The sequence below is a fragment of the Grampus griseus genome (genome assembly GCF_964374135.1).
Source record: "Grampus griseus genome assembly, chromosome: 4".
Lineage (NCBI taxonomy): Eukaryota > Metazoa > Chordata > Mammalia > Artiodactyla > Delphinidae > Grampus > Grampus griseus.
The window spans coordinates 47,446,734-47,735,091 of NC_138997.1; the positions used below are offsets into that span (position 1 = coordinate 47,446,734).

A 288,358-nucleotide genomic window follows, 5' to 3' on the forward strand; every position below is an offset into this window, starting at 1 on the left:
TCTTCCTAGGTATTTTGTTCTTCTTGAGGCAATTGTAAGTAGGATTGTTTTCCTAATTTCTCTTTCTGATAGTTTGTTATTAATGTATAGAAATGCAACAGATTTCTTCATATTAATTTTGTATCCTACAACTTTAATGAATTCATTTATTATTGTTAATTGTTTTTTGGTGGAGTTTTTAGGTTTTCTATATAGAATATCATGCCATCTGCAAATAGTGACAGTTTTACTTCTTCCCTTCCATTTCAGATGGATTTATTTCGTTTTCTTGTCTGATTGTTATGGCTAGGAAATCCAGTACCACGTGAATAAAAGTGGTGAGAGTGGGCATCCTTGTCTTGTTCCTGATCTCAGAGGAAAAGGTTTCAGCATTTCACCATTGAGTATGATGTTACTTGTGGGCTTGTCATATACAGTCTTTATTATGTTTAGTTGTGTTCCCTCTACACCAACTTTGTTGAGAGTTTTTATCACATCTTGATGTTGACTTTCGTCAAATGCTTTTTCTGCATCTATGGACATAATCATATGATTTTATCCTTTGTTTTGTTAATGTGGTGTTTCACAATAACTGATATGCAGATATTAAATCATCCTTGCATCCCTGGAATAAATTCCACTTGATCATGGTGTATGATCCTTTTTATATATTGTTGAATTCGGTTTGCTGATATTTTGTTGAGGGTTTTTGCATCTATGTTCACCAGGGATATTGGCCTGTAATTTTTCTTTTGAATTTTATTTACTTATTTTTTATACAGCAGGTTCTTATTAATTATCTATTTTATATATATTAGTGTATATATGTCAATCCCAATCTCCCAATTCATCCCACCACCACCACCGTGCCAGCCTGTAATGTTCTTTCTTTCTCTTTTTCTTTCTTTTTCTTTCCTCCTTTCTTTCTTTCCTCCTTTCTTTCCTCCTTTCTTTCTTTCTTTCTTTCTTTCTTTCTTTCTTTCTTTCTTTCTTTCTTTCTTTCTTTCTTTCTTTCTTTCCTTCCTTCCTTCCTTCCTTCCTTTCTTTCTTTCATCTTTCTTTCTTTCTTCTTTTTTGTGTGTCTTTGATTTTTGTATCAGGGTAATTCTGGCCTCATAGAATGAGTTTGAAAGCACTCCCTCCTCTACAGTTTTTTGGAATAGTTGTAAAAGGGTAGATATTAACTTTTCTTTAAATGTGTGGTAGAATTTTCCTGTGAATTGATCTGATCCTAGACTTTTGTTGGGAGGTTTTGATTACTGATTCAGTATCATTACTACTAATTGTCTGTTCATATTTTCTATTTCTTCCTGATTTAATCTTTGAAAACTGTATGTTTCTAGGAATTTATTCATTTCTTCTAGCCTGTCCAATTTGTTGTTGTATAGTTGTTTGTAGTAGTCTCTTGTGATTGTTTATATTTTTGTGGTATAAGTTGTAACTTCTCTTTCATTTCTGATTTTATTTGTTTGGGCTCTTTTTTTTTTCTTGATGAGTCTGGCTAAAGTCTGGCTAAAAATTTACCAATTTTGTTTATCTTTTCAAAAAACCAGCCCTTAATTTCGTTGATCTTTTCTACTGTTTTTTTATTGTCTCTATTTCTATTATCTTCACTTTGATCTTTATTATTCCATTCCTTATGCTAACTTTGGGCTTTGCTTGTTCTTCATTTTCTAGTTCCTTTAGGTGTAAAGTTAGACTGCTTGTTTGAAAATTTTCTTGTTTCTTGAGTAAACCTGTATTGCTCTGATATTGCCTCTTACAATTGCTTTTGCTGCATCCTGTAGATTTTGCAAAGTTGTATTTCCATTTTCATTTGTCTCAAAGTAGTTTTTAAATTTCTTATTTGGTATCTTTGTTGACCCATTCGTTGTTTAGTAGCATGTGGTTTAATCTCCATGTGTTTGTGTTTTTTCCAGTTTTTTCTTGTAATTGATTTCTAGTTTCATAATGTTTTGGTTGGAAAAGAAGCTTGATATGATATTAATCTTCTTAAATTTATTGAGATTTATTTTGTGACCTAATGTGATCTATCCTGGAGAATGTTCCATGTGCACTTGAAAAGGAAGTGTATTCTGTAGTTTGGGGATGCAGTGTTCTGTATGCATCTATTAAGCTCGTCTGGTCTAATGTGTCATTTAAGGCCAGTGTTTCCTCATAGATTTTTTTGTCTGGTTTATCTATCCTTTGATGTAAGTGGGGCGTTAAAGTCCTTACTATCATTGCATTACTGTTGATTTTTCCTTTATATCTGTTAATATTTGCTTTATATATTTACATGCTCCTATGTTGGATGCATAATTATTTACAAATGTTACATCCTCTTCTTGGATTGATCCCTTTATGATTATGTAATGCCCTTCTTTGTCTTTTGCTGCAGCTTTTTTTTTTAACTTTATCATATATGAGATTGCTGCCCCCGGCTCTCTTTTTGTTTTAATTTGCATGGAATATCTTTTTTTATCCCTTAACTTTAAGTCTGTGTGTATTTAGATCTTGTAGGCAGCATATAGATAGGTCTTGTTTTTTTATACATTCAGCCACTCTAAGATTTTTGATTGGAGAATTTAGTACATTTATATTTAAAGTGATCATTAATAGGTATGTTCTTATTGCCATTTTGTTAACTGCTTTCTGTTTTATAGTTTTTCTCTATTCCTTCTTCTTCTCTTTGTCTCTTCCCTTGTGGCTTGATGATTTTCTTTAGTGTTTCTTTTTTTTAATGCGTCACTGACAAAGTTTTTGAGTATTATACCCTTAGCCTTAGTTATCTCATAAGACTTGTGGTTTTTATTGCTTAAATTTGCAGTGTGATAACTTTTTTAGGAAGGCATATGTCACGTTATAAAAAAGAAAACTGTGACTGTATTAAGTATCGATAAGAATTTCAACAGGAGTTTCAAATGTTTAATAATTGTAAGTAAAATTTATTGAATGAGTACTGTGTTCTAAATATTTTACATACTTAGCTATCAAATTTAACTTAATCCTAAAATGACCATATGGGTTAGATGTAATTATTATCCCCATTTCATAAGGGAGGCAACTGAGATTTAGAGGGGTTAAATAATTTATTCTCCATCGCATAGCTAACAAACAGTTGGGGCTCAAAACCCAGCCCTCTGAGATTTCAGATCCTGCTTTAGACAGCATTAACCAAGTGACAGCCATGGTCAAAGTACTGTGCTAAGTGAAGTAGGCCTCAGAACTGGACAGCCTTGTGGTAAAATCCAGGTTCCACCACCTACTAGCTGCATATCACTGAACAAGTTACTTAAACTTTCTAAATTTCAGTTTCCTGATCTGAAAAATAATAATAAAATAGCTAATATTCATTAAATACTCACTGTTACCCTCCAAACAGCTCTAGCAGATAAATATTATCCTTTTTCTACATACGACAAAACTCAGGCTTAGAAAAGTTAAGAAACTTGGTCAAGGCAGCACAGCTGGTAGGGGGTGGAGCTGGGATTTAAGCCACAGACTTTTCAACTCCAAAGACTGGTATTTTTAACTGCTATTCATCACAGTTCCCAATAAAACCTTCCTCCAGGCTGTCTTTGAGGACTGAAAGAGATGCTGTATAGAAGTAACTTAGCACTGTGCCCAGTCTATGGTATGAACTTAATGAAGTCTATTATTATTATTATTATTACCACCACTGGAACTTAGCCAAGAACAAAAATCATTATAACACAAGGCAGAATGTAAGCACTATTTGAGAGGTTAAAGAAAATAATAATCAAGGAGTTCAAAGGAAAGGAGAGATATTTGTAAATAGCATAATTCTTCAAGGAGAAGGCAGGATTTGAAAAAAATTGTATAGGATCTTGACACACAGAGATGGAGGAGGGTAATACATGTGGAGGGAAAAGCAGAGACCCTAACACAGAGATAGGAACTGTGAGGTCTGTTCAGAGAGCAGAGGGCAGCTGGTGGCTGCAGCTGATGGTCTGAGTAGGGAGCCCTTGGAGGGTACATGAGAAAGAGACCACCAGAGCCTCCCTGTGGAAGGCCTCACACTACTGGGAGGGGAGCCTTTGTTAAACATGGTGCGCAACGGGGAATCAGGTTTGTTTTTGAGCAGGGAGTTAACATAAGCAGGATTGAACACTGAGAAAACAAATCTGACAAAGATTGTAGCAGAGAGTGACTGAGGGCATGGGCAGGGCAGAGAGTCTGAGTCATTGGATGCTGCCCCTGCCAGCTTCCAGGTGAGTGTGGGTTCTCCTAAAGAATCTGAGATTCTTTTATGGCTTGAGTGGTTTTCAGTACAACAAGGCCCTCTGCAGGTACTCTGATGATTAGACTCAGAGGAATTTAGATGAGGCAGGATCTTAAAATTAATCCAGTCAAAGAACCATGGAGGCAGACTTTAAGGTCTATAGGAACTCTGAATGGGAAGCATAGTGACAGAAGCAGGCTGCATGTCAAGGGCTCACTCCTTCTGATCAAAGCTATGTAAGAATACAGGGTCAGAGCTCTATCTCCTATTTTTCTAGGACATCCCCTATATCTCCTATTTTTCTAGAATCTAGAAAAGCTGGATTTTTATACTAAAACATCTTGATTTCTAAATATGGGCTTGATTTAAAACAAACATCATGAAAGCCAAAGGAAATATGCCTGTGGACTGGATCTGCCTTTTAGGCTGCACATTTTCAACATATGACTTTCGACTAGGAAGGGAGTGTGGAGGTCATCTCTAGAGTGTAACTTCTTCACTTAACAGACAAGGATAGCCTGTCCAAAGGGCCCCAGCAAAATTAGACAATCATACAGCCAGACTAGATCACAGGTCCTTGAAGTGTCCATCCATTGCAGATTTTTTTTAATGTTCCTTCCAGTTTTTGCCCCAAGCTGGACCACTACCATTGACTGTTTTTCTCTAAGGTATATATGGCACTAGGGTAGGATTGAGAGTGATGTGTTGGAAGGAGGTTGATGAGATTTTCCTATAGATGTGAAAAACACTCACTCGTCATCTCATTACCAAACTGAACCAAGAGTGTCCCAGTTAGGATAACACTGGTACCAGCAAACCCTTGTCCACAAACAGGGATCAAGTGTTCCCAAATGACCACCTCATTCTCTATGTCCTGAGGATAAACCAGGGTTCATTTACAGTCTAAAGTCTCTCCCCAGACTGTACATTCAACTGTCAACAGGTACTTGACGCTTGTTCTGGCCCCACCCTAAGGAAGATCTGCTGCATATTTTAATAATCTTCAGATGACAGCAGGGAATTTTTGTGGTTGATCCATGACAAAGGTCATTATTTTATATATTTTAAAGAAAAGAACTTTTTTTCATTTGTATACAAATCTCTTGGGTGTATCTCCAAGCTCATCAAGAAACCAACCCCCAACACTAGTATTTCTCATAAAATATTGGGAAGCATTATCATCTAGGGTTTAGATGAGGGACTTTGGCATTAGATCTATCTGGTTCATGTCTAGGCTCTGCCACTTAGAGGCTATGTGACCTTGAAAAAGTGAATTGCCTTCTCTAAGCCTCAATTACATATAGGTGTGGATTAATTAAAACAAAGCTAGGGCTTCCCTGGTGGTGCAGTGGTTGGGAGTCCGCCTGCCGATGCAGGGGACGCGGGTTCGTGCCCCGGTCCGGGAGGATCCCACATGCCGCGGAGCGGCTGGGCCCGTGAGCCATGGCCGCTGGGCCTGCGCGTCTGGAGTCTGTGCTCCGCGGTGGGAGAGGCCACAACGGTGAGAGGCCAGCGTACCGCAAAAAAAAAAAAAACCAAAGCTAACAATGCTTTTCAAATATTATAAGTGTTTATAAATGATAGCCATATTACACTATTACTTTAACTTGCTTTGTGAAGGGACTTAATATTGAATCAATATTTTTGTGCAATTAAAAAAATCTGTATATGCCATTTTTTTCCAGAAAGATGGGAAGCCTAATTAACACTCTCTTAACACTGCTAGTTTGATACCTGCTTGCTTATGGTCTTAACGGAATTTCAATCTAAATGACTTCTGCTCCAATATTATCTGAGACATAAAAATTACCAAGAAAGGCCATGAAGTATAGAGATAAGACCCGATTAAACAATTGAAGTCTTCTTGTTACCATATCATCACATTCCTAATCTTTAGGAGATGCTTCTCTGGAAGCTGTGGGTGTTGTCCACAATCCATAACAGCCCTCGTGTTCAGTTTTGGCAGAGGAGTGAAATGTCCAGATGGGACACATTTATTCATGTGGGTATTCTCAAGGAGTCTAGCCTTTGAATTCTTAGGATATTGACTACTTAGGCCCTTGCACTCTGAGTTGTGCATTCATTGAACATCTCACAGAAATTTGGAGCTGAAGTTGGAAGATATGCTTCTGAATATGCTACTGACTAGAGCTGTGCCAAAAGGTTGGACAGAAACGTGGACTCATGCAGATTAGCAGCGCCAGGCTCACAAATTAAATTTCAACACTTCCAGCTCATCTTGGCAACTGCTAATATCCTGATGTCATGCAATCATGATGTAAGCCAGAAAGAGTGGTATTTTGCAACAGAGAGATTCTGGTAACCCTTCCCATGAGTATGAGTTGTAGGATATCAATATTTATATCATACCATAGAATGTGTTACAGTTTGTAAGACAGAGAAGTTAAATTGTTTACTCATGTCCTCTGTGGCAAATCATCCTATGTTCAACATCAAAAGGTTAAATTAGTCAGACTTTTTTTTTCAATTACGTGTAATGAATAGAAATCTTCTTGACATCATCAAAATAGATGTTTCATAATTAAGGGTTGTACTGTGCCAGGAAACACTAAAAGATGGAATGTGTTATGATTTCATCTACTTTCCAACATTATAAAAACATAATTATACAAAAAAGTAATTTGGAGAAAGAAGATACAATAACAGGCAGTTAAAATTCCCTTTTTGTAAATTTACTCACTCAAGCACGACTGAAGTTATAGTGTTTGCTCCCACAGCCATTATGCTCCAAAAGGCTAACTAATGACTCACTCATGAATATCGATGACCTAAACATGTGTTCTCAAGAACTGAAGGGCAGAAACAGGAAGGAGACAAAATGGGAAATAAAAGAAATTGATGAACCCCTTCGCCCGTTTGATTTAGTCAAAGATGCCAGAAACATGTTCTCATTTCTTTCCTAAATGACCCACCTCACCTAATAGCTGAAAATGTAGTTCTGATGCCAGGGTTTCACTGGTAGGCTTTTTTCAGGGTCTTATTGCATATAGGAAAAAATAGAAAATGAAAAATTTGCAGAACATCTTATACTTATGCATTTTCCTACTTAAGGCCTGCTTACATGTGTAAATATTACCATAGGAATGCCAGGGATTCCTTCCCGGAAAATGAACTCTAGCAGTTTATCACAAGATTCTTTTGTATGACGGACCATAAACAGATAGCTTCTCGTTAGCTACACTGTAAATTTCCGTATACTTAGGGACTTCCCTGGTGGCGCAGTGGTTAAGAATTTACCTGCCAATGCAGGGGACACCGGTTCGAGCCCTGGCCCAGGAAGATCCCACATGCCGTGGATCAACTAAGCCCCTGAGCCACAAGTACTGAGCCTGCAGTCTAGAGCCCACGAGCCACAACTACTGAGCCCATGTGCCACAACTACTGAAGCCTGCACACCTAGAGCCTGTGCTCTGCAACAAGAGAAGCCACTGCAATGAGAAGCCCGTGCACCTCAATGAAGAGTAGCCCCTGCTCGCTGCAACTGGAGAAAGCCCGTGGGCAGCAACGAAGACCCAACACAGCCAAAAATAAATAAATAAATTTATAAAAATAAATAGATAAATAAATAAATTTCCATATATGTGGTCTCACTGGGTGGATTTTATAATGTTAATGTATACTCTTCCACAGGTGAAAAAAATTGAATTTCTATTGGTTTTATGTTTTGGTTTGGCATTCTGGGAATTTTAATTTGTTGATTAATATCAATTCAATTATGTTTACATTTTAGAAATATTTATAGACAGCAAATGTTATAACTTTTTAGGTTATCACCTCCTCAGACTCTACCCTTACTTCCTCTTCTTTTCATCGGGAGGCAGTCCTTAATTAAGCTTTAGTGTTTCTTCTTGGACTCTACCCAGCTTTTTAACACCTTTTTGAAATGCTCAGGAAAAGCCCAGCTTTCTAGGTGCGGTCACTGGAGTCACTGGGAGGAAGCTTCATCTCCCCACTCCTTGGTATGATGTAACCTCTGCATACTTTGAGAGGTCATGCAGAAAGTGCTGACATGCAATTCATCTGCATTAAATTCCTTCTGAAGGAAAAACAAAGCAAGTGAAATGCCTTCTATTCAAAGGAAAGCAGAATGTAGTTTTGTTTAGAAGTGAATGAAAAGTCACAACTTGATATAAGAGAAAGGCTTGCTACTAGGCTACCATTGTAAGAATATTCATGTTTGATCTTTTTTTAACCCATCTCATGATCAAAATTATTTTGCTTATCTACACCACAATAGAAAAAAAGTCCATAGTCTTAGATTGAATCTAAAAGAAAAATGGTAGATATTATTATTTTTAATTTCATGTTTTACTTCCTTTAAAAACAAATTCTTAAATTATTATTTTACAAACCAAATAATAAAATATACACCTAAGATGATATCCAGTGGGGTGAGAGGTGAGATCAGGGACAGAGATGGAGTTGAGAGGTGGAAAATATTCTCTCTTCTGTCACAATCAAATTTTAGAGTTAGAAGGACATTGTACAAACTGATCAAAGCCCAAAGAAATTAAGGGACCTGAACAAGACTATTCGAATTAGGTGGAAGAAATATGATTAGAGAGGAAGGACCCTAATTCTCAAATTGTTATTTCTACCAATATTCCGTTTTCTCTCCCTCTGTGCAAATCTTCTCTCCGGTACCCAGAAATGGTAAAGAAAATGTCCACCCGCTGTTGGCTGGTGAAAAATTCTTATGTCAAGTTCTTCAGTTTCTATTTCAGAGCCAATTGTAGAATTTTATTTGTTAGTAGAATTTTAGAATTTCAGTCCAAATAGATAATCGCCAGGTAATTCCACTAACAATAGGAGAAAGTGATGAACATAAGCATTCGGGGACCGGTGAGTCCAACACAAAATTTTATAATCCATGCAGAAACAAAACCTTTTTGCCTCCTCAGGGCTCAATATCCAGGTAGCTTTCAGTCATCAGAAACTCTTTAGCTTATTCCATATTTCACAGTGTTGTCACAAGTTGGGTATCATTATGTTTGCCTTGGACATTCCATTTCTTTTCTCTAGCTTAGACTTTAATCATAAGTTTGGTTCACTGGAGGTGCCATAATACGAATGTCATCTGAATAGCTGACATCGCATTCTTTTAGACACCATGAAAGCATCATGTTTGGGATTTGGTCCGTAGAGCAGTGGTCCAGAATCCTGGTAGCAAGCATAGTGAAGGATCCAAGCTTGGCATTGCTTTGGCTGGCTGCAAGGTTGATAATTATTCCCATGAAATTTCACATCTGACGTAGTCAGAAGCACAAAACTCAGTCTCTCTGCAGTGAGAACAATAATCACACAACAGCAACAAACCCAGAGTAGGACTGTGAACTTGACCTCTGTCACTGTACCTTGTTTCCTTGGCTCCCGTGGCACTTTAAAAATGGCAAAGCCAAAGGACCAATGTTGAAATTTATTCTCTTGTTTCATCGTGATCCCAACTTTCTAGTCAGCTTAGGAAGTTTTGTTGTTTCACTTGAAAATTTCAGTTTTGGGCCCACTGATTTTCACCAATGACTCATGAAAATTTCTTACAAAGGCCTCATAGTGGTCTTCCTCCGGAACAGACATCGTAAGGTGATTTCAGTTTTAGACACCTGAAACAGAGTATTGGTTTTCATATGAATTTGCTGTTTGTATAGCTTACTGAGGATTATATAAATGCTCTGGTGTAGCAATTGCTCTTGGTATCCCACCCATATCCTCTTTACCCACTGGTATACCCATCCCCCAGCAGTTGTGGGTGTTAGTTAATAAGGCTCACAGTACCATCCTTCTCTAGAAGATTGTCCTCAGCCAAGAGAGGACTTTGCCTGAAGATTCCTAGGAGATTCCAAGCCCCTGCCAGGAGCACTCTGACACCCATGCCTGATGATGCTGGGTACTACAACCAAGATCCCTCACCTTCTTGGGATGGGTCAGCGATGCCAGTCATGTTCTAGGTCTCCCTTTGGAATCAGGCTGAGGATAGACTTCAGCTAAACTACATCTTTGCTTACCTTCTTCCTCTGTTCTAGCTTTCCTACTTCATTACAGATTTCACCTTTGAGCATTCCCTTGACCAGTCATCACTCAGTCAGGAGTCTCTATCTTAGGTTCAGCTTTTAGGGAACCTGATCCCAGCTATCTTGTTAATATTAAAAGGTCTTACTTCCTTTTTTATTGTCTTTCTTGGTCTCTTAGGCAACTGATATAACAGATTTTATATCAATTGATCCACAATTGATATTAACAGATTTTATTCTAAGATGCAATTTTTTTGTTGTTGTTTTTTGTTTTTGCGGTACGCAGGCCTCACTGCTGTGGCCTCTCCCGTTGCGGAGCACAGATTCCGGACACGCAGGCTCAGCGGCCATGGCGCACAGGCTTAGTTGCTCCGCGGCGTGTGGGATCTTCCCGGACCGGGGCACGAACCCGTGTCCCCTGCATCGGCAGGCGGACTCTCAACCACTGCGCCACCAGGGAAGCCCTCTAAGATGCAATTATTAAGCAATTTTTTTTTAATGTTGTATAATAATTTTTGGTCATTTTAAAAATGACAACTTAGTTAATGGAGTGCAGCAAGGGAAATGTATTTATACCTTTTCTTTAATGTATATCACATTATTTCTTGACTTTTCCCTATACATGGATTAAAGGAAAAATTGCCAGTGTGGAAAAGCCAGAAATAATGATTAATAATTAGTGCATGAGTAATTTATACTTAGTGGATCAAATTTATCTTGTTTAGCTTTTAACAGTAGACAGTATCTCCTGAATATACCCTCAACTAATGTCTGGGAAGAAGATGGCCCACATTTATCACACATTTTCATTCATTTAACACTCATGTTTTGATTTGTCCATTCAACAAATAATTACTGAGTGTCTATGGTGTGCCAGACATGGTGTTCGACACTTCATATAGTTGTGCACAAAACACATTAGTCTTTACCCTTGTGGGCCGACTGTCCTACACATTTATAACTTTGATGTAGGCAGACAGAGTTGGGGATGAAGGGAAACTGTAAATTGGAACTATCCTATTGCAACTGTGCGTAAATTTTTACCTCTTGTCTGGGTTTATGAGAAAAGGCATCAAAACAGATATGCAGAAACTTGCCAGATTTACAGCCATATTTTCACTAAAAAATTACATATGTCGGGCTTCCCTGGTGGCGCAGTGGTTGGGGGTCCGCCTGCCGATGCAGGGGACGCGGGTTCGTGCCCCGGTCCGGGAGGATCCCACATGCCGCGGAGCGGCTGGGCCCGTGGGCCATGGCCGCTGAGCCTGCGCGTCCGGAGCCTGTTGCTCCGCGATGGGAGAGGCCACGGCGGTGAGAGGCCCGCGTACTGCAAAAAAAAGAAAAATTACATATGTCAGTGCCTGGTACATTGTAGGGGCTCAGTGAATATTTCTCAAATGAATGAGTATCTAGTGACTTCATAATTTGTATTTTTTTCATACCTCTTTTTTATGTAGCAGTAAAAAATAACAAGAAAACCACTTAATAATAATCCAACGCCAATCCCAATTGCAATGTATTTTTCATAAGGATCCACAGCATATGAAGTTAAGGTCAAGTGCTCACACCTTTCTCCAGTATAACCAGCAAAACACCTTTAAAAAAAGAAAAGAATGTATAATTTTAAAACTCATGATAGAAACACAAATGGCAAATTTCGAAGAATGAAAAAATTTAATAAAAAGTGATTTTAATTAAAGAGGCCAATACCAAATGAAAGCCAATCTATTAAATGTATTGAAGAAGCCATGTATTTTACAATAATCATTTGATTAAGACCCCATATTAATGCAACTTCCCTCACTGGTAGGAGGGAAAGGTAGGACCCTTGCATGAGCTGATCTAGAAAATTGTTAACCTACTCTTTCATAGGAGGATGCTGAGCCAATCAACGATCATAAAAATGGTATCTCAGTTGATCTAGAACTTTATATTCCTGAAGTGTTTTTGCCATAGTCTGTTTCATTTTATCCTATAATCTATCCATAAAAACTTGGAAACTTCTTAGCATGTTGTTAAAAGTTGATTTGGATTCAGTAGTTTTGAGGTACGGTGTGAGCTTCTTCATTTTCAACAAGCTCCCAGGTTATACAGATGCTGCTAATCTAGGACCCATATTTTTGAGTAATGAAAACTAGGTAGGTTAGAAAAAGACCCCTTAGATATTCAAATACAAAGAGAATTGGTGAATCACGTTCAGATCATGTACCTTTTTTACTAGATAAGATGGAGGCGTGGGGAAATGTACTATGTGAAACACCATGTGAAACGAGGCATACCTTCTCCTTCTCCCATCTCTAGGGCTTGGGAAGTTCTTTGCAATTACCTGCAGATGGCTTTCTCCAGCTCATCGTGGAATGCACAAACACCATTGATGCAGTAACTATGGTGGTCTTCCAGGCAAGGATGTGAGGCCCTCAACGCTATGGGTCCTTCTGTGTAGCCAGCTAGAAAAAGGAGATACAGTATTAACAGATGAGGTGGGTCACACTTCCACAGTAGATTTGTAACACATATACAGCAAGGCCTTTAATTTTAGGAATATTCTTTGAGTGCTCTGTCATTTGAACTATTGATTGATTCCTTTGACAGGTTATATTTACAAAGGTTGGGTTAATATCATCTAAGACATATTAATGAATTAGGGGCTGGAGGTAGATTGATGATCATTCCATTCTTTGGAAACTATGTAATAAGATATAGATACAAGTTTGCCAAAAGGTGGCAGCATTGATTCTAGTCTTAGCATGCTGTCCTGGCCAAGGCTTTCTAAATATATGCCTGGATACAAATATATGCCTGGAAACAAATGAAATAATACAATTTTTTTCATTCTCCCCTTTACACCTGAGAAGTAAGCACTTAGGAAGATTTGGATTTATGGTTGGGAGATAATGAACTTGATTTCTTTTCATTCCCCAGAGAAGAGTGAGATGAGAATCCCCCCTTCTTCTTATGCAGACTACCTTAAGTAGCTAATGGAAAAGGGATTGTTTTCCCTTGTTATGAAGAGGTATTGTTATGACCTATACAGAAGAGGTATTGTTATGACCTATACATGAAGCCAGAAACAACTTATGGCTCAGGCTTAACATAGCTAAGACAATAACTTCAGATGTTAATTAGAAAATTTACTCAGTTAAGAGGCATTATGAGATTGTGGGAAAAGCCATGGAGTTGGAATTAGAAAACCTGGGTTTTGATTTCTAGCTTTAACACTATGCAAATGACCACACTTGGCGAAACCTTTGTGGTCAAGTGTGCAGAAGCCTCTTTATGGGAAACTTCCCTTTGGGAAGCTGTACTGTGGCAAAATACTTAGATTTCAGGATGCTTATCCTTCATTCCTTGATGTACTAAAGACATATACCTATACTATCCTTGAGGTTTATGCAGTGGGAATGACAAAACAGCATAAATGAGTCCTTTTTAGTATACTTTAATTACTGATTCTTAAATTCTTCTCAAGAAGAATTAGTGGCATTTTATTTTTGTCACTGTTATGAATAAACATATCTCCTCAACCTTAGTTATCATATTATATTCACCTTGCTAAGTAGATTAAGAGAATCATACTTATTTGTTTTCAGGAGAAAAAGATCTAAAAAGGCATACTTATTTATATTGAAAATACTAAATCTTTAGGTACTAAGTCACCAACAACATACTGTTATATAACTTCATTTTGGTTGAGAAGACACAACATTACCTTAAAATTCATATTCATTTTGTTAACTGTGGTATGGTAAATCTAATTTCTCATCTTGATAATTAATTCTAAGGGAGTGGGAATTTCTCATTATAAACTGTGGTAGATTCTTCCTACTTCAAGATTAAATAAGTTCAATTAACCAAGCCTGAACCAGGACTTACTAGAAAATGTGAGAATTGAAAGAAGACATTTCCAAAGAAAGAATATACTAGAGACTCATCTTTCCTCTAAGGAGAAGAATATTAGTTATAACTTCATGAAACTTTCCTGAGATACTGGATTCAGATTTTTAAGTTAAATGAAAAGCAGGGAACTAAAATTCACCCATCAAGAAAGCAAAGAAAAAACTACTGAAGTGATATATTCAATCCCTTTTGTCCATAATTATTACCTGTAACTTGGAGAATTTGACTTGCAGTTCACTATTAGGGAAGAAAAAAGGTGGTGATGGACACACTGTTATGTCACTGAGAGGAAACTGTACTTCTTTAATTCTCTACAGTATTATCTCTCAACAAAGATGTTTCCTCTTTGTTTAAAGGCTCAAGACATGAAGAATTTGGCTAAAAGTTATTCTAAAAGCCTCACTAATTTTATTTTGCAAATTGATATATATGCAAAAACTCAAATGAGCAAAGTATTTTAAGCAATTTTTTTTTTTTTTGTGGTACGCGGGCCTCTCACTGTTGTGGCCTCTCCGGTTGCGGAGCACAGGCCCCGGACGCGCAGGCTCAGCGGCCATGGCTCACGGGCCCAGCCGCTCCGCGGCATGTGGGATCTTCCCGGACCGGGGCACGAACCCGTGTCCCCTGCATCGGCAGGCGGACTGTCAACCACCGCGCCACCAGGGAAGCCCCACCAATAATTTTAAATTAAAAAAAATTTGCTTAAAAAAAATTTGCTTAGCCCCAAGAAGCCCTAGGCAAATTTTTTTTAATTTAAAATTATTGGTGGGGCTTCCCACCAAAATTATTGGTGAAATGAAGAATACTTAAATATTACTACCTTTCATATTCAGAAACAAAATATTTAACTTGATCTTCTTTTACTTGCGTGGCTCTGAGAGCAAGATATGGTGTTTCTTTGGTCCTAAGTCACAAAGCCCATCTTCACATCAGGGGGTGGTATGTGATTTGTGTGAGAATCACAACCACCTGATACACAGGTCTTGGCAGGTAAGTTTCCCAAGGTCACCTCTAAGAGTTCAGAGAGTTTGGGAAAATGCTGATGCTCAACAGTGGCCAGAAGCTATTTTAATAACAATAATAAAATATATCATCACCATCAACAACAAAAATTGGATACAAGTGGTTGGGAGGTATAGCATATACTAAAGCAACAACAAAAGCTCCCAATGACAAGAAGAAAGATCTTTCCAAAAATGAGGGAAAGTGGATTAAGGCTTCATCTGGTAACCATAATTTATTTGGCTGCAAAGCTCACAGTCACAGATCAAACTATAACGTCACTCATCAAGAATGCCAAAATAGGGACAAACTGCCTCTGGAAGCACATGGGTTATTGGGAATCCAGCAGGAATCAAGCAGAAAGGGTGGCATGTTTCACATCCAGGACAGTAACTGAAAACAACGTTTTCTCATTTGCTTCACTTCCTCCTTTTAAAAAGAGAATTGTTTGCTGACGCATTTACCCGTCACTTCCATTTAACAGCATCCTGATAAAAGATCGTCTAATAATAAAATATATATTTAAACATTTCCAGTGTTGCTTTTATCACAATCCAAATTTCTCTCAAACATTAAAAAAAAAGTCACTTAAAAAAAAAAAGTCACTTGAAATACAAAAGTGTGAAGAAAATACCTTCTGTTTTGTTAATGGTCCAGTCACTTTGCTGGGTTGTGATTGGGGGTGTTACAGTCCTGGCTGCCTCTTCAGTCAATGCTGTCACAGCTGTGTGAAGGGGGGGGAGGGAAGGCATCTTTAGCAGGTGAGCCTCCTTCTACATACCAGCAACAGATCAAAAGTTATTCTATCTAGTCCCACATCTGTTCTATTTTTAATTCATTTACATTTGAAATCCATAACCTGACAAGGGCAGTTTCTTGATAGTTTCTCTTGCATATCAATTCCACTCACTACATTATAGTTAGAGAAAGTAGAAACACATTAATTATTAAGAGGAAATAAATTTTATAAACTCATAAGATAAATTTTATTACATTTTATAAACTCATTCAATCACAAGGACACTATCATATCATATGTATCAACTACTCTTCAATTGTATAGAACAAACAATATAAAGATCTCAGAAAAGGAGGTGTCAAAATATGTTAAAAGAGGAACATACATTACATAAGAAACTAAATTAATTCACAAATTCCTTGCTTGGATCTTTGTCTTGAAGAACAACTGCTAAAAGCCAACTCCTCACTAATTCAGATAAAACAAATCCTATTCACATTTTACAATGACACAAAATTAACACAGCAAAAAGAAATGACCTACCATTGAATAAGATATAGACTGATATTGAAACTCCGAAAGCCATTTCCTGCACTTGTTAACAGTATCTTGCTCTTATCCTCCTAGAATGACGGGTGGAAGGCTTTTATTGAGCTCTCTCGGAGGCTTTCTTGCATTTATATTTCATGAAGCGTCATCTGGCAGTTCTTACCAATCAAAAAAATATGTCTTTCTGGCAGCAGCTTGAAGCCTTGAGGCATTCGTGTACTTGTTTAGGATACCTGTGTTATCTAGCAGTGTGATCAAATTTTCTTTTGAAACACTGGTTTCCTGTTACCTGTGGGCATAATCGTGTCTGTAAACATACTGAAAACAACAAAAAAGAATCTGAATTCAGGAAAAGCCCCCTTGGTGTGAACAGAATTATCCCAGCTACAAAGTTGATAGTGACCTATAAATGATTCCAAGAAAGGGGAGTTTTGATATTTCCAAAGTCGGAAACATCTTAACCTGTTCGTAAAAGAAATATCCCTGAAGCTGCAGTCAGTTACACTACTTTTCAGTACAGATTGGTTTCCACTGCAAATCAAGATATTTTGTAATTTATGGGCAGGAGAGAACAATTAAATGTGTGTAAAAATAAAGGTTTAATATTCCATTTTGGTTTTTGCTACTTAGTTTTACTATTTCAATTTCTGTAAAAATAATTGTTTTTAAGAGCATAAGATTTACATTTATGTCATTCTTCCATTTATTATTTTTCTGAGTAAATGGAATAGGCTACCGAGTTCTAGGAACTACAGTTCTTAAGTATATGCCCTAATGATTAGGCTCTAGAGAGAACCAGTAAAGCACTAAAATAATGATGATGATAATGATAATAATAATAGTAATAATAATAATAATGTCATCTCCATTAAGATAAAATTAAAATATTTATGTTTGGTACACCTAATGAATAGAAAGCTTTTAGTTTAATACAACATTCAAATTTTTCTTACTATTAATCTACTTATGATTATTAAAGTACCACTTTTAAGGCCAAAATATGTAATTATTGCTATTACTTTTTGTGACTATAGGAACTTCCATAAATTTTTCACTTGCCCCAAGTTATTATAAATAATTTATAAATATGTTTTGCTGAAGTATTGCAACTTTCGACCAGTAATTTCAATTGCTAATATTTTCTGTACCTTAAAAACCTGTTTAAGTCAAGATAGGTTGTCATTTGCATCATGTCCACCCAGAAAATTCAGTTTACCGGAAAGGATCCCGTTCACTATTCAAATATGAAGTTGGCTTTAGAAATCACACAAGAATGAGCTTGTTGAACTCATTATACCTTGGGCAATCACTTGCCACAGAGTCATCCTTTTAAAGTTAAAAGACTATCCTTGGCTTCCTTTAAATGTGCCTACAGTTCATATTCCTACTTTCGTAGAGTTTTAAACAACTATTTATTATTAAGACAAATTCTGGATACTGTTTTTCCCAAGCAAATCATATTTGAATTATAAGTCAAATAATCATCTCTGTATCACTGGTAAGAATTTAAGGAAAAATCATTTACAAAGGATTAGATAAACCACAGCCAACTGCAGTTTCAGGAGGAAGATGCTAGGTCTAATGTTAAATATGTTTATTTCTAAGACTGGGACATAGTACCACGACCATCTTTATAGTGACTGTTAACTGGCACTTGACAGTGCTTTGCATTTTGCAGAAGGTTTTCATACATATCTCAATTCTGTCTTCAGTAATCCCGGCCCCAACAAATCCAGTGCCTAATATATAGTGTAGAGTATACTCAATCAATCTGTCTTGAGTGAATAAAGAAATAAACAACAGGCCTTATTTTTATTTCCATATGACAAATAAAGAATGAAGACTCAAAAGAATTAAGTGACTTGCCAGAGGACACACCCTAGAGTCAGGACTTGAGCCCATGTTCAGATTCCAGATCATACGCCCTCTCCAGTTCCCCAGCTGTGTCCTCTGGTAGGAGTCAGTATACTGACCTTAGAGAAATTCAGATTATCTCCTAAGATCAAGATTTTAGTAAATTACCTTACCATAAGAATCTAAACAAATGAATTATGGCTTTTACACATGTTTGTGCTGAAAGAAGTGGACCACTGTCTCTCTAGATGTTTCTCCACTCTGGTGAATTAAGCCATATAATATAGAAACTCACCTACCACTTGAGCTTAAGAAAATAGCTCCAAGTCATCCCATATGTTTCTTTTCCTCTGGGACTCATCATGATGGATCCCACTTACACTCTATATAGGAAAACCTCCTATCTTCACATCTTCAATCCTCTCATCAGGGAGTCCTTCCGCAATCCTGAAGAATGGGAGAGGTGGGTACTGTAACATGGCCTCACGGATACTCGTATTCATTCTTGATACATGTTAGAGTCAAAAAGAAGGCTAAGAGCTGCAGCACCCCACTATCATTTTTCCCTCCGACCATTTTTCATCTTTTTAATTTATTCATCTCTCTATAGTTATAAGCATCTCTGGAAGTGTCTTCTCTTCCCTTCCCTTGCTGTTAAGTTTATTTTTTTCCTTCCCTTCTCCTACTTTCCCTTTCTTTCCCCTCCTTTCCTTTCTTCATCTCTCCTCTCTTTTCCTTCCTTTTTTCTTTTCTTTTTTTTTTTTTACTTATTTATTTTATTTATTTATTTTATTTTTGGCTGCATTGGGTCTTTGTTGCTGTGCGCAGGCTTTCTCTAGTTGCAGCGAGCGGGGGCTACTCTTCCTTGTGGTGCGCAGGCTTCTCATTGTGGTGGCTTTTCTTGTTACAGAGCATGGGCTCTGGGGCGCATGGGCTTCAGTAGTTGTGGCACGTGGGCTTAGTAGTTGTGCCTCTCGGGCTCTAGAGTGCAGGCTCAGTAGTTGTGATGCACAGGGTTAGCTGCTCTGCAGCATGTGGGATCTTCCCGGATCAGGGCTTGAACCCGTGTCCCCTGCATTGGCAGGCGGATTCTTAACCACTGCGCCACCAGGGAAGCCCCCTTTTTCTTTCTTGCTCTTTCACTAATAGCCAAAATTTGTTGCTGGACATTGGCAGGAAATGGTCATCAGCCCATTGTTTATCTCTCTCTAAACTTATTCTGTAATTCTCATGAATTCAGTAGCCTTTCATCCATTCATAAACCATTTTATGCCTGTAACATGTAATGTTTGTAAGACAAATAGAAAAGTCCTGCATAGACTCTGACCTCAAAGAACTAGAGGGGGCTAAGGAAAGTACATACATAACTACAGTGCTGGGTAGAGACGGATGACTGCCATGAATGTGTACATAAATGTGTATAAGAGTTCAGGGGTGGGACTTGGTCAAACTCTCACAGCATTTCTCATGGATGAGTTTCATTTGAAGTGAATCTTAAATAGCAAGTAGAATTTAGACATACAGTGATAAGAGAAAGGATTCTAGGTGGCAGGGGAGGTGGACACTGAGGGGAGGTAGAGTGATAGAATGAAAAGAGAGTGGGTTCCAGTTCACATCATCCTAACAGACCTTTCTTTGAATTCCAGTTCTACCTTTGCTATCCATTTGGCCTTTGCTGAGACTTTTTAATAACCTCAAGGGTTGATTTCCTCATATATCAAATGTGGATCGTCAGTAACAACAGTAACAAAAAAGTAGAGCATTTAGCACATGACAGGTGCTCAATTAAAGATAGCTGTTACTATCAAACAAGTGTAGAAAGATGCAGGGTGTATATAGTGGTCAATCAAGGTTAGGAATTTAGCGGTTAACACATGTTGATGCATCTTAAGTTTTCATCATTAGCCATGAATTATTCTCATACCAGACTGATACTATGTCAGGACTTTTATTTATGTATTATGCCATCATCACCTCAAACTCAACATGTCAAACTGAACATATTATCTCTTCTCCAAAATAAGCTCCTCTTTACAACTTCCTCATGATAATCAGTGATAACGTCTTCTAGGCTTTAACTACAACTCTCATCACTGACTAAATATCGTCTAAATTCTGATTTATCCAGGCTTTCTCTAATCTACTTCTGCTGTTTTCCAGCTATATTTCCACCACTCTGCAACAAACACTTTTCATTTCAGTCTGACTGTAGCCCTTGCTTTCATATATATATATATATATATATATATATATATATATATATATATATATATATATATATATATATATGCTAAGCTCATTCTCACCTCCATATCTTTATGTTATTTTTCAATCCTCATTAATTCTTCGGGGTCCTTTTTACAGATACGTGTAGAAGAGAACTTACTTCTCCAAACCTACTCCACAAGACAATCATATGTCTTTTATAGACCCCAAATATGCATAAGTAAAGTCATGATAACAATGAACCAACTTTATTTCCTTTATGTGTTGACAAAGGCTCCCTTCTTGACCAAACTTTAGACTTCTCATACTCCTTTTCTCAACTAGGCATCAACTTAGCCTGTTGAGCCCAGTTTTAGCAAAGAAATCTGCTTAGTTTCTGGAGAATCCCCCTGCCCTGCTCTTTGCACCCTTGTCCCTGCCATATCTGATCAAGTTCCCTATCTCCCACCCTTGATATCTGGCCTAACTGTAACAAGAATCCTGGTAAGCTAGTTTACAAGAATCCCTCTAGTCTTGTTATCTAATCAAGTTCCTCTCAGTAATTTTCCATCTACTGATCCCCTCACTCTCTTCATTGCCTATAAATCCATTGCTGTCTCAGCTATATTTAGAGTTTTCAATCTCTTCTATTGTGATAGTCTCGACCCCATTGCAATAGTCCTGAATAAAGTTGTCCTTATATTTTTAACAAATGTTAGATAATTTTTCCTTTATAGTGTTTTAATTGGTCTCTGGAAAGGCTCACTCCTGAATTTTAGCCTCACCAAAGGGGAAAAATATTTCCAAAAAATAACTCCTCCTGCATTTGGGGGTGGGGGAGGAGGAAGCTCAGAATTACAGACTTCACCTTTTCCATGTAAATGTATTTTGGGTCATTATGTTTGTTTTGCGAACGTGGGGCACTTAAATATTAAAAAGAGGGTCTTTCTGAAATGTTTGCTTGGGAGCTTTAAATTTAAACTTTTATCAGGGTTATTAGACACAGACTGATCTGGAATGGGCTATAGAACCTTTTCTTTCATGTTTGAGGAACTTATACATTTCCCCAGCATGCTCTGAAGAAACAGATAACAAATATATGAACAAAGAAACTTACAGATAGCTTAAAGAAAAAGAAGACAGGTATTCCTTTCCAAACTGGTTTTATTATACAGTTGAAATATTAATTATAAACATCTAGTCTATTTTCACACAAATGATCAAGAGTATACACTAATAACGACACGCATTGGGTAAGAATCATTACTGGTACATAAACAGACTGGGATTTGGACCTGAAAGCAATACAATTATATGCCCAGGGTAGTCTCAAAATAGCCTCCAACGGACAGTCACATGTTTTTTCTAATTTAAATTGTGTTAGAAACATGGCATCTACTTTGAGAACCAAATGCTATAAGAGAAGAAGGAAGAACTGTGAGGAACAAAGCGATAGATTTTTAGTCATATCCTAAGGCTTAGCTTGGGCACATTGTGTCATATTTTTCTATTAGATTTCTAGATTTGTGAACAAACATAACTTCTATTCTTTAATGAAGTCCTCATTCATACTATATTGTGTTTTCCTGATATTTGTGGGAAAATACAACCTTAGTTTTGTTTTGTATATTTGTTTGGTTTTGGAGTTTCCATTATTCTTCAAGGAAGGTATTATCCAAATATTTTTCTAGAAGAACAAAGGAATTGCATGTAAACCTAACACATTCTTATTGCATTTTTACTTGGCAAGTAGTAATTCACCATTTGAAATAATCAATACCTTTCCAAGTAGCACTGCATTTTTTGCCTTCCTTGCATGTTTTTCTTTCTTCGAATGGAGCATCATTTCTCATTAGTATGCCTCGTAGGATGCATTTGGGAAGTATATGAGATCAAAATATTATTTTTAATATTTTATCTTTCCTTTAGCAAATAAACTCTTTTTCATCATATGATATAGTACATAAAATATATAAAAATTGGCCATAATTATGGCAAAACCTAAATCACATTTTACAAGGGAGCTTATTTGTCTGACAAAATGTTTGTTGAAAACACACTATTTGTGTCAAAAATATATGCATTTATTATGAGCCCTTTATTAGTTTTAACGTTATGAACAAATATTAATCACAAAATAAACAATTGTTACCAAAGTTTTCATTGCAGTTGTTTTGTTTTCTTTTCCTAAAACTCAATATCCACTCAAAATACTCAGTAATTATTAGCAGGAAATGCATAAGATTGTGTGAATCATCTGATCCACAATGATTCCATCTGTGAAAAAATAAATACAATGTAGAAATAGCTTTGTAGTAAAATATAAAGGTTTTTGCCTTTTGTCAAATAGATACGTAGCATGACTTCAGTTTGCTTTATTCTTTCATGTGATCTAGTAAATGATTTTTTTAGCTGCCAGAAGGGTGTTCTTGAGAAGCATTGCCACTGTCATGGGTCCCACGCCTCCTGGAACTGGAGTGATAAAGCTAGCCTTCTTCTTAACAGCTGATGGAGGAAACAGAAAGGATTCTTTATTTTTTTCTGAGAATTTCATATTTTTAAACATACTGAACTGTTAAACCTGAAGCATTTTAAAAATTTAAGAGTTTATCTGAGCAAAAATGGAGTCTAATCGGGCAGTGCCAAACCTGAAGTATAGCTAGGAAGGCTTCCACCGACAGGAGAGACCTACAGAGAAAAGGTGGAAGCAAAGCAAGGAAATCATTGATTGGTTATAGCTTTAAGCCTAGTTGGCTGTTTGTGATTGGTTGTCCTTGGGTTTTGATTTTGTAACCTTGAGGCAAAATCTACAAGCCAGATTTTGGTTTGCTTACATAGGCAGCCAGGGCATTAGAGCCATCTCAGTCGAATGGCTCCCTTGTTTAATTAACAGAATACAGTGGATTTTTCTGCATTACAGATATAACCCTAACATCCTCAAATCATTTTTAGAATGAAGTAGACTATAACACACACACACACACACACACACTTCTATGTATGATATCTAATGTGTATAGAAAGAACACAAAGATGAAAGAACACAAAGCTGTAGGATGAATCTCTACGCAGCTCAGTTAGTTTTACATAATGAAAATCTATAACCCATGATTTATCCAACTACATGTAATTCCAGTTAACTACTTCTAAAATACATGATATTGGTCACAAAGGGGATACAGGATATAGATAGTTCAACACACATCATCCGTTAAATTAGAATAGTCCTGTTATAAAAGCAGTATCACGTATATGTGGATAATACATTCCACTGCAAGTCTAATAAAAATCATTAAACATATTAAAATTAACTGAGCAAATACACATAGTCCTGTTCTAAGGTATGAATGAAGACTTCTTATTCAGTGAATATACTCAAAGAAAATGGCAGAGAATTTTTATCAAGTTTTATTTAAGAATGTTCTCACACCCACAATATTACAGGTGAATGATTTCATGAATTGACCTACTGGTTTAGTGTTTCACCGTGTGAATAAGAATAATGAACTTTTCCCAGATAACTCTTTTAGTACAAAGTTAGCATAGACAATACTTCTTTAATGCATACTCTGACCTTATCAATCACATGCTATTTAGATGTATTGCCTTTACAAGTTTGCTCGTATATGCTTCTACATAAATGAAATCAGTAGATGTCCCCTAAATCTTCATTAAGCATTACTTTTGTACAATTTATATTGCCTTCTTGAAATATGGTTTGTAAAATTTACATTTACCTTATTTTAAGTGTATTGGTATAATGCAGTATTTTTTAATAATAGGAAAAGCAAAGGAATAATATTCTTTTACTTGAAGAAAACTCCAGATAAGCTTGAAGGCATCACACACACACAAAATCCAGCTAGTGTATATCATGAATCTTCTCATGGCATATAACAAAGAAAAGATAAGAATGCTGTGATCTAGAAGGTAATATGTTAGTTTTCCAAAATGTGCCGCTATACATGAAGCATGTCCTTTTCCCGCCATACTTCTATCCAATGTACTTTATGCTGTAGAAACACTAGGCTAGGTCAACAGCTGTTTCATAAATAGCTACAAATTATCATTCCTTTCTTCCTTTGCTCTCGTTATTCCTTCCACCTGGAATACGCTGCTACCTTATCCAAGTAAGAAATTCCTTATTATTCTTTAAAAGCCAATAAAATGTTACCTGTCCATCATTTTTCTCAAAAATTCACCCCTCCAGCATTGAATTAAAAGTGCCACCATCTATGTTTCCAGTCATTTTATACCAAACTCTGTTATGGAATTTACCACACTGTGCTGTTCCTTTAATTAGACACCGGCACCAAGAAGGCAGAAACTAAGTCTCGTGGTGATTATTGTTGTCATTTTTAATCTGAGAACTTCTCCATACACAGGTGAGGCATTCAGTAAATTATGATAATGTGAACTAAATAGCCCTTGAAATTTAAAATCTAAGATCAATTTGCAGGAATGTGTCAGTGCTTTTGACTAGATACAAACAACATCAAAACAATTTAGTTCAAGTTAATTTACTGAAATTCTCAAACTACATATTTTGCATGATGGTGACAAACTGCATTTTTCATTTTCCAATAAGCTGACTTGATGGCATAAACAATGCCTTCCAGAACCTTTTCTATAGGATTAGAGAAGTAATGCCTTTAAAAATTTCAGCAGATCTCTAGAAGAAATATACTATACTACTATTATTTACACTGATAGTATGTAAAATCATATATTTGTAGAGCACTTTGAAATATTAATAGATAAAAATAGAATACTACTGAATAATATGGCAAATTAAGAAGTACAAACTAAATCTTCAATGAAAAATAAAATGGTTTATTTCACAATCAAAAGTTAGATAAAATTGGGAATCCATTCTGGGTGTACGATAATTTTTTATATAATTTGGTTTTCAACTTTGAAAAATGAAGTGGCTTGGAATTATGTATGTATGGAAAAATAGTTGTAACCATAGCCACTATCAGTTGACTACTTGCCACGAACTTTATACACATCATTTTAATAATCAATATTTAATTATTATTTCATTTTAATAGCTGAAGAAAGTGGGGGGGGAGTTCTAATATAGTAATTTTCCTACAATTTTACTGTGAGTACTCATAGTTCATCATCTTCGAATTATATCCAGCACTTCAAATTTCAGCTGGCTGAGCAGTTTTTTTTTGTTTGTTTTTTTTTTTTTTTTTGCTGTACGCGGGCCTCTCACTGTTGTGGCCTCTCCCGTTGTGGAGCACAGGCTCCGGACGCGCAGGCCCAGCGGCCACGGCCCGCGGGCCCAGCCGCTCCGCGGCTCGCGGGATCCTCCCGGACCGGGGCACGAACCCACGTCCCCTGCATCGGCAAGCGGACTCTCAACAACTGCGCCACCAGGGAAGCCCTGGATGAGCAGTTTGAGTTGCTTTTTTTTTTGGGTGAGATTCAGATCAGATAAACCACTGATCCGGTATTATACCCTCCTCTTTCAAATTATGTTTTTCACAACATGCTTACTATTGCATTCTTTTGCTCAAAAAGTGAGGTTTGAGGTGGAGGAATAGGGAATGAGAATAAGCTGTTGCATGAAATAATACCTACCCGAAATTTGTAGCTCTGTGTCTGTAGTTTTGCATACTTTACTGTGGAAGCTAACACACATTTATCCTGTCCTGTCTATCACTTCATAGAATTAGACTATGTGATAGTCTTTACCTGACCTGGGCGAGGACTTCTCTGGACATTCATAAGCATTTAGTTGCATCAACAGAGCCCTGTAAATTACTCACTAGGCAGAAGTTTATGACATCACTGTGAACACAACTGGTTATATAAATACTTGTTTCAAATATTTTTATCTTTGAAATAAACTGGGCAGATGTGAAGGAGAAGTTTGTACACAGTCATGAGAGGCAGGTTGTGATGAATCTGATTTAAAAAATATAAGATCTCTATTCCTTTTAATTTGATTTTCATTAGGTTCTACATCTGAGAAAGAAATGTTACATTTTTCTGCTGCTGGCTAGTGTTAATGTATTCTTCGTCTATTTACATAAGGACCAAGATATGGAAGTGACTTCTCAAGAGAGATGAGAAATTATCATTGGCCAATACCAATGGGTACAGATGCCAATGCTTAAAAGAAATTCTCTAGTCTAAGGATTTTGCATAACTATTTGAAGGCTGTCCTAAGTGACATGTTTATGAAGTACCAGAAGTGGCTTATGAGCTAAACTCAGTCATGTGAGAGTTAAATTCAATACATGCTCTGAAGAGCATCTTCCCCAGTCATGTCCGAGAGATAGTTAACAAGCATTACATCACCAGAATAACTTCTCATTGGCTGGTCTTTCCCGAGGGCAGACAAGGGTTTGCACCTGTTTGTTGAAGATGATGCTATTAAAGATTAAACCTATTATGTGTGAGGAAAAGGTGTACTACATGCTCCACTGAAAACAATTACAGAAGAATTTTTAGGCAGTAGTTTCATTCAGAAATTTATTTACTGTGAGGGAGTGTGTGTGGGTTTTAAGGAAAATACTAACAATTCTGTATATATGAGAATCAGGTATTAGATCTTGATTGATATCAATGCTTTCAAGAGAGACTCATGAACAGGTATCTCAAAACCAGAGTTAGATGAAATTTCATAAAGTCAACATGATTTTAGAGTTACTGAAACTGACAATGGAGGCAAGTAAAATAATCACCAACTCCTATTGTTACCTGTGTGGAACTTACTCTAGGGAATGAGATTTAGATGGAAATGACTTGATAATGTTTAAAGCAGTTACCTGATAATAAGAATATTTTGACGAAAGGTGACAATTATGATAATTTATCTGAATGACCTCTCTGTAAACTCTTGACCCTGCAAAGTATATTCTATCGATTTACTTAAAAATAATGCTCTACCAGCCAGATTTAGACATTAGAGAGTGTATGTTCAATTGTATAGAAAGGAAAGAAATTACCATTTAAAATCAGTCATTTTGGACACAAGATTTGCCTTTGTACATACTATTTTCTTTGACATATACTCCCTGCACTTCTCCATCTGATGAATACTTATTCTTCCTTTTCAGATCTGGCTAAATGTCACTTTCTTAGTGGTACTTGTTAGCTCCCCAGGCTGCGTAAACTGTTCATTCATTGATCCATGAAACTTAGTAGAGTGATTTTCACTTTGTAGTCATAGAGTATGTTGGAATCTCCTGAGAACTGTAGTCAAATTAGATATGCCCCCTCCCACCACATGATTCCAGTACACACCACTGAGAATCACTGCTGAAATGAGAGATGCTTCTAACTGGTGGGGGTAGGGGGGAGTATTATACATATAAACTGTGTAGAGTAGATTTAAAACAAGGTTAAAATTCACTGCTTCAGTGAAGGCTACTTCACATGGTGGCCTCAGTTTTCCCAGTCAGGTCCCAGGCAAACCCCAGTGTGCAATACTTGAATGCCCCATTGGTCAAAGCAAGTCACATGGTCAAGCTCAAATTTAAAGGCCTGGAATAGGAAGAATGGCAAAGTCACATTGCCAAGAGGATGTGCTTATGAGAACAGAAGATAGCATAGTCATTTTTTATAATCTACTATAATCACTCTCTTGGATTTCAGTCTCTACCTTATTAGCCATATAACCTGCTGCCAGATTTATTCTTTAAAACACAGATTAGATCATTTCAGCTTATAAACATTTGATGAATCTTGACTGTCATGGCAATTAGGACCTTTTATGATATGGCCCTACATCCACGTTTGCATTATTGCCTAACCCTGGCATATTTTCCTAACCTCATTATTCACTGTTCCCACACATGCTAAGAACTGCCCTGGATAAATTTACAGCAAAAGTTTCATGAGAAAGACAGCCATAGTCACTGTCCCTTGGAACTTACAGTCTAGTTGGGGGCTATATATTACAAATATAATTACCTAAGTAGTAACTGAGCTAAGGCTATGAAATATCCTACAAACAAAATGTTTCCTACAGTTGTGAACGTGTTGGGAGGACCTAACTGAGCCTGAGCACATGTGGTATATCTCTGCCAAGTCCAGAAATCAGAGGATGAACCAATCTTTTCCGCGTGAAATGGAGAGGTGAGGAGTAGACAGTGTTCTTGGCCGGGGAACAATGTTTGCAAGGAGGTGGAAATAACCTTTCCCCCAGGCAGAAAATGGCGTGAACTCCTGGAAACACTACAAGAAGGCCAGCAGGGCTGACATGTAGAAGTGAAGAGTGCAGAAGATGATGTGAGTCTAGCTCATGTAGAGCCCAGCAGACAATGCTAAAAATTTGGGGCATTTAACCTAAGAGCAATGGCTAAAGTATTTTTATTTTTATTTATTGAAGTATAGTTGATTTACAATGTTGTATTAATTACTGCTATACAGCAATACAAAAGTGATTCAGTTATACATATATACATACTTTTAAAAAATATATTCTTGGGGCTTCCCTCGTGGCGCAGTGGTTGGGAGTCTGCCTGCCAATGCAGGGGACATGGGTTCGCGCCCTGGTCTGGGAAAGACCCCACATGCCGCGGAGTGACTGGGCCCGTGAGCCACAACTACTGAGCCTGCGCGTCTGGAGCCTGTGCTCCGCAACAAGAGAGGCCGCGGTAGTGAGAGGCCCGCGCACCACGATGAAGAGTGGCCCCCGCTTGCCACAACTAGAGAAAGCCCTCGCACAGAAACGAAGACCCAACACAGCCATAAATAAATAAAATTCTTTTCTATTATGGTTTATCATAGGATATTGAATATAGTTCTCTGTGCTTTACAGTAGGACCTTGTTTATAAAGTATTTTTAAAATTTGGAAAAAAAATATTCTGAGGCAGGATAAGTCAAATGGGGAAACTACCTATTCTGTGTACATTTTTCTAATGAGATCAGTTTATCACCTGGGACAGAGAAGGGAGAACACAGAAGTATCAATAGCAACATAAAGTGAGACGTGCTAAGATGGGAATAAATTCTGGTTCTTGTGGGAGCACCCCAAATCAAATGGGTGTCAGAGAAATATCTGTAAAGTGACAGAAAATCTTCAAGATTTTATGGATGTGTGAGGGGGTAAGAAAGGAGAGAATGCAATGCAAACATCGGGAATAATAAAAGCAAAGGAACTTTGGATTTGACAATGAAGCTGATGCAATGGAGGAGCTCAAAGAAGTTCATTATGACCAAAGCACATGGTGGAAACAGAGAGTAGAAAGAGATGAGGATAGGAAGGTGGTCAGGGGCTGCATGACCCCGAAGTGAGGGGTCAGGAAACTTAGATTGGGTGATGGCAGCTGTAGTTACTGTGTTCAGGGTGAAAGAGCTTTTAAAAAAATATCTTTTGTGAATGAACCTAGGCATTTATATATTTAAGAATAACCAGTTTTGCAAGATAAGAAATTGGAGAGAAAAATGTATGCTACTAAATAATTTTCAGAAGGAAAAATTTATGTTATATTTTCATAAAGTTTCAGGTTCTTGAATGCTATTAAATTATCATTAAAGAAATCCTTTTTCAGCCTGGAATATCTATCTAATCTGCTGTGCTCCCTTTTCTCCACTATAGAGACATCTACTTTTTATCATGTTATTGGCTTCAGACTCCTAAAGGGAAGAATTAACACAGGTTTCGCTTGACATAATCTCCAACATTTCTTACTTGAAGTCAACCATCTTTCAATGTCATGATAAGAAGAATAGGTATGGAGCAGAAGATATTCAAATTTAAAATTTGAGGTGATGAGAGGGATGATGAAAGAAACTGTGTTCAGTGTATGTGTGTACCTCAAAAAAATCCAGGGGTCACACAAGGTATGGAAATATTACTAATGAAGGATACTTATAACAACATAAGACATTAAAATGCCTTTTAACAATTAAGGTAGGAATAAAGGAAGAAGTATGTGATCATTAACCTTTTGGCACCAGCAACCCATGCTTCACTACAGGATGTCTCTGGCTTGTGTGTTCTGTGTCATTATTTCCTCTGGAAAATTTACGTTCCCAGGTTCCCAGGGCCTGAGCTTAATAACTCTCATCTAAAATACTTTGTTAGGAAGACTCACTAATTCTTAGGCAGATAGTGAATTTCTGCTATCGTACATGATATACTACTCCAAAGTTCCCAAATAATGGAATCTCCATATGTACCTAAACAGAATTTAATTTTGCTAATACAGTTTGGAAATTGTATATTCTGGCAAAGTTAAAGAATATATTTGTGCTTTATAAATCTGTTTTTGGGTGGAAGAGGAGGAATTGCTATCTCAAGTTCCTGTAGTATTGTTTTATTTCCCTTTATATTTTGTCCATTTCTCTGTCTGTTTCAAGGAAGTACTCTATAGCCCATGTCAGATTTCCAACAATGCTACAACTAATTTTTAAAACCAACCCTCTTCTCCAAAAGGAAAAAGGGATGATTCCTTATCTGTGGCAACTGAGCAGCAGAGGAAAAACTCCTCATTCCTTTCATGTGAATTTCAGCCTCCTCCTATACATGTGCAATTGCCTAAATTAAATGCTTGGAGATTCCCCCTTGCGTCTAAATGCAATCCATTTAGGCATGACGTCTCAAACATATCCACTGTAATGAAGGGGAGACACGCTTCAGGAAAATGAAGTGCATGAATAACAACCAGAAAAACCTGACTGGCATAAGACTGGAGAAATAGTATGACTCAGGAGATAGTATGGAAAACACTCTACTTTCTCATATGGTTGATAAAAAAATGGCACTTGAGAGCATGATGAGCCAGACAGAGTAAAGGGCTCCTTGAGAAGTGAATGGCTCGCCACTGACTTCTTGCAAGGCAGCGAGGAATCAGGTGCCCCACAGACAATTTACTATGCTTTCTCTTGCAATTACCTAGCTGCCTGATTCCTGGGGTTTCTACGAGGTTTTTTTTTTTTTTTTTTTTTTTACATATATTAAGATATTCATTATCATGGCACCCAGTGGGGGTGTTAATGGGACAGACAGGGTTAACGCCCTACTGGGGACAAGAATATGAGACTCTGGTCACATTTCTATAAGTTGTACTTACAAAGACTTCCTTCACCTGTTTACTGTATTACCTGAATGGGTAAGGTGGCTAAGCCTTTTCTTTCTTTTTTGTTTTTGCTTTAGTTACTTTTCTCCTTATGTTAAATCAAATCTACGTATATCCAGCTACTGTATCATAGATAGGAATATCCAAAACTGCCACTCATACAACTCGGAAGGCTTTCCATGGAGCCAAATAGCAAATCAATCACCCGATATGAAAATTTGAAATTGTTTTCTACAAACTCTGTCTATGACCCACCAGAGGAACCTCCTTTCTGACCATGAATGGTATCAGCCACCACTGCCAGTTTCTATTTTGGTGGGCAGGAGTAGGGAATCACTGCTAGGATATTTCTAGTACTCTATCAACATAACTAAAAATATCTTCCTTTCATGACTTCCTTTACAAAAGATTATCATTTACTCCTGTCATTCTCCCCAATCCTTTTACTTTCCTACCCAATCCTTTTCCTCAAGCTTCTGAACATCTGTACAATAGAGTGGCAAATCTGTAAACTAGATAGGCTGTTTGGAGTCTTCTCAAAATCTCTTGGCAGGGTCTTGATCCCAGTAGTCTGTCATGATCAACCCAAGACACTAGGAGATAAAATTTCCCTTCCATAGATACTTTTATTTTTAAAAGGTCCTGAGAAACAACTACAAAAAAAAAAAAAAAAAAGAAGAAAGAAATCTCATCCTTCAGTATAAAAGAAGAAGAAAGACTTGCAGAGGCATCAGGCACTTCTCCTGTTCTGGTAGACGGCCTTTTTGTGCTTCAACTTTCACTCTTCTCTAAAAAGATAGATCATTCAATGTCAAATACGTTCTACTAAAAAGTACGTCTCTAAAGGTTGACCTGATTTCAAAGACATAGACTTCACAGTAAGCATCTTGCCCATGTTGTAACAAGGTGGCAACTGGCTCACTGGTAGGGGTTTCATAGTGACCATCAGTGGCTCTACCTGCTTTCTGAAATGACATATGTAGCACTATCACCACAGTATTAGTAATAGTCTCTCTAACAGAGGCTTTTGCCAATTTCCATCAGCTTTTTAAAAAATGACTGGAAGAGATCACCTCTGGGCTACAGTGTTAGATCTTCTTTTATACTAAAGCTGAACTTTTGAGCTACCTTGTAATCATTTACCACAAAAAGCTGATATTTTGAGTGGGACTGATCAACCATATTGTTATTGACTGAATATTTGTGTTCCTCAAAATTCATATGTTGAAATCCTACCCTCCAGTGTGATGGTATTAGGAGGCGGGGCCTTTGGGAGATGATTAGGGGTCATGAGGGTTCCAACCTCATGAATGGAATTAATACTCTTTAAAAAAAAAGACCCCAGAGAACTCTAGCTTTTTGTGCCATGTGAAGATACAATGAGAAATTAGCTGTCTGTAATTCAGAAGGGTTCTCACCAGAACCTGACTGTGATGACACTCTGATCTTGGACTTCCAGTGTCCAGAAGTGTAAGAAATAAATGCTTGTTGGTTATGCCACCCAGTCTATGGTCATTTGTTATAGCAGCCCAAACTGACTAAGACACATATCATCAAATTAAAATGATTAACACAGAAGCTGAGTTGGTAGAGAGCCAGTCTAATTCTGGTTCTTTACAATGTCATCACAGATTAATAGTTCTCTAAAAGTGATGTCATTCCAAAACAGTCTTACTTCCTTAGAAACTGGTAACATGCTCTTACTTTCCCATCTTGTAGAACAGTGGTCCCCAATCTTTTTGGCACCAGGGACCAGTTTTGTGGAAGACAATTTTTCCACAGGGTGGGGGATGTGTGTGGGGGTGGGGAATGGTTCAGGTGGTAATGGGGGTGATGGTTCAGGTGGTAATGTGAGCAATGGGGAGCCATGGGGAGCGGCAGATGAAGCTTCGCTCCCCCGCCCGCCGCTCACCTCCTGCTGTGAGGCCCGGTTCCTAACAGGCCGGAGGACTGCTACCAGTCCACAGCCCAGGGGTTGGGACCCCTGTTGTAGAACACACATTTGGAATAAGTAGTACCAAAACCATTTCCAAAAGAAGCTTACCTTGACATATAATCTAGAGAATATAAGTTCTATGAGAGCAGGGACTTTGTCTCTCTGTGCATGGCTATATCCCTAGTACCTGGAAGGTGTGTTGAGTGAGAAATATGTGCTGAGCAAATCAATGTATGACTCAATGGATGTATCACTACTGAATCTGGGTTGCTGTAGATTAATAATGTGTTGGATGCCACCTTGAGTGGGAGATTTTGTTCCCATTAGGGCAACTATAAGGAATTGCTTCTGTAATGTAAGAGTGACACAAGAGATTTATAAGTATCGAGGATGATCATACAAATGACCAATGATATGACTAAGAAGGCTGAGACCTGGTATGGGATGGAGAGACAAAAGAAATGTAGGACAAGAAGCTTACGTTACAGAGGCATACAATTTAGTAGGGAACAACTAAATAAAAGTGCAAGGTAGTATAGGATTAAAAGCAAAAAGAATAGAGGCAGACTGAGATCTACTACAGGAGTTTGGAGAAGATGGGGATAAGCATGAGTGCTTTAAAGTTATTCATACGACTGCTGGGTGAAAACATACCTGATCAGAAGAGAGCGGAGGCCAGAAAAGTAATGAGGAGCTGGGTGGTAATTGAAATGTGAAGTTACATTTTTCTGGATTAGTACTCTAGTGAAGGGGTCCCCAAACCTGGGCCGCAGACCGGCCCATGGCCTGTTAGGAACCAGGCCGCACAGCAGGAGATGAGCGGTGGGCGAGTGAGTGAAGCTTCATCTGCCGCTCCCCATCGCTCGAGTTACCGCCTGAACCATCTTCCTCCCTTGTCCATGGAAAAACTGTCTTCCACAAAACTGGAACTGGTCCCTGGTGCCAAAAAAGTTGGGGACTGCTGCTCTAGTGGGAATGGAGAGAAAGGCTGAACAATGTGCATGTACACAAACACAAACATACACTGTTTTCTGCCAGGTATTATGCTCAGCAAGTCACATACATTAGCTCAGGTGAGGTGATTATTTCATTTGATCTTCATAACAACTCTATAAGATAGGTATTATTTATCTCAGTTTTTCAGATGATAAAATCAAGTCTCAGAGAGGTGAAGTGATTTGCCAAGATCATAATTGTTTTAAGCAACAGAGCTAGAATTCAAACCTAAATCACCCTAACTCCAAATCATAATCTTTTATGAAAGGTTGTATATAATATAAAAACAGCATGGAGTAAAAGGTAACTCTCAGATTTTGAATGTACAGTACTATGCATAAATAAGACATCTGCAAGCAAGTGTAGTAAAAGAAGCGAAAATACAGACGAAAAGCTGCTTTAAAAGCACTCTGGGAGGGCTTCCCTGGTGGCGCAGTGGTTGAGAGTCCGCCTGCCGATGCAGGGGACACGGGTTCGTGCCCTGGTCCGGGAAGATCCCACATGCCACAGAGCGGCTGGGCCCGTGAGCCGTGGCCGCGGAGCCTGCGCGTCTGGAGCCTGTGCTCCACAACAGGAGAGGCCACAACAGTGAGAGGCCCGCGTACCCCCCCCCCAAAAAAAAAGCACTCTGGGAGTTTTATACTAGTTTCCTTTATAGTAGTTTCTCAGAAGAATAGTACCTTCTATGTAATTCTAGATCCTCTTCTGTCCTCATATTTTGACTGTTGGGTTGGAATTTTGAGGAATAATTCTGACCAGATGGAGTCCCAAATTATAAGGTTCTTTTTGCTCTAGGAGAGATCTGTCCAGTGGAGATTCTTTTGAAGAAATCATGGTAAAGCTACAGCTATTCGGGGCCAAATCACAATTATTTAGAATATCATCCCCTTACTTTCAGTCTGTATGTGTCTCTAGGTCTGAATAGACATTTCTCCAAAGAAGATATACTGACTGCCAAAAAACACATGAAAGAATGCTCAACATCATTAATCATTAGAGAAATGCAAATCAAAACTACAATGAGATATCATCTCACACCAGTAAGAATGGCCATCATCAAAAAATCTGGAAAGAATAAATGCTGGAGAGGGTGTGGAGAAAAGGGAACACTCTTGCACTGCTGGTGGGAATGTGAATTGGTACAGCCACTATGGAGAACAGTATGGAGCTTCCTTAAGAAACTACAAATAGAACTACCATATGACCCAGCAATCCCACTACTGGGCATATACCCTGAGAAAACCGTAATTCAAAAAGAGTCATGTACCAAAATGTTCATTGCAGCTCTATTTACGATAGCCCGGAGATGGAGACAACCTAAGTGCCCATCATCGGATGAATGGATAAAGAAGATGTGGTACATGTATACAATGGAATATTACTCAGCCATAAAAGGAAACGAAATTGAGCTATTTGTAATGAGGTGGATAGACCCAGAGTCTGTCATACAGAGTGAAGTAAGTCAGAAAGAGAAAGACAGATACCGTATGCTAACACATATATATGGAATTTAAGAAAAAAAAATGTCATGAAGAACCTAGGGGTAAGACAGGAATAAAGACACAGACCTACTGGAGAATGGACTTGAGGATATGGGGAGGGGGAAGGGTGAGCTGTGACAAAGCGAGAGATAGGCATGGACATATATACACTACCAAAAGTAAGGTAGATAGCTAGTGGGAAGCAGCCGCATAGCACAGGGATATCAGCTCGGTGCTTTGTGACTGCCTGGAGGGGTGGGATAGGGAGGGTGGGAGGGAGGGAGACGCAAGAGGGAAGAGATATGGGAACATATGTATATGTATAACTGATTCACTTTGTTATAAAGCAGAAACTAACACACCATTGTAAAGCAATTATACCCCAATAAAGATGTTAAAAAAAAAAAAGAATATCATACTTTCCTCATTCAACAATGTTGGACCTATTATTGAGTACATAAGGCCTTTTGTAATTTTTCCTCCTTGCCTTTGATCTGCTGTTCCCTCCACATGGAAAGAGCCCCTTTTTCTTCTCCCACTTTCTGCCCTATATACACATAAATAGATGAAATTCATTGATCCTTTCAGACTCATCTCAAAAGGATTCTAGAACAGGTACCTTCACTCTTACCTATTTGAAAACTCTTAGAGTCATAAATAATTCTCCTCTTCCTTTTATATCTAATCATTTAGCCAACCATTCTAACTCTCCTTTTAAATTTTATCCACCATCTAACTACCTCTTAATACTTTCACCCATTACCACCATGGGCCACACCCCATCTTGGATAATTTCTTACCTGGATAATTACAATGGGCTCTTAACAGGCACCCAATTTATATCCTCACTTCTCTAAGGTCTATTTGCCATTCAGAAAACCAGGGTTATCCTGTTAAAATGCAAAAATACCATGTCTTTGGCCCAAATCCTCCAATGGCTTTCCATTGCACTTAAAGTAAAATTCAAATTCCTTTCCATGGTCTGTAAGGCTGGTCATGATGTGGCACCCCTACTGCTACCTCGTTGAGTTTATATCTGAGCATTCTTCCCCCTATTTATTCTGTCCCAGTTACAGTGGCCTTCTTCAGCTTATTAAAACCAGCAGCCACACTGCACCTCAAGGTTTTTACACGTGCTGTTCCATGCGTCTGGATTGTTTCTCCCCCATATATCCACATGGCTCTCTCCCTCACTTTGTCCAGGTCAGCAGTTAGCTTTCTCTGACCACCCTTTCTAAACAACCTCACTCCATAAATCCATAGCCCCCCTTTTCTTGTTTTATTTTTGTAACATTAAATGCTGCCTAATATAGTATATGTATAATTTGTTTATTATCTGTCTTCTCCAACCAGAATGTAAGCTACTTTTGGGGAAGGACTTGGCCTATTTCTGTCACTGTTGCATCCCAAGTGCCTATGACAATGCCTGACACACAGCATCTCCCACCCCCTCCTGTATCCCATCCCACAGTTCCTCTCTGGCCTCCAGGAATTCCTGAGAGGACCCTGAGCAGCCCCTCCTCTTCCCACTGTCCTCCTCAGCATTTTTTAGAAAGGGTCATTGTGAGGGGCCAGAGAACCCCTAGGCCTCTACTGTGCAGGGAATTGTGGGCCAGAGAGAAATCACTGCCAGGGGTGGGCTCAGCTGTTGTCTCCCCTCCAAGGCTGGACGTGTCTCGTTCCTGGGGCAGTTTAAGAAACGAGTGGGTTATAGGCCTGGAGTAGATGGACAGACCAGCTCAAGGTTTGGCCTTCTCTTTCTTCTTACTTTCCCAGGGTGGCTGGGCTAGATACCCCCTCTTCCCTCCCTCTCTAGGACCAACCACTCTTCATCCACAAATCCGCCCCCGAGTTCAAGCACAGACTCCATCATGAAAACTATTTTCCTTGGTAGCTTAGTGAGCTGGTGCTGGTCCTGCCTCCCTGTGAAGCTAACCCAGCCGCAGGAGGGCACTTGGCCCCACTGCCTTCCCAGACTGTTCACAGGAGGGTGCCCAGCAGGGTAGCACAAAGGACCCCAAAGGAGGATCCGAAGGGCGAGCAGGGCACTGAGGAGCAGAAGCCCAGGTATGAGAGTCCCTGTCCCCATCCCTGCCTGCACTGTGCCTCAGGACGAACCTAAGATCCTGCATGCCGTGTTCTTTTAAACAAAAATGTATTGAGATATGGTTGACATTGTGTAAGTTTAATGTGTACAAACCTGTTAATTTGATACATTTATATATTGCAATATGATTACCACTGTAAGTTTAGTTAACACCTTTATCACGTCACAGAATTATAACTTCTTTTTTTGTGGCGAGAACAACTGGTCTTTTAGCAAGTTTGAAGTTTATAATGTAGTATTGTTGACTATATCATTATGCTGTGCATTAGATCTTCAGAACTTATTTATCTTCTAGTTGCAAGTTTGTATCCTTTAACATCTCCCCAATTCTCCCACCCAGCCCCTAGTAACCACCATCCAACTCTGTGTCTATGAGTTCAGCTTTTTTAGATTCCACATATAAGTGAGAGCATAGAGTATTTTTCTTTTTCTGTCTGGCTTATCTCACTAGCATAACGCCTTTAAGATCTATCCATGTTGTTGCAAATGGCCGGATTTCCTTCTTATGGTTATATAATATTCCATTGTATATATATCACATCTTCTTTATCCATTAATCTATTAAGGGACACAGGTTATTTCCATATCTTTTGTGAATAAAACTGCAATAAACATGACATATCTTTTTGATATCCTATTTTCATTTCCTTTGGATATATACCAGAAGTGGGATTGCTCATAAAATAAACATACAGAAATCAGTTATGTTTCTATACAATAACAATGAAATATCTTAAAATGAAATAATGAAACTATTCTGCTCACAATAGCTTCATAAAGCAATAAAATACTTAGGAATAAACTTAACCAAGGAAATGAAAGATCTGTACAATGAAAACTGCAAGACTTTGAGGAAAGAAATTGAAGAAGACACAAATAAACAGAAAGATATTCCATGTTCATGGACTGGAGGAATTAATATTTTTTAAATGTCCATACTACCCAAAGCCATTTATATATTTGGTTAAATCTCTACCAAAATTTCAATGGCATTTTTCACAGAAGTAGAAAAAAAAATCCTAAAATTTGTATGAAAACACAGAAGACCCTGAATAGCTAAAGCAGTGCTGAGAACAAAGATGGGGGCATCACACACCCTGACTTCACACTATATTACAAAGCTACAGTAATGAAAGCAGTACTGTACCAGCATAAAAATAGACACACAGACCAATGGAAGAGAATTGAGAACTCAGAAATAAACCCCACATACAGGGTCAACTAATATTTGACAAGGGAGACAAGAATACTCAATGGGAAAAGGATAGTCTCTTCAACAAACAATGCTAGGAAAACGGGATAACCACATGAAGAAAAATGAAATTGGGGCCCTTTCTCACAGCACTCACAAAAATTAACTTGAAATGGATTAAAGTCTATTTAAGACCTGATACCATAAAACTCCCAGAAGAAAACATAGGGAAGAAGCTCCTTAACATTGGTCTTAGCAAGAATTTTTTGGATATGACACCAAAGCACAAGGAACAAAAGTAAAAATCAACAAGTGGGACAACATTAAACTAAAAACCTCCAGTACAGAAAAAGTAACAAAATGAAAAGGCAGGGCTTCCCTGGTGGCGCAGTGGTTGAGAATCTGCCTGCTAATGCAGGGGACACGGATTCGAGCCCTGGTCTGGGAGGATCCCACATGCCGCGGAGCAACTGGGCCTGTAAGCCACAACTACTGAGCCTGCACGTCTGGAGCCTGTGCTCCACAACAAGAGAGGCCGTGACAGTGAGAGGCCTGTGCACCGCGATGAAGAATGGCCCCTGCTTGCCACAACTAGAGAAAGCCCTCGCATAGAAACAAAGACCCAACACAGCAAAAATAAATAAAATAAAATTAATAAACTCCTAACCCACATCTTCTTTAAAAAAAAAAATGAAAAGGCAACTTACAGAATAGGTGAAAATATTTGCAAACCACATATTGGATACGGGATTAATAACCAAAATATATAAAGAACTCATACACCTCAGTAGCAAAAAAAAACCCCAAACAACCCAATTAGAACAATGGGCCAAGGAACCGAATGGATATTTTCCCAAAGAAACCATACAAGTGGCCAATGGTACATGAAATATTGCTGAACATCACTAATCATCAGTGAAATGCAAATCAAAACCACAGTGAGATACCACCTCACACTTGTTAGAATGGCTACTATCAAAAAGACAAGAAATAAGTTTTAGCGAAGATGTGGAGAAAAGGGAACACGTGCACTGTTAGTGAGAATGTAAATTGGTACAACCACTGTTGAAAACAGGATGGATTTCCTCAAAAAATTAAAAATAGAGGGCTTCCCTGGTGGCACAGTGGTTGAGAGTCCGCCTGCCGATGCAGGGGACACGGGTTCGTGCCCCGGTCCGGGAAGATCCCATGTGCCGCGGAGCAGCTAGGCCCGTGAGCCATGGCCGCTGAGCCTGCGTGTCTGGAGCCTGTGCTCCACAACGGGAGAGGCCACAACAGTGAGAGGCCCATGTACAGCAAAAAAAAAAAAAAAAATTAAAAATAGATCCAACAATCCCACTTCTGGGTATATATGCACAGGCTGTGTTCTAACAGCAGGTATCTCACCTTGCCTGGCTGGGCATATGCAAAAAATCTTAACACTTGAACCAGGAGAAACATGGGTCTTTGGGACCCTGTGCAGCCCTGGGCCCCAGGAACAGTAGCCAAGAGCTTTCTCATAGGCTTGTCCCCAGTTCCTACAAGTATGACCCAGGCCTTCTCGACTCGGGCTGCCTTAAAGTACCATTGCCCCCACGACTGGGGTCTCTGTAGGCTGTGCCCAGGCCTGGCCCTTGGTCTTCAGAAGAGCCTCGTGGCTATGGCAATAGCTCCATCTCCCGAGGCCGGGGCCCTGAGTCTGAGTCAGACCCCTACACTGTGGCCCCCTGCCCACCTCTTGGCTGACATGGCCCAATTCAGCCTTGGCTAACCAAATCTCTGTTGCTATCCCATTTATCTGGTGTCCCAGCTTTACCCTTAACCTGGCCTGGGACACTCTGGGAGCCCTTTCTCAGTTTGTGTGCCACTGTGAGACCAGCAGGGGCAGAGGGAAGCTTGTGGACCTGAGCCACCTGGCTTTCCTCCCAGCATACCACCCTGAAGGCCTCCTGCTCTCCTGCCACATCTCCCTTTGTAGGTTTCTCTTTCTTACCAGTCAAAATAAGTAGTAAGTCATGGGCCTTTCCTTCTCAGGACATGTTGGAGATGGTCCCTGGGCCAAGGACTGTCTCCTGACCTGCTCCCTTTGTTATTTTTCCAACTTCTGGACATATTGCATGACATACACTTCAATAAAAAGTATAGCCTAGTGAATTAGAAGGGCTACTGAAGACATCAGTAATAATCAAGAGCCTGAAAATAAGGTCAGTAAAGGTGGAGTTATGAAAAATGGAAGCCCCAAAAGGTCTTGATATAATTTTTGACATTGCATGAAGTAGTCAAAAAGTGTCTAGTCTCTACCAATGATTGAATAATAAAAATGAGTGTAGTTAGAACCAGATAGTTTGACGAGGCTATCCTGACTATGCACATTCTGTTGCCAATCTACATATCCTTTACCTACAGAGAGATCAGAGTTAATCCTGTAAGAACTGAGTCAAGACATAACTTCGCTGACACTAGGCATCCACTAACCCCCTAGGGAAAACAGAGCAGCTCATGCTTTGAAACTGACTAAAAAGCAAGCAGACAATGATGAGATTGTCCCTGAGGTTTTCATAACAGAATGAATTTAGGATAGACTGAATGCTATATGGATGCTGGATGAAGAAATCTTTTTTTTTCCCAAGTAAGAGATTGGTTTTCAAGTTCTTATATACAGAATGAACTGTTATTCACCCAATATGGTGCCCATCTAGAGACTATAAATTCCACATCTTTTTTACTCCCACATAGGAGCAGCCATGTGACTATGTTCAGGTCAATAGGATGCTAGCAGAAATGATACGTGCATCTTCCAGTTCAATTTTCTCCAAAGTGAAGTCACTTGCCTTCGTCTCTCTTTCACCTCCATGGAAGGAACCATGGATGAGGAGGCAGTTCAACTGTGTGGATAACAATGCTCAAGTGGAATAGTGTTACGGGCTGAATGGTGTCCCCCCAAAATTCATACGTTGAAGTCAACCTCAGTACCTCAGAATGTCACTGTATTTGGAGAGAGGGTCTTTCAAGAGGTAATTAAGTTAAAACAAGGCCATTGGTGTAGGCCTTCATCCAATATGACTGGTGTCCTTATAAGAAAGGAAATTTGGACATAGGCATGTACAGAAGGAAGATGATGTGAAGATACAGGGAGAAGATGACCACCTATAAGCCAAGGAGAGAGGCATTAGAAGAAATAACCCTGGCCACACCTTGATTTCTGACTTCTAGCCTCCATAATTATGTGAAATAAATTTCTGTCGTTTAAGCCACGCAGTCTGTGGTACTTAGTTACGGCAGTTCTGTCAAACTAATATAAAAAGTAAGATGGATGAAACCAGTATCCCTGAGTGAAGCAGAGCTGATTGTCTGCCTAACTCTGGACTTTTATGAGAATGAACTAAACTATTCTGTTGAGTTCATGTATTTTGGTGTCCCTTTGCTATAGCAGCTTAAGCTATACTCTAGTATAATACTTAGAGGGGGAAAAAAGGGAAACAAGCATTTCACAAGAGCGAAGGAGCGAGGCAAACCATGATATATTCACTGAACATAACCAAGAACTAGGACCTCAGCATGGAAAATGACTGATAAAAATTTAAGTGCATAAGTCATATATTCCTCAAAGTATGTAAAATATGCATACACAAAATGTCCAGAAGCAACTGTAGTTATAAAAAAAACTATTGGTTGTGTTAGAGGATTAGACACATCAAACGTGGCTTCTTTATTCTGATAATTTAAATCAGTTCCATTAACAATATATGTACCTTTAGACTTACCTCTATAATTTCTATTTACTATCCTATAAGTTTAAGTCAGCAAAGAGAATCATGCTTAGACATTAACCCCGCCTATTCTGATTCTGAGAAAAGTGCGACACACTGTTCCTCCTGCCCATCTCTTTGCTCTCTTCTCACCAGTTCTTCCCAGCATTGTCTCACTCCCTGCTTTCTTACAGACCAGTGAGTGGAGCAGAGCGGTCAGGGATGGAAGAACTGAAGACAAGGAAGAGAGATGGGGGGAAATACAGAGCAGACATTTCAGTTCCTTTCGTTCCACCTCAGTCCCTGCAGAATTCATCACAAAACTGAAGCAAAGCTATTGAAGCTTCCACAGACGTATCTGTGTGTTATCTACAAGGTGTAAATGAGGCATATGACTGTTCACCAATGCGAACAAGCTTAGCTGAAGTAACAGCATAGGAAGTCATTAATTAGATTGTTCAGCTGACCAAATCCATTCAGTGAATGGCTGTTATAAAAGCATTGTAATTATGCGCTTCTGAGTCCTGGCCCATAGACTGTTTTCCAGCTCATTATTCAGAAGAAGCAGTTTACACCTCATACCACATCATCTCTTATTTCTGTTTCATGAGAATACAGCCTTCTTTGTTAGGAATGTATGAATTTCCTTTCAAAGCTACCAACCAAAATGATTAAAAGAAATTCCAAGTGAAAGTGGGTATGCCTCATTGTTTTGTTTTGTTTTAAATCTATATTAGCAAATTTAAGGTTTTCAGAAGATTATTTATTTTATGATTGTTTGTAATGAAAAACAATTTTTCGACATACCCAGTGATTTTATCACTGATGTTTTAAAATACCATTTCTTCTTGTAATGTCTTAAATTGAAGAGGGGAGGCATGTTCAAGTAATTGAAAGGTAGCAGTAAGCACCTGTCAGATGCTGGAAGCAATGATGAGCTATCTTGAGTTCTATAACTGAGGTTCAATACAAAACAAGATAGCACTTTAGTCATAACTTTAAGGCTTTATTAATTCCTCAGAGCACCCAGAGAGGAATGGTGTTGCACAGAGGCCTAACTTGGATCTATTTTGAGCAAAAGCACGAGTGTGGATTTCCTAGAAAAGGTGCTAAGCAAACGATGCCTCCAACACTGCATAACCTCCATGGGTAGTAATACTGAGAAACTGTAATCAAACACAATTGAATAATCGTGTAGTAGAGGTGATTATGACAGTGGATACGAATTTGAACTATATGACCACTAATTTCATGAATTTTATTGAACATAGAGATAAATGCAGGGAGGGCTCACTTTTTACAGTAATGTAAGATCATAAAAATGACTGTGCAAGCTGAAACAGTGCCATGTAATCTTAATAATCAATGGGGGGATATTACATTTGCTCAACGACCTTTAAAAATGTTTTGTCAAAACACTAAAAACTCTCTTACTGTGGTTTGTAAATGTAAATTATAGTAAAACTAGTATTTATTTATTATACCATAATTTAAACATTAGAAACATTGAGAACCCAAGTGTTTTCTTTATCTGTAAAAATCTTATGAAGAGTAGTTTGAATACTGCTTTTCTTCCCCTGGTCGTATACCTTATAACACAGAGCTAGTACCTCTTTTATGACTTGATGAATTGTCAGATTCCTTTCTAAGTTTGGATCCACTTCCAACATTTTGTCTTTGCCCTTTCTTATGTCATGAAATATCTCTGAGAGTTCCTTTAATGTAGAGTTTTATGCCAGCGTCACTTCCTCTGGGACACTGTCATCCTTTCAGTAACAACCACTTTCCTCATTTATGCCGATAAGGTCATCTGGCTGTATATCTAGAGTCTCAAATGGCAAACAGTGGCACTGTCAACATCCCATGGTCAGCTATTTCAAATTTCACTTTCAGAATTATCACTTTTCACTTCTTTGCTGGCAGTTCTCTCTTTGCATGATCTATTTTTGCAAAATGTTACGTGGTTTACCACAGTCAACAGAACTACACACTTTGCTGTCTGAACTGAATAACAGATGTGCCACGACCAATCGCCCACAGACTTTGAAAGAAGTGGTATGATTGGTCACAGATCATGATGCACATTTGTTACTGACATAATGATTTGTGCCCCAGAGAAGTTTGCACTTGATGCAGAGAAGTTTGCACTTGATGCAATTACTAACTGAAATTCACATCACTCTACTGGGGGACTGGTGTTATTTAGCTAATCCGTGGTAATTGAAATTTGTGTATATCAGAACCATGCAAAGTGAGGACTGTTGTACACCAATACTGTTGTTTAGGCACTTTAAAACCTGCTATTATACATAAGGTGGGCGGGGGATAAAAGAAATAATTCAACGTCCTGAAAGGAAAGTATTAACCAAGTGAAATATAGGATAGTCGAGAAAATAGAGGGTAAAAATGATGAGTGGCTACAAACCCACAGTGCCCCCTGTGCTATGTCCTCTCAGGCAAGATGCCCAGGCTTTGTGTGCCTCTGCAAAATGCGGCATAATAACTGTCAACTGGAAAAAAAATAAACAACGTGAGAGTTGTGAGTTAAGTTTTATTTGGGGCAAAATGAGGACTATAGCCCAGGAGACAGAATTTCGGAAAGCTCTGAGAAACTGATTTAAAGAGGTGGGGGGGGGAAAGTCAGTGATTCTGGCGAAAGGGGAGTACATGCAATCAAGCACATATTTTTTGCAGAAGGTTGCTGCCAGTCTCGTGAAGGTTACTGCTAGTCACGAGCAGGCATCACCATGAAGGGTTTTAGTGCTTCTCTAGATATGAGGAGATGCAAGAATTGGGCTCATAAAATCTTCTCCTGCAAATCTCTATCTGAAGACCTGTTCTGCCAGTTTTTCCCAGAGTACAGAGTGCCTCATTCCTGATCTCCACCCTGAACTCCTCTCAGCGGGTGTTGAAGGTCAGCAACTGCAGCAGCTCTTGATTTAATCCTTTAGAGGCAGATGGCAAGTGCCAATTTGTAGTTGGCATAACAATACCTACCTTATAGGGTTGTCATAATAACTGAATCAAAATTAAACAATTATAGGGTTATCATATGTAAAATGATAGGGTTATCAGAGGGTTATAGGGTTATGATATGTAAAAGCCTGAGAACGATACCTAGCACACTGTAAGCACTACAGAAACACTAGCTATGAGAGCAGGATATAAGAGCAGGAAACCCTAGCAGATGAAGGAAGAGGTGGTTTAGAGGAAATTATATCTCAACCAAAACAAAAAACCTGTCCTTAAAGTCAAAAGGAAATATTTAGGGTGTTTTTTTGTTTCCTTTTGTCAAGAACTATAGTAAGGGTGATGCAATCTTCATGTTGTATTTGATATTAAGTATCACTCTTCTTAGAGAGAAGACTGATTTAAAATTGAAGCTAAAATATCTAATAATGAAGAAGAACACAAATAGGCATCTATATTTTCTTAGAAATAAAATAGATTAAATGACTCCTGGCTTTATAAATCATTGAATTTGTAAAATAATTTGCAGTTATTTACATATTTCCAACAGTGCCCAAATGAGGTCATGGATGAAATCTTTCTTTAAAAATCATTCCCATCCAAGTAATCTACTTGAAATAGGCCATGTTGTTTCCTTTATTAGTGAGCTAAAGATTTCTGCAAGGACAAGTTACTTCAGCACTGGATTTTACCTGTATCTGTTTTATCTAGCTTGGCTATGGTTATAGTGAAACTTTCACTGATACTCACAAAGCAGCCACACTCCCTGTGGCAATTTACAGCCAAACACTACCTGTAAGTTTTGCATCAGAACCCACGTGAAAGCTCCTCCCTCTCAGCTGCAGGATCATCCCACACCTCAAGTTAAGTCCTGATCAACGACCTGAAGAGCAGCATGTCAAAACCTATCACTTGCGTGCTCCTCTGGGTGGCTGAGTCATGGCCTCACCGACAAGGCTTTCTTTACCAAGTCCAGCTCTTCCTTAGGGCTCTGGTTCCATAAACCAGCAGGGCAACAAGAGTAATATTATCAGTCACATGGGCGTCATTTATGATAGGGTCAGAAAAACCGGACTTTCTGAAAGTTGCTGTGTTTTTACACAATCATGTGGTAGCACTCAGCTGAATGTCCCAGATGCACCAAGTGTTAGAGCTGGAAGGAGCCGTTGCCAACACTGTTATCATTTAACTGATAACAACACTGATGGCCAGAAAGGTTGCAAAATTATCAGGTTGCCATACTAGGTCTAAGAGCATCTCTTCAGTCTCCCAGCCCAATGCTCTTTCCTGCTCATCTTATATCTTTGTCTCTCATGGTCATTTCCTTTTTTGTTTCATTATATACTTAGATACACATAACTGAAATTTAATTGAATAGATACTACCAAGAGATTGCATATCCATGTGTGACTTAGCATGTGCACCCACCCCAAAATGCTCATTTTTAATGTTTTCATAATACCCTTACAAGCAAAAAAAAATTCTTAGCTAAACATAAGAATGCATGGAAATGATCTGAGACCAGTGAAACATCATATAAGAGAAGGGTCTAATAAAACATTGCCAACTGCTGAGTGAGCGTGCCCCACAAGCACAGTCAAGGTTGTAAGCTGTTAACATCCCTGCTTTTCTTGCCTCGAGCTGGTTATTATGTGCTGTCTGTGCCATCTGGATGCATCATAAGTGTGTGGCGATTTTGCAATAAAGCTGGTAACTAAAATGTAATCATGAAGCAGAACGACAGTGCAAAAGAATAAGAAGTAAGGTCAGAAATAAAATACATTTTAAAATGAAATGTACCCTTACTCTTTCAAGTTGAGAAATTCAAATATATTATTGACATCTGACATTAGTGATTGAACATGAAAAAATGAAATAAAGAAAAAAGGTCATTTCCAAAAGAGTTCAACACGTACACATAACACACGCACATACATACAGACACGCATGTTCACTTGGAGAGCCACCCTGCTAGGCTGGCAGCGCCCTGCGAATGACAGCCTATGAGGGCAGCAGATGATAAGGTCCATCTGTACTTTGCTCTCTTCACCATTCTGTCCCCAGAGTATTTTGTTCTCAGGTTTTCTTTTTTTTTTTTCTTTTTAGCATCAGGCTCACCTTGCCTACCTGGACCTGGTCCCTGATGCACCCTGGATTCTCACATACATGGGGCCAATACCTTACTCAGAAGGACACTTCTGAGTCCCTGCATATTCATTTGTATTCCACACCATGCTAGGACTCAGGCAAACCATCAGCTGATGACTAGATTCCAAGAGAAAATGTAAAATTTGAATTATTTTAGAAAGAGCACCATTGTTCCTTTCAATTTGTCTATAAAGACACACCTATAACTTAAGGAAGTTCTCGCATGGCCCTGATTTTTTGGCCAGAATGATCAATCGAATATATAAAATATTTCTAATATGAAAATATCTCCACTTTATTATATGCCTGTAGTATTAGACATCTAAGATTCCTAGACTATACTGAAAACCTGAATGCAGGTAAGTATCTGACAAAGATATTGGAAGTAAAATTGGATTGGGGGATCAGGCATCTAAAAATATATCTGTCTTGCAGTTGGTTTCCTCATCTGTAGAGACACGGCATCAGGTTGGAAATTTTTTTATTACTACACAATGGGTGCTTTATCTCCTTCATTGGCCATGGAAATGTTAGCCTAGCTCCTTTTTCTCATCCTCTTTAAAACACAAGTGAAGAATGTTGACTTGAATTATCCAGGTAACTGTCTAGATCTGAAATACAGAGTTAGCAAACACACCCTAAGATGTCTTCTCGCTCCGAGAGTGAATGGCTGAGTATAGAGCATGGACGATGAAGTATAGAGACACACTCCCAAAAGTCAAAATAATGCTCACTATAAAAGGCCGGCTGAATTGTTTCATTAAAAAAATGCACTATAAGGAATTTCATCTTAAAACTAAATAATAATGGTACAATTATATTTTTCTCCCAAGGAGGGAAAGAAGGAGGAAAGGAAGGAAGGGCTGAAAGAAAGGGGGAAGGAAGATAGGAAGAAAGCAGTGACGGAAGGAAGTCAGGCAGAAGGAAGGAAGGAAATATGTAATTGTCATTAAACTCTTTTCCCTCAGAGGAAAGATTAATGTAATCGTTGATACTAATGCCCCAATTGAAGGGAAAGTTTCTCTTTCTACTATCAAAACATGCAGCATAGAATCTTTGTTTTTCTTCACTTATCAAAAGAGATATAGTTTACTACCTTCAAAGTCCACGTCTCCAACTAATTTTGTCTTTCCTGTCATTGGGTCATGGACATAGTTGATACCCACATCAATTACAGCAGCACCTTCTTTAACCATATCAGATGTAATCAACTTTGGAATACCTGAAAGCAAAACAGAGTTGTAAAACACTGGAAAATACTTAAGCTTTGTCCTTGAGTATAACAAAATTTATACATTAGTTTATACATCTAATGTTTTTATTGTCATGGAAAGGTAGCACATGGGGGCATCTCTGGGTGAAATCCTGCCAGGATTTACCCTTTCACCTTAGAGATTGCTTACCAAAGCAATTTCTTACCAAAGCATTTCTCCAAATGGACACCCACTTGAGCAGCATCCTTTTGTATTTCACGTACTATAAATAGCATGGGAAGATTATGGAGATGAAACAGGCTCCTGCTGAGGGTGAGTGGAGTGAAAACAACTTGGAAAATGGAGGTGGAGAAAAGGAAGAGAGGGAGGAAGGAAGGAAAAAAGAAAAAAAGGTAATAATTCATATTCCTCAGGGTTGTGGTAAACTGTAAAGTGCTGAATACAAAGTATTATCTCATCCACTCCAAACATGAAAGGCTATCTTGAGCTTTATATTTATTTTTTTCTTGGTTTCTTTGATTCATTATGTCTGTATATGACTTGGAATGGTGTAAGAAACAGTTAGTTCTACTCACTATTTCTCCATTCAAGTTTGAAAGATAGCTCTACAGAGATGTTATGTCATCATCTATATTTTATAACTTTTCAAATTTTATTTCAGGCACAACAGTACCAGCTAACAATGGCTAGTGTTCCAATTTTTTTGTTATAAATTAACAAACCATTCCCAAACTTAGTGTCTTAAAACAACAACTAATTATTATGTTCCACAGTTGTGTGAGTTGACTGAGCTCAGCTGGATGGATCTTCTTGTGGCTGCGGCTGAAGTCATCTAAAGCTGTGATGCAGCTGGTTGTCCCAGGTGGCGCACTCACAGGGCTACGGCGGATGCTCATGGTGGCTGAGCTCAGCGAGGGCTGTCCAATGGAGCACGTGGGCGTGGCCTCTCCATGCAGCTTGGGCTTCTCACAACCTGGCAGCTGGCTTCCAAGAGTGAGTGTTCCAAGTGATAGGAAATAGAAGGCGCCCGTCACTTAAGACTGGAACCTGGAAACTGGCACAGTGTCACTTCTGTCATATTCTATTGGGCAGGCAGTGACAGAATCCACTTAGATTTAAAAGGAGGGATGGAGATGCCATTTCTCAGTGGGAGGAGAATCAAAGAATTTGAGTGTCCATCTTTACTCCACCAGAATGCCTCTGGTGGACATTTTGTCTGGTGGGTGATGTACTCACTTTCACTTGCTACATCCCTTGCTGGAAAAGGGTTACCTGTTGTTGTGTTGGCAGACGGTTTCTTCTAGCATCTGAATATTCATTTAAGCATTCCAGATGGTTTGAATGTCACCTTGTGGCATATGATTTTTACTACTAGTAAGAATTTAAAGGCTATAAAGAAACAGTGCCAAAATAGTTGTAGCTAGCTGATAGGTTCCTTAGCCACAAAATGATACAACCAAGATGGCATCAATGTTTGAGATATATTTTTTCTCTTGCTTTCCTATCCTATCCCATAGAACTTCTTCCTTTTTACCAGTTCTAGCATCGATATTGAGTATTGCTCTAAAGATAGTCATAAAATCCTGTTTCTTCTTGGCATTCAATAGAAAAAGAAACCATAATTGATTATGACTGCAGGAAATATTTTTAAAATCAAAATGTTGATGAAATAGTTATTAAAATCCAGCTACTATGCTTTTGAGAAAGATCCAGATCTCCCTCCTAATTAGAATTGTTCAGTACAATATCTCAGAAAATATCAACTGGGAATGGTCAAGTGCACAATTTTCAGAAAAGAGAGGAATGTGAGCTTGATTTTAATTCCCAGGAAAATTACAAAATGGAAAAAACCTGAATGCATTTTTTTCTGATGATGATGTTACATATGTCCATTGCAGAAAATCTGAAAAATATTTAAAAGTTTAAGAGTAAAACAAAAATCATTATAATCTTGCCATCCAAAGACAAGAAGTATATTTTTATTGTATTTCTTTCTAGGATTTCAAAATACTTCTACATTAGATATAAAAGCCTGTAATTTTTTTGCACCATGCTTCATTGTATATCTTACCACTTTGCATTAAAATGAAATTGTGAACTTTTTCCTATTTTATCAATTATTTGAAATTTTAAAACTACATGAAATAATTTATTATATGAATTACCATAAGTCATTCATTCCTGCACACTCTTTCCAATATTTTGCTATTATAAATAATGCAGTGATGATCATTTATGTTCAGAAAACTATGATGATTTCTGAACTACAGCATCACATTTGACAGAATTTTTCACTGAACCCTTATTAACATGACGGAAAAATGTGGGCTGTATAAAAGCTCTCATTGGTACAGTCATGCCTGTTTAAATAACATATTCTGAAATGGTTTATCAATGCATCCGTTAAAAAGGTCTATTGAGGTCTTCCATGAAAACTATTTTTCAGTGCCATTTTCAAATTTTGTATGAAGAACTTCGAAGAACACACTGGCATTATAATGTTTGCTTTATCTTTGTCTTCCTCCAGGTCCATTTTCCACCTTTCCCTGCTCTACTTTATGGCAGAGATGGGACTGATCCTCACAGAGGTCTTGTGTGCTTCCTGTCTTTTTTGGAACCCTGTCATAGCCTTGAGAACAAGTACAAGCTAACCAACTGGCGGGTTCAAATCCTGTGAAGAGAGCTGAGTTGTTTCAGTGGAGGCCATTTTCAATCAGTCAACTAGCCAACCACCAGCTGAAGGCAGAGGCTTGAACAAGCCAAGTCAAGGTCAGAAGAAATGAGCCAAGGTCACCATAATGGACCAGCCGAACCAGACTCATGAGAAATTTTTTTTAAAAGGTGGTTGTTTAAAGTGACTGAGTTTGGGGTTTTTTTTGTTTTTTGTTTTTTACACAGCTAAAGCTGCATAGCCCATATTAGCAAATGACACAAAATTGGATAGAATAGCTAATAGGTAGCCACTTTGGAATAATGGACTATAAACAGCAATAAGAATTAGAAAGGGGTTACATGTACAATTCTGATCAGTTGCTTTACTTGATTAAAAACTCATTAAAAACTATTAGGCTATGCTAAGACAAACAGTGTCCAGATACAGGGATGTAATGTTTTCCACTATATTTTCAGCAGATTCTCTCTGGAAATGTTGGTTGTATTCTAGAGGCTGATCTAGAGAAGAACGATTAGAATGGATCTAGAAATCATGTCATATGGAGCCAGTGCTATCAAATTAACTGGTTCAACTGTTGTCGGTCTTTGATAAGATGAAAAAGCTTGTGCCACAATGTAAAGCAACTGTATCACTAAACAAGCTGTTGAATTCAGCTAGCTTTATTTTTTCATAGCAAGACTTTTTCAATGAAGAAAGCAGTATGTTGACTTATATTCTGCCACATTTCCTTATCTTGTTGTGGTCCTATGATTATAGTTCCCAGAGGGTAAGAAACAGTATGGATCAGTACTGGTCCACACGCCGAATATCTCTGAAATAGAGGAATGGTTGAATAAACTCAGGCTGCCTATCTCAGGGGAAGAAAACCAAAAAAACTAAAAACAATCAAAACCCAATAATTGCGGCAGTGTCTCCAATATATTAAACTGAATAGGGAGTAGATTTACTTTGCATATTTTCAGAAGGAAGAATGAAGGGACAAAGGAAGGGAATAGATTTTAGCTCAATATAGAGAACTTTAAGAGTAATAAAATAAGCCACAAAAAGAAATACTGTCCTTATTCCTCATTAGAAATATTCACAATAGGGTAAGGAAGAGATTGAATTGGTAAGGTTAATGAGGCTTTCCAGTTCTATGATTTAAACATTCTCTTTTGTCTAGAAAAATTTAAAAAAATTTTTTTCTTTCTTAACATTCATTTCTGAACCCTTGTAGACTTCTGACCTTTTATTCTACTAAAGAAAAGAAAGAAATAATGCAAATTGTACTCAGTTGAAATGATAACAAATAGGCATGTATGATGTCTACTTCAGATATGTTAAATACTCTAAGTTGTCCACTTATATTGTTGTCTTCTAGAGACAAATGCTTGGACGTGTAAAGTTGCTCATTAATTGTGTCTTTAAGGACACTGAAAAGAAATTTCTTAGACATGATGTATTTATTTCCCCAAATATACAATTGCAACATATTTAAATTATCATTTGATAAAAGTGAAATATCATTAAAACTATTTATATATTTGGAAAAGAAAAGACATTAGATACCAGTAGAATGTGAAGTCAGAAAAAAAAATTTTGCTTTTTGTTAAAGTTGAAAATGAATAGTACCTTCAAGTGAACATTTCCTATGAGCTTTTTTTTTTTTGATGTGATAATTCCATAGAAACCTATCCTTAATTCTTATATAATTTGAAGGCTCAAGCATTATATGTGAGAACTGAAACCATCCACACCCACATAGCTTACTGTATACATTAATATGATTTTACTATTTCACTGTCTTCATCAACATGACTTTATTATTCCAGGAAACTCTTGCTCAGAAAGATAAAAGTTTCAAGTAATTTTATTGTCTCAAGAACATATTGAAAGACTCATTTTAATTAACATCAAACTGTTTGACTTTTCAACAGATAGTATCAAAATTTTCAAGACTCTTGGAAATCCTTGCTTTAATTAAATTCTCTCCTTGTTGTGTCTGCCAATCCTAAACTTTTATATTATGATCCTTACCTAATCCTAATCAAACTTTCACATTAAGAGACTTGCTTAATTTCACATTAAGAGACTTGCCTTAAAACAAACTTCAACATCTCTTAAATATCCCAACTTTGCTTCCACACCCCGAGATGTTACTAAGGTAAAGTGGTTCCCTGGGCGGGGGGGGGGGGAATACCTGATTTGTGGAATTTGATGATTTCTGTGGTATACGTACTCCTACCATGGCTGACTTCAAGCTACCGAGGTGACATCACTGAACACAGAATTGGGAAGAGATGTTCAGGATCCTTCACAGGCTGATAGAAGCTAGCTCCAGCACACCACTGCTCCTATGTGACTGTCACGACAGTGTTCTCCCATGCTTCTGTAACCTAAACTCAGATTTGTCTTATCAATGGATTGTTTGGGTGATATTTGGGAGAAGCCAAGTATTCAACACTACTGGGGACCTGTGAAAATCTAGTCAAGAACTTCTCTTGGCCATGGTCCAGGACCTCAACTTGGAAACCATGGTTGCCTCTGTGGTCCCTTGAGCCTCTTGCTGGTAAAGGGAGCTGCTGGCCTCTGTGACTGGGATGATGAGGTAAGTTTTGCATTGAGTCCAAACTCTGATTTCTTTTCATTAAAGCTCCTCAAATGCTGAGTTTATTTTGTCTTCTTTAAATAAGAAATTCATTTTAGGAATCCTTTGATTATTTGTTCAGTTAAATAACTTTTGTCCTTGGTGGAAATCAGTGTTATTACTTACAGCACAATTTGTCTCTGTTGCTGTCATCTTTTTCTGTATATCTATAAGGGAAGAGTTCACAGGGAGGGGATGGGAGTAAGCTGGATAAATCCATTCCTCAAAATGACCCTGAGGACTGAAAAATTGAGAAAGTGTCTCTTGAATTTTGGAAAATCCTGTGGAAAATCTTTGCCTCAGGTCACTTAGCAACATTTTATGAGAACTTGGCCTCAGTCTTCTCTTGTTTTGTTGGTGAAATCTCTCCAAATCTTTCCATCTGCAGGGAACTGTAAATTAGTCGTTTGCAGCTGGAAACTTGCCAGCTACTAGGCCAAGGTGGGGGCAGGGTGCTGAGGGACCAGGGAAAGAAGCGGCACTTTCAACCTCTGATGTAGACTCCTGCTTCTTACATGTATTTGCACAATATCCCAAATTCTTATACTTACCTTTGTAAATGGCATCATTTAACCAAGGATAATTTAGAATTATAATAGACATTTTGAGGAACTTCTGATGTGAACAAGTGTTCTTTTGAGAGGTGCCATAGAACATAATGGAATATTATTCCAAACATCTAATGGTCTGCATTATATATATATATATATATATTTTTTTTTTTTTTTTGCGGTACACAGGCCTCTCACTGTTGTGGCCTTTCCTGTTGCGGAGCACAGGCTCCGGACGCACAGGCTCAGTGGCCATGGCTCACGGGCCCAGCCACTCCGCGGCATGTGGGATCTTCCCGGACCGGGGCGCAAACCCGTGTCCCCTGCATAGGCAGGCGGACTCTCAACCACTGTGCAATCAGGGAAGCCGCATTTTTTATATTTTTGAGGAAGTATCCAAAGGCATTTAGATTCCAAAATTGTTCCCTTAAAAGATGTCTTGGCCAAGGCAAGCAAAAGGTGAAAAACTAAAAATAGTCTCTCTTTTAGATTCCTCCAAATCTCAGTACAAATCTAATAGCTTTTATCCTATTATTTCTCTTCCCCCAGCCTATGTTTCTCCATTTCCTCTGGCTTGTTTCTTTTACCTCCTGGCTGGCTAGAAAAATCCCCAAAGTGCAATTACTTCATAAAATTAACTACGCACCCCCCACCAGAAACATGGAAAGTTGAATTGCTTTTAAGATCTAGTCTCATACTGAGCTGAAAGCTGTGTTAGATTTTTTTCAAAGCCTAGAAAGATAAAATTTGCAGAGGAATTAGGAAATTTCTAGCTTACAAATAAAATTATATACTAAAGCCCAAGGCAGGTTTATAGAGGTAGCTTGTGGTTTTTTCCCCCAAGCCAATTAATCCATTTATGAAGTTATTTCTAGCATAAGAAAAAGGTCTTTATTAATGCAGATTTTCAAAAATAACTGGGATAACTATTTTAGAGTGAAATATTCTCATCAGAAAATTTAGTAAGAAGATTTATGATTCATCTAAGATTTCTCTGTTGTGGGTGAAATCTCTTTGACTGATAAGTAAACTAACCAATAGATGGTCTACAGAATCACATTACTTCAAAGGTTATGACTTTCTTATTAAGCGGATGCAAATCTGTTATTTTGTGATTACTTATATGACAAATATGAAATAAATCACCAGTGCTGTCTTAGCAAAGTATACTGAATAAACATAATATTTAAAAAACAATATCAATACTTAAAGTACAAACAGGACATTATTCTAGACCTTGGGAGCTAAGTTTACTTTTATATGAAGGTATAACCAATACCCCTTGAGCACATAGAGGCTATATCCTTATTCTTATCAATTAGAACACCAACTAGGTATTTTCATATGCTTCTTTGACAATCTCAGAACTCAGTTCACATGAATTTTTTTTTAAAAAGTAATCCTTTCCCTATGAATCCTCCTATCATAGTCATCTTTCTTTATGAAATGGCTCAGTCAAGGCATCCTGATAAAAGGAAGCACCATATTTAAACAACAATTTAATTAGTAGAGTTCAAAGGGCTGTGAAAACATCTAATTAAACTTCACAACAATTCAGTGAAGCAAGAGAAGGTTTACCCATTATCCTCGTTCACAGAAGGGAGATTCTGAGGTGCTGAGAGGCTAAATGATTTCTTGGTTTCACAATGATGAGTCAGAGGTGAGGCTGGGAACAAAACCAGAACTCTTGCTCAGATATAAAAGTAACACCATGGAAATGCTTTTTCAGGTGGATCACTCCTTCAGCTGGAAGTTGTCCTACTACATAAATAACAAGAGTAATTGCAATGGAATTTGTATGAATGTATATGTTTCTGTCTAGATTAGAAAAACTTTCTTCAACAGTATTTACTTTGGAGACAGTCATATGATGGCTAAATGCATCCTAGCTAAATAGAACCAACATTAGTAGTAAGAGTACTTCAGTGTCTTCCCCAAAGTGTCCTCCTGTTACTTCTAGGAATCCTGAAGAAATGTTTATAAACCAGTGAGTCAGTGGCAATGACCACAGAACATACCCTCTTTTTTCTCTTTTTCTCTGGCTTCCTTGATTCCTATCTGATACGTGTTTGACTATGATGCCTGTCATGAGAGTAATGTCTATACGTAGGACAATCTCCAGCTGCTTCCAAAGCTTGTAATCCTTGGGGTGCCAGACCAGTACTAAGTTCCTTACAGAGCTGAGGGCCAGCAGGGCCCTGCTCTGTGCCCTATTTGATCATTTAGGGGTATGGAATCCTTTGTTTTCAGAAATTCATAGGATCACTCTTGAGTAGTTCTTTCAGCTTCTTCCTTGAACCTTTTCTCTGCAAAGTCCAGTGGACCTTTGGGGCAAGATGCATGTTTCTCTTTTCTTCCTCCCATTAACAAAACTATGTTCCCTTCAAATAGACACTGGTGCACTGGGGGCATCGGTGGAGGCTGGAGGCCAGTGGGGGTGATAGGTAAGGGTCTACATTACCAATCACCATGTTATATACAGAGCATATATATACAGCATACAAATGGAATGGGATTCAAACATTTTTTCACCCTTTCTTTAAAGGAAAAACGTTTACCAAGCTCAGTATGTAAAATGATCAAAGCAAGGACAGATGTATTAGTTGAAAAGAGAAGGTAGGGTTGGGGGAGCTCTGCAGGCAGTCAACAGCTCCTTAGGTTCCCAAGAGTCCAGTTTGAAAACCAGTGAGTCTAATTCCTTTTGCTTAAAAATATAGCTCCTGAAGGCCAGAGAGTCTAAATAATGTATGCAAATAAGGCCGATATTTAGGAAATACAAACTATTTTTTCATAATTCTCTTATTTCCTTTGTACTTATTCTTAGACCTTCTCTTCTTCCACCTTGTTGCCTGCTGGTCTCAGCCTATTAATAACCAATGTTGTGGCTGGACCTGCCCTGGTGATTCTTATTATTATTGCAAGATGCTCTCAGCAATAACCATCAAGAAACTTAAAAAAAAATCCTTATTGATTACAGGACCTAGAAATTAAATGGCAAACCTGGGGCCACAGAGCAAGGTCACAGGTAGAGAGTGAGAGAGAGAGAGTGAGAGAGCACGGGACTGGGGTTCTGCTTTTTATTGGGGTTGAGGGGTGTCTAGAGTTTCAAAGGCTCACTCCTTACTGGTGAATTTAAAACCTAAGAATGGGAATTAACAGCACAGGAAGAGAGAAAACAAGCAGCCCAAATCATCAGTTATCAAAATCAACCAAGATCTCTAAAACAGAGAAGTCTGTTTAGACTTCTCTAAAGTCTAAAGAGGGGATGGGTAGCTGGGGTCTTTACTGGCTGACAATGTGTTTATTCAAGATAGCCATCTTTGAAGTGGATGCCTCTTTGAAGTGGATGTTTCCACAATTTAGGCACTTGCATTATAAAAAGAAAAGCCAACTGTCAGGGCTTGCACTATGCACCTCCTTTAAGTATTCAAGCATCAGCTAAGACAACCTGTGTTTATTGACTTAGAGAAGTGACACAGACAAGAAAGAGAAGCCCAGAAGAAAGAATTTGCTCCCTGGCTCCTGGATTTCAAAAGACTAGCACTTTAGAAGTGGTGGGGAGGAAGAAATTTTCCTTTACCCTTCTAAGTTCATCTGGCTGGTCTAAGAATTACATTTACATGAGACAGATTAGCAGAAGTAAATCACACAAAAGTTTAATAACTTGTATACATGGGAGAGACCCAGGAAAACTGAGTAACTCACGAAAATGGCAAAACCCCTCACTTAAATACCATCTTCAGCTAAAGACAAAAGTGGATGCTGGGAGTTTGGGACTTCAAAGAAAAGAAAGGCAATTCACATGGAGATGGAAAAACAAATGTTTGGTAAACAAATGTTTGCTGGGCCATGCACAGATGATGGGACAGAGTGGACTCTAATCTCTAGGTCCTGCCAAGTTTCCCCCATCACACCTAGCCCATTACTTTTTGCTGGTGATAGCTCTATTCTGGGAACAGGCCCTTCAACTAAATTCTTTTAGGCAGTTAAATAGGAGGTAACAAGAAAAACTTCTTGAATCTTCTGTTTCTTAAAAATAATCAACCTAAATGAATCCTCATGCCAGAGAAACACATTTTGGGGTGGCAAATTTTGCTCCCCTGCAGAAGAGTAGAGAGACTTAAACTAGAAAATCGGAGTGCTAAATATGAAGAGTCAGGAAATTTGGAAGAAGTAATGAGAGCTTAGACTTAAGAGGTTCCCAGGGACAGGTTGCTAGTCAAATTGCCTAGAGCTGTGTCTTGGAGAACTGGCAAAAAATCCAGCATTGGTTTGGGATATCCAAAAACAAAGGGACATTTTCCTCATAGCCTGTGTAGAAGTTGAGGAGGTGTCACGGCCCCAAATAATTAAATGGGTGCAAGGAGGGCCTAGGAAGATGCTTTAGACACTTTTTTAGAGTTTCCTGTAGCAGAGTGATAAAGCCACTAGAAAGAAATTGACCAGCATCTGTGCAGATAGCTGGCAAGGACCAAATAAGGTGAAGGACATCTTATTGGATACCAATTTAGAAACATAATATTGAGAACTAAATACCCCCACCATGCCTTGGTACTTACATGGCAACCTCAGGAAAGAGGGAAGTGTTTAATAGATGCTTAAGTATACGGTGGTTTGGATAACTGGCCACCAAATTACAGAAATGTTTTTAGAATTAAATCAGGTCTACAAATATCAGAATCTCAAGCACAAATAACTGACTTTAACACGTTTAAGTACTTTGGAAGGACAATTTAACAGTGCTTTGCTTGCTAAAAGAAAAACAAATAATGAAGGCTCCGTATGTGCAAATTAGGCAAACTGTATTTCTTCATCTACCACACAACGTATTGCTCTAGAAATCTCGCTGTACAAATCTGGATATAGAGAATATTAAACTTAGCAGATTGTACGATACACCAAATTACTATTTTACTAACTTATATATTTAGAATTATCCATAACAAAAATACTAGCCATGGAAAATTTTAAGTGCTTGTCTAGTGTCCTCTGTTCCCTGGCCAATATCTAAGACTCGGATTCAGACTCAGGCTTTATAGTTTAGTGCCTGGGTTACCTTGAAGAATTACCTGCCTAAGCCTTAGCTTTCTTACCTACATATTTAGAATAATTATAATAGTTACTTCATAAGAATGGCTAGAGAGGTGAACGAAATAATGTATATAAAATGCTTAGCACATTGCCTGCTGCATAGAAAATATCCAATACATACTGAGGATATACCAGTTATTCATATATTATCCTGGACAAAACATTTGGAAAAAGAGAAAGTTACTGTACATGCATATATTATGTTATAATCTACTATTTTTCAAACTGTGTGGGTTTGAAACAATGCAGTAGCAATCAGCATTTTTTTCAAAGGAGTAGCACAGCATAACGTCCATGGCATAAATCAAAGAGCAAGACATATGGTAAAGGTAAGTATTCTTCTGTAAAAATTTGTCCTGATTAAACTCAAAAGCTTTTGCACAGCAAAGGAAACCATAAACAAAACGAAAAGACAGGAAGTTCCCTGGTGGTCTACTGGTTAGGATTCAGCGCTTCCACTGCCGTGGCCTGCGTTCAATCCCTGGTCGGAGAACTGAGATCCCATAAGCTATATGGCATGGCCAAAATAAAAAACAAACAAAACTAAAAGACAGCCCACAGAATGGGAGAAAATATTTGCAAGTGATGCAACTGACAAGGGACTAATCTCCAAAGTTTACAAACAGCTCATGCAGCTTAATATCAAAAAAACAAACAACCCAATCAAAAAATGGGCAGAAGACCTAAACAGATATTTCTCCAAAGAAGACATAGAGGTGGCCAAGAGGCAAACATGAAAAGATGCTCAACAGCGCTAATTATTAGAGAAATGCAAATCAAACCTACAATGAGGTATCTCCTCCCACCAGTCAGAATGGCCATCATCAATCAGAAAGTCTACAAAAAATAAATGCTGGAGAGGGTGTAGAGAAAAGGGAACCCTCCTACTGTGTTGGTGGGAATATAAATTGTTACAGCCACTATGGAGATTCCTTAAAAAACTAAAAATAGAGCTATTATATGATCCAGCAATCCCACTCCTGGGCATATATCTGGAGAAAACATGGTTCAAAAGGATACATGCACCCCAATGTTCACTGCAGTGCTGTTTACAATGGCCAAGACATGGAAGCAATCTAAATGTCTATCGACAGATGAATGGATAAAGAAAATGTGTTACATCTATACAATGGAATATTACTCAGCCATTAAAAAGAATGAAATAATTCCATTTGCAGCAACATGGATGGACCTGGAGATTATCATACTAAGTGAAGTAAGTCTGACAGAGAAAGACAAATATTGTATGATATCCTCATATGTGGAATCTAAAAAAAATTATAAAATGAACTTATTTACAAAACAGAAACAGACTCACAGACTTAGAAAACAAACTTATGGACACCAAAGAGGAAAGGTGGGGGGAAGGAATAAATTGGGAGTTTGGTATTGACATATACACTATCATTTTTAAAAGAGATAACTAACAAGGACCTACTGTATAGCACAGGGAACTCTGCTCAATATTCTGTAATAACCTAAATGGGAAAAGAACTTGAGAAAGAACAGATATAAGTATATGAATAACTGAATCACTCTGCGGTACAACTGAAACTAACACAATACTGTAAGTCAACTATAGTCCAATATAAAATAATTTTTTTTAATTTTGTCTTATTTTATGAACATATATGTAAGTATATATAGCATTTTGAAATATGTTATATAATGCATTAAAGGCTAATTTTTATCCCCATTCCCCTATATTCAAACTCCTTACCATGTGACTATAAAAAATTAATAAACAGAAACATTAAATAAATAGAGTCAGGAGACCAGAAAGGGGAGTTCCCATGCCCTATGCTGATAGCAGAGTCCAACAGGAAGGGGAAAGACCTCCTCTTCTTTCCTGGCAAGAGCTCAGCCAATGAGAGACTGTCACAAATCAGTCAATATAAAGCCATTTATATTACGCAGTCTTCCCAATTTCCTTTTCCCCTCTATAAAGGAGTTCTCTCTGGTTTTTTTGCTGGGGATTTGCACATGGCTCACCATGGTTGCAGACCCTGAATTGCAATTCTTTGCTGACCTGGAATAAATACATTTTTGCTGGAGAAATAACTGTCAGTCTATTTGTTTTAGGTCAACGTGACCTTGTAGTTCCTTTATTTAAGAGGTGGAGTCTTTTTTCCAGTGCTTTGAATCTGAGCCTGGCCATGGAAATCAATCTAACCAATAGAATAGGGCAAAAATGACAGTGCCAGAAAAAATAGAAGAAATAGTTGTTTTCTATGTTTCATCCTTAAATTAAAGGGAATAATTCTAGTATTTAAAAATTGATTATATTTTTTCTATTTATTTTCAATTGATAACTTTCATTAGATTAAGAAAATTTCCTTTATTCCTAGCTTTTAGGATTATTCCTGATTTTTTAGAAATTTGTTTCTTTGTTGTTGTTTTATTAAATCATGAATAGGTGTTGACTACTATAAATTGCTTTCTCTGCATCCATTGAGGTTATAAGAGTAATAGTTACACAGTTTTAAAAATTTGAATTCTTGTCTTCTTTTAGTACTGTTGTTTTTAATTTACTAATATTCAGAAATAAGACTAGGCTGAAGGCTTTTTATTCCCCTGTCACCTTTGTCCTGTTGTGATATCATTATAATAATCTTATAAATTAAATTGGGTAATGTTTCTTCTTCCTTTCTGTCACCCTTCCCCTACCTATCCCTCTCCTTGCCATTCCATAACTAAGTTTGTATAAAGCATAATTATTTATGTTTTAAAGAATTAATAGAAATTATCTCCAAATCATCTATTACTTATGTCTTTTAATATGAAGAACTCTGTTTACCATTTCAATTTATTTTATACTTAGTAGCTTAATCAGATTTTCTACGTCTTGGGCCAATTTTGGTCATTTTCCCCCCCTGGGTTTTAAAATGTTATCCAGGTTTTAAGTTTCAATCTAGGTTTTAAAATTTAATGGCATAAAATTATTTATATAATTTTAAAGTGTTCCACTGTCTCAGTTATATTTTCTGATTTTACTTTTTGTGCCATCTCTTTTTCCTTTTTTCCCCTAATTTTCATCCTAATGACTACATACATCCATGAAAATTTTGGTGTATTCTAATACCGATTATGAATTTATCCTATTGAAAATATGAACTCCATCAAATGATTCATACCATTAACTGAGATATTTCAAATTTTAAGTATCGAATTTAAAAATTAGATGTGTATACAGCTTTTGATAGCTCACATTTAATTTTTTCTATTTATTCTTTGAGTCATAAAGGTATATTTCAATAAATTAAGGTTTGTAATAAATGCAAATAAGTGCAATAAAACCTGCAGAGTCTTGGTATTCCATTCATTGAATACTTAGATTTGAAATTTCCAATTGATTTTGAATAAAATGCAAATAAAATTTAGATGATTCATTTATAAAATTTCAACTCCACTCTAGTACACTTAGTTTGACTAAAATATTATTTAAAGGTTCAAAATTTCTATAATATCAATGATGAGCAGAAAAGAAATATATACACATATATGTATGTGTATGCATATTTTTAAAAACTGCAAATTTTGACAATGACTGCTTCTGATTCAACTGATACAATATCTCATTTGGAAGAAAGTCTGAATTATGTGTGTACCACAATTAATCCCAAGTCATTTCTGTCCATAGCATTTTTTTTCTTAGCAGCTTTATTGATATATGATTCACCCATTTAAAATCTACAATTCAGTGGCTTTCAGTATTCATCACCACAATCACAAAGTTGTGCATTTATCACCACAATCAATTTTTTACTATTTTCGTCATCCTCAAAAGAAACCTCTTATCCATTAGCACTCCCCATTTCTCTCTTCCCCTAGTCCAAATCACTAATCTATACTTCTATATTTATGGATTTGTCAAGTCTGGTCATTTTATATAAATGGAATCATACTATGGTGCTATATTTGTGTACTAGCTTTGTGTGGGGTTATGTGTTCTTTTTCTTGGGGTATATACCTAGGAATGGAATTACTGAGTCATATGGTAACTCCATGTTTAACATCCTGAACTGCAAAATAATTTTCTGAAGAAGCTGAACCATTTTATACTTCCATCAGAAATGTATGAAGATTCCAATTTTTCCACCTCCTTGCAAACACTTGATATTATTTGCAGTTTTGATTACAGCCATCCTAGTGGGTGTGAAGTGGTATCGTATTTGGTTTTGGTTTGCACTTCCCTAATGATAATGATGGTGAGAATCTTTTCATGTGATTTTATTGACTATTTGCATAACTTCTTAGAGGAACCTCTGTTCAAATCATTTGTCCATGTTTTAATTAGGTTGTTTTTTCACTGCTGAACTGTATGAGTTTTTTGTATATTCTGGATAAAAATCCCTTATCAGATATTTGATTTGCAAATATTTTCTCACATTCTTTGGGTTGTCTTTTTACTATCTTGATGATATATCCTTTGAAGCAGAGCGTTTTTAAAATTTTTTATGACCTTCAATTTATCTATTTTTTTCTTTTGTTGATTGTGCTTTTGGTGTCATAGTTAAGAAGGTTTTGCCTAGCCCAAGGTTATGAAGATTTACTGCTATATTTTCTTCAAAGAGTTTTATAACTTTAGTTCTTATGTTTGGTCTATGATCCATCTTGAGTTAAATTTTGTGTATGGTATGAGGAAGCAGTCCAACTTCATTCTTTTGCATATGTGGATATCCAGTTGTTCCAGAGCTATTGATTTAAAGAGACTTAATATCATTGAGATGGCAATACTCCTCACATGTTCTACAGATTCAGTGAAATTCTTGTCAAAACCCCAGCAGACTTTCTTCAGAAATTGACAACTTAATCCTAAAAATCATATGGAAAATTATGAACATGGGATGAATGAATATGGGACATCTTTCTTTTTAATTATGTTGCCTTTAATTTTCTTCGAAAATGTTTTGTTGTTTCTCAGAGTAGGATATTTTCTATTCTTTTTGTTAAATTTATTCCTGAGTATTTTATTATTTTTGGAATTGTTTCTTAATTGTGTTTTCAGATTATTCATTGCTAATGTATAGAAATACAATTGATTTTTATATATTGATCTTGTATCCTGAAACATTGCTAAACTCATTTATTAGTTCTAATAATTTTTAGATTCTTTAGGATTTTGTATATACAAGATAATGTCATCTGCAAATAGAAATCATTTTACTTTTTCCTTTCCATTATGAATGCTTTTTATTATTTCTTCTTGCCCTGGCTAGAACTTCCAGTATAATATTGCATAAAAGTGGTAAGAATGGTCATCTTTGTCTTGTTCTTCATCTAAGGGAAAAACATTCACTCTTTCACCAATAAGTATGATTTTAGCGATGAACTTTTTAAAAATGCCTATTATCAAACCGAGAAAGTTTCTTCTATTCCTAGTTTGTTGAGTGTTTTTATCTTGAAAGAATGTTGCATTTTGTTGAATGCTTCTTCTACATCTATGGAGATGATCACATAGCTTTTGCCCTTTATTCTCTTGATGGTGTGTATTACATTAATTGATTTTGTATGTTAATGCAACCATATATTTCTAGTATAAATCCCACTTGGTCTTGGTATGTTATCCTTTTTACTTATAGCTGGATTAAGCTTGCTAGTATTTTATTGAGAATTTTTGGATCTATATTTATAAGGAATATTGGTCTGTACTTTTTCTTTGTCTGTTTCAATATCAGAATAATACTGGCCTTGTAGAATGAGTAGGGAAATGCCCCCATCTCTTCTATTTTTGGAAAGGTTTCTGAGGAAGTGGTATGAATTTGCCTCTAAATATTTGGCAGAATTTATTAGTGAAGTTGTTTGGGCTTGGGCTTTTCTTTGTGAGAGGAAGCTTTTAAATTACTGATTCAATCTCCTTACTTGTTAAATGTCTACTCAGATTTTCTATTTCTTCTTGTGTCAGTTGTGGTAGTCTGTGTCTTTCTAGGAATTTGCCCATTATAGTTTTTATAGTATTCCCTTACAATTTCTTTTTATTTTGGTAAGGTTGGTAGTCATATCCTCTCTTTCATTTCTGATTTTAGTAATTTGATGTTTCCCCTTTTTTTTTTCCTGGTCATTCTAGGTATCAATTTAGTTGATCTTTTCAAAAAAACAAATTTTGGTGTTGTTTATAATCTTTATTGTTTTGTACTCTCTATTACTTTCATTTATGCTGTAAACTTTATTATTTCCTTCCTTCTGCTTCCTTTGAGTACAGCCAGCTCTTCTGTTTCTAGTGTTCCAAGTTGGAAGGCTAAGATGTTGATTTGATACATTTTTTCTTTTTTAAATACAGACATTTGCAGCTATAAATTTCTCTCTAAGCACTGCCTTAACTGCATTCCATAAGTTTTGCTGTGTTATGTTTTCATTTCCATTCAGTTTAAAGTAATTGCTAATTTTCCTTGTGATTCCTTTTTTGACCCATTAGTTATTGAGTGTGCTGCTTAATTTCCACACATATGTGAATTTCCCAAATTCCTTTCCGTTATTGCTTTCTAGTTTCATTCCATCGTGGCCGGAGAACATACTTTATGTAATCTCAATCCTTTAAAATGTATTGAGGCTTTCTCTAAATCCTAGCATATAGTTTATCCTGGAGAATTTTCCATGTGTTCTTGAGAAGAATGTGTATTCTGTTGTTGAGTGGAGTGTTCTAAAGATGTCTGTAAAGCCTAATTAGTTTGTAGTGTTGTTCAAGTGTTATATTTTCTTGTTGCTCTTCTGACTAGTTCTGCTATCCATTGTTGAAAGTGGGATATTGAAGTCTTCAACTATTGTTGTTGAATTGTCTATTTCTCATTACAATTCCATCTGGTTTTGCTTTATAGATTTTGGGGTTCTGTTTTTAGGTACATAAATGTTTATAATTGCTATATCTTCTAGATAGGTTGACAGTTTTTTCATTATAAAATGTCCCTCTTTATCTCTAGTAACATTTTTGTTTCTTAGTTTTAAAGTCTATTTTGTCTATTAGTATAGCCACTCTTGTTTTTTTATCATTGCTTTTTGCATAATGTATCTTTTTGCATTCTTTTTACTTTTTAAACTATTTGTATTTTTGAATCTAAAGTGTGTCTCCTATAGACAACATATAGTTAAATCTTGCTTTTACACCAGTCTGACAATCCCTGCCTTTTGACTGGATTGCTTAATCAATTCATATGTAGTGTTATATTGGTAGGGCTGGACTTATGTTTGTCATTTTACATGATTTTTTGTATATATTTCATGTGTTTTGTCTTCCTCTGTTTCTCCTTTCCTGCTTTACTTTTTAATTAAGAGAATATTTTCTAGTGTAACATTTTAATTTCTCTATTTTTTTTCACTTTATTCTTTATTTTCTTAGTGGTTGCCCTAAAGTTTACATACTAACTTATCAGAATTGACTCTAGATTTATCTTAATTTAGTGCCAATGAGATATAGAAATATTAATCCTAGTATCTCTATTCCTTCCTCCATTTTTTGGTTTTTTCTTTTTTTTTTTTTTTTTTTTTTTGTGGTACCTGGGCCTCTCACTGTTGTGGCCTCTCCCGTTGCAGAGCACAGGCTCTGGACGCGCAGTCTCAGCGGCCATGGCCCACGGGCCCAGCTGCTCCGCAGCATGTGGGATCTTCCCGGACCGGGGCACGAACCCGTGTCCCCTGCATTGACAGGCAGACTCTCAACCACTGCGCCACCAAGGAAGCCCCTCCGTTTTTTAGTTTATTATTATTATACATATTGTATCTTATTACATCTTTATATGTTACAAACTCAACAATATATTGTCATAAATATTATTTTATATAACTTTATGTCTTTTAGAATATATGAGAGAATATATTAGAGCAAGAACTAAATGTCACTTCTGTTTCTATTCATCTATTCCTGTGGATTAAACTTACCACCTGGAGTCATTTCATTACAGTTTTGTTCTCATCTGCCTCGTTTGTATGCTATTATCAAATATATTACATTTGTATATGTTATAAGCCCATCAATACAATTATATACATATTTTGTATGTATTTACTATTTAAATAAGAGAAAAAAAAGAAATATACAGTTGTATGTCTTTATAATTACCTATGTAATTACCTTATTGGAGCTCTTTGGTTTTTTGGCATGTGTGCATTTGAATTATTGTCTGGGGTCATTTGCTTTCAACCTAAAGAGGCTTCTTCAGTATTTCCTGTAAGGCAGGTCAGCTGGCAATTCTCTTAGTTTTTATTTATCTAGAAATGTTTTTTGCCTTCATTTTTGAGAGATAGTTTTACTAAATGTAAGATCCTTGTTTGACAGTTCTTCTTTCAGCACTGTAAATATGTTATCTCACTGTCATCTGGCCTCCATTGTTTCTGATGATAAATGAACTGTTAATTTTATTGAGGTTCCCTTATATGTGGTGAGTCATTTTTCTCTTGCTGTAAGGTTTTCTCTTTGCTTTTCAACATTTTAGGTGTGATATGTTTGAGGGTGTATCTATTTGGGTTTATTCTAGTTGGAGCTTGGTGAACTCCTTGCATTTGTACATCAATGTTTTTCATCAAATTTGGGGAATTTTCAGCCATTTTTTCTTCAAACATTTTTTTCTGCTCATTTCTTTCTCTCCTCTCGTCCTGGTAACTCCATCACACATATCTTGGTGTGCTTAATAGTTTTCCACATTTCTCTGAGGCCCATTCATTTTTCTTTATTCTTTTTATTATCTATTCTTCAGATGGCACAACTTTATTGATCTGTTTTCAAGTTCCCTAATTGTTTCTTCTAACAGCTCAAATCTACTATTGAACCTCTGTAGAAAATTTTTTCATTTAGTTATTTCACTTTTCAACTTCAGAATTTTCATTTAGTTCTTCTAAATAATTTATATCTCTTAACTGATATTCTTTTTTACTAAGACATTGTTATCATGGCTTCCTTTACTTCTCTAAGCATGGTTTCCTTTACTTCTTTGAATATACTTACAATCGCTGCTTTGAAGTCTTTGTCTGCTAAATTTGACATCTGGGCCCTCTCAAAGGCATTTTCTTTTGCCTGCTTTTTTTCTCCCTCTATATATATTGCTGTCACACTTTACTGTTTCTTTGCATGTCTCAATATTTTGTTGAAAACGAGACATTTAAATAACATATTATAGCAAATCTGGATATTGATCTACTCTACTTGAATTTCTTTTGTTGTTTTTATTCTTTATTTGTTTAGTGACTTGGCTATACTACTTCAGTGAAATCTATTTTACCTGTAGTGTGCATCCTTTGATATCACTCCTCAAAGAGCACAGCCTTGGGCATAAACACAGTCACCATGGGATGACAGTGGTTTTTAACAAAGTTCTCTTTAACGATATCTTTCTCTGATCCCTCTGGTAAGCTAGTCTCTCTCTTTTAGCTACTCTTCCTCTATTGGTATCACACCCAGCTTTTAGACTCCACTAATTGTCTATTGATTGCTCTATTATTTCAACAATACCTTGGGGAATAGACTGTTCTACAGTCTGATTCAGTTAGAGTCAAGCTTCTTTACAGGGGTAGTTTTCGAGGCCAGTCTTTTGTTCCAACCACACGAGGTGTTTTCTTAGCTTTATCTTTCCTTGTTTCTCTCTGTTAAACATATAGCTGATCTGTGATTTAGCTTGTAGCTTTCATGGACTACCAGCCTCTTCTTAATTGTCTGCCACCAAAATCTTCATTGTATTTGACAGTGCCTTTAGGCTCGAACTTCCCTATACTCTCTCCAAATAAAATCATTTCCCTTAGGAAGAGTTATGGGGCTTTCCATTCTTGCAGCCTGCCTGTCCCCCTGGGTAAGAACTCTGAGCAACCTCTCCAGATCATTATTCTGCACTGATATTTATGTTCATATTATCATCACAAAACTATTTCATTTCAATGATGAACTTTTAAACCAAATTTACTATAATATTCACTATAATGTCAGATGTTTAATATTTTATAGAATAAAACTCTAAAAGCTTTACATTGATTCCATGAATTCAATAAAAAAATCAAACCATTATTAAAATTAATTGAGTTTCTCTGCATGTCTGATATTTTTAAGCACACTTTTATTTTACTCAGCAGGTACCATGCATGCTGTTCAAAGGGAGGTGTCTTTGTGTCAGGAAAGAAGAGGGAAAAAAAGATGGCTTATCTCTGTCTTTCAAATTTAATCACGAATTAAAATAACCACTCTTTTCACTGCAAAGATGTGTCACATTATACTAGATGAGATGATGGTTAAGTCTGGAATTACAATATGGAAGTCACCGCATCCATTCTGGATTTTCAATACAATAATAACAATGCATACTACTACTACTAAAAATAATAAAATACATGATATATATAACATTGTATATATAATGTTTTATATATATATATATATATATATATACACATACATATATGTGTGTGTGTGTGTGTGCGTGTGTGTATATTCCAGCACTAAACTAAACGGAATTCCAGATATGGAATAAGCTGGAACTATTCTGGGAAAACTGGAACATACAGACAATACTCTCCATGTACTGATTTGATTAAAAAGTGACATATTCACATGGTATCTCTCTCTGTTTATTTGGGTCCTCTTTAATGAGTTTCAGAGAAGAGCCAGAACTCTTGAAAATATCAACTGATGAGGTTTTCTTGTCCCACACTTTTACTCACTCTCCATGGTCTTCCTCCCCACAAATCCAATACTATTATTGACTGGAAATTTTATTCCCAACTTACCAAACATATTAAATTGAATTATTAATATTTTATATAGTCAGCACTCAGATGATGTATAATTTTTTTGGCAGGGGGACTTACCTTTAGATCTTGTCTTCTACTTCTGTTTTAGGGACTCATTTTAAAGGAGATAAACTTTATGAGTCCTTATGTATCTGGAAATTTCTTTGTTTCATCATCACTTCTGAGTGATAGTTCAGCTAGGTACAAATTTCTAAATCAAAATGTTTTTTCCTCAAAATTTTGATGATATGACTCCATTGTCTTCTGGCACCAAAACCATTGATAAGTAATTAATCTTCACTGCAGATTCTTATTTGTGTGTAGACACTCTCTTTTTCCATTGTATATTTTAGGATTGTCAATGTCCTGAAGTTTTCATCTTATGTACCTAAGTATAATTATTTTATTGTAATATTTCTCAGCACGTGGTAAATTTTTTCAAACTCAGGACTCATATCTCTCTTTAGCTTCATAAAATTATCAGTGATCTTTCCTTAAAATGTTTTGTTTACATTTATCTTTAATATCTCCTTCTGGAGAAATTTCTTAATTTATCATCCATATCTCAAGCCATATATTCTAGCACTTTATCTCTTTGTGTTTAATTTTGGAATGAGTTCATTTTATTATTCCAGTGGATTTACTTTTCCTCTGTGTTAATTGTATTCAGCCTGCTTTAAAGTTTTATTTTTTTAAATTTCAATAACAATTCTTCATCTACAATGTTTCTAATTAATTATTTTTCATAATTATCTGTTCTTGCTGCATAACCCCCTTTTTCTTGTTTTTAAAATTTCATTCTTCTCTCATGGTTGTAATCCCTTCTTCATCTTGCTAATGAAATCAAAATAACTTTTTATAAAGTCCTTTCTGTTTGTACTAGTATATGCTTATTTTCCTTAGTCAGCTTTTCTGTTTACCAAGTTTGTTGTTTGTCTTTTGTTAAGTGATTGTATAGTCATTTTCCACAAGATATCTCCTCCTAGAGCATCTTGGTCTCTTACAGCAAGTTTGTGGTGGCCTCAACACAGGCTCTGCTGGTGGTCTGGCTCCAGAGCAGGCCTGGCACTCAGGGTTGCACTCTTCACAGATCCACTTCCAGATTTGTTCCTGCTAAGGCACAGATCCAGACTCCCATAACTGTACAAGCTGTGCTGCAGGAACCCCAAGCTATATGGCAGGAGGTACTGCTGTTCTAAGCTCAGCCAGGAGAGTAGAAAGCAGGTGGCACCTTTCCCAGAACCCAGTTTTACTCAAGCTGTGCAGATGTGATCCTGAGCTATGTGCACAACTTGTGTGGGCATAAAGATGCCAGCACTTTTTTCCAAGCATTCACCTGAGTCTCAGCCCTCTCCTACCCGTGGGCTACTTCACAGCTTCAGACTGTTCTGAATTTTACTTGTTCCTCATTGCTTTTTTCTTTTAGTGGAATATCCTTATTCTACTCTACAGAGACCTACCTTATTTTCTAGAATAACTATGTTTATTAATTTAAAAAATGTTTTGCCATATTGTCAAATGATATACAAAACATTTTATTTCCCACTATTCACTTAGGAGAAGAGAAAGGCTGATTCAATTTCAATTGATTAACATTCCAGTTCAGGTGTATCCTGAATTTTGAAACTTGGTTTCTCCACTGAAAAGGTCAGAAACATCTAGTTTTATATTACATTCAATTCTTGGAAACACTATGGCTGGGTGTACCCAATGATGTGGAGGGATGGGCATGAAAGAAGTACCTGTGGGGAGGACAGATCTTCCAAATGTCGTGACATATCATTTTACAGTATTAAAAAATCTTATTCATTAATATCACCACTGCTCTCATGAGAAAAAACATTAAGTATTTGGAAACTGTCAAGCTCACAGTGGGGACACTGCTTTTGCAAAATTCTAAGTTTGCTTGAAATCAAACTATAGCCTAGCTCACACATCTAGTACAAGTCCACCACAACTCGCCTGGGTGCCTTTTGTACCTGCTACCAGTCTTTGCTTTCATATTTTCCTTCCCACTGACAAAAACAGACCAGTGGGCACTCTGATCCATTTCCTTCAAGCCCAATAGAAGGATCTGTCTTTAGCGCCAAGCAAGATTTTTCCACCCCATTCACCTTTCTGATCTGAGGGTCATGCCACTTTCCAGCACATTGGAAAGACTGTGGTGATGAATATAATGAATGATTTCATTTGTCACTTGAGACCCCACCCTCCACAAACAGAGAGTGTCACAACCTTAGCATATAATCATCCCATGACAACAGTTGGGACAAATAGTAACAAGAGGATTGTTCTGTCACACCTATCAACAAACTGAAATGGTGTTAGTTCTAAGTTTGGTCCTCCATAAAGCGTAACAATAATGTTATTAAACAATGTTCGGAGCCAAACCTTACAGAGTCCACTACCATAGATGGGGTCAGTATGCAAGCCAAAGTCAGGAAAGAATGGGCACCTTGAAAGAACGAAAAAAACTCTTTGTTCTCTTAGGGATTTAACGGGTGGGTCTGTTACCTTGCCTACCAGCTTTGTTTTGGGAGAATAACTAGTTGTTTATATCATTATCTGTGATGCAAGGACCACAAAATTAAGGGCAACACATTCATATTCATTTGGAAACATTAAAACTATCCAGAGCATGGAACTCTGAAGAGGCTTGAGATGAAAGGCGGGAAATCAAGGGAATACGTTTTTGACGTTAAAAAAAAAAAGCTTATTAAAAACAAACAAATGAAACTAAATAATAAAACTAAATACCAAAAAAAAAAAATCCAATGCTTGTTATAAAAAAATGAAGAAAATCCACACAAAGGGATTTGAGAAAGCTTCTCCATTTGGAACTAGTAGTTACCCAGTAGGGTAATCAGGTTTGTCACTTGGTCTGCACAAGCATGCAGTCTGAGTCATTGGAAAGAACCTGGGCTTTGGAGGCAAACAGATCTCCACCTTGACAATTATAAACTGTGTGTTCTTACACTAATGGTAAGATTATATTCCACATTTATAAAAATAAACACAATGACACTTCCCGAAGCCCTAAATTTCTTGTAAAAATAAAATTAAGTAGATGAAAGCACAGAGCATGGTGCTTGGCATACAGTAGCATTTGATGAATGACAATTGCCTTTGGTTTCTTAGTTTTCTAACTGAAATCTCAAACACAATATGAATATTGTGTTGTATATAGCTTTAATGACATTAAGTTACCATAAGTGACCTTATTCCTAGGTAACTAAAATGTCTTTCTTTATATAAGTTACTTTCTTTATAAGTTGCTTCAAACTTTTTTTTAAAAAAAGTCAAGGTATAATTAAATATCTTTAAATAAATGTCATTGTTAACTTCCTTTTGGCAATTTTAGCAATTCAGTTTATTTTGTGAATATCCCTAGTTATTTGTTTAGGGGAAAAAACAAATATAGCTTAAAGGACCACATATAAATAAACCAAAATTGCCCCAGTTTTACCTGTTTAAGCCGCTATTGTTATGTGACTATGACCTCCAGCTGATTCCAGGAAAGCAATGTCATAATCAGTGAGGCATTATTTTTGTCTCTTTGGTCAGGGGAGGGGAGGGGAGCCCTTCCCTTACATAATTATTCTAGGATTAGTGGTGCACCAACCATTTTCCATGTAGAGTTTACAGGCCAGAATCCCTAATGAGGCACATTGGATGATGAGAGAACATTTGATGAATATATAAGAATAAACAATAGGTAAAAAAAGATTTTGATTTGAGTTCTAAATTAATTCCTTGGCCATGAAAACACACAAAAAATGTACAAGGAGTTAAAACTTCTCCAGTTGGAGCACGTATTTTGCTAGAAACAAATATGGGTCTATGACAAAAAGAAACGGAGATGAATTTTTGCCCCCTCAACAGATTATTGATTCCTAAAGAATGTCAGCCTCACTCTATGAGATTATGCTCTTTAGCACTGCCATGCATTATGAATGGGACACATATGGCAGGCTGTTTTGTAAAAGCAGAACTGGAATAAAGATGTAGCAATACTCTACTCAAATAAGGAAAATGCCAAGTTTTTTGCTATTTGAATATATGAATGGGAAATAGTCTTAATTGGCAGAGAGTTACAGAAGTGTAGATATAACTCTGGAAGCTTTGCAAATTTAAACTCATGCTTGTTTTTTGTCTTCCTTAAATATGCCCCTTGGGTTCTATTAAAAAGTGTTACTAATAAAATGTGGAGTGTGACCAACATAGCTGTAAATTCTTGAGAAACAGTTATGCATGCTTGATGCCTGCTCCTTCAATTATTATAACACTGGCACTTAAGAAAAAACAAATAAACAAGGAAAATAAAAGCACATCCCCACTTTCCAAAATTATGGCAACAATAGCCAAAAGCAGAATGAAGAATCAAGATCAGCTACTTCATTATATGACCATGGCAAATCAATTCACTATAAGCCTCAACTTTTTGCATCTATAATGTAAGGATAATAAACTTACTAACCTCATAAGGGTGTTGTGAGATTTAAATAAGATGATGTTTCAGAAATGCTCAACAACTATTAGCCCTTATTACCATAATAGATAAACATTATGAACACTAATATTTAAATAAAATGATGAAAATCCTATACTGAAACTCTCTATTCAAAGATTATTTTCAAATCTGCTTGATAACAACCACTATATTTTAAAAAATAATGTTCCCTAAAACCGCGGTGGGGTGGGGATGGTGGTGTGCTGAATTGGGCGATTGGGATTGACATGTATACACTGATGTGTATAAAACTGATGACTGATAAGAACCTGCAGTACAAACAAACAAACAAACAAACAAAACAACTAATACTAAACTTCCTTTGGGTTATTTGTATGGAAATATGTTAATATAAATGTTTCAGACATTACATGAAATTTCTAAAAATCTTATATGTTCTGGTATCATGTTGTAAGACATAATTCTAATTATTACTTTAAAATGTATATCTCAGAAATAACTAAATTTCCTTGTCAACAGCATTATTATGAACTTTCATCAAATCTTTAACCATGGTCATTTTTAAGTCTTTTGTCATTTACAGACAGTTCTGGGTGTACTCTGATGCTTTTGCAAAAATGTTCCTATAAAAGGGTTTCATCTTTAAGGAATTCATGGAAAAGACTCTGACAAGTACAGCTTTCTGGTAACTGACTATACTGCTGAACTGAATGAAGAAGCATTTTCAGAACTCTAATGGAAAACTGATGAATTCATAAAAGTGCTAACAAAAGATCACGATGAAAAAAAGAATTAATTACATGGGACTGAGTGAACTGATGAGGATGATTATAATTTTTGTGACTTTCTGTTGCAATAAAAAAAAAATTCCACAAGGACTCAGAGGCAAAAAATATACAAATCAATTTTCACTGCAAAGTAAAGAAGCTGTTACAGTGGAGGACTGAATGTCAATATCATGACATAGTATAAGTGTGTTTCGTGTTTGGTAATTGCAATCATTGTTGCTTTTGTTGTGGTCATCCATTTACAATGCTTGGTGTCAGTTTATCTCTCGTAAAAATGAGATACAGTGTGTGTGTGTGAAAACAAAAAAATAAAATGGTAAAAAAAAATAATGTTCCATGATACTCAAATATAAGAAGGTAATAATTATTTAATTATTTAATACCTCTCTTTTCTTCTAAGAGTTATTGTTTCAGCTAATACATTTAGGTGTTTAATGCATTTTAATTTAGTTTCTCTATATGATGTGAGGAAGGGATCCAATTTTATTTACTTGTATGTGGATATCTGCTTGTCCAAGTAAAATTTTTCAAAAACACTGTTCTTTCCCTATTGAATTATCTTAGTACATTTCTTCAAAATCAATTGACTATAAATGTAAAGGCTCATTTCTAAACTCTCAATTCTATTCCACTGAGGGAAATACACACACACACACCCCTATCTTTATGCTTGTACCACATAAACTATAGTACTATGGATACCATAGTTCTGTAGTAAGTTTTGAAATCATGAGTTGTAAGTCCTCCAACTTTCTTTTTGTTCTAAGATAGTTTTGGCAATTCTGGGTTTGCTGCATTTCTGTATGAATTTTCAGATAAACTTGTCAAGGTCTACAAAAAAGGCAACTGCAATATTGATAAGAATTGCATTGAATCTGTATAACAGTTTGGACAGTGTTTCCATCTTAACAATGTTAAGTCTTCTGATTTATGACTATAGGATATTTTCCCATTTATGTTGGTCTTCTTTAATTTAATACAAGTTATATCGTTATTTTGTTAGATTTATTCATAAGCATTTTATTCTTTGTTGGTGTTACTGGAAATGAAATTGCTTTCTGATTTTATTTCAGATTTTCCATGCTAATACATAGAAATAAAATTGGTAATGTGTATTGATTTTTGTATTCTGCAAAAAAACCCCAATAATAATGTCCCATGATACTCAAATATAAGAAGGTATTAATTATTTAATCACATAGAAAAAAACTTAATGTCCCTATACATGCTTTTTTTCAGAAATGTCAAGGGCTAGCTAGTGCTGGAGATGAAGCAGATAAATTTGAAACTAAATATGTTTTTCTAAGGTTTAAAATAACACAGGGGCAAAAATTGACTGTGCCTCTATTCATCGCAAAGCTTGCTTCAGTTAAAATCTGGATTTGTCTGTGACTGACTATAGTAGAATGAGGTATTAATGACATCTGGATAGCTCTAGGAGCTTGAGGCAAGAGGAAAGACCTTCAGCAGCAAGGAACATTCAAGACAGAATGGCAAAGGTAGAAAAAAGGAACCCAAATAAGAGCAGGTACAGGTTTTCCTTCCCTACCTCTTTCCCTCATATTCTTGCCCCACTCCTTCCTCTTGGTGCTAATTGAAAACTAGATGACTTCTTTCTACTTCTTTCTACTAAATTAATTTAAAAGCCAAAATTACCCTCAATTTCAGCATCCCTAGGCCTTTCAGTTTTCCATCTGTTTTGATAAGCTTCATTGAGATATAATTTATATCCCATATAATTTAATTATCCATTTAATTCACATGTCTTTTCATTTCTTCTTTTCTCCCAAGAAGAGTCATTTAATTAGCACTCTTGGTACTTTGCAGGAGACAAGCCATTTCAGCTTAGTACACCACTCCCACGCTCTTCTACCTTAAAAGGTTAATAGTCCCAGAAGACAACATGGACCACAGGCAGAATCTTGCCACAGACTGGGAATGGATCATCTTAATATTTTTTATTTCATTTTATAATTGTGAAATCAGTACATCTTGAAGAATTTATTTGGAGAAATCAGAGAAAGATAAAGAATATTTATCTATCACCTATTAGCCATTAGCCTGAGGTAACAACTCTTCTCAAGTTGTATTTTTTCATCTTTATTTTCTGTTGTCAATGTGTGTGTGTGTGTGTGTGTGTGGTTTTATTTAGATTTCTAGCATGTCTATAACCTAATATAATTATTTTTCAAAATATAATTGGTTGTAAGAATTCCTTCTTATAGCTACACCATCATTTATTAAATATTCCCATGTTGTTGGATGTTTAGGCTGTTTCCAACTTTTTGCTATGATAAATAAATCTGTGATGGATATCTTTGAATATTTCTCTGAAAGCCTCCTTGTATTGCTCTTTAGGATAAACTCCTGGATGTAGTATTTTGAGACCTAAGATAATGTCTGTTCACAAGCTTATATCTGAAACAAGTTTTAAAGTCTATTTATTTGTGTTTGAAGAAATGTACTCAGGCTTACGATCTCATCTAATGCCCACAGTAAACTAATGCCATTTTCTAAGTTCTTTTCAAGCCGTACAGAGCTGCCACTAAAAAGTCAGAAAATGTATCGTAAAGCAGAAGAGGGGGAAACTCCTTCAAGTAGTTTTTTATTCAAAAAAAAGTAAATTTGGGGTGACATCTTAATGACCTAAAAGAACTTATGTTACTCTTAATGTACAAAGAGGAATTCTCATTCACTCTGACATGGTGTATCACATTATTTTTATGACTATCCTAAGTATCCTGTGAAAGATGTATGTTATGTGTCCTTTGGGTTTTTTGTGTGTGTGTTTTACAGAGACAAGGAGTCTTCCTGCCTATCTTTAAAATAACTGTAAGTATGAATTATGAGACACATACAACAGAAACATGATGGAAATACAACTGCCCTTTTTTTGCAACGTAATATGTGATCCCTGATATTGATTTCTATCTTGATTGAAAGGGCACACATTAGGAAGATACTAAGAGCAGACTGGCTGCAATCTGCACACTTAGAGAGGACCTATGACTTATTTAAATTTGTTCCAACCACAGTCATAAAGCCCAGATCCATGCATAGTTACTCATTAATGCTCAAGTTTTGTAACAAAGGTACGTCATTCTAAAATAATCAATTATTAAGTAACCAAATCAGAAATAAATTAGGGAGGAAACGGAGGAAACGCACTTAGGTGAAAGATGGAGAGCCAGAGCCTGAAACATTTCTCTGAATATATACGTGGGTGAGAAGAAAGGACTTTCACAGAAACCTGCCTGAGGAGATCTATGGCAACACAGTGATTCCTTCCTTCTCGTTGCCCTCCTTCAGAACCAAAGCCACACCTAAAGCAGGTAGCTAGGTGCACAGTCAGATTCTCCATAGCCTATTTCAAACACCACCTCTGTATAGATTATTACACAAGCGTTGATGTGTGATATTTCATCCCTGAATTTTTTTAAAAAAATAGCTTCCTGAATTTTAATTAGATGTGCGGTGTTATTGCAAAGCCACAACTAGTAATGACTGACTCTAGCTCTAATGAAATAATTTCACTTTCTGCCAGTCATCACACATTTGGGAGAGACATTCATCAATACCACAAATCTGAATGTACCGCAGGAATGATGACTTCACCAAAGAAGGGCTCATACTGCTACCCACACGAGAAAGTAAAGCAATGGTATTTTCTCGTTCTTTCACTGAGGACAGTCATCACCTCTCAGCCGTTTCTCTGCCTTCTCCCTACCTTACCTTTGAATTCTGCACCTGTAAGCTCAGAGTCAATGGTGTTGATGCAATGCTATATTAAGCTTTCGGGAAGTGGAACAGCCCTAAATAAGGTGTTAAGGAGAATCTAAGTTTGAATGGATCCTGAAGAGATCATCTGCCCCGATGAAAGCTTTTTTCAAGTTTTAGGAAAAAACCTTAAACCAAGATAAGCACCTGACTTCTAAAGAAGGAAGTTTATTCATTTAACAGTAAGTTTTCTAGTTTCCAATGTAAGGTTCTTCACGAGGTACAAGAAATACAACGATAAATAAGACATGGTCCTCTGGCCACTGGAGGTCACAATGCAGTAGGAGTAACATCAATACTATCCCCTAATGTGGTCACCTTCAGTGCTGTCCCACTTGCAATCCGTACTGTTCTTTACTCATCACATACCTCATCTAGGTCCTCTGTATTGCCATTCTCCTTTTCCTCTGTCACTATCTTGTTACACTTCAAAATTTGCGATGTGATGCTTGAAAGAAGACTTTACTACTTTAAATAAAGGCACCCACTGTCACCCCATGTTAGCATCATGTATTTAAATTTTACATAACATTAAGGCATATTTTATGCCTTACATGTGTCTTGTTAAACAGCTTTGTTACAGCTATAAACAATGACTTGATACAGTCTCATATAAAGTAAGGGCTACTAAAAAATTAATAAACTAGAAAGAGGTAAGTCCATTGAAGGCATGGTAAAAAGAAAATGCCTTAAATCTCCTCTTCAGTGTAGTCCAGATAGCATTTATTGGAGTCACTTGTTGAAGTGAGTCATAATATTCAAGGGACATATTCAAAAGGGCACAGAAGCTGTAGAGTAGATTTTAAATCATCTGCTGATAACCAAGGAAAATATCATGGCTTTAGGTACCACTCTTTATTCAATATGGATTAGATACCCTAGAACCTATTGGGTTTTAGTGCAGAGAGAATAATTTGCTAACAGAGGGGTAGAGGGCTTTTAATCCCTACTAGCATGTAGACTCTGAATGTCATACCCATATCTGCCTTGACCAGACCCTCCAGAGAGTTGAATAGACAGCATAGGGGTAATAATAAATAGAAAAAAATAGACTGGATGACCAGGAAAAAAATAGCCTAAATGGCCAGGAAAAACTAGAGAGCATATCCAAAGTATGTAGAACTTTTGTTTCAGGTCCTAGTTTTTAAAAAGCAAGAATGAATTTAAGTCAATAGATGGTTCAAGCAAAAATTAAGCAGCCCAGCCTCAGAAATCAGATAATCAGACCATAAAGAACTGAAAAAATAATTTGTTCTCATTTTACAAAGCATTAAAATAATTATATAATAAGCATGAGAAATACATGGTTACTATAAGCAGGCTCTCTGGTGAAAAAAATTATATGAAGATACAATAGTCTGTGAGAATTGAGGCCGGAAAAAGCAAGTCAACTGGGAAACCTAGCCAAGCCATATAATGGAAATCAAATGCATTAAAGGATAAAGGATGACCATGACAAGTCCACTAGGCACATACCAGAAACACAAGCTCAAACAGAAAATACAAGCTGTGAGAAACATTTATTAATGATGCTTAAGTTTATATGTGGAAAAATTCAACATTTATGAAGTTAAGACAATCATTCTATTTTTAGAGCATAATTTTGCCTCTACTATATGGTGTATTTTGTTTTCCCAAAGATGTTTTCTCATGTTACTCAAAGAGTACTTTCAAAGATGATAAAGAGTGGAGTTACAAGGGAACAACAAGTATGAAACAGCAAAGCTTCAGGAAAAAAACCGACAATATTTTTCCTACACAATTATTCAAAGTGGATACTGCAGCAAGAATAGGCCATCCTTCATTAGCACTGGTTATGCAGAGGCAAAAAGGAAACATATGGAACTTACACCAACCAATAAGCGTCAGACATGACAGGACTGCTCAATCCACACAGCTTCATTCTTAAAAAAGCTATTTAACAACACTCATGTGAGGCATAAAATATACCTTAATATTATGTAAAATTTAAATACATCATGCTTACATGGGACAATATTGGGTATCTTTATTTAAAGTAGAAAAGTCCTCTCAAGCACCACATTGTGAATTTTGAAGTGTAACAAAATAATAAAAGAGGAGGCGAATGGCATTGATTGTATAAACAATTGTTTTGTATAAACAAACTCACTCTCATGGTTCTATCCATGCCTCAGTGTCCGGTACCATTGATGCTAATGACTTCCAAACCTATCACTCCAGATTAGAACTTTCTCCCTCACCCCAAATCCATATATCTCAATCCTCTACTGGACTTCTCCACCTGAATATACCATGAGTGTTTCAAATTTAACAAGTTCAAATGGGATTCATCATCATCTTCCACCCTCTCATCTTCTTCCCCCACCCCCCAAACCTTGCTTCCTTTCTGTATGCTCTTCCTTGTTACTGGTAACACCATCTGCCCAGGATCCAAAGCCAGAAAGTCTTTCTAGTCTACTTTCTGTTTCTCTGTTTGATTTTCAACTATTCCTGTATTAGTTTTAGAACCACATCAATGCTACTTCCAGTCTCATCCTTGCCCAGGGGCTACCAGAGTAACCGTTCTAAAATTTAAATATTATCATGTTATTCCAACGTTTACAACTATTTAAAGGTCACCCATAACCTACAGGATAAAATCCAAATCTTTTCATTTATTTTGCTGTCTGGTCCTTCTCAGATGCTCAAATTCATTTTTCACCACTCGCAGACAGGCATCTATCATTTTGAAATAGTTAAAATTTTTTTGATATATGCATAGTGTTTTATAGCTTTAATCTACCAAAAGTCCTCTTCCCTTTCATTTTTCCCAGGGAGTTTCTGTTCATTCTGTGGGATAGGACCCACTCAATCATTTCATCTTCAGAGTCAGTGAAACACAGCTGTCACTCTTCCTCAGTGGTTCTTTCTCTCTGTCTCTGTCTGTCTCTGTCTTTCTGTCTCTGTCTCTCTTGGACTCTGCCTCTCTCTCTTCTCTCTGTATTGTCTCTGTTTCTCTCTTCCTAGATGATAGATAGCCAGACATATATATATCTACACACACAAACCTCTAATACTATGTCAGTGAACTGTATTACCCTAATTTGTTTGTACTTCTTTCTCCTCTGCTAGGCTCTAAATTTCCCAAGAGCTGAAACTATAATTTATGTATCTTTGTTTTCCAGAACCTGATGTAGGCCCTAATATATGTAGTGGCAAAATTAGTATCTGTTCAAAAAATGAATGAACCCAAGGAAATGTGTACAGACTTCTACACTACAGCACTGTTTATAATAGCAATAAATTGGAAATAACATTCATATCCATCAACAGAAAATGGATACTTAGTCAACTGTGTATTATACAACTAGTGCTACATGTATTTACATGAGCAAATCTCCAAAACATAATGCTAATCAGAACAAGTTGCAGAAATGTACAGCACGTAGAATTGAAAACATACATAATATTCAGATCTAACAAATCTGTTTGATGGTTGTACAGGTGTTAACATTGTTTTCTTGCTATTTTTAGGCATATTTTAAATATTTCACAATATAAATTTCTTAAAGACTTGGCCATAAAAACATAACAGAGTAATAATAACAATGGCCAGAGACATTTCCTGAAAGGGCCTTTCCCCTTTGTGATATACATATATGTAACCAAGTAAAATTAAGTATAAACAACATATCATTTAACAATATAAAACACGGTTCAAAGGAAATCTGTATTTCTTCATAATAAAGAAAGGTCTTTGATTTAATTGCTCTTTACCTAAGAAGTTCTTTCGGATACCGCTATGGACACTTATTCATGAAAATTAGGAATATATATATGTGTAAGAAAAGAATCTCCAAAGAAAAAAAATCAGTCTCTGCTTATCATGTACTGATACTATCAAATGAAAACACTTGGAGACGAAAGATTGCATAAGTCCATGCAATTATAACAAGCTGAAATATATATATATATGGGTCTCAAGTAAATGAAGAAAAAGAAATTAAACCTTGGGATGCTTCCAGATGCTCATTCTGGGGGGAATGTTTTTGATTAGGATAACATGGGTCAAGGAAAAATATAAGAGTAAAAGTTTATATACACCTTTCACAGCATATATATCAAGGTACCAGCAACTTAAATAAGCCCTTTAGTGCTAGATGATAAATTTTTGTATATTTTCATTTAAAGCATACTGTAGTATTAGTCATAGAGTCATAACATGACAAACTGAAGGGAAGAGAAACTACATTCATTTAGTACCAATCATGTGCTAGGCACTTAATTCTTATAGCAGACTATACCACTAGTATTATTACCTCCATTTTATAATAGTTGAAAATGAAGTCCAGAGAGTTAAATCTGATTTTTAAGGTTAAAACTGAAATTGAACCCAGATCCTCCTTACTTTAAAGGCAAGCTTCTTCTACTACAATACCCTGCCTCATATTCTAGTCCCTTTCTCTTTACCCCACAGAATACCATCTTCTTGTATGTGTATCCTTAAAGCCTCATAGTGTACCTATTTGTAATAATAACAGGCCTAGCGAATGGGTTACAAATGATACTCATATATCAATTTTGTATATGTTAAAGCTGTTTAATTATACACATGTAAGGCATGAAATATTATATACACATATATGAATACTATATACAGCTTTTGTTATTCACAAAGGTTTAAATGTTAATTTTGGTTTTGAGAAAACAAGTAACCATTCATAAGCAAAGAAAAAACTTAACACCAATATAATAAATATTAAAGGTTCCTTTTGCAAATAATCTTAGGTATTTACAAAGATGATTACAGTTGTTTACTGCAATATTCATAATAGTAAAAAACTGGGAACAATCTAAAAGTCCAACAATCAAGAGCTGAATAAATAAATTACAGTATGCTCATCATATAGAATACTATGGAGTCATTAGAAATGATGTTTTGGGGACTTCCCTGGTGATGCAGTGGTTAAGAATCTGCCTGCCAATGCAGGGGACATGGGTTTGAGCCCTCATCCGGGAAGATCCCACATGCCGCAGAGCAGCTAAGCCCGTGTGCCACAACTACTGAGCCTGCGCTCTAGAGCCTGCGAGCCACAACTACTGAGCCCGTGAGCCTAGAGCCCATGCTCCGCAACAAGACAAGCCACCACAATGAGAAGCCTGCGCACCACAATGAAGAGTAGCCTCTGCTCGCCACAACTAGAGAAAACCCGTTCGCAGCAACGAAGACCCAACGCAGCCAAAAAGAAAGAAAGAAATCATGTTTTAGAATAATGCATTTTATGAGAAAACACAGTGTGGAGCCCTAAAGTACAAACTGTACACACCAGGTGAAAGAACTATTGTACATATTTAGATTTCAATACGAATACAAAATAGCGGAAGGCCAAACAGCAAATTGTTAGCTGTGGCTGGCTTTGGCTGGGATTATGGGTCTTTCCCCTCTTATTGTCCATGCTTCCTAGGTTTTTACCTTAGGGATATGTTACTGACATCAAGGGAAAAAATCAATAAGCAAGCGCCCTCTTATACATTGATGAAGCTTATTTATTGTAGACCAGGGAGGCTTTGCCTATGTGGTATCTCATTTGGGGATGGATTGTGGGGACTGGAGTGGGGACGGGGAGGAGGCTGAAGGAGAGAGAGGGAGACTGGGAGGGTGGGTAAAGGCCTGAGATAACAAACCCCTTAGCCGAAGTGCCTCCACCTCCCCCAGCTCCTTGCAAAGTCAGACTCTTCCAAAAGAGAGAGAGGCAACAAGGGACTCATCCAGGGACAACAGAGTACACAGCTATGAGCAAAGACTCATGGTATCATGAGAAGCCACAAATCTTAAGTGAAAATAAAGCTTTTATGAAGTTGGTCTCATGCATAAGTCACATCTTAGATTAATTTATTTACATTTATGATGACTAGTAAACATTGATACTATGTTAGTATCAAAAGTAACCAAAAAGTACATTGATTTAGTTATATAAAAGTTGTAGCTTAGGGCTTCTCTGGTGGCACAGTGGTTGAGAGTCCATCTGCCGATGCAGGGGACACGGGTTTGTGCCCCGGTCCGGGAAGATCCCACATGCCGCGGAGCGGCCAGGCCTGTGAGCCATGTCCGCTGAGCCTGTGCGTCCGGAGCCTGTGCTCCACAAGGGGAGAGGCCACGACAGTGAGAGCCCCGTGTACCGCAAAAAACAAAGTTGTAGCTTAATAATCAACTGATTTATTATTTCTAAATTATTGTTCATATATATATATGTAATGGCCTGAGAAGGACTAGCATATAAAAATTAGCATATAACATTTATTGAGTATTTGTAATTTGCGAGTCACTGTGCTATGTTCTTTACACAGACTGGCTGGCTTAAAACACTATGTTAGAGGTTATCATATTTTTCACACTGAAGAGATTGAGGCTCAGAGAGATGGGATAACTTGACAAGGTTATACGATTAGCAAGTGGCAAAATTGGGAGTTAAATTCTGGAATTCTTACTCTAGCAAGGCCTGTGCTTTCACACTACTCTATACCATTGAAAATAATTGACAAAAGTAAGATACATGACAAATTTGGGAAGGCAGGAAGGAATTCTAAATGGAGAAGCAGAGGCTAAAGGTGAGAAGATGGAGAATGAGACATAGGATATGGGAGGAACAATAGCTTTAATGAGACCATGAAATGTGCTGGCATCCACTCAGGAAGCACCCAGGGCTGTAAGTGAGCAAGTTCCACTCCCGAGTTGCGTGAGCTGCCTATGGTGGAGTTGAGTATTTCCACGCCCCGCCCCTTGGAACTTCTCAGTGTCCTGGCATCCTGAAAATTACTAACCTGGCTCCAAGAGGAGGAAATTGATCAGAGGGAAAACTCCGAGTAGGATGATGTGTAATGGGAGTGTGTCTAAAACTTGATAATGTGATGGGAGAAGCAGTGAAAAGAAGTCGGTTGGTCACCTTGCATTTTATGACAAGTAAGGATGAATATCCCACATTACTGAATTACCCATTTATCCTGTTTTATATTACAATGTCTATCATTAAAAGTGTTGCAATAGAGACGCTTCAGTTATGATTGTGAAGGTTCATTCATCATGCTGGTAGGGAGAGCTTAGTGGACAAAACATCACCTATCACTATGACATTCTGCATTCAGAAGTTAATATGCCAGTGGCATTGACTCAACAGCTTATCTTCTGAATGAAGCCAATTCCACAGAGTTTACTCAGATGGGTGGAGGGTCCTTTGGACAATGTCTGGGAAAAAAGTGCCTATCCTGCCTGGATAATCAAGATTCCTAGAAGTTTTACAAACTGAAGATTTCCCCCAGTTTCCTGGAAGCATGAGATATAGGCCAACCAAAGGTCTTCCACCACACGCTCAGAATTAGTGCCTTATTCTGGCTAGTTTCCCCTGCTTTACCCCTAGCCTTACACAAAGCCAATTTAGCCTTCCCCTATTTTATTTTTTTAATTTTTATTTTATATTGGAGTATAGTTGATTTCCAATGTCGTGTTAGTTCCAGGTGTACAGCAAAGTGATTCAGTTTTATATATATATATATTTTTTTTTTCAGATTCTTTTCCCATATAGGTTATTGCAGAGTATTGAGTAGAGTTCTCTGTGCTATACAGTAGGTCCTTGTTGATTACCTATTTTATATATAGTAGTGTATATATGTTAATTCCAACCTCCTAATTTATCCCTCCCCCCACGTTTCCCCTTTCTTACTATATTTTAGATGTCTGTAATAGTCTCTTTACTTTCTTCATCCTGCTCATAATTTCTTAATCTTCCAAATCAAATCAGTCCATTCATCCACTTAATGATAAGAACTATTCTTTTATAAATAAATCTTTCACTTTTATGGCTTTATCAATTTACTTTACAATGACAAAGTAGGTATGCTTAGTAGTCATAAAAATAATGCTGTCACTAAGTGAATCAACCAATATCTCAGACGAATGATTCCGTCTTTATAAAATTATTCTTAAAGATTTATCATCTAAGTTTATATCAATTTGAAGAAATCCTTGCTCCAGTCGTAATCTCAAAATGAACACAGCGCACATTTATTGAGCACCCACTGTGTGTCAGATATTGTTCTAAGCACTTGGCTTAGAAAAAAAGCTAAAACAAAACAAACAGTCCTGTTCCTGCTATAATCTAGTGAAGGTGACGAACAACCATAAACAGGTGTTAAGTGCTATAACCGTGATCCAGGAAAATCTCCTAGAAACAGATTCATGCTCTCTGTGAACTCAGAAGTAGCTATAAGTAGAGACTTGAAGCTCCTTATTTCTAAATACAGTTTGATAATCTGATTTTCAGATTCAAGCTTCTAAATAAGCCCAATTTTTGATTTTTGAAAGTAGATGCTTAAAAATTAAGTGATACATAGTTAAATCTATAAGCATAGGACTCTGGGAATTTGAGAAATTGAAGGGGTGAGATTAATATTAATATAAGTTAATTTTATTAATGCCCCAGGATCTTCATACAATGATTTCCTCTTTTACATCTTTCTTCTTCAAGCCCATTCTGAGATTTCGTCATTACATTCTGTACTGTCATCTATCAGACATCATTAATCTTTCTGATACATCACGCACTGCTCGTCCTCTACTCTTCCTGACTTCTAGATGGGACTGCTTCCATATATGCTGACATCCTAGTTATGACAATGATCCAGCCCTCCCTGTTCCAGCTACCTCTGCCATTAGATCGCTATCTCCTCCTTTTTTTTTTTTTTTTTTTTTGTGTTACGCGGGCCTGTCACTGCTGTGGCCTCTCCCGTGGCGAAGCACAGGCTCCAGACGCGCAGGCTCAGCGGCCATGGCTCACGGGCCCAGCCGTTCCGCGACACACGGGATCCTCCCGGACCGGGGAACGAACCCGCGTCCCCTCCATTGGCAGGCGGACTCCCAACCACTGCACCGCCAGGGAAGCCCCCTCTTTCTCCTTCTTTAATACCCACTGCTAATTGTATTTGTTATTTCCCACACATAATGCACGATGTGATCATTTTAGTAATATGTCATTCCTATTGCCCGGTTATATAGAATTCCTTTTTTACATTAACTCCTGCTTTCTATATAATTTCACTGTAATTTACCTTTACGTATTTTACGCTTAAATTCTCCAGGTGATTATTAAGGAAGTGGAAATGTAGCAATCTTTAGTTATTTCTTATAAATTCTCAATTTTCTACCCTGAAATTTCCCATTATCCAAATATGTATTCCTTCAGCATGACAGCAGGGCTTTGTGCAGGGCTGTCTTCCAGCATTCAGAATACCTTTGTATCTAGTTAGAGGCTTTAGAGCTAGAATACAAGATGGGAGCAAGACCTGTTTGCACTACTTTTGTTCAAAATGTCTTCCAGGTCAGGATTAGGATGGTGTGCAGCCAACTGGTTGTCTGAAGTAGCTACACACCTGACTGGCGCACTCTGGTGGTAAGAGGATACTCTGAGCAGGATGGCTGCTGTACAGAGCCTCCATGCTGTCTCTACCCCTAGGGGCCTGAGTACCTCCTGACTCATTTTCTGTTCATTTTATATAGCCTTGGTCCTTCCTTTCCCTTCTCTTCCTTTATCGTCCTTTTTCTTTTCCCTGTCTTATTTTTAACACCTTGTATTCAGTGCTGATATAGGCCTTTACAAAGGAGCACACAGTGAGTCTATAGGAGGAACTCAAGGATGATGATAGTATTCGCATGCATACTTGGGACCTAAGGTTTGATTTAGTCACAAAAAAAATGTCATTGGTTCTTGAAAGAGGATTTTAATCACCCATTTGTCATTTCTTGTCAAAGAAAATAACATGAGCATGAATGTACACTGAGGGATTTTTCCCCACTGAAAGAAAATATTCATTCAATGTTATAATTGATAAATGGGAACTAAGGTCAATTGTGAAATAGTCCTTACAAGTTGGTAACATTGAAGTCAAGTAGCACCTTTTAAAGACAGTGCAAATTTCATTCTGTCTAAAGTTAGAGATGAACAAGGACGACCACTCAAATTCCTCTCTACTCACCAAATACTGAGACGGGTGTGTGAATCCAAGTGTTTCTAAAAAGAAGTCAGCAGAGGGCAGACAGCAGAAGCAGGAAGAACTACAATCCTGCAGCCTGTGGAACAAAAACCACATTCACAGAAACGTAGACAAGATGAAAAGGCAGAGGGCTATGTATCAGATGAAAGAACAAGACAGAACCTCAGAAAAACAACTAAATGAAAAGGACATAGGCAATCTTCCAGAAAAAGAATTCAGAATAACGATAGTGAAGATGAACCAGCACTTCGGAAAATGAATGGAAGCAAAGATCGAGAAGATGCAAGAAATGTTTAATAAAGATCTAGAAGAATTAAAGAACAAACAGAGATGAACAATACAATAACTGAAATGCAAACTACACAAGAAGGAATCAATAGCAGAATAACTGAGGCAGAAGAACGGATAAGTGACCTGGAAGACAGAATGGTGGAATTCACTGCTGTGGAACAGAATAAAGAAAAAAGAATGAAAAGAAATGAAGACAGCCTAAGAGACCTCTGGGACAACATTAAATGCAACCACATTCGCATTATAGGGGTTCCAGAAGGAGAAGACAGAGAGAAAGGACCCGAGAAAATATCTGAACAGATTATAGTCGAAAACTTCCCTAACATGGGAAAGTAAAGAGCCACCCAAGTCCAGGAAGCACAGAGAGTCCCATACAGGATAAACCCAAGGAGAAACATGCTGAGACACATAGTAATCAAATTGGCAAAAATTAAAGACAAAGAAAACTTATTGAAAGCAGCAAGGGAAAAACTACAAATAACTTACAAGGGAACTCCCATAAGGTTAACAGCTGATTTCTCAGCAGAAACTCTACAAGCCAGAAGGGAGAGCCATGATATACTTAAAGTGATGAAAGGGAAGAAACTGCAACCAAGATTACTCTACCCAGCAAGGATCTCATTCACATTCGATGGAGAAATCAAAAGCTTTAGAGACAAGCAAAAGCTAAGAGAATTCAGCACCACCAAACCAGCTCTACAACAAATGTAAGGAACTTCTCTAAGTGGGAAACACAAGACAAGAAAAGGACCTACAAAAACAAACCCAAAACAATTAAGAAAATGGTCATAGGAACATACATATCAATAATTACATTAAATGTGAATGGATTAAATGCTGTAACCAAAAGACACAGGCTTGATGAATGGATACAAAAACAAGACCATATGTATGCTGTCTACAAGAGACCCACTTCAGACCTAGGGACACATACAGACTGAAAGTGAGGGGATGGAAAAAGATATTCCATGCAAAAGGAAGTCAAAATAAAGCTGGAGTAGCAATACTCATATCAGATAAAATAGACTTTCCAATAAAGAATGTTACAAGAGACAAGGAAGGACACTACATAATGATCAAGGGATCAATCCAAGAAGAAGATATAACAATTATAAATACGTATACATCCAACATAGGAGTACCTCAATACATAAGGCAACTGCTAACAGCTCTAAAAGAGGAAATCGACAGTAACGCAATAATAGTGGGGGACTTTAACACCTCACTTACACCAATGGACAGATCATCCAAACAGAAAATTAATAAGGAAACACAAGCTTTAAATGACACAATAGACCACATAGATTTAATTGATATTTATACGACATTCCACCCCAAAACAGCAGATTACACTTTCTCTCAAGTGCATATGGAACATTCTCCAGGATAGATCACATCTTGGGTCACAAATCAAGCCTCAGTAAATTTAAGAAAATTGAAATCATACCAAGCATCTTTTCTGACCACTACGTTATGCGATTAGAAATCAATTACAGGGAAAAAAACATGAAAAACACAAACACATGGAGGCTAAACAATACGTTACTAAATAACCAAGAGATCACTAAACAAGTCAAACAGGAAATCAAAAAATACCTAGAGACAAATGACAATAAAAACACGATGATCCAAAACCTATGGGATGCAGCAAAAGCAGTTCTAAGAGGGAAGTTTATAGCTATACAAGCCTACCTCAAGAAACAAGAAATATCTCAAATAAACAATCTAACGTTACACCTAAAGGATCTAGAGAAAGAAGAACAAACAAAACCCAAGTAAGCAGAAGGAAAGAAATCATAAAGATCAGAGCAGAAATAAATGAACTACAAACAAAGAAAACAATAGCAAAGATCAATAAAACTAAAAGCTGGTTCTCTGAGAAGATAAACAAAATTGATAAACCATTAGCCAGACTCATCAAAAAAAAGAGGGAGGGCTTCCCTGGTGGTGCAGTGGTTGAGAGTCCGCCTGCCGATGCAGGGGACATGGGTTTGTGCCCTGGTCTGGGAAGATCCCATATGCCACGGAGTGGCTAGGCCCGTGAGCCATGGCTGCTGAGCCTGCACGTCCGGAGCCTGTGCTCCACAATGGGAGAGGCCACAAGAGTGAGAGGCCGGCACACTGCAAAAAAAAAAAAAAAGAAGAAAAAGAAGGAGAGGAGTCAAATCAATAAAATTTGACATGTAAAAGGAGAAGTTACAACAGACAACACAGAAATACAAAGCATCTTAAGAGACTACTAAAAGCACTCTATGGAAATAAAATAGACAACCTGGAAGAAATGTACAAATTCTTAGAATGATATAACCTTCCAAGACTGAACCAGGAAGAAATAGAAAATATGAACAGAGGCAATCACAAGTAATGAAATTGAAACTGTGATTAAAAATCTTCCAACAAACAAAAGTCCAGGACCAGATGGCTACACAGGTGAATTCTATCAGAAATGTAGAGAAGAGATAACACCCATCCTTCTCAAACTCTTCCAAAAAATTGCAGAGGAAGGAACACTCCCAAACTCATTCTATGAGGCCACCATCACCCTGATACCAAAACCAGACAAAGATACTACAAAAAAAGAAAATTACAGACCAATATCACTGATGAATATAGATGCAAAAATCCTCAACAAAATACTAGCAAACAGAATCCAACTACACGTTAAAAGGATCATACTCCATGATCATCATCCCAGGGATGCAAGGATTCTTCAATATATGCAAATCACTCAATGTGATACACCATATCGACAAACTGAAGAATAAAAACCATATGATCATCTCAATAGATGCACAGAAAGCTCTGGAAAAAATTCAACACCCATTTATGATAAAAACTCTCCAAAAAGTGGGTAGAGAGGGAACCTACCTCAACATAATAAAGGCCATTTACGACAAGCACACAGCAAACATCATTCTCAAGGGTGAAAAACTGAAAGCATTTCCTCTAAGATCAGGAACAAGACAAGGATGTCCACTCTCCCCACTATTATTCAACATAGTTTTGGAAGCCCTAGCCACAGCAATCAGAGAAGAAAAAGAAATAAAAGGAATAAAAATTGGAAAAGAAGATGTAAAACTGTCACTGTTTGCAGATGACGTGACTCCATACATTAGAGAATCCTAAAAATTCCACCAGAAAACTACTAGAGCTAATCAATGAATTTGGTAAAGTTGCAGGATACAAAATTAATGCACAGAAATCACTTGAATTCCTATGCACTAATGATGAAAGAGAAATTAAGGAAACACTCCCATTTACCACTGCAACAAAAAGAATAAAATACCTAGGAATAAACCTACCTAGGGGGACAAAAGACCTGTATGCAGAAAACTATAGGACAGTGATGAAAGAAATTAAAGATGATACAAACAGATGGAGAGATATAACATGTTCTTAGATTGGAAGAATCAATACTGTGAAAATGACTATACTACCCAAAGCAATCTACATATTCAGTGCAATCCCTATCAAATTACCAATGGCAATTTTTACAGAACTAGAACAAAAAAATCTTAAAATTTGTATGGAGACACAAAAGACCCCGAATATACAAAGCAGTCTTGAGGGAAAAAAATGGAGCTGGAGGAATCAGACTCCCTGACTTCAGACTATACTACAAAGCTACAGTAATCAAGACAATATGGTACTGGCACAAAAGCACAAACATAGATCAATGGAACAAGATAGAAAGCCCAGAGATAAACCCACACACCTATGGTCAACTAATCTATGACAGAGGAGGCAAGGATATACAGTGGAGAAAAGACAGTCTCTTCAATAAGTGGTGCTGGGAAAACTGGATGGGTACATGTAAAAGAATGAAATTAGAACACCTCCTAACACCATACACAAAAATAAACTCAAAATGGATTAGAGACCTAAATGTACAACCGGACGCTATAAAACTCTTAGAGGAAAACATAGGAAGAACACTCTTTGACATAAATCACAGCAAGATCTTTTTTGATCCACCTCCTAGAGTAATGGAAATAAAAACAAAAATAAACAAATGTGACCTAATGAAACTTCAAAGCTTTTGCACAGCAAAGGAAACCATAAACAAGACCAAAAGACAACCCTCAGAATGGGAGAGAATATTTGTAAACGAATCTACAGACAAAGGATTAATCTCCAAAATATATAAACAGTATTAAATATTAAAGAAATATTAAAGAAACAAACAACCCAATCCAAAAATGGGCAGAAGACCTAAATAGAGATTTCTCCAAAGAAGACATACAGATGGCCAAGAAGCACATGAAAAGCTGCTCAACATCACTAATTATTAGAGAAATGGAAATCAAAACTACAATGAGGTATCACCTCACACCAGTTAGAATGGGTATCATCAGAAAGTCTACAAACAACAAATGCTGGGGAGGGTGTGGAGAAAAGGAAACCCTCCTGCACTGTTGGTGGGAATGTAAATTGATACAGCCACTATGGAAGTTCCTTAAAGAACTAAAAATAGAACTACTGTATGACCCAGCAATCCCACTACTGGGCATATACCCTGAGAAAACCACAATTCAAAGAAATACATGCACCCCAATGTTCATTGCAGCACTATTTACAATAGCCAGGTCATGGAAGCAACCTAAATGCCCATCAAGAGACGAATGGATGAAGAAGATGTGGTATATATATATAATGGAATATTACTCTGCCCTAAAAAGGAACGAAGTCAGGTCATTTGTAGAGATGGGGATGCATCTAGAGACTGTCATACAGAGTGAAGTAATTCAGAAAGGGAAAAAAAATATCGTATATTAACACATATATGTGGAACCTAGAAAATGGCACAGATGAACCGGTTTGCAGGGCAGAAATAGAGACACAGATGTAGAGAACAAACGTATGGACACCAAGGGGGGAAAGCGGCAGTGGGTTGGGGGAGTTGGTGTGATGAATTGGGCGATTGGGATTGACATGTATACACTGATGTGTGTAAAATGGATGACTAATAAGAAAATAAATAAATAAACATTAAAAAATAATATAATACATAAATAAATAAATAAAAAGAAGTCAACATAACATTGGGTTTGCCAAAATGTTCGTTAGGCTTTGCCGTAATGAACTTTTTGGCCAACCCAATATTTGTCTTCTGTGAATATTTCAGCTGCTGCAGCAGTATTTTACTTAATGTTGACCTGTGGTCTGAAAAATTGTATTGCTTCTCTAAACATCTGATGTCTTACTTATGTCAACCCGGTTCAAAAATTTGCACTTGATATCATCTGAATATAATTTCTCAGAAAAATGGGAAATGTGCTTAGCCTTACCAGCTTACTGGTGACTTCTTGAAAAGGGAATATTTCTATTTTTACTCTATGAAGAGGCAAATTACTCCACCTGGAATCATCACATATATATTCTGACTTTCAGAGAAGGGCCTATATTATAATAAAAAGTGAATTAAACTTGGTTGAAACTAATTTAAACTATTATTATTCTCTTCATCAAACTCAATTTCTTCTGGAACTTTTACCCTCCCTTCATAGTTTGTAAATACTCAGCAAATCAAGTGTAAAGCCTAGAAATTACCAATAACATCTAATTGATAAACAAAATGAAAAACGCTCCCATTCTAGTCTTGGATAAAACAAGAAGAGTCACAATTGTCTGCAATGTAGAAATGCTATGTGGCAAGAGTAAAGATAGAAATGAAGGGTAGAATTACTTTGTATGTTTGATTATAAAACAAATTAAGGAAAAACCTAGATCCATTAAGTAGAAGTGCAATAACTGTTCTCTCTGTTTCTACTCCTGCTCTTCTAGACTCAATTCCCCTTGACACAGTATGAATAATATTTTAAAAACATAAGCCAGATCATGTCAATCTCCTGCTCACAGCCATCTTTGGCTTATATGAAAGTCCTTACAGGGTCTACAAGGTCCTATGTGAGCTAGCCCTGGCTACTCTTTCAACAGCATTTCCTATCAGTCTCCCCATAACTTATTCATGTTTAGAACCAATCATGTCTGTCAAAGTAATTGTAAAAGTACACATTTATTCTTGTGCTTAATCTGTCATTCCAAAGGCTGTTTTGTTTTTCCACAATGAAGTGATGAATGGTAACATAGGTATAATGGACCAATATGATGATTGCCAAGAGACAGAATGGAAGTCAGTCCTACGTATACCTAAGTCCCCCAAGAAGCTGTTCTTATAGACATGTCAGCAATTAGGGCAGGAATTAGTCTGCTGATGACATTTCACTAAATAACAGCCACTAAAGACTTACCTGCAGCTACTACGATAACATCTGCCAGCAGAGTATGGATCTTCAGTTGTTCTTTGGGAGTATATCTGTGAGCTATTGTCACAGTTGCATCACCTGGAATGCAGAATAACTTCCATTAATGATTACTGAGGTTTTCGGTTTTTTTTTTTAATTTGTGAATGCTCCAATTCTAGAGGACTTCCAGTTACATCCTAAGAATAGGAGAACTGCTTTGAAATTATCAAGTCACTTAGCAAGCAAAAGCTAGATAATCTAGATGACTCAAAATATTGTACCCCTCAACTGAACAGTGGAAAATCAAATGAGATAAATGAAGGTATGTGCTGACCATCATAGCAGAGTTGTAAGTAGAGTCCTAGAAACCCAGGATTTGAAAGTTCTGTATTGACAGGTCAATACATAGATGCAGGGGATACTCACTGGCTTGATAATATGTAAATATTGAAAACAACAAAATAAGTGCACTAAAAATGGCACAATGTACTGTGGAAGCATAGGTGAGAGATTAATTCTGCTTCATCCTGAGGAGGTGTCAAGGAAGATTTCCTGAAGGAGTTAATATACATTTTTAGGTCATAAAGTATGAACAAGACTATACTAATCAGGGAAAGAATAAAAGAGCATTCCAAGCCAAAAGGATAGCAGGAAAAAATGGACCAACTTTGAAATTATATGTTTAGAAAATGATGACGAGGTCTAGGATATAACAGGAAGTATTCATACATGATTTAATTAAGAGATGTAGGAATAAGAGAGGTTAGCAGTATGAGGGATTCCAGTGCTTAATGTGTGAGCCAAGGAAGGGGAATAAGGGAAAGGCAGTGATGAGGGAAGTCAAAGGAAGGACTTGCAGTAAGAACAGGGCCGTGTGAGACAGTATTGTCTCTCTTCTACTCCCAGATAACATGCAAATGCTACACAGTTAACAAAAACTGCACAATTTTTAGCAAAACTAGAAGACATATTGTACACAGACTCCAAAAACGTGGAAGAGTTACCCAGGATCAGCAGAGTTAGTAGATACCACACAGGGAGAAAGGCAGAAAGAAGTTCACAGAATAACAAGATGGCCAGCAGTGGCAGATCTCTGGAAATGACTACAAAAATATACATCCTGAAGGTGAAGGGATCACATAAAATGCAATATATATCCCTCTTATTTGTAGCAGAAAATGTGGGAATAAGGGCAGAAGAAGCCCTCTTGGACCTAGCATAGTTCACAGTGGGTAGTAACACAAAGACTCAGAGGAGCCATTCAAACAGGAAGCAGTTTGACTCTGTGAAAGTGGTGAAGGAAGAATCTGAAGGCTGCTCAGCATGTCCTCCCCAAACCCTAACAGAAGCACCCTGCAAAGATAAGATCCAAGAAAATCCAGCTCATTCCATGATAAGTAATTTTAAAAAGGATTTTACACAGCATCAGTAAAAGGATACTATATAAGAATCAGCACAGGGGAACTTTGATTCTAGTGGTAGTTACATGACTATATGCATTTGTCTAAAGTTATGGAACTATACACCAAAAAAGAGTAAATTCTACTATATGCAAATTTTTAAGTAAATAAAAGGATACATTTTAAAAGTGGCAGACCCAAGGAAAAAAAACAAAGAAAATTTTAAATTTAACAACAAAGTAATAAACTCAACAGAAAAATGTTGTTATGGAAAAGTTGAACATTATGGCCAAACACTATGCCAAACACTTTAAAAATAAGAACTTAAGAGTCATACAAAATGGAGAAAAAAGACTTGAGTCCATACAAATTGACCTATAATAGTCAACAGTGAGACACATATCAGTAAAGTTGCTGGATTTTAAAGACTAAAAAAGGAATCCTATGAGCAACCAGGCAAAAATTCAGATTTTTACATTCAATTCCAGAAAACAGCAGAGCAATACCTACAAGAGACCCATGTAAAGAAACTGGGAGCAAGGATTTCATATCCAGTCAAATTGTCTTCCAAGATTAAAGTTTGCAAACAATTTTGAAATTGTAAGAACACAGGAAATATTGTTCCCATGAGTTTTTCCGGAGGAATGAGCTAAAAGATGAACTTTAATGAATCAAAATGTATCTGAGGAAACTGGCAAAAGGACTATTGGAGTGTTTTGAATATATTTAATAACAAAATTAAGGCAAAAAAGTGTGAGGACTGGGGTGAGAGACAAAATGTTAAATGCTATTTGCTCTGATTAGGTAGAATTAGTGCAACTAACAAAATTAGAGTAGGAAGGACAAAATTGAGAAAGTTTGCTGATTGCCTTATATTTAATGACTAGAATGAACAGATATAATTTAAAGCTGACCAATCAAATAATAGAAATATGAGAATATTTAAAAGTATAAGGTAAACACACTACAAAGGTAATTTTTATTGGCAAATATCAGGTAGGAGACAAAAGAAATGGAATCATGGAAGGAAAAGGAAACATTTTATCATTTCTTCTAATAGAGTATCAATAGATACCGTATAAAGAAATAAAGAACTAAGAGTACTGTATAAAGTTATAATTATTAACTTCCTAAATCTTCCTAAATAATAAAACAACTATATACAAAAAAGAAAAAATATAAAAAGTAAACAAAAACTGTAAAAAAAACAAAACAGAAGATAATATGACATTTCAGACTGCATATATTTACCATAATAATAAATATAAATTTTTCTGTCATCTATTAAAAGAATAATATATTAAAATTAACTCACAAAGTAAAGTCTAGTTCTACACTTTATATAAAACACATCTAAAACAAAGCTGTTCAGAAATGTTGAAAATAAACGGTGGGCAAACATATAACAGAAAAATGACTAATCAAAAAAAAAAATGATGCTCTTATTATCAAATAAGGAGAAGTTCAGCAAATTTATCAAATAGGATAAAAAGGTACATATTATAATGCAAAGGTGTGATTTAAATGAAGACACGACAATGATAAATATATAAGTAACAAATAAAAAAGAAATCAGTTCATAAAACAGAAATTATAGGAGATACACGGAGAAACAGAAACACATTGAATTTGTTGAATTCAATTAACCTTTCTCAATCCATTACAGATCAAAGGTATAGAAAATATAAGCAACATAATTAATGATATATATCTGATTACAATATATTAAACTCTGAAAGTAGATCATATATTTTCCTTTCAGGTGCCCAAAGAATATATTTTTAATGATATGACTTTGGCAACAGCAAAAAAAGTAATTAATACCAAAAAGTAGATAACTAGATAAACTATAGATATTTTCTCTGATCACAAATCAATAAAGTTATAAGTATTGACAAAATCAGAAATTGAAAAACCCTTCCATTGGAAAAAATTTTTAATACTGTTTTGAACAATCCTTGAGGCAAAAGGAAAACACAAAACAACATTGCAGAATTTCTAGAAACATTTATAATAATAGTACTACAGATTAGATCCTATAAAATATAAATAAAGCAAAGCTTAGAGGAAAATTCAGACTTAAATTATTATATAAATAAAATAGAAATTAAAAAATGAGTGAATCAATCATTTAACTTAAAATGTTAAAGAACAATAAAATAAATAAAAGATATTAGAAAAAAATTAATAAACATAAATGTTAAAATGTTTATAATAACTAAGCCTAAAAACGGTAACATTATAAGCAAGAAGAGAATTCAATAAATTAGCCAAGTAAAAATGAATATATAGAAATAAATATGAAAATTAAAGAAAACCTCAACTAAAATTGGAGTTGAGAGGGCCTGTAGAAGGTGCTCTCACTACTATCACTTTCCATTGTTTGCATGCACTGGCCTCTATTTTCATGCCGCGTGGGAAGAACTGTATCTTGCTTTACCAAACAAGAGGAAGTCTTCTATTTCAGGAAGGAAGATTTTCCTTGCCCAGCAACAGACCAGCCAATGAGAAGCCATTGTCACCCTGAACTCTTACTTTCCTCCAGTAAACTTTTGTTTAGAACAGTCCCTCCAAACTATCCCCCCCCCTTTTCTCTATAAAAGTAAGCTCCCCTCCTTTGTTCTCTGGATTTGCCTATGGTCCACCATAGCTTGCATCTCCCAAACTGTAATTCCTCTGGCTATTCCCAAATAAACTCATCTTGCAGGTATGGTAACTGGCTATTTTATTTTTAAAGTTGATATAAATACTATCATATACAACAACATGTAAGATGATATAATGAAAGAAAAGACCCCATTATAATAGCAATACAAAAATAAAATACTCAGAAGTAAACTTAACAAGAAGTGTGTAAAATCTATATGGTAAAAGGAAATCTCTAGAACAACACCAAAAGATTTAAGTAAGACTGAGGAACTAGTCATGGTTTTAAGACAAACCATATTCTTGAGTAGGATTCAACATCATAAAGATGACAGTTCCCCCTATATTCATTATACATTGAATACAACTACAGAAAAAATGGTATTTTGCTTTTTTCTAGATGAATATAATTTTATTCTAAAGTTAATATGGAAAAATAAAAGAGAAAACCAGGAAATCTTTGAATAGGAAGAACAATGAGAGGGAACTCTTTGTACTTGATACAGCAGTCTTTTTCATTTCAGATAATGGTACCACCTTCTGCCCAGATACTTAGAGTAAAAGTCTGAGTTCCCCTTGTTTTTTCTCTTTCTTTCATTTGCTATAAACAATCAACAAATGTAGAGTATATGTTTAGAACCATCCCAAGCCACCAAAATTATGAAGCATCCTCCCATCTCTATCTTAATACAATTCTCCTATATTTAGAAGGTTCCCCTTATACATTAGCAGCCCACTCAAGCACTCTCTTGTTCCAAATGAGAGCCTCCCAAATCCCTGCAAAAACCAAAATTAAAACCAAACCTTCCCACTTCATCATTACTGATGATTTCATCAAGGAACTGAGCGATACATAATCCAGTGAGTTATATACACATAAAATTAACAATCTGTAAAGCTTCAAGCAAAAGAAAAATATTGAGATGAATTTCAATCAGCATGGAAAGATCTTTAGATAACTCCACTCCTTCAATAATAATATCTAGTTAAATTGTTTTTACTCCTAAGTGAGTTTGGCTAGGAATACCCATGGAAATATCAAAGTCTTATTTAGACTTGATTGATCAGTTTCTGACTATTGTGCTAGTCAGAACAATGGGAAGGTTTTTAGCCTGCTATTCATTAAAATGGATGATGATAGCAAAAGAGAGTTGAGCCAAGGGAGTTAAGAGCAAATGTGTTCAAATAATGCCTCAGACGCTTCTGCCTTTTCCCCTTGATACCTGTTCCTGGTTCTGAGAACTAGATATCCTAACTGTCTTCTTACCTGGCGTTGTGAAAATTCTTGTCATTTCTGTTTTCAATTCTGGTGCCCCATTACTTTTGTTCAATGAGTCCTATGACTTGCTGCACCTAGTCATTTCTAGCACCTCAAATTTTTCCCTAGGGTAATCAGAACCAACAGGTTACAGCAGCTACTCCATAAAATGATGTATATCTCCGACCCTCAGATGACTTTTTCCCTCACTCAGTTTTATCCTCATATTGTGAGTATGATAAGAGCCTGGGCTCAGGCTTAATTTTTCTATCACACAAACCCAGATAAAAATGCTTTGTGACCACCTACAAGGGTGGGATAGGGAGGGAGACGCAAGAGGGAGGAGATATGGGGATATATGTATATGTATAGCTGATTCACTTTGTTATAAAGCAGAAACTAACACACCACTGTAAGGCGATTATACTCTGATAAAGATGTTAAGAAAATGTTTTATAAGAAGTATTAAGCAACTTCATTGTGCCCAGTGCTTTACATCATGTTTGTAAGATATAGTAAGAATAAAAGACTTAGAACCTATCTCCCAGAATCATAGAGTTCTGTTAGAACTTAATAAATTAGCTGCTGGGCAAGATACGCTTCTTACTATATAAAAGTCCACAGTCAATCAAGACTTGTTCACTGGGAGCCACCTGCACAGTTTTCTAGGCTATCATTACCTCTGTAATTTATGCAAAACTGCAGATTGTAGCAAAGAGTTGTTGGCAATTAAAATTTGAGGAAATTAATATTTTCTATTTAAAAATGTTAAGACAAACAACACAATATGATTCATTTTAGAGTATCATTTTTTTGTTAAAATTACCTAAATGAGGAATTTACTTTTGTCAGACATTTCCAGCCATTCCCTACATTCATTTATTCGACAATCAAGAAATAATCCCAGGACCATGCCAAGTGATGGAGATACACAATTCCCTCCTCTCATATGGAAAACAGATCTGTGAATCAGAATTATAATACAATGTGATAACTCCACACTAAAAGGAGGTATAAGTTACAGTGTTGGCACAGAGAACCATTATCTACTCTAGCTAAGAACAGCACAGGGGCACTTAAAGGTCTAAGAGAGAGGTTCTTGATGTGAGTAGGAATTTGGTTTGCTTCTGCTTCAATTCCCTTATGCTTTTCCTATCCCTTCCAACTGATAAATTATTTTCCATAAAAATAATTACAGGCATATTATTTCGCCCAGACTTTTGGAAAGTTCTTTCTTACAAGAGCTAAAGTCTCCCTTTTGGCAAATTTTACTAGGATCCTAGATCTGTCTTTCACAGCAACGCATGACAAGTCTCATCTTCCTTTTCCATGAGGCAAATCTTCAAATACATACTTGCTTGTGCCTGTATAAGCAGATGAAGCCAAATGGCAAATCCAACAGGAGCTCGAATCTCACATGTAGGGTTTTGCTTTGTTACTTTTTAAGGGAAAAATGAGTCATTCCCAATATATTAACTCATACCATGGTCTGTTTGAAAGGGAAAATTACCAGGGAAATCGCAAGAAGGAAAACTCAGTATTTGTCAACAGAATAGCACTAGCTGGATAAGAGAAGCCTGAGTTCTGTTTTCGGACAAATGCCTCGAGAGGCCTAAAGATTCTGAACTTGAACATGTATTTCTTTCCCTCTCCATAAGCTGCAATTACATCTTTAAGCATAAAACAGACAAAAAACAAAATGCACAGAGCCAAAACATATGTGATGAAAATAGCTCTTATATAAGAACTTACTACACGTCTAGCACTGTTCTAGTACTTTACACGTATTAACTCACACAATCTTCACCAAACACTGTAAGTGTATTTTTTATGAGGTAGAAACTAATATTATTTACATTATTATAAATAAGAAAACCGAAAAAATACAAAAAGCCCATAATTTGTTCAAGGTCATAAAACTATAGAAGAGTGATAATTCAAATTTATTTAGTTCAGCTCTAGTGGCCAAGCTCCTAGTCACTTCACTACACAGCCTCCGCCCTAAGCAGAAAGGAAAGGAACCATTGGAGTTCACAGTTGTAAAATCAGAGCTGAGAAACACTATGTGTTCACTTTGGTCAGCAGAATAGCATTTCTGGGATTATCATCCTGACTCTTTCAGGAGGCCAGTGGGGGATCTTGGATGACACTTCTTTTTCCTTAGGGATAAAGTCTGCCTTTAGATCTCACCTGGAACACACTGGTAGTACTAATAAGACAGCATCTGACAGAAAACACATGTGTCTCTAACACAAAAAGGACATTTTCAGCTTTAATTTTTACCACTTGTAAAATAATCAAGAGCTAATTTCCCCAGATCTTAAAACAATACTGTACTCTCTTGGCTCCTGAATTCCATCTACTATAAGTTTTCTGTTTCAACTTCAGCTGTTTTTTCTTTGTTTAAATAACTTTAGATACAGTTACAGAGTACTCAGATCTAAGCCTTCTTTTCATGCTTAAAATGGGCCAGACTTTAATCTGGTATCTGGTCAAGACCTGGCTGGTTTGATTTGCTGTTTATCAGTCTTTCAGTTATCTTCCAAACACCTTGGGTCACTAGGTGGATGACAACTAAGGAATATGGTTTCACGTTTAGTTACTCAAATACCGTTTCAATTCCACTCCTTTTAAACATCTATCTCAATCTATCTCTTTTGTGAGAAAGAGTATTAGGAAGGACTTACTGAATCTTGACCACCATTGTCTCTAGATAGTTAAAAGATCTTCCCCTGGTTTCAGCCAAAAATTATTGAATCGAAATCATGGATTCATTCATTTAACATAGACAATATATAAATGAGCAAATACATATATAATAAAAAGTTTGCATAGAAATAAGTGCTATGAAGAAAAAAAGCACAGAGTAAGTAAACAGAGTAATAGCATAGGTGCTACTTTGATAAGGTGGTCAGGGACAGCCTGGAGAGATAACATTTGGACAGAAACCCGAAGGAAGTGAGGAAATAATTATGTAAATAACTTCCAAAAAGAGCATTCTAGGCCGAAGGAAAACCAAGGGCAAAGATCCTGACACGTGAGCATGTATGACATGTTCTAGGAAAGCAAAATGCAGGTGTGGCTTGGAGGGCAGTGATGAAGGTGAGAATGGTAAAAATTGAGTAAGGAGAGGCAGCCCAGGTGGGATCATGTAAGATCTTGCATATCGTACTAAGGAATTTGGATGTTATTCTGGTGTTTTATTGTTTTGAGTGTTATGGGAAGCCACAGATGATTGAGACACACCAGTTAGAAAACAGACTGCACGCAGGAGATGAGACAAGGGTGGAGGCAGGAAACTGGTTTGTAAATTTTATAGTGTGAGATAACGGCTGTCTGAACTAAGGTCTTATTAGTGAAGATGGTGAGATCATGGGTATATTTGACACAGACTGTTAATGGATAAGACATGGGGTGTGAGAGAGAGAAGTCAAGGATGGCCTGAGCAACTGGGTGAATTGATGGCGACATTTACTAAGACAGGGAAGACTAAGGGAGTAAAATTAAGAGTGAAGGTTTGTATATGGTAATTTTGAGATGCCTACTGACCATCCAAGTGGAGTTGTCAAGTGGACAGTGGTTATATGGGTCCAGAGTAAGAGGTGACACAGGCAGTATTTAAAGCTATGAGGCCGGAAAAGATTGACTAGGGAATGACTCTGGAACAGGAAGTGAAGCCCTGGGCTCATTCCCATACGTTGAGTAGTCTTCCTCAGTTACCCTCCCTGTATACATTCTTCTGTGGAGCTTCCTAAAAAATACCGATATTCAGATCTAACTCATAAAGATTCTGATATGATTGTTCTGTGTTGGGCTTAGGTGGCTACATTTTTAAAAGCCCCCAGATGATTACAGTGGACAGTTAAGTTTGAGAAACACTGGTTTAGAATTTGGGAAGAAAGGAATGACTCAAAAACTGAGAATGAGAAGAAACGTCTAAGTGAGATCAGAGAAATGTATGCCAATGGTAGCTTTGATCTATGCTAAACAATAAGAGAAACAACCCTATAAAATATGGCTGTTTCATTAAATTAAAAAGCATGTTATAAATATTACTCAGTCCATTACATAGTTCCCTGCTTATAAGTAACTTTAGGAGAAAATATTTTTTGGTCTTAATATCAGAAAATATTTTATTTATCCTGAGCATGTGTTTCCTTTTTATTAATCTTTATTGGAGTGTAGCTGATTTACAACATTGTAGTTATAGTTTCAGGTGTACAGCAAAGTGAATCAATTATACATATACATATACCTACTCTTTTTTTTTAGATTCTTTTCCACATAGGCCATTACAGAGTACTGAGTAGAGTTCCCTGTGCTAGCAGGTTCTTACTAGTTATCTATTTTATATATAGTAGTATGTATATGTCAGTCCCAATCTCCCAATTTATCCCTCCCCATCTTATCCCCTGGTAACAATAAGTTTGTTTTCTACATCCATGACTCTATTTCTGTTTTGTAACATGTGTTTATTTTTAACTTTAAAGATACTTACTTGGGTAACTAGTCATCTTTTTTTCCTGCCTAAAAGCTCACAGGATGAAATTAGTAACCCTATCACAGAAAGTATAGTTTAGACTCAATTAAATAAATGTACCAAACACATATTCAGTGTGCTTGGCAGGGGAAAATATCCATGAAGATTTAATGATATGCCTATTTTTAATAGTAGCTTTATTCTTGGCTCCATTTTAGTTCCAGGCCTTGCTTCCCCTTTTTCTTAACTAGTTCTCATTTGCATTGTGCTTCATATATTGTTGTGGACCACCTTAAGTACTTTTTAGAATAAATGCAGTATAATAGCTTATATGAACTGAACACTGAGTTCTAGGGAAATGCAGGAACAGAGTGTGCACTCGGGCAATATGATAAAGAGCCTATTCTCATTAACACTGGGCTCTCCTGCTCCAGCAGTCAATCTTCACCCATCAAGACTCCAACTATGGTGTAAACAAGTTGCCAGTTATAAAGGAAAATATTGGCTTTGGAGTCTTATATTTTTAGGATTATTTTCCTATTAATAGTGATAAAATGTGTTAAATCATCCACATGAATCAATTCCCAGGTGACGAAATTCCTCATGGTACCAAACAGCTAGGTCAGTATTCCTGACTGTGAAACAGATATTAAGCTATATATATATATATATATATATATATATATATATATATATATATATATATATATATATATATATATATATATATATATATATATATATATAAAACTAACTAAATTTTAAAGCGATCAGACCCTCCCAAATCTTAGCCAAAATGAGGTAGTCAGCTCAGTCATGGGATAAGGGGCATGAGCCAAAGTACTGCCCTTTCCTTTCTAGTTGTTTTGGCTGGGAGATGTATGTATGAGATCTATTTGTTAAAGCTTTATATAATTTTTACATTTATTTTTATTTTTTTCTTTCCAAGATTAACAGATGAAAAGAAACTCAGGAATCTTATTACAAAGTCTTATTCTGCAAACTTGCTTAAAAGACCATAGACTAAGGCTAAATAAGTATTCTCAAGGCTCTGAATTCATTCTCTGTGTGGAAAAAGGCTAGACCTCTGGGGTGTATTAGTACAAATTTAGCAAATATATAGATACAAATATGGCAACTATAAATACAAATATATATATACACACACACATATATATGTATATGTGTGTGTGTGTGTGTGTGTATATATATATAATAGTTTTAGGGGGGATAAAAACAACTTTCAGGGTTAAAGACTTTTACTCTCACAGATTCACAGTACTTACTATATTAAAGGTTATATTATATTACTATATTCACAGTCAAGATATATGTTTGATTTTGTTTAACCCAGATTTCCCAGACTTATTTGACTAATTTTTGTCCCTTTAAAAAAAAAACTAAACCCATTTAGAGAAACACACTCCACAGGGTGTGGGTCATCTCAAGAGGTGAGAGGCCCCGAAATACGGGGTGGTTAGTTTTTATGGGCTGGGTAATTTCATAGGCTAATGAGTGGGAGGATTAGTCCAACTATTTTGGGGAAGGGGTGGAGATTTCCAGAAATTGGGCCACCTCCCACTTTTTGGCCTTTTTAGCTGGCCTCAGAACCATTTAAAATCTTGTGGTACATCCGTGCTCCTAAGAATACAGCTTATGAATAGCCATATTAAAACTTACATGATACTCTTGGTCTACAAATAAAGAGAATTTATTCATTCATTTATTGAACAAAGACTTTTTGGAGAGCTATTATGCTAGATGCTGGAAATAAAATGGGAAGATAAAGAGATATGGTTTTCGCTCTTGTGGAGTTAATAGTCCAGTGAGTATGATGAAAATTAATCAGATAGTGACACAAATAAATGACAATCACAAACTGATAAATGTTGTGAAGGAAAAGTTCTTCAATGTGTCTATGGTGGTGTGTGTGAGGGGGTGGGAGAGATTTTCAGAAGTTCTATCTGATGTACTTACTATATATGTATAATAACACTGCTTGGCATTGACCTGATTTTTTTTTTAAATCATCAAATCATCATTTACCATTATGGTATGAATGATTTATTTTGTACAGAGTGAACTTTTTCCTTCTAGAGATTTTAGAAATTTTTAATAACTTCAAGTAAATATAGTTTTAGTTTTGTCTGTGAGGTGGGATTTTTTAGTTTGAAGTGAAGAACAGTGACAGAAGGTAGACAATAAAAACATTCCATTGCAATAGTACAAAAGATAGGCATAAAAAGGTATAACATTAATGTATAACTATAGCTAGAAATCATCCACTCCTTCCCACAACCAAGCTTTTTATTATAGAAAGCTCTCCTCCTTTGCAGCATTTTGCACAATTATAATGATTAATCATTCATACCTAATTGTTTGATCACTGTCTTTCCTACTAAACTGTAAGCTCAAGAGGACAGGGCAATATCTGATTTATTCACTATCATATTCCCATGCTTAGTGACAAAGAAATCAACTCCTCTGTAAGAAGGCAGCATTACATGCCAGCAGCTCAAGAAAAAAAAAAAAAGTCTAAACAAAATGATAGATTTTAAATGTTTTACTGGAAAAATGCTGTGACCTCTTTCAATTAATGCTGTCAGCAATAATTTTCCTTCCCTTCCCAGTATCCTTAGGTCTCCTCTCCCCTTCCTGATGGTCGTGAGGCATTCTCCTCTACTGTGATCTGACTCTTGGGCAAAAGGGGAGGCATAAGTTATACTTTTATGTAAATGCCTATAATGTTAAAATATGAAGGAGTTAGTTTATAGTAAGTACCTAGCTACTTCTGTTCCCTCCTCCCCACTATATAGGGATTTTTTTTTTCCATAAACGGCAGTATTTTATTTTAAATCCCTAGCCTGCAGTCTTATTTTCTACAATACAGGCACACAGGAAACACTAAATAAACTGTTATTGATTCACTGACTAGTTGCATTATTACATGCCAAGCCCTGTGCTAAATTTCAGAGATACAAAAAGCCTAAGACAAAATATTTGTCATTGAGTAGTTCATATTTACTATGTCTGTGTAGAAAAGGGGACCAGGTAGACAATCAATATGCAACAGGATTAGTACTGGGATGGCAGCACATACAACATGTAAAAGTTAGATTTGCTGCACATCTTGAAAGGTGGGCTGGAGGTGAGAGGAAAGCAGGCGAGTGAGGGGAAACAGCATTCCCTGCAGAGGGAACAGGGTATGTAATGGAAAGGAGGCCTGGAAGAGATGGTGTGTTTGGGGAACAATGTGCAGTTCTATGAAGCTTCAGCATAAGGTACCAGGGGGAACTCGATGGGATGAATGGCTGAAAAGGCTGGTGGAGCAGAAATGAATATCCTAACAAGTGATGCTTTGAATAATCGGGCTTATAGACATAAGAAAAGGGATGCTTTGTGCTAATAATTATGAAAAAAAATGCCTGGTACTTTGAGGTCATGAGGAAAGAGGGAAAATGAAAGGGGAAAAAAAAAGATTTGGACTTCACTTTATATTTTAAATAGTGTTTAATGTTATTTTCAACAGGGCAACTAATAGTTCCAGCTGCCTGATGTGAGAATATGTGACATTTTTCCAAGTACATTGCTTTCCAGATACTAGCTGGCTGAATTTCAGAGATGTTGAAAATGAAACAGTACTCCGACTATTCAACTTAGAAAATGAGACTACAGCAAGCATTTGTTCTTTTCTATTGCTTTCCACTATGCAAACTCAAAGCTGTAATTCAGTAAAGTTTAGTCAACACAGAGGCGTCATAAAACATAATACCCCCAATATCTTACCACGAGTACTTCTACCTTAGGAATAGCGGAATGGGAGGAGAAAAGACTATAAGTGCCTGCCGTCCCCCTGCCCCCATTTGACAATGGTTCATTCCACAGCGGCAGCAAAAGTCCCACTCCATTCCACTGGCAACAAGACTAAGAATCTCCGTCCGGGAGGCGTGATTGCTTTGCGTGACTCCTCTCTCCTAGGTGTTCCTTTTTGTCTCCTCTCTTTGAAACTTGAGAGCACCTGGTCCAACCTGGCACTGCGTTGAGCTTAATCACACATAACCACTCATATTACACTGCACTGCCTGGAACATCCATTCCTGTGTTACTACCTGAAGGCCCCTCCTGTAGGTGAGAGAGAATGCTCCCAGGCTAGCAAAAATGTTCATTTTCACAACTGGAGCCAATTTTCACAAAGGAAAGGCATCACACTGACAAAATATCTTGTGGTTTTCCATTTAGATAGGATGTCCCCTTGAATGAAAAATACCTGATATATAGAAGTTGCAGCAGGTGGGCAGCTTGAGTGCAAAAGCTGAACACCAATGCGGAAGCTGTGCTTTGAGAAACAGTGTCCTGAAGATGCAGTCTGTCATCTTCTGGAAACAGGGGGCCAAGTCTTCTTCACCCCTGTACCACACCCCCACCCCAGTGTTTCACAGAGAATACGCACTGAACGCCTATTACCTGAATGAAGTCAAGAATATCCCGAAGGACTCTAAGCAAAATCAGCTTAGTTGCTGACTCTTCCAAAATGCTCTTTTAAAAAGTCCCAGCAACCAATGCCACTGCAATAGTACCCCAACCTTTTAGTTAAAAGGAGGAGCATGTTGTGGCCATTTAGGGGGATCTATTTAGATGACATGCCCTATGTAAGAATATAAAATAGGCAGAAATGAATTTACTCTAAAAGAATTTGAAATAAAATCAGACTATGTATTCCTTTGGTTATAATTAATACACATAATGCCTGGTCATTATGGCACTTTGTTATCTTAAAGGAAAAAAAAAAACTGTTTCAGAGCAATTGGAGAACTCTGTTTTACTCCATCAGGGTAAGCTAAACATAAAGACATTGTGCTAAAGCCAATAGTATTCAGTTTTCATTCTGAAAACTGAAAGGTTAAGTTACCTGGGTAGGTTACTACACACAAAGACGTTAAAAGAATACCAGTGAATTATAGGTGATCACAATGATATTAAAACATCCTAACAAGTAGTGGGGCTCATGAGAAGAGACTCCACTGTCAATCTCCTTACGTTTCCTCAATTAACCAAGGGCTTCCCTTAGCAAATTCAATGCTTTCTTAGGGATGCTGAATTTTATTTTGTGCCACTAAATATTTATCATTTAAATCACCCATACTTGCATATCATGCCCTCTCTGTACCCTGTCCCCCCACCCTACCACCACCAAGACTATAAGCTCTTGGAAGACAGGAACTATCTCTCACTCTCTATAAAGTACACAGTGGCTTGAATGTCATGTCATCTTTAAAGCCTCCTGTGATGACATGTCCTCAGCAGAAGGTTATCTCCCTGCAGCATCCTGCTGTGTTGAGTATCAGCACTAATTCTTTACCTCAAGATTTTAGCACATTCTCAGTCCTCTAAATATTTTAAGCCCTTGAAGAATTAAAAGAAGCTCTTTCTCACAAAACAGCCGGGATCCATGTCCTAAATAATCAAGACTAAAAGCCAGCCCTGTGTAGACACATATTAATCAAGCTAAATTACAGTATCGCCATTTTTCTTCTAGTGCAATTATCTTTGGCTTTAAGACACAAATGAATCATTTGGGCTCTGAATCTTTTCTGGCAAAGAAGTACAGTGTGAGTTAAATGCTCAACATTCTGAGTGTCATCAGAACAAGTTCTATAGATATGAATTTGCCCAGTTAATCCTCCTTCATTATGTCCATAAGCTAACAATGCACATGTAGTCACTGCACATCATTACTGCTCTAGCAGACATGGACATTTGAAATATTAACTTTCCCACAGACTGCAAATCTTCGGTAAGCAGCTCTCAACAATTCATTATACTAATCATATATGTCACCATACTCCTATTAAATATGCATGAGATTAATAAACACCACCCATGTTGCGAACTATCCAACATCATTTTTAATACAATTTATTACCTTTTAGATACTGTAATTATAACGGCACCTGTATGCCACTATAACTGTAAATTTAACCACCTGGCGTTTAAGTAACTAGTACTATATCTAATTCCAATTTTGTTCAATTTCTAACATGCATTCAAGTGAAAATATTTTGTAACACAAAGTATAAAATATTTATAAAGTAAATGTGTTTTATGACATAGGACTATCTAATTTAAAATTGCATAAATAAGAGGTAAATTAACTTACTTAGACTTAGGTATTTTATAGACAAATAATTCAAAATTGAAATTTATCAAGAAATTAGCACACAATATATTAATATCCACAAGAAAAAGTGCAATGTAAAGTAAACTTTGGAATATTACGATGTCATATTTATAATCTAATATTTTATTAACTTTATAAATTCTATGTTTATGCAAATTATTACAACAAAGATTAGATTTGATCCAAATAAAAGTAAATATAAAACCTACAGAAGAAGAAAATAAAATTTCAAATGAAGGTGAAAAATACATCATTGACCTTGGATTATGTTATTCTAAACTTTTTAGTTAGTATGGCCACAGATTATTATTTAAGCATAATAATGGAAATAACAGTAATAGTCACAGTTCACATGTACCAAGGGCTTACTTAACTTACTGTGTCAGGCACTGTGAAGAGTGCTTTACATACAAGTCTCATTCAATTTTCATAATAACCCAATGAAGGAGATATTAATATTATCTGCACTTTACAAATGAGGGAAGTGGAGACTTACACAGATTAAATGACTTACCCAAGGATACAGGGCTTGGCAGGGGAGGGGTCTGACTTCAAGTCTATCCTCCTAACCAGACAGTCAGCACCCAGCTCCCAGCTTTGTACACCACCTCCTTGAATGGCCTTGGGTAAGTCACTGAAGTCTCTAAAGCTCACTTCCTTTAGCTGCAAAATGTGAATATGAATATATTCCAGAATTACTGAGAATGAAATAAGATAGTTCATGAGAAAGTGCTGTGTAATTAATAGAGCTGCATAGTGCTGCTTGTTTTGTTATTGATGAAATAAGAAAATAATAAGTTGAAGAAGATATACAGACTGCCAACAAACACATGAAAGAATGCTCAACATCATTAATCATTAGAGAAATGCAAATCAAAACTACAATGAGATATCATCTCACACCAGTCAGAATGGCCATCATCAAAAAATCTAGAAACAATAAATGCTGGCGAGGGTGTGGAGAAAAGGGAACACTCTTGCACTGCTGGTGGGAATGTGAATTGGTTCAGCCACTATGGAGAACAGTATGGAGGTTCCTTAAAAAACTACAAATAGAACTACCATATGACCCAGCAATCCCACTACTGGGCATATACCCTGAGAAAACCAAAATTCAAAAAGAGTCATGTACCAAAATGTTCATTGCAGCTCTATTTACAATAGCCCGGAGATGGAAACAACCTAAGTGCCCGTCATCGGATGAATGGATAAAGAAGATGTGGCACATATATACAATGGAATATTACTCAGCCATAAAAAGAAACAAAATTGAGCTATTTGTAATGAGGTGGATAGACCTAGAGTCTGTCATACAGAGTGAAGTAAGTCAGAAAGAAAAAGACAAATACCGTATGCTAACACATATATATGGAATTTAAGAAAAAAAATGTCATGAAGAACCTAGGGGTAAAGCAGGAATAAAGACGCAGACCTCCTAGAGAACAGACTTGAGGTTATGGGGAGGGGGAAGGGTGAGCTGTGACAGGGCGAGAGAGAGTCATGGGCATATACACACTAACAAACGTAGTAAGGTAGATAGCTAGTGGGAAGCAGCCGCATGGCACAGGGATACTGGCTCGGTGCTTTGTGACAGCCTGGAGGGGTGGGATAGGGAGGGTGGGAGGGAGGGAGACGCAACAGGGAAGACATATGGGAACATATGTTTATGTATGACTGATTCGCTTTGTTATAAAGCAGAAGCTAACACACCATTGTAAAGCAATTATACCCCAATAAAGATGTTAAAAAAAAAAAAAAGAAAAAAAAAGAAAATGAAGAAAAAACTGCCTATTTTGGCTCTTGGTCAAAATCTTCCAACAAAAATGGTACACCTAGGTAAATTTTCCTGGTTGTTTTTCCTTGCTTAACAGAAACTATTAAATAAAGGTAAATATGAATCAATATCTTTATTATACCCTAAGAGATAGATGAGCATTAACAGATTAAGTTAGAAGTGAATAGTTAAGCTAGAGATGCAACTTTGTAGATGGTTACCATGAAAACTATGTTGATATTACCAGATTTGGCCTTTCAAAAAGCTCTTCAAAACTAAGGCTTTTTAAAGTTTCTTTGAGTCATTATCAGGCCCTAGTTTACTATGATCCACATACACATTTTGATTTGTTGCAATATTTAAGTCCTTAAGTCCAGGCAGGCACAAACAATTCAAACTCTAATAATTTGTAATTTTATATAAGTGATATGTTATCATTGGGCTTCTTTTTCCTAAGGGCTTCGTGGCTTAAAAAAATATTTCATATGCATTACGTCAACCAAGATCATAAAATTAGTACAGTTGACCCTTGAACAACGTGGAGGTCTGGGACACCCACCCTCTGCACAGTCAAAAATCCTCCTGTAACTTTACAGTCAGCCCCTGGATTTATGATTCCACATCCATTGATTCAACTAACCACAGATTATATAGTACTGTAGTATGTATTTAGTGAAAAAAAAAATCTATGTATATGTGGACTTGTGCAGTTCAAACCCGTGTTGTTCAACAGTCAACTGTATTTGAAAATTTGAGATCAGGAAACTGGAATTCACCAAGGTTAATAATGGTAAAAAAAAAAAAAAAAAAAACACCAAACATATCTATATATTGGTGGTGTGTTTTAGGGGGGTAGTGTGTATGGGTATACAGATATCTATCAACATGTGATTTTTATGTATCTAGCCTTGCTACCCTTCTTAATGTCTATATTTTTAATGATATAAAGGAAGTATATATAGCCAAAGGATAAAGTAGGAACAAAGGGGCCACATTTTTCCAGTAATTCTTTTATTCATTGTCAAGGTGCTCATGTCATTAGATAGGGAATAAAGGGAAATTTGCAGAAGCCCATAAATATTCTATTTTTTTTTTGCAGAAGCCCATAAATATTTGCAGAAGCCCATAAATATTTGCAGAAGCCCATAAATATTCTATGGGCTTCTTTATTTGCAGAAGTCCATAAATATTCTATGTCACATTTTCAAACACATTTATTTGATGATTGTAAGTGAGAAAACTGTAAGAGTACATAGAATCTCCAGGTTGCCCCTACCTCCTGGCCGTTCGTGCTCTCCATCAGTGTGTAAGAGCATGGCGATGGGCATCCCTGCATTCTTGGATCTTCCAGCCACAACCACATTTTTTCCAAATGTTTCAATTCCTTAAAACACAGAGTTTGGTTTAAATGAAGAATAAGCAACAAGAAGCAAAGTAAACATCTCAACAGCCAACTGCAGTATTCTTTAAAAACTTCTAATTTAATTTGAATTATTTTGTGGCTTGTCTATAATGTTCCCACATTCACTATTTATAAATATTTCTTTTTATAATTCTTGGATCTGTCATGTTCCCTCTCATTATGGCCTCATTAAAAAACCACAGACATTTTCAAGCTTCTATTAAATTAGTTTTAAACATTAAAATTCATATGAAGTGTAGAAGAGTGGAGACAAAATATTAACCACTAATCACAAAGCAAGCAAAGTGCAAGGTCAAGATTAATTGGCAATCAAACTTGGAGCAAATCTAGGACAAAATGAAGTGGGGGAAAAAGTATTTTTCACAAAACTCATGCACTTTATTCTATAGGAGAGAAGCACTAAATTTATGGACTTAGAAAGGTCTGAAAGATAAAGCTTACAGATTTAACACACTTAATCTCTTTGGGGCATAGTATCTTCATAAGTAAAATGAAAAAATTAGAATTAAGGCTTTTCTAAGTACTAACATTCTAAGAGTATAATTCTAGGATCTGCTTGCCCTTGGAAGTTCTCTCCCTCAGTTAGAAAAGAGAAGATTAGCAGGAGGAGATGCTGCCAAAACTGTAAGAGACAGTGATGAAGGCAGGAGAACTATCGAGGGTCTTTGAGAGCATTATTGAATTTAGAGCACAATTCAAGGGCAAGTGTTTATAATGAAAACCTAGCTCATTAGAGATGGTGCAAAATGTTCGGCACATTTTTTTAAAAATAAACTTATTTTATTTATTTGTTTATAAATTTATTTTGTTGCGTTGGATCTTCGTTGTGGTGCAGGGGCTTCTCATTGCAGTGGCTTCTCGTTGCGGAGCACGGGCTCTTAGAGCACGGGCTTCAGTAGTTGTGGCTCGCGGGCTATAGAGCGCAGGCTCAGTAGTTGTGGTGCACAGGCTTAGTTGCTCCACGGCATGTGGGATCTTCCAGGAGGGCTAGAACCCGAGTCACCTGCATTGGCAGGCGGATTCTTAACCATTGCACCACCAAGGAAGCCCAGCATATTTTGTTTTTAAAGGTAAGGAAAAACATAATACATTTTGAAAAATGTACATGAAAATACCTTCAGCTTATAGTTTTACAGTAGGGAGATAAACTTTCTATTTGGAAAATTCACTCCCTGAAAGGTGAAACAGCAGTTTCTTGTAATCTGGCATGTGTTCTTCATTTTATCTTATTTCAGATTATTCTTTGACTTCTGTAACTTTGTATATTCCTGTAGATTGAAGTTTAATGCTTATTTTCTTTCACTCTCTTTCAAGACAATGTGAAAATGCTCATTTTGGTACTTAGCACCCATGTCCCATAGACCAACCTGTTCGTTTGATAATTTCCCAAACAGCACTAGCAGTGGCAGGTATGAGAGAATGCTGATCCAGGCATAGCCTTCCAATGTTAATAATATGAAATCCATCTACGTCTTTTTCCGGGGCAATTCCATTGCATACTGTCCGCTCATCCACGTGGTCTGAAAAGTAAATAAAATTGATTTAGTTTTACAATTGTTATCTATTTGCAAGTCTGGAAAATTAAATTGGAGGGCCTATAGTCACATCACTTATGGTTCAGCTTTAGTTAAGATATAAAATCATTACTCTATTCCTTTTATTGCCATGAAAATAGTAAGCCAAACTGCTCTTGACCAATGGCTGTAATTAACTGCTGTAAGAGTATATGCAAGTACAGGGCCAGAAGTGGCTGGCCTGGTAAAAGGGAAAAATCTGTGAAATCAAACAATACCAATGAGATCTGGGAACAGTCAGATGATAAGGCTTTGCCTCTATAAGTTTGCATATTTAAATGTATGTTTTTCCTATACAAGATAGTTCCACGAATAGGCTTCTGTTGAATATTGTTAGCATTACAGATTAAAAGGGCTTTGTTAGTGTTAAAAATAGCCATGACATCATTAATGCCTAGCTTCCTCCCAAATGACATAATAGAAAAGCAAACACACACACACACACACACACACACACACACACACGTACCACACACATCATTTCCCTGAAGCATTATTACATTGAAATCCAAAATATCATTATGGTTTCCTTTATGAAAGGAAAAGAACATAACTTGAGTAATGAACTAATCAAATGAGATACGAGATGCCAATCATCTCATTTTGAAAAGTAATAAGTATAGAAATATAAAATAGGCTCTTAATACTACTCTATGCAGAGTAGCTTAGGGTATCCTAAATCCAACAATTAACCCACATTCCTAAAATACTAAAATAAAGGTATATTTGCTACAGAAAAGTTTCCTTATGTATTACACAATGAATGCCATTTAGAAATAATTTTTTAAAACATTATCAAAGCCCAAGTTCAAACAGTTTTCAAAAGAGACATGTCTTATGTCTCAGATATTTTATATCCTAAAAGTGACACTACTGCCATCTTACTTTAAATAGATCCAATTTGCCATTACTAGGCTACCAAATCATTTACATATATAAAAGTCATAATATGAATCATATTCAATTAGAAATTGGGTCTTTGGAATATCTCTCCAATGACTAGTTTGTCACTTTCAATAATTGTATTCATTCTATAATGTCCTACCAGAGTAAGCCTCCATCTGTTTTCTCTGAAGATAGAAGATGATTATACAAGTTCTAGCAAAAATTTTTTTTAGAATTACATATTTAACTTACTATTTGAGGACAAAAATAGTGGTTCCTTTTTAAATCTGGTTGATTATGATGATGATGATGGTGATGATTCAGTTTTTAGACACCTACCACTCATGCAGACGCTTCATGCCATGGATATTTCTTACAACAAAATCAAAAGCTTTGTAAATAAAAAAAGAAATAACTGTAATTGAACACTCCATTATTGAGTTATGGCTTAAATTAGTTCATTTCTAAATTCAAAATTGGCTACTGTATGTATGGGCCAATAATGTATTGAAAGAATTCAACAAAGGTTCTTTTGTAGATTTTGAGAGCCATCCTCTTACCAAATAAGTCTGAACTACATTGAATTTCGCAGTCTACTGGTCTGTGCTGTTTTACTCACTAAAAATAACATTAACTTGTAATGAACAATTCATCTCACACAATAGCTGAAATACTCAGGAAGAAATGTAAGCATCTGAAAATTTGGGGGCAAGCACTAGAAACTGGCAACTATAGACCTATCCTCTAATGTATTTCTTAAAACTTCAACCCAGATCTTCATTTCAGAACAATTTTATCTTAATTAAGTAATTTTTGTTTAAAAGACAGATGTGTGGACATATAAAAGGTGTGATGTAGTGAACACATGAAAACTGATTATTAATGTGCTTACTATTTAATCTAAAAGGAAAAAACCTATATGAGTAGATTAAAAATGTTAGGATCATAAAAATCAAGGACACCAATTCATACATCACTTTTATGTAACTCTATGTTATCTCAGGAGTGGATTAAATCTCACATACATCCTTTGCCAGGAAAGATGTACCTTTCATTATGTAATCTACAGTGTATGGAAATAATAGGAGTTAGTATATCTTACATTTAAAGAGTGCTTTATAATGTTCATGTTACCATCACACAGGTTTCCCCTTTGGTCTTCATAGTTACTGAGGGCTAAGATAGAAAAGGTATTATCTTCATTTTAAAGATGAAACTGAAAGATTTTGAGACTCAGCCAATCTCAAACTACTACTTAGAAGAGGGATCCAGAATTAAAATCCACATCCGTTTGTCCTAAAACCAGTTTTTCTTTCTGTGTTATACAGAAATCATAAATATTAATCAATCTTAAATACCACTCAACAATTAATATCAGCAAGGGCCCCTGCCTCTTCTAATCAAGACATTTTGATCATCCTAAAATATCCCAAGGAATGCACTGTTTCTTCTAGACCTCCAAAAACAACAGTATTTTTGGATTAACTAACAAGTATCTAAATACATGCAAAACAGCATCAAACGTTTTATAGCACCTTTTGTTAAATGAGTAAGAGAAATAAATACATTTCATGCTTTTAACTGACTGCTACTGAAAGTCCCCTGATGTCTCATCCCTGGGGCCCATGACTTGAAAAGAAGAAACAATCATGAGCCTCAAAAGCATTAATTTTTTTACAATGGTTATAAAACATTTTTGATTCATAGAATACATTGGCAAACAACTAATCACTTAATACCTTATCCAAATGAACGGGAAAACTGGCATTATTCACTTTGTGAGTGTGTGTTTTTCCCATCTATTTAATATTATGAGAAGTCATTAAATCATGCCAGGAAAAAAAATCATCAAATTGAATTCATAATAATGCAATAGAACAGCTCAGGGAATGTCTTTAGGTACCACACTTTAGAACTACAACGTTGAATATATATTTCTGTGATTTATTTATAATATGTTTAATTGTCTTTGGATAAGTAACAACAACAACAAAAAGAAAACAAACAAATTACTGGTTTATTGTCCATCCAAGGATTTTCACGTTACTGTTCAAAAGTACCTCTTTCCACTTCCCCAATGCCTGTTGGGTAAGGGCAAGCTCATGAGCAAATATGTTCTTTAGCTTGATTATATCTTTTGTCCTATACTTCCCTCCCTCCAAGTGCCCCATCCCTTTCCCTACCATCATTATGACACATCCTTACCTCAATTCACACCAATCTGTCCCATTCCCAAGCCCTTAACATTAATTTTTGCATTTCTACGTTCTTGCTCATGATTATTTTTCCATTACTAATTCCTTCCTCCCTGTTGTTTCACATCCTATTTATTCTTCAATATATTGATCCCTTCTCAGCTGTTCCCTCATCACAAAGTGAAATGATAATTTTTATCTCTTCTGGTCCCCATAGAACTACTGTAAAAAGCACTTACCACATTACTTCAGTTAGTTGATCACGTTGGTTAAGTATCTCTCTTACTTACGAGTGTGAGCCTTTTAGGGCACAGACTTTGTCTTATTAAACTGATTCACCCATAGCCTTCTCCAACTCAGTTGATGGCAATTCCATCCTTCTGTGTTATACAGAAATCATCCTTACTTGCCAGAAAAACGTGGAGACATTCTGAACACCTCACTTTCTTTCACACGCAACATCCAATCAATTGAAAAATCTTTTGGTTCTTCCTTCATAACATATCTAGCCCTTCACTATCCTCACCATGTCCACTCTGGTTTGAGTGGCCATTATCTCTCCTGTGAACTCTTGCAACAACTAATTCTCCTAGCTAATTATTTGCTTCTATGTTTGTATCCATATAATCTATTCACAAAATAGCAGAGGTTATTTTTTTCCCACATCTTTATTGGTGTATAATTGCTTTACAATGTTGTGTTAGTTTCTGCTGTACAACAAAGTGAATCAGCTATATGTATACACATATCCCCATATCTCCTCCCTCTTGAGCCTCCCTCCCACCCTCCCTATTCCATCCCTCTGGGTCATCACAAAGCATCGAGTTGATCTCCCTGTGCTCTGCAGCAGCTTCCCACTAGCCATCCATTTTACAGCTGGTAGTGTATATATGTCCATGCCACTCTCTCACCTCATCCCAGCTTCCCCTTCCCTGCTCCCCCCGCCCATGTCTTCAAGTCTGTGTTCTCTACGTCTGTGTCTTTATTCCTGTCCTGCCACTAGGTTCATCAGTACCACTTTTTTAGATTCCATATATATGCATCAGCATACGGTATTTGTTTTTCTCTTTCTGACTTACTTCACTCTGTATGACATAAGCTAGGTCCATCCAACTCACTACAAATAACTCAATTTCATTCCTTTTTATGGCTGAATAATATTCCATCGAATATGTGTACCACATCTTCTTTATCCATACATCTGTTGATGGACATTTAGGTTGATTCCATGTCCTGGCTATTGTAAACAGTGCTGCAATGAACATTGGGGTACATGTCTCTTTTTGAATTATGGTTTTCTCAGGGTATATGCCCAGTAGTGGGATTGCTGGGTCATATGGTAGTTCTATTTTTAGGGTTTTTTTTTTTTTTTTTTTTTTTTTTGTGGTACGCGGGCCTCTCACTGTTGTGGCCTCTCCCGTTGCGGAGCACAGGCTCCGGATGCGCAGGCTCAGTGGCCATGGCTCACGGGCCCAGCCGCTCCGCGGCATGTGGGATCCTCCCAGACCGGGGCACAAACCCGCGTCCCCTGCATCGGCAGGTGGACTCTCAACCACTGCGCCACCAGGGAAGCCCAATTTTTAGTTTTTTAAGGAACCTCCATACTGTTCTCAAATGCATGTCTGCTTACACCACTCTTTTCCTGAAAACCCTGCTCTTCTTGCTATTCCTCTAACATATCAGGTATTTCCCACCTTGGTTATTGCTCTTGTGTCTGCCTGGAGGCTTTTCAAAAAAACCTGCCACTTTGGCTAAATCCCTCTCTTCTTTGAAATCTTTGCTTAATTTCCACATTCTCTGTAAGGACTATTTCGACCACATTATTTTAAAATGTAAGTTCCATGTCTGATAATGTTGAAGTTGTTTACATTGGACCAAACTTCTCACAGGAAACAACTGTAAACATTGGAGAAATTATATTAAAATAGAAGTATCAAGGATGTATCATACAATACAGAGAATATAGCCAATATTTTGTAATAACTGTAAATGGAATGTAAAATTTTTAAATTAAAAAATAAAAACACAGCTATCTGACACTGGAGAGTTACTAGAAGCAGAGAGATTTGGAAGAGAATGGACATCTGAAAGGAATATCACTGTAAGTGTTTCCATTTTGGAGGTTTTTCTAGACAAAGGACAGTTAGAATTTGGATAGAAATCTGCAGTCTTACTTGCTTGAGGAATCAAAGGACAAAGTTTGGGGCTACTACAGAAACTGGAAATTGAAGGGATATACCCAGGAAAAGAGAAAACCACAGAGGGGAGACTCAACTTGTGTCTATAAATTCTTCCCAAATCTCTGACTGACCCCTGAACAACACACACAAGAGGCAAACTCCAAGCAGCCCATCTAACACTAAGAGAACTAAACAGAATGCAGTTGTGGCTCACCAAGGGCAAAGCAAAGCTTGAAGTCCTCAATATGACGCATTCACACACACAAAAAAAATTTACAGTTAACATTATACTTAATAATGGAATACTGAACCTTTTCCCCAAGATCAGAAGGTGGCAAGGGTGTCCACCCCCACCATTTCTATTCAGCATTTTATTGGAGATCCTAGCTGGTGTAATAAGGAAAATAAAGAGTTCTAAAGATCAGAAAGGAAGAAGTAAAACTCTCTAGCCACTCTAATGGTTGTTTATGCAGAATATTCTAAAGAATATACAAAACAACAAAACAAAAAATAAATAAAGTGAATTTAGCAAGATCACAGAATACCAAGTCAATATACAAAAGAAATCAATTGTATTTCCGTATAGAAGCAGCAAATACTAAAAAATGAAATTTAAATAATTCTATTTACAAAAACTCACAGATCAGAAAATTCTTAGGAGTAAATTTTAAAATTGGGGGCATGATTTTTATAATGAAAACTACAAAATGTTGCTGACAGATGACCTAAATAAATGGAGGGTGTACCATATTCATGGATTGGAAGACTCAATAATATTAAGATGTCAATTCTTCCAATTTGACCTATAGATTCAATGTAATCTCAACCACAGTCCTATGAGGTATTTTTGGTAGAAGTTGACAAACTGATTCTAAAATTTGTATGGCTATGCAAAGGACTTAGAATATCTAAAGAAATCTTGAAAATGAGCAAAAAGGACTTACAATACTTGACTTTAAGACTTGCTACAAAGCTACAGTAATCAAGACAGTGTAGTGCTAGTGTAGGGATAGACAAGTAGATCAATGGAACAGAATAGAAAGCCCAACTTTAGACTAACACTTATACAGTTATTTGACTTTTTACAAAGTTGCCAAAAGCAATTCAATGGGAAAAAGAAAGTCTTTTCAGCAATTAATACTTGAACAATTTGATAGCCATATAGAAAAAAACCAAACTGAGCCACAATCCCTACTTCATACTGTGAAGGAGAAAATTTGCCACACAAAAATGTGTCTCTTTGGCATGGATTTCATTTTACCTCCCCCTTAGCTGCCTAAAGAATTTAGATAAAAGAACTGTTCCCAGAATAGAGATATCACCAGAGATAATCTGCAAAGAATATGGGCTAGGTTGCTGGGGGAAACTCTAGGCAGGACCTAGAAATCAGAGTCCACTCTGTGCCCCACTATCTCTTCATGGTCCAGCAAATATTTGTCTACTAAACATTTGCTTTTCCATCTCCAGGTGAATTGCCTGCCCCCGCTTTGAAGTCCGAAGCCTAGCTGCTAAGAGAAGATGGGGAATGTAAGGAAAAATGTGCATGTTTGGAGTACTTTATTTGTCTGTCACAGAAAAAAGCAGATCTAAAATAGGGATTAACAGAATTTTAAAAATTTCGGAAGGGCTGGGAAGGGCTCTCTGAGCCAGTGGCATTTAAGCTAAGACATGAAGGTTGGGAAGAAGTCAGCCCCCATATGTTTGAAAGATAACCAATGTAGTTAAGAGGTCAAAGGCTAAACCCTATTCAAGTGATAAAATGTGCATTATTCTAGTATGTCCTTTGTATAATAAATACTATAAAATAAAAATATAACATCCGTGAACATCCCCCGAACATCCCAATCCTCTTTACCATGCTCTTTCTTTTTTCCCATAGCATATCAACTTCTAATAGATATACAGTAATTACTTACTTATTGTGTTTATTTTTTGTTGTCTGTCTCTCCTACTACTCAGCAAGGGCAGAACTTTCTGTCTTCTTTTTTTTTCACTGATGTATTCCTAGCACAAAGCACAGTGCTTGGAAATTTGTTGAATAAATGACTACAATTACCCTTGGTTTATAAATGAAGAAGCTGAGACAAATTAGTGGAAACCTGCAGACAATTAGAATAGACTAATATGAGGAAAAGATGTCTGATCTTTCTACAACCTCTGACATCCGTCTTTTTCAAATACAATGAAAACCAAAATGGCTTTCATTAAAATTTTGATTTGTCAATAGCTGCATCTACATTATTAGATATTTGGCACTTTTATATCCTCTGATATAAATTTAATGTAAAAGATTCATGTCTGTTTGTTTTTCATTTATTTCTTCCTTTCAAGACTTGAAAAATAAGAAATCTCAGGCAAAGCTTTATGCTGATACATTAAAGTCCACACTCTGAACAAGTGTAGACAAGGCCTCTGAAAATTCACTCATTTATTCACTCAATAAATATTTATGTATTTATAATATTTAAATATTTATTGTCTACCATGTGCTTTGCACTGTTCTAAGGGTTTAGGATATATAAGTTAACCAAACAAACAAAATTATTAACCTCTGGAGCTTACATTCTAAAGAAATAAAGATCTGCCTAATCAAATCATTTAGCTGCAGCCTCTTAATGAGTTAATTATTTTCTAGGAGTAAATGAGAGATATACTTTTGGAAGCTGTGTTCACTGTGTTCACTGTTCACTCAACTCAATACATAAGTTACACCCTCTGGGTTCTACATCAATGTTTCAAGACAGAAAATACTTATCAGGTCTTACCACTTACCCAATATCATTTTAGAACTGTTTCATCATCAAGGACAAAAAGGGAATGGGAAGTGACTATTATCTCACTGTATTACTCGACCCCCAAACCTGAGAAAATAGAGCTTGGAGGTGGAGTGGGAGGTGTTCTCTAGGTCAGAAAGGGGTGGATCTGGCCCTTTACCCTTCCTTAGCCTCTTTCTCCTTTAGTCACGAAACTACAAGGACATCCCTAGGCAGGCTTACTTCATAGGCTATTAAAAAAAGTTAATGAAGTGGGAACCTACACATCACGCGAAGGTTGCTACCTTTGGCCCTTAGAGTTTCTTGAGTCATATGAAGAGTACATGGAGATCCAAAAATTGCCTTATTTTTCAGAAGTAGTGTTGAAGACACCCTGTTTATTAAGCCCTTGGATTCCCAGACACTATACACTGTGACTTCTGTCAAATACATTGTACTAAACTTGAAGCAGTGTCTATTCCATAGAGGAAACAGTTGGATAAGTGAGCATGTCTATTCTGATGAGCTTCTTTCACACAAAAGGGAAAAGAAGAGATGCTGTGTTTTAGGGACTTGCTTGCAAACTTCTCAAGGACAGTGAGTCTCAAATTGTTTTCTAACTACCCCTTTCCCCTAGTGACTATCACAGACACATATATAGGAATAGATTGGATTCTAGGTAAATATTTTTTGAACTGGTAAATGAACAAAGAGCGTCAGAGAGCAATAATACAAATACTTCTCTTGAAAGACTTTCTACAAAGAAATACCCAGATGTTTCAAAGAGCCTTTTGATTTTGGTAAATTCTTTATCAAAGCTGAACGCACTCAAAAATACATGAAGATATCATGATAAAGAAAAGAGAAAAATATGAAAAAGAAAAGAAGTAACTATTGTTGATCCAAGAAATTCCAGATTTTGAAGATACTTTGAAAAGTAAATAATCTCAAGTTACATGATATAGTATGTTTATGATAGCAACTGCTCAAAAAGACGTAATTATATAGATCTGAGTAACTAAAATAACTCTTGGGATGGTTTCCATCTGGAAATGAATAGGAAGAGACACATATGGCTACAGGGACCTACCAATCCCACTGATAGGTAAATCATATCAAAATGATTTACTCAGCTTTCAGTATAAATCATTAAACTTTTTTTTTTTTTTAAATCACTGCTTGCCTGATGCTGCCATCATGTGGTTTTCATAAACCACAGCAGGAGAATTTTCCATTTTGTTCCCCCACATCCCCACATAAATTCTCTGATAGAAATGTTACCTATGAGAAAAATTTTTTAAGTAGATAAATGATATTGTGGGGATGCCTTTGTATCTATGTTAACACTAAAATCATGTTAGAAAGGATTTGAATAAAATATTGTTTAAAATCTGGACCTTTTTCTCTGCATAAACCCTAAATGCATAAATTCGTTGAATGGATTGTGACACAATCTCAATGTTAGTCCAAGCACAATCGAATTTTAAATTATTAATTATTTTTCATAATAAGCTAGATATATGCAAATCCACCACCCCAAACAAAAGTTATGGACTTGACAATAGTCTATATTTAATCATATATTTCGCCCATGAACCCACCTCATTTCCTGCTCCAGCCTTAGGTAAACTTCATCCTGCATCCTGTGCTTATCATTCCCTTGACTTCCTTTCCATACAGTTTTATTGCATTTATTTGTATTCCTAATAGATTTTTTTAAACAGCTTTATTTAAGAATATTTGAATATAATAGACTGCACGTATTTAAAGTGTACAATTTGATAGGCTTTGACATATGTATATACTTGTGAAACCATCACCACAATCAACATAATGAACATATACACCACCCTGAAAAGTTTCCACAGGCCCCTTTTCCTCATCCCTTCCTCTCTCCCTTTCCTGTCCCCTCACCTCCAAATACTTGTAACCACTTGCTATGGGCTGAATTGTGTCCCCCTAAAATTCATATGTTGAATCCCCCAACCCCTAATGTAATGATATGTACTTAGGTTTACATGAAGTCATCAGGGTGGGGCCCTCATGATGGGATTAGTGCCCTTATAAGAAGAGACACCAGAGAGCTTGCTCTCTCTGCCATGTGCAGACACAGAAAGAAGGGGTTGTCTGTCTGAAAGCCAGGAAGAAAGCTCTCACCAACCCGACCATGCTGGCACCCTGATCTCAGACAGGCTCCAGAACTGTGAGAAAATAAATTTTTGTTATTTAAGGCAGCCAGTCTATGATATTTTGGTATAGCAGCCCAAGCAGACTAATAACCACTGATCTGCTTTCTGTCGCTATACATCGGTTTGTATTACATAAAATTTTATATAAATAGAACCACAGAGTACGTACTCTTATTTGTATGGATAATTTCACTCAGCATAATTATCTTGATATTCACCCAAGCTGGAGTTTGCATCAATATTTCATTCCTTTTTTTACTGCTGGGTAATAGTCCATTGTATAGATAAACCACAGTTAACATCTATTCACCTGTTGATGCCTATTTGAGTTGTTTATAGCTTTTGGCTATTGCAAATCATACTTCTATGAACATGCATATACAAGTCTTTATATTGACACATATATCTTTTTTCTTTAAGTAAATACATAGACATGGAATGGATGGACCATATAATAAATATATATATGTAAATTTTTAGGACACCGCCAAACTATTTTTCAAAGTGTACCATTTTGCATTCCTACCGGCAACACATCCTCACCAATATATGGTATTGTCAGTTGTAGTTCTAATATCAGCCATTCTAATAGGTGTGTAGTAGTATCTTATTATAGTTTCCATTCGAGTTTCTCTAATGACTACAGATGTTGAGTATCTACTTATGTCCTTATTTATCATTTGTATTTCTTCTTTGGTTAAGTATCTGTTCAAATCTTTTAATGATTTTTGGTATTTATCCTGTTTGGTTTTCTTTATGGTCTGGTGTCTGTTATTAATTTTGAAAAGTTTTAGCCATTATTACTTCAAATATCTCTTCTGCCCTGTTCTCTCTTCTCTAGTATTCCAACTGTGTGTATGTTATACCTTTTAAAAATGTCCTATAGTTCTTGGAAGTTTTCTTCTGTCTTTTTTGTTTTCCTCTCTGCATTTCTTTTTTTTTTTTTTTTTTTTTTTACATAATGGGTTTATATTTAATATAGTACTTCTCACCATGGAGATGTTAGCAGTTTATAAAGATTTTTTTGTTTTTGTTAAACGTTAAATCTTTTCTCCATTTCAGTGTCAATATAATTTTTTTACATTAAATCTTTTCTCCATTTCAATGTTAGATACATCGAATACATTTTCTAAACTTTTTCCCCCACAAAGAGATAAGTTTTAATTTTTTGACCAACTGTATTTAATATCTAGGTACAATATTAACTTGGGAGATAACAAAACAAAAATGCATTAAAAATATGGAGAAAAGACTCCTCAGTGATGCAGGAGGCAGTGATTATAACTAAACAGTGGCAATTTCCTAGGATTCTGGGCAAGAGTTTTCTTCTTATTATTGAGAATTCTGAAATTATGAAATATTACTTATGCAGAGTTCAGCCATCTCACTTCTTTGACCTTCTTTCTAACTAGCAAATGCAAATTACAGACGGCATTTTTCAGTGCATTATTTGTTGTGAAGAAAACGTTTTGTTTTCCATTTAACGTATCAGTTTGTTCCTATTTATAGGGAAATAACCAAGACTATGAAGCTACCCTATTTACTGTTTCTTGAGAACTTTCAGACACCAAAACTCAGTTCTGAACCTCAATAGCACAAAGGTTTTCAGGGCAAGGTTTGATTCAGGAGGCCCTTCAAAGTCACATCTGTCCATTTCTCTTTCGTGCATATACCCCCAAACAAGCACAAATGCCTGTAATGCTGAGAACCACACCTAACAAGAGAGCAATTGCATCTCCGGCTTCTACTGCTTCCACAACAGGCAGCACCAGAAGCAATGAAAAGAGAACTAGGAACAGTTGTGTTGAAACTGAGATCATGATGTCGAGATCTTGAGGTGACTGGTTCTTAAAGGCTGAAGGTTCCAAAGAAAGCGTTTTTTTTTTAATTCTACCAGTTCAGGATGCTAAGGCTAAGCTCCACGTGACAGCACCTTCCAGGAAGCAGCCATTACAGGAATGGCCTGCATTTCAATTTGAGAAGTTTCTACTTATATATTCTCAAGCTTACTGATTCTTTTCTTGGCCATGTCCAGTCTACAATTGAGACCATCAATGCAATTTCCATTTTTGTTAAAGTGCTTTTGATTTCAGCATTTTTTGAATCTTTCTTAGAGTTTCCATCTCTCTGCTTTCATTACCCATCTGTTCTTGCATATTGTCTTTTTCCACCAGAGCCCTTAATATATTAATCACAGTTATCTTAAATTTCCTAACAACTCCAAAATCTGTGTCAGATATGAATCTGGTTCTGATGCTTTTTGGTTTCTTCAGACTGTTTTTCTTTGCCTTTTGGCATGTCTTGTCATTTTTTTGTTGAAAGCTACATCCAAGACTAGGGCCCCCAGGAGTTTCTCATTCTTATGCTAGTACACACTTTACTTCCAGAAATTCATCAAAATTCCCAATTACGTTGTTTCCATCAGTTTATGGTTCCAGTAGCTTCTGTACAGGTAAATAGATCTTGGTTGCAACTTTCTGGATTTTCTTATCTCTCCAGATTTTGGTATGGTGGTTTGCCCTGCAACCTCAGTTCTCTGATGGGTCAAGAAAAGTATTGATTTTGTTCCTTCAGTTTTTTCTCGCTTTAAGGACAAGAGGATTTATGTTATTCTGGCTAGAGTTGGGCTTTGTTTAATTGGGTTGTTTTCATTTTCTTGATCTTGATTTTTGAGAGCGCTTCATATATTCCACATATACATATGTTATCAAATATATGCTCTGCAAATATTTTCTTGTCTGCCTTATCTTCTCATTCTTTTAATAGTATCTTTTGAAGAGCAGAAGTTGTATTTTATTTTTTTAACATCTTTATTGAAGTATAATGCCTTTACAATGGTGTGTTAGTTTCTGCTTTATAACAAAGTGAATCAGCTATATATATACATATATCCCCATATCCCCTCCCTCTTGCGTCTCCCTCCCACCTTCCCTATCCCACCCCTCTAGGTGGTCACAAAGCACCCAGCTGATCTCCCTGTGCTATGTGGCTGCTTCCCACTAGCTATTTTACATTTGGTAGTGTACATATGTCCATGCCACTCTCTCACTTCTTCCCAGCTTACCCTTCCCCCTTCCCGTGTCCTCAAGACCGTTCTCTACCTCTGTGTCTTTATTCCTGTTCTGCCCCTAGGTTCTTCAGAACCTTTTTTTTTTTTTTAGATTCCATATATATTTGTTAGCATACAGTATTTGTTTTTCTCCTTCTGACTTACTTCACTCTGTATAATAGTTTCTAGGTCCATCCACCTCACTACAAATAACTCAATTTCATTTCTTTTTATGGTTGAGTAATATTCCATTGTATACATGTGCCATATCTTCTTTAGTCATTCATCTGTCAATGGATGCTTAGGTTGCTTCCATGTCCTGGCTATTGTAAATAGTGCTGCAATGAACATTGTGGTACATGACTCTTTTTGAGCTATCGTTTTCTCAGCATATATGCCCAGTAGTGGGATTGCTGTGTCATGTGGTTTTAAATTTTGATGAAATCTAATTTATCAAGCTCTTGTTTCGTATCCATATGCAATCCAATTGTTCCAGCACCATTATTGAAAAGCACATCATTTCTGCACTAATTTGTCTTTCCACCTTTGTCAAAAATTAGTTGTTAATATAGGTGTGGATCTATTTGTGGACTTCCAATTTTTGCCCATTGATGTTTCTCTATCCTGATTCCAATACCACTCTGTCTTGATTACTGTAGCTTTATAATTAGTCTTTTTAACAAATTTTAATTGAGGTATAAATGACATATAACATTATATTAGTTTTAGATGTACAACGTAATGATTCAATATTTACATATATTACAAAATAATCACCACAATAAGTCTAGTTAACATCTCTCACCACATATAGTCACAATTTTTTTTCTTATGATGAGGACTTTTAAGATGTACTTTCTTAAGAACTTTCAAATATGCCATACAGTATTATTAATCTTAGTCACTGTGCTGTGCATTACATTGCCATGACATTTATTTGATAACTGAAAGTTTGTATCCTTTGATTTTGAGACGTTTGATTAGTCTTAAAATCAGGAAGTATTACTCTTTCAACAATATTACTCATTTTCAAAGCTGTTTTAATTATTCTAGGTACTTTGCATTTCTATAGGAATTTGACAATCAGTTTATCAACTGCTACAAAAAAGTATGCTGGGATTTTAATTGGGACTGCCTTGAATCTACAAATTAATTTGAAGATAACTGACATCTTAACAATATTTAGTCTTCCAACACATGAACATAATATATTGATTTATTTAGGTCTTCTTTAATTTCTCTCAGGAATGTTCTGTAGCTTTCAATGCACAGGTTCTCACATCTTTTGTCAAATTTATGCCTGAAGATTTCACATTTTTGATGCTATTTTAAATGTCTCTTTTCATTTTAGTATCTGATATTTGATGCTAATACATAGAATGGAGATTGATATTTGCATATTAATCTTGTATCTTCCAACCTTGTTAAACTCATTTATTAGTATTAGTAGCTTTTTATTTTTCTAGATTCCATTGGATTTTCTACATAGACAATCATGTTATCTGCTTTTTATTTTCTTTTCCTTGCCTTGCCTTCTGTGTTGGTTAGAATCTCCAAGAATAGACATGATAAGAATGACATTCTTGATTTCTTCCTGATCATAAGAGGAAAATATTGTCTTTCATAATGAACTATGATGTTATCTGTGAATTTTTTATATGTGTCCCTTATCAGCTTGAGGAAGTTCCCTTTTATTATTATTAGTTATGACAGCTTTTTATCAGGAATCAATGAATTTTACCAAAAAATTAATCTATTTATTGAGATAATCATATGATTTTCCATTTTTAGTTTGTTAATGTGGTGAAATACATTGTTTGATTTTCTAACGTTAAACCAATGTTGCATTCCTGTAATAAAAGTCATGATGAATTTTGGTCACGATGAATGATACTTTTTACATATTGTTGGATTTTATTTGTTAATATCTTTTTCATTTATGTTCATGAAAGTTTCTGTTCTGTGGTTTTCCTTTCTTGTAATGTCTTTGCCTGTTTTTTGGTATCAGAGTAATGGTGGTCTCATATAATGACTTAGGAAGTATTTCCTCCTCTTTAATATTATTTTTTCTTTAAATATTTGGTAGATTTCACTAGTAAAGCCATCTGAACATGGAGCTTTCTTTGTGAAATAGATTTTCACTACAAGGTCAATTTTTTAGGTTATCTATTTCTTTTCTTTCTTTCTTTCTTTTTTTGTGGTACGCAGGCCTCTCACTGTTGTGGCTTCTCCCGTAGCGGAACACAGGCTCCAGATGCATAGGCTCAGCGGTCATGGCTCACGGGCCTAGCTGCTCCGCGGCATGTGGGATCTTCCCAGACCGGGGCACGAACCTGTGTTCCCTGCATCGGCAGGCGGACTCCCAACCACTGCGCCACCAGGGAAGCCCCCTATTTCTTTTTGAGTGCGCTTTGGCAGTGTGTATCTTTCAAGAAAGTAGTCCATTTCCTCTAATTTGCCAAATTAACTGGCATCAAGTTGTCTGACATATTACCTTTTATCCTTTTAATATCTGTAAAATCTATAGTGATGTTATTTTTCTCATTCCTGATATTGGTAATTTGTATCTTCCTTTTTCCCTGATAGTCTAGCTTTCATTTCATTATTTTCTTCATTATTTTTTTGTTTTCTATTTCATTAATTTCTGCCCTGATCTTTATTATTTCCTTTCTTGTTCTTACTTTGTCTTTAACTTGCTCTTCTTTTTCTAGTATCTTAAGGTGGGAGCTGAGGTTATTGATGTGGGACCTTTCTTCTTTTCTAAGATAGGTGTTTAGTGCGATATATTTCCTCCTAAGTAATTTTTTAGTGGCATACCATAAATTTTGATATGTTGTATTTTCATTGAAAAGTTAAAAGTGATTTCTAACTTCCCTTTTATTTTCTTACTTGACACATGGGTTATTTAGATGTTCTCTAGTTTCCAAATATTTGGGAATTTTCCAGATATTTTTCTGCTAGTGATCTTTAATCTAACTCCATTGTGGTGAGGGAAAATGCTTTAGGTAATGTAAATCCTTCTATATTTGAGATTTGTTTTATAGCCTAGAATATGTTATCTCTTGGTAAATGTTCTATGTGAACTTGAAAAAAAATGTGTATTCTGTTGTTTGCAGGGAGAGTGTTCTGTAAATGTCGATTAGATCAAACTGGATGATATTCTACTTCAAATCTTTGTTCTTACTGATTTTCTCTCCACTTGTTCTCTCAGTTATTGAGAAAGAGGTACTAAAATCTATTATTATAATTTTGGATTTGTCTATTTTCCTTACAATTCTATTAGTTTTTGTTAATGCTTTCTTCTTAGGTATATAAACAATTGAGGTTGCTATTTCTGTTTGATAAACTGACTCCTTTATTGCTGTGGAATGACCTTCTTTATTCCTGGTAGTATCCATTGCTCTGAAATATACTTTGCCTGCTATTAACATAACCACTCCAGCTTTCTTTTGATTTATGTTAATATAGTGTGTCTTTTACATCCTTTTTCTTTTAACCTCTCTGGATCCTTATACTTAAAATTTATTTTCTGTAGGCACCATATAGTTGGGTCTTGTTTTTTATTCAATCTGACAACCTCTGACATCTAATTGGATTATATACAACGTTACATTTATGTGATTAAATCTATCATTCCCCCATTTTCTATCTTCCTTTAGAATAATTTGAACATTTTTAATTATTGGATGGTATCTCTTTTACTGGCTTATTATCTATAACTCTTTGCTGTGTGGGTTTTTTTTAGCAGTTGCTTGTGATTTTATAGTACGCAGCTTTAACTTATTTCAGTCTACCCTCAAGTGATATATCACTGCACATACAGCATAAGAATCTAACAATGATGTCCTATCATTTCTTCCTTTCTGACTTTTGTGCTATTGTTGTACATGTTGCAAACCACACATTAAATTTTTATTTTGGGATAAATACCAATTATATTCTAAAATTATATGACTAATAAGAAAAACGTCAGATATACTTACTCATGTAGCTACCATTGTTCTTCATTCCTTTGGCTAGATACATATTTTCATTTGGTATCATTTCTTTCAGCCTGAAGGACTTCCATTTTTTATAGTGTGGGTGTGCTGTTGATTGTTTTCAGCTCTGTCTGGATTCTACTCTTCCTAAATGTCTAAAAAAATGCTTTTTTGCCTTTGGTTTTTAAAGATATTTTCACTGAGTACAGAATTCATGATCAATAGTTTTTTTTTCTTTCAGTACTTTAAAAATCAAGGTGTTCCACTGTCTTCTTGCTTACATTGTTTTTGACAAGATATCTATTTCCTTCCTTTTGTTTCTCTGTATATAATGTGACATTTTCCCCCCTCTTGTTGCTTGAAAAATTTTTTCTATCACACTGCATTTGAACAATTTGATTTTTGTGTTTTAGGTATAGTTTTTTCATATTTTATGGGCTTGGAGTTCGTTGAGCTTCTTAGATCTGTGTGTTTATAGTTTTCATCACATTTGTGTTTGTGTGTGTGTGTGTGTTTTAATCTGAAATCCCAATCATTTATGAAAGGATACTTATTTCTTACTCACGTAAGCCTCTGTTAAGAATCCCACTTCCTTTCTTCTCATAACTGGCAATCATCTATAACATGTAGCTTTCATGATAACTGCAACAAAAGGGGGAGAGGGGATGGGGGCCACATAGCTTTTAACCATCTCAGTCCAGAAGTGGCTCAAAAAAGTCACTTTCCCTCACAGTCCAGTAACCAGAAGTGACATGGCCCCAACCTAGGAGAAGTTGGGAAATGTAAGGGAATATGTGGATATTTGGAGTACTTTGTTTGTCTGCCATAGAAAAAAGCAGATCTAACATAGGAATTGACAGAATTAAAGTAATTTTAGAAGGTATGGGCTGGGAAAGGCTCTCTGAGCCAGTGGCATTTAAGCTAAGGCCTAAAAGTTGGAAAGAAGTCAGTCCCAGTATGTTTGAAAGATAATCAATGTAGTTAAGAGGTCAGAGGCTAAAGTCCTATTCAAGTAATAAAATGTACATTATCCTAGCATGTCCTTTGTATAGTAAATACTATCACTTAGGAAGCCTTCAAGGGTATGGGGGTATAAGATCCTCACCAAATCCTGATCCGTGACAGAACTTACACACTACTCTCTTAGATGTAGAAGAATAGGTAGAAGGATGAACCTTCAATGACACACATACACACAAAGCAATAGCTGTGAAACTATAGGGTTCACTCATTCCAGCAATAACATTCACTAAGAGTCTACCATGATGCAAGGTGGAATAAAAATGTTGACTCCAATTCCCCCTGCTTTGATGTAACTAATAGTCTAGTGGAAGAAACATATTACTGAAAAGCAATGAAATACTCTATGTGGAATCATTTTTCTCCATAAAGAAAGGGGGGGAGCTATAACAAAGGTCAAGTCTAATTTAGAAATTATTTAGAAATAAACAGAAAAGAAGCTCTACAAAAACTGAGGAGTCCAGAGTGATGAAAATTTCCCATTCTGGTCAAGAACATTAAAAATAGAGTAAAAAGTATTCTGCATACATAAATTCCACAAGCTCTCAAGAAGAGCAATTATAGCAAGACCTTTTTTCTCCAAATGAAGAATCAAGTTTTAGACAAATATACATATCTACATGCACTAATTAGGTCAATACCCACATTTTTATGCCTACTTAAGTCTAGAAAATTTTGTCTTTGTTATATCTACACCGTGAATTCTCACTTTTCTTACTCGCCCTCTCCATATTTAATCCTTTAATCCTGTATTTCATTCTGATTTCTCTGTTCAATCCTCTTACATAAATTGGAAGATGTTAATCCTCAAAGGCTTCAAACTAGATAAATGAAGGGAAATATTTGAAAAACTATTTTAGAAAAAGATAGATAAGATAGAATAAGTTTTCCCATTCTACCTAATAATTTTGTTCCCAGAAATAGACGAGAGGTCGATTTCTTAGAAAGCAAGAAAATACAAAAAGGTGATTAAGCACGTCTCTTGGTGCTTGACTTGCAGTCTCAGTTGTGGGACTGTGATTATGATTGAAAGAATACTATAAATGGGTCTCCTGGTTTTTCTCTGCTACTCACTTGTTGTGACCTTACACAAGTTTCTCAGTTCAGTTTCCTTAACTATAAACCACAGATCAAAAAAAATGTACCTACTGTTAAGGGTTGTTCTGAGTGTTAAATGATTTCTTGTATATAGAGCACTTTATAACAATGTCTGGCAATAATACATGATAAAAATCGCCATTACTAATACTAGTAATAGTTATCATGGAGCAGTTGTAAAAAACCACATTAAAATTTAATTGAGTGATTGCTGTTTTCTAGACTTACATCTGAATGCTTTCATATAATTCATATAATTTAAACCCTTTTAAACCAAATTCACCCTGTACCAAGTACCACCCGACAACAAACATTTATAGCAAATTTCCAGTGTGCTTCAAGCTTGTGGACATTATCATTTCCCTTTCATTGCTTTAGTCCAAAAAGAATGTCACTGGTTCCCAAGTTTTAAAGACCATTATTCCACCTTATTTTTAACACTACAAACTGACACATACTTGTGGAAAGGGAACGTTGCCTGCCATTCCAGTCAACAACAAAAGTTGCCCACCATCAAGCTATCAACCACTGTAGTCACCCCACCCCCTGCCTAACAGTGTACCCTGAGGGTAATTCAGGATGGAGAAAACCAGGAAACATTCTGTGTTCTGGATACTGACCCTAGATAGTTAAGATGCATATCTAAGGAATAATTTCAATGAGTCCAGACTCTTGCATCTTCCCATACATAGAAAATCACTAAAATCATTAACTTGAGATGTCTGTTTTTTGTGATTAGTAGTAATCTTCTGATGTTCAACTACCTTTTTTTTTTTTTTTTCCAGAAAAAACTCCTAGATATCCTAGCTCCTTCCTAATTTCTTTGGAGTAGTTTCTCAGAGCTACCTGAGAGGCTGTCTCCCAGGCTACAGTCCTCAGTAATGTCCCCAAATAAAACTTAACTCTCAACTTTTAGAGTGTGCATTTTTCTTCAGTTGACATACTCTACAAATGATATTTAATATAAGTTTAATAGATGTAACTCAATAAAAGCTAAGAGCAAATAATACGTAATTAGGAGAAAAATATATACAACACCAATAGCAGACATCATTCTGGCCTTGACAAAACAATCACTTATTGATACTGATAGAATCTATGCACAGTTAGGAAAGGAGTAGGGAAGCATCCACATATGATTGTTTCATCTCTCCCTAGATGTAGGACCAGTTACAGGACAAACAGTCAGACCATGTGACTGTGGACACACAATTTTATCCTGAGTACTTTCAATCCGGACCAAAGTCACACAGCTCCTGAACAAAAGCATGGGCTTAAGCCTGTGATAGATTCATTACCATCAAATAGGACAGAATTCTCTCTCATTTCTTTGCTTTCTTACCCAAATGAGATGCATGAAAACTGCTTGCACATTCTGTTTAATCCTTATGCAAGCTTGTATTCCAACACCAGAATTATAATTCTAATTTGGAATTTCTTTTGCTCAACATAGTGCCCTAATTGTGAAAAATAATTTCCGACTTCGAATCATGAAATAACTTGGAATCCAGATTATTAACAAAATGATGGAAAATTGGAGATGTAATTGACTAGAATCATTTCATTAGTTCATTTGCTCATTGTTTCATTATAACAATCTTATAAGGCATGTACCGGAGAGAGGCTATTTCAATCCACTTGCACATAGCCAACTGTTGGGGCTCAGGGCAGGCCATGCCAAAATACGCTTCAATGGCATACTAATTATTTTGAATTGGTTACTTAAGAAAGAGCCATTGTAAGAGGGACACTCTGACCCTCCTCTCTGTCTCCTTTAAAGTAGGAAATAAATCTCTCATGAAAGGTGCACTCCTTGCATCTGAAGGTAGGACACCCTGATTTCCAGAGATAGGGAATTTGGGGCGAGAAACTCATATAAACAAAACTTGTTACTCCTTTAGTTTACCATCCCAAGCTCAAACTCTACTTAGATTCTTCACTAATTAAGCACCCAAAGCCTAATTTTCTTTGTCCTGTGAATTCCTCACAAATTTATTGTTTGTTTGTCTAAAAAGTATAAAAGCTTCCTGCTTTGGCCACTTCCTAGGTCCCATGACTGTGGGACCTCCATGTGCATAAGTTAAAGTTTGTTTCTTTTTCTCCTGTTAATCTGTCTTGTGTAGTAGTCCAGCCACAGAACTCAAGAGAGATAGAGGGGAAATTTGCCCTTCCCCAACACAACCTATCAAAATGACTAATGATTTCCACGTCTTCTTAAAGCATGCAGGTTGATGCCCAGGGCTTGCTGAAAGAATAACAGAATGTAATTAATAAACTACTCCTGCACCTACCAGTAGAGTTTCATGATAATCAAGAGACAAGTGTGTGTATTTCTCAACCTGTTTTTGCCAGTTCTTTCACAGTAAATTATGTGATTTAATTAAAATAGTACAAACAAACAGTTGTTATGTCTATGAAGACTAAGTTGAATGTTCTCAAAAGACTTGAGAATTAAAAAGAATTAGTAATGACTTAGATAAGGACAAGACAACCATGAACACTGGGAAACACTTTAAAAATATAGATGGGGGGCTTCCTTGGTGGTGCAGTGGTTAACAATCCGCCTGCCAATGCAGGGGACACGGGTTCAAGCCCTGGTCTGGGAAGATCCCACATGCCGCGGAGCAACTACGCCCGTGAGCCACAACTGCTGAAGCCCACGCGCCTAGAGCCCTTGCTCCGCAACAAGAGAAGCCACTGCAATGAGAAGTCTGCACACTGCAACAAAGAGTAGCCCCCGCTCGCTGCAATTAGAGAAAGCCTGCGCTCAGCAGTGAAGACCCAATGCAGCCAAAAATAAATAAAAATAAATTTAAAAATATATATAGATAGATGAATTTTCACTTAGTTTTATCTCAAACTGAAAATTATAGGCAGTGATTCATAGGTATTATTAATGCCAGAAGATAACACAAAATTCCAAACAGTAGGTTCCATAGAGACTTGGATCCTGTAGGGAAGTACAATTTGCCACCCCAAAATGTCTCTTTGGCATGAGGATTATTTTAGGCTGATTATTTTTAAGAAACAGAAGACTCAGTAAGTCTGTGTTTTTACCTCCCCATTAGCTGCCTGAAGAATTTAGATAAAGGACCTATTCCTAGAATAGAGGTATCTCCAGAAATATCTGCAAAGAAAATGGACTAGTTGTGTTGGGGGAAACCCAGCAGCGCCTAGACATCAAAGTCCACTCTGCGTCCCAATGCCCCTGCATGGCCCAGCAAACATCTGCTTTTGCATCTCCAGGTGAATTGCTTTCCTCCCCTTTGAAGTCCCAAACCACTACGCCCAACATCTTCTTTTGTCTTTAGCTGAATCTTTTGTCTTTAGCTGAAGATCGTATTTAAGGTGAAAGCTTCAGCCATTTTGGCGAGTCACTCAGTTTTCCTGGGTCTCTCCCAAGTACATATGTTATTAAACTTTTGTTTGTTTTTCTCCTGTGAATCTATCTCAGGTCACCAGCCAGAAGAACCTAGAAGGGAAGAGGAAATTTTCCTCCCCAACAACCTACATCAAAAGATTGATGAATTAATATATAAATACTTTATGTCATAATACAATGTTTAAGGTTAAATGCATTGTTTTATGATTTCCTACTTTATCCAACTTTTTCTAGTAACCGACAAACTATATGTCCCAGTATAATGTAGGTTAAGGAAAATAGAGTCTCCTGATCTGTAAAATGAAGAAGGTAATTCTTACTCATAAGGCTGCTTTGAGGACTAAATAAAATCATCCATATAAAAGAGTACCTGTCACCTAGTAAGCACACATTACCCACTAGCTAACACGGCATGCTGGTGGGGGTGGTAACATAACGGTAATGGCATGAGGGACCAGTCTGCCTGGATTCACATCCCAGCTCAATTACCAGCTCTGTGATCTTAGAGGAAGTTACCTAACCTCTCTGTACCTTAAATCCATCATCAGTAAAATGTACATAATAATAGCTCCACCACCATTGGGTTATTGTGAGGATCCAACGAATCAACTAATGTGAAGTGCCTAAGACATAATACATGCTTAACGTAACACATTTTAGTCACTGTTATTTTGTATATTATTGGCTTTTCTTTTCAGCTAGATAGAAAATTGCCCTCTCTTAAAGCATCCAAATATTTGTTATCATTCCTTTGGCTCTAGGCTTCTCACCTTCTAAAATGAACACAGGACTCAATTTATTTTAGTACAGACAGATCACTAGTGCCATCTAGTGGCAAACTGCTAATAAATTTAACAAAAAGGAATATTGCCCATAAAGGGGTAAAATTTCTACAGACATGAATTTAATTTTTGAAGACAAACTAGATATTTGGAAATGCAATATGTTTTCTATAATGATTTGAATGTAATACAAATATAAGCAGGGGAAATTTAAAAACTGCACACCACAAGAAGATTGCTTGGCAAACACAGTACAAAAAAAAAAAAAAAGATTCTTGCTTTGCATGAGCCAAACAACTGGGTTTAAACCCAATGTCAAAATTTTTGGACAGGGCTTTCCTGGTGGCGCAGTGGTTGAGAGTCCGCCTGCCGATGCAGGGGACACGGGTTCGTGCCCCGGTCCAGGAAGATCCCACATGCCGTGGAGCAGCTGGCCCCGTGGGCCATGGCCGCTGAGCCTGTGCATCCGGAGCCTGTGCTCCGCAACGGGAGAGGCCCCAACAGTGAGAGGCCCGCGTACGGCAAACAAACAAACAAACAAACAAAAAAAACAGATTTGTGATGTTAATATACCCCTGATATTTTCTAGACCTTAATTTCCTATGATATCAAATGAGTATGCTATATGTGTTGAATTCGTTTTGTAGTTATAAAAGTAAGGGATAAATCACTATGCTAATTTTAACATGATGAATCTATAGTATTATCTGTCAGAAGCATTTTGAGGGGAACCTTGATAACTTCTAACATCCTTTCCAACATTTTGATTTTTTTTTAAATGCAGCCATATTGGAAGAAAAGAATTAGAAATGTGAATTTTGGGTGTAATTTAAACAGCATAAATGTTATAACATATACTAAGATATTAAGTTATATCATTGGATAAATTAAAAATTAATACCATACAAAGATCCCAGGTGATAGCATCATACAGCTTTACTTTCTGCAAGTCAGAACTTACAGAAGAACTCAAAACTGCACAAAACTACTGTAATCTATAATATTCAGGCAGTCCTTGCCTTGCTCATTGAAATATGTACAAATTTCAGAGCCACAATTTAGTCAAATAACAGCAGCCTTCCAACAACACAGTTCAAATTTCAGTTATCATGGCATATTAACTGTGACTAATTATATAAGAGCTGCTAGCTCTTTGGTCCAAAAATCACTATGTAAATAACAGATGAGCATCATGATCAGTGACTAACATGTCACTTCTTTCAAAGTCTGTCAGTGCTTGGTCACTGCACATCTGTTATTCAGTTCAAATGCAGACAGCAAATCATGTTGCTTCCTTGTGTTCCAGTGATAAACTCACTTGACATTTCACAAAAGTGAGTAATCAAAAGAGGCTATTAGGGCTTCCCTGGTGGCGCAGTGGTTGAGAGTCTGCCTGCCGATGCAGGGGACGCGGGTTCGTGCCCTGGTCCGGGAAGATCCCGCATGCCGCGGAGCGGCTGGGCCCGTGAGCCATGGCCGCTGAGCCTGTGCGTCTGGAGCCTGTGCTCCGCAACGGAAGAGGCCACAACAGTGAGAGGCCCATGTACCGCAAAAAAAAAAAAAAAAAAGAGGCTATTAGCCCATAAAGATGAAAGTGCAACAAAGAAATAAAACGTGATAATGCTGGAAATGAAATTGGATGTGAATAGAAGATCTGAAGATGATGACAGCAAAGCAAGGATAGAAGAGACCTAGGCCAGCAAGAAGGTAAGAGCCATGAATGTAAAAAACAAGATAAAGTCGCTTCAACAGGATTCTAACTGAATGTAAATGGGTTGTACGAGAAATAGGGGATGACCCAGGAATGTTGACACCGTGCCCTTTGGAGCAATGTAGCTATGCAGCCATAAGAACTTAGTGAAGGCAAACTGATCAAAATAAATGAGGAATGTGATTGTGACAAAAAGGATGACAATGCCCCAGAGGAAGTGACACCAGAACAAAACTTCACATTAAAGAAACTCTCAGAGATATCTCATGACTTTGAAAGGACAAAGGACAAGATGGAAGTTGATCCAAACTTAAAAAGAATTTGACAGTTCAATTCACCAAGGCATAGAAAAGATGCCTGCTCCATATAATAAGTCGTATGATGAGAAGAAGGCAAGTAACTGTTCAAACTCCTCTTGACAAGATTTTGGCAATGAAGTAATACTTTAATTCTCAATGTTTCTAATGTTTTAAATTACAGTGTACTGAATAAATATTAATTTTACTATTTTTCATTTCCTTATATATTTATAAACCACAGTAAGAGAGTTTTTAGTGTTTTGAGAAAACATTTTAAAGGTCACAGAACAATTGTTATTCTCTTATTGATTTGCTTTGTCCAGTTTCAACTTAGTCATTTTCATGGTTTTGCACTATTGTGCAAAACAAGAACTGGATGTATTGCCAAAGCCTAAATTTTTCTTTCACAGTTTTCAGTCATTGTAAACGTCATTCAGAAATTGCCACCTACTGCATGCTAATATAATAGCTAGTCCCCTTCTGAACATATTTTATAAATTATTTGCAGTGTCATGATATAATGTTGAAAAGATGTCCTTGCTCCTAACCAAACCAGGCATATAGAAGAGCATTATGTACCTGGCAGTGGCAACTGAACTAATATACCACTGACTCTTGGGTCCATGTTCAATTGATTGGTTATATCCAAAAGTTCTTCCTGAGAAACATCCTTAGGTTTTAGAATGATCTCACTACAGATACCTGGAAGAAAAACAAGTACAGAAAGTCACTTTAACAAAGATGTGTTTTTTCATTGATGGTGTCTTACACAATGTGTGATTGGTTCCCTCTGCTCCTATCCCACTGGAAGAAAAGGCCCTTCTACAAAAATGATGTTCTAAGCACCATCAGGAGGGAATTTTCAAATAGTACAGATGCTTTCTCGTGATTCACATGCATTCTTTGGCCCAGTAACCCATTTAGCAAATCACGCTCATCTGTGATAAGCTACTGTTAGCGGATTTGAAGAGAGTAAGAACACCAATACCACCACCACCAACTATTAGGCCAAGTTCGGCAGAGTGAACTAGCCAGGTTTATCATGTGATTAAAGCAAAAAAACAGGCCCTTTAAATGTAACATGTTGCTCTCACATCTCACCATAAGATCTGAAATCACACTGAATTGATTCAATAAGAAATTTGAAGAAAAAGAGTAAGAAATGAATATAAACTTCGGTAACTAAATAATCTATAATAAATAATAATACATGTCATTCAAATAGCACTTAGTTGACAATTATCATTCATAATTATCACACTTTGAAGTAAAACCAGAAAACGCTATCTAGTAACAAGTACAACTAAAACACGTCCCCACCTACGGCAGCAGCAGCTTTGATCTTCTTCCTGACGTATGTGTGGCTTGCTGGGTTATCACCCACTAAAATGATACTGAGGTGAGGTCTTCCATTCCCAAGAGAAATCCAAGATTCCACACCTCGCTGTATTTCTTTCTGGATTTGTTTGGCCATTTCAGTTCCTGAGATAATAATTGCATCATGTCTGTGGAAAACAAAGGAATAAAGGTAGTACTAAAAAGGCAATAAGGAATATTCAACCACATAAATTTAAAGTACAAGAGTGAACAAAACATTTATGATTCCCCAAGTGAGCAACTAAAATTTGATTTCTTTCAGGTATATTTGACACTCATTCTTCAGGTTCAAAAATATATTTATAATTTTTTAAAGGAGTCCAACTCTGCTTTTTAGTTCTGCATTACAATCTATCTATAGTATACATAACTTTTACATATATATATTTCAATTATCAAACCACATACTAAAGTTCTAGAATATTGGCTCTATAATATTGGCTGTATTAAAAGCTCTGCCATTTTTTTCAGAAGAGACAGATCAGCACAGTCTAGTTAAAACTAGCACCCATCTTCAAAGCTCCAGGCCATGGTGTATATACGTGGCCCCATAGCCTTTTGACCCAAAGGCAAAGTCAGTTCACTCTTAATAGAATATCCTGTACAAGACCCTGAAGTCATGAGCTCCGTACTACACAACTCTTCTCACTTACCAAAGGAAAAATTTTATCCCTCAGCTCCAGGACAAGGACAACTATGATGACAGCTGCCAGTCTTGCCATGCTTGTCATTGATTACTGTGGGGACCAGGCCAGTAAGTAAGGCTCAGTTGCCCCCCTACCCAAACACCCACACCATGGCATCATTTCTAATAGAAAAACTGCACAAAACATTACTTCCTGGCAGTTTTTAAGTGCTTAAGTAGGTAAGAAGTACTATACTTTGATAGATGACATTAACTCTCTCTGGAAAGGCACAAAAAATGCCTTATGGGAAGGTTTTCCTGCTCTCCATGATCTCAAACTTAAAAGTGGTGAATTAATATTGCTCCTACTGCATGTTTAGTTTTTAAAGGTACCTGATAAAGTAAAAGATGGCTCCTTCTTCCTGGGGCCCCTGTCCTTTCACTATTGAAAGGCCTGGTGAACGCATGATCTATAGCACATGAATATTACACAAAATATCAAAAGCAGGTCAATGAATATTGTGAAGGAGAAGAAAAGGAGCAAAGAAAAACCTTACAGCAACTTAATTTTTTCAAGCACCTGTACATTTTCTATGTTCTAGTGAGAGCCGTCATCATGAATATCAGCCAGCACAAACAAAATGCAAACTTGCTGCCCCTTCCAAATAAGTCAACCCCCTCTCTAATAGGTTGATGTACACATACATAGACCAGATCAAGAATATTCCATATCAACCTGGCACCAGTGGTCCACAGAGTTCATCCAGATTCAAACAATTTTGATGTAAACAATATTCTGCTAAGAAGTGATTCTGAAATATGGTCTATGGATACATACGTCAAAACTGCCTGGGAACCTTACTGAACTTGCATATTCCTAGACCCCAAGACCACACCCATGATTTGGAATCCCTGGGAGAGGGGAGAGAGCCTGGGAATCTGCACATCTAACGGGTCCCCACAGGTATTCTTGCGCATGATCGTGTTTGAAAACCACTTCTTCAGTTCAACACAAAAGTATATTTCAATAATAATCATAACCATGGGTAAACAATTAACTGAGCAAATACACACTGGTTAGATAATACAATTATAAGTAAACTCTACTTTTGATTCTAATTTTGTCCACTTTCAAGACATGGAAGGTCATGGTAAATGCAGTGTATCAATCTTGCTCCACTGTCTTAATTTTGTAATAGTTTTATTACAGTATAATTGATATACAATAAACTGCATATATTTAAAGCGAAAAGTTCGACGTTTTAGTATATGTGTATATCTGAGAAACCATCACCACAATCAAGAAAATGAAAATATCCATCCCCCTCAGAAGTTTCCTGGTAACCCTTTGTAATCTCACCATTCTATCTGTCCCTGCCATGCCTCCAGACAACACTGGTCTGCTTTCCGTCACTATATATTAGTTGGCATTATCACGAGTTTTATAAAAATGGAATCACGCACTATATGCTCCTTCTCATCTGGCTACTTTCACTTAGCATAATTACAATTCATTCATGCTGTTGTATGTATCAACAGTGCATCTCCTTTTATTGCTGAGAAGTTTTCCATTGTAAGGATATATCAAATTGTGTATATCCATTTAATTGTTGATGGATATACGTGTGTTGTTTCCAGTTTTTAGTCATGACAAATAAAGCTGCTACAATCATTCATGTACAAGTCACTGTATGCACATATACTTTCATGTCTCGAGCAAATATCTAGGACTAGAATGGCTGGATCATATGGTATATGTTTAAATGTGTAAGAAACTGTCAATCCGCTTTCCAAACTGGTTGTACCATTCTACATTTATGCAAGAAGTATATGTGAGTTCCAGTTGTTCCACATACTTGCTATCCCTTGATATGGTCGGTCTTTTAAATTTTAGATATTCTAGTGGATATATGATAGTATCTGACTGTGCTTTTAATTTGCATTCCCCTAATGAATGATGATGTTGAGCATTTTTTTTTCATGTGCATATTTTTTTCATATGCCTATCTTCTTTGGTGAATTGTGTAATTTAATTTTTTGCCCTTTGTTTAATAGGTCATTTCCTTATTGAGTTTTGAGAGTTCTTCATATATCCTAGATTCAAGTCCTTTATCAGATACATAATTTGAAATACTTTCTCCAAATCTATGCTTTGCCTTTTCATTCTCTTAACTGTGTCTTTGTATGATAAGTTCTCAATTTTGATGTATTTTAATCAATTTTCCATTTATGGATCATGCTTGTGGTATTGTGCGTAAGAAATATTTGCTTAACTCAAGGTAACAAAGGTTTTCTCCCATGTTTCCTTCTAGAAGTTTTATGGGTTTAGGTTATGCATTTAGTTTTATGGCTTAGTTCTATCTTAGTTTGAAGAGACTTTATATCAGGATACTGCTGAATGCTTTTTCTGTGTCAATGGAGATGATCATATGATCAAATGGTTTTTTTGGTTTTAGACTCTTTTCAAATGTTAAACCAACCTTGCATTCCTGGGATAAACCTCCCACATATCCTTTCCAGATATTGTGGATTTCATCAATTTTTAAAATTTTTTTTGCAGCTATGTACCTGGCAGATATTTGTAGCTTCCTTTTCTTGTACTGTCTTTGTATGGTTTGGGTATATGGTTACTGCCCTCATAGAATGAGTTAGGAAGTATCCCATCCTCTTCCCATTGCCAGAAGAGTTTGTATAGAATCGGTATTATTTCTTCCTTAAATGTTTGTAGAATTCACTTGTGAAGCCATCTGATCCTGGAGCTTTCTTTGTGGTGAGGTTTAAAACTCCAAATTTAATTTTTTTTAATACAAAGAGGGCTCTTCAGGTTACCTAGCATTTCTTGAGTGAGCTTTTGTAATTTGTGTCTTTGTACCTTCTAATGATTAGTACATAATTATTAGACTAAATCAAGTTAAGATAAAATACATTCACTTTTGAGTTTAAATTTTATTTTTCAGGATTAAATAATGAACTGTTTTCACTATCTACTTTGAATTCCTGTTGCTCATTTGTTATTGATTCATTTAAGTGGACTTTTAATACTAAGAAAACAAGGACCTCCTATGTTAACAAGTACTAAGGGCTGCAGATATGGCAAACAATTTCAGGTAGTAAAAAAAAAAATACTTTCCAAAAATTAAATTGTGTCAGCAATATTCAGATAGGTAAAATACTCTGCTATAGAAGCAAGTTTATCTGCTAATAGACTAGAAGTCACTCTTATAGTAAAGAACATACATTTGTATTTTAAAATATAAAACCATCTGAGCTCCAAGTTGCATTCTATAGCATATGAATAGCAATACAGCTGCTTACATGTTTTATTAGCTGATTCTCTGTTAAACACAATGATTTAGTCATAAGTTATTGTGAAACTGGCAACAACTGAACATAATCCAGGATAATTATGGCCTAGATACTACAAGCTGTGTGACCCTGAGAATGTCAGATGACAATGGCATAAACTGATTCCTGACTTCCAAAAAGACAATCTACCTACAGATTAAACCTGACTGCACATTTTTTGTTGGGGTCTGAGGTGACAGGGCTTACTTTACATTATAGTACCGATGTGCTAATTCAGCTTGCTAATTATAGCTGACATGATATGGCCTGGCCTAGTTGGTATTTATGGGTAAACACCCAAAAGACTGCCACCCAATTATGAATAGGGACTTAGAGCATTTTCAGTAGCAGCTGGCCCATCCCACTGATTCCCTCAGTCACTGCAGAGCCCCAGCAAGGCCGGCTCTATGGGAGACACAATATAAGGATAAATGAAGCAACCCGCACTTAGTGGAGGCCCAATGGGAGAATGCCTGTATCAGTCCATATGCTGGAAGAAATGGTAAACACACACATTAATAGCTCATATAGACTTCAGTGAATAAAGAAATGAGGTTTTTTTCAACATGCATATTGTTGAAAAATGTTACATATCAGCAACCACTCAAATGTTCAGCCACAGAAGCACACAACTCCTAAGAATTCACCCTGGCTCAAGTCTCGATCTCTGCCAGTCCATTTTCCACACTGCAGCCAGAGTGATTTTCCAAATGGAATCATATCAGTTCCCTTGTTAAAACTGCACTACATGTCCAGTTTTTATTAATTTAATAAATACATATTTAAAACCATTTATGTGCCAGGCAGTATTCTATGATATTTAACATATCATGTGTGAAACATGGAAAAAAAAAAAAAGGCACATCTGGAGGCCACAGTTACCATTTTACATAGGTTGGTTAAGGTGTCACTTCTCTGATTAATCGAGTAACATCTGAGCATAAATGAAGGAAATGAAGGAATATGTTATGTGGTTATCTGGAGAAAAGAATTTAGGCTAAGGAAAATACACCGCAAGTACAAAGAACGTTAGGCAAGAATGTGCCTGGTATGTTTGATGAATAGAAAGGCCAGTGGCTACAGTAGAAAGAACAAATGGACCAGAACAGGACATAAAGTCAGAGAAGTAGTGTGACATCAGATCACATAGGGTCCTACAGGCATTCAGAAGGACGTTGGCTTTTATTATGAGAAAGAAAGCCATTTAGAAATTTTGACCTGATTTTCATTATTCAGTGATAACTGGTTAAAATGTGGAGGAGCGACTATGTATGGGAGGAAGGGGCAAGTGGGGACACCAGTTAAGAGGCTAGTGTGGTATCCCAGGCAAGAGATGAGGGTGGCTTGGGCAAGGTGGGTAGCAGTGGAGATGCTAAGTAGTCTGATTCTGAATATATCTGGAGGGTGGAGCCACTGGAATTTACTGAGATTGGGTATAGGGTGTGAGAAAAAGAAGTCAAATATGACTCCCAAATTTTTGACATGAAAAACTAAGGAAAGGAAGTTTTAACTCAAATCCAAACATCCTGCAGCTTACACGCCCCTGCATGAGCTTTCTTTAGCTTCCCTGTGCTCACCAAGTCCCACACTACACATAGCTGCATTTAAATTTATCACCTGTGCTAGGTTCTCACTTCTGGGCCTTCACATACACTATTCCCTCGATCTGAAACACTCTTCATCCTCCTTCTCACTTCTCTAACATCCCTACCAAATCTGTTCCTCCTTCACTCCCACACAGTCCTCAACTCTCAGCTTGGAAAGGACTCTGGGAAAGGACTCTGATCCCTTCAACCTGGGGATCTGCCTCTTATATGAGTGCCCACAGCACCCAGCTTTTACCCTCATGTAGTATCTTAAGGCCTTGTTAAAATTACTGTCTCCCCCACTATACTCTAAGCTGTGTAGGACAGGAAGCTTATATTTACAATGACATCCTTAATACCTAAGAGTATTTTGCACATTGTGTTTATCAAATATTTGTGGAATTATCGGAGTTAAACTGTTTATTGTATTATAATTTGTTGGAATTACTATGCAGCCACTGAAAATAATAATTATAAAAATAGCAATATGTGAAAATGCTCATTGCATAAAATTAAGTGAAGAAATTAAATGAAAAATTGTAGGTACATAACTGTAACTTAAAATGTGCATGCATATAGCTAAAGATTAAAAAGAAATATAAATAAAATAAAATGGTGAGATAGGTTAGTATTCTGGATATTTGTCTTTCTATCTTAGAATATTTTAAAGCACTATCAAAACAGATCTTGAATTATATTAAAAGTGAGTAGATGCAAAATATGTATAAAACACATGAAAAGAAAAAATAATAGTAAAATTAACAAACTTACCACCCAGTTTAAGAAAGATATTACCATTGTCATTGAAATTGTCTTTGTAATCCTCCTCTACCAAAATCTGATCCTCTCCCATTAAGTTAAACACAATCCTGAAATTTGGGTTTATAATTGCATTGCTTTCCTTTCCATTCCTTTATCATTTAACCTAATGTTTATATCTATAAATATTAAAAATATAATAATATACATTATTTATAATAAATGTAATAATATACATATGTATACTATATATAGTAATGTATTATATGATATATATCACATTTACATATGATATAAATATAAAATAACATGCAATATTATAATATTTCTCTAAGGTTTACAGCCAGGGATGGAATTGCTATATTATAAGATACATTTACGTGTGTTCAATTTATGCCAACCTGTTTCCAAAGTGGTTGCACTAATTTATAAGTCCACCAGTAGTGTTTAAGAATTTCTATTGCTCTACTTCCTTGATATTGTCAAAGTTTTTAAATTAACCAATTAGCTAAACGTCATTTTGTTGTGGTTTTACTATGCATTTCCCTAATTACTAGAGGTTGGATGTCTTATAGGTTAATTGGCCATTTGGAGTTCCTCTTCTATGGGATGCCTGTTCCTCTTCATTGAACATTTTTCTAATGGATTATTAACTTGTGCCTAATTTTTAGTAGTTATTTATGCATTCTGAACACTAATCTTGTATCAAGTATACCTATGTATCAAGTATCACCTGTATGTGGCTTGTGTTTTCACTTATTATATGGTTACTTTTGATGAAAAGTTCTTAATTCTAATATGAAAACCATCTTTGCCTCTAGAGTTTGTACTTTTGTCTCTTAAGAAAACCTTCATCTCTGACAAAATTTCTTTTACAGAACACAACAGTACTCACAGTTGATGAGACAGACTGGCTAAGGAACTGCCAGGAACTTTTTTTTTTTTTTTTTTGTGGTATGCGTGCCTCTCACTGTTGTGGCCTCTCCCGTTGCGGAGCACAGGCTCCAGACGCACAGGTTCAGCAGCCATGGTTCACAGGCCCAGCCACTCGCGGTATGTGGGATCTTCCCGAACCGGGGCACGAACCCGTGTCCCCTGCATCGGCAGGCGGACTCTCAACCACTGTGCCACCAGGGAAGCCCTGCCAGGAACTTTTTGAGGCTCTCTACAGGCTAGATCTAAAAATCTCACAGGGTTTAACAAAAAGATCTAAAAAGTGGTTCTGCCAAGCCTCAGTTAAGAACCACTGATTTATGCCCCCATCATTCTCAAAGCAGGAATCTCCACTCTAGTATTCTTTTTTTTTTTTTTTGTGGTACGCGGGCCTCTCACCGTTGCGGCCTGTCCTGTCGTGGAGCACAGGCTCCGGACGTGCAGGCTGAGCGGCCATGGCCCACAGGCCCAGCCGCCCCGCGGCATGTGGGATCCTCCCGGACCGGGGCACGAACCCGCGTCCCCTGCATCGGCAGGCGGACTCTCAACCACTGCGCCACCAGGGAAGCCCCACACTCTAGCATTCTTGATAGGTGGTCAGCTACTTTCAATATAAAGAAACCTATGAAGCATATGTGCTTGAAACTGGTCATGGAGCAAGATATCCATAATTGTATGCAAACAAGCTATAATCTACCAACTAAAGTATAAATTGATAAATTTAAAAATATTGTACACATAAACTCACTTATTGTAACTAAATTACAAAGCTATTGTGAAGTTTATATTGAACACAAAAACTTGAATGTACTCTCTCTTCATTGCCTACATCAGATTTTAGAAATAAGTGTTTAAAAATCTATTTTGTAAATGAGCCAAAAAGACCTAAAAGTGTTGCATTTTTTTCAAACTCTGTTGGAAATTGTTAACATATTCAAAAAATAGGCCAAGACATGGTGGGGGGGGCTTCAGATTTGAAACTTTTAGTGAATTGCAAATACTGAAACCAAAGCTTACAAACAGAAATGCACCCCTTCAAAAGCAAGGGAAGTACTGAGCTAATTAAACAATGATGCCTCAAACAATATACAAGCAATTTTGAAGTTCTATTGTTGTGGGTTGAATTGTGTCCCCAAAAAGATATGTTCAAATCCTAATCCCTGGTACCTGTGGCTGTGACCTTATTTGGAAATAAGGTATTTGCTGATGTAATTATGATGTAGATAAAGTCATACTGGAGTGGAGTGGACCATAAATCCAATATGACTGCTGTCCTTAGAAGAAGAGAAGACAGAACTCCACGTGAAGACACAGAGGCAAGATGGCCATATGACCACAGAGGCAGAGTTGGGGTTATGCAGCTATAAGTGAAGGAAAACCAAGGATTGCCAGCAACAAGACGCTAGGAGAGCATGGCTCTGCAGATTCCTTGATTTCAGACTTCTAGCCTCCACGGGTGTGAGGATAAGTTTCTGTTGCTTTAAACTGATGGGGTCGCGAGCCACAACTACTGAGCCCGCGGTGCCTAGAGCCCGTGCTCCACAACAAGAGAAGCCACTGCAATGAGAAGCCCACGCACCGCAACGAAGAGTAGCCCCCACTCGCAGCAACCAGAGAAAGCCCGCACACAGCAACGAAGACCCAATGCAGCCAAAAAATAAATTTAATTAATTAATTAATTAATTAAACTGATGGGGTTCAGGGCAAGCTGCCCCAAGTTGTGCCACTCTGGCATGCAGATTATTTCCAGCTGAAAATAACCAAGGCCTAATACACTCCAGAAGAAACCTCTGAACTTCCCCCTAAATGCCCAAAAGAACTTAAGATAGAAGGCTGGTTCCAGGAAGGAGCTATCACAACAGATAACCATTCTAAAGTATGAACTAGGTGTGGTAGACAAGCAGGAACCTAGCAAGGCCTGTTTTTGATCAAAGTCCTCTCTGAGTCCCACTGTCTCTAGATGATTCACCGAACATTAACTCTTTTCATCTTCCTGTGAATTACCTTACTTTTAAGTCCCAGACCCTTACCTTCTTCTCCTTAGTCCAGAATAACATATATAACTCATCTTGCCTTACTATCTTTGGAATTCTTCATGTTTATGTGAATTCCCTTATGTACTTAATAAATTTGGTTTTCTCTGGTTAATCTGCTTATGTCATTTTAATTGCCAGCTAAAAGAACTAAGAGGAAAAAAAGGGGAGTATCCCCTCCTTCACAAAGCCATCTAGTTTGTGGTACTTTATGACAGACTTAGTAAACAAATACATCTATAATCCCAATTTAAAATATCCCAATTTGTGGGAAGAACTTTTGATGACTCTCCTATTTTTCCCTGAATAAATTTATATTTTGTAATGTAATAGAACATAATTGAGAAGACCTATCATTTTACTGCATCTAAATATGGCAAAATATTTTAAAAATCATAAATAGATACAACTTATTTGATGACTTTTATCTTAAATATTTGTCAAAGAAAGGTACTTTGAAATGAGACATGAAAATAGCACTTGTGAAAATATTTAGGCTGAAACATCTTCATGAAAAAAACTAGAACTGAGACTATGTTCAATTTAGAAGAGTTTGCTCTGAGTTTACCAGGTGCTTTAGCATCTGTAGAGAAAGTATTTTTAAAACTAAAAATACTACTGTCTAAAGAAAAGAGTAATTTGCAACTTATAAGAAAACACAGAAAATTTAATTTTTTAAATTAAGCATAAGTTTGGGTTTTTTTCCAGAAAATTATCAGTATCAAGGCATTAAATGAAGATATGGCTAAGAAACTGATTCAAGTTCAGTTGCCCTTGAACAACATGGGTTTGAACAGTATGGGTCCACTTATACATAGATTTTTCTTATTAACTGGGTACCGTAGTACAACACGATTCTCAGTTGGTTGAAACTGAGAAGGCAGAACTGCAAATACAGAGGGCCACCTGTGAAGATTTTTAACTCTCTGGAGGGTCAGCATCCCGAACCCCTGCATTGTTCAAGGGTCAACTGTATGTATATGTACCAAGAATGGGTCATATGTTAAAAGTTAACAGTCGCATAATTAACATAAAAATGTAAATGTGTTAATATAAAATTCATATTAAAAATTTTAATTGTTTTAATGTATAAGGGTATAAATTATATTTTAAAATGTTAATTTTGAAAATAGTTTTCAATAGAACTCTTATAGGACGATAATATAAGTCAATAAATAGTCTAAATATGTAATTTTCATTACTTTAATGGGGTTTTTCTACTCTTAAAAATGTGGTTTCATCAAAAAATTATATACTGACATTGCCATTAATACACACCAAAAGTGAAGTCAATTTGACCCCTTAGATATCTTTCACACAATGCACCCTGTCATTACTTGCTCAGGTGACATCTCCTGCAAAGGCAGAAATGTTGCAAGTCACCCCCAAAGAAGGCAGAACAAGGAGCTCTCCCTTTCAGCACTTTATTCTCCCCTCCATTTCTGGGCTAGCACTAAATATGGCTTCATTAGGAAAGAATAAATCATAATGAAGGGGCTAGGGAGGAGAGTTAGCAGTAGAGCAGCACAATGCAGTACAAATTACTCACCCAAAGACAGTAGTACCGAGTGTCAGCCCTGGTTCACCCTTAGCAGCTATAATGAAGTTGGACAAGTCTCCTAACTGCTTTCAAAGGCATGCAATTTCCTCATCTATATAATGGGAATGGTTGGCTACGAGTTGATTGGCTGATTTGTAAAAATGGCTCTCCTAGTTTCTGTTAAGTAACAGATGGAGACATATTCAGAGAACCAGAAGTAATATGCCATCAACATTTAGTGCTGTTTCTATGGGCTTATTTACCTATTTACTTTCCAGAAAATAAACTGCAACCATCCAACTGGAATCTACAGTTCCAAGAATTAATTAAATTTGTAATTCCTAGAATTAAATGAAGTTAATTTAGTTTAACTAACTAAAACAAAGTAGTAAACAGGAGGAAAAAAATCACTACTTTTCTTGTGTATCTAAATACTCCTTCACAAAACAGTAAAATAACAAAATCTGCTCAAGATCAACGGTGTATTTAATTTGTATACTTCACATCTTGCTTCTGCATCTATGTTTCAATCTCATTTTCAACCACAACTTTAATTAGAGATGCAATAAACTGTTTTATGATCTATAAAGATGAAAAAGCCAAATACAGTCATTAGCAATTCAAATATCTCTGCAAGTCCTTAGCATAGTTTAATCGCTTTGTATCTTAGAGCATAATTTTAAGATTTTGAGTTCAAATTAACTATACAATAGAAATGAAACAAACTCAAGGGAACCAGGGCAAAATTACATATGGAATAAAACCAACCAATCAGTAGTACTAGGGAGCTATTCAAAGTAAGTGAATTTTTTTTAAAGTAAATTAATACTTAGAAGTGTTAAGTTTATGGCCTTTTAAAAACATTTCATTTCACATCCTAGATACTATCTTACACCGTGAAGTAATTTTATCAGAAATTATACTTTTATAAGTCAAAAAAAGTAAAGCAAGTTCTTTTCACGATGTGTGATTCTGTTATTCAATTTTGTAAGTTAACTCTTTCAGGACCCTAACCTGTAACTTAGAACATAAGCAGCAACCTAAACATCCATGATTTTTGCAGAAAACATCTTAGATGCTAAAGTTTGTACCACGAGAACCCTTGGGCAGTCTGTTGAATCCGATGTACATCTTCTCAGAACAATCTTTTTTAAATGTTTAACATAAAATACACAGGTTTACAAGGAAACCAATTTTATTAAAATATTGTTATCACTTTTTTTTAAAGGTTAAATAAAAGGATCTAGTGGCAAGTCTAATTACTACCATAATATCAAAGTAGTGGTGAGTGTATATGATGTTTTGAGATCTCTGCATCAACTGTTATTAAAATATCTATGTTTTCACTGGCAATATCATAAGTACTACTAATATTACTGTGGTTTAAGGCCAACATTCAACATTGAAGAAAATGCTAAGTTTATTAGAGGTCAGTGACCTCCCATCTAAGTTTAGGGATCCCCTAAATTCTATCCATTAAGTCCCAGGCTAAGAGACCCTCTGTATTAAGGAAATCTAACTAGATAATTTTAAGATTTATATGCAAAATCAGTTTTCTTGATTCACAAAAGTTCTACAGGATTTAATAAGAGTTTTCAGAAAGAGGAAAAGCAAGAGGGAGATATGTCAACAATTATAAATTGCTTGTAGAGTAAAGCACTGGATAGATCAGGCAGGTTCAAATCCTGTCTTCACCATTTATTTATTGTGTTATCTTGGACAAGTTATTTAATGTTCCCTTAAATATTAATAAGAATTTATTTTTCAACAATACAACTGGATTATTCAAAGGCAAGATGATATTCATTGCAGAGTTAATGATAAAGAGCTGAAGTGGGAAGAGGAAACATATATTTTAAACTATAATATGCCCTCACTTTAGAATTATGAATCTTTGAATAGTCTCTTGGCTCTAGGCACATTCTTTAATGAAAGTAATTATAGAAACCCAAGTAGAGTTCAGATCATTAAGTGAACAAACCTGACTGGTATGATGTTGACAAGAACATGACCTGAATCTGAGAGTAAATTATTTCATGTTTCAAGGACTAGACAGTAAACAACAGCAAGATGGTTAGGTAAGTTAATGGCCACTTGACTTAATATGATGCAGCCAATAAAATGTTAACAAAAACAATGGCAAGGGCTTCCCTGGTGGCGCAGTGGTTGAGAGTCCGCTTGCCGATGCAGGGGACACGGGTTCGTGCCCGGTCCGGGAAGATCCCACATGCCGCGGAGCGGCTGGGCCCGTGAGCCACGGCCGCTGAGCCTGCGCGTCCGGAGCCTGTGCTCCGCAACGGGAGAGGCCATAACAGTGAGAGGCCCGCGTACCGCAAAAAAAAAAAAAAAAAAAAAAAAAACAATGGCAACACAGAAAATGCATATGATGTAATATTAAGTGGAAGAGCTGGATAAGCCTTCTTGGATACTATCCAACCCTGGGTTCTCCTTTGATGCTAATTTAGGTTTGGATTATATTCCATACACAAATTAGGTGGGGTTTTTCTGGTCCAAATTGCACTTCTTAATAGTAAAACTCACTTATTACTAATCATTGATTTATCCTAAATTAATCATTGACAGTTCAGATTTCACCCAAGCTCCTATGTCTTTAAGCATCCTTTCACAACTTAATCGCCCCTAAGCCAAACTATTTTAAAAAATCTTCATTGAGCTCCATTGAATTCCATTAAGAGTATGTAACCATGGAAGATAATCTGGTGGGTTTCTTTCCTGCTATTTTTATCATCCCATCAGGGTATTAACATGAAAGGATAATATAACTTCAAAACATGTGAAAAACAAAGATATGGGTCATTAAAGAAACTTCTAAATTACTACTAAAACCATGACTGAGTAACAAGATCTGAGATTAGTATTAGTCTCCTTTGTTCATCTATTGATCCATTTTAATCAGAAAACTTGATTTTGGAGACATTACGTTAGAACACATTATCTCTGAACAGCTGGGACACAGACATAAAACTAATATATAAGACACTAAATGGTGAAACTTTTAGTTCTAAATTTAAAATGACAAAAGAACTGCTTAGAAATAAAACTATCATATCTCATTTTCATTAGAATAGGTAAGGCATTAAGATAGGAAAATCACACTATATTTGCCAGCAAAATAAAATATGCCTTTGAGAAACTGCCTTTGCTAGTCACTGGGACTAACTTTATCTTCGTTGATATAATGCTAAAGAAAATCAGCTTTACTAATGGTCCTAACTGGAGTCTGGGTCCTTCGAGCTTCACATGAGAATAAAAGGATCTTTAAACCAAATAATTATATAGCAGAGAGAGAAACTGAGTAAGTACTAGAGGAGAGAGTCTGAAGAAAAATGAACAGCCTTATAAATAAAATTTGTCTTTTTAAAATTATTAAACTATCCACTCCACAAGACATTATTATTTAAATAACATAAACCGCTTATCTCTTACTAGCTCCAAAAATTTAGTTTTTTAAAATGCTGGCCTAGCTGCAAAAATGATAAAGCCATTGGCAGTGAGACACGAAGAAAAGGTGAGGCTTCCAAAAACAGCTGTAGGTCAGTACACAAAATTTTGCAAATGCTGAAAGGAATCATAGTAAGACAGGGAAAAAAGGGGAAATCTGCCAAGTTAATTTTTTTGGAATACTGAGCAATAGCATAAATATGGAACAAATGCTTGGGATATCCATTTAGTTACTAAAAATGAGTTCAGGCAGTAAAGCAGCATTTAGGGAAGTCCCCGCTGTAGAACACCTGCAAATCTGATTTGAGCATAGCATTAATGTACAAAGTTTGTTAACCTTGCCTCCAAAAGGGACAGACTGCTGCCCAGCTCAAAACACTGAAAAACACAGGGCCGGACTCATGCGATGTTTACAACCCAAGTACATTTTGATTTGTAAACTCCTCACACAGTGAGGCAAAACTGGAAAATTTAATCATCAAGAATTTTTTATTTGTAACTTTTTGGCTGTTTAGGTAATTCATTTTAAGAAACAATAAGCTGCAACAAATAGAAGGGCTATTTATTTGACATTAAATATATTTTAATGTCATGAGTAAATGACATTTTTTCATGAGTAAATGGGAAAAAAAACTCACGGCAAATTTTAAAGGGAAACCATTGAGATATAAATATTCTCAAGGTTTTGTAACTTTCAAATTCTGTCAAACATTATTTCTTGAAATTCTGCTTATTTAAAAAGAAACTTCTCTACTAAAAAAGTATTTATATATTCCATTACTACAGGTGTCTAATTAGCCAAAAATATAAAAAACAATCAAAAATACTTTTTCATTTTTCATTTAAGGCTCTGTACCAGAAACTGGTAATAAATCTGTTAATTGAGAACAGTCAATATCATTGTGGAAAGAGTTTATCAAACTCAAAGACACTTTTCAGAAAGAATAACACTAAGGCTCAAATTTTAAGTCAATAGGATGATGTCAGACTTAAACCACATTCACTATGAAGAACTAGACAACTAATGAGTCACTACATATTAAAAGAGATGACTGAGGATGGGGACAAGTGGGGAGGCAGACAGTGGCGACCTCTGGAACATGGAATCTCTTCTCTCTGCTGGTCCTAGAAGAGAAAAGAGACACCAATGAGCATCGACACACTGTCTGCATTCCTCCCCACCCGAGACCCACCAGTCCACAGGTGTTTCTCAATCTTACAGCCAACCTCACCTTCATATATGGTACTCAGTGCCAAGAAGATGTCAAAAACAGCACCCTATCCTAACCTAATTAGTACTGCCTTGAAAAAATTAAAACCTATCAAAGGTATTATTTATTTTTATACAGGTATAATCTGCATCAAATGGAGCTGAAAGCAGCTGGGTTGAAAGCAATACTTCTTTATATTAAAATAGCTTTCCAAAATTATTGCACTCAATTACTTTAAATTATAGAGGTCATTAATTCAATTTTAAAAGATCTCAATTATCCGTATGTGTGGCACATGTGTGTAGCAAGTGGCTTCAATAAGATGCTGGGGTTTTAACTGTCGTGGCTCTCATTCAATGTCCTTGGAGAAGATAGGGTGATGAGGTTGTCTAGTTACATTAGCTGACAAAGGGAAATTAACCAAGTCATACAATTTGTAAAAGGTTACCTTCCCTCTGGAAAGAACCCGTAAAATAACTGAAATTCCAAAAATAGTTATCTAAAAAAGGTGACTAGAGTGTATAATTCCTTCAAACTTGTAATACAAATAGGATTCTACAGAATCTGCTTTTCCTAGGTTGTAGAGTCGATAATTCCAAACCAACTGGCAACTTTTTTCAGACACCATGAGAGCTTCCACAATCAGAACTCTGAGTCACTGGTATTTTTTCACATATCCTCGTAGAGGACAAGTAGTCCACAGAAACCTCGTCCAAAGTAAACCCGATAGGGAATATTTTTTAAAATTTCAGTCACTCAAGACTAAGGTCCAAATATACAATGAAGAGTTAATCAATTTAAGTTAAAACAGCAGTAGCTATGTTTCCACATTGCCGATCTTTACTTTCTTCCAGGTACAGTGCTGGGCACTGGGGATACAAAAAGACGAGTAAGACACAATCTCTGGTCACATGAAACCACAGTGAAAGCACGTTACTGGAAGCCCTTAAAGTCTGAAAACAGAATCTCTTCTGGACTCACTGGCTCTGGGTCAAGGGAATATATTTTTAGCTTCTTAGATTTGAGTTTGTAGCTACCAGTAGATGACGGACGGGTGAAGTGTTCCTGGGCACTATTTGTGCAGAAGAGTTAAACCCATACTCACAATCTGCCAGCCAGCAACAAGGTCCAAAGAGATGCAGTGAATCTAAGACTGAGCACGTGAATCTAAGACTGAGCACGTCAATCTAAGACTACAGAGATTCGAGAAGCGCCATACAGAAAAAGACTGAGAAGTCAAGATTAATGCCTTATTTTGTGAAATCATTAAGAATTTTAGAGCTGGAAAAGACCTCAGTATTACCACCAACAAAGAAAGTCAGAAACTCAAGCACTACTGAACCATCTGGTCATCGCCCACTCCTTTGTTTACGAAACACAACAATAACCCAAACCAAAACAAACGCTTCAAACAAGCAGACCACGTGTTTCTAGGGCCTCTCTCCTCTGGGCCTCAAAGGTCTTCCTCAGTCACTCAACCGCACCTGCTGCAGTTCCAGGGAGCGCAGAGCACGTCCAAGTTGCCTGACGTGAGGACTACGCTACCCGCCCGCAGCCAAGTTCGGGGCCAAGGCCGGCCTAGCCCCCAGCCCCGCCGCGCCGCACGGCTGCCCGGAGCCTCCGGCCTCACGCGTTAGGGCCTCGCCCGCGCCAGCGGCCGCCGCCCCTCCCACAGCCAGCGGCTTCGCACCCGGGAGCGCCCTGACCCGAGGAGGTCGAGCGTCCGGGAGCGCTCGTACCTCAAGCCGCTGCTCCGAAAGCCCCGGAACGCGCGCCCGGCCGTTCCCGGCGCCGCCAAGAGCGACGCCGCGCTCCGGCCCAACGCCGACACTCGGCCAAGGCGGCCGCGGAGCAGCCAGAAGGCGCGGGCCGACACTGTCATGGCCGCGAATCCCGGCTCCAGAACAGGGGCGCCACCTCCCGCCGCTCCGGTCCTCGCAGCTGCAGGCCGGGCTCTGCCCCGACCGGGCTCGGCGGGAGAGCGAGTCCCTCCAGCCGAGGGTTCCCGAGGGCACCACGCACGGGTGGGGCCCGGAGCCGAGTGAGGGCTGGAGGCGGGGCCGAAGGAATCCCTGGACCGTCAGGGGGCGGGGCCAGGACGCAATCCCTAAGCTGAGAAGAGTACTGGCAGGTGGGTCTAGAGACTGTTGGCTTGCGATGTCGCCTGCGGCGACTAGGCTTCTCACCCACTGGGCACGCTGCTGATGTACCCATAGCGAGGACACAGGGAAAGCGTCTAATCAGTTCAAGCAGCATTCCCCCTTTCTCCCAAACCAGAGCTCCGCCCCACAATCGGCTACCTGGAATTTCATTAAAAGCAAGAAGGGTGTTACAGGTTCTCTGTTTCCCTTGGTGAGACCTTGGGATAACTTGAGAGCAGGAGAAAGAAAGAAAAGTGTGTGTGTGGAGGGAGAAGGAGGACCTAGCTGAGCAAGGCCTGCACCTAAGGATTTCTGTAGCTCTACCTTATCATCTCCACTTTGGAGGGGAAAAATTGGCCAATGTCTATTATTTTCTAGAGTCTATCATCAAGGTTACACAACCTAGGAACCTGTGTTATGTGGTGAATTTGTAGTGAGAAAACAGAACATCAGCTCCCTTTGAAAAAGTAAGAATCAGAATGGCCATTCATTATGCTGGGATATGTTAAGAGATGAAGTGAGGCATGCTTTCAAATTTTAAGAGTTTATTTGAGCAAAAATCAATTTGAATCAGGCAGCATCCAACCTAGCAGATAGAAAGGAGTTCTAAGGAGCATGTCTTTCACAAAATGAAAGACTTGTAGGCAGAAGGGAGCAGGAACAAGGAAGTTATACTAGACAAATAAGCGGTTTGGGCATTGCAAGGTTACTTTCCTTTAGGGATGGCAGGGGTCAATCAAACATCTTATCTAACTAGTGATAATAATGAAGAAGGAAACAGACAGAAGTATCTTTATGCCCTTGAATTAAGTATTGTTTTTTTTTAATTTTTCCTGTAGTCCAGCCTAAAGGGATAATGCAAAATATAGAAAAAAGTGTGCACAAAATGAAAAATACATAATTGAGAAGATTTAAAATAATTTATATGTTAAAAATACAGGATTATTGGGACTTCCCTGGCGGTCCAGTGGTTAAGACTTTGCCTTCCAATGCAGTGGGTGTGGGTTCAATCCCTAGTCAGGGAGGTAAGATCCCACATGCCTCGTGGCCAAAACACCAAAACATAAAACAGAAGCAATATTGTAACAAATTCAATAAAGACTCTAAAAATGGTCCACATCAAAAAAATCTTAAAAAAAAATACAGGAGTATTTTTGTGAACTGTTCTATTCATTAAATTAAAAGTTATAAAAATATCAATAGTAATAGCTAGCAGTTTCTGTAGGCTTATTCTGTTCCAGGCACTCTTCTATGTCCTTTACATAGATTGCTTCATTTAATCTTCACAATAGTTCTGGGAGGTAGAGTCTCTTATTGTTCCCATTTTACATATTATAAATTTGAATTTCAAAGAAATTAAGGAACTTGCACAAAGCTACAAGTCTAGTAAGTGGTACATCCAGGAATCAAAGAAAATCACTTTGATTCTGTAGGTAAAAAGATAACAAACTTCTAATAATCCATGGGACAAAGAAAACATGAAAAGGAAAATGAAAAGAGAACATATCAAAATTGAGCAATGTAGCTAAAGCAGTACTTTTGGAGAAATTGGAAGCCTTAAATGCTTATTTTAGAAAAAAGTAAAGGTCTAAAATCAATGGTCTAATAATCTCTAGGTCCATCCATGTTGCTACAAATGGCATTATTTCATTCTTTTTTTTATGGCTGAGTAATATTCCATTGTATATACGTACCACATCTTCTTTATCCATTCACCTGTCGATGGACATTTAGGTTGCTTCCACATCTTGGCTATTGTAAACAACGCTGCAATGAATGTTGAGGTGCATGTATCTTTTCCAATTAAGGTTTTCTCTAGATATATGTCCAGGAGTGGGATTGCTGGATTATATGGTAGTCCTATTTCTAGTTTTTTAAGGAACCTGTTCTCCATAGGGATTGTACCAATCTACATTCCCACCAACAGTATAGGAGGGTTCCATTTTCTCCACACCCTCTCTGGCACTAATTTGTAGAGTTTTTGATGATGGCCATTCTGACTGGTGTGAGGAGATACCTAGACTCACCGACTCCGAAAACAAACTTATGGTTACCAAAGGGGAAAGTTGGTGGGGGAAGATAAATTAGGAGTTTGGGATTAATATATAAATACTACTATATATAAAATAGATAATCAACAAGGACCTATGTATAGCACAGGGAACTCTAATCAATGTTCTGTAATAATCTATATGGAAAAGAATCTGAAAAAGAATGGATATATGTATAACTTTGCTTTACACCTGAAACTAACACAATATTGTAAATCAACTGTACTCCAATATAAAAAAAATTACATTAAAAATAAAATCAATGGCCTAAGCTTCTATCTTAACAAATTAGAAAAATAAGAACAGTTGAAATAAAGATAAGAGCTAAATTATAGAAAACAGAAAAACAGCAGAGAAAGTTAATGAAATAAAAAGCAAATTTTTGTTAAAGATCAATACAATTGATAAACTTTCAGTTAGACTAATTAGAGAAAAAGAGACTGTAGGGAGGCAGTGCATTCCTACATGTATTCGCATTCCTACTTGTCTTGCTGAGTGTTAAGACTAGACCTTGACCACTTTTTACCTGGGCCATTTCTCAGGGGTCTTCAAGTTAATTCTGAGAGATGAGGTAAATTCTCCCTGTGTACAAAGAGAATATTTGCTTACTGCTTGCCAAAAAAATTGATGGGCTCCTTAAGCTCAGAGTTCCTCTTCTGTGGTACAACCCACTACCGATGCAGGCTTCATCTGGTCTTCCACGTCACCCTGTGGTATGTGGGGCTTGGGAAAATGGAACGATGATGTTAATACTCCAGCAACTATGTTTTTCGGTCAATATCATTTGATCACACATGTAAGGGTTTATTCCCGAGCTCTCTATTCTATTCCATTGCTCTATATGTCTGCTTTTTGCCAGCACCATATCTTTTGATAAATGTGGCTCTGTAATAAATTTTTAAATCAGAGAGTGTGAGACCTCCAACTTTGTTCTTCTTTTTCAAGATTGTTTTGAGTATTCGAGGCCCCTTAAGATTCCATATTAATTTTAGGATGGATTTTTCTACTTCTTCCAAAAATGGCATTGGGACTTTGATAGGTATTTCATTAAATCTGTAGATTGCTTTGAGTTATATTGGCATTTTAGCAATAATACGTCTTCCAATCCATGATCACAGAATGTCTTTCCATCTATTTATGTCTCCTCTGATTTCTTTCAACAACATTTTTCAAATTTCAGTGTAAAAGTCCTCCTTGGTTAAGTTTGTTTTTAAGAATTTTATACTTTTTGGTGCTATTGTAAATGGAAATATTTTCTTCATTTTCTTTTTGGAATGGTCATTTTTGGCAACTACTTTTGCTGTAACAAATTTCTTTGTCTCCATCCAGAAGTCTCATGTCTTCTGTAAGTCTTCATAAAACTGTAGAGGGCTAACTTATTAGACTGTAGATAGGGCACAGTTAATTCCCTCATAAAGACACAAATTATCAACATAGGGAATGAAAGAGGAGATATCACTAAGATATAAAGGCATTAAAATGTTAATAAAGTAATAATATAAAAATATTTAATGAGACGGCGGTGTGGGAAGATACGGAGCTACTGTCTCCCCACAACTAGGGCGCCTGCCAGCAGCTGGTGGGGAACTTTGACCCCCAAGGAGATGGGAGGAACCCCAGAGTGAACCAGTAGGATGTAGGGGGACTGAGGGAGTAGGAGAAGTGGAGCCCAGACAAGATTGGTGCCCCTGAGGCAGGGAGATCAGGAGAGGCAGGTGAGAGGGACTCTCTGGGAAGAGAGGGAGAGGAGTGGCGGATAATTGCCTGGACCACTTGGGCTGGGGAGTCTGCTGAGTTCCCAGGTGGGTCCCCTGCCCTCCAACCCCCCCCCTTCCTCTCCTTTGCCCACATTGGTCCTGGGGGCATAGGAGGGAGGCCGGGGAGATCAGGAGAGGCAGGTGGAAGGGGCCCTCCCAGACCCCAGGAGCTGGAGAGGAGAGGAGGGCATTTGCCCCACCCACTCGAGCCCAGGAAGCCTGCTGGGCTCCCAGGTGAAGTCCCTTGCCTTCTGAGACAGGGGTGGGGGCAGGCTTGGGCCCCTTCTGTTTCTTGAGCCTAAGCCCCACCCTCCACAGCCCCCAGGGTCTTTTTCAGCCCTGTGGGTATTGAGCATTGGCCGCACCCACTGCCCAAACCTCGCCCTTGTTTAGGCCCCACTATCCACAGCCAAGGCCTTCCCCCGCTACCTTTTTTTTTTTTTCTCTTCCCTCCACTTTTTTTACTGTTGTGGTACTGATGTACTTTCCGGTTGTTGATTCATCTATATTTTTATTTTTACATTCTTTCTAACATATCTGTTAGTTTCCTAGTCTAATTTTATTTTTACTTTATTGTCCTCTCTTTTTTTTTTTTTCTGCCCCCAGCAGCTTGTGGAATCTTAATTCGCAAGCCCAGGGTTGGGCAGAAGCTCCTGTGGTGAGAGCTCCAAGTCCAACCCACTGGACTAAGAGAGAACCTCAGATCCCAGGATATATTCATTGGAATGAGGTCTCACAGAGATCCTCATCTCAACACCAAGGTCCAGCTCTGCCCAATAGCTGACAAACTCCAGTGTTGGAAGTCTCAGGCCAAACAACCAGTAAAAGAGGAACACGATCTCACTCAAAAATAAAAAAAAAAGGAGACAGCAAAAAAACATGTCACAGATGAAGGAGCAAGGTAAAAACCTACAGGACCAAATAAATGAAGAGGAAATAGGCAATCTACCTGAAAAAGAATTCAGAGTAATGATAGTAAAGATGATCCAGAATCTTTGAAATAGAATGGAAGCATGGATTGAGCAAATACAAGAAATGTTTAACAAAGATCTAGAAGAACTAAAGAACAAACAAACAGAGATGAACAACACAATCACTGAAATGAAAAATACACTAGAAGGAATCAATAACAGAATAACTGAGGCAGAAGAACGAATAAGTGAGCTGGAAGACAAAATGGTCGAAATAACTGCTGAGGAGCAGAATAAAGAAAAAAGAATGAAAAGAATTTAAGACAATCTCAGAGACCTCTGGGACAACACTAAATGCACCAACATTTGAATTATAGGGGTCCCAGAAGAAGAAGAGAAAAGGAAAGGGTCTGAGAAAATATTTAAAGAGATTATAGTGGAAACCTTCCCTAACATGGGAAAGGAAATAGTCACCCAAGCCCAGGAAGCACAGAGAGTCCCATACAGGATAAACCCTAGGAAAAAAACACCAAGATACATATTAATCAAACTAACAAAAATTAAATTCAAAGAAAAAAATATTAAAAGCAGCAAGGGAAAAACAAAAAATAACATACAAAGGAATCCCCATAATGTTATCAGCTGGTTTTTCAGTGGAAACTCTGCAGGCCAGAAGGGAGTTGCAGGATATACTTAAAGTGATGAAAGACAAAAACCTACAACCCAGATTACTCTACCCAGCAAGGATCTCCTTCAGATTTGATGGAGAAGTCAAAAGCTTTTCAGACAAGCAAAAGCTAAGAGAATTCAGCACCACCAAACCAGCTTTACAACAAATGCTAAAGAAACTTCTCTAGGAGGGACACACAAGAGAAGAAAAAGACCCACAAAAACAAACCCAAAACAATTAAGAAAATGGTAATAGGAACATACATATCGAAAATAACCTTGCATGTAAATGGATTAAATGCCCCAACCAAAGGACACAGACTGGCTGAATGGATGCAAAAACAAGACCCATATATATGCTGTCTACAACAGACACACTTCAGACCTAGGGACACATACAAACTGAAAGTGAAGGGATGGAAAAAGATATTCCATGCAAATGGAAATCAAAAGAAAGCTGGAGTAGCAACACTTGTGTCACATAAAATAGACTTTAAAATAAAGACTGTTATAAGAGATAAGGAGGGACACTACATAGTGATCAAAGGATCAATCCAAGAAGATATAACAATTATAAATGTTTAGGCATGCAACATAGGAACACCTCAATACATAAGGCAAATGCTAACAACCATGAAATGAGAAATCGACAATAACACAATAATAGTAGGGGACTTTGACACTCCACTTACACCAATGGACAGATCATCCAAACAGAAAGTAAATAAGGAAACACAAGCTTTAAATGACACAATAGACCAGATAGATCTAACTGATATTTATAGAACATTCCACCCCAAAGTGGCAGAATACACTTTCTTCTCAAGTGCACATGGAACATTCTCCAGGATAGATCACATCTTGGGTCACAAATCAAGCCTTGGAAAATTTAAGAAAATTGAAATCGTATCAAGCATCTTTTCTGACCTCAATGCTATGAGACTGGAAATCAATTATAGGAAAAAAACTGTAAAAAGCACAAATACATGGAAGCTAAGCAGTGTGCTACTAAGTAACCAAGAGATTACTGAAGAAATCAAAGAAGAAATAAAAAATTACATAGAAACAAATGACAACGAAAACCCAATGACCACCCAAAACTTATGGGACACAGCAAAAGCAGTTCTAAGAGGGAAGTTTATAGCAATTCAATCTCACCTCAAGAAACAAGAAAAGTCTCAAATAAACAATCTAACCCTATACTTAAAACAACTAGAGAAAGAAGAACAAAGAAAACCCAAAGTCAGTGGAAGGAAAGAAATCATAAATATCAGAGCAGAAATAAATGAAATAGAAACAAAGAAATCAATAGCAAAGATCAATAAAACTAAAAGCTTGTGCTTTGAGAAGATAAACAAAATTGATAAACCACACTCATCAAGAAAAAAAGGGAGAGGACGCAAATCAATACAATTAGAAATGAAAAAGGAGAAATCACAACTGACACCACAGAAATACAAAGGATTATAAGAGACTACTACAAACAACTATATACCAATAAAATGGACAATGATGAAGAAATTGACAAATTTTTGGAAAGGTACAATTTTCCAAGATTGACCAGGAAGAACTGGAAAATATAAATAGATCTATCACAAGTAATGAAGTTGAAACTGTAATTAAAAATCTTCCAACAAACAGAAGTCCAGGACCAGATGGCTTCACAGGCAAATTCTATCAAACATTTAGAGAAGAGCTAACACTGATCCTTCTCAAACTCTTCCAAAAAATTGCGAGGGAGAAACACTCCCAAATTCATTCTATGAAGCCACCATCACCCTGATACCAAAACCAGAAAAAGATATCACAAAAAAAGAATATTATAGACCAATATCACTGATCAACATAGATGCAAAAATCCTGAAAAAAATACTAGCAAACAGAATCCAACAGCACATTAAAAGGATCATACACCATGATCAAGTGGGATTTATCCCAGGGATGCAAGGATTCTTAAATATATGCAAATCAATCAGTGTGATACACCACATTAACAGATTAAGGAATAAAAACCATATGATCATCTCAATAGATGCAGGAAAAGCTTTCAACAAAATTCAACACCAATTTTATGGTAAAAACTCTCCAGAAAATGGGCGTAGAGGGAACCTGCCTCAACATAAATAAAGGCTATATATGACAAACCCACAGCAAGCATCATACTCATTGGTGAAAAACTGAAAGCATTTCCGCTAGGGTCAGGAAAAAGACAAAGATGTCCACTCTCACCACTCTTATTCAACATAGTTTTGGAAGTCCTAGCCACAGCAATAGGAGAAGAAAAAGAAATAAAAGGAATACAAATTGGAAAAGAAGAAGTAAAAATGTCACTATTTGCTGATGACATGATATTATACATAGAAAATCCTAAAGATGCCACCAGAAAACTACTAGAACTAATCAATGAATTTGGTAAGGTTGCAGGACACAAAACTAATGCACAGAAATCTCTGGCATTCCTAGACACCAACAACAAGAAATCAGAAAGAAATTAAGGAAACACTCCCATTTACCTTGCAACAAAAAGAACGAAATACCTAGAAATCAACCTGCCTAAGGAGGCGAAAGACTTGTACTCAGAAAACTATAAAACACTGATAAATGAAATGAAAGATGGAGACACGGGCCAGCCATGTGCCCAGGGCAGCCATCAGCCAGCCTCCACCAGGGGCACGCACTCCACATGAGGTGAGCAGGGCTGTAGTACAGGAACACTGTTCAAGAGGAAGCAGGTAGCCTTTTGAGTAGAAAGCCTGGAAACTCCAAAAGCATGTCAGGTATTGTAACGAGGAGAAAGGGATGTGTCACTCTGGGGAGAACATGTTTTAGTTCTTGCTGCCCTTTGCACTTATAGGCTTTGTTACCCACTAGTTAGTTCATTTTAAAACAATGTAGTGGGAGGGGGTGGGAGGCACAAATTATTAAGATAAGCTCAGAGATGTATTGCACAACACAGGGAATATAGCCAGTATTTTTTAATAACTGTAAATGGAAAGTAACCTTTAAACATTGTATAAAAATTAACCAAAAAAATTAAATTTAAAAAATAAAAAATGAAAAAGTACAGTGAAAAAAATTTTAATAAAATATATTTGGCAACCTAAATAAAACAGACAAATTTACTTAAAAACACAAATCATCAAAAGTTGACCCAAAAAGAAATTTAAAAATTGAATAATTCCATGAAAGTTTTAAAAATCAAATTATTAATTATCTTCTGACCAAGAATCTCCAGGTTTAGTGGGCTTCAGAGATGATTTCTCTCAAACATTTAATAAAGCAATAATAACAATATTATGTGAATCTCTCAGAAAATAGAAGAGGCAGGAACCTTCCCAACTCATTTATAAGACCACTATTGTCCTGATACAAAAGCATTACAAGAAAAGACACTATAGACCAATATCCCTCAAAAACAAAGTAATAGAAATCTTCAAAAAAACTAGCAAATTTAATAAAACAATATATAAAAAGGGCAATATATCATGATCAACTGAGGTTTATCCTGGGAATGTAAATCTGGTTCAACATTCAAAAATCAATCAATGTAATTCACCATAGCAAGAGATCGAAGACGAAAAAAACAATGATGATCTCAATAGATGTAGAAAAAGTATTTGACATAATTCAACATTCATCCATGAAAAAAATTTAAAACTTGCAGAAAACTATAAGTAGAGGAATATTCATCAAGCTTATAAAGGACGTCTATGAAAACCCACAGCTAACGACGGGTTCACTTCGTGGTGAAAGAGGCCTAAGATTAACAGAAGACAAGGATGTCTGTTTCCACCATTACTATTCCATACTCCTTGCCTGCGGCTGACTCCAAAAGGGTACAAAAGAACTTTTGGGGGTGATGAAAATTTTCTATATTTTGCTTGTGGAATTGTACATGGTCTATACACTTGTCAAAACTCAACAAGTTACACACTTAAAATGGAAAATTTCATTGCATGTAAATTTTACCTCAATTAAAATTGATTAAATACAGGGCTTAAGCATTTGTTGATTCTCCTCAGAAGTAATCCACACATGTAAGGGTTTATATATCTTTTCTAGATATCTAGAAAAGAGGTCTCAATAAGAAGCCTCTCTTCTAGCTAGCTAGCTAGCTAGATATGGATAAATAGATCTACTAGATAGATCCATAGTATAGTCTATCTATATATGTCTATCTGTCTATCTATCTATATCTATCATCTATCTATCCATCCATCTCACGTTGATTTTCCATAATTAATTTGGCCACTAGAGGGAGCCCATATTTCACGAGCACAAAAGTTTGGCAATGATTTTAAAAAGCACTGGATGTAAATGCATAGAAAAGAATAATGATATAAAAAGTTTTCATGAGCATATTTGTAAGAAATTTTAATAAAACTTGGTAAAACCTTTTCTGGCCATAATAATAAAGAAAATTAAAATGTTACTTGTGGAAGAGATGAAGCTTCTTTCGCTAGTATGTTTAAATAGACCTGATCTTGACTTTCATCTAGATGTTGTGGGTCGTTTAAACATAACCTTGGAATTTTTTTTTTAAATAAAGGTTATGAAGTTATACATGTTCATTACAGAAAATTTGAAAGTTACAGAAACTCTGAATGAAAGAAGAGAAAGAGGAAGAGAAAAATCAAAAGTACGGTTGTCACTATAGTCACAATCTGAAAATAAGAATGCTATCAAAATTTGAGTGTATTGCCCCAGAGGTTTTAGTGTACATATTACTTTTACTTGATTGTAATCACAAATAACACAAAGTTGAAATTTAACCACTATTTGGTATCTTAACCATGAAAATGAAGTATAAATGAAATAATTGTACAGAATGTAGAATGCTCATAATTACATTAACTAATGCTCTTTGAAGTGTTTTTAAACAGTACTCAATTCAAAAAGTCATAATAGAGGCTTATTAATATTTAGTAGTCACATTAAAATGTCCTTTGGTTTCTCTAACTTTCTTTTTTTTTTTTTTTTGCTGTACGCGGGCCTCTCACCGTTGTGGCCTCCCCCACCGTGGAGCACAGGCTCCGGACGCGCAGGCCCAGCGGCCATGGCTCACGGGCCCAGCCGATCCGTGGCACGTGGGATCCTCCCGGACCAGGGCACGAACCCGCGTCCCCTGCATCGGCAGGCGGACCCCCAACCACCGCGCCACCAGGGAAGCCCTCTATCTTTCTTATACAGGAAATCTGAGTCATTACAACGGGAAAGGGGCAGGTAGTGGATGACAAAATCCTTTTTCCTTATCCTAAATAATCTCCACTTAACTTGTTAGAGGGAAAAAAATGTAATTTATGAGCAAGGAAAAGTCTCGGATAAAAAGCACATTTTTTGACTTATTTACATATTGGTCATATGGTGCATTGCCAAAGAAAAGGAAACTGTACATGCATGCATTCCAATTCAGCTTTACCTTGCCACATAACAATAATTTATTCATGCTTAAGTAGAGGAGACAATGAAATGGATGATTAAACAATAGGTTTTGAGCTTTGTTGGAACTACCTGTAATTTTATTAAGATGCATTTGTCACAAAAGAGTTATATGTAGATTTTAAGTGATGGAGGGGATAAAAGGAAGAGAACTAATATAAATATTAACAATTATATTAAAATAAACAGTATCTACTAATGTTTATTGTAAACTTAATATATTCCTGGTATGTTAGGTACTGTGTTACATGCATTACCTTTTCTTCGTTTAATACTTACAACAGCTCTATAAGGGTTTAAGTGGAACTCCTATTTTCCTTCTCATTTTACAAATATAGAATCTGAGGTTCTGAGAGGGTAAGTAACTGTTTCAAAGTCACAACTAGTATGTGCTAAAGTTGGGGTTCACACGTAAGTCAGGTCTGGCTATAACAGAAATACCTTTAACCTACACATTCCTATTTCCAGGAACTTTACACATAAAGCCCTTTCAAAACAGAACTTTTTGCCACTTTAATGTGTATCACCATCAACATCTTGTATTCAAAGAAACCTAAAGAAATAATTTAAAATAATTGATATTTACTTCAGTCCTTGAAAACAAACCCAAAGTACAATTTCTTTCCTAACACAAAAGAAAGATGAGGGTCTTGGTTTAAATCTACTACTTTATCAAATAACGATATAGGGAATGATTTACTCTTGTAATTATGATTGTTATTGTCTCCATTGTCCAGAGGCTATTATATTTTGGTAGCTATAACATTATATATATACACAGATAATTGTAGTATATTAATTTGTTCTATAAGACACCTTTCTGGTACCATATCTGAGTGGAAATGAAACTCTTTCTTAGCCTCTAAAATTAGAAAAAAATAAAACACATCCCCATGGTATTCTTTATTGATGGTTTTTAACTGATATGGTGTGAAAATGAGTAAATTCAGGAATCATACCTTAAAGCACAAAACTGTAAAGGCTGTGTTGTATTTATTTATGAATATACAAATACAGTGATTTAAAAATTTTATTTGATAACTATTCAGCTCATACTTTGTGCCTATATTAACAAACTGACAATGAATTAAATTATCTGTAGTTATTGCTAAAGATGGATTAAACACCCATTCTAGATTTTTAAAGCTCTTAAAAAAATAAGATTGCAGGGGCTTCCCTGGTGGCGCAGTGGTTGAGAGTTCGCCTGCCGATGCAGGGGACACAGGTTCGTGCCCCGGTCCGGGAAGATCCCACGTGCTGCAGAGTGGCCGGGCCCGTGAGCCATGGCCGCTGAGCCTGCGCGTCCAGAGCCTGTGCTCTGCAACGGGAGAGGCCACAACAGTGAGAGGCCCGTGTACCACAAAAAAAAAAAAAAAAAAAGAAGAAGAAGAAGAAGTTGAGTAAGCCACTTATTTATATACTGAAGTTGTCCCCCCTAAAATTCAGATGTTGAAACCCTAATCCTCATTACCTCAGAATGTGACCTTATTTGAAGATAGCCTATTTTAAAAGGTAATTAAGACAAAATGAGGTCATTAGGGTGGGACTTGATGCACTGTGACTGGTGTTCTTACAAGAAAAGGAGATTAGGACACAGATGCATACAGAGAGAAGACCATGTGAACATACAAGGAGAAGAAGAGAGTCTGCAAGCCAAGGAGAAAGGCTTTAGAGGAAATCAGTCCTAATGACACTTTGATCTTGGACTTCTAGCCTCCAGAACTATGAGAAAATATATTTCTGTTGTTTAAGCCACTCAGTCTATGGTATGGTACTTTGTTACGGCAGCCTGAGGAAATTAATACACAACTAAGCCCAGTGATATTGGTTGCAGGTGATAGGCAGCCACTGAAGAATTTCAGATAAAAGAATGACCAGAAGAGACCTGCTCTTTTGAACAATCACTTTGCAGTCAATAAGACTAACTGGACAGGCCAGCCTGGGAGACCAATTAGGAAGTTACGTCAACGGTCCAGTGAAAGTGGATGAAAGGCATAATTAAGGCAATTTCACAAGGAAGGGAGAGGAGGAATTTCATATAAGAGTTGTTAAGGGGATAGAAATGGCAGGACCTAGAGCCCAGTCGGATGCAAAACAAAAGCAGAGAGTCTGTGATGAAACCAGGGCCCCTGGTTTCGACAACTGAGTGAATTGTTTATAAAGCAAAATGGACAAACAGAGGAGCAGTGTGTTCCCCATGTAAAATCTCAGAAGAGCTAAGTAAATTGCCGTGGTTACATGTTAACACTGGCAGCAAGGAGAAAATGCAGGAGATAGGCCTCGGTCCAGATTAAGATCATAGCACCTGATGATCCAGTGAAGGGAGGCTGGTAGAGCTGGCAAGGAGTAGCAGTCAGGATGTCTTAGACGGTCTGATGAATTACCATCTCATGGGAAAGAAATGTGCCTCACCCAGAAATACACAGAGGGTCTCTTTCTGGAAGTGTTTCTCAGCATTCCATAGAATCTGGGTGCAACCACGGTGAAGCTGACCTCCCTAAGGCAGAAGTAATGAAAGAAAAGGGAGATAATGATCCTGGCATCATGCTTTGCCTCTGCCCTTAACAGGCTTTATAACCTTGAGCAAGTCAGTTGACTTCCCTTTGCCTCACTTCCTTTCACTAGCAAATCAGGGTGAAAATAAAATGATTGGCAACTTCACTAACTAATTAACACTTGACGGGCTCAGGAAGAGCCTCCTCCAGAAGGTGATTTATAAACTAAGAGCTGAAAAATAAGTAAAAATTAACCAGATGAACGAGCTAGGAGGTGGGGAGGAGATGAAAGATGTTTCAGTTAGAACGGCATTCGTAAGACCCTGACCCAAACAGAAATGGTGTTTTCAGAGAACCAAGAAGTGATCTGATACACTAGAGCATAGAGTTTCAAAGGGATGAAGTGAGAAAACCTAAACTGTAAGCAGTTAATAATTTGTTCAAGGTCACATAGCTAGTTAAGAGTCTGATCTCTGAATTGAGCATGTCTGCACCAGGACTTGCATTTAAACTATGAATCGTGTACAACCTCCCTACAGCACCATACGAACAGAAGACCACGACTGAGGGTAATACAGGCCTAATATTTCCCAGTGTGTGTAAGAGATTATAGAGTGAATAGTCACATGAGATTAAATAGAAAAATAAAGGTGAGAATGGTAGAGAAACCATCTCAAAGTGAATTTTGTGACTAACAAAAAATGAAATTTTATTTTATTTATTTTTGATTTACAATGTTGTGTTAATTTCTGCTGTATAGAAAAGTGATTCAGTTATATACATATACATTCTTTTAAAAATTCTCTTGTATTATGGTTAATCACAGGATATTGAATATAGTTCCCTGTGCTATACAGTACAGCTTTGTTGTTTATCCATTCTATATATAATGGTTTGCATCTGCTAACCCCAAACTCCCAATCCATCCCTCCCCCACAAAAAAATTTTCATAATTAGTTTTCTATTGTAAACTTGCTTACCACTCACTAAACATTCACTAAACGCTGAAAATCCACGGTAATTGCATTTATTTTACAAACAAAACAAAACCCAGATCCAGATCAATTCAGTTTCATATGGACTTGGCAGCAGGGTGAACTGTGTTATATACTACCCAGAAACTGGATAACCTGGTCTGTCTATGCCTCTTCCCTGGAGCACTGACCCATGAAAATTACACTGATTTATGATAAAATCTTCTTTTTGTCCTCTGTGTTCTATTGTTTTACTGTGACGTGACAAGGTGTGGAATTATTTCTGTTCATCCTGCATGTACTTTGTTGGGTTCCTGAATCTGAGGCTTATTGTCTCTGATGGCCATGGAGGTACATCACTCAGACCCTCCTCCAATAGAACCTGCTGCAGGAGCTCAGCTGATGTCCCGGTGTGGCAGCTGGCTTAACACTGCCCCCTTTACTGGTGTTGCTCCCATTTGGATATTGTTTCTGTACACTTCTCTGCTGGCCTTCCCTGCACCTCACCAATGCATACTTGCTCTTCAGTCCTTGTCTCAAAATTTGTTCTCATTATTCCATTTCTACCCAGTGATTTGTCAAGCGTGCTGGAAGTTGAACCTTTAGCAACACTGTGTTGGAGTTCAAGGATTTCCTCCAAAGGGAGAAGAGAAGGGAGGAAGTTTTGCTCAAAATGTTTCCTAGTCAATATACCTATGTTTTGATCTGCATAAGACAACTTATAACCATTGTAATCACTTGGCAGGGATAACAGGTCCCACACTCCATAACATGTAGAGTTGTAATTCAAATCTATAGCATAACTTTTGTTTAAATATCAATCTATTTAAGAAGAAAAGATTTTGCCTCAAGACACCTTGGCATGTACTGTACCTGTCTTTCTCTTTTTGATAATGATCATCCCCCATACACCCTCAGGAACCAAGCAAATTTTCTATCTTTCACTGTGACTCTAAAATGAGACTATTTGGATTACTAAAACTGGGAGCACTGCCTTTAAAAAATGGTTTATTTAAAATTCTAAGGTATATTAATGTTATTTATTGAGCTTTCAAAAACAACTACAAAATATATGTATTTCAAAACAAATTTGTCTCAGATATCACACTAACCACATATTTAAGATAGTGTTCCGTATGTACTACCACAGTTTTCTACCACTGACTAAAACTAATGTCAGTCAAAATGTAATGTAGGGGCTTCCCTGGTGGCGCAGTGGTTGAGAATCCACCTGCCAATGCAGAGGACATGGGTTCGAGCCCTGGTCTGGGAATATCCCACATGCCGCGGAGCAGCTAGGTCCGTGAGCCACAACTACTGAGCCTGCGTGTCTGGAGCCTGTGCTCCGCAACAAGAGAGGCCGTGATAGTGAGAGGCCCGTGCACCGCGATGAAGAGTGGCCCCCACTTGCCACAACTAGAGAAAGCCCTCGCACAGAAGACCCAACACAGCCAAAAATAAATAAATAAATAAATAATTTTTAAAAAAATGTAACAAATGTTCAAGTACAATTGGTGTCTTTAAAAAAAATGTAATGTAGACTTTTTCAACAATAAGCAAGTCAGAAAGCATTTATTATTATGTAGGTAATATGTACATAATACAAGTAGTTCTATGTACAAAGTTCTGTGTTAAGTTTGGTAATCTACACATGTATCTTCCAAGCTGCCACGATAGAATATTTACCATATATAATTTAGCATTGTATTTCTGGCAGTCTCTCTGGTCTATTTTTGTTTGTTTGTTTGTTCTGCTTTTAAAATCTAAGACCTCACTTATTATTGGGAAGGGAGAGTATACGTTGCCCAAATCACAAGAAAGTATTCTGTGTCCTATTTAAGTTCCCATTAAATTAATTCTGAAGTTGTCAACTGCTGTTCATAGGACCACAGGTCTCTACCTGCATCTCTAGGCGTCCTCAGAGTTCATTAGGTTCAGATGTGACCATGTCACCATAGTTTGAACTCAGAGTAGAAATTCCAGGATTTAAAGATAATATAATTCAATATTAACTCGTGACTTAAAAATAAACTCTTAAGAAATCATTAATAGCAGGTTGATTCTTTAACCTCATAAAGCTATAAAACATCTATAATAAATATTATACTTAGTGATGTAAGAGGTTTACTGAGAACAAAACATGAGAACCTGCTATAATCACTTACATTCAAGCTTGTGTGGAAAATTTTAACCTGTGCAGGAAGGCTAGAAAAAGACAAAACTGCCATTAGTAGCAGATGACATAATTGTCTATATAGAAAATGCAAAATAATTTACAGATACGTAAGTAGAAGGCTGATGGATACAAAAATAATAAACAAACATCAGCAAATGCAGTTTTAAAGACACCATTTACAATAGCACCTATATTTAAAAAAGTCTCTAGAAAGAATTTTAACAAATAATGTGCAAGAAGAAAAAAAATTTATATGTTGTTTTATGGACCATATTAAGGTCACAAAACATAAGATTTACTGTTTTAAATGTGCATCAATTACCCCTACCCAAACTGATCTATTAATTCAATGTACTCTTTTTTTTCTTTTTTCCTATTTATGGCACGCGGGCCTCTCACTGTTGTGGCCTCTCCCATTGCGGAGCACAGGCTCCGGACGCGCAGGCTCAGCGGCCATGGCTCATGGGCCCAGCCGCTCCATGGCATGTGGGATCTTCCCGGACCGGGCACGAACCCGTGTCCCCTGCATCGGCAGGCGGACTCTCAACCACTGCACCACCAGGGAAGCCCAATTCAGCGTACTTTTATTCAAAATTCCCATATTGACAAGCTGACTCTAAGATGTATATGAAAGAACTAAGAGGAGCTAAGACATTCCTAAAGAAGAACAATAATGTTGGGGGCTTGCCTTTCCACTTATCAAGAATTTTTATAATGCTATAGTCATTACAATGGTATGGCACTTGTGTACGTATAAACATATTGACCCATGAGGAAACCAACAGGGTCTGGAAACAAAGCCTTACATGTACTTATCTTGATTTATGACAGAGACTGGAAAATGGTGGACTTTTCTATAAATGATGCTGGGCAATTTGTTATCTATATGTGAAAAGTAAAATTGAATTTCTACTTCACATTGTAGAGGATAATCAATTCTGAGTTCTAAATATAAAAGACAAAACTACCCAATTTTTAGAAGGTAACACAAAAGAATATTTTTACGATTTTAAGAAGAGACTAGCCATAAGAAAGAAAGTTGCATTATAAAAAAATTATTAAAAAAACCCCACAGATACACCTTTTTGCCACACATATGAAGGACAAATGGTTAGTACACAAAAATGTATGTTTTTTTCAAAATGTTGTATGAAATAGCAAAGGGAATAACAGAAAAAAATGGGCAAAAGAAATAAAATTTCACAGAGGATCAAATGCAAATAACCTGTAAACATGAGAAAAGACATTCAATTTCATTTGTAATAAGAGAAATGCAAATTGAAACCACAATAAGAAACCATTATATAATAATTTGATTGTCAGTAGTTTAAGAAGTCTGACAATTCCAAGTGCTGGCCAGTAGGTAGAGGAAGAGGAGCTTTCATGAATTGCTTGTGGGTGGAATAAATCAGTACAACCATTAGGAAAAATGGTTTTGGGGTTGGCCAAAAAGTCCGTTTGGGTTTTTGTGTAACATCTTACAGAAAAACCCGAACGGATTGTTTGGCCAACCCAATAGTATTATTTGGTGAAGCTGAAGATGTGTATACTTTCTGGGCCAGTAATCTCCCTCCTACATATATATCCTAGAGTATCTCTTACACATGTGTAGCTAGAGACCAGCACAAAAATGTTGAGAGCTGCGTTGTTCATAATAGCAAAACTGTAAGCAACCCAAATTTGATATTGTCATGAAGTGCAACAGCAGTCATCTGTAAAAATAAATTAGCCTGGATTAAACTCACAAACATATTGCCAAGTGAGAGAATTAAGTCATATTTACACATTATCTCATTTATTAAAAGTTCAAAACCCAACAAATCTAAAGAATTGTTTAGGATTTCACTCATAGGTGGTAAACTTATAAAAATAAGTGACGAATTATTGACGCTGAGCTCAAGACGAGGGTTACAGTGTGTCTGAGGGGCAGAGCAAACACAGAGGGAGAGGGATGAGATTTGAGGTGGGTACACAGAGGGCTTCCAGTATCCTGGTAACGTTTCATGTCTTGGACTTGGAAATGAGCACCGTTGTTCATTTTGTTACTCTTCCTAAAGCTGTACATGTATGTATGTATACACAAACACACTGATACATATGGATACACTTATATTATTTTATATAATCTTTTATATTGTATATATACAAATGTATAGATATGTTTTATAAAATGTTTTTATACAACCTTTTATATCTACAATATATTGTACAATTTAAAAAAACTTATAAAACCTGTTAAGTCATACTGAATCTTTTGAATGTCCCAAGTATGTAAGGCACTTCCAAATTATCTAGAATTATCCATGTATCCTTTACTACTAACTATGTATCTTTGCTTAATGAGGATATTCTTCCCTTTCAAAATTAAATCTACGCACCCTAGTTCATACCTTACTCATGTTCCCATGTTAGATATTTGGGGATTTTGGAGAAGGTACATGGCAATTTCTAGAATGGGACCTTAAATGACTGAGCAGTTTCTTCCTGCACCTTATATGAATAATGCCCAAAGCTCTGATCGCCTATATTCTCAGTCTAGCTCATTTTGTAAGCATTTCAGCTCTGAAAATCCCACTCTCAGAGGTTCTTATTTTCCCCCTCATGATTCCTACTTATATGATTTCTTTTTAGCTACAGCAAGAGGCTTCAGGTATTAACTGGACATGTTCAACAACTTCAGGAGAAATTCCTGAATGTCAATATATGACATTGCAACTTGGCTTTCACAGGCATTAGCTATGTGAGATAAGTATAGCAAAACTCTGAGTGAAGATAAAGGCAGTCATGCTTCCTAACTCTTGGTTTAATATTTTAAATCAATGTAGCAGGCCACAATATTGGATTAAGAATTCAACATTGATAGAAATAATTAAGGAGAAATAAAAAAAACCCAATCATTTGCCAATATCATAATAAACATTGCATTATTGAGCAGCTACTATGGAACTGTGTTAGGCAGAATAGATCAAAAATCCATTCCTTAGGCCTTTATTATCATCGTGATAACCAATATAAGCAGAAAATGAACTTTTTCACTCAATGAAAATTTATTAACGTGATAATTAGATGTGAGATAGTTGAATGTAGTAACTCCATTTGCTAACCAACATTAAAATAAACATCCTAGATTGATTTGCAGTAATATTACTACTATCTCCCCTTATAAGAGAAGTACAGACCATTGTAGTCAGTATGTCAAGGTAATTAACAGATTTTGTTCTGCCTCTACATGGATTTCTTTGACATGACAACCTGCATCTACGTCTAGTTTAATTTTAGATATGTCACAGTTTTTGTTTTGCTGAAAGCCAAAAGAAAAATCTCTTTAGATCTAGTTTCTCTTTTGCAAAACTTTCCAATAGATAAAAGGATAAGATAAAAATGTTTATGAGATCACAGTAGAAACCTCTGATTTCAGACCTTGGTGGACTTAACACTATCGTGTTCTTTATGCACCACGGTCTTGAGATTAATTTTTATTGCTTTCTCTCTCCTTGCTGAAGTATGAAAGGAGAAGCTTATCAAAGGGGTATTTATCAGTCACAAGCCAATAAGGAAGTGAAATTTATTTTTCCAGTTTATTTTATTCGGGAAGGTTGGGGAGTTCAGAATATAGTAGATTTGTTAAAAGAGATATGAACTTTTTGCCTTGTTATTTCCTGGAGGTGGAACTATGCTACTCTGAAGGATCCAATGCTGTTTTCGGTTAATGATGATTTAAAGAATACTGTCATGAAAAAATCTGTGCATCTTTTTAAAAACCATGTTTGTACAAAACATAAAATTAAAATGTTTTAATGTGTCTTTGCCTTTTATGTCTGTGTGCATGATCATATTTAAAGTCTTAATTAAATCTGTCATCTATTGATAAATTAATAATTCTTGTGCTGTCAAGAGTATGCTAAGGTTCAAAGCTCCAAAAACTGAATTACTAACAGTGAATTATGAGCTCAAGTTCTGTTAACTGTTCTATTAAATGGCCTTGGTTATATCATATTTAACACACTTTTTCTGCATCAATAAATCAAACCATTTAACTATGAATAATTAATATAATTATTGATACACTGCCACTTTACACATGACCTCAATAGAATATCTCACTTGCCTTCACCAGGGGAGAAATCATTGAATTGTGTCTAGAAAGATGAAGAAAAGCTCAGCACACAGAGAAAGCACTGATAAACATTGTAGACAGAATCATGCTCCACGAGGCACAGCCTTGCGACAGGGAATGGCATATTAGGAATTAAGTTCCACATGCAAGAATATTGAATGACTTTGTAACATTCAACTGATTGATGGGTTCTTGGCCTTCATGCCAGGCAACAAGCTTCCACAATGAATCAGAAACCCTGTTCAGACACAATCTTAAATTCCTTGAGTCTCAGTTCTCTATGTTCCAAGTGGAGGTGATCAAACTATATATCATCAGTGTTTGTAGCCAACGATGATAATAAAGAAATACATATACAAACATAAGATTAAAATGTTTGAAGAATCAAAATAAAGGAGGAGCTTCTAACTTGGAATTACAGTTTAGGATTTAATGGGATTTAAATGTTATTATGGAATTTGTCAAAGCAATTGTTTAGGTCTTCAGGGAGCTTCACTTTCAAATATGGGTCTGTAATTTGAGAGCTTTGACTCAATGCCAGATTGATAGCATATTTAATTTGTAGTAATTTCTAAATTCTTAATGTTCTAAGATGATCAAATTCTCAGGTTTCTAAGATAATCTATTATAATACCATGATCTTCCAGCTGCTCTGAGGGCTGTATGTATAAGTTTGTAAGTCACATTAAATACTCCAATTTGAATTGTGTCCTGTATTTCTCTCCTCAAAAATAATTGTTTATTCTGACACAGATACCATATACTGTACTAAAAATAGCAACCATTAGTTGAGTATTGCTTTATGCCAGTACTACTCTACATGCTTTTGGTGTACATTCTTGAAACCTTACAACGATGTTACAAGGCTTGTTTTTATTTTATGGATGAGGAAATTGAAACTCAGAGAAGGTGTAATTTGGCAAGGTCACAGAAAGAGGAAGATAATTTTTTTTCTTTCAAGTGTGTTTGGCCACAATACCCATAACTTTATTTTGGTCCACCCTGCGGTGGCTCATAGTGAGAAAAAGCTTGAGAAGCAGAGGGAAACAGTGATCCCACAACTTGTTCCAGACAATGCTAGGGTCAGAGGTCAAACCACAGGCCTTTGAAGGTGTGTGAACTGGGCTAACGTTCAAAAGCCTTGGTTCTCTCTCTTGTTCTGTGTTTAGGCAGCTCTACAAGGGCACTGGCTGGGTGGTTCTATGCACTCCTTGCCGGATTTGTGGCCCATTGAGCAGATTTCTCTGAGCTCTAACCCACTGCTATGGGTGCAGGTCCACTTCATCTGTTCACAATTGCCCAGACCATCTCATTTTCTTTTCACGGGACTGCTAAAAGTAAAAGGCACAATTCAAGAGTCCTGCTGCTATCACTCTGAAAGCAGAGGATAAAATGTTTCCACGGGGTCCCACACACATAGATGAAGATTAGTCCCAAATGTGAGCTGGTGAACTTAACAAGGCACTAGCCTTTCCCTCCAAATGCTTTATGGGAAACTTACAATAAAACAAGACCCTTACCTTCTAATTTTCCTGTTGCAGCATAGAAAACATTGCCCCATCTTGCTTTCTAAAATCTCTTTCTCTCCTATCTCTCACATCCTGTCAATTTTTGAAAGTCTCCTGAGGATATCTCAAGAGAACTCTCAAGTAAGTAGTCATAATCAGTGAGTGGGATCACCCATCATTCCTCTTCTTCTGCTCTGGTTTCTTTGCCCAGGAAACCTCAGGCAGTGCTGCCATTACTGTTTCCTGGTGGCTTCTCAAGGTTACATGGTCCTACTGTGTCATACTGTTCTAAGACTGATACGCTCATGCAGCGAACATTTCTTTCCTGAGCTCATCAGTCTTTGACCATCCTCTCAAATACCCCTGTTCTCCACTTCCTAGCTTGATGTTCCCAGTGGAGGGCTGCCTTGTACTCCAAACTCTCCCAGACAATTTAATGGGATAGCCACTCTTGCCATTTCTGCTTGCTCTAGGATATGTGTTGATATCTGCGAGAGCAAGCCAGAAGACCAATGATAAATGTAGACCCAGAATTTCCTCCTGCTCTTCCAGTCATTCACATCTTCCCTCCAGATATATGATAAATATATTTTGGTTCACTCTGAAGCTTTGCAGTAGCAGCCTGGAGAAAATACCTATATCTGCTTCTCCTTAACTTATAGACATGAACAGTAGTTGCATTTATTGAACATTAGCCAGTGCTGATACCATTCTGGTTTCTCCCAGAATCTCCAACACCACTCCTATAATATGTATAAATACATTTTATTAAACAAATCAAAAATACTTTTAACAGTGAAATTCAAGCACCCTGAATTCAGAAGGTTGAATAATAAGTCCCCAAATATATCCTTGTCCGAATCTGCAGAACCTGTGAGTATGTTACCTTACATTGTTAAAGCAACTTTGCAGATGGGATTAAATTAAGGATCTTGCAATGGAAAGATGATCTTGTATTATCCTGGGTGGCCTGATATAATCACACAGATTCTTATAACAAGGATGTAGGAAGAGTCAGAATCAGACAGAAGATAATGTGACAGAGCAGATGGACAGAAAGAAAATGTCAGGGAGGAAGAAATTTTCCTCTGCCCTCCTAAATTCTTCTGGCTGGTCTAATAATTAAATTGATGTGAGATAGATTAAGAGGAGAAAGTCAAACAAAAGTTTAATAGCATGTCTACATGGGAGAGACCCAGGAAAACTGAATTATTTCACCAAAATAGCCAAAGCCCTCACCTTAAATACCACCTTCAGCTAAAGACAAGAGAGGATGTTGGGGGTAATGGTAATGAGACTTCAAAGGGGAGGAAAGCAATTTACCTGGAGATGGAAAAGCAAATGTTTGGCAAACAATATTTGCTGGCCCAGGCAGAGACAATCGGGCACAAAGTAGACTCTGATTTTTAGGCCCTGCTTAAAGAGTTTCCCTCACCACCCCTGGCTCACATTGTTTATAGATATCTCTGGTGATACCTCTATTCTAGGAGCAGGTGCTTTATCTAAATTCTTTCAGGCAGTTAAGAGAGAGGTTACAAGAAAAACTTTTTGAATCTTCTGTTTGTTAAAAATAATCAGCAAAGAGACACATTTGTTGGGGTAGGGACAAAATTTGCTGCCCTAGAAAGAGATCTGAAGAGGTTAGGTTGATGGCTTTGCTATGTTGATGGCTTTGAAGACACAGGAAGATGGCCATGAGCTATGATATACAGATGCCCTCCGGAAGCTAAAAGGATCAAGGCAATGGCTTCTCCATTGACTCCAGAAGAACCTCCTAGGGCGTCCAGAAGGAGACAGCCCTGCGGACACCTTGACCTTAGTCCAGTGGAACTAATTTTGGTCTTCTGACTTCCAGAACTGTGAGAGAATAAGTTCGTATGCTTTTAAATTACTGAATTTGTAATAATTTGTTACAGCAGCAATAGAAAATCCAAGTGCTGGGTACGCAGGAGGGGAATAAAAGTTCAAGAAGTACAAAAGAGAGCTTCCCTGGTGGTGCAGTGGTTGAGAGTCCGCCTGCCGATGCAGGGGACACGGGTTCGTGCCCCGGTCCGGGAGGATCCCACATGCCGCAGAGCGGCTGGGTCTGTGAACCATGGCCGCTGGGCCTGTGCGTCTGGAGCCTATGCTCCGCAATGGGAGAGGCCACAGCAGTGAGAGGTCTGCGTACCGCAGGAAAAAAAAAAAAAGAAGAAGTACAAAAGAAACCTAAGCAAAAAATTTTTGTAAAGGGCTTTATTTTCATGATATTTATAAAAATACGTTAATAAATATTTAAACTTCTCTATTCCAAGACAAAGAAAAATACTGCATAATTAACACGAAACAACGCATTATGCCTAACAAGGAAGACATAAAATGTCCAAGGGATATTTAGAACATTGTCATTTTTAAAGTTTCAGCATCAGAAATGTTGACGGTGAAATGATTTCCGTAAATAGATCGTCAGCAACTGACCATCTTCTCATCAGTGCACAAAGTAAATGTACACATTCATTCCCCTACCTTAACAGTGATCTATTTATTTGGATCCCCCGCTACTGTCTCCAGCTTTTATCACCATGGATGGTACAGTGTGGTATCCGGCCAAAAATAAACCACAATAGTTTTATGAATGAAAAACATTTAAAACACATCACCTTCAAATAAATAATAGTCAGCACTGAATTAACTTTGATTTAATGTAAAAATGACCTTTTAAAATAACAGTACAGAGAATTGCCAAACACACTCATACCTTTTAGATAGAACAGTAATATACAGGCTTTGAAAAACAGATAAATAAATAAATACATATGTAAATAAATAGAAGAACTCTCATAAGAAACAGGCAAAAACATTAGACGCAGTCCAGGTGGCCCCAGGAGCTATTTGTTTTTCTTCTTTCACTTTGATTCCACTAAGGCTGCAGTAGTAGCCAGTAAGCTCTCTCCAGCTCTCTAGATCAGTTGGCACTGTCCCTGTGATGAGAAAATGGGTAGTTAGTAGGACCCAAAACGTTGACCTCACAGCCCTGCACCAAGTGGTTGCTACCTAAACCACTGCTGCCCTGTGTGGCAGAAAATGCCAGGCTCTTAGATGCTGTTTAATTAGGAATAAGGAGCCTGTGGTCACAATCTTATTATTATCTTCAAAACGCCACAACATAATGCCACATTGGGCTGAAAAAAGTACATGCATGACATCACTTAAGCCTCATAGCAAACTCCATGAAGTAGCTATTATTATTTTCCCCATGTTATTGAGACTTAAAGAGATTAAGTACTTTCCCCGAGGTTATAGGAATATAAAGGGTGGAATCTAGATTCGCATTGGGGAGGAAGGGGTTGGTCTCACTACAAATTCCCTGCTCTTCACCCCTAAGCCTCAGAGGGCGCATTGTCCAAAACCAAGGGTTCTATTTTCAGGGCTGAAGGCCATGAGAGACTGAGGTAAACAATACCTGTTCCTTAACAGGTAGGAAGCTTTTTCGCATCGTTGGCTAAATCTACTTCATCTTTTAGGAACATACATTTACCCAGACTCATGACAGGCGGATGAGGATGGAAGGCACTAGAAATATCCTTCTGACCTTAACAGCAAATTTAATGGTGAAATTATAATGACTTTCAGCCCTGCAGCTAAACCGTGGGTTTCTCTGATAGAAAAAAAAGGAGGCAGATGACTGACTCTAGTCACACGTGTGAATAAAACCCATAACTCACTTGTTTAGCATCTTGTTGATGATTTTTTTAACCATGGGAGCTTCAGGGTTGAGACAAACTTCCTGACCAGCCTTGAGAGTGGCTCTGCAGAGAGAAGGGAGAATCCACGTGAGGTCGGGCTGGGGGTCGGGCTGGGGTCGTCGGGAAGGCGGGGGTGACAAGCACAGCAACAGCGGCGGCACTTACACGACTTCCGTTTGGCCGCAGTGGGGTCCCGGGGGCGTCACCTTCACGCTCTGGATGTTCTTGAAGTGAATCCCCTGCACGGTCTGCAGGCACCGGCAGCGCAGTTCGGTGACCACAGGCGCCCCTGCGGGGAGGACAGACTCGGTTAGGGGGCTGTCCCGGGATGGGCCCCCACCCGCCCCCGTCCCGCCCTGGGGGTGCCGGGCGCCGGGTCGCACCTGCTGCGCGCCGGCCGGCGGCCACCAGGACCAGAAGCAGTAGCGCGGCGCGGAGGAGCCGGGCGGCGGCGGGGTTCGCGGCGCGGGCCATGGGGTTCAGCTCGGAGGGTCGCTGCCTGCGGCGGGAAGGCGGGCTGGAGGGCTGGCGGAGCGGATTCTGTGGCTCCCCGAGCCGGGCGAAGCCCTTTTATGCCGATCGGACAGGGGCTGGCAGCCCAGGGCCAGGGAAATTCCCCGACGCACTGGCGTTCCCGGGTCCGGAAGGAGGGTGCGGCCCCGCGGGCCTCCCGCGTAATCCGCGCCCTCGAGGAGGACGTGGGGTGTCGTCTCTGCGCCGAAATCCCTGCAGGGGGAGTGAGTCGTCTTGCAGGTGGTGGTGTCACATCTTAGAGGAGAACAGGCATCATGAGGGAAGGTAGTTAAGACTGAGGGGATTAAGGCGACGGAGGAGGGAAGCAGAGAGAACTGGTTTTTCTTTTTTTTTTTTTAAGTTATTTCTGAGATATACATTTCAAAGTCAGAACTGATTTTTCATGTGTTACGCATACGTATCTTGGGGCTTGATGATTTTATTTACGTCTGCATAAATACACTCTGTTAAAACACGTCATCTCAAATTATTCATAAGAATGTTCCCTTATTTCCTGGTATTTACACACAAATCAATCAAACTTGGTGTCATATCATCCCGCAGTGGTGAGGGGATGACCAGGATCAAAAGTTTAATTCAGTGTTTAAATTAGAACAAAGTGTCACAATGCTACAAAGCTGCTTTCCCCTGTGAAATTTTGGAACTTCCAGAGCTCGAGTAAATCCATGAATACCACCTTTTTTTGTGTAGAGGGTGTTAATTAATCCATGAAATAAGGAGCGGGTGGTCATTTGGAGCTGTTGCAGGGAGGGAAAGCTGCGTGGGGCTCACAGGTACACAGTTTCTAGTTTTATCCAAGAACAAAATAGGTCATAGGAATCAGGAGGGGATGCCTAGTGTGAGTCGCACCCTTTGCTCATCTAAGCACAAAAAACATATGTTCCTGTGAAGTATCTAAGAGCTAGATCGTGAATTTAATACCATTTACTTGTTTTACGATCACAAATCTCATTTCATTTCCATGTTATATGGACTTTTCTGCTTCCAGCGATTTGATTTCCCTCTAGAGAAGTAATTGCTGTCATATTTTATTTTTTTCTAATTTCTAATAAGACATTTCAACCTGTTAACTGGAGAGTTTATTATTGTGTAGTTTATTTTTCACCCTTAGTTTTAATGCCCTTAAAGACATTTCAACCTGTTAACTGGAGAGTTTATTATTGTGTAGTTTATTTTTCACCCTTAGTTTTAATGCCCTTAGTTGGATTATACTCAGGTAGGTTTCATATGTGAGAGGTGTGGGGATACCCAGTGGGAAGCAAGAGCAGGGAGGGGATGCTCCAGGGGTGGGTAGAGGCACAGAGCAGAACTCTGCTCCAGACTGCCTGGTGCATGACATTTAAACTGCCTGTGCCTCAGTTTCTCATCTGTAAAATGGAGATTAAGGGTAGTATCTACTTCAGCGGGTTGTTATGAATAAATGTGTTAGCATTTGAACACACCAGTACATATTAAATGCTATAAATAATTTTTAAATAAATAAAATAGAAATTGCTTTTTCTGTATTACTAAGCTGAAACTAACCTAGGGATAAAATCTTTGTACAAAGAGAAAAGAATTATTGAAAAAAACAAAACAAAACAAAAACTCCTCCAATATAAAAGGTTGTTTTTTTCTTTTTGTTTTTCTTAAGAGAAAACTTAGAATGAATTTTTTTGTATCATCTAGTTTAATTGCTGGGTAATTTCATAATTCTAGTTTTAGTCATTTCAACTACAAAATGTGAATAAAAGTAAAGATGTTCCATCTTGATTATTAGAAAAGAATATGAACAAGTAGATTATAAATAAAGATTTGTCTTTACATTTATTTTTTGTCAGTAATCATCTGTACAGTCCTGAGAAAAAGGACAGGAAATTAAAAAAATTTATTTTAAAGAGTAGGGAATGAAAGATGATCTAAAGTTTATAAAATATGAGTAACAACAATAATTGAGAATCTGTTTAGATATTATTGTTATTTTTTATTTTCTGGGATTCTAATTGGAATACAGTTGACGCTTGAACAACATGGGCTTGAACTGCACAGGTCCACTTATATGCAGATGTTTTTCAATAAATATATTGGAAACATTTTTGGAGATTTGTGACAATTTGAAAAAAACTTGCAGGCTAACCGCATAGCCTAGAAATGTCAAAAAAATTAAGAAAAAGTTTGGTATGTCAAGAAAGTATAGAATATATGTACATGTTAGTCTATTCCTACATAGGCATAAGGTGAGTGATATTTAATATAAAGTTAATGTGTTAGTTTTCTTCCTGTTTTATAACTTTGCTTTCATTACATTACCTTCATTGCATTACCATACAGTATGTCTTTCTCTTTCTTAATTGGGGAAACTATGTATAAGGCTATCATCACAGGTAAATTTTTTTTTAATTTAACAATATTTCTAATACTATGTTATGAATATGACTGTAATACTGTAGGCCATAAGATTGTTATAATGGTTCATTCATTAGTGTATAGGCTAGGCAACTGTGAAGCAATTGTAACAATTACACTAGGCTACCACAAAGCAATCACATTGCTTCTTCATTATTAGTGAATTAATTATTATATCTGAAATAAATATGAATTTCTTTTTTACATTATCTTTCATTTTTGATGAATCATGTTAGTAATACGTATAACATCTATAGTGTTTTGTATTAAATAAGGCAATATTGATGGAGGTACTGACAGATGATTCATCTTATAAACATGACTTAAACTTACAGTATCAATAAATACAGTACAATAATGTAAATGTATTTTCTCTTCATTACGATTTTCCTAGTAATATTTTCTTTACGGTAGCTTACTTTATTTTAAGATACAGTATATAATACATATACAAAATATGTGTTAATTGACTGTTACACACTTTCCGCACTTTCACTGCCAAGGGCGCGGGTTTGATCTCTGCTTGGGGAATTAAGATCCCACAAACAGCAGGGTGTGGCCAAAACAAAACAAAACAAAATTTAAAAATTAAAAAATAAAAAGCAATAGTGTTCTGAAACCTACTAAAATAATCCAGTTCTTTCTTGTTTTAACAAGCATCTTCCCTAACTACTTGTTTTATAAGCTGAATGGCAGATGTATATGCCCAAACTTTCAACTAATACAATCACCAATTTAAAAAATATAGAGCCAACCCTAAAATAAAAACACAGGTTGCTAAATTTTATTTTGAGCTACCGTATTTACCGCATCTTGCAGATTTGATTGGCAGTATATAATCTGCCTTTAAAATCCAGAGTTGCTGCTGTATCCCGAGATGGTGGAGCAGCAGGAATGGGCAGTACCGTCCTGCTCTCCCCACGCTGGCCTTGGGAAGTTGTGCCTACAACTGCTAACGCTATTTTGTCACAATTACTACTTTGAGTAGAATGAGTCTGGCTCCGAGGGGAGAAGAGGGAAGATGTTGGAGCAGTAAATCCCTGGATCCATCCCTTCTTCACTCCACAGCGTTTCACCCAATGTCAATGTCATCCACCTGGTCCAGTCTCTAGTGCATTTGTCACTTCTGCCTGCCTTGAGCCCCTTCCCACTGCTCCTGGTTACAAAACCTTGGCTTTCCTGTGGGAAACATCTTTTCTTCCTCCCAATCTGGGTAGCTCAGGTAGGGTGACCCTGCTCCAAAGCTCCAGAAGTGAGCTGATGACTGAAAGTAGTATTGGTCAGTCCTTCCAGTTTGGGTCCAGCCCCCAGCCACTCTATAGGTGCAGGGGTGGGTGAGTGACCTAAGCCTAGTCAAGTCGGAAAAATCACTGGGGGACTTCCCTGGTGACACAGTGGTTAAGAATCTGCCTGCCAATGCAGGGGACACGGGTTCGAACCCTGGTCTGGAAAGATCCCACATGCCACAGAGCAACTAAGCCCGTGCGCCACAACTACTGAGCCTGTGCTCTAGAGCCCGCGAGCCACAACTACTGAGCCCATGTGCTGCAACTACTGAAGCCCCCACACCTAGAGCCCATGCTCCGCAACAAAGAGAAGCCAACGCAATGAGAAGCCCGCGCACCACAACGAAGAGTAGCCCCTGCTCGCCGCAACTAGAGAAAGCCCGTGCGCAGCAATGAAAACTCAACGCAGCCATAAATAAATAAATAAATTAGAAAAATCCCTGGGGTCCTTTTTGTCAAGAAATTGCTTTTAAAAAAAAAAAAGCGCTTGCTTCCTGTTGGGTTATATCTAGTAGAACAGAAGCTTAGAGCTTTGCCAGTGGTTGAGAACAGGTTGCCTAAAATGAAGCCAGCATAGAGAAAAGCAGCCTAATCTAGAGTGAGATTGTTACTGAAGAGAATTTTTGAACTGCAACACCAAGCTTTATCGCATCTACTCATCAGTCTTTTAGTTTCATAGGTCAAATGCTTCTCCTCTTCATTAAGCTAATTTGAGTTAGGTTTTTGTTACTGACTCCACTTATGCTAGTTATCTTACTTATCTTACACCTAGGAGGGTGTTTCAACTCACATTTAATGTCTTTCTTTCTCCATTTGTTTCAGCATTTTCAACGATGATTTTCTCAGCATTTATAAGGTGGGAATGAAGTTTGGTGCTGGGAATATAAAGAGGAATAGGAGACTCTGCCACCCTCTAACTCTCAATGCAATAAGGGAAATGAATGTACAAATAGAATTTTTTTTTTTTTTTGGCCCCACAGCTTAGTTCCCTGGGAGAGGGATTGAATTCGTGCCCCCTGCAGTGGAAGTGCAGAGTCCTAACCACTGGACCACCAGGGAAGTCCCAACAGATAGAAAATTTTTAGGAAAGCTTGATAAATACCATGGCAAACCATTCCCAAGGTATCAGGAGTGAGGAGGGACACCCAGTGCAACTCTTATATAGAGTGGCTTTATGAGAGACATCAGACAAGTTTTCCTAAAAGAAGTGCTCATTCACATTAGTCTTAAGGATAAGGAATTTTCCAGGTAAAGGGGGAACACTGAGGGGTGGAAAACATTCCAGGACAGGGCCAAATGGGCAAAGGCATGGCTATTAAAAAGAGCATGGGAATACTGGGAGAGCAAGTGGCTCATGCAGATGGAGCTCACTCTGCGAGCAAGGAGAGGGGAGAGACTGAGGCAGGAGCAGGTGGGAGGGCTCAGACACTGGAGGCCACGTGCCCATAGGATTCTGCTTGTCCATCAAGACCCAGTTTGGTGTTGCCTCCATCGGGAAGTCTCTACATGCACCTCATAGCCCTCTTCCATAGCCCTCTTGCACGGACTACACCATGACCTTTATCAGCTCTCTACCACGGGGAGGGGGAAAGGCTAGGGTAACCTAAAGCTTCACAGAGTGTGTGGAAAATGAGGGGTGGTAGATACTGGAAAAGATTAATAAGCAGAAACCTCAGTTAAATAGAGTTGAGAGACCAGAAGGGGGAGCTCTCACACCCTGGGACAAGAGCAGAGCCCAAGAGGAAGAAAAAAGACTCCTTTCCTGGCAAGGACATGATCAATGACAATCCGTGGACTCTGTTTACCATAGCCCCCCAACTTCCTTCTCCTATCTATAAAAGTGTTCCTTTTTTTTTTTTTTTTTTGCCGTACGCGGGCCTCTCACTGTTGCGGCCTCTCCCGTTGCGGAGCACAGGCTCCGGACGCGCAGGCTCAGCGGCCATGGCCCACGGGCCCAGCCGCTCCGCGGCATGTGGGATCCTCCTGGACCGGGACACGAACCGTGTCACCTGCATCGGCAGGTGGACTCTCAACCACTGCGCCACCAGGGAAGCCCAAAAGTGTTCTTCTTTTGCCACGTGGGGACTTGCACGCAGCTTGCCGTGGTTACAGATCCCCAATTTGCAGTTCTCTGCTAATCTCAAGTAAACCCATCTTAGCTGAAGAAATATCTGACAGTCTATTTGTTTGACGTCAAAAATATTAAATCAAAAGACATTTATGAAGCACACACAATATACAAGAGACTGTGGTCAGTTTTGCAAAAGACATGTAGTGGGTAAAGCTGAAACATGAACTTCTTCATGCATACTTTCTTCTGCAATAGAGCTAGTCTTACCTTCTGTTCCTATAGTAAAGACAGCCTGGTGGTTTCAAAGTCTATGATTATTTAAATTCATTTCAACTAACTCTGAATACCAACTAATATATTAGATTTGGGCGTTATTCCAAGGCTTCTAAAGAATCAATTTCAATATAAGCTTTGTATTTCCATTTTCTTAAGATCGCTTTTTAAACTTTTAGAGAAGTAATTAAATTACATTACATATAGTATAAGCCAAAGAAAGACAGAAATGCCAAAATTACCAAAGAATACGTCAAGAAATAGATATAGGAAATGAGGAAATGTCTCTGTGGAAATGTTTTTTATCACACTTGGCTGTGATGGGCATGAAACAGCATGATGACCCTGCTTTGATGCTTCCTGTATTGTGGAAGCAAAATTTAGGAAGTTGAGAAATTAGTTATAAACCACAGCACGCACATCAAGTACAGTGATATGTTACATATTTCAGCTAGGAAAGTTACAGTCTTCAAAAATCTTGATGATCGGAGAATATCTTCTGTAACCTTTCAGAATTTAAAAATCTGTTGATACATTCTTTATGGCTCATATATGCTCCCTTTTAGAAAATGTTATCTGTGTGTTGGAAAAACAAATGTGATTTATGCAATTGTTAGGTGAAGCATTCCTATGTGTTTTCTTCAGGCCAATTTGGTTGGTCATGTTGTTTAACTCTTCTATACTGTTACTGATTCTTTACTGCTTTGTCTATTAAGTATTGACAGAGGTTTGTTAGAATTTTTAACTATGACTGTGGTTTCATCTATTGCTTCTTTTAGTGTTTCTCTGTTTTGCTTTATATATTTTGATAATATGATATTAAGTTCATAAGATTTTAGAATTATTTTTGTCCCTTGTAAAATTGCCACCTTTTTATTTTATATTTTTGGCCATGCCACAAGGCATGTGGGATCTTACTTCCCCAACCAGGGATAAAACCTGTGTCCCCTGCTTTGGAAGCATGCAGTCTTAACCACTGGACCACCAGAGAAGTCCCACCATCTTTTTATTTTAAATCAGCCTTCTTTGTCTCTGACTACCTCTTTCCTTAAGTCTTAACGTATTAATTTGGTCTTAAGTATTCATTCATTAAGTATGTATTCATGCCAAGTTTCTTTCAGTTGGTTTTTACATGATATAATACTTTCAATTATTTTCATTTCAAGCAATCTGGGTCTTGATATTTAAAGTATGCCTCTTTTAAGCAACATAGATTTTTTTGTCTTAATTACACAGCCTGGTAATTTTTGACTTTTAATTGGAGTGTTTATTCCATTTAAATTTACTATAATTCTTAATATAGTTGGATTTAAGTCTACTATCTTGCTCTTCTAGTTGTCCTATCTTTTTAAAAATAAACTTTCAATTTGGAATAATTTTAGATTTACAAAATATTTGTATGGATAGTACAAGGAGTTCCTGTGGACCTTTTGCCCAGTATTTCCTAATGTTGATATCTTACATGATTATAGTACACTTGTCAAAACTAAGAAATTAACATTGGTACATTACTGTTGACTAAACTCCAGTCTTCCTTCAAATCTCGTCAATTTCCATTAGTGTCTTTTTCCTCTTCCTGGATCCAGTCCAGCACACCACATTGCATTTAGTCCTCATGTCTCTTTTTTCTCCTCTGACCTGTGGCAGATTCTCAGTCTTGTCTTGTCTTTCATGACTTTGACAGTTTTGAAGAATACTCGTTATTTTGTAGAATGTTCCTCCATTTGGATTTTTAGGATGATTTTTTTCACGATTATACTGGGGTTGTGGGTTTGGGGTGAGAATATCATGGAGATGAAGTGCCCTTGTCATCAAATCATATGGGGGAGGGGTAACATGATATTCACATGACATAAGCGGTCATAATAACCTTGAGCTCTTGGTTAAGGTCTGTCTGCCAGATTCTCCACTGAAAGGATATTGTTTTTCCCTTTTCCTTATCTCTTTTTTGGAGGTAAGTCACAAAGTCCAGCCCAAACTCACGTGGGGAGGGGAATTAAACCCCACCTTCAAGAGGCTTTACTTATATTATTAGGCATTCTTCTGAAAGGAAGCCATCTCTCCCTGTGCCATCTGTTGTTTTGTTCCTTTATTCCTTAATTTTTGTCTACTTTTGTATTATTCAGGTATTTTCTTTTATCCCATTTTATCCCCTTTTCAGAGTTTTAATCCAAAATTTTGCATTCCCTTTTAATGGTTGCCCTAAAAAATTACTATATGCTTGCCACAGTATAATTTTCCTTAATACTTTCTCTAACAGTTGAAGAGATGTATCATATTCTAAATCCATTTATCTCCCTACCTATCATTTGTTATTTTTGTCATGTATTTTACTGTACAGTATGTATTTATCTCCATTGGTCATTATTATTGTTCAATAGCACAAACTGTTTGAGTTCTTAGGAAGAATCCATTTTTCTATCCTTTGCTCCCAGCTTCATTAAAAGGAAAAGAATTGCATAATTGTTTGAAAAACCACTACCATAACCATTTAATAGGAGCTCTTGTTGAAATATTGATAAAAATTCAACAGTTTATGAAGAAGTAGTTTTGAATAACAAATTGGTCAGTGTGAAAAACAGCAATATTTTATATAAAACTAGGATTCTCAAGGTGGTTGGGGAGGGTAGAGTGCCAAGTACTCTTTCCTGAGTAACAGAAAAGTAAGGGAAGTAACAGCCAGAAGCAGGCATAAAGTTAGGTAGAACCTAAGTCTAACTGTATAATACCTTGGGGGCACCTAGGAGGAACCAAAGATCAAGATGAATAAAACAAAACCTAAGCATGTTATTTTTTTTTGCAAAACCTTTATTTTCGTGGCATTTAAAAAAATTTAACAATAGTTTTAACTTCTCTGTTCCAAAACAAAGAGAAACACTATATAATGAACATTAAACAAGGCATTATGCCCTACAAGAAAGACATAAAATGTCCAAGGGAAGCTTCAACATAAAAATGTTGACCACATAAAGAGATCATTTCAATAAATAATAACTGACATTTGTTTTAAACAAGTACAAACATAGATGTGCACACACTTTCCCTGATTCTCATAGTGATCTCACTGTCCAATTGCGTGGATCCCCTCTTGCACCCACCCCCTCCACCTCTATCACAGTGCCTGGCACTTTATGGTCTCCCAATAAATATCAGTTTAATGAGACATTTAGAACCCGTCATCCTCATATTAAATAACAATCAGGACTGAGTTAAGTTTGATTAAACACATTGAAATCTTTAAATACTAACATGTAAAATATTAAAATGAGCTATAAAAATAAATAAATACATGTATAAATAAATAGAACTCATAATAAAAAATAGTCCAGCACATCAAGTCCCTTCTTGGTGTCCCCAGAAGCCAGCTGTTCTCTTCTTCATTTTCAGTTCCTACAAGAGCAGAGACCACTCTTCAGGAAATGCCCTATGAGCTTCTTACTTCTCTCTAGGTCAGTTGGTGCTGCCCCTGTGATGAGAAAAGGGTTAGTGTTCAGGTGCTGAAGAAAGCTGCTTTTCTCTTTCAGGCCCTTGAGGCTCGAGGGACTTCTGCATGTAGACCCTGGCCCAGCTCTGCACTCAGAAAAGGTTCCTGCTCAAAGGGGTTAAAGACCTTTCACAGGTATCCTAGACTTGACCTCAGGGAGGTCTCACTGAAAAGTCCCTGCTCTTCACTAGTAAGCTTCAGAGGCCCATGTTGCCCAAAACCAGAGGTTCCACATTCAGGTAGAAACCATTGAGGAATGGAGGTAAACAATGTTTGTTCCTTAATGGGTCCGAAGCATTTTACCATCCCTGGCTAAATCTACTTTATCTTTTAGGAACATACCCACACTCATTTGAATAGGGATGGAGAGGGGGATAAGGACAGAGAGCCCTGGAAATACCCTTCTGACACAGAGCACATCAAATTTAATGGGGAAATAATAATGATTTTCAGTCCTGCAACTAAACCATACGTTTCTCTAATAATATTTTCAGGAGGTAGATGCCAGTATTTGTGACCAATGGCTCTAGTTGCAAGTGGGAATAAAATCCATAACTCACTTGTTTAGCATCTTGTTGATGATTTTTTTAACCATGGGAGCTTCAGGGTTGAGACAAACTTCCTGACCAGCCTTGAGAGTGGCTCTGCAGAGAGAAGGGAGAATCCACGTGAGGTCGGGCTGGGGGTCGGGCTGGGGTCGTCGGGAAGGCGGGGGTGACAAGCACAGCAACAGCGGCGGCACTTACACGACTTCCGTTTGGCCGCAGTGGGGTCCCGGGGGCGTCATCTTCACGCTCTGGATGTTCTTGAGGTGAATCCCCTGCACGGTCTGCAGGCACTGGCAGCGCAGTTCGGTGACCACAGGCGCCCCTGCGGGGAGGACAGACTCGGTCAGGGGGCTGTCCCGGGATGGGCCCCCACCCGCCCCCGTCCCGCCCTGGGGATGCCGGGCGCCGGGTCGCACCTGCTGCGTGCCGGCCGGCGGCCACCAGGACCAGGAGCAGTAGCGCGGCGCGGAGGAGCCGGGCGGCGGCGGGGGTCGCGGCGCGGGCCATGGGGTTCAGCTCGGAGGGTCGCTGCCTGCGGCGGGAAGGCGGGCTGGAGGGCTGGCGGAGCGGATTCTGTGGCTCCCCGAGCCGGGCGAAGCCCTTTTATGCCGATCGGACAGGGGCTGGCAGCCCAGGGCCAGAGAAATTCCCCGACGCACGTGGAGTTCCCGGGTCCGGAAGGAGGGCGCGGCCCCGCGGGCCTCCCGCGTAATCCGTGCCCTCGGGGAGGGGGTGGGGTGTCGTCTCTGCGCTGAAATCCCCGCAGGGGGAGTGAGTCGCCAGCACCCCTGGGGTACCGCCTGCGAGGGCGGCCGTGGGCTCCTGGCCACCCCTGGTCGCGGGCGGTGAGTGTCAGACTGGTTAGACCAATATAGGAACTGCAGCACAACTTTAGGGCGAGAGTTAACTTCTTTTTTTTTCTAAATTTATTTGTTTATGGCTGTGTTGGGTCTTGGTTGCTGTGCACGGGCTTTCCCTAGTTGCGGCCAGCGGGGGCTACTCTTTGTTGCGGTGCGTGGGTTTCTCATTGCGGTGGCTTCTCTTGTTGAGGAGCATGGGCTCTAGGTGCGCGGGCTTCAGTAGTTGTGGCATGTGGACTCAGTAGTTGTGGCGCACGGGCTGTAGAGCGCAGGCTCAGTAGTTGTGGCGCACGGGCTTAGTTGCTCCGCGGCATGTGGGATCTTCCCGGACCAGGGCTCGAACCTGTGACCCCTGCATCCGCAGGCAGATTCTTAACCACTGTGCCACCAGGGAAGTCCAAGAGTTAACTTCTTCTAAAGACACTTCTGTTTTGGAGAGTGGAAGAGTTGACGCTGGAATGGCAGCCTTATTTTGTCTCTCTTCTTCCTCTTTAAGTTGGGTTTTGTAGATTTTATTTATCCCTGGAATAAACACACTCTTTAAAATTACATCTGTCATCTCAGTTTGTGTGTAAGAATGTTTGTCGAATTCTCGGAGTTTTAGGGTCTCAAATAAATCACACTTCATGCCATTGTTTTTACCAGGTTGGGCCTGGGGGTAGGCCATTGAACAGGTTAATTCACTGTTTATTTTAAGATTCAGTGTTGTAATCTCTTATCTGCCCTCTCTTTGAATTTCTGGAATTTAGTCATTACAGGAGCGCCACTTTTTGTTCTAAAGGAGGCTGTGTTTTCACTCATGACAGTTACTCGGGTGTTGAAAGGGGCTCAGGAGGTCCATTCCCCTTTTCTAGGCTTGTCCGTGGACAGAAAAGATCATAAACATCAGAAAGCTAGTACCTAGTGGTTCCTGACTTTACTATTGATGCAAGCAGCAAACAGATATGGTTTTCGACATACATAAGCACTAGCTTACTAGTATATTTCACTCCAGGTTGCCTGAATTTGCCTGTTTCCTGGGATTGATTCTCTCTTGAGTATCAGCTATCAATGTACTTACATTTCAGATTCTATGTAACTGAGGCCTTCTCACTTTCACCATCAGTTCCAATATCCCTTTTGGATTAAACAGCAGATGGTTTAAGTTGATCCTCCTGGATCAATGAGGACCTCGGGGATGTGTGTGACATTCTGTGGTTGCTGTGAGAAGGATTGGGGAGCTGAGGGAGTGGGTCTGCCTCAGGAAGAGCTGAGAGTTTGTCAGGCAGTCAGGGCTGAAGTCTCAGCTGTACACTTACTTGCCACATGGCCATGGGACCACGGGGAATTATTTAATCTCTCTCTGCTCTCGCTTTCCCTCTGTTTAAGAGAGCTAATGATAGTGCCTGCCTCACAGAGTTGTTATGAGTATTAAATGTGTTAACGTTTGTAGAAGAGTAGCACATACTAAATGCTGTATAAATATTTATTAAATAAACAAAATAGAAGTGTTTTACAACCTTAATGTTATAGACTAGATGTTTGGGTCCTCCAAAATTCATATGCTGAAGCACTATATTTCATTGTGATGGTACAAGAAGTTGGGGCCTTTGGGAGGTAATTCAGTTTATATGAGGCCATCAGGGTGGGGGAAGGTCAGAGTAAATAAAAGGTTCAGGATAAGACAGAAAATGAGGAGATAGTTGATATTCAATTCAGTAGACCTTTATTAACCACCTACTGTCTATAAGGTGCTAGGACAGGATTTATAAGAGATGCAGAATTGGATAGACTCCAAACTCTTAACTTGGCATTCATTAATATCTATCCAATATACTCCCCTCTGCATGTTAGGTAACTTCAGTTGTTGTTATATTTATAGTAAAGATTTGAATGATTTGAGCAATTTGCAACAATTTAAAATGATTTCAAGTTACACTAAGTACCCTTCAAAAATATTGGCTTTGGGCAATTTTTTAAAGATTTTAAAAAATTGCTTCAAATTAGGTTTTCATCTTTATTTTCTTAAAATTGTTTCCTAAATGTTTATGGAAGTAGTCCTGATTAAATAAATGCTACCATGTTCAAATAACGTAACATGAAGAAACAGTGCTATGACAACTTTAGAAAAGGGAACTCAGGACAGAGAAAAGGGAAACTTCTCCACGGAAATACATAGTTTATGTTATAAGATGTTTTTGGAGAATAAAATCATGATGACTATGGTTTTATGGAAGCAAAATTTAGGAAGTCAATAGATGAGTGTATAAATCACAAATAAAAGTATCACACACGTGGTGTCACAATATGGGTTTTAGCCAGAAGAATTATGAATAAAGAATCAAAAACTTGATTTTTAAATGTTGTCAATAGTATATTTTCCAATGATTTTTTTTACTGCATTCCACATATTTTTTTCATCAGAAATACTTTTATTTTTGATTTTAGTCTTCTTGACTCTGTCCATTTGTACATGCATTGTTTTCAAAGAGGCACACAGAACATATGTCACAAGTAACTGAAGCCTTATAAAAAAAAAATAAGCAAAATAAAAGCTCTGTGTGAGGGGATGGCAATGGTATTAGCATTTATTTGGTACTTGCAGAAGCCCAGGAAAGAAGACAATACATGGCCAGGGCAGGAAATAGCCACACTTATTACTTGAGGCTGGAATGGATAAATAGAAAATCAGGAATAGAACTTATTCTCTGTTTTTCCTGTACCATGTGATCTCTTGTTACAGCTTTTCTCATGGTATCTGCTTCATTTTTATCCATTCTGCGTTCCACCAGCTTATAGCCAACCTAAACATTTTTACTTCTTTCAAAGTCCTGAAAACAGTTCTCATATGATCATTATGAAAACCAAGTAAGTTCACATTTGCAAAATGTGCTTGAAAGTAAATTCTATATAAAATATTGTTAAATAAAGGAAAATAATAAAATAACAAAAATTAAGATAGCTTTTAAAAGCAAAAGGAAAATAAGTCATGCATGAATTTGTACTTCCATAGTTGAGGTTAAGTGATCAGTTTTATTGATTGCTTAAATTTAGCAAATGCGATCAGGCTGGGGTAATTATTTCTCAATATCAACAAAGTAAAAGGAGAAAAAGGGGAAGATACAGAGATTTTGAGGATGAAGGGAGGTGAGTTTAGATGTCATCACAGTAAAATAGGAGGACAGAGCAGGCTGAGTGATCAGGGCTAACAACAGAGCTGGGTGTTTGAGGGAAATTGTGAGGATTTGGAACAACAGTTTCTGAAAGTGCAAAGGTAGTTGATCTTTTAATTTTTTTCCATTTTTGACCACTATTTTATGTTTTTTTTTTCTTTAACATCTTTATTGGAGCATAATTGCTTTACAATGGTGTGTTACTTTCTGCTTTATAACAAAGTGAATCAGCTATACATATACATATGTTCCCATATCTCCTCCCTCTTGCATCTCCCTCCCACCATCCCTATCCCACCCCTCTAGGTGGTCACAAAGCACCCAGCTGATCTCGCTGTGCTATGCGGCTGCTTCCCACTAGCTACCTATTTTACATTTGATAGTGTATATATGTCCATGCCACTATCTCACTTCGTCCCAGTTTACCCCTCCCTCTCCCCGTGTCCTCAAGCCCATTTTCTACGTCTGTGACTTTATTCCTGTCCTGCCCCTAGGTTCTTCAGAACCTTTTTTTTTTTTTTTTTTTTTGGCTCCATATATATCTGTTAGCATAGGTATTTGTTTTTCTCTTTCTCACTTACTTCACTCTGTAGGACAGACTCCATGTCCATCCACCTCAGTACAAATAACTCAATTTCGTTTCTTTTTATGACTGAGTAATATTCCATTGTATATATGTGCCACATCTTCTTTATCCTTTCATCTGTTGATGGACACGTAGGTTGATTCCATGTCCTGGCTATTGTAAACAGAGTTGCAAAGAACATTGTGGTACATGACACTTTTTGAATTATGGTTTTCTCAGGGTATATGCCCAGGAGTGGGATTGCTGGGTAATATGGTCGTTTTATTTTTAGTTTTTTAAGGAACCTCCATACTGTTCTCCATAGTGGCTGTATCAATTTACATCCCCACCAACAGTGCAAGAGGATTCCCTTTTCTCCACACCCTCTCCAGCATTTATTGTTTGTAGACTTTTTGATGATGGCCATTCTGACTGGTGTGAGGTGACACCTCATTGCAGTTTTGATTTGCGTTTCTCTAATAATTAGTGATGTTGAGCATCATTTCATGGGTTTGTTGGCAATCTGTATATCTTCTTTGGAGAAATGTCTATTTAGGTCTTCTGCCCATTTTTGGATTGAGTTGTTTGTTTTTTTGATATTGAGCTGCATGAGCTGCTTGTAAATTTTGGAGATTAATCCTTTGTCAGTTGCTTCATTTGAAAATATTTTGTCCCATTCTGAGAGTTGTCTTTTCATCTTGTTTATGTTTTCCTTTGCTGTGCAAAAGCTTTTAAGTTTCATTAGGTCCCATTTGTTTATTTTTGTTTTCATTTCCATTTCTGTAAGAGGTGGGTCAAAAAGGATCTTGCTGTGACTTATGTCATAGAGTGTTCTGACTGTGTTTTCCTCTAAGAGTTTTATATAGTGTCTGGCCTTCAACTTAGGTCTTTAATCAACTTTGAGTTTATTTTTGTGTATGGTGTGAGGGAGTGTTCTAATTTCCTTCTTTTACATGTAGCTGTCCAGTTTTCCCAGCACCACTTATTGAAGAGGCTGTCTTTTCTCCACTGTATATTCTTGCCTCCTTTATCAAAGATAAGGTGACCATATATGTGTGGGTTTATCTCTGGGTTCTCTATCCTGTTTCATTGATCTATATTTGTTTTTGTGCCAGTACCATACTGTCTTGATTACTGTAGCTTTGTAGTATAGCCTGAAGTCAGGGAGCCTGATTCCTTCAGCTCCGTTTTTCTTTCTTAAGATTGCTTTGGCTTTTCGGGATCTTTTGTGTTTCCATACAAATTGTGAAATATTTTGTTCTAGTTCTGTGAAAAATGCCATTGGTAGTTTGATAGGGATTGCATTGAATCTATAGATTGCTTTGGATAGTAGAGTCCTTTTCACAATGTTGATTCTTCCAATCCAAGAACATGGTATATCTCTCCATCTGTTTATATCATCTTTAATTTCTTTCATCACTGTCTTATAGTTTTCTGCATACAGGTTTTGTGTCTCCTTAAGTAGGTTTATTCCTAGGTATTTTTTTCTTTTTGTTGCAGTGGTAAATGGGACTGTTTCCTTAATTTCTCATTCAGATTTTTCATCATTAGTGTATGGGAATGCAAGAGATTTCTGTGCATTACTTTTGTATCCTGCTACTTTATCAGATTCATTGATTAGATCTAGTAGTTTTCTGGTAGCATCTTTAGGATTCTCTATGTATAGTATCATGTCATCTGCAAACAGTGACAACTTTACTTCTTCTTTTCCAATTTGGATTCCTTTTGTTTCTTTTTCTTCTCTAATTGCTGTGGCTAAAACTTCCAAAACTATGTTGAGTAATAGTGGTGAGAGTAGACAACCTTGTCTTGTTCCTGATCTTAGAGGAAATGTTTTCAGTTTTTCACCATTGAGAACCATGTTGGCTGTGGGTTTGTCCTATATGGCCTTTATTATGTTGAGGTAAGTTCCCTCTATGCCTACTTTCTGGAGAGTTTTTATCATAAATGGGTGTTGAATTTTTTTGAAAGCGTTTTCTGCATCTATTGAGATGATCATATGGTTTTCTCCTTCAATTTGTTAATATAGTGTATCACCTTGACTGATTTGCATATATTGAAGAATCCTTGCATTCCTGTGATAAACCCCACTTGATCATGGTATATGATCCTTTTTAATGTGCTGTTCTATTATTTTTGCTAGTATTTGGTTGAGGATTTTTGCATCTATGTTCATCAATGATATTGGCCTGTAGTTTTCTTTCTTTGTGACACCTTTGTCTGGTTTTGGTATCAGGGTGATGGTGGCCTCCTAGAATGAGTTTGGGAGTGTTCCTCCCTCTGCTATATTTTGGAAGAGTTTGAGAAGTATAGGTGTTAGCTCTTCTCTAAATGTTTGATAGAATTCGCCTGTGAAGCCATCGGGTCCTGGGCTTTTGTTTGTTGGAAGATTTTTAATCACAGTCTCAATTTCAGTGCTTGTGATTGGTTCATATTTTCTATGTCTTCCTGGTTCAGTCTCAGAAGGTTGTGCTTTTCTAAGAATTTGTCCATCTCTTCCATTTTGTCCATTTTATTGCCATATACTTGTTTGTAGTAATCTCTCATGATCCTTTGTATTTCTGCAGTGTCAATTGTTACTTCTCCTTTTTCATTTCTAATTCTATTGATATGAGTCTTCTCCTTTTTTTTCTTGAAGAATCTGGCTAATGGTTTATCGATTTTCTTTATCTTCTCAAAGAACCAGGCTTTAGTTTTATTGATCTTTGCTATCATTTCCTTCATTTCTTTTTCATTTTTTTCTGATCTGATCTTTATGATTTCTTTCCTTCTGCTAACTTTGGGATCTTTTGTTCTTTCTCTAGTTCCTTTAGGTGTAAGGTTAGGTTGTTTATTTGAGATGTTTCTTGTTTCTTGAGGTAGGATTGTATTGCTATAAACTTCCCTCTTAGAACTGCTTTTGCTGCATCCCATAGGTTTTGGGTCATCGTGTTTTCATTGTCATTCGTTTCTAGGTATTTTTTTATTTCCTCTTTGATTTCTTCAGTGATCTCTTGGTTATTTAGAACTGTATTGTTTAGCTTCCATGTGTTTGTATTTTTTACAGATTTTTTCCTGTAATTGATACCTAGTCTCATAGCATTGTGGTCAGCAAAGACACTTGATATGATTTCAATTTTCCTAACTTTACCAAGGCTTGATTTGTGACCCAAGATATGGTCTATCTTGGAAAATGTTCCATGAGCACTCGAAAAGAAAGTGTATTCTGTTGTTTTTGGATGGAATGTCCTATAAATATCAATTAAGTTCATCTTGTTTAACGTGTCATTTAAAGCTTGTGTTTCCTTATTTATTTTCCTTTGGGATGATGTGTGCATTGGTGAAAGTGGGGTGTTAACGTCCCCTACTATGATTGTGTTACTGTCGACTTCCCCTTTTATGGCTGTTAGCATTTGCCTTATGTATTGAGATGCTCCTATGTTGGGTGCATAAATATTTACAATTTTTATATCTTCTTCTTGGATTGATCTGTACTCTCCAAGTACCTTGAAAGGCACTAATAAGGACATAGACTCTATCATGGACTGTCAAAGCTTGGCTCTGTCATGAGACACTAGAGCAATGCTTTTAGACTACAAGTTGTGATGCATTAGTAGATCATAAAATCAATTTTGTGGGTTATAACTATTATTTTATTATATAACAGAATCGAATACAATAGGATAGAATAAAAAAAGGAAAATACTATAATACATCACATATAATTAGTTATCTTGTGAAAAAAATTTTCTTATATACATGAGTAACTGTGTGAAATTAAGCCCTTGATGCACAAAATGTAGAAAACGAATTTCCATGGGCCAAAATATTCTTTCAGTGATTTTGTTTCATTGATCAAAGTTGTGACTATAAGTTCCTGGTTTGTAGACATTACCTGCTGAGAATTTCCAGTCAGAAAAAAACCTTGAAGTAATGCCATTTCAATTTCATCACTCCTTTAAACTTTGCACAACAGGTAACCACAGTGAATTACCGTACAACCTGTGCTTTTCCTGACAGGAATGCCTGCTTGTAATGTTCTTGCAGATAAGGGTGACAGCTTCACAATGTTCTCAGCAAAGTTAATCTAAAAGGTTAACATGGAGCAAAATTTGTTTTGGTTCTTTGACCTGTTGGGTCATATTTGCTAATTATTATATCCAACTAAGGAAATTGTTTGTGGCTGGCATAAAAAGGGAAATAAAGAAAAAAGTAAAACCATAAGATCTTACCACCTGCACTCCACTTTCTAATGTGTTAATTTTTCAAAAAAAAATTGAAGTACTTGTATTTCAGTTTCAACATTCTTTTTTTTCACCAAAACATCTCTGCTAAATGTCTGATTTGACTCACTATACTATGATAGCACAAAGAATAGCAATAATAATAATAATTATTATTAATAATCACTAACATTTAGTAAAAACATACCATTTTATATGTTATAAAAAACAGGGCTGAGACTGTATGTGTGTGTGTATAAAATCTCCTTATAGTAACTGAGGAAATAGATATTCAAAACATACCCATTTCAAAGATTAGAAAAACAAGGCGCATGTGCCATCAGTGCTAAGAAATATGGACCTTAAGCTGGAGAAAAAAAGAGAAACCTTAAATGCTTATACATAGGTGACTGACATCATTCTATTTTAGCAGGATAATTCTTCTGGCATTGAAGGTGAAATATGAGGGCGAAATTCAAAAAGGGAGCAAAACTCTTTGAGAAATGACTATCTACTCTCTGTCCAATGTATCTCTGCCCCACCCTTCTGTATTCTACTTGTTTAGAACAATAAACTCTTCTCTAAATGTGCAATGATCATTCTGGTTTTAATGTTTTTGTACCCATTTTTCCTTCTTTTTTCAGTTTAGTTCTTCCCTTGACCATTAGTAAATTCTCTTTTTTATTTTTCAAGATCAAGCTCATCTATTGGTACCTCCAGAAAGCAATTACTTACATGTTATTTCCCTTTGAAAATAGCATGATATGGTAGAAAAATCAAGGGGTTGGGAATCAGCCAGGTTTTCTCTGCCTCTTAACCTTGAGCAAGTTCCTTAAGGTTTTTGAGATTGTTTCAGTTGTAAAATGGGAATATTACCTGCCTTGAAGAGTTACTGGGAGGATTAGAAATGATCCTTGACATTTAGTAGGGACCTATGAGATGGTACCATTTAGAATTATGTTTTTTCCACAGTCCCCCAGACATCCTTTTCTACATCTTCTTATGGTACTTCATTTAATCTGTATAAACATTTGCTACATTAGATTGGAATTATCTTAGTTTGTGAGCAAGGGCAGAGACTCATTTTTGAATCCCAATAAATAACACAATTTCTGGCCCAAAGCAAGATGCCCTTCATAGAATATTTGTTGACATGAATGATGTGGGGCTATCCTGGGGGTAATGATAGAGAGAATATATATCTGAAAGTTATACAGGGAGAACTATGGGAGTTGATGATTGCAACACTCATTATCCAATCAGCAGTAAGTAGTCTGATGCTCAGAATGAAAATCAAACTGATGAGACACAGTACTGAGGTGGAGTGCCTATATTTAGTAATTGTTGATTGGATGTCAAATATGAATTTCATGTTGGTTATAAATGTAATTATATATTTTATATCACTTTAAATATTTTTTCATTTTGTTCTGGAATGCAGTTAGGTTATTTGGAATCAATTTGACTTTCGAGGCTTGATTTTAAACTTTCTTAGTGTGTGTTCAAAATACCCTTTAGGGGAATTCTCTGGCAGTCCAGTGGTTAGGACTGTGCTTTCACTGCAGTGGGCCTGGGTTCAATCCCTGGCAGAGGAACTAAGACCCCGCAACCAATGCGGTTGAGCCAAAAACAAACAAACAAAAAACAAAAAACAAAAATTCCCTTCAGGCAAGGATTAATTTGACCCCACTACTGACGCAATACCCTCCTGAGAATTCTACCTTTTAGCTTGAAGTGTGCTTTGAACCAGGACAATTTTCAATCCCATAACAGATTGATGATACTCTTTATTTTTGTAGTAGAATTTGGTTAAATCCAATATAATTATACATTAGCTGGTCATTAAACAAATTGAAAAATCTTTAAATTGCAAAGAAATTTATATTTCTTAAATTGCAAAGAAATTTAAATTTATAAACATATAGTAATATATTTATCTAGGGTATAATCTTTTTGTCATAGTCTTTTTTTCTCTATCTTGCATAAATATCCATTATAAAAATAGATAAAAATAGGCAGAGCTTTATGAAAGAGGCAGTCAGCTCTGTTGTATGCCTTCTAATAGTTACAGTTAAAAGAAAAGCAAAGTCAGTGGCTATATTTTAAATCCTGAGCTTTCAACCTGCCCTTATAAAAGTTCAATCTCTACTGTCCTCCAGATCACTTTTTTGAGTCTTCCAACGTTGGGTGGTGAGTCTGAATTTGCTCCATACACTTGAGTGTGCAGGAAATTTTAAATTTCTCTGTTTTCTTTAAAACAGATTAAAGTTTGCTCCTCTTTCACCAAAAAGAAAATTATTCAATCTCAGTCATTATTGTGGTTCCCCGATCACACCCCTTGGTACTGCAAAGGTCCCAAGCGATTTATGCAGAGTGAAACATTCAGGAATGTCCCTCTGGACTTTGGCTTAAGCTTGTCTTCCTTAAAAGGATAAACATTGGCACGGTCATCTGAAATGCAGCACTGTGCAGATTTTCCTATTCTGTAGCACAGAAGTCATTTCTATTGTTGGTAATACCAGTGCTTACGAGTCTTCTAAGTACAGAATGCAGGCTTTCTTCCATAGTCATGTTACTTCCCTGGAAGGAGAGAGCTGAGGAAAAAACCAAAATTGTTCATCTTGGCAGTATGTATAACTCTGTGACAGCCCCCTTTCCCTTCCTACTTTTCCATCTCTGTGGTATCCAGCAGGGAACTAGGTGAAGATAAAGGGATGATCATGAGTTCAAAAAAAAAGGGGAGACCAAGAGAGCCGTGCGAAAAAGGGAATGAAAGAATGAAAGATCCTTGAGAGAGGGAAAAGAGAAGTAAGTCCAAGGGATATGAAGTTCTTTGGTCAACCTTGAGGCTTTGGCCAAATGGTGGTCCAAGATTCAGGAATCTTTGGAACAGAAAGTAAAATTAAGCGTAGCCAAAAGAACACAATGGAGACAGGAGCCACTTCTGTGTTCTAATGCCATTCTTGTTCTATTATTCTCTTCTTGCTTCTTTTGGATGTTTACCAAACTAACATTAGGACCATGTGGGACATGGATTACACTGTTTCTTCCTTTCCACAGTAGGAGTAGAGTTCTAAGGATACACATACATTAACCAATGAACTCATTGATTAAACAATGACCATGTTTCCAAGATTGGGCGAGGCACTGAGATCCACAAACCAAAATATCTGTTCCTTCCTCCACAAGAGTCACAATTTGGTTGAGCAGACAGGGTTGTCAACAGCTAATCCTAACACAGTATTTATGCCAGACTTTATCTACATAAGGAACTGGGAATAAAAATAGCAAGAGTGTGCCTGTTCTTGCAGGGCTTAAATTCTAAAAGATAGAATAGACGAATAAAGGGGGAAAAAGTGTATTGTGTTATGGCCAATTTCACATGAGGTCCAGTACTGACCTTAGTCTCAGAAAATAATGGCCCCCTGTTCTTAACCAAAGGCTCAGAAGGCCTTCCTCTCAGAAACAGGAAAAAGCAACGTACCAGAGAACACACTGCCACATAAGGAACCAGAGCCCAGTATGGGCATTGAATCACCTTTAACATCCTAAAAATCCTTAACCTTAAATGTCCACTCTTTTGACTAACAGACTTTAGTCCCAAAGCTGTGTTATCCCAGGATAGCACAGTGGGGAAGCTAATGAATAATAAAGGTGAGAGTCGGACCCCCTTCCATTTTCTTCTGCCCTGGAATGCCCATGAAGAGCTGGAGGTACGTTTGAAAAGACAGAATTTTCACAGAGGACTTGACCTAAAAATCTTGCGGGAACTCAAAAGGGCCACGTACCCTTATGACCAACAATTTCCCCATACTCTCAATAAACACAACCTGAAGGAATCTGTTCATTGTGTGTTTTCTCATTTATTCTGGAAGCTCAGTGTCTAGGTAATTTATTGTAAGCAACCCATTACAATGTGTGAACATGATATAAAATTCACAGTTCAGGGCTTCCCTGGTGGCACAGTGGTTGGGGGTCCGTCTGCCGATGCGGGGGACGCGGGTTCGTGCCCCGGTCCAGGAAGATCCCACATGCCGCGGAGCGGCTGGGCCCGTGAGCCATGCCTGCTGAGCCTGTGCGTCCAGAGCCTGTGCCCCGCAACGGGAGAGGCCACAACAGTGAGAGGCCCGCGTACCGCAAAAAAAAAAAAAAAAAAAAATCATGGTTCATTTTTGAATCCAAGTAATACTTTAGAAATCTAATTGACCATTCAAGTCACTGCATTAGCAGAGTGAAACCTCTAATTAAAATTAATAACAAAGCTATCTAAAGATTATTAATTCAGGTAACATCTAATTTGGCATGACTGGGAACACAAACTATGTGAAAATTTCAATTATAAAAAGTTAAGAATTAATTTTGCTGAAATGTAGCCAAGAAAAATAAATTTTAAACCATTAATATAGCATAACTTATAAATTATGTATCTCTTTACTTTGCATGCATCCAAACATGGCCGTACAACAGAACACCCAGATTTGTGAAATAATTAAATCTGTTATCTTTGCTATTTTACTGACTCTCATCATGTAAAATCCATAAGCTTTATTTATTTTTAAAATGTTTTTGATATATATTTGTCAAAGTATATTTGTCAAGGTAGGAGGATAGAACTATTTCATTTAACATTCTGTTAGCTTGTTTAGAAAGTTTCAAATATTTAGGCAGGGGAATATGGGCCTCTCTTTGAACCTTCCCCCAAGACCCCACTATTATTAGAGATGGGCCTGAGGGCATAGATATTGGAGAAGTGTATTTCAGGATGGATTTCTGGAAAGCATCCTAGGACTAATGACTGAGGAGATGACTTTTGGAAAAGTTGAGTAATATAATAATGTATTTAAATTTCTGCTCATTTTGATACCCCCTCAGAGAACATATTGCTTTCTGGAAACAATAATTATTTATTTTCTACTTATGTTTTTATCTACACACAGGGTTCATGTTACAGTGCTTGGAATGCAACAGTGCTTAATGACTTGAAATAGGACATTCTTGGGAAGGAAGAGGAATGTAGAGTAGATAATAAGTTTTAATGGTTAAGACCTCAGATGGGAAAGCTATACTAAGGGATATAATAAGTGTTTTTCTTTCAAGTATAGTTTCTTGGCTAATTAACAAATGCTATTTTAACTATAATCAATTCTTGATGACATAATGCAATAAGGCATTATTAGGAAAAACAGAATTATTGTCTTCCTTTCAATGATTCCTCAAAGTATTCTTGAAAACTTGTGCAACGGGAGACAGGCCTATTTTTTAGTGGTTTAGAATATAACCTACTCTACACACTTATTCTAAGTTAATTTGGTCTGGTTTTAAGCAAATCTCTTTCATAATTAAATTTAACATGCTAATTTGTTCCATTTATTGAAGTACTCCAAGATGTAGAAATTTCAACCGCAGGAAGGAAGTTTATTTCTCAACTTGCACTTATTACACAAGAGGCATCAAATTGCTCATGAATTAACAGCAGGACAGCAATTGTCATTTCCTGGTGTGAGACTATCACAGTTAAGGCAGAAGTCTGACCTGGTCATCATGTGTCTTGGGATATGTTCTCAGAAGGCTAAGCCTCATGTTCAGTTTATACAAACAATGTGACTATTAAGTAGAGGGGAATCCAGATCTTAGAGCAAGAATGGTAAAGTCGGACGGCCTTGCCAAGTTCATCTTTGGAGCTTAACTTTGGACTACCGCTTCTCACGTACTGGCATTGCCACAGGAAATGCTGCTTTGTGGTTCAAAGAACTTGTTGGACTCATGACTCAACAAACTAACATATCAGCAGAAGGAAATAGTATTGTGCAATATGCATTACTTAGAGCACACACTATTGGGGGAAAAAAGTCAGCAGGACTCAGCCTGCAGCCTCAGATCTGCCAAACTTGAGTCCACTAAAAGAAGCAGAAATGAAACAAGAGGAGGAACAGTCTGATCTTGGTGGGAAAGGCAACAGGATGCCAGCAGACTCAAGGTCTTGCTGTTTTCCCTCTTCTATTGTAATGGTGAAACCAAGCATGACCCTGTGGGGCCCCTGGGCCTGGAAGTCTTTCTGTGTCCCCCATGGAGGCTGAAATAGACTTCAGCCTCCATGACCTTCCCTGAATTCCAAAGGGCAGGTTCAAACAGTTGCTAATCGGGGAAGGCAGGAGATGCAGAAATAAGGGAGAAGCAGTCAAGAAACAATAGTGCAGAATTCCCTAGAGGTCCAGCAGTTAGAACTCTGTGCTTTCACTACCCGAGGGCCTAGGTTCAATCCCTGGTCAGGGAACTAAGATCCCACAAGCTGTGAGGTGTGGCCAGAAAAAACAAACAAAACAAACAAACAAAACATTAGTGCAGCCTTGAGACAGGATCCTGGTTCTGCCTCAAGAGATACACATAACAATATCCCTGAGCTCTTCTGCAAAACTAAAACCCCCAACAAACGGAAGATGCTAAATACTTGATGAAGGATTCTTCATTCCAGAGAGAAGGTCACAATTTGACAACCTCAAGAACCACAGAAGCTCATCAGGAGACCACTTGAGGCCAGATTAAAGGAATGCAGGCCCTGCACACACCCTGGTCTTATCAGAAGCCCCGCCCTTGAACCATTGCTATAAAACTCCTCACCAAATCCCCCCTGGGTTGGACACACAGTTTTGAGGGCATTAGCCCACTGTGTCCCTCTTTGCCTGGCAAAGCAATAAAGCTATTTTTTCTACCCCGTCTCCAAGATTCAATTTGGCTGTGGTGCACAGAGGCTGAGTTTCGGCATCAATAGCAGGCCCATGACAAATGTATGCGAATGTAACATGGAAGATAATTTCTCGAAGATGACTTCTTTGTGCCAAATATTTCCCTGGTTTTCTTTGGCCTAGACTATGAATGATAATTAGCTTATTTTAGAGTTTAGCCCTTCCAGTTTTCCTCCAAGCTAGGGCCAAGGGTGTTTATCTCACAGAAAGATCAGGGCCTTACATGGAGGGCTAGGAGTGAGAGAGGCCAGAGGGCAGGGTGAGAACACAGGGACGTGTCCCTAATACTCCATTCCTTTCTCCCACTCCTCCTAGCATCTCAGAGTGGCTAGAGTTCACTCAAGGAATAGTGATTGTCATCTAAACTGGGGAGCAGAGATGCCTGTCATTTGTGAAACCACTTTACTTTATACAAGCCCCTGCTCAAAAATCTCCTCTTGAAGAACAGGACATGCACACTGACACCCTAGAGTAAAATATGGTCATAGTTTCATTAAAAGAAGAAGTAACTTTTTGTAACTGGAAAGTTATCATCCCAAGGAGTCTGTAGGAGCTTATCCTTCAGTCAGTGAGTGTTTCCTCGCATTGCTTACAGTCATTGCTGAGCTCAAACCAGCTCATCTCACTGCAAGAGCTGAGTGTTAGGTTAATAATTCTGTCAGCCAGTTAATAATTCTCGGCAGCATAAATTTGGCCGTGTGGAGAATGCTTATACCATGGAAATCAGCAAATGCTATAAATCTGGGCTTTTCCTTTTTTTTTTTTTTCTTGAGAGTTGCATTACCAACATGCTACTAATACATATAATCTCTCTCAGATCTGCATGAACGTGATCCCCTATTGCCTCTCCCTTCTATAGCCTCTGTCATCTGCCCCACTGTCCTCTGCTCCAATCCTTTGGACATTTTTAATTTCCCTTAGCTGTCCTTTTCTCTTTCATTTTTTAATTTTTTTCCTGGGGTTTATCATTCAGGCAGCTTTCATGCATGGAAGATGCTTGGGAGTTCGTTCTCCTTGGACTGATCAGAGAAAACAACTTTGTCTGAGGGGAGGTGGGTTGGTGGGCACAAGCAAAACTCTAGAAATGAAATTCTAGAAGATGAAGGATTTATTCCACGGAGATCATTAACCCGAGCACCCCTGCCTGCATGTCCTGGGGCTGGTGAGGCATTCTGTTATCCCCAAATTACTATTAACAGACACCAAGTGGCAATTCTCAATGACTAGCTCCCCTAATCAGCCTCAATCCCAGAACATACTGTTTTATTCTAAGCAACAACTGAAGTCTGTATGTCCTAGGAATAAAGTGTGTATTTGTGGGTGGTTTAAATATTCCAAAATGAATGTGGAAAGAGATAGTGTGTTAGAATTGAAGGAACCTTAGAAATAATCTTGTCCAACTTGCTTTTTCATATGGTGAGTAAACAGAGGCACAGAAAGGTAGTGGTAGAGATCGTGGTAGAACCGAGACTGGGATTCAGAACCCTGACTCCTACTTCTGGGAACTTTCAAATTTGCAACCATGTCTATTTTTTTTTTTAATATTATAACTGGGGCCAAGATAACGTTCATTCAAATCAACAAATACTTTTTTTGACTATCAGATTTATATCTATGTGCACTTACCTATCCTAGGCACTGTACTAGGAGTTGAGGCTATAGACAAGTTCCCCACTTTCCTAGAGCTTTCTTTTGAGAACAAAGATTATTTGTGTTAGCATGACTTAATAACTCTGTGTTCCAAGAACTTCTAACCTGGAAAATAAAACTGTCATCCAACTGAGAACTTTATTGTTTGCTTCAGGAAATGTTTATAAGTCAGTTTATCTGGATCTGCAATCTGATCATCTTGGCTAACAGCCCTTGTATTAGACAATAGGTTGCTTATCGAGATTCCCATCCAGACACTTGTCATTCCTCACCTCACTTGTCGACCAATCCGAAATTATCGTGTCAGTTAACTTTGTCCAATTCCAGGCAATTTCCTGCCCTGAATGTCCTGTTTTAAATTTTTGATCCCAGTCCCCCTAATATCCTCTCTTCTGAGAAACTATGATTCTGTCAAAAATACTCTTCGCCATGTTAAATAAATCTAACACCTACCTTCTCCTGATCAAAAGATTTTTGTTGTTGGTATTTCTGAAGAGGTAACGGTGGATACATTCTACAGGAGAACTGGATGTAAGAATGAGGGATATATATTTATCATGACCTGTCTGGGTGTAGTAGGACCTTCACTTGCCACATTCTGTAGTGACGTAATTTGCCCTGGAAATGTTTGGCTGTATGTTGCTTTACAAACTTGGTAAGTACACAGAGGTTTTCTGTGAAATTCCAATTTAAAAAGTTCTACTCTTCAGTACATACTTAGGATTGGAAATTCTGCTCTCTGATTCTGGAAGTTTGGTGCCAAAATTCATAGGAGAATGCAGGAGTGGGTGACTGAATACAAGTCAAAGAAAGGCATCATGGGAGGAGCAACTCCAGGAGGAGCCACAGAACATTATCCCAAACTAGATGGGAAAGTTCTTGATTTAATGTAATTTTAAACATTATTGTTTTTATTTATTTTCCTTAGGGTTTAAGTCACTGTTTTCTCTAATTAGCCTTTTGTGTAAAATTCTCCGCCCCCTCCCCCATTGGAAATACTATACAGCATGAAATACAGTAACCACAAGCACCTAAATGACAAGGGCGGGACTGGGGGGGACCCTAAACTGGTCACAAGGAGGTGATCTCTGGGAGGCCTCATCATGGCCTGGACGGCACAGGCCTCAAAGCTACCTCCTTTGCCTTTAATCCCATCCAGTCTTTGATTATTCAGGCATTTAGCGGAAAGAACCTTCTGGTTAGAGGATAGCAACATACAGGTTAGGTTAAGACTAGGATTACAATTTGTAGAAATATCAATTTCTCAAAGAGGAATTATTTGTTTGTTTGCTTATTTATTTATCATGCACCTGCTGAGATTTATCACTGTGCTATGTACTCTTGTCCTCAGACACAAGGTCCAGCTTTTCTTCCAGAAGAGTTTACAGTGTAGGTGGGAGAGCACCTGACACCTCACCTGACACCTGACAGCAGTTCCAGGTAAACTGCCCTAAGTGCTTTAAGAATTCAGACTAAGGGCCACCTTCCAGCTGCCCAAAGTTCCCTTGTGAGGTCAGAAGTCAGAATCTCATTCTTGTTGAGTAGAATTCACTCATTCAACAAATATATATTGAGCACCTACTATGTTCCGGGTAGTATTATAGGAAGTTTGGACCCATGAGTGAATAAAATGGACAAAAATCCCTGCCTCATGGAGCTTTCATTCTGGTAGGAGCTTGGTTTATCTGCTTCTGTACTGGGTTTGTTTTACCATGCATGACCATGTCCCATGATGCTTTGCAGCACTCAAGATAAGTAGGATGGTTGAAGTTAACAAGATGATTCACCAGAACCCATTCTGAGAAAGTAAGGGACAGAACAAGGAAGCAGAAATGACTTCCTCGTGTAATTTTAAACCTTGCCTTAAGCATGTCCTTGAAAATTTCCAGTCCAAAGTAATAATTCATGGACCCAGCACACTTTCCCTTTCTATAAAGTCCTGCCTATTGGACGTACCAGCCTGAAAGCTGTGTAAGACTCTCTGTGGGGAGAGTGGAGAATGAAGGGTTCTGCTGGACCTGGAGTCTGGAAAACTGGTTCCACAGTCTCTGCTCTGTAACTAACTAGCTGTGTAACCACAGGAAGTGGGTTATTATCTCTGTTACCCATGACAGATCATTCCCAAAACTCCAAAGTGTTTCACAAATGCATGAGCTCATTAGTAGACATGTTAATGTCTAGGTTTATGGGGCTTGAGGCTATCCTAGAGGTCACAATAAAGAACAACAGCTGGGCAACGCTGCCAAGAGAGCGAGGGTTAAAATATGTTAAGTATCTGCTCAATACAGTGTGCCCCAGGATGCTGGTTTATTCCGTTGGAGTAGTTTGATTCTCACACCAGCCTTGAAGCTGAATCGGCCTCTCTACTCCAACACCGAATTAAATCTTGGAGACAGAGTTTTGGGTGAAGTAGAAAAGAATAGCTTTATTGCTTTGCCAGGCAAAGGGGGCCACAGCAGGATAATGCCCTCAAGGCTGTGTGACCCAACTGAGTGGGTAGTGAGGAGTTTTATAATAATGGTTCAAAGAGGGTGTGATCAGCTCGTGAAACTTCTTCAATTGGTTGGTGGAGAGGTAAGTGGGAGCCAGCATCATAAACCTTCTGGTTCCAGCAGGTCTGGGGTCTATGTGTTTGTGGGTAGCATACTGTTAACTTCTCCCACCTGCTGGGGGTTTCAGCATCTGCAAAACAGCTCAAAGACATTGTTGTGTATATGCCTTGAGGGGGAACCAGGACCGTGCCCCAAGGCTGCACTGTTGTTTCTCTTGACTGTTCCTCCCTTGTCTCAGCATCCCCTCCCTTCCCTAATTAGCAACTGTTTGATCCCTTCCCTTGGAACTCAAGGAAGGTCCTGGAGGCTGAATGAAGCCTATTTCCTGTAATCAAGAAATGGGGGGCACAGAAAGGTTTTTGTGCTCAGGAGCCCCTCCTGCTTGGCATTAGCCTCACCAGGAAGGATTATCAGCCCTTCACCCACGAGTTGACTGGAACTCAGAGAGATTGTCCTTAGTCACACAGGCAGCAAGTGGGTGAGCTGGGATTCTAGGTTAGAGCAATATGACTGGACCAGGCAGCTGCCTTTTCCCAGTAAGTGGTACTATCACAGTGTTTGATTAAAATACCATTTCCCTGAAACAAAGAAATAATAGCTTTAAAATTTTTTTGGCCAGGGAAGACATTTTGAGCATATTTAAATATATGAGGACCATTTCTTTTCTTTAAAAAAATTTTAAAGCAATTTATTGGATTATGAGTATAATGACTTTTTTGCTTGTTTTTCAGCTTTATTGAGGTATAATTGACATATAAAATTGTAAGATATTTAAAGTATACATGGTGATGATTTGATATATGTATACATTGTGAAAGGATTCCTCCCATCTAGTTAATTAACACATCCATAACTTTACACACTTTTCCCTTTTTTTTTGTGTGAGAACGTTTAAGTTCTACTCTCCTAGCAAATTTCAGTTACACAAAACAGTATTATCAACTACAGTCACCACGTTATACATTAGATTCTCTGGACCATTTTTTTCTTTAAATATGCATCTGGTATGAAATGTCTGATATTTATCTGGTTCAGTTAGTTGAATTATTTTCTAACATTAAGAGAGACTACAGTAGCAATTTCATTAGTGGATTTGAGATTGAGTTTAGAGTATTCCTTTAAATAGATCTAAGTCTTTCAAAAATAATAAAGAACTCATGTAAGAAATAGAATTGAATTTCTGTGACACCTTGATAATGATACCTATCACTTATTGAGTATATATTCTGTGTTAGACACTGGTTGACAAAAATGTACCTTAATTGGCCCTCACCCCCTTCTGAGTTCCTTGGATCACCCTTGTATTAGAGGTAAGGAAATGGAGACCGAGAGAAAGAGCAGCAAAGTCACACAGAGAGTAAGTAAATTGTAGTGGTGGATTCAAACCCAGGGTGGACAGCCTTTTACAGATACTGCTCTTGAATGCCATGTGAATTCAAGTGAGGGGACAAAGGCCCCTCTGCTGAAGACACCAACAGAGCAGTATACACATGAAACTTTAAAAATATCTTAAGTTATGCATATCCTGACTTTGTGGGGTCATACAATTATGGGGCCACTCTAAACGAAAGAATACAAATTACAATGAAAAAGCGAACATTAATTTTAAATAAGAAAAAATGTATAGCAAATTACAAATTCATAAAGCTGAAAAACACCATAAACAGAAAAAAATAGTATGTGCTTATTAAATAACTGCTTGCAATATCTCTAAAATACTCTTACTCTTTGGTTTTGGTTACATACCGTTGATCTCCTCTTCACATAACAATGATTTTTTAAGATGATCTTCTATGCATAGAAAGATAGTTTATTCTTTCTGTTAGGATGGTTGATCAAAATTTGTTTTTATTATAGACAGCTGGATGCATAAAGCATAACATTTCATATACAGATGTACTTATTTGTTGTGCTATTGCAGGTGCATGCTCCACAAACATAGGATTCCAGTCAAATAGCAAAAAAAGTATGAAACAATTGTAGTTGTATTCCCTGAATTATTAACTATATTCCTGAAATGAGAAGGTTTGTTTTGTTGAGGGTTGATGTGAACTGAATCCTCTGCTCTTGACTTTACATTTTGATAACTGAAAGAGTTTTCCCCAGACTAGCTTCTGGCTCTGTGTATTTCAATCTTGTTTCTCCCATACCTACCTCATTTTATTGTTGTCCACCTTAAGACCCATTCTAATCCTCGTATCAGGAAGGTGGGTGAGTAGGCACAGTAAGTAGAGGGATATTCCTAGCAACTAGTCTCACACCAGGATGGCTAGTAAAAACAGAACCATTCATAACATGACTGTGAACCAGTAAAATATATATCATTAAATCTACATTTAAACATCTTCAACTCAACTTCTCCTCAACCAGATCTCAAAAGCACAGCTAGATCGACATCATCCAGTATAAGCAGAAGTGTAAGGAAGGAAAGTGAGAGTGAGAAAAATAAGCAGTCATAACAAATTTGGTTAAAATATGTGACTTCAGCAAATTTTATAAAAATATATGACTCTTGTTAGTAAACTAGTGAGGGTCCTGGAGCTTAAACTAATTAGCTTCGTGATATATCCACCTATGGCTGTGATGAAGTTCTCATCTATCTGAGAGGCATCATTGCTTAAAACATGTAAAAATGTTCATCCTTATGTTTAGGTTAGTAAATATGACCCTAGTAACTGGTAACAGTGACAAATATAAGAGGATTCTGTTGTATGGTCAAAACGGTGAATCAGATCTAGGTCACTGAAATATTTTTATGAAAAACTTACATTAGGGTAGGTTCAAAGAGATTTTTCTTTCCTTGGTTTAGTATTTTGAACTAGCCACAAAGATTTCTTTCTGCCTTTCTGATGTCCACCCAAACCACTCTCACATCTGCTATATTAAAGTTTGCATGTTAGGGCTTCCCTGGTGGCGCAGTGGTTGAGAGTCCGCCTGCCGATGCAGGGGACACGGGTTCGTGCCCCAGTCCGGGAAGATCCCACGTGCCGCGGAGCGGCTAGGCCCGTGAGCCATGGCCGCTGAGCCTGCGCGTCCGGAGCCTGTGCTCCACAACGGGAGAGGCCACAGCAGTGAGAGGCCCGCGTACCGCAAAAAAAAAAAAAAAAAAGAAAGAAAAAAAATTTGCACGTTAAATTTTAATTCATCAAATTTATAAACTAACTCTCACATGGTTTCCTCTTGTAACTCCTAAAAGCAAAGTTAATGTGGGAGATTTTTTCAGTGGTTGATTTATCCTCAGGGTAACAATGCCCTGTTACTCTTTTTCTCTGGGGGCACCTATGATAGAAATGTTGGGGGAAAGGGACTTTAGAGGGAGATTCTGAAATCGTTGGGAAATTCCACAACTGTTCTTCATAGCCATGTCAACAAATGACTTCATCCAGGATCCATGATTCATACATCAGGCATGCCGATGTTGGAATAGGGTCAACAGAAGGAAGCTGACCTCAGACACAGGGACTCACAGCTGCTGAGCCAGAATAACTTTGAAAGATGTCTTCTTTTTCGCAGATTTTTCTTGAATGTTCGCTCTGTGTGATGTGCTAGGGACTCAAATTCAACTCCTGTTGTTAAGGGAAAAGAAACCAAGAAGTCACTTAGGAAAGGGTACAGTGGGCTAGAGGAAGCCTCACAGACAGGAGAGGGCAAACCTTGAGATCCTCACTCTTATGGTGAGGTGGAGGCTGAAAGAATGAACTTTCAGGAAGTGCCCACACCGTGTTGCGACCTGGGCTGAATTTTAAAAGTTGCATTGGTTTTGTCATGTAGAAAAGAGGAAAGATACTCCAGACAGAGAAAATAGTATGAGCAAAAATTCAGAGGTGCAAGAATGTAAAAGACTAAAACTGAGGGTGGGAGGAGAGAGACATCTAGAGAGGAGGTTAGAGAAAACAGAAGGGGCCAAGCAGAGAAAAACTTTTATCAGGGCAAGAATGTAAACTATCCTGAAGGCCATGGCAAGGGGGTAGACACTGATGATTAAGGCTGGGAAAAGACATGGCCAGGTTCCTATTTTAGAGAGTTCACTTGGCAGACGTGAGTGAACGGTGGAGGGTGAAAGCTTGGGGTTAGACCATTTAGGAGATATTCTGTGGTGGTCTGGGGGAGAGAAAGGGGAGCTCAGTCCAGTGTAGTGGAGCTAGGAAGGGAGAAGAAATTCGCTAAGAAATTATTTTAAAAGACTAGGTAGTGTTACATGTTGGAATACTTCACAGATGCAAGTAGAAGTAGAAATACTGGCCAGACAATTGTGAACTAGAAGTACTGATTGATATTAAGAAATGCTAACAACACAATAGCAGCTGAAATAACCAAGACCTAAAGTTGTGGCATACACACAACACACAAGATTGAAAGGAAATATATCAAAGCCTTAATAGCCATAATCTCTGGATAGTGAGATGACAGATAACTTTTATTTTCTTTTTTATATTTTTATATAGTCAGAATGAATCATATTTGTAATGCAGAACTATGACGATAGTTAAGGAGAAAAGAAGGATGAAAGGAAGTGAAAAAAAGGAGGAAGGCCGAAAGGAGACATTTCAGAGATGTTAAGGAGATACACTCAGTGGTGTATGGGAAGTGGAAATGGTTTCATAAAGAGAGAGAGACTTATGATTCCTACAGAGGCCTCTTTAACTTAACCTATTCTAGAAGTTTCTACAAAGCAAGGATTATAGGCTATAAGACCCAGGTTGGCTATATAGTAGGTTGGGGAGTAAACATGAGATTGGAGCCAGGGTGGGAAAGTACTTAAGTTGTGTTCTTCTGACTGTCCATTAGTTTAGCTATGGCTGCTGAGGTATCTGGAGGGGAATGTGTAATGTGTTTTGTAGGAAAGCAGCAGACTTTGATTCTGGTTTCTTGAATAGAGGCTGCCCTGCTGAAGTCGGATCCCTGACTGGCTACGCAACTCTGCCCCGTCCCTGTCCAGCCCTAGGCTCTACTTTCCTGACTCAGAGCATTCAATGCCTTGGTGGTTTGTATATATTGAGAATTTGAATGTGTTGGAGCAGAATATTGTGGTAAGTACCCAGTCGTTATCTGCCCTGTCAGCTGCTTTTTCTTTTCTGAGCCCTTGGAAAATGAACCATAATACTCATAACTATATTAATAACAATAGTCACAATGATGACTAAAAAATAGGGACAATACAATACAATATATTTGACAAAAGACTTAGGAATAATAACAGCAGCTTCACTGAGTGTTCAAAGGTTCAAATTTGGGGGGGTCATTTTTTTTCCAAGAAGAGTCGTCAAGTGGCCTGAAATTCTGCGCAATATCTTCCCTTATTAGAGCTGTCTCTATGAGCAAGCTCAGTGTCACTGAAGGAGAGACCATGTAGGTGCTCCTTTCTTCCTAGGAGTGCCACTTCTCTCTCTGCGTACCACCTTGACCTTAAGAACTCTATGCTCAAACGCAGAGTTCAGTTCATAAATACATTCCCCCAACATGACTAAAAGGTCCTATCCATGTGCTCCCATGGCTTCTGCACTTATCTATATTATGACACTCCACCCATTGCATTTTTTTTTTTTTTTTTTTTTTTTTTTTTGCGGTACGCGGGCCTCTCACTGCTGTGGCCTCTCCCTTTGCGGAGCACAGGCTCCGGACGTGCAGGCTCAGCGGCCATAGCTCACGGGCCCAGCCGCTCCACGGCACATGGGATCCTCCCGGACCGGGGCACGAACCCGTGTCCTCTGCACCGGCAGGCGGACTCTCAACCACTGCGCCACCACGGAAGCCCCACCCATTGCATTTTACTTACCTGTCTGTACTCTCACTAGATTTTAACATCTATAAAGAAATTATACCTTATTCACTGTTGTATCCACAGCACCCACCACAAAGCCTGGCACATAACATGCTGAAGAGGTTTTGCTAAATAATTAATAACAGATTTTGTTAAGTGACATTGTTAAATTAATAAACAAAGGATTAAGTTCAGAAAAAATACAAAAGTTAAAAAGAAGAAGACCCAAATACTTCTAACATTTGCTCCCATTCACTAGCCAGCACTTTAATGTAGATTTCACCCCTCCCTCCCCCAAGACACACACATATGCCTTACTGTTGCTTTAAGCTCCTGAAAAGAGGAAAGGTGCTAGATCAAAATATTTACTAGTTGTAACTACTGCAAGACTCTTGGACAGTGCTTATTATAGCCAGAAACTGAAACTATTCTTACAAAACGAGAGGAAGAACAGTGGGAACAGAGCAAGGGAGTTTCACTAAGCAAGTCTTTTTTTCTAGGGCACAAACTGATACTTTAATGTCTATTTTGAGGGGGTGCAAAACTATTTTAACTATTATTTGTGCATATGGAAATAGGGATATATGTTCTTATATGAGGCAGCAAGAAGTACAAAACATCACCTTGGATATCGCTACCCCAAATGAGTCTAATCATGAAGAAATATGAGCCAAAACCAAGTTGAGGAAATTTTGTTACGGAATAAAGAAAACTAAAGACATATGACAACTAAATGCAATATGTAATCCTAGATTTGGATCCTAGAATAGTTGTATCTTTCTCTGTCTCTGTCCACCAATCCATTTATCATTCATCTATGTATCCATCCATGTATCCATCTATCTATCCAACTATTCATCTATGTAAAGAATATCATTGGGACAATTGTCATAAACTGGATAAAGTTTGCAGATTAAATTGTATCACTCTTAATTTCCTAGTTTTGATCATCGTAACGCATTAGAGGAGAATTTTCTTGTTCTTAGGAAATACTGGGAAATCTGAGTGAAGTGTATTCTAGAATTCTTTATACTCTTCTTACAGCTTTTCTGTAAGTTTAAAGTTATTTCATATATAAAATAGATAACCAACAAGGACCTACTGTGTAGCACAGGGAACTATATTCAGTATTTTGTAATAACCTATATGGGAAAAGAATCTGAAAAAGAATACACACACACACACACTCACACACACACACCCACTCATATATATATGTAAAACCAAATCACTTTGCTATACACCTGAAACTAACACAACATTTAAAGCAACTATACTTCAATTAAAAAATAAATGAATTAATTAAAAAAAAATCCTGCATGGGTTCCACGAGCTGCTGCATTTGATTAATGTGTGAACATATTTCTAAAAAGAAACTTGAATGAAATTTTCAAGACTGTGAAAAAGTTTTCAAGAATGGGAAAAGAAATTTAAAAAACAACAAAACAAGTGGTAGTTTCTTAAAGTTTGTGCCTAAATAAACCATATAAATAAATTTTTCATACTCTGTTCCATTAAAAAAAGTTATTTCAAAATAAAAATATTATAAAAATTAGGGTTATAAATACAAATAATCAGATTGAGAGATATGTACTGTGATGGACTGAATGCTTGTTTTCTCCCCCCAAAACTCATATGCTGAAACCTAATCCCCAATGTAATGGTATTTGGAGGTGGGGCCTTTGAGAGGTGATTAGGTCATGAGGGTGGAGCCTTCATGAATGGGATTACAGGCATACCTTGGAGATATGTGAGTTCTGTTCAAGAAACTCCCAATAAAGTGAATATCTCAACAAAGCAAGTCACACACTATTTTTGGTTTCCTAGTGCATATAAAAAGTATGTTCACACTGTACTGTAGTCTATTAGGTGTGCAACAGCATTATGTCTAAAAAAAAATGTACATACCTTATATTAAAAACACTTTATTGCTAAAAATGCTAATCTGAGCCTTCAGTGAGTCCTAATCGTTTTGCTGGTGGAGGGTCTTGCCTCGATGCTGATGGCTGCTCACTGATGAGGGTGGTGGTTGCTGAAGGTTGGGGTGGCCATGACAGCTTCATAAAATAACAATGAAGTCTGCATCATGAATTGACTCTTCCTTTAACAAACAATTTCTATGTAGCATACAATGCTAGTTGACAGCATTTTACCCACAGTAGAACTTCTTTTCAAAATAGAAGTCAGTCTTTTCAAACCCTGTAGCTGCTTTATCAACTGAGTTTACATAATATTCTAAATGCTTAGTTGTCATTTCAACAATTTTCAGTGCATCTTCAGCAGGAGTAGATTCCATCTCAAGAAGCCATTTTCTTTGTTCATTCATAAGAAGCAACTCCTCATTCATTAAAATTTTATCATGCAATTGCAGCGATTTAGTCACGTCTTCAGACTTTGCTTCTTATTCTAGTTCTCTTGCTATTTCCACCACACGTCCACTGAAGTCTTGAGCTCCTCGAAGTCATCCATGAGGGTTGGAATCAACTTCTAAACTTCTGTTAATGTTGATAGTTTGATCTCTTCCCATGAATTGTGAAAATTCTTAATGGCATCTAGAATGGTGAATTTTTTCCTGAAGGTTTTCAAATGACTTTACCCAAATCCAGCAGAGGAATCACTGTCTATGACAGCTATAGCCTTATGAAATATATTTCTTATAGAATAAGACTTGAAAGTTGAAATAACTCCTTGATCCACGGGCTGCAGAATGTATATTGTGTTAGCAGGCATGAAAAACAACCTTAATCATAATCATACATGTCCATCAGAGCTCTCAGGTGACTGGGTGCATTGTCGATGAGCATTAATATTTTGAAAAGAATCTTTTTTCCTGAGCAGTGTGTCTCAACAGTGGGCTTAAAATATTCAGTAAACCATGTTGGTAAATGGATGTGTTGTCATCCAGGCTTTCTTGTTCCATTTATAGAGCATAGGCAGAGTAGATTTAGCATAATTCTTAAGGGCCCTAGGATTTTCAGAATGGTACAAGAGCATTGGCTTCAAGTTAGAGTCACCAGCTGATTAGCCCTGAGAGTCAAAAGAGTCAGCCTCTCCTTTGAAACTTTGAAGCCAGGCATTGACTTCTCTCTAGCTGTAAAGGTCTTAGATGGCATCTTCCAATAGAAAGCTGTCTCATCCACTTTGAAAAATCTGTTGTTTAGTGTAACCACCTTCGTTAATTACCTTAGATGGATCTTCTGGATAAGTTGCTGCAGCTTCTACGTCAGCACTTGCTGCTTTACTTTGCAATTTTATCCTATGGAGATGGCTTCTTTCGTTAGACTTCATGAACAAACCTCTGCTAGCTTCAGACCTTTCCTCTATAGCTTCTTCACCTCTCTCAGCTTTCACAGAAGTGAGAAGAGTTAGAGCCTTGCTCTGTATAAGCTTTGGCTTAAGGGAATGTTGTAGCAGGTTTGATCATCTATCCAGACCACTAAAACTTTCTCCATATCAGCAACAAAGCTGTTTCGCTTTCTTATCATTTGTGTGTTCACTGGAGGAGCACTTTTAATTTCCTTCAAGAACTTTTTCTTTATGTTCACAATTGGGCTAAGAGTTTGGCACAAGAGGCCCAGCTTTCAAGCTACCTGGGCTTTCAACACACCTTCTTCACTAAGCTTAATCATGCCTAGTTTATGATTTAAAGTAAGAGATGTGAGACTCTTCACTTGATGGCTTAAAGGTCATTGCAGGATTATTAATTGACCTAATTTCAAAGTTGTTGTGTCAATAGGGAGGCCCAGGAGAGGGAGAGAGATGGGGGAATAGCTGGTCGGTGGAGCAGTCAGAACACACACATTTATTGATTAAGCTCACCATTTTATATGTACATGGTTTGTGGTGCCCCCAAACAACTACAATAATTACATCAAAGATCACTGATCACAGATCACCATAACAAATCGAATAATAATGAAAAAGTTGGAGGTATTACCAGAATTACCAAAATATGGTACAGAGACACAAAGTGAGCAAATGCTGTTGGAAAAATGGCATCAGAAGACTTGCTTGATACAGGGTCGCCCCAGACCTTTGATTTGTAAAAAAACGCAATGTCTGCAAAACGCAATAAAGCAAAACACAATAAAATGAGGTATGCCTGTAGAACCCTTATAAAAGAGACCCTAGAGACTCTCTCACCCATTCTGCCATATGAGGACACAGTGAGAAGAAGGCTGCCTATAACCAGGAAGTGGGTTCTCACCAGACACCCAATCTGCTGGCACCTTGGTCTCAGACTTCCCAGCCTCCAGAACTCTGAGAAATAAATGTTTCTTGTTTAAGCCACCCAGCCTATGGTATTTTTGTTACAGCAGCCCTAACAGATTAAGACATGTACATTAAACAAAATAGTTTTATACCAAATCAGTTAAACTTTAAGCAAGCTGAAAATTTTTTGAGACCTAGGAGTGTTTGTTTGGGTTAGTTTCAAAGTGCAGGGGGACATACTGGATTTTGTGTGATTTCCAGTGACATAGTGCAAAGATGAGGTCCCACACACCTTTAGTGTTGCAATAATATAAAAAACCTCAGGAGCACTCCAACCAACACAATTCCTCAGAGACAGCCAAGCACACCAGTGTCTGGGGCTGCAGGACACTGGAAAGAAAGGATCCAGGGTAAACATGACTTCCAAGCTGACCATAGCTCTATTGCTTTCTTGGCAGTTCCATGCTTTCTGTAGCACCGTGTGAAGGTAGGCACATTCTTCTGATCACCAGAGCTTTCTTTTGTATAACTATGATCCTCAGAAAGCAAGGGGCTTTAAATCTGATCAAAATTGCTTTAAGAACAAACATTTATTTTTATTCAAACAAACAAAAAAAATTCTTTTAACGTTGACAGGGCTGCAAAATGACTTCCATGGACCCTAGACAATTTTACCTTTGTGGGGTTCTCCCATCATAATATCAATATTAAAAATTGCTTTTGACATAACTTTAAATACTTCACCTTTTTTTCTGCTTCAGGGAAAATTTAGTAGATTTTTGTGGGTCCAAAAAATTTCACCTTTTTCTGTTGTGAGAAAAAAATAACACTTTTTTTGACTCTAAATCTTTGTTTCTTTTTTGATTTTAAAAGAAATCAAAATATTTTCAAAGGACCCTAAAATTATTGTGGGCCCTAGGCACTGTGTCTACTATGCTTAATGTACAAGTCAGCTCTGATTGAATTAGATTTTGACATATTTAGGCTGTATCTCTATTCTTCTAAGGAAGGTGTAATATTTGAATTGATATAAGCATTTGGTTGCTAAAAATATATGTCTGAATATTAGTTGAATTTTATAGACCTATGTATCACTATATATACCTAAATCCATTTATAATTTATATTATATTCCACTGGGAGCCAGAGTTGATAAATATTGTCCATTAACATCAAACCAGGTAACCCATATATTTTTACTTAGCATTCTGTTAACAAAGGTTCAGACAACTATCATTTCCTATCTGTTTTGAAGACCCCATGATGGATCCTAGACCCTTCTGAGATCCTGTTCTATAACAAATAATATCTTGTTTTTAACATGTGGTTTCTGCACTTGAATTTTTTCTTTTATTAGCATTAAAGAATTTTTCTTAAACATAACACATCTCTGTGAAATAGTATATGCTTCTATTAATTCTTTCTAAAGGTGATTTCTTTGTTGATGAGATCATAGCTGACCTCCTGTAAATACCATTATGGTGTCACAGAGGATTCTGCAAAATCAAGTAGAAGAAAAATTGTCATATGGAGGTTCAACATTAATTTTGAAAACTACAAATATTAATCTTCATATAGAAAGTTATTCAAAGTAGTCAGTGAAAATCGTTTTTTAAAAAAGGAAATGGATGTCAAGGCCTGGCCAAAAAGTAATCTTTTATTTGTAGCAATCTGTTTCTTAAAATTAAGACTTTTTTTGTGGACCTCGAAATCATCATATTAGGGTTTAAAGAGTATGTAGCAGAGTTATGACTTTTAATGAAACCGGTACCTGTTCCCTTATTGTTTTCACTGCTTCCATTGTGTCAAGTATGAGTGCAGTGTTTCAGTGCCAGTGGGTGATGACACATTCCACTCCTTTCTATCCAAAATGTATCAAAGAATGAAGAATGACTCAGAATAGATCACACTATAAAAGTTGAGAAATCATGTATTTAGAAGTGCTGAGTTATTTTGCATCTGCAAATGTAGAATATCTAGGTGCTGGGTGTTCAGTGGTAAACAAAAATGAGAAATATCTCTGTCCTGATGACACTTAATGTGGTACTGATGTCTGTTTAGTTTTGGCTCCAGTGTTGCCTTACTTCTGAATCCTAGAGCAGTAGTTTCATTTATTTGATATAAGCAGATTCCAAAACACAGCCTGGGGAGCAGGTTAACCTCCATCCTGTAGAGTTAAAGTAATTGGAGAAGCAGGACAAAATTTCTGAAATAATTATTAAGTTTGAATTGGGAATTAGTGTGATCAAAGCAACTCTAGGTGCATGCTGGCTAACCCTAGCGATCTGACTCCGGGTAATCCGGGAATTCCTTTCCCTGTGACTGCTGGGTCCAATGGCCTTTGGCAATGTAAGTGAAGTGCTGCCGTGGCTTCCAGAAAATTGTGAAGAAATCCTGTTGGCACCATTTCAGTTCACCGCTGAACTCAAAGGACCGTGATTTCAATAACAAAGGAATATCTAAACCAGGTAAATAATTCATCCTCCAAATCTTTTTTTTTTAAGCTCATTCACAAAGACCTGTATCTCTGCCTAGACCTTCAGCAAAAGTGGGTGCAGACAGTTATACAGATAGTTTTGAGGAGGTGAGCTGATTTTTCTCAATTAAAATTCTTTATCATGCAACTAAGGAAAATTCAGAAAACTCAGCTCCTCAATTACCTGATGGAACCTTACTAACTCCACCCCCCCTTTTTTTGCTGCTGCTTAAAAGTTTTCTTTCATGTATTTGCCTCTTCAATAATAGGAAAAAAATAGCAGCAATAGCAATTTTGCTTTTTTAATAACTGAAAATGTAGAGCAAATCAGTAAACCTAAAACTATTTATTTCTCAAAATAAAGAAAAAAGCACAACAAAAAATTCCTTTACCCTTTTAAAAAAATTAATTATCTTATTTATATATTTTTGGCTGTGTTGGGTCTTCGTTGCTGCGCGTGGACTTTCTAGTTACAGGGAGCGGAGGCTACTCTTTGTTGCGGTGCACGGGCTTCTCATTGCGGTGGCTTCTCTGTTGCGGAGCACCGGCTCTAGGCGCACGGGCTTCAGTAGTTGTGGCACGCAGACTCAGTAGTTGTGGCGCACAGGCTTAGTTGCCCTGAGGCATGTGGGATCTTCCCAGACCAGGGCTCGAACTCGTGTCCCCTCCATTGGCAGGAGGATTCTTAACCACTGCGCCACCAGGCAAGTCTAAGTTCCTTTACTCTTAATTCATTGTTTGCTGTTGATAGCTTTGAGGAATGAGGAAAAAATGATAAAAAAATTAAAGGATAATTCTTCCATGGTTTCCAAAAATTTCTCAGTGAATATGCTCATGAAATTCAAGTAAATAAAATCAGAGCTCTAGCCAATTCTGTTCAATCCCCACCCATATCACCCTATCCTCACTACTTCAGTACTCACTGTATTTAGTCCTTCAGGGCTTTCTCTGGCCACTGGAGTCCGCTGTAACAGCAGAACCAAAGGCTGGAAATATTGGGAAATTAATGCCCCTGGAAGCAGCCTTTAACTAATGACTCACTAGAGTAGTGTGTAAATAGCCCAGCTCCCTCACTCCTCAGGTGGGATAACTCTGAAACATGCTGTACGTGGTTTCCAGTGAAGTTCCAATTAACCCACAGCAGTAACTGACACTTTATTCGTTGCCTTCTCTTTCCTTTGCTATTATCCCCCTCACCCACCGCTCTTGTTTACTGGGATCACTTCCAAAATAAACTATTGATACTTGAATCCATACCTGAGTGACAGCTTTTAGGGATAACCAGACTGAGACAGTAGCTTTCAATGCTCTGCAGGGCTGGAAACCAACCACTGTGTTTAGTTTCTCCTGAATTTCTAAAGTGGGATAAGAATATGCCACTTTGTATCACACAAGAGAATTGTGAGGACGTGTAAAAATTCTTTAAGTTTTTAAATAGTCATATAAAATATTATTTTCAAATGTAACTTAGTTCAAATATAATATAACATATGTACTTAGATTGTAGGGTTAACCAAAGGTAATATAGACAATTATAAAGAAAAAATATTAGTAGGATAATATAATGGCCTAGAAGAACATTTATATTTCTTTTAGATTCTTAATGATGTTCCATTAGAGAGCTTTTGACGCTGCTGCTCTCATCTTTTCTCTGCTGGTACCCTGCTTATCCTGCTTTCATTTTTACTCAGTTATAGCTTGAACCATGAGACTCTTGTTTTAGAGCAGTACCCCTATAATAGTTTCATTATATTGAAACACAAAATAGCAAGGATTCACTTGACATTGTGTTCAGTGTCATTGTTTATTGGTCAAAATTATTTATTCTCTACCATAGGTTGTCATTATTTTATTCAGATAAATGTCATTTGTCAACATCAAGTTTTATTTTTTTATTATCATTTTTTTTTTTTTTTTTTTTTTTGTGCGGTACGCGGGTCTCTCACTGCTGTGGCCTCTCCCGTTGCGGAGCACAGGCTCCGGACTCGCAGGCTCAGCGGCCATGGCTCATGGGCCCAGTCGCTCCGTGTCATGTGGGATCCTCCCGGACCGGGGCAGGAACCCGTGTCCCCTGCATCAGCAGGCAGACTCTCAACCATTGCGCCACCAGGGAAGCCCCAAGTATTCTTATATATCTACAGACATACATATATATAGAACTACATGTATATCAAGGCATATTAGAGTTGATGGGAGTAGTTTGGTGCAACAGTTAGGAGAAAGACTGGAAACTGTGAATAAAGGTAAAGCAGATTGAAAAGTATATCTGTTAAGACTTAGTACAGTCAGAGATACTTTGAGTACGTCTGAAATGTGTCTCCAACAGGTTAATTTAAAACACTATGAAAATTTCATTTTTCCACAATGAGTTTTCAGCTTATTCAGTTAATAACGATAACAAAGCAAGAAGAAAAAGACAATCTACTACAAAATGTGGGAGAACAAATATTGGCAATTCACAGGGAAGTAAAACTTAATGTAAGCCAATATGCATGTGAGAAGATGTTAAAGCTCATTGCCCATCATGGAAATGCAAATTAAACCACAATGAAGTACTAAAAAATAATATATCGAATAACTCTGAGCATTAGTATATGGAGAAATGGGAACTCATACATTGCCCAAAGGGGAGTGTAACGTTATATAACCACTTTGGAGATGATGAAGTAGCTTTCTAAATTACTTTCTATCTGCAACAGAGCATCTGGATATATAGACAGGCTATAGCTGATGGAGAGTGAGGTGTACTGGGTTTCAGGGGAACTGTCCAAGGCGGTAAGAAGGGGGTCATCGGAACTAATCTGTAAGTAAGTGCCTATGAATACCTACTTTCAAAGCACTTTTAAAAAGATTGTATTATCCTGAGGCTAGAAGCTAGAACTTGCAATTGGGAGTGTGATAATGTCCCTGGTAGAAGTTTTGAGGTCTCCAAAACAAGGTATACTTTGGAGAAGATAAAATTCCTTGAATAAATTGTAGGATTAAAGAAAGAGATAGACTTGGTTACTCTGGTCATATAGATCTAAAATTTATAGTAGGAAGAAGGGGCATTGACAAGACTATTTTTATTCTCTTTAAAGTCCAGGTATATTAGTGCCACAGCATGCCAATTAAAACTAATTATGTCATAGAATATAGAGATGGGGAAAAAAACAAAGCATACTCCTTTTCTCTCCTGGGCATCATTATAGAAAACCCCATGAGTTGGATCTAAATAGCTTTTATTTAAGAGAAGCTCAAGTAATTGGGAAATAGAAGGATAAACTAGAGGGGAAGAGTTGTGCTAGGGTTGAGGTATATTCTCTAGATGGAAAGAATACTGGATATATATATATATATATGGGAAGCAAGAAACGGTAACATTGAGTAACTGAAGGCTATTAAACAATCTTGGAGAATCATTTTTGGTAGAGACCAATGGTCTAAGAACATCTATTAATGAACAGTTGACCAATATAATTATTACGGTATCTCATCATGAGAATACCTTTCAAGTTGTCATAGTGCAAAAGAATCCTGGGAAAAAATGTGGCTGACTGTGGGTGTCCATACTTCTATTGGTCAGCTAAGGCTGGCTGACAAATACTTAGTTTCCATACCCTGTTATGAACTGTTCAGCTTGTTGTGAAGCCAGGGTTTCACAGTTAGATTGCAAGATGATAATACCAGGTACCAAAAGCTGTTAAAAATAAGAAAGAAACCACTTTTTCCCTTTCAAAAAGATTTTTATGAATTTTAATAGATGCTTCTGGGCTTATCTGAGAAGTCCCAGTAGGATTCAGTACCTAAAGAGAAGATGGTCTGTGTTGAAACTCACCGGGAAGAGCTAGCTTAACTCTGGAATTGGGTGGTAGCAGAGGCAGCTGATGCCTTCCTTTTCAGATGCAGCACCAGAAACAAACACTTTCATGAAAGCAATCACTTTTTAGGAGTCCAGGGGTCAATGATGCAATCTGTGGTGTCCCTGTCCAATAAGGAAGAGCTGTATTTTCTTTGTCAGCCTCATTCTGTTGTGGAATTCAGGTGAGTTTTTTTTTCCAGCTATGGGTCCTCTGGACCAGACTTTCTGGCATCTGAGGAAATTCTCTGAGCTAATCAATCTCTCTCTCTCTCTTTCTCCAGCTTTGATGAGGCATACTTTTCCTACAAAAACTGCACATATTTAAAACATATAATTTGATGATCTTTGATATACATGTATGTCTATGAAACCAGATTGTTGCATTACCAGAAACCATTCATCTTGGTAATAAATATATCCATTAACCCTCAAAAGTTTCATCACCCTCCTGCCACTTGTAATCTCTCCCTCCAATCTTACCTCTCAAGTCCCCGGGAAAACACTGGTCTGTTCAGAGACTCCCAGGAAGAGTGGTCCTAGGGATTAAGGTGAAGCTGCAAGCCTTTATCTGTTCTAGCTCAAAAGTCATGTCATATCACTTGTACCACATCCTATGTGTTAAGCAAGTCACTAATATCAACTCAGTTTCAGAGGAGGGCAATTAGATTCTACCTTTCAATGGAAGGAGTAGCAAAAAATTCTCAGCCATCTTTAAATTATCACAATAGGATTGAAAACCACTGTGAATAACCTAGCCTTCTCATTTTATAGATAGAGACACCGAAGCATGGAGTTTTGATGTGACATCAATTTTGAGTAAACACAATTAACTCTAAAACTCGAATTTTGAGTGAACACAATTAACTCTAAAACTCCAAATGTGATTCTCAGGACTGAAAACTTTATGTAAAAACTTTGTTAGATACCTGCCACATTGCTTTTGGCCTCTCAATAAAAAATACCTTTAGCTGTCTGCTTACAACTTCTCAGGAGAAAGCCTTCCAATTCCTATCTACTTCTCATGTGGGCTAGAAAAAAGAATGTGAATGAAAAACATTCACAGACCACATTTTAAAAAAATGAGGTGTGATCATTGCAAATACTCTGCATTCGGTGGTTTCTGCCATCTTTCAATCTCACAATTTCATATTGCAAAACTGGTCAGGGTATTACCAAGAAAGAAGAGCTGCACTTCAAAACATCCGAAAAAGATTTAGATCAGTAGAGAAAGTGTGATCACAGACTGACTTTTCAGGAAGCAGATTCTGATGAAAAAGTTTTGGAGATCTATTGAACAGCAAAACACATACAGTTAACACTACTGTAAGGTACACTTAAACATGGTTAAGGTAGTAAATTTGATGTCATGTGCTTTTTATCACAATTAAAAAAAAACAGGAGGCAAATTCTGAGATGATTTTGGAGTTCAAGACATTTATTAAAGATCAAAACCTAAGAAAAGAAGTGTGAGGAAGTGGAATTGGGCAGAGGAGAATAGTCAAATTGCTTTGCAAACCTTACATAGACTTAGATAACTCAGCCGGGCAAGCCCCAGAGCAAATACTGTCATCCCACCTAGAACTGAAATGACCCACCTTTGCACTCTCAGTGAGCTACTGGATGCAGGCTGCTCCAGGAAGGCCACGACCTTGGTCAAAGCAGCTCCCTACAACAGAAACAGCAAGTTCTTTTCTGAAGGGGCATCTGAGCAGTGGAATTCCATGTCTACTGCCATCGCTGGAGATAGGAAGTTCAGACAACATAGGGGGAAATTAATAATTCTACTTTTGAAGATGTTGTCTGCAATTCCTGAAGAAAAAATATAGGACACATGATTCAATGACAATTCCAGTACACTGAAAATAGAATTCAAGAGTATTTAGTACTAATTTTAACTAGAAAATATGTGCTCCTTTGTTTCACACACACACAGACACACACACACACACATAGACACACAAATCATCTTTTAGCATGACAGGAAGGGCAAAAATAGGATCATAGGGGTATAAGTATAGGACATGTAATTATTTATGCTTTTTAATTTCTATTCTGTTGAGTTTATTCATAATATTATCAGTTCTTTGGTTTTCTTCCAGGATTTTTGCATTTTTCTGTTATTTTGTGCATTTATAAATACAGAGCCTGTAATCCAAAATATGCTAATTAAATGCAATTTGAAGCTTTAAAACGTTCCTAAAGGGTACTATGTTGATTTACCTCTTAATATTTTTATGTCATTTTTGCACTTTCATACAGTACAACTTTTTTTCCCACATCTTCAGCCAGAGCATTTTGAGGCTTCCTAAGATCTCTCTTGCTCTCCGCAAGAACTTACGCAAATTGTTTATTCTCTCTAAACCTCAGTTGCATCAGCTGTAAGATGGAGATACGACGGCGCTTACTTCATACGATTGTTGTGAGCATAAAATGATATAATATATGTAGATGGCTTATGGCAGTGGCTGGCACATAGAAACAAGTCAATATGTGTAACTGACTATAGCATAACACTGGTAATCATCCTTTCATTAGTAAAAATCAGCCATTACCATACGAAACCCTTTTGCAAAATATATGTGTTGAAAGGTAACAATTTAGTAATAGAAACCAAGATTCCGATCCCAGGGTTCGGTCTCAAGGACTTTTTCTAAATCTGTCACAAGGTGGCCCCAAATCCATACCCTTCATGGCTCTGCGTTCATGGAACATGAATCAAACAGCAAGAAGATATTGCAGCAAAAATCCGTGGTAATAATAATCCAAAGTGTAGGTGGTCCACCTAATAATCAATTGTCCATTGTCTGGAAGAAGATAGAAAAGCAAGCCTTATATGTTTGAAATGGGCAAGAAGGTTGTTAAATGCGTCTAGATGATTTTTTTCAAGGTTAGTCTCAATAAAAGTGGTTAATATATCATCCTTGACATTGAACACTTCAAGTAGTATATGGCCTAGTGTGCTTGGTTGAGAAAAATCTCTAATCTTTACCTTTTTCCTGTTATAAATTGGTTAGTTAGCAATTATTCTTTTTATCTGAACACTTGTAAAGCAGTTTCAGAACCATTTCCTCTTTATTTTCTTCTACCTGAAACAGAGAGAAAACTGTAAATCATATAAGATCCTATCAGAAAAGCCTCAGATTAAATGTTTTATAAGATCATGACTAATTCATTACTTCTTCCTCTTATTTCCAAATCCTTGAAGTCTCAAAACCTTCCTTCCAGGCAGTGAAAAATGCTTTCCAGGCTAGGTAATGTAATTCTAGAAGAAATGCTTGGCAATTGATTGCAACTGGTAGATAATACTTGAATAAATGGTAAAAGAATTAATACCGGGGCTTCCCTGGTGGCGCAGTGATTGAGAGTCCGCCTGCCGATGCAGGGGACACGGGTTCGTGCCCCGGTCTGGGAAGATCCCACATGCAGCGGAGCGGCTGGGCCCGTGGGCCATGGCCGCTGAGCCTGCGCGTCCGGAGCCTGTGCTCCGCAACGCGAGAGGCCACAATAGCGGGAGGCCACAACAGGGAGAGGCCCGCGTACCGCAAAAAAAAAAAAAAAAAAAAAAAAGAATTAATACCATGGGACTGAGCATTTAAGAACTACCATATTGTAGTATAGTGGTTACGAGTCTTAGCATAAGAGTCAGAAGTTTGGTATTCCAGTTTAACTTAATAGTGGAGTAGCTTGGATAAGTCACTTCAAGATTATCAAACTTTTTTCATGGAGGTTTTTGTGAGAATTGAATGTGTGTGTAAATTGCTGAATATTCGGCTTGGAGCACAGTAAGGACATAATAGTACCTTTTATTACCATCACTGCTTTCGCTCATGATACCATCGGATAAAGGAAAGAATTAATTTAATCTTCAATGGAAAGATCCAAACACATCCCTGCTGACATTTTCTAGCTGATTCTGAACTGAGCTTCAAAACCCAGCTCTAACTGACACACCATCTTCCATGTTGGTTGGTTTGTTTTTGCAGAGCAAGAGGGGGTCAGCACTAGGAGCAGCCCAGCATTGCTTGGAAGACTGCAGCCTGGAATTTAGTAAGGTCTCCTGAGTATACACTTTAGCCAAAAATACAGAAAATTATATTTTTTGAGTGAGCTCATAGACTTTTCAAAGTAACTGAGAGAGACTTGACTTGATGTGCACACTCTACTACATATTTGATTTTTATCTCAGGAAAAGAAGCAGAAATAAGATAAAATTGTTGAACTTAGTAATCTACAGACGTCTTTCCTGCATCTGTCTTTGTAAGTAAGAAGATAATTTAGACAGTCTAATTATAGTGTAGATAAATTACAATTCGTAATCAAACGTGACTCACTGTATGCCCAGAATTTCCAACTAAATGTTTTATGTGAATTGTTAAAATTCTATTTTTACTTGCCTTATGGCAAGGGCTTGCAGGTAGCCATCAATACCAAGACCTTAGGCAGCATTTGTAACACCAGATGGAGGACACACGTTTGATATTCTTCCTACACTTTAGAGAAAGCTGTTCAGCGCTTGTTTCCCAAGATAAATGTGTTAAGACATGGCCACTTTCATCAAGAATGTACTTGTAATAGATAATTAATAAGATCCTGCTGTATAGCACAGGGAACTCTACTTCACTGTACAGTAGAAACTAACACAACATTGTAAAACAACTATACTCCAATTAAAAAAAAAAAGAAAACAATGCAAATTCATTCTTCATGGTGCATTGTATTAAATTAAAAGCAAATCAAGAAAAAAAACTGTACTCCTAAAACATTTCAAGATGGATTCAAATGCAATATTCATACATAATCTTTTGAAACTTACCAAAAATTAAATTACACTTTTGAAGACCAATTTAAAAATTGGAACAAAGATTAGCATAACTAGCTATATAAAGTATACACACACATCAGGCACTCTGTTGCATATTTCATCCAATTTTAACAACAATTTTATAAGTATTATCCCCATTTGTTCTGAACCATCAATTTCTTCTGTGCATTTCTTAATGTATTGCATGATAATTACAAAAGATTAATATTTGGGGATATGTATCCTAATGTTTTTAATATACTGGTAATTAAGGATGGGAAGAGGGATATGCTTAAACACTCGTGTGTGTGCGTGCGTCGTAATATATAGAGTTTTATTTTTACAGCTCTTTTTAATTAACCTCTTTCTCTCTTTTTGCAGGTGGGGACCAAACTCGACGGGGAAAACTGGGATGAGTTGATAGGGAGGAGTTTTGTTGCCTTCGTACTAACCTGGACATATTGTAAGTTCACTAGGCAAAATTACCAAGGCATGATTGTTAAACAATTTTTCTTTTTGTCACCTTCCTACCTTCATTCCCAAGCCTTTTTGCTTCCTCCTTCTCCTTGCATCTTGGCACCTAGAACTTTGTCAGAGCTCTCCGGCAAACCAGAGCCTGCTCTCCAGAGCCTCTGCCTCTCCTTCCAAATAAAGATAACCCCTGCCACCACCCTTCCCCATTTCCACCCCCGCCTCAGTGTTGCAGATAAAATAAGTCACTGATGTGGTTATAGTGCTTGATCCTAAGATAACTGAACGGGCCATAGCCTTTATCAACGAGCTTTAAAGAATCTGCAGAACTAAAAGCCATCTCTAATAGAAAAATACATGGGGGTTAATTTTCATTGCAGACTACCTCTTTTTTTTTTAATTTTTGGCTGCGGTGGGTCTTCATTGCTGCGCGCGGGTTTTCTCTAGTTGCGGCGAGCGGGGGGTGGGGGCTACTCTTAATTGTGGTGCGCCAGCTTCTCGTTACGGTGGTTGCGGAGCACGGGCGCTAGCATGAGCTTCAGTAGTTGTAGCACGTGGTCTCAGTAGTTGTGGCACACAGGCTTAGCTGCTCCACGGCATGTGAGATCTTCCCCGACCAGGGCTCGAACCCGTGTCCCCTGCATTGGCAGGTGGATTCTTAACCACTACACCACCAGGAAACTCCCTGCAGACTACCTCTTAAGAACAACTTAACAATGCACAAACAGAAGCCGTCTCCCACCCCACACGCACACTCCCTTGCTGAGAGTAAAATGACAGGAAAGGAACTTTTCCAACACGTAAAATCCTTTGCTTCCACACGTCTACTCTCTTGCCCACTCTATATTTTCATACGCAGAGCTTTAGTGCTGGAGAGGTTTATATGTATGTTCTAACCGTGCACTCTTTTTTTTTTTATTGTTAAGAAGATGTTGGGGGTAGGAGTTTATTAATTAATTAATTTTTGCCGTGTTGGGTCTTCGTTTCTGTGCGAGGGCTTTCTCTAGTGTGGCAAGCGGGGGCTACTTTTCATCGCGGTTCGTGGGCCTCTCACTATCGCGGCCTCTGTTGTTGCAGAGCACAGGCTCCAGACGCGCAGGCTCAGTAGTTGTGGCTCACGGGCCTGGTTGCTCCACGGCATGTGGGATCCTCCCAGACCAGGGCTCGAACCCGTGTCCCCTGCATTAGCAGACAGATTCTCAACCACTGCGCCACCAGGGAAGCCCTAACAGTGCACTCTTGAATACTATGCTTCACTTCCTAGAAATGTCCTGTAGGTTGATGCATTGTTTTATCCAAAGGAATGCATCCTTGCTGTTAGAAAGCAATCTGGTGTTGATTTGGTCAGGATGAGGTTCAGAAAGCCGTGTAAAGAGCTAACATGCTATTCAGTATTTTAAATGATTTTGTTTCTCTCAGTTATAAATAATTTAATCTCCCTGCATCAGAATTCAACTGTTAATAGAAGGATGAAAGATCACTCTTACTTCTTTTGTAGCCAAAGTATATTTCCAACCACATCAAATTAAAACAACTAATAGAAACACTTTTGATTTTAAACACAGGAAAGTGCGGTGGAATTAGGGCCATTTCTAATTTAAGCTTCTAAGAGGCTCCTAGAACTACTATTAATTCTGTTTCTTTTAGTCTGAGATACAGGTAAGAGCTGGGTAGCTCCATTACAGATGGAAAAACGGCCCAGAGAGGGTAGGAGGTTTCTCAACATAATAAATAGAATCATAAAAAGGAATCAAGGCCCTCTGACTCAACAGTCCAGTGTTTTCTAAAGGCAGACCACACTTAGATGTTTAGATTCATTGCCAAATACATACAAACACAACTAACCACAGGGACTGTGAGATCAGGCCACTTGGGAAAAATACATCAGTACTGTAACCTCTTGAGCAAGTGTAAAACATAGCCCAGAAGTATGCTGGTGTCTCAGCTTTGTTCACTGTAACATAAAATCAGGGGAGGTGAGGGACAGAACATCGGGGGCTGCACTATCACCATCCTGTGACCAAACTAGGATCAGTGTCTGGGGGTAACTGGCTATTTCCAAAAAGAGAAGACAACATAGGATCAAAGAAAGGCAAACCAAAGAACTTTAATGTGGATAACTGGGTAATGGAAAGCTAAATATTTTTACAATCCACAGAACTCCCAGAAAGAGATGTATTTCTGTAGACAAAAGATTTTTTTTCCATCTCTCTCTTTTTTTTTAAAAAAAAATGGATTGCCATAATTTTTGTTTTCCTGAAATCAGAATCTGAGACGAGGCCTTGGGTGCTGGTAGTTCATCTATGAAGGGATCCAGGACACCAGAATAAGGAAGTAGAGAAGTGGAACAGGGAATGGTGGAAAGCCAGTGTAAGTAAGTATGCCTCACTGAATTGCTGCTATGGGCAACAGGGAGGGTCTCCATTCCCCTGGAACTTCCAGGAAGTAGACAGAATGCCTCCTAGAATATTCTCCCTTAAAGGCGTGGAGTCTGGAGTATGTAACATCAGTTCTCCTCACCCAGTGGTTGAGGATAGCCCTCAGGGGCATTAACTCCTACCCCCTACTTGTAGCTCTTCTTGCGCACTAGTCAGGCACACTCCCACTACCTTGGGGAAAGCTGTGAAAGCAGAATGCAGAAAGATGCCTGCTCTTGAGGTGGGAAGCTACCAGTGCAAGGTGCAGCTGAGATTATTGTATAGAACTCTTCCCCACTGTTGTGACTGAAATCAGAAGAACTTTCAGGGGTATGTGATGTGGAGAACAATAAATGCATGTTGAAGGCTGCCTCTTGTACTACTCAGATGCAGTGGAGCTCCAAACTGAGTTCACTTAGTCAACTGAGTCTTATTGGAATAAGCTACACTCCCCATGACTGCCCCTGGTCCTAGGTAATTATTGATATTAGTCATCTCCTTCCTTCACATTCATTCTAGATTTTCATTATCCTTGGTCTGAAATTGAGCTGATTTCATTTGCTTACCTGGTGGAGGAAACTAGACCTTCATCCCTGAGGGGTTTGAGCTTTTGGTTGCCTTTGCCTTATCTGGCCAGTTTTTGAAATTGCCCATTTCCCATTTTCCCATGGCATAGAGACACCACAAGTCCCCATAAGTGTCCTAACTCCTCATGATAATCAGGGTCAATTATTTCAATCAGGAAGGTAACCCCTCTATTTATCTGCTGGTCCACAAGCCCAAAGTGACCAGGCAGCCGTTGTAGTTTTAGATTCAGTGGAACACAATTTTTGTGCCTTGGTACCAACATGTTTCTCCTTGGAAGCAGAACCTTTGAGTTGTCAGAGTTTAGCATCATGAGTTCCGGAAGCACAAAACCTGCAAGTGGGTAGCTGAGCATGGTGGTTAGAGAGGTCGGTACTACTGCTACCCTTTGTTTCCCGATCTGCATATATATTCTAGCACCATTTATAATGGCCATTATTTGATCCTTTTCTGAACGTTCTGAGTTGCTTCTGTCCCACAATGTCTTTGCAGAAATGTCTATTTCCTGTTTTGGACCCCATATTATTAAACCATGATAATTCTTATACTAGAGCTTACACATTTATTTTTAAAAAATCAAACTTCAATTATTGAGTTGTCTTTATTCCATATCCTTTGAAGGTTTTGCTGTCCTTCAGTATGATCTGCAAAATACTGCACAATGCCTATTATCTTGGAAAACAGTTGTGATTTTGCATCTCTTTCTCTAACACAAGCTCTCTGTGTTCTCTTTGGAGAAGGAGGCCTCTGCCCCAGGGAGAATTCTCAGCATTGTGTGACAATGTAAGGAATGCCAACAGTAAGTGTCAATTCCTATTTGGAGTACAAGCTGGAAGCACATCTTCATTTCACAGTGTCACATTCTTTCTGTGGGTTACCATTAAACACCCCCTCAAAGCATTACTTAGGGTTGTTACTATTTGATCTCTTTCATGTCTCAAAAAACGTGGGCTACACTAGCGCAGAGTCTGTGCATTTATATTCTTCAGAAACTTATCACTTTACTGACAGCAGATAAAAACATGTAATTATTATTTGACAATATTTCTTATCTTATAAAAACATGTAAGGGACTGACTATTTATAAATTTATAGACAGCACATTTAAGCTTAGTTTAAAGCCACAATATGAAGAAGTTTTTGTATTTTATTACAAAGAACAAAGTGATTGATATTGTGGGAAAGCAATGGGAAGGGAGAAAGTAGAGACAGAATTGAAGGTATGTGCCCCTCGGCTCTCCACCTAAGAGGTTTTGTTCCTTTTGAGGGGCAGCTGGAATAATGGGGGAAAGAGGTTGTAAACAAGATCAGGAGAATGGGACTGAGATTGACTTGATCTCAAAGAAACGTCTGGCTATTTGAGCAGCTATTTTCATTTGTTATTCTCTGTTTTATCAGAACATTACTAGATTTTCACTTTGAACAAGCCAAAGCTCATTATCCTAATTCTCTCTGAACATTTTTTCTATTTTGCAAATTTCTACTGCCAGTCGCCAGGTTCAAAGCATTGAATATTGGAGTAGCTCTATAGGTCACCATGTTTGTCCAACAGAAAGAACTTCCATGTGATTGTATACCTTTCATCATCAAATTCAAAATAAGGGTTACCTCTGGAGGTGCAATCAGGGAGAGTCCACAGGGGCTTCAACTACAGTAGTAATTTTTTAGTTCCCAAAGGGGAACAACTATTTACTAGATTATCTTTACACTGTTTTTAATTTCCAAGCTATTTTACAATAGCAATTTTTAAGGTACTCAATTAAAAAAAAGGATTATATGCTTCTTCATGGGTATTTACCTGTCAATACTGAGAATGTCTTATTAGCTCTACATCCACCGATAAATGGTAATCAGTAAAATGATACAATAGTTCTTTCAGAGATTTCATGCAAGTTCTTTTGTTTATTTACTTAACAGGAAAGAATAACTATATTATCGAGAACAGGTGATGAATATTCTTCCAAAAGAAGACTTTGCAGAATATATGACCTCTCTTTAAGCTTCTGCCTGGCTAAGACGCTACACCATATTTTTCTTCACAGAATAGATGTACACATCTTCCTTCCAGAGTATGTCATTAACCTACCTTTGGCTTACCCTCGGTATTTTACTTTTTTCTTCTCCTTATTTATTAGTAGTTGGATTTGTATTTTTAGATTGCCAGGAAACTGGTGTTTATATTCAATATGATATTGTCTTTATTAATATACTTATAAACTTAACAGTCAACTCGACTTGCCACCAGTCATGTCCTATAAATCATAATCCTTTGCTCAAATGTGTAGGGCTGTCTAATTCCATTATCTCTGAGCGTTCACTTTAGAAAGTGAAACTGATGCTCTATAATGTGTACTATTCCTTCCTACCTACTTAGCTGCTTCTTTTGAAGTTCTCAGGAGGGTGATGCATTAATTTTGGAGCATTCTAACATACACTGTGTAACAGATATGTTATATAATATCACTCCCAGCATCCTCAATCTTTCTATTATAGTGTTGAAATCAATATTTGACTAACATTTATTTAAAAGTTATGTAAGGCCCTTAAAACAGTTAAAGAGATAAAAACATTAACAGTTCCTGCAAACAGCAATCAAAATTGCTCTCTAAAAAAGGTTGCATGATTATTTCCAAGGACATGTTTATTAGTAACCATTAGCATAGGTAGTTGCATCTTTAAATAAGTGTCATCTTGTATTACTGGAGAGTAAAATTTAAAGGAAATTATGGGCTTTTCAAACTACTCCATGTCCCTGTTGGAATATAAAAACACATTCCTGAACAACCATAGCATTTCCATAAGCCAATAAAATGATGACTCAGAAGGCGAAATACTCTAGACCACAAACCACTTACATATGAATATTTTAAAATTATGTAAAAGTCCTATTTTAAAAGCATTCATATAATCAAGAAAATAAATGTATTGTGCAAAAGTCATTTAACCCCTGACTCTTCCCTGAAATGTCTGAAGGCAATTCATTGATTTCATGAAATACTGTGCTAAAGGAGATTTTTAGTTTTCCGACAGATTTATTATAATGACTTTAAACATTCTTTGGGGTTCATTTTCTTTGATGTCTTAATGCAGAAAAGAATTATATATAAGGACTTTTTGCTAGTATGCATTCTATGACATTGCTTGCAGTTCTCTGATGAGCAAATAGTGTATCTCACTTCAGCCATGTTAGTGGCCACTTAACAAGGCTCTGAAGATTGTGGCCTGGTCCCCAGTTATTTCTATGGTCTAATATCTGGTCCAAATTTTTATACATTTGATTCTGTTAATTACGTGGACAGAGGACTTGAGTGAAGAGCAACACCAGATGAAAAGAATGGACTATGTTGCGGTTGATTCGGTGGACTCAGCAGAAGGTGATGAAAACACTGAAATGGCAGCAGAGGTCCAAAAACAGCAGTCTACAGCACTCCATGTAACTATCTCTATTGAGTTGTTACTCAATACAAACTGATGAATGATCTTGGTAATTACAATAAAACTGTGATCTTCAAGTGTGAAAATATGTATTGTGGATGACAAAGATACACTTAGTTCATTCTTTTGTAGCCACTGAAATCTTAAATAAAATTAATTTCTGCACTGAACACGGTACTGATTTTCATCCATGGAGGAAGATAGATTCACTTTAGAATATATATATTTTATGTTTTCTATAAACCAGGCAAAAACTGGGAATACAAAGATCTAGTTTTTGTCCTTGAAGAGTTCACAGTCTAGAGCGAGAGAAACACTTTATAAGACAAATACTAATAGAGTTGCATGGAGCTCCAAAGCATATTTCATTCTTCAAACTACATTTTATACTTAGTAACCTCACTATCTAAAACAGAGAAAAGTTAATATTGTGTAAACTAATTTTGGGTAAAATAATATTATCCAACTCTAAAGGCTGTTGTGAGGATTGACTGTGTTATTGTAGGTAAAGTGCTCAAAATAGTACTCGGCACCTGTTAAATATTGGCAATTATTTGTACTTGTTGTCATTATGGAAACTCCACGTTTCCTTTTGTTCTTCAGTTCCTGTACAGTAGTAGCTACCACTTAATGCACGCCTACTATATACCACATATCTTACCCCAAGTAATTTTTTTTTTTTGCTGTACACCGGCCTCTCACTGTTGTGAGCACAGGCTCTCACCGTTGCGGAGCACAGGCTCCGGACGCACAGGATCAGCGGCCATGGCTTACGGGCCTAGCCGCTCCGCGGCATGTGGGATCTTCCCGGACCGGGGCACGAACCTGTGTCCCCTGCATCGGCAGGCAGACTCTCAACCACTGCGCCACCAGGGAAGCCCCCCCAAGTAATATTTTGTTAATCCTTTCAATAACTCTCTGAAATAACTGCTATAGCTTCTCATTTATAAATGGAAAATTCAACATTCAGAAATTAAATAATTTTCCCAATTTCAGCTCTAGTAAGTCCAGAGCTAAAATTCAGTCTATAATTTTCTATTAAACCACACAGCCCCATGGATAGAGATCGTTAATGAAGAATTGGGATTAAATTGCTTAGTTCTCTGAGAGATTGGCTCTTTCAATCCACCCTTTGTTCCCTTTGGAGCAAAGACAGACACTGAGAGAACTATTATAACTTATAGGGAACTAGAAAAATATACAAAGTCAATCCAATGCATTTTTCTAACGTTTCCTCCCTTTTTACAGCTGGCCTGTAGAGAAGATGGAGTTTGTGGTCCTTGATGAGGGGAGAAAAAGTGTTTGAGCATTATACTTCCCACATTCAATGGTTTGTAGAAAAATCTATATTTCTAGGTCTATCATGTCATATTCATAAAACATTATTAATAATCCCAAATCACTCCAAAGCAGTGAGCAATCAGGAGAGAACTGGACGAATATGATCCATGAGGAACGGGGATGAATGAAGCTATAGGGAAGAGGCATGCTTTGCTTCGGCAGGACCTACACCTACGGCCCTGACCAGCCTAGTCTTTGCCTGGTTCCTCCCTATGTCCTTCTCAAAGTAAACTAAGTAAGCAAGGTAACTAAGTGTGCTTAAATTGGGTTTTTAACAGTACTCAACTCTCTTATTGAATGGGCATCTTGATTATTTTCTTTGTTTTAAAACTTAAATATGTGTGTGTGCATATGGACATACTCTTTTTTTTTTAAGGTAATAAATGGTTAAAATTTATTAGATGGTTAATTATGTGCCCGGACTGTTCTATACACTTTACACTATTTCATTTAATCCTTAAAACATTTCTATGAGTTAGGTATTATTATTAACCCATTTTCACAGATGAGGAAACTGAGGCCCAGGATAACAAGGCTGGTAGAATATACAAGATCATAAAGCTGGTAAAAATCAGAAGCCAGACAGCCAAATGCAGACCTTGAGTTTTTATGTGTTATGTTAGACTGCTTTCCATGTTCCTTAGAAAATTTGGAAAATAATTGAGAAATAAATGTCACTCATAATTGCATTGCCAAAAGATAGCCATTATCTATATTTTTACAGTTTTGTGCGCATAAAAATATTATGCCAAAGGTTTCATATTTTCACTTGATGTATCATAATGCACAACTTAAGATATTTTAAATTGTTTGAACATTATGACTTTTTTATTTTCCATGGTATATCATCATTTAGTTAACAATTTCCATGTTTTTAAGAATTTATATGGCTCTTTTTTTTTTTTTTTTTTTTTGTGGTACACGGGCCTGTCACTGTTGTGGCCTCTCCCGTTGTGGAGCACAGGCTCCGGACGCGCAGGCTTAGCGGCCATGGCTCATGGGCCCAGCCTCTCGGCGGCATGTGGGATCCTCCCAGCCCGGGGCACGAACCCATGTCTCCTGCATCGGCAGGTGGACTCTCAACCACTGCGCCACCAGGGAAGCCCTATATGGCTCATTTTTAATCATAAAAGTATTACATTGACATCTTTGTGTTTAAAGTTTTTTTATGTAATTATTTAAGATTATCTTTTAGGATACATTCCTAGAAGTCTAATTCCTATTCCAAAGACACAATTTTGTTTTAATGCTCGAGATTTTTTTTGAATAAAAATTTATTTAGAACTTCCCATGAGACTTTCTGTCTATTCTTTCTGTTGAGCCCTTATTTGCCCCTTTGTAATGGCTTCAACTCCCAAAGAATTCCGAATTTCCAATCATTTAGAGTTAGAGGACAAGTTAATTTTTAAATGGAGGTCACTATTTACTTTAGCTAATATTAGTATAACAAGTTAGTGTTTTCAATTCTCCCACTGTGCTTTCTCCCAAGTTATTTTGCTCCTTTAATGCAGGCTTTGGATTCTTGAGTGCTTCTGGATTGAGTTCTGTCTGTGCTGCCACTTACCCAGAAAGTCTGGCTCTTGTTGAATTCTTTCCAGTCTCTCCCTTCCAGGCTTTCACATTCTGCCTGTCTCACAATATTATTGAAATGTGTCTTCAACCTCCAGGTTCAAGCTAGATCTACTGCTTTCCTAGCTTCTTCGGTGGCTGAAGGCCTGCTTTTTTGGGGGGGCGGGGGGTCTGGGCAAACAGACCTTCCATCTGAGGACACCTGCTTGTCTTCCCAAGTCCCCCGACTTCTGCTGGAGGCTGGGCTCTATGGCCAGGTTTTTACTTGGAGTTGTTGTGGAACATACATGTCTAGGAGGGAGGGAAAGGAAAACATGTTTCAACCGACAAAATGTCTCATAAACATGACCTGAGAATAATTCAGAATCCTGGAGATAAGTGGGACTGTAATTATTCTCGACACCATAACTCAATACTTTAAAAATTCACCATGAAGAGAGAAGCTTTTCAATTGCACACTTAGTGCTAAATCCACATTGCAAACAAAAGGTAGAATAACACCAATTAGTTAGCGGGCAAATAAATTTCAACTTTTTTTTTTTTTTTTTGCGGTACGCGGGGCTTTCACTGCTGTGGCCTCTCCCGTTGCGGAGCACAGGCTCCGGACGCACAGGCTCAGCGGCCATGGTTCACAGGCCCAGCCGCTCGGCGGCATGTGGGATCTTCCCGGACCGGAACACGAACCCGTGTCCCTTGCATCGGCAGGCGGACTCCCAACCACTGCGCCACCAGGGAAGCCCAAATTTCAACTTTTAATGAACGGACTGGGAAGAGCTTTGCAATGAGTTGCAAAGATGATGGCCATGGGAGCCTGCAGAAGATCATTAGCGACCAATTGTATTGTCCATGACAGCTTTCTGTTTAGATGAGATATTAGTACCAGCCTTATAGAAATAGAGATCAGAAGGAGAGAATCCTGTGAATCAAGCTGAGGACTAGGAGATAAGAACTAGAAAACCTGGGGTCTAATCCTAGCCTTGACAGTGACTTTATATATTTGGACAAGTTACTTTAACTTTTGTTTCTTAATAACAAGTGCTAACTATGAGGGAACTTACATTGCAATAACAAATACTAACTACAAGAAAAATGACAAAGCAATGCATTCAGGTAAAATTCTTTACCTGAAGAAGATGTGGGAATAGAAGTCACTGTTCACCTTGCAGTCCATATCATCTTTTAAGTGTGTGTGTTTTAGTATTAATATTTACAATTTTTTATGAAATAATGGAAAAATAGTTGCTATATTCCAGCATGTAACAATTGAAATCATTCTAAAATGTTGGCCAAGTGGTGGCAGCATTAACAGAGATCAAAGCCTCATAAAGATATTAATTGGCCAGATTGCATCTCTTAGATTATTCATTTCCCAAAAGAAGGAAAATGCAGACTCATTTTGTTAATCACACGTTGAGAGATTTTTGGAACCATAGGAAAGAGAATAGCCAGTCTTATTCAAAACACTTTTAAATATTTATCTCTAACCCTGAGAGACATTTCTTAACAAAGAAAGTATACTGGCTGAGGCACAAGTGGTCAGGGAACACAGTAGAGAAGTAATGGGATATTCTAGGGACAGACAGCCAAGAGCTTAGAAGATTTACAAATTCACTGAAACAAATATGGCTTGATTGTCTATGACTAAAAACTTGAACTTAGATAGGAAAAACTAGAAAATAAAATGGAATAAAGTGTGGAATGTATTTTAAAGCCACACAGACTAAATAAAATATAAACCCCATTTTGTAATGAGATTTGATAGCAGGAAGTTCCTTGGAAACTACTGCATTATGCAACTTGCCAAAGAAACATGTTATTATTGATAGAGGGGATCTGCTCACTTCTAGCATGGTAATTAATTATTTATTCTAATGTGAGAGAGAAAAATAGACCTATGTTAATAGATTTCCAGGGATCTAGTAAATCAGTACTTGAAAAACTATACGGAAAAGGAAATCTACATCTTTTTGCTTGGCAGAAAAACAAGGTAATAAAATATTAGGCGGCGGGCCCAGATTTGCATTTTCTGTCGTCAGTTTAAAATTTATAAGTGGGTTATATTCTAAAATTTTTAATCCAAGTTAGTTGGTTAGTATTTGAAACGTTTTTCCTCTAGAAATAAGGTTCTGGATGATAGATTACTTCACAGAATTACCCTGGTCCTGACACACCCTCAACACACACACACACACACACACACACACACACACACACACACTTCTATCAATTTCATTTTACTCATTTGAAGATGGAAATAATAACTTCCCATTAGGGTAGTTTGTTGTCAGCCTTAAGTAAGGTAAGCTAAAATTCTTTTGCATTGCAAAATCCTACAAAATATTAATTATTAATATACTCTAGTACTATATGTTTAGCTTCTCTTTGGATTAAATCACCCTTTGTAAACAAGGTCGATAACTAAATGCTACTTATAAGGTTTCTCTAGAGGAAAGTGCATTGTGTGTCAAGAAGAGGCTGCAGCAGATCAAGAAATATGGAGTCCACAGCTGTGGTGCTGCCAGCCAGCCATCTGGCCAACAGAAATACTTCTTCACTGCTTCCCCTCCCTTTCCCAGCCGTAGTGATAGCTATTTCCCAGAAAGCAAGGAACAGCTATTCTCATTCCTCTGGTGGGCCCATATCCTCTGTTTACCATATTATCCTCCCTTTTTTCATAACTGCCTTGCCTCTATTCTCTGGTTGTTTCATGCATAAGAGATTTGTTTCTTTTATTAGATTCTAAACTGTTGGGAAGCCAGACCTGTATTTTGCACCTGTAGACTCAGGGCACGTAGCACAACTATAGGCACAAAATTGGCACTTGACAAATGCTAAGTAGAGAACAGGAGGGCACTTTTCCAGGTAAAGTTAATGCTATTACAAAGCTAGAAGGTGAAAATAGCCCTGTTGCCTCCAAGAAGTATTATATAGATTGAAGGAAAGGCAGTAAGATCCAAACCACACGGAGGAGTGGTAATGACCACATAAAAGATTTATGAGCCATGGCCAAGCCTGAAGATATTTGAGAAGAAAATCACTTGATAAAAATGTTTAATAAAAGCAGTTTCTCAAGAAACAGAGAAGTTCTATATATCAGAAGTTTCGAAACATAATTTTATTTATTTATTTTGTTGTGCTGGGTCTTAGTTGCTGCATGGGGGCTCCTTAGTTGGGGCATGCGAACTCTTAGTTGCAGCATGCACGTGGGATCTAGTTCACTGAACAAGGATCGAACCCTGACCCCCTGCATTGGGAACGCGGAGTCTTAGCCACTGTGCCACTAGGGAAGCCTCTAGAAAAACAATTTTTTAACAGGAAAAGAAGATGGCATCTATTAAGAAAGGCATTTTCAGGAGAGTAAATTTAGGTTAATGCTATACTGAGTAAATCTAAGAAATTATATCATTCAGGCTGCAAGGTAGATGTCTAACTCATCTTCCTTGTCATCTGCACCACCTACAATAGATAGATAATTACCTCTACTTTCCTTATTTTGAGCTGTGTTGACTTAGCTAAAAGCTGAAATCACAATTACAATAGTTAACATTTTAAACACTCACTATGTGCCAAGACTATTTCACCTGCTTTGGATGGATTATAACATTGAATCATTGCATTAATGTGATGATTTAGGAACCACTGAGGAAACTGCTGCTCAGAAATTTTAATCACCTTGCCAAGGCTATACTGCTCACAAGTGGTGGAGCCAGGGTTGGAACTCAACAATCATTATTTCTAAACCACATTTCTCAACCAATATGCCATAACACCTTCCAAATATGAAGAAAACTTATTCACTTAGGTGGTCTAAATCTGTGTTTTGATGTGAAAACAAAAACCCCACCTCCCTCTAAGTTAATGTATATGCTGTCCTGTGCTCTAGATCCATTATAATCATTGCTTATACTTTCGATCCCCAACTGCCCTGTCTGTTGGCCCTTCCTTCTTTCCTTATTTTCCACACTTTATCCAGTTGAAAACACTGCACAATGGCTAACCCACTCATTGGCGGTCTGTGGCTAACTTTGGTTATGTGTTAGTGGGAGACAGACAGCAAGAGGGCTGGCAAGTGAAGGGGTTGGGTTGGTTTCATCCTTCTTTTGTCCTTCTCTGAAACCCGTAACTCATTATGATCCCAAACAGTGTCTATCTTCTGCCTGGCTTCTCACCAAGACTGGCTTTGAGGCTAGACATACCTAGGTTGAGGTCAGGGTGTGTGATTTTTCATCTTTTGCAGCAGATGTAAGAAGAAGCTCAAAAACAATGGGGAATGCAACTTCTACTATGTGCTTACTCTGCACCAGTCTCGCTACTCTATGTAAATTGTTTCCTATGATCTTCACAACAACCTTTGGAGGAGGAAAGTACTCTAATTATTTCAGGAGGAAACAGGGTGGTCCTAGTTTTAGAAAAATGCCCACATTCACACCACTTTAAATGACAGAACAAGCATCAGGTTTAACTGATTCCAAAGCCTGTGCTCTTTGCATCCCAGGGGCTGGGAGTTATCCAAGAGTAAAGAGTTATGGGGTTACCAGCTCCCTGCATGAATACTTCTTGATAATAAAAACTATCCTTTTGGGAGACCTTCAAGATGGCGGAGGAGTAAGACATGGAGATCACCTTCCTCCCCACAAATACATCAGGAATACATCTACGTGTGGAACGATTCCTAAAGAACACCTACTGAATGCTGGCAGAAGACCTCAGACTTCCAAAAAGGCAAGAAAATCCCCATGTACCTGGGTAGGGAAAGAGAAAAAAGAAAAAAAGAGTCAAAGGAATAGGAATGGGTCCTGTGCCTCTGGGAGGGAGCTGTGAAGGAGGAAAAGTTTCCACACGGTAGGAAGTCCCCTCACTGGTGGGGACGGGGGGTGGGGAGCCTCAGAGCCATGGAGGAGGGCGCAGCAACAGGGATGCAGAGGTCAAAGTGCAGAGATTCCCGCACAGAGGATCGGTGCCGACCAGCACTCACCAGGCTGAGACGCTTGTCTGCTCACCCGCCAGGGTGGGCGGGGCTGGGAGCTGAGTCTCGGGCTTTGGAGGTCAGACCCCAGGGAGAGGACTGGGGTTGGCTGCATGAACACAGCCTGAAGGGGGCTAGTGTGACACAGCTAGCTGGGAGGTAGTCCAGGAAAAAGTCTGGACCTTCCAGAGAGACAAGAGACCATTGTTTCAGGGTGAGTGAAGAGAGCAGCTTCCTGCTCCGTGTACCCACAGACAGCAGAGCACTGCCTGAGCGAGCTCCAGATACGGGGGTGAGCTGCAGCTATCATCTTGGACCCCAGAGGCAGACACGGCCCGCTACCACTGCTGCCTCTGCCACCAAGGGTCCTGTGTGCAAACACGGGTCAATATCCACACCCTCCCGGGAGCCTGTGCAGCATGCCACTGCCAGGATCCCATGACCCAGGGCCAACTTCCTTGGGAGAACGCATGACGTGTCTCAGGCTGTTGCAACTACACGCTGGCCTCTGCCGCTTCAGGCACTCCCCGCATACAGTTATGACTACCGTACCCCTCCCTATCCCCAGCCTGAGTGATCAAGAGAGCTGTTATCAGCCACTGCTTTGACCCCCTCCTGTCTGGGTGGGGAACAGATGCCTGAGGGCAGCCTACATGCAGAGGTGGGACCAAAACCAAAGCTGAGCCTGGGGAGCTGTGTGAACAAAGAAGAGAAAGGGAAATCTCTCTGAGCAGCCTCAGGAACAGCAGATTAAATCCCCAAAACCAGCTTGGTAAACCCTGCATCTGTGGAATACCTGAATAGACAACGAGGGTTCCCAAAATTAAGGCGGTAGACTTTGGGGGCAACTGTGAACTTAGGGTTTGCTTTCTGTGTTTGATTTGCTTTTGGTTTTATGTTTCTCTTAGTTTAGTTTTTAGTGTTTGTTTTCATTTGTGGTTTTGTTTATTGGTTTGATTGCTCTCTTCCTTTATTTAAAAAACATTTTTTTCCCTCTTTTTGTGACTCTGTGTGTGTTTCTTTGTATGATTTTGTCTGTTTAGTTTTGTTTTTACCATTTGTTTTGGGGCTCTGCCTATTAATTTTTTCTTGTTTGTTTTCTTCCTTTTCTTCTGTGACATGCGGCTGGCAGGGTCTTGGTGCTCTGGCCAGGTGTTGGGCCTGAGCCTCTGAGGTGGGAAAGCTGAGTCCAGGACGTTGAATCACCAGAGACCTCCTGGTCCCAAGTAATATTAATCGGTGAGAGCTCTCCCAGAGATCTCCGTCTCAACACTAAGACTCAGCTTAACCCAACGGCCAGCAAGCTACAGTGCTGGACACCTAATGCCAAACAAGACAGGAACACAACACCACCTATTAGCAGACAGGCTGCCTAAAGTCATACTAAGTTCACAGACACCCTAAAACACACCACCAGACATGACTCTGCCCACCCGAGGGACAACATCCAGCCCCACCCACTAGAACACAGGCACTAGTGCCCCTCAACAGGAAGCATACACAAGCCACTGAACCAACCTCACTCACTGGGGGCAGACACCAGACATAAGAGGAACTACGAACCTGCAGCCTATGAAAAGGAGACCCCAAACACAGTAAGTTCAACAAAATGAGAAGACAGAGAACTATGCAACAGGTGAAGGAGCAAGGTAAAAACCCACTACACCAAACAAGTGAAGAGGAAATAGGCAGTCTATCTGAAAAAGAATTCAGAGTAATGAGAGTAAAGATGATCCAAAATCTCAGAAATAGAATGTAGAAAATACAAAAAACGTTTAACAAGGACCTAGAAGAACTAAAGAGCAATGATGAACAACACAATAAATGAAATTACAAATACTCTAGAAGGAATCAGTAGAAGAATAACTGAGGCAGAAGAATGGATAAGTGACCTGGAAGATAGAATAGTGGAAATAAGTACCACAGAGCAGAAAAAGAAAAAAGAATAAAAAGAACTGAGGACAGTTTCAGAGACTTCTGGGACAACATTAAATGCAACAACATTCGAATTATAGGGGTCCTAGAAGAAGAAGAGAAAAAGAAAAGTCTGAGAAAATATTTGAAGAGATTATACTGGAAAACTTCCCTAACATGGGAAAGGAAATAGTCAATCAAGTCCAGGAATCACAGAGAGTCCCATACAGGATAAACCCAAGGAAAAACAGAAGACAGATATTAATCAAACTATCAAAAATTGAATACAAAGAAAAACTATTAAAAGCAGCAAGGGAAAAGCAACAAATAACATACAAGGGAATCCCCAAAATGTTAACAGCTGATCTTTCAGCCGAAACTCTACAAGACAGAAGGGAATGGCAAGACATATTTAAAGTGATGAAAGGGAAATACCTACAACCAAGGTTACTCTACCCAGCAAGGATCTCATTCAGATTCAATGGAGAAATTGAAAACTTTATAGAGAAGCAAAGTTAAGAGAATTCATCACCACCAAACCAGCTTTAAAACAAATGCTAAAGGAACTTCTCTAGACAGGAAACACAGGAGAAGGAAAAGACCTACAAAAACAAACCCAAAACAATTAAGAAAAAGGTAATAGGAACATACATACTGATAATTACCTTATATGTAAATGGATTAACTGCTCCAACCAAAAGACACAGACTGGCTGGATGGATACAGAAACAAGACCCATATATATGCTGTCTACAAGAGACCCACTTCAGACTTAGGAACACATACCGACTGAAAGTCAGTGGATGGAAAAAGATGTTTCATACAAATGGAAATCAAAAGAAAGCTGGAGCAACAATACTCGTAACAGACAAAATAGACTTTAAACTAAAGACTATAACAGAGACAAAGAAGGACACTACATAATGATCAAGGGATCAATCCAAGAAGGAGATATAACAATTGTAAATATTTATGCACACAACATAGGAGCACCTCAATACATAAGGCAAATGCTAACAGCCATAAAAGGGGAAAGCAACAGTAACACAATCATAGTATGGGAATTTAACTCCCCTCTTACACCAATGGACAGATCATGGAAAGTGAAAATAAATAAGGAAACACAAGCTTTAAATGACACTTTAGAGCAGATGGACTTAATTGATATTTATAGGACATTCCATCGAAAAACAACAGAATACACTTTCTTCTCAGGTGCTCGTGGAACATTCTCCAGGATAGATCATACCTTGGGTCACAAATCAAGCCTCAGTAAATTTAAAGAAATTGAAACTACATCAAGTATCTTTTCCAACCACAATGCTATGAGACTAGATATCAATTACAGGACAAAAACGTAAAAAATACAAATATATGGAGGCAAAACAATACACTACTAAATAACCAAGATATCACTGAGGAAATCAAAATATACCTAGAAATAAATGACAATGAAAACATGATGACCCAAAACCTATGGGATGCAGCAAAAGCAGTTCTACGAGGGAAGTTTATACCAATACAATCCTACCTCAAGAAACAAGAAACATCTCAAATAAACAACCTAACCTTACACCTAAAGCAATTAAAGAAGGACAAAAAACCCAAAGGTACCAAAAGAAAGAAATCATAAAGATCAGATCAGAAAAAATGAAAAAGAAATGAAAGGAACAATAGCAGAGATCAATAAAACTAAAAGCTGGTTCCTTGAGAATATAAACAAAATTGATAAACCATTAGCCAGACTCATCAGGAAAAAAAGGGAGAAGACTCAAATCAACAGAATTAGAAATGAAAAAGGAGAAGGAACAACTGCAGAAATACAAAGGATCGTGAGAGACTACTACAAGCAAGTGCATGCCAATAAAATGGACAACCTGGAAGAGATGGACAAATTCATAGAAAAGCACAACCTTCCAAGACTGAACTCAGAAGAAATAGAAAATATGAACAGACCAATCACAAGCACTGAAATTGAAACTGTGATTAAAAATCTTCCAACAAAAAAAGCCCAGGACCAGATGGCTTCACATTTTGAATTCTATCAAAAATTTAGAGAAGAACTAACACCTATCCTTATCAAACTCTTCCAAAATATAGCAGAGGGAGGAACACTCCCAAACTCATTCTACAAGGCCACCATCACCCTGATACCAAAACCAGACAAAGATGTCACAAAGAAAGAAAACTACAGGCCAGTATCACTGATGAACATAGATGCAAAAATCCTCAACAAAATACTAGCAAACAGAATCCAACAGTGCATTAAAAGGATCATACAATATGGTCAAGTGGGGTTTATCCCAGGAATGCAAGGAGTTTTCAATATATACAAATCAGGCAATGTGATACACCATATTAACAAATTGAAGTAGAAAAACCATATGATAATCTCAATAGATGAAGAAAAAGCTTTCGACAAAATTCAACACCCATTTATGATAAAAACTCTCAAGAAAGGGCATAGAGGGAACCTACCTCAACATAATAAAGGCCATATATGACAAACCCACAACCAACATCATTCTCAATGGTGAAAAACTGAAACCATTTCCTCTAAGATCAGGAACAAGAAAAGAGTGCTCACTCTCACCACTATTATTGTACATAGTTTTGGAAATTTTAGCCATGGCAATCAGAGAATAAAAAGAAATAAAAGGAATCCAAATCAGAAAATAAGATGTAAAGCTGTCACTGTTTGCAGATGACATGATACTGTATATAGAGAATCCTAAAGATGTTACCAGAAAACTACTAGAGCTAATCAATGAGTTTGGAAAAGTAGCAGGATACAAAATTAATGCACAGAAATCTCTAGCATTCCTATACACTAATGATGAAAAATCTGAAAGAGAAATTAAGGAAACACTCCCATTTTTCACTGCAACAAAAAGAATAAGATACCTAGGAATAAACCTACCTAAGGAGACAAAAGACCTGTATGCAGAAAACTATAAGACAGTGATGAAGGAAATTAAAGATGATACAAACAAATGGAGGGATATACCTTATTCTTGCATTGGAAGAATCAACATTGTGAAAATGACTATACTACTGAAAGCAATCTACAGATTCAATGCAATCCCTATCAAACTACCACTAGCATTTTTCACACAACTAGAACAAAAAAATTTCACAATTTGTATGGAAACACAAAAGACCCTTAATAGCCAAAGCAATCTTGAGAAAGAAAAATGGAGCTGGAGGAATCAGGCTCCCAGACTTCATACTATACTACAAAGCTACAGTAATCAAGACAATATGGTACTGGCACAAAATCAGAAATATAGATGAATGGAACAGGATAGAAAGCCCAGAGATAAACCCAGGCACATATGGTCATCTTACCTTTTACAAAGGAGGCAAGAATATAAAATGGAGAAAAGACAGTCTCTTCAGTAAGTGGTGCTAGGAAAACTGGACATGTAAAAGTATGAAACTAGAACACTTCCTAACATCACACACAAAAATAGACTCAAAATGGATTAAATGCCTAAATATAAAGCCAGACACTATAAAACTCTTAGAGGAAAACATAGGCAGAACACTCTATGACATAAATCACAGCAAGATCCTTTTTGGCCCCCCTCCTAGAGAAATGGAAATAAAAACAAAAATAAGCAAATGTGACCTAATGAAACTTAAAAGCTTTTGCACAGCAAAGGAAACCATAAACAGATGAAAAGACAACAAACAAAAAAACTGACAAACAATTAATCTCTAAAATATACCAGCAGCTCAATATCAAAAAGCAAATAACCCAATCCAAAAATGGGTGGAAGACCTAAATAGACATTTCTCCAAAGAAGATGTAGGGATTGCCAACAAACACATGAAAGGATGCTCAACATCACTACTCATTAGAGAAATGCAAATCAAAACTACAATGAGGTATCACCTCACACTGGTTAGAATGGGCATCATCAGAAAATCTATAAAGAACAAATGTTGGTGAGGGTATGGAGAAAAGGGAACCCTCCTGCACTGTTGGTGGGAATGTAACTTGATACAGCCACTATGGAGAACAGCATGGAGGTTGCTTAAAAATCTAGAGTAGAACTACCATACGACCCAGCAGCCCAACTACTGGGCATATACCCTGAGAAAACCATAATTTAAAAAGAATCATGTACCATGATGTTCATTGCAGCTCTATTTATTATAACCAGGACAAGGAAACAACCTAAGTGTCCATCAACAGATGAATGGATAAAGAAGATGTGGCAGATATATACAATGGAATATTACTCAGCCATAAAAAGAAACAAAACTGAGTTATTTGTAGTGAGGTGGATGGGCCTTGTGTCTGCCATACAGAATGAAGTAAGTCAGAAAGAGAAAAACAAATATCATATGCTAACACATATATATGGAATCTAAAAAAAAAAAGTTCTGAGGATCCTGAGAACAGGACAGGAATAATGATGCAGATGTAGAGAATGGACTTGAGGACACGGGGAGGGGGAAGTGTAAGCTGGGACGAAGTAAGAGAGTAGCAGTGACGTATATACACTACCAAATGTAAAATAGATAGCTAGTGGGAAGCAGCTGCAAAGTACAGGGAGATCAGCTGGGTGCTTTTTGACCACCTAGAGGGGTAGGATAGGGAGTTTGGGAGGGAGACGCCAAAGGGAGGGGAAAAGGGAATATATGTATACATATAGCTGATTCACTTTATTATACAGCAGAAACTAACACACCATTGTAAAGCAATCATACTCCAATAAAGATGTCCAAAAAATCCACAAACTATCCTTTTGTGAGTGATTGCTAGGAACCGGGCTCTTTGCTGAGAACTTTGCATGTGTTACCTAATTTAATCCCTCACAACTCTATGAAATAGGTACTGTTATGCTTATTGAATATCAAGCATTGTTCTAAACCTTTGACATGAATTACTTCATTTAGTCCTCATAACAACCCTATGAAGTAGCTATCATTATCATCCCTGTTTTACAGATGAGGAAAATAAGCCCCTGATCAGGTAAATCATTTGCTCAATGTCACACAGCTATCAAGGGGCAGGATTCACTTTGGAGACCATACTTCTATGCTCACTGAGCTCAGCTGCCTTTTACCCTTCATGTTGTCCCCAGAGCTCTCTTCCTAAAACTTGGATCCAGTCATATCCATCCCCCTCTTAATGACCTGCAATAATTTCCCATTATTTATGAAACAAGTTCAAAAATATTTTGCTCAACATTCAAGGCTCTCCACAATTTGGGTCTCATAACTTTCTATCTTATTTCTCCTTTTGACTAGCTGCTCTATCTACTCTGGACTAATTGCCACCCTAAACTAGCCAATCATACTCAGAAATTCATGATATTTTTGCAGGTTGGAAGACTTTTCTTTAGCTTTCAAAATCCAGATCAATGTTCAAGCTATCTCAAGTGGTTCTCTTCCCACAAAGCCTACCTTGTTTTCTCTTCACAGAGTAACCACTGCCTTCTTCTGCCCTTATTTATACTGACATAATATCATGTCTTTTGCTCTGCTCTGTATTATACTGTGGTGTTTGTTCCTCTTCCATTCAGATGAAACTCTGCATCTCTTGAGGTCAAGGACTCTGTCTTATTAACATCCCAGTGCCTAGCATTTAGTATAGATCGTTGACATTCATGAACATTCCTGAATGAATGAGTATATGAGTAAGTGAATGAAAGAACTGAATATGTTTTCAGCTTTGTGGGAAAAACAGAAGTTCGAAGTGTTAGTGAAATAAATTAACTTTCAGAGTAAATAAAAATTATTTCTGTATTGCGTGCATGTTTCAGATAAGTGTGCAGCAATATCTTCTGTTTTTGATAAAACTAGCACATCAGAAATATGAATTTGTTCAACAAGACTTTGATGCGAAGGAATTGTTCCTTAGTTGGAGAGATGAATAAAGTTGGCTCTATGATATTAGATGAAGATGGAGAGCACTGTTTTTCAAACCTTTTTTTAACATAACTCAAGAAATTGATATTACATCTTGACTGCATGATCTATTTGTTATAATACTTCCTAGCTGTATTACTAATAGTGCAAAATTTCTCCTTGGGGACTATTTAAGAGTAGCATAGGCAAACTCTCTTTCTGATGATGTTTTAAGCTACAGCCCTTGCCACTCTTAGAATTCACCCTGAAATTTCCTGGCTCCTTGCCGTTGCTTTTGCTCTGTACAAATGCTCTTCATCTTCCTTCCCATGTCTCCCACATGTCACCTTGCACCCAAATTCTTAGTCACAGAGGTGACTAAAATGTCCCATTCTCCACGATCCCCTGGGGGGGGGAACTACTCTTATTCTCTGCTACCAATACATCGTGTTTTTTGCATTTATAATAGCATTGATCATGTTGCTTACTTCTGTCTCTCCCAGTGGATTATAAATTGATTGCAGGAGGGGATATCCCCCTGGCATTTAGCCTCATGTCATATTACTGTCCCCAAGCCATTCTAGTCTCCATTCCATTCCTTTAGTGTGCCAGCTCTTTCCAATATTATGGCTTTTTATTTTTGGTTTCCTCTGCCTGTGTGGTAGACATCTGGGGGAAGTCACAATTCATTTTCCGTTTTACTCAGAATATGACTGTCTAGTGAGAGACTACATTTCCTACTTGCCCTTTCATCGAGGTGTAGCCATATTACAAAGCCAACTGACATCAGTAGCATATGAGTGCAAGGGATTATCTCATTTAACCCTCTCAACAACATATACAGAAGGCACTGACATTATCATTATGCCACATCACTAGGAAGAAATAGGCTTAGAAAGGTTGAATAACTCAGTCAAGTAAAAGTTTATCCTTTTAAGGATACTCTTTGATGCTCATATATCTCTTGTGAGTTTGGTTTGCAAGAATCGTGTCTCTAGAAGTCTAGAAGTCACAGTGGAGAAGACAGACCTGCCCTTTTAGCCTGGATCCCCAGATGACTTTACAGAGCAGAGCCTGACTACTGACCCTGTACTGGAAAGGGAAAGAGAAGTGAGCTTCTGTCTTGTTTAGTCATTGAATTTTAGTCTATTTATTAACCATTACTCCAAACTGACCTGCCCTGAAACACCTTTCTACCAGTAGTAAAACCTACTGATACTTCAGATCTCAGCTTAAATATTCTTTCCTCCAAGAGGTCTTTCTGGGCCTCTCAATCTAAATGGTTTTCCTTATACATCCTATTTATGACTCAGCTTGTCTCGGAGAAAGCTCAGCACCAGCTAGAACTCTTATTTATTTATGTAATTGTTCATCTCTCTCCCTCCCTAGATGTAAGCTCCATGAGTGCAGGGACCACATCTGCTTATTCACCAGTACTAACGCACTGTCCAGCACATGATTGGCTCCCAATGAAGATTTGCTATGTAAATACAGCTAATAGTAATAATTTGGGCACTAACTGTCTCTTATTGAATATTTTCAATTTTCAGGAGTTGTACTAAGTGTTTTACATACATTATTTCATTTAATCCTCTCAACAACATATAGAGAAGCCACTAATAGCATCATTATCCCATGTTACTTGGGGAAAAAATAGGTTTAGAGAGATTTAGTAACTCATACAAGTGTCACACAATTCAAAGCTTATATTTTCCAGTTGAGACTCTCCTCTTGGGAGTAGGATTAGCAAGAGTCGGGTGCATAATATCCAGACAGTTCTACTAATTGAGAAATCCAGGATTTCTGCTAATTGAGATCCAGATGCTGATGAATGATGACTACACAAAAGCAGGCCAGTTTAACAATAATATGTCTGAACACCAGCTGACCTTATGTAATTGGAACATTTACATTCTTGTCTCTATATAACTGCAACAGAAACAAAGCCCAAAACACTGTTTATAATTTAAAAACTATCATCTAAACCCTGTGTAGTTAATTCAAGATGAGGCATGAATAAACGTTCTTTCTAACTCTATAACTCTTGAAGGGGCAACTACAAGATTTTTTGGTGGTTTTTTTTTTCTTTTTTAGAGTCAAAGATTCGAGTTGGAATTTATATTTCAGAGCCACACATGATAATTCTCTTATTGTATGTTTGTTGTTAAATATCCCCTTACCTACCACATAAAGCAAGCCAAGAGTTTCATAGTTAGCAGAAGAAACATGTCTTTCCAACTGTAAAAAAAACTTGTGTAAAAGACTGGGGAAAATATTAAATCAGGAGTCAGGGCACTGAGGGTCTAGGTCTGCATTGCGCAATATGGTAGCCATCACCTATAGTGGCTATTTACATTTAAATTTAAACTACAAAAATTTAAAACTCAGTTCCTCAGTCTCACTAGCCACTAGCCACATTTTTTTCTTTCTTTTTTTTTTTTTTTTTTGCTGTACGTGGACCTCTCACCACTGTGGCCTCTCCCCTTGCGGAGCACAGGCTCCGGACGCGCAGGCTCAGCGGCCAGGGCTCACGGGCCTAGCCGCTCCGCGGCATGTGGGATCTTCCCGGACCGGGGCACGAACCCGTGTCCCCTGCATCGGCAGGCGGACTCTCAACCACTGCGCCACAAGGGAAGCCCCCAGTAGCCCCATTTTAGATGCCATCAGTCACATGCAGTGCTGTGCAGATTTATAGAATATATTTTATAGAATATCTCCATGATGACAATAAATTTTATTGGACAGCATTGTTCTAGAAATGTAATTTTTTGGTCTCAAGATACTTTTGAACTGTTAAAAATTATTGAGGACCCCAAAGAGTTTTCTTTAAAATATGAGTTATAACCATTGATATTTACTATATTAGAAATTAAGACAGAAAATTCAAAATACCAACTCATATTCCATTAGCCATCAGAGAAATGACATCATCACACATCACTCGGTCACCGAAACCTCCCCTGTTCCCTCAGAGAGAGTCCGGGCAGGGCGGGGGAAGGCAGGCAACATCTTAATGTTGTGAAATGTTTTGACCTCACCTTGAGACCTGGAAGTGTCTCACGATCTTCTAAGGGTCCCCGGATCACACTTTGAAAACCACTGGTCTAGACCTCACTCTAGTGACACTACTCTGTCACTACCTAGTTCTTATTTTGCCCAATCAAAGATCAGTGTTCTGCCAAATGTTAAATGTTTGGCAAAGGAAAATAAAAATAGTCTGAATCCTTTGTCAAAGCCAGGCTTCTTTGAGGGGAAGGAAATGAAGATCCTCTCACTCAGAGACTATTTCTGGCTAAATTGAGTAGGCTAACAGCCTACTTCAATGAATGCATTAGCCGGGTTTTAAAGTGATTTCTCTGCTTTGGCTCCAATAGATCTTCCCAAACATGTGTGAAAATCACAATGGCTCAGGCTGCACAGCCTCAAGCAGAAACTTGATATTTATACTTCGAATTCTCCCAATATCTTTTGTGTTCACCATCGTGTCACCATGTTAGAAAGGGTCTCTTAAAAGGTAGTTATGATTTTGCAAATGTATACAATTATGTAACTATTATGTTGAACATCTGAAACTACTATAATGTTATATGTAAATTACTCAATTTAAAAGACCGCTATGCAGTACAAGTGGTAAGTTCAAAAAGCATCAAAGTCCTGACTCTGACCTAAACACCGTTAAAATTATTTCAGAACATACGATTTTAGACCAAGTAGTCACAGGTCCTTTCCACCTCGTCCTAAAAGTGTGAAAACATTCCAAAATGCTATACCACATCTTGAACTTCAGAGTCGATTCTTTCTCTGTCAATGTACTATTTCTAAAAGTAAAATTGATTTGTTGGTAAAGCACATTGTAACAGGTTAACCATAATAGAATATTCAAAAATGCCTTTAGTAAAAATATGGCTCTTTTCTGGGAATTTGTAAATGTCCATTCTGGTAATTATCTGAATTTGAATGATTTTAATGACAAAAACTGAAGAAAGATTCCATAGATTTTATTACTCTCTGTGATCCAATTTACCCCTTGCTAGGGTATCTTTTTAGGTAGGTGCATGATGTTTGAGATATATAGTAAATGAGATAGGAACGGAAGAATTCCCACTGCAGTGGTTAAAGGTAGATACAACTTGGTAAAACACTTCATCAAAGGAAATTGTTGCCTCTTCTCTTCTGATATTCTTTGCTAGTTATTGGCAAGAGAAGTAACTCACAAATGATCTCTTTACTCTGTGAATGACAAAGTCCTATTTCCTCTTCTTCTTTCTAGATCATATCAGTTCATCCTTCAAACCCATAAAAATTTTTTTTTCTACGTGAACCAAGTGTATATCTTGAGCCAGTGTGACCCTTGAGGCCTCCAAAGCAAGATTCCTGAGTGATGCTGTTTGGCTGGGCTGCTGGATTGATCTTCATTCAATCCAATTTCTTTCAGTATTTGAACCAGGTCTACAGCTGAAGGCAGTGATATGAGGAGGACCTTTGTCATATATAACCCAAAGAGAAAGAAGTCACCTCTGCAGACTCATAACAGTCTGACTCCTTCTCCACAGTAAGCCTGGCCTTAGGAAAAAAACAGGAATGGGTACAATTATTCCATTATTGATCTGGACTCAGTGAGTTGCTTCTCCAGCTTTGCTTTGGAAATGTCTCACTGATAAAAATCTCACAAATACATAATCTGTAATTGTGTTGGAAACACACTGGGCTTGGCATCATGTGGTAATTTGATCACCTTGATTTGAAAAGAAGAGGCTTTGTAAAATAAGTTTCCTATATTTAATAATTGTATCATTGCAATGTGTAATGTCTATGTAGCATGTTGTAATGGATAAGATCTATCTAGAAGTACTGAAAGCCTTCCAAAGAAGTCTAAAGTAGTATTTTTTAAATCATTGTAAGCAGAGTTGGCTCAGGCTAAATTATGTATTCATTGAGCACTGAGTCTCACTTTTGCTTCTTCATTCTTGCTCTCTTTCTAGTTGATGATCATAACCTCTCTTTCAGTTAGAGAGCTATATCAACATCCTTCCTTTAGGGCCAGTGCCTTTCTCTTGAAAGGATGTAAGATCAAAGTGTGGTACAAACTGGTTTGACCATCTCTGTCTGCATTGTTCTAAATTCACTAGCTCAAAATGTCATTCTATCCTTTTGAGGAAGTTCATGTTTTGGCATACTTCTGATCTTTAGGGATGGAACCTCTACAACCTGTTGCAGGTGCAGAGACAGTGGTATTACCCAGTATAGATGTGCCTCAGAGTTGTCTGCCCTAGGGACAGAAGGGGGAGAATTTACCCACCAGTATTCCCCAGTATGCACTCGTGGCACCAAAGGGGTCAACTGCCTTTCACTTCTGGGTACTCCTGTGCTGGAGAAGTTCCAGGATATAAATCGAGAGACATGGTGTATAGCCAAGGCCAAGTGCTGTCAGGTTACACCTGCATAGAGCTGTTTGCTGCATAAATGGCTGGGTAGTGGGTGGGCCAGGAGATGTAAGGCAAGACACAACCTAATAAAATAATTACAAATTGTATCAGTAATATGCAAGTATGTGGAATGCATGGGGATAGTTTCCCTCGGTGCAAAAAAAAACAGAAGTAAGCATTGTGGCTGAATTTTTATGGCAAAAAATATAATTTATTTGTTTTGATACAGAATGTATACAAGGAAATAAGATGAGCATGGAGCTGGGCAAGATCCCTCCTGTCCAATGTCCTGACTGTCCTCACATCTCAATTTCTTGATATTCCTGCATAACTACCTTTGGTCCCAGTTTGTCGGTTTCTGAGAATGTGGCCAAGCAAAGTAGGTGGTTGTTTTATTGGTAAAGTTCCTTATCCTCTTAATTTGATGGCTCACAGTAAGTCAATATGTGGCCTTTGCCGGACCTTTAGGTGATACTCTGTCATCTCATAGACTGCAGCTGCCTGTCCTTTAGTTGGTTTGGATCAGTGCCTGGGTTGCTTCTCTGCTGGCTAGTGGCAATGAGAGGACAGCCAAGTTCATCACAGGCCAGAGATAAAGCTTTGGACAGCACTGTTGATGGGAGGAAGCTAAGACAAGCCAGAGACGAGGGAAAAGAATGGAGTGGTCCCCCTCCTCAGCAGATAAGAAATATTTGATACGGGCTGGTTGTCTGTGTCAGACAGGGTGAGGAAGGGACGGTTACGGGATGAACTGAATTTCCCAATGACATCTTGAACAGGCAGCCTTTGTCATCATTTCTGTATTCTAATACAGAGGCCTGCCTGTTCATTAGGGCCAAGGGCAGGTAGAATAGTTGTTCTTTTAGGGAACTCACAAATAGTACCTCGTTAAAACTTCCTGAATTATGAGTCTTGATCCAATTAAGAAAATGTACAGTAGAAAAGAGACCAAAATATCACCCTTACTAATAATAAAGCTGATGTTAGAGATTGTGGTTTATTTCTGTGGGTAGGTGAACCTTGTAACACTGATCCAAGGAATTAGGCAGATGTACCTACCCAGTCACAAACTGGGTTAGAAAATCTCAGACGTCCCCTGTGGGATAACTTTCGTACATGGCATAGCAGATCACTTCCTGTAGGTGGGCAGGTGGTTTCCCTGAGAAAGGTGAGAGGGAGATGTTATGTCATACAAACCCTGTTAATTTATTGTGAACTCACCCATTTAAATAAGTCAGTTTTCCTCTTGGAAGCAGAGAGATCAGACTAGTTTACTTTCTAACACCCCATCTTCTCCATAGGTAGACACATCATGAGAGGGTATAAGCAAGTTTACAGATAAAATACCTGCTTTTCCTGAGCTGTACAACTTATAGCTCAAACAACACAACCTCCTGTGATCTGTTTTTTTTTGTGGGTAGGTTTGGCGCCATGTTCTTTACCTTCACACTACGATTCATTCTGTTCCTGTAGATTGTGACTCCGCTGGGTCAGTATTGAGATTGATAAAGAAAGGATAACAAGGAAACTAACATTTAGGAAGAATGTACTTTTTTATTTAGAATATTACATAAACTTAGTTGATAAAGCAGCAGGGTTTTTTTTAATTCGAGTATAGTTAATTTGAAGAAAGTATTTTTATAACCATTTGTTTACTGAGTGAAGAAATGGAGCTTTAACGATGTTAAGATCTATACTATACTCCAATTAGTCTAAGAAGTATATTATACCACGTTTTACCATTCCTGAAATCACAATATGCTTACCACTAATGGGAAACATAGATTATTTGACTGATTTTTTCCTTTCTAAGTGGTATGTACAATAATGATGTTTTATAATCCATGGTATCTCAGATTCAACAAGTAGGTAGAAAAGGGCAAGCCTAGAATTTGCCCCCTGGGTTGTGTGATTTCAAATTTTAGATGATTTTCTGGCCACAACAATTTTTCTTAGAAATATACAAGCAATTAAGGCAACACATGGTTCACAGTCTTTCCCCACATCATTTCTCATGTTGTCATGCGGTTTGACATTCAGTCTTGCTTGACCCTGTCTGTATAGAATTATGCTCCCTGGGAGCCAATTCCTTCTTTCCGTGTAAACTGAGGCTACTTAGTGGGTCTGTGAAGTAGGCTGATGAAACATGTTTCTTATCAAAAATTGAACTAATGGTGATTGAATGTTCTAGCAGCTGGGTCTTGTTAGAAGAAGAATAGACTGGGCTGTCACATTACTTTATGTAAACTCTACTTAAGTGGAATATGAGGGAAAAGACTTGGGAACTTTTTTTATTGCTCAAGACTAGTCCTTGCTGCAATTGAGAAATGTGGGAAATAACTGAAGTGATTGTATTATGGTTGGTTTCTCAAGCAATACTTCGAAATCTTTTTCAGTTAAATAAATCAAGTGTTGGCTTTGTGCAAAGCATGAACTAGTTGCTTCAGGGGATAAGACATGCCACCTGCCATTAAGAATCTGCATGATATAAAAAGGGAACTGCTGGATGCATTTATGACTAATAAAGAGTAACAGAGGGTCAGAGATATGATATGGAATTTTGAAGGAGGAAGAAATCACATGTGTATGAGGCAATCAAGAAGGACACTGTGGAAGCAATGGCAGAGCTTTGAAAACTTGGGTAAAATTTTCTTTAGTAGCTACAGGAGTGAGCCTTCTGGTTTCCAATAATAGCAGGCTAGGTTATTTGGATCACAATCCCACAGAAAACAAATAAAAATGGTAGATAAAACATTTTAAAAGATCTTTTAAAAGTTGAATAGTCAAAAAAGAGAGAATTATTAGATCAAAAGTTGAAGAACATCAGGAACTCAGATAAATAAATGGAGCATGAAAGACCCCTTTGTCTCTAAGGAGATTTGTTAATTCCCCCAAATCTGAACACTATTTTGCTCACCTTCTAATGTCCAGTCTAATAAAAGACTGCCTTCAATAAGTTCATAACCTAGGAGACAGCACAGACAAGATAAAGAAGAACCAGGTGTAAACTAGCCTTCAACCATATTTCACATTGGATAATGAAGCCTAGGTAATAACCTCAAACTCTAAGATTTAAGGTGGTCCTGGACTGGTAGAAATTTGGAGCACAAATCAGTTTGGAGAAAGGCAATGAGCGGCATACAGGCGTGCACCATCAAGTTCAGGATACTTTATTTGCTGCTGGTAAGAATAAGACCACATCAGTGCAGAAACTGAGAATGTGTAAAGGTGTGAGTGTGTGTGTGTGTGTGTATCTGTTGGTGACACTACTTTACTTGTAGCTATTACCACTTTTTTTTTTTTTTTTCAGGCTGGCACCTTTAATGATGAAGAATCTGCCTGCACTTGTAATTTTCTCAAATTAAGATACTGGGTGAATATTTAAGTAAAAAATACCCAGTTTAAGGTTTTACCTGTATCACACGTCTTTCCTGCCATGAAATAGTTTCTTTTATTCTAATAGTACTGAGTACTGAGCCATTACAAAGAATTTCTATCTTCAAAATACACTAATCATGGATCAGTGCCCTTTGAGAATTTGTAATCAATAAAGCATCTTTTCTCAGAGTGGATGGCAGATATCTTCCTTCAGTTATTTGGAATATTACCAGGTGTCACATATTTGGTGCATTCGTGTTGGAACCAGGTTCATTAGTTACTTGAAATACGAGTATAAAATATGAAGTTTTTTTCTTTCAGTCTCCATTGCTGGATCGCCTTCAATATTCTTTTTTTTTTTTGGCCATGCCACGCATGGGATCTTAGTTCCCCGTCCAGGGATTGAACCCAGGCCCACAGCAGTGAAAACGCTGAGTCTTAACCACTGGACTGTCAGGGAATTCCCAATCTTCTATGTGCTGACCCCTAAATGCTGGCATGTACTCAAGTCCCTACTGTGTGACCTCTTCTCAACTTCATCTACAATCATGACTTATGTTAACTGATCTCCTTCCATGGCTTTTATTACCACTTATATGTAAAACTTGCATGTCTAAAAAAAGGACTTGAGTTATTCTCCCACACAGACTTACTTATTCCTCATCTTTCTTTCGTAAATGTGGCACCACCATTCACTTAATTACTAGGACCAAAACTGTGCTGCCTGTTTGGATTCTTCACTTTTCTTGCTTTACACTCTATCAAATCCATCAGCAAATCCTGTAAACTCTATCTTCAGAATGAACCACTCATTCAGTATTCTCACTTCCCCTACACTTACCTCCTTGGTCCAAGCCACCATCACTCTCTCACATGAACTACCAAGGTTGTCCCTTTGCCTGCATTCTTTTTTTTTTTTTTTTTTTTTGGCGGTACGCGGCCCTCTCACTGTTGCAGCCTCTCCCGTTGCGGAGCACAGGCTCCGGACGCGCAGGCTCAGCGGCCATGGCTCACGGGCCCAGCTGCTCCGCGGCATGTGGGATCTTCCCGGACCGGGGCACGAACTCGCGTCCCCTGCATCGGCAGGCGGACTCTCAACCACTGCGCCACCAGGGAAGCCCCCTTTGCCTGCATTCTTGCTCCCCATCCTCACTGCCTATTCCCTACACTTTAGCCAGGGTGATATTTTACAAGGAAACAAAACATTTCACTCTCTTGCCCTCAGGCCTTCAATGACTTCTCACCTCCACTACATGGAAAATGGAAAATAGTTTCCGTGGCTGCAAAGTCCTTTACTATAGTCCCTGGCTACCTCTTCAGCTTCATTTCCGAGACCCTTCTGCTCATTTATTCCACTATTTCAACCCTTTTTTCATTATTCTTTCTAGAACTTGCTACTCAAGTTTCAAGAATTTTGTTCTTGTTCTTCCATCTGCCAGGAATGTTCTTCCACCAGAAATTCACATGACTTACTCCCTCATTTTATTCACTTTTCTGTTCAAATGTCCCCTCCTCCGAAAAGCCTGTTTGGAACATCCTACAGATGTTCCACAAATTGGAACATCCAATTTCCTTGACTGTTGATTTTTCTTCCTTGCCCTATTTCATTTTTCTGATGTAAATATCAGAATAATCCTAATACCACCTGATATTATGTGATATATTTGTTTGTTTGTTTGCTATGGTCTTGTCTCTCCCAGTATACATAAGCTCCGTGAAGTCAGAGCTTTGCTATATCCTCAGTTTCTAGAAAGAGGCCAGGTAAATGGAAGTACTCAACACATATCTGCTGATTTATTGAATGAATGAATGAATGAATGAAAATATACTGGTTAAACTTAAATAAAATGGTTCTTTGTTCATTCCACATAACTAGATTATTAAATCTCTTCACCCCATTGTAACTGTTTGTGGGGATAATAACTACCTACTTCATAAGATTGTTGTGGAGATTAAATAACTTGGTACAAAAAATGTTATAAGGTACCTGGCATATAGTAAGTGTTCAATAAGTATTATCTATTGCCATTAACATTACTGTTACTTTATCATTTTTTCATTGAAGTATAGTTGATTTAGAATGTTGTGTTAGTTTCTGGTGTACAGCAAAGTGGTTCAGTTATACATATCTATATTCTTCTTCATATTCTTTTCCATTATAGGTTATTACAAGATACGGAATATAGTTCCTTGTGCTATACAGTAGGACTTTGTTGTTTATCTATTTTATACATAGTAGTTTGTATCTACTAATCCCAAACTCCTAATTTATCCCTCCCCCACCCCCTTTCACCTTTGGTAACTATGAGTCTGTTTCTGCTCTGTAAATAAGTTCATTTTTATCATATTTTAGATTTCACATATAAGTGACATCATATGGTATTTGTCTTTCTCTGACTTACTTCACTTAGTGTGATAATCTCTAAGTCCATCCATGTTGCTGCAGATGGCATTATTTCATTCTTTTTTTATGGCTGAGTAGTATTCCATTGTGTGTGTATCATATATTACATATATATATATATATATATATATAATCTCACATCTTCTTTATCCATTCATCTGTCAATGATCCATTTAGGTTGCTTAATATTGTTGTTACTTTAAATTTAGAGTTTCCTGCTACAAATTTTAAAAATCTTAAAAAAAAATTAGAGTTTCCTTCTATATTTATTTTAACCAATAATGGGTTGCTTTCATTCTCTGTATCTGGCATATGGAAGCATTCATTAAATGTTCCTATATTTACTCTATCTGATATAGACTGTTCTGTCCTCAATTTGCACAAATGTGTGAGGCTACAAAAATGAACGTGCAAGATGTAATTATACAAAGCATTCTTAATTACGGGGAAAATTACAATTTTTCCACCACTTTAAAAATTTTTGTCAACACATTAAAATTCATCTTAATATCAGTTATAAATGTATAGGGAAATGAAAAAAATAGAAAAATAAAATTTATTTAGTACATTAATTTTCAAGGTTATAAACATTGAGTATGAAAGTGTTTTATTTATTTGTTAAAAAAAAAAAAAACTTAACTCATTAAATAGCGTTTGCCTTCTTCTCACTGTATGACTTAGGCTATGGCCTGAGCATCTTTTCTATGTGTTGGCTGTTAGATTTCTTTCTAACTTTGGATCAGCATTTTACATTTTATCCTTTGTACTATCATTGTCATGAAAGTTACATATGTCTGAATTTATGTAAATGTGCAGGGTTTTTTGTTTGTTTTTGTTTGTTTGTTTGTTTTCTGCCAAAGTCAATTCCTCTGGCATATTCTTATCCTTTTCATCAAAACCACTCTCCTATCAAGGTGGATAAGTTCACCTTGGCCGAATTCCTCTGGCAACATAGCTAGAGTGTCTTCAAAGGTAGTAGCATCAGCACAGTCATGACATCAGTTATTTTTTCTATAACTACATTTACGTTTGACTCGAATTTCACATCCAGACTTACCACTTTTCATTTATTTGCTGTACTTTCTTCTTTGCTGGCCACGTTCCCTCTTTCAATGATCCTTTTGTAAAATATCCTGTGGGTTTAACACTGAGAGGACAGGGAAGTCCCATGACTACAGTCCTGGCTGTATGTGAACTAACAGCAGATGTGCTGTGACCAATCACCGACAGACTTTGTAAGAAGTACCATGATTGGTCACCGATATGATGCTCATCTGTTATTTACATAGTGATTTGTGAGCTGAGGAACTAGCAGCAAAGTTTGCACCTTATGCAATTACTCATGGTTAATATAACTGAACTTTGACATGTATTGGGGGATTGGAGTTGTTTAACTAAACTATACTAGCTGAAATTTGTGCACATTGGAACTGGAGTCATGCAAATCAAGGGCTGCCAGTATATTAGGCTAATACGAGTTGCTGCATTGTTTGCCAGAATTATAAGTAAAATGACCTTCCTCTGCTATATCCATTTCATTCTTCGTTGTCTAGAAGTTGTGTCAGCATAACTGGGAAAGAGCTATTTATGGTGCTTTCTTTTCTTACATTTAATGTATTACATAAAGATAAAAAATTCTCACTCACTGGAGTTTTAAAGAGGCAAGGGACTTGTGTAATTTCTTTATGAACCTATCTAGACCCCCATGAACCCCTTGGGAATGTTCACCAGGATGTCTAACACTGGGATTTTGTAAAATGTAAATTAGCTGTTAAAGAGTTGGGTATTGGGTATTTTTAAAATTGTTTTCAATTGAAGTATAGTTAATTTACAATGTTGCATTAGTTTCCGGTGTACAGCAAAGTGATTCAGTTATACATGTATATATGCATATATATATATATATAAAATATTCTTTTCCATTATAGCTTATTATAAGATATTGAATATAGTTCCCTGTGCTATACAGTAGGACTTTGTTGTAGAGATTATCATACTAAGTGAAGTAAGTCAGTCAGAGAAAGACAAATATCATATAATATCACTTACATGTGGAATCTAAAAAAAGATAAAAATGAACTTATTTACAAAACAAAAACAGACTCAGAGACATAGAAAGCAAACTTATGGTTACCAAAGGGAAAAGGGGGTAGGGAAGGGATAAACTAGGACTTTGGGATTAGCAGATACCAACTACTATATATAAAATGGCTATTGGGTATTGACTGAGTACTGATTCTCCATATTTTAAAGCAGTGTTTCTCAATGTTGTTTTTGTTATTATTATTATTATTAACCTCTCTCCTGCAAAGAGACTTTTTAAACATGATTTTCCTAATCAACCCCCACTCCTCTATGACATTTTAAAACCACAGATATGTCTGTCCATGTACTGTGGCCCTTTGGAAAGTCATGAATCGATGTATTATCTAAGACTATTCTACTCTCCAAGCATCAATTTTTTGTCTCTTTAAGGGCACTATCACCCTCATTGAGGTTGCATGTCTTAATGTAACTCCAGGTTGTTATACTCAGTTTCCATTAGAAACATCTACAAACTTTAACTCATATAAAGGACATAAGTTGGAAATAGCAAAGTCAGATGGGGTGACATCCTATTATTTAAGCAAACAATTTGGGACCACAGCTCCATGAAATACAGACCCAAGCCAGACCCCTATCTGCCCAATAGAATAGGGTCAACCTTCCCCCTCATTCTCCACCTTCTTGCAAATTTCTTCCCTGTTGTCTTATCATAATGTCTGTAATTCTACTGCTGTCTTCAGTGGGAGTGGGGGGCTAGGTTTACTTGATTTCCAAAGGCCACTCACTAGTGAAGGCCTACTTCCTCAAATTCCCACTTACCTTTCGAGCCTCAGCTCCTGTGTGGCCTCCTCTCTAAACAACTCTTCCCCACCCACCTGGCCCTGGCTCGGGTCAGTTGCAGCCACTCTCACCAGGCCCATTACCCCTCCTCCTCTGTCTGAGTCTCCACTATATGTCCAGCTCCTTGTAAAGTATCTTAGAAGGTTGTGTGGAACAACAAAAGAGAGAACAAGATAAGGGGATCAAGGGTGCTAGACAGGGTAGGTAGCAATTGTAAATAGGCTGATGGGTTGACTTAATTGAGAAGTTAACGTTTGAACAAAGACTTGAAAGAGTGATGGAGTTATCCATAGGGTTATCTGAAGGTAGTATACTCCAGGCAGAGTAAACAACCAGTACAGAGTTCCTAAAGAAGGTATGTGTATAAATTGTTCAAGGATCATCAACCAGGTCCATGTGGCTGGAGAGAGTGAGCAAGGGGGACTTAGTAGGAGATAAGGTCTTATTGTTAGTGAGGGTATTACGGACTGAATGTATTGCCACCCTACCCCCCCAAAAAATTCATGTTGAATCCCTAACCTCTGATGTGACTATATTTGGAGATAGTACCTTTACAGAAGTAATTAGTGTTAATTGAGGTCATAAGGGTAGGACTCTCATCCAATAGGGTTAGTATCTCTATAAGAAGAGACACCAGAGGACTCATTTCTCTCTCTCTCCCTGCCACGTGAGAATGCAGCAAGAAGGTGGCCATCAGCAAGCCAGGAAGAGAACTCTCACCAGAAACTGACCATGCTGGCACTCTGATCCAGCCTCCAGAACTGTGAGAAAATGAACTTCTGTTGTTTGAGCCACCGAGTCTATGTTATTTTGTTATGATAGACTAAAACAGAATGAGGTGGAGGTAATGGGGAGGGGCAGATAACATAAGGCTTGTTGGCCGTTATTAGAACTTTGGCTTTTCTCTAAGAGACGAAAAATGATTGAAAAGTTTTGAGTCAAAGAATGACAATCTGATTTATGTTTTTAAGACACAGTTACGGCTGCTATTTTGAAATAGCCTATGGGAGTGAGGGAGACAAGTATAGAAACAGGAGGTCTGTTTGGAGATCGGGGCATCTCCAGGGGCGAGAAGATGCTAGATCCAATCAGACAGGTAATAATTGAGGTGGCGAGAAGTGGTCAGATTCCATATATATTTTAAAGGTAGATTCCACAGGATTTTCTGACAAAACTATAATATGCAATGTGTGGGTCAAGAGAAGTCAAGAAAAACTCCAAGATTTTTGATCTGAACAATTGGAAGGGTGAAGTTGCCATCAACTATAATGGAGAGAGTTTGCAGGTAGATCAGTTCCTTGGGGATGATCAAATGTTCAATTTTGGATGTGTTAACTTTGAGATGTCTATAAAGTGGAGATGTTCAGTAGGAGAGTAGATATACAAGTCTGGAGTTCAGCAGAGGGTTCAAGGGTGGTCTATAAGTTTGAGAGTCATTGGCACATAGATGACATTTAAAGTCATGAGACTGGATGAAATCACTAAGGTCTGTTCTTTCTCTCTTTCTCTACTTTCAATTTCCTCTCTTCCTCCTCTACTCATTGTGTTGTTTCTGCATTTTTTAGCGTCAGAACAGGGGTAGAGGGATATAGTGGAAAAGGGCAAAACTTTATTATTTTTTGCTTAACTGATACTGTTTGCAGTTTTTTCTTGGTTGACAGTGGCTTGTTATTGCATTATTTTATAGCAGGCTACACATGTTAGCTTTTTATGGGTGTGTTGGTTAGTTCTCCAAATACACTTACACAAAATACTCTGCAACTTTCCATTTCCTGATTAGGGGTGGGGTAGTGTGGGACGGGATGCAGGCCCCATCAAACTTCTTATAAACCCCTCCCTCCAACTTCTGTTCCCAAAGCACTATACCTCCAACTTCTTTCTGCTGTTGTTTCCTTGATCTAACAGGAGACCCCTTTATAGTGTCCCTTAAAGATAACTTATGCCATTATATTTATAACTAAAATATATATACATGGGAAAACAGACTGAAATGAGATACACTAAAATGATGGCAGTAATTATATTAATATAGTGGGACTTGAGTAATTACTTTCTCATCAATTATCCAAAATATATTATAATGTGGTTAAATAAATATCTTTTTCAGTGAAAAGTTATGTATATAGCATTTTTGTATATAAGTATGTATAGTATATTTTGTATACAAGTATATATATCATATTTTTGTCTTAAATATGTACGTATATAAATATATATAAATATATATAAATATGTAAAAATACTACATATATAGTTTTTACTGAGTATATATATATATATACACAAAGACACACACACACACACACACTACTAAGGAAACATTTAATGAATTAACTAGACTAAAAATAATACTTTTAAAAAACTGAAATTAAATAAATACAAGTGGAAAGTAAAAATAAAATATTTTACTATTTATTCTGAAGAAAAATGTTTATTTTCTCAATGTATAAATACCATTTTTAAAAAATGATAAGGCCCATGAACAATAGAAAAATTTCCCAGAAAGTAAAATATAAATGGCTGGGGAAAAAAAAAAAAGAAATGCAAAGAAGTCCTATATCACTCAGAATTAGAGAAATACAGAAACAAACAATGAAATGGCATTTTTCACCTATCAGTCTGGCAAAGGTCAAAATGTTTCATAAGAGCATGATTACTAGGATGTTGAGAAATAGATATTTTCATAGTTTAAGAGGAAGTTCACTACTGTAAATTCTTTGAAACTGTTTTGGTGATGCTTATCAAAATGTAAAATGCACATACCCTTTGTTTTTGTTTTTTTTTTGTTTTTCTGGGGGGGATTATATTTTAACACTTTTATTGGAGTATAATTGCTTTAAAACGCCGTGTTAGTTTCTGCTTTATAACAAAGTGAATCAGTTATACATATACATATGTCCCCATATCTCTTCCCTCCCTCCCACCCTCCATATCCCACCCCTCCAGGTGGTCACAAAGCACCAAGCTGATCTCCCTGTGCTATGTGGCTGCTTTCCACTAGCTATCCATTTTACATTTGGTAGTGTGTATATGTCCATGCCACTCTCTCACTTTGTCACAGATTATCCTTCCCCCTCCCCATATCCTCAAGTCCATTCTCTAGTAGGTCTGTGTCTTTATTCCCGTCTTGCCTCTAGGTTCTTCATGAGCAATTTTTTTTCTTAGATTCCATATATATGTGTTAGCATATGGTATTTGTTTTTCTCTTTCTGACTTACTTCACTCTGTATGACAGACTCTAGGTCCATCCATCTCACTACAAATAACTCAATTTCATTTCTTTTTATGGCTGAGTAATATTCCATTGTATATATGTGCCACATCTTCTTTATCCATTCACCTGTTGATGGACACATAGGCTGCTTCCTTGTCCTGGTTATAGTATATAGAGCTGCAATGAACATTGTGGTACATGACTCTTTTTGAATTATAGTTTTCTCAGGGTATATGCCCAGTAGTGGGATTGCTGGGTTGTTTGGTAGTGCTATTTTTAGTTTTTTAAGGAGCCTCCATACTGTACTCCATAGTGGCTGTATCAATTCACATTCCCACCAACAGTGCAAGAGGGTTCCCTTTTCTCCACACCCTCTCTAGCATTTATTGTTTGTCGATTTTTTGATGATGGCCATTCTGACTGGTGTGAGGTGATATCTCATTGTACTTTTGATTTGCATTTCTCTAATGATTAATGATGTTGAGCATTCCTTCATACGTTTGTTGGCAATCTGTATATCTTCTTTGGAGAAATGTCTATTTAGGTCTTCCACCCATTTTTGGATTGGGTTGCTTGTTTTTCTGATATTGAGCTGCATGAGCTGCTGGTAAATTTTGGAGATTAATCCTTTGTCAGTTGCTTCATTTGCAAATATTTTCTCCCATTCTGAGGGTTGTATTTCGTCTTGTTTATGGTTTCCTTTGCTGTGCAAAAGCTTTTAAGTTTCATTAGGTCCCATTTGTTTATTTTTGTTTCTATTTCCATTTGTCTAGGAGGTGGGTCAAAAAGGATCTTGCTGTGATTTACGTCATAGAGTGTTCTGCCTATGTTTTCCTCTAAGTTTTATAGTGTCCGGCCTTACATGTAGGTCTTTAATCCAGTTTGAGTTTATTTTCGTGTATTGTGTTAGGGAGTGTTCTAATTTCATACTTTTACACGTACCTGTCCAGTTTTCCCAGAACAACTTATTCAAGAGGATGTCTTTTCTCCACTCTACATTCTTGCCTCCTTTATCAAAGATAAGGTGACCATATGTGCGTGGGTTTATCTCTGGGCTTTCTAGCCTGTTCCATGGATCTATATTCTGTTTTTTGCCAGTACCATACTGTCTTGATTACTGTAGCTTTGTAGTATAGTCTAAGTCAGGGAGCCTGATTCCTCCAGCTCCGTTTTTCTTTCTCAAGATCGCTTTGGCAATTAGGGGTCTTTGGGTTTCCATAAAAATTGTGAAATATTTTGTTCTAGTTCTGTGAAAAATGCCAGTGGTAGTTTGATAGGGATTGCATTGAATCTATAGATTGCTTTGGGTAGTAGAGTCATTTTCACAATGTTGATTCTTCCAATCCAAGAACATGGTATATCTCTCCACCTATCTGTATCATCTTTGATTTCTTTCATCAGTGTCTTATAATTTTCTGCATACAGGTCTTTTGTCTCCTTAGGTAGGTTTATTCCTAGATATTTTATTCTTTTTGTTGCAATGGTAAATGGGAGTGTTTTCTTAATTTCACTTTCAGATTTTTCATCATTAGTGTATAGGAATGCTAGAGATTTCTGTGCATTAATTTTGTATCCTGCTACTTTACCAAATTCATTGATTAGCTCTAGTAGTTTTCTGGTAGCATATTTAGGATTCTCTATGTATAGTATCATGTCATCTGCAGTGACAGCTTTACTTCTTCTGTTCAAATTTGGATTTCTTTTGTTTCTTTTTCTTCTCTGATTGCTGTGGCTAAAAATTCCAAAACTATGTACAATAATAGTGGTGAGAGTGGGCAACCTTGTCTTGTTCCTGATCTTAGTGGAAATGGTTTCAGTTTTTCACCATTGAGGATGATGTTGGCTGTGGGTTTGTCATATATGGGCTTTATTATGTTGAGGCAACTTCCTTCTATGCCTACTTTCTGGAGGGTTTTTATCATAAATGGGTGTTGAATTTTGTTGAAAGCTTTCTCTACATTTATTGAGATGATCATATGGTTTGTCTCCTTCAATTTGTTAATATGGTGTATCACATTGACTGATTTGCATATATTGAAGAATCTTTGCATTCCTGGGATAAACCCCACTTGATCACAGTGTATGATCCTTTTAGTGTGCTGTTGGATTCTGTTTGCTAGTATTTTGTTGAGGATTTTTGCATCTACGTTCATATTGGCCTGTAATTTTCTATTTTTGTGACATCTTTGTCTGGTTTTGGTATCAGGGTGGTGGTGGCTTCGTAGAATGAGTTTTGGAGTGTTCCTCCCTCTGCTATATTTTGGAAGAGTTTGAGAAGGATAGGTGTTAGCTCTTTTCTAAATGTTTGATAGAATTCACCTGTGAAGCCATCTGGTCCTGGCTTTTTGTTTGTTGGAAGATTTTTAATCACAGTTTCAATTTCAGTGCTTGTGATCAGTCTGTTCATATTTTCTATTTCTTCCTGGCTCAGTCTCGGAAGGTTGTGCATTTCTAAGAATTTGTCCATTTTTTCCCGGTTGTCCATTTTATTGGCATAGAGCTGCTTGTAGTAATCTCTCATGATCCTTTGTATTTCTGAAGTGTCAGTTGTTACTTCTTTTTCATTTCCAATTCTGTTGATTTGAGTCTTCTCCCTTTTTTTCTTGATGAGTCTGGCTAATGGTTTATCAATTTTGTTTATCTTCTCAAAGAATCAGCTTTTAGTTTTATTGATCTTTGCTATCATTTCCTTCATTTCTTTTTCATTTATTTCTGATCTCATCTTTATGATTTCTTTCCTTCTGCTAACTTTGGAGATTTTTGTTCTTCTTTTTCTAATTGCTTTAGGTGTAAGGTTAGGTTGTTTATTTGAGATGTTTCTTGTTTCTTAAGATAGGATTTTATTGCAATAAACTTCCCTCTTAGAAGTGCTTTTGCTGCATCCCATAGGTTTTGGTCATTGTGTTTTCATTGTCATTTGTCTCTAGTATTTTTTTATTTCCTCTTTGATTTCTTCAGTGATCTCTTGGTTATTAGGTAGTGTATTGTTTATCCTTCATGTGTTTTTATTTTTTACAGATTTTTTTCAGTAATTTATATCTAGTCTCATAGTGTTGTGGTGGGAAAAGATACTTGATACGATTTCAATTTTCTTAAATTTACCAAGGCTTGATTTGTGACCCAAGATATGATCTATCCTGGAGAATGTTCCATGAGCACTTGAGAAGAATGTGTATTCTGTTGTTTTTGGATGGAATGTCCTATAAATATCAATTAAGTCCGTTTTGTTTAATGCATCATTTAAAGCTTGTTTTTTTTAATTTATTTTCATTTTGTATGATGTATCCATTGGTGAAAGTGGGGTGTTAACGTCCCCTACAATGATTGTGTTACTGTTGATTTCCCCTTTTATGGCTGTTAGTATTTGCCTTATATATTGAGGTGGTCCTAGGTTGGGTGCATAAATATTTACAATTGTTATATCTTCTTCTTGGATTGATCCCTTGATCATTATGTAGTGTCCTTCTTTGTCTCTTGTAATAGTCTTTATTTTAAGGTCTATTTTGTCTGATATGAGAATTGCTACTCCAGCTTTCTTTTGATTTCCATTTGCATGGAATATCTTTTAACATCCCCTCACTTTCTTTCTGTATGTGTCCCTAGGTCTGAAGTGGGTCTCTTGTAGACAGGAAATATACCAGTCTTGTTTTTGTATCCATTCAGCCAGTCTATGTCTTTTGGTTGGAGCACTTAATCCATTTACATTTAAGGTAATTATCGATATGTGTTTTCCTATTACCATTTTCTTAATTGTTTTGGGTTTGTTATTGTAGGTCTTTTCCTACTCTTGTGTTTCCTGCCTAGAGAAGTTCCTTTAGCATTTGTTGCAAAGCTGGTTTCGTGGTGCTGAATTCTCTTAGCTTTGGCTTGTCTGTAAAGGTTTTAGTTTCTCCATCAAATCTGAATGAGATCCTTGCTGGGTAGAGTAATATTGGTTGTAGGTTTTTCTCCTTCATCATTTTAAATATGTCCTGCCACTCTTTTCTGGCTTGCAGAGTTTCTGCTGAAAGATCAGCTGTTAACTTTATGGGGATTCGCTTGTGTGTTATTTTTTGTTTTTCCCTTGATGCTTTTAATATTTTTTCTTTGTATTTAATTTTTGATATTAATATGTGTCTTGGCATGTTTCTCCTTGGATTTATCCTGTATGGGACTCTCTGTGCTTCCTGGACTTGATTAACTATTTTCTTTTTCATATTAGGGAAGTTTTCTACTACAATCTCTTCAAATATTTTCTCAGTCCTTTTCTTTTTCTCTTCTTCTCAGGCCCCTATAATTCGAATGTTGGTGCGTTTAATGTTGTCCCAGAGGTCTCTGAGGCTGTCCTCAGTTCTTTTCATTCTCTTTTCTTTATTATGCTCTGCAGTAGTTATTTCCACTATTTTATCTTCCAGGTCACTTATCTGTTCTTCTGCCTCAGTTATTCTGCTATTGATCCCTTCTAGAGAATTTTAAATTTCATTTATTGTGTCGTTCATCACTGTTTGTTTGTCCTTTAGTTCTTCTAGGTCCTTGTGAAACGTTTGTTGTATTTTCTCTATTTCCAAGATTTTGGATCATCTTTACTATCATTATATGAATTCTTTTTCCGGTAGACTGCCTATTTCCTCTTCATTTGTTTGGTCTGGTGGGTTTCTGCCTTGCTTCTTCATCTGCTGTGTGTTTTTCTGTCTTCTTATTTTACTTAACTTATTGTGTTTGGGGTCTCCTTTTCACAGACTGCAGGTTCGTACTTCTGTTGTTTTGGTGTCTGTCCCCAGTGGCTAAGGTTGGTTCAGTGGGTCATGTAGGCTTCCTGGTGGAGGGGAGTGGTGCCTGTTTTCTGGTGGATGAGCGTGGATCTTGTCTTTCTGGTGGGCAAGTCCACGTCTGGTGGTGTGTTTTGGGGTGCCTGTGGCCTTATTATGATTTTAGGCAGCCTCTCTCCTAATGGATGGAGTTATGTTCCTGTCTTGCTAGACGTTTGGCATAGGGTGTCCTGCACTGTAGCTTGCTGGTCGTTGAGTGGAGCTGGGTCTTGGTGTTGAGATGGAGATCTCTGGGAAATTTTCGCCGTTTGATATTACTTGCAGCTGGGAGGTGTCTTGTGACCCTGTGTCCTGAACTTTGCTCTCCCACCTCAGAGGCACAGTCCTGACGCCTGGCTGGAGCACCAAGAGTTTTTCATCCACACGGCTCAGAATAAAAGGGAAGTAAAATAGAAAGAAAGAAAGAAAGAGAGAGAGAGAGAGAGAGAGAGAGAGAGAGAGAGAGAGAAAGGAAGGAAGGAAGGAAGGAAGGAGCGATGAAAGAAAGAAAGAAGAAAGAAAGAAGAAAGAAAGAAAGAAAGAAGAAAGAAAGGAAGAAAGAAAGAAAGAAGATAAAATAAAATAAAAAAGTAAAATAAAATAAAGTTATTAAAATAAAAAAATAATTATTAAAGGACTTCCCTGGTGGCACAGTGGTTGAGGGTCTGTCTGCGGATGCAGGGGATGCGGGTTCATGCCCTGGTCCGGGAAGATCCCACATGCCGTTGAGCAGCTGGACCCGTGAGCCATGGCCACTGAGCCTGTGCGTCCGGAGCCTGTGCTCTGCAACGGGAGAGGCCACAACAGTGAGAGGCCCGTGTAGCGCAAAAAAAAAAAATTATTAAGGAAAAATTTTTTACAAGTAAAAAAAATCCACCAAAAATGGACAGACAGAACCCTAGGACAAATGGTAAAAGCAAAGCTGTACAGACAAAATCACACACAGAAGCATACACACTCACAAAAAGAGAAAAAGGGAAAAAAAGTATATATATCTTTGCTCTCAAAGTCTACCTCCTCAATTTGGGATGATTTGTTGTCTATTCAGGTATTCCACAGATGCAGGGTACGTCAAGTTGATTGTGGAGATTTAATCCGCTGCTTCTGAGGCTGCTGGGAGAAATTTCCCTTTCTCTTCTTTGTTCACACAGCTCCCGGGGTTCAGCTTTGGATTTGGCCCCGCCTCTGCGTGTAGGTCGCCTGAGGACGTCTGTTTTTCGCGCAGACAGGACGGGGTGAAGGAGCAGCTGATTCGGGGGCTCCGGCTCACTCCGGCCGCAGGGAGGGAAGGGTACGGATGTGGGGCAAGCCTGTGGCGGCAGAGGCCAGCGTGACGTTGCAACAGCCTGAGGCCCGCCGTCTGTTCTCCCGGGTAAGTTGTCTGTGGATCATGGGATTCTGGCAGTGACGGGCTGCACAGGCTCGCGGGAGGCAGGTGTGGATAGTGACCTGTGCTTGCACACAGGCTTCTTGGTGGCAGCAGCAGCAGCCTTAGCATCTCATGCCTTCTCTGGGGTCCGCGCTGATAGCTGTGGCTCGTGCCCGTCTCTGGAGCTCCTTTAAGCGGCGCTGTTAATCTCTTCTCCTCGCACACGAGGAATCAAAGAGGTAAGAAAAAGTCTCTTGCCTCTTCGGCAGGTCCAGACTTTTCCCCGGACTCCCTCCCGGCTAGCCGTGATGCAGTAGCCCCCTGCAGGCTGTGTTCACGCCGCCAACCCCAGTCCTCTCCAGGCGCTCCGACCAAAGCTCGAGCCTCAGCTCCCAGCCCTGCCCACCCCGGCGGGTGAGCAGACAAGCCTCTCGGGCTGGTGAGTGCCGGTCGGCACTGATCCTCTGTGCGGGAATCTCTCCGCTTTGCCCTCCGCACCCCTGTTGCTGTGCTCTCCTCCATGGTTCTGAAGCTTTCCCCCTCCGCCACCCACAGTCTCTGCCCGTGAAGGGGCTTCCTAGTGTGTGGAAACCTTTCCTCCTTCACAGCTCCCTCCCACTGGTGCAGGTACCATCCCTATTCTTTTGTCTCTGTTTTTCCTTTTTTCTTTTGCCCTACCCAGGTACGTGTGGGGGGCTTCTTGCCTTTTGGGAGGTCTGAGGTCTTCTGCCAGCGTTCAGTAGGTGTTCTGTAGGAGTTGTTCCACATGTAGATGTATTTCTGATGTATCTGTGGGGAGGAGGGTGATCTCCGAGTCTCACTCTTCCGCCATCTTGATGCTCCTGCTGCACATACCCTTTTTGACTCAGAAATTCCTGTTCTCTGAATTTATCCTATAGATTAACTTTTATAACATGTACACACACATAATACATAAACGTTCACTGCAACATGATTTACCATATTAAAAAAATACCTACATGTCCATCAGAATGGACTGGTAAACTAACAATGGTAGGTACCTGCAATAAATCATTCTGTCTCCACTGACTAAATAAGTAAATAGATACACTGAAATGAAACAATGCTTCTAATTTTGTCATCAAATATGCTAGTGCATGCAGAGAACATTTCTGGGAATATTATACCCACCAAAATTGCTAAAAACAATACCTCTAGGGATGGAAACCAGACAACTCAAAAAAATTAATTTTTTCCCTTAAAAGAAAAAACCTATTTAACCCTTACACTGCTTGAATTTTTACCATGTACATGTTTTCTTTCAGTAAATGTAACACATGTACCTTTTTGCTGATGTGTAAGTTTCGGCCCATGGATAAGGGATACCAAATGGAATAAAATGATGTTACGGAAGGAGTGTGGATATTTGTTTTTTGACCAGATAGTTCCAGTAGTATCATGATTTGAATGACTCCAAGAGAACTGGGTCAGAGCTGTGTCCATTTAATGTGTTTTGAGGCAAATATTAAGAATAATAGATAATTTTTATAAAGAACCTGATTAATGATCTTCCTTAATTATTGATCTGCCTTATAGATTAGGGGTCCTTCCCACCTGGTGAGATTTGTATTTTAGAACAGTCTCTTTGCACTGAATAAGACTGATAGGGACAGCCTGGAGTCATGGAGCCCAGTTAGGAGCTGTTTTAGTGATACAGGTGAAAATTTGAGATAGCCAGAACTAAGGCAGTTCCAGAGGAAAGAGAGAGGAGGGCTAAGTGAGTGTTAGAAAGGGTGAGAAAGGGTGCAGAAATGGCAGCACCTAGTGCCTGGCTAGATGTGAGGCAGAGAGAGAAGGTCTGATGAACCCCAGTCCCTGGCTTAGGCAGCTGGATGAACTATAGTGTAATAAAATGGCAAAACAGGAAAACAGCAGATTTGGGGACGATAATGAATACGTCTTCTCCTTGAGCTTCATCACCTATGAGGTTGGGCACAGTCACGGGTAAATGTGTTTCAGGGTGCAGGGTGGTGGGGGGACAATTCATTTCAATAGTAACAATGATTGAGTCTCAAGGAGAGAGAAAAATCTCTATGTGAACGATGAGTTCTGGAAGGAGACTTGGCTAAATTAAAGTGATAACATATTTTTGTTGGCACCAAGAAGAAAATGCCGAAGACAGGCATCGGTCCAGACCAAGATTATAGTATCTGTTGATCCAGTGAAGGGAGGCTGGTAGAGCTGGCAAGGAGTAGCAGTCAGGATGTCTTAGACGGCCTGATGAATTACATGTCATGGGAAAGAAATGCAGCTCACCCAGAAATACACAGAGGGTCTCTTTCTGAAGAATTTTTTGTCTCAGCATTCCATAGAATCTGGGTGTAACCAGGGTGGAGCCAGCCCTGCTAGGTTAAATGGAAGTAATGGTGATAACTGGGGATAAACATCAGGATTCCTGGCTTCATGCCTTAGCTCTGCCACTAACTGGTTTTTTTCATCCTTGGCACGTCATTTAAGTTTGTGCTGATTTAAAAGCTTCCTCTGTAAAATGAGGTAAAATGTAAAGCAATTGTAATTTTGACTGCTTATAGAGACAAGGAGCACCAGCCTTGAGGAGTATGAGGACGAATCCTGGAGGAAGTTATATACAAACTAAGATCATTCTTCAGATTTTAGTTCCTTTAACTGTTAGGTCAGATGAAGGGTAAGGAGGCAGGACAAGGGAAACTGGCCCAAGTAGAGGGAAGAGTATGACTAAAAGTTTTAAGCCAAGAAATGGAATATTATCTTCAGAAAGACTATGAGTAATTTGATATGACCTTCTGGAGCATAAATAAGTGAAAGGCATTTACTTCTTTGGTCCTTTTCATCACCCTCTAAAGTAGATATAAATGTTGACATTTTATGGAAGAAGAAACTGAAATTTAGAACAGTTTCTTGCCTAAAATCACATAATTTGTAAATGGTAGAACTAGTAGGGTCTGTCTGCTCCAAATCCTGTTTTAACTGTTAATTTTTACCATTTCTCCACATTAACAGATTAAGATGGATGGAGTTAAGGGGAGCAGTAACGAAGGCATACTTTTCTCAATAATCCAGCATTACATTTTGAAAGACGCTTTGAACCTAAAGAAAAAAAATCGTAGTGAAAAAAATGTGTGAATCACGAGGTAGATAGGGTTTGAACCACAAACATTAGGTAGCAAAAAAATTCTTTTAATATTTGTCAAATGAATACATGAATCACTAACCCTGGATTCTCCTTAGTAGTTCACCAAACCCTGTAGAAACCATCTCATCTTTAGGTATAATGAACACAAGCCAAATTTGGTGACCTTGATTCTTCACTGCAAATGTGCAGAAAAAA

The 288,358-nt window shown here is 37.6% G+C and overlaps 5 protein-coding genes and 1 long non-coding RNA gene across 13 annotated transcripts; 1 reads left to right on the forward strand and 5 right to left on the reverse strand.

The window, feature by feature from the left end:
- Positions 1-9,770: 9,770 nt before the first annotated feature.
- Positions 9,771-16,457, reverse strand: EPGN (epithelial mitogen; the record flags this gene model as incomplete). Of its 3 annotated transcripts, XM_082653409.1 has the most annotated exons (5): positions 9,771-9,825; positions 11,676-11,828; positions 12,560-12,680; positions 15,767-15,856; positions 16,415-16,457. In XM_082653409.1, the coding sequence occupies 5 exons, from the start codon at positions 16,455-16,457 to the stop codon at positions 9,771-9,773; spliced, it is 462 nt and encodes a 153-aa protein (XP_082509535.1). The 3 variants fall into 3 exon arrangements, with proteins under 3 accessions (XP_082509535.1, XP_082509537.1, XP_082509536.1); XM_082653411.1 differs by lacking the exon at positions 11,676-11,828 and having other exon boundaries at positions 15,794-15,856; XM_082653410.1 differs by lacking the exon at positions 11,676-11,828.
- Positions 16,458-21,689: 5,232 nt separating this feature from the next.
- Positions 21,690-161,649, reverse strand: MTHFD2L (methylenetetrahydrofolate dehydrogenase (NADP+ dependent) 2 like). Of its 4 annotated transcripts, XM_082653254.1 has the most exons (8): positions 161,387-161,649; positions 144,097-144,281; positions 143,356-143,478; positions 117,047-117,199; positions 115,533-115,640; positions 96,527-96,619; positions 49,180-49,305; positions 21,690-22,984 (listed from the first exon to the last, which is right to left on the reverse strand). In XM_082653254.1, exons 1-8 carry the CDS (start codon positions 161,527-161,529, stop codon positions 22,872-22,874), a joined length of 1,044 nt encoding a protein of 347 aa, XP_082509380.1. In that variant the 5' UTR covers positions 161,530-161,649; the 3' UTR covers positions 21,690-22,871. The 4 variants fall into 4 exon arrangements, with proteins under 4 accessions (XP_082509380.1, XP_082509377.1, XP_082509378.1 ...); XM_082653251.1 differs by lacking the exons at positions 143,356-143,478; positions 161,387-161,649 and having other exon boundaries at positions 144,097-144,346; XM_082653252.1 differs by lacking the exons at positions 49,180-49,305; positions 161,387-161,649 and having other exon boundaries at positions 144,097-144,346.
- LOC309821909 (small integral membrane protein 30) lies at positions 128,385-129,407 on the reverse strand. The gene has a single exon (XM_082653473.1). The coding sequence runs from the start codon at positions 129,273-129,275 to the stop codon at positions 129,096-129,098; it is 180 nt and encodes a 59-aa protein (XP_082509599.1). The 5' UTR covers positions 129,276-129,407; the 3' UTR covers positions 128,385-129,095.
- Positions 161,650-186,113: 24,464 nt separating the features above from the next.
- LOC309821835 (growth-regulated alpha protein-like) lies at positions 186,114-188,128 on the reverse strand. The gene is made up of 4 exons (XM_082653348.1): positions 187,994-188,128; positions 187,776-187,899; positions 187,590-187,673; positions 186,114-186,845 (listed from the first exon to the last, which is right to left on the reverse strand). The coding sequence occupies exons 1-4, from the start codon at positions 188,082-188,084 to the stop codon at positions 186,830-186,832; spliced, it is 315 nt and encodes a 104-aa protein (XP_082509474.1). The 5' UTR covers positions 188,085-188,128; the 3' UTR covers positions 186,114-186,829.
- Positions 188,129-196,957: 8,829 nt separating this feature from the next.
- LOC309821833 (growth-regulated alpha protein-like) lies at positions 196,958-198,752 on the reverse strand. The gene is made up of 4 exons (XM_082653346.1): positions 198,608-198,752; positions 198,390-198,513; positions 198,204-198,287; positions 196,958-197,625 (listed from the first exon to the last, which is right to left on the reverse strand). The coding sequence occupies exons 1-4, from the start codon at positions 198,696-198,698 to the stop codon at positions 197,610-197,612; spliced, it is 315 nt and encodes a 104-aa protein (XP_082509472.1). The 5' UTR covers positions 198,699-198,752; the 3' UTR covers positions 196,958-197,609.
- A 29,488-nt stretch (positions 198,753-228,240) lies between these two features.
- On the forward strand, positions 228,241-246,069 carry LOC309821836. 3 transcript variants are annotated; one of them, XR_014296659.1, is made up of 7 exons: positions 228,241-228,375; positions 230,243-230,356; positions 239,388-239,469; positions 241,744-241,851; positions 243,217-243,278; positions 244,397-244,548; positions 245,779-246,069. It is a non-coding gene; the product is annotated as an uncharacterized lncRNA (long non-coding RNA). The 3 variants fall into 3 exon arrangements; XR_014296660.1 differs by having other exon boundaries at positions 228,247-228,375; positions 230,266-230,356; XR_014296661.1 differs by lacking the exons at positions 228,241-228,375; positions 230,243-230,356 and adding an exon at positions 238,389-238,462.
- The last annotated feature ends 42,289 nt before the right edge of the window (positions 246,070-288,358 follow it).

Coding starts and splice junctions, on each gene's coding strand:
- LOC309821833 (XM_082653346.1), bottom strand. CDS start 198,698: ATGGCCCGCGCCGCGACCCCCGCCGCCGCCCGGCTCCTCCGCGCCGCG. Junction 198,514..198,607: donor CGCCGGCCGGCACGCAGCAG/GTGCGACCCGGC, acceptor TCCTCCCCGCAG/GGGCGCCTGTGGTCACCGAA. Junction 198,288..198,389: donor TGCGGCCAAACGGAAGTCGT/GTAAGTGCCGCC, acceptor TTCTCTCTGCAG/AGCCACTCTCAAGGCTGGTC.
- LOC309821909 (XM_082653473.1), bottom strand. CDS start 129,275: ATGATCTCAGTTTCAACACAACTGTTCCTAGTTCTCTTTTCATTGCTT.
- MTHFD2L (XM_082653254.1), bottom strand. CDS start 161,529: ATGACAGTGTCGGCCCGCGCCTTCTGGCTGCTCCGCGGCCGCCTTGGC. Junction 144,282..161,386: donor TTTCGGAGCAGCGGCTTGAG/GTACGAGCGCTC, acceptor TGTTTTCCACAG/ACATGATGCAATTATTATCT. Junction 117,200..143,355: donor AGTTCAGTTGCCACTGCCAG/GTACATAATGCT, acceptor TTTACTTTTCAG/ACCACGTGGATGAGCGGACA.
- LOC309821835 (XM_082653348.1), bottom strand. CDS start 188,084: ATGGCCCGCGCCGCGAACCCCGCCGCCGCCCGGCTCCTCCGCGCCGCG. Junction 187,900..187,993: donor CGCCGGCCGGCGCGCAGCAG/GTGCGACCCGGC, acceptor TCCTCCCCGCAG/GGGCGCCTGTGGTCACCGAA. Junction 187,674..187,775: donor TGCGGCCAAACGGAAGTCGT/GTAAGTGCCGCC, acceptor TTCTCTCTGCAG/AGCCACTCTCAAGGCTGGTC.